Source organism: Varroa destructor, unplaced genomic scaffold, assembly GCF_002443255.2.
Source record: "Varroa destructor unplaced genomic scaffold, Vdes_3.0 BEIS01000003.1, whole genome shotgun sequence".
Classification (NCBI taxonomy): Eukaryota; Metazoa; Arthropoda; class Arachnida; order Mesostigmata; family Varroidae; genus Varroa; species Varroa destructor.
Genome location: NW_019211456.1, coordinates 21,255,839 through 21,544,196, shown reverse-complemented (window position 1 = coordinate 21,544,196; position 288,358 = coordinate 21,255,839). Strand labels below are relative to the sequence as shown.

General features: G+C 42.5%; 1 protein-coding gene and 1 long non-coding RNA gene across 11 annotated transcripts; both read right to left on the bottom strand.

The window, feature by feature from the left end:
- Nucleotides 1-25,374: 25,374 nt before the first annotated feature.
- On the bottom strand, nt 25,375-37,961 carry LOC147756666 (uncharacterized). 2 transcript variants are annotated; one of them, XR_015324402.1, is made up of 3 exons: nt 37,323-37,961; nt 35,169-35,374; nt 25,375-26,062 (listed from the first exon to the last, which is right to left on the bottom strand). It is a non-coding gene; the product is annotated as an uncharacterized LOC147756666 (long non-coding RNA). The 2 variants fall into 2 exon arrangements; XR_015324403.1 differs by having other exon boundaries at nt 35,180-35,374.
- Nucleotides 37,962-82,826: 44,865 nt separating this feature from the next.
- On the bottom strand, nt 82,827-229,500 carry LOC147756665 (uncharacterized). Of its 9 annotated transcripts, XM_086982735.1 has the most exons (6): nt 228,883-229,498; nt 137,607-137,789; nt 135,699-135,877; nt 129,014-129,194; nt 107,961-108,104; nt 95,204-95,758 (listed from the first exon to the last, which is right to left on the bottom strand). In XM_086982735.1, exons 5-6 carry the CDS (start codon nt 108,064-108,066, stop codon nt 95,556-95,558), a joined length of 309 nt encoding a protein of 102 aa, XP_086838861.1. In that variant the 5' UTR covers nt 108,067-108,104; nt 129,014-129,194; nt 135,699-135,877; nt 137,607-137,789; nt 228,883-229,498; the 3' UTR covers nt 95,204-95,555. The 9 variants fall into 9 exon arrangements, 5 of the variants coding, with proteins under 5 accessions (XP_086838863.1, XP_086838861.1, XP_086838862.1 ...); XR_015323143.1 differs by lacking the exons at nt 95,204-95,758; nt 107,961-108,104; nt 129,014-129,194 and adding exons at nt 82,827-84,590; nt 84,721-84,933; XR_015323141.1 differs by lacking the exon at nt 107,961-108,104.
- Between the last annotated feature and the right edge of the window lie 58,858 nt (nt 229,501-288,358).

Here is a 288,358-nt window from a genome sequence, read left to right as displayed (position 1 = left end):
ACATGGCTAACCATAAAGGAAATAGCCGAATGGAAGAAACACAATCATAACAGCAGCGAACGGCTGATCCGGTAAAACGGGCTCGGTCCGTTCGGTTCTTTTCTAGAACGTGACCATATACGGTGGATATCATCTTTTCTTCATATCGGCGACGCCGGCGATGTGTACGCGACCATCTCCTTTGCCAAGAACGGTATGTACGTGGTGTGTCAGTGGACGTATGTTTGCAAAGATGACAGGCATTGAGGCTATTATGTATTGCGTACACACTGGAATACCGCTATCGAATTTAATGAACATCGTGTAATTAGCTTCATTCATCCATATGCACAGATGGATAAGCAGTCTGCCAAGTCAAGTGGAGTATCACTGATGTATGAGTGTCTAGTCTCCAGTACTGTGAGTGTGGCAATATTGTAAGGAAAAATGAAGGGCTATTTTGCGACATGGTCCTAACGTGGAACGTAATTGACCCAACCAAGATCTGACCAATGACGTGCACTGTACTGAAGATAGAGATAAACCGGTTAGATAGCCTCGTAGTGTTTGTTAATTGGCATTGCGAATTGACGAAACTATTCATAGCCCTGACCACGTAAATTCTCCCACTTGTCTTTGATCTATGATGCCTGCGCAAATTGGCTCTTGAATGTCTGCGGATTATGTGATTATTTATTTATATGTGCATTTTGTCGTATACATTACTCGAAAAAGATGGAAATGATGACTGTTTTGTTTTTTCTAATATAATTGTTCCGCGATTGGCTTGAATCTGATTAGACAAAGTTCAGGAAACTGATATTACTGAAAGTCGAAAAATCTCTGAGAGAATTTCTCGGATCTGTACTTTTCGTTCTAGTTTAATTGTTAAATAGGTGTATTTAAAACGGCGAGTCGATTGATGGTCGATGATTCTCCGAACAGTGGTCGCTAAGTTTAGTCTATTACGGGTGTCTACTTGACAGAATGATTTGACGCTGATTGCGTCCAGACATTGACAGCATGGGCGTTTGCCACTTCGTTTACGAAGGCACCGTTTGTCGTAACTATTCGCTCGTAATAGATCGGAAAACTGTTTCAGGCTTCTGGAATTGAGGACTAGCGTCTGTGTCGCATGTTTATGTTATAGCCTATCTACTTATAGTGGTTTTCCTTCGTTCCAACTCGCTGAGACAGAACGCCGAGCAAAAAGCTGTATATTCGCTCGCTAGCAGCGAATGCTAGCGCTATGCAATAGTTGCCTCGACGATTTGAATCAGTCATAAATGATAGCAATATCAAACAGCAGCAGCAGCAGAAATGAACGAACTAATAGTGCAGGAGTATAAATACAACAAAAGATCAAAGAACGATGAGGGAAAGAAATGATTACTGTTGCGTTGACGTTACCGACATCATAATCATCAACTTCATTTTCATCATCAGTATCACCAATGGCCGTAGCATTTGAGATTCTTCACCGACCCTGGAGTCATCGAATCTGACGAAACTCCACCCGTCACTGTTCATCGACGATAAGCTCTGACTGCCTCGCTTGGCCGAGTTCCCTTTTGTGGTCCTGCATTTTTGCATCGGTTTGCGTTTATTGTACGCGAGAACGAACCGGATTCTGGCACGACTAGTGAGCTGTATGCGATTTTTGTTAGAAAGCCGAGGAGACGTAGAACGAACAACAGAAAAGATAGGGCCATTGGCAAGCGCTTCAGAGGTTTGAAACAGAAATGTATTATGATTATTGCGAATATTTGAAAATACGATATCATCTTCATTATCGTTGGCGACATTGAAGACATCGGAACGTCCCTCCTGCTACTTATAGGAAAGCACCAGTTGCCAGTTGTTTGATCCGTTGATTCTTAGTTGAACCCGTTTCTTTTGCTGCACGATGACTGGCCATACAACCTGGATCGGCTCGACTCAGTATCAAAGTAGCGAAAGCTCAAAATCACATTTGTATTTTTGCGAATGGCAAAATCTTCACGAACAAGATTGGAGGGCGTATCATATATTTCGATGTGTATTTTGCGACTCCACTGAGACTATTAGGTAAGACGATCTGAAATCTGATTTATCAACTCCGCCTGCATCAAAGCATGCCATGTTTGCGAACGCGCTTAAATCCTTGATAACAGAAGGGAGACTTTGAGAGAAAAAGGGGTTTTCAGTGGAAATATGACAATGAACCTGCTGAGTCCTTTTGACATAGGCGGAACGCTAGCTAGAATTAGCGTTAATAATGTCCTCACATTCTAAATTCCTAGTTGAGCTCCTCTGTGTCAGCGCCCATTCGAGCCCAATTATGATACATTTGATAGTACGATATATTTACGTCGCTCGCTTGTTGAATCTAGAGCGTACTGAAAATGTGCATAGAAACGTTTTTTTTTTTTAACTGGTAAATGAAACAGAATTGGGGCTCTATATAGCTTGAGATTAAATTTAATACCACCTAAATTTGCATGTTGCACATTATGAGAAAAATATACCCACATTTATACTGTATAACACCACGTTCATGCGGCGGTAAACCGATGATATTTCATACAAGTTTATGCGATTTTACGGAACGTCTCCGCCAAGCTATCTATATACTATATACTTTTGCTGTTTCTTTGAAACATATAAATAAATCGGAAGTCAATAAAACGTCTACGTTCTGATCATGCGTGTCCAATCACCTAATAGCTCGACGTGTGTTTGTGTTGCTATCGGCTCTGACGTTTCGTTAGCAGGATATACGCATTAACTAGTCCGCGTCATGCTCGTTGTCGATCGCATAACGTAAGCATTGCTTGAAAGGACCACAAACGGGTGTAAGTAGAATGAAGACGCTAGCCTCAGTACAGAATTACCGTCAGATAGGAAGCGATGCCCTTAACAATTTGCTGTGCTTCGCTTACTATCAGGGATGCGTGTCGATTTACTCGGATCAGCCGCTGACTAGTGTCGTTGTTACATTATTATCTCTCCATTTCAGAGAGTCAATTCAGCAAGTCAGTGGACTTTTGAACGTGTATTAGAGAATTCTTCGTAGGGCATTGCAAAGCGGAAGAGACAATAACAACACTATGTGTTTGCGTCAGGCACGTTTTTCTGCTCAGAAATTAGAACGGAAAGTAAATAGCTAGTAGACCCTTGATATTGTAGGATACGCCTAGCCGTGTGTTTCCTTTATTCACTTTTTTATATTAAATCCCGAGCGGAAAATTTGATTATGTCAGCATAGGACTGGAACGTATTCATTCTATCAGATGGGGGAGATTTCGATGGCCTTCTAGCTCTGACTAAAAGCGGACTGTTTCACCACATACCTATGACGACCGACGGATTTGTGATAAATCACTTAAAGGTTTATGTGCCATATCCTCCCATTTTTTATGCAGCTAAAAAAAAAGAAAAAAAAAAACACGTATCCAATCAACTAGCATGGATTTTCGAAAATTTCCATAAATCTAACAGCCATAATCATGGGTTAAAAGCAATCATTCATATAGCTCTAGTTAGATAATTGTTAGAAGGGCGCATTGTAACTATTTGTTTGATAGGTTTAAATAGGATTCATTAATTTAATCATAACCGAGTTCCAAGTTCGGAACTAGGTTCAGCGTATCGGTCGCTTCGAATTTCTGTTCCCGAATAAAGTTAGCGAATGATGTGTTTTTTTTTTCTGCCACTTCAAATGTTTCCACAAATTTTGTGTTATGCTCCCGATACTTTAACTAACTTGTGAACGGAGTTGAAGAACGAATAGGGAAAAGATCCAGATTGGTCCAACCCACACGACGATAACACGAACGTGCAATTTCTATCGCCTCTGTACCATAGCGAACAACCATTATAGAATAACGACAATAGTCATAACGGCTCAGCCGGTTGTGTTTAGTTCAACTATTGGCAATGGGAAACAACGACTCAACGAGACGGCACTTTCTAGATATATATTCTTTAATCGAAACAAATGACTTCGTTAATGATTTGGCTTTCTGTCACGGATTGCTATCCAAATCCACATACGATACTGATAAAATTAGATTCATTACAGACGATTTAATCGTATTTAGCATCGTTTAATTGCCACTCGTTATCAGAGGACACGTAAACTGCCGTTTGGCTACCAGCTGCGCTGATCATACGTTGAAAATCGTAGGCGGTCACAAAAGCACTAACTGCAAACAACGACATAATATATACATATAAGGCTGAAAAATGGCCACATAATCAAACACACATTGCAATCGTAGCAAGAACATCTGTAGAATACCTTCATTAATCTCAGGGCCACTAGAGGAGGATTAAGACTTTTTTTTTCTCTGTAGAAAAAGTGTTTTAATCTCTAGCTGTCGATCTAACGGTTAGCAAATGACAACACCAGATGTGAAATCTATATCTTCTGACATGACGGTACGCCGTGAGGCTTATAGGTTCTACGAGGAACTTACACGTATTTTCAAGTGCAAATTATTAGTTTGTCACTGACTATAGGCACTAAACTTTAAGCATACGGCAAGAAAACTGTCACCCATTGCTATCTAGTTTCAACACGTAACTTTACTTAATGGGTACTTAAGGCACACCAGTTAGTGATTACAAAATATATCTCTTAAAAATGAATACTTAAGCTTGACAAATTTCAGTGATAGACTGTGAGCGATTTAAAGGTACACTAACAGATCAATTTTTTAATTTTGTTTTCAAAAACGTGCCACTAATCTGTTGACTGTATTCACAAAGACAATAATCACCCTACCTGCCTGTATCTTGTGTCATCTGTATAAGAAGGATCTGATGCGATGATTGACGTTGTGCTTACTCAAATGCTAAGTGTTCAAGACCCACTTGCGCAGAGCAAACGTTCCTTTCTTGGTGTTTTCGGTCATCTGATCGCTGGGGCATAACGCGGCCAGTGAACAAAGAATCAGCCTTCCTTTGTTTCAGATCTTCAGCAACATCAAACAAACGAGAATCTTACTACTCGTAGCTAAAGCTTACAAGTCTATGGCACGGATGGTAAATGGCAACTCTTTTCGTGCGGATGCTAGTTGGCAACATACTGAAATTTATTTCGCCATGACGTCTCAAAAACACCATTAGAATAGCTCGCATCAAAGATGCGTCATTGGACGGGTTTACGTATATAAAATCAGTAGCTTCCACTGATCTCTTTCACAGAAGCACAAATTTTCCACAAATATATGCGTCTATCTACCTACCTGCTGAATCGCCATATGAGCAGCATGAAAACTCAAGAACATCTACTTCACGTGAGGTAAATCGAACATTGGCTTAGTGCCAAACGACGTGGTTTGCTTTTAAAGCACCCTTCTAACAGTTTTATTGATAGAAAACAACCCCTACGCATTATTGCTTGTAAACAAGACCTGGTATTTGTTGACCCAAAATTTGTTTTCCAACCCAGTTAGTTTCCAATGGAACGGAATAGTTTTAGCAGATGACTTACGAACACGGATCCGACCCCACGTGACGAACACGAAGCTTCAGCCGACCAGTTTAGACCTCCTAGTTTGCGCCCTAGATAAATTAAGACGCTTGTACCGCAAGAACGATATGCACTTTCAAGTCATAAGTTATTTCTGACTTCGAAATGATTTTAAGCTGGCACCTTCAACGAATCAGCGAGCAGTATATATCTATTTGTTCTACCTTTCTATCTTGAGTTCTGTTATATATTTTGTCAATATATTCTGTTACTAGTTTTGCTTCAGTGTGAATATCTCATAAACACGCATATAAATAACAGACCCATTTGATGGGCTATTAGAGCCAAGTCAGGGAAGATAGATTCATTAGGGTTAATAAAAGTTATCGGTGCTATACTTCACTTGTGGACATTCTAAAATGACCGTTAAGGGCTTTAATCCGATAATTTTGAGCTTCTCTCGGTTCTGCTCCGACATTGTAAACCGAATGCCCATTTGCTCGTTGTACACACTACATATTTACATCTATAAGTTCAGGCCAACGTATTTCAAAACCTTGTTAAGCATATACACGCGCATGTTCGTGAGCCGCCTACATATATTGTTGAGCTACGGAACTAATTAAAACGGATGATAATTAGCTGTACTGCATCCATGTTGATCTTTGAAAGATTAAACTATCTATTTTCAGTCCGTTACGCCCTTTTATAGAAAGATTACTCCTTTGTTGTTTCGTATCTGCATGTAGCAACCAGCTGTTGAGCGGCCCTTCCGCCCTATTCGATGCATTTGCATAGCGACATTTATCGTGAACGCGCAAGCATAATGTTTAGGTAGTAGTCTCTCTCTCTCTCCCCCTTTCGCATCTGCTTTTTTAGCAGACGAGACCCAAACAGAAAATTACCTATATTACATAACCATGGCGCGACGAAGATGGTCAACTATTTTTGATGAAAAAGACAGGGCAAAGTACGAATTGTGAAAGAAATATACAATCATACACTAGATAGATCCTTATGGCGTTTAGAAGATAACTTGAAATGGCTTAAAGCTGGTGTCTCACTGGTGAGACCATCATACATTTACCTTCGATAGCTATAGAGCTGAACAACGGAATCGATTAATTCAGCATAATGGATCATTTTATTGCTTTAAGTCATTTCGAATAGTCGCTAAATCATCATTCTATATTTCCGTTACTAACTCTACCGAAAGAAGCGCTCTGCATAGAATTATTTTCTGTTGTTTCTGAAATATAATCGATAGGCTAGCTCTGCTTGTACGTTTCGAGTTTTACGTCCGGTACAGCCGTTAAGCATCAGACGGCTGGCTCCCAGAACGAATCTAAGCACTTATTCGAGCCTAGAGCACAGAGTGTCCCTAAGATCATATGCAGATACGCTACCCGCCATGCTATCGCGGGGACAATAGTTTTGCCTGCCCAAATGCCACTATCCGCAAAAAGCGTTCTACACTCATTGGTTTTAAGCGTAAGTAATGTATCATTGAAGTTTCTGCTTAATCTGCTTACCTTGTAAAGCCAGAAATGCGAAATTTAATATCAACTCAAGTAACTTCTATTTATTACAGTAAATTGGCAAACGATATTTCCTCCTCAAAGGACAGTAGTGAAGGGTGTCATTTGGCGTTTATTTTCGTCAAATAAATACCTTTGTGACACGGCACTGGATGTAATTATCGGCCTTTATCAGCAACGAATATCTAATCAATAGATCAACAGCGTGCCCAGTAAGTTGACCAATTACTCGGCATCTATTATTACCGCACTGCGTCCTATTGTGTCGCGGACTGTTATTGCTCGTGTTGAATAGTCATAGGCGAAAGGATATCTACCGTTGTGTTAATGATTACTGATGATAGCAGATTCTCATAGGCGGTACAATCTATTTAATGACTGGCCAATTTGACAAGAACGTTCGAGCAGAAGATGAGCGGATCAGACTAAAAATTCTGATTGATAATCAATCGTTCGTAGGCGTTTCAGCTGCTAACGGACTGGACTGCCAGTGCCAATCCCTTAATGAAGGCAAGGGTAGTTTATCTACTGCTGTTTTACATCACAGAGAGATAGATTTCAAGGTGGGCATCTCGGATGCTTGTGGTGTCCTGTGAGCTGTTCTTTTGCCCATGTACACGAAACGATACTCGGCGATGTCCCTAAAATTTCGGGTCCGAACGTGTTCCACTGAAAGCGCTTTGTTCGTATCAGCTAGGAGAAATAGGGTTCTCTAACCAGCGTTTAGTATAACAGTTAGCTTGATCTAGATGAACGCATAAAACATGGCCATACAGGTAGGTGTCAGCACCTTTGAATCAGATTTTCCGAATTGGGGCAACCGATACAACATGAACGTAGTATCTGAAACAATGCTCTGCGATTTCCAAATAAAACATGTTTCACTAGACAAAAAGCTGTACATCTATATATATATATATATATATACTGTTTATTGGAAATGTCGTAAAACGAAATGCCATGAAAGGTTTCGAAATTCTATAATAATATCTGTGTATAGATATTATATTATGCTTATTCTCGACAAGAAATAAAGGCATGACCAAATATTTAACGGCCAAATGGCCAAACCAGCTTAACCTCGGAAAGGACGTGTGTTTTCAGATACGTACATCGTGTTGCCGTGCTGCCGGCATTGACGCTCCGGGATATCTATGACTCCGACAGATCCAGAAAACGGCAGTCATTTTTTATGGGCGCGATCTTCTTGTCTCGGCTTTCTCATGAAAACATCATAACTAATGCACGTTTGCAGAGCGAGTAGAATTAGCCAGAAGTAGAAAAGGCACAGGTTAAGCATTCGTAGAATTTCGAAATAAATTTCGACCTGGAGCTGCGTTGTATAGCCATTCATTGCGTTTTTTCTTCAGATCCTAAAAAGTGGGCACCGTTAGTTATCGGATGCTTAACCCATCATGAAATAACATACACGTGCGTTTGATTCTTTGAAGACTTTTTGCCTCGCCGTTCAATTGGAAAGGCATAATTAATGAAAAACATCACCAGTGGAGTTATTTCGACCGGATTTTTACAGATTATATTAACCGCCTGCAACGACAGTTAGCTTTATACGAATCCAATGTAATTATCTGAGCGATGTCGAAGCACAACGTCACCAAACGCTAAGTAGTTGCTCAACTATATTGTTTATGTCACATTTAACTTATCCTAGCGCTTAGATTAAACTCTAACAGAAAATACTGTGAAACGTTGAATAGGAAGAGGACATTTGTTCTATGCAGCTCAGGCAGAGATTGCCACTTACAAAAAGACATCTAGTGCTATTGTACGCTGAACCTTTTACCATCGTTAGCAACTGGATTGAGTTGGGTTGATAGTTTTCAAACAAACAAATACGGTGCCATATTTAATAACACATTTAATTGCATAATTTTGTGCAAATAGCATGCACCGTGTACCGAAAAATAGTCTCGATGGCAGCTGCGAAGTCGATACGGATGATTTTTCTACAACTATATAATTTGTGACAGACGTTAGTCTTTTTCTATTTGTCTCACATTATTAATAATGATGCTAACGAGTTGGCATGGTCTGATAAACTGTTAGCTTCGATTTTTGCTCAACGATGATCGCCATAGGAAACTAGCGACACTGTAAGAATCTCGAAGAAACATTGAAAGTTGTCGGCAAAGCTTGCATATAGCGAGTACGCTAGGCATAAAAGATAATTAAGAGTATAATGCCCACGTTAAGAAAAAAAGCTACACGAACTTTTATCGGTACGGCCTTTCCTAGGTAGGACCAAGTAATTCTCTGTTCGAATGGCCTATAGCAAATAAAATTGTCATCTTTTGAAGCTAATCCTCTATTCCGTGACGCAAATTGCCCTTAGCATTGACACGAACGACAAGACACTTTAACAGCATTATATCAAATGCGCACTCATACTATACCGAAGGGTCTAAAAGGGGCTATGCAAGAAAAAGTATCACGTTCTTCATTGAATAGAAGAGGCATTCATATTTTAGATTTGTTACGGCTACAAATGTTGGAGGGTTCTTTTTTTTTCTGTGAACGTTTTCTATGCGCAATTGCGTGCGCCTTTCTTATCCGCTATGATTAGATCAAAAGGCAGAATCAAACCTGCTCACACCGCTCGTAACTCCCTATCTCCATGCGTCCTAATGGATAACGATTGTAGCATCGTTTTTGGTCGGGAGGAAAACATTTGACCGGGCAAAAATACGTGCGCAATGAACTTATAACCAATGGATACGGGATTGTTAATATCATCACATTAAAGTCACGCTTTAGCATGACAACGTTCATAGTTCGTCTGATGCCGCTGAAGGTGAATCTCGACGATATATTAGAATATTTAACGTTTTTACTGATGCACTGATAACGGGTCCTTCGTCTATAGTGTTATAGATACAGAACTGGTGTCAACTATCCTAGTACTAACCGAACGCGGACCAGTAACGTTGCCACAGCAAAAATACGTTCAAACAATCGCGTAGACAAGTTGAAGTCGCGCTTCGATCCACCGATCGAGCTACATCCGTATCTGAACAGTGTGTTTTTGCTAACTTTCATCTTTCTGTTATTTGATCAATATGACATGCTCTTCTTCACATGTCCCGCTTTCGGCCTGCGGACAAATAACGAATAGCAAACACTGTTTCTTTTTTTAGTTATCTACGTTAGGAGACTAACGCATTGCATAGAACGCTTTATACATGGCGAATGGAACGAACTCGCTGATTTTATGACAGTTTTCATAAACTCTATACGTAAGCTCTGTCAAGAGCTTACGTATAGAGAGTCGGTAAACGGACATTCGACCCTACTTGGATCGGATGGAGACGGCACGAGTGGCCGCATTGTTCAGCAGTGGACTCCTTACTTGTGGATACTCGAAGCATTTCAGCTCCAGTCAGTTCGGTTGGAGGCCTGCCGCATTCAAGCGAACTCCCATCGTCCGTTACGCCCGTTGCGTTCGGGTCACTACAATGAAGGACAGTGATGTAGACGGATGAAAGGCTATTCCATTGCTGATGCTGCAATCATGCCCACCCCACGGCTCCACTGGATGCAATATCAACACACGTTCTTATTTAAACCTGACCCCCACCAACGGGATCGATAGCTTCTGTGCACGTTGACTTTTACGCGTGCCACTTAACGCTGTACTGCATTGTGTTGCTATATAGCGGTTACGGACGCTGCATATTGATTTCTGCTGCTGTTATCGTTGACAGAAGAATAGGTCCTCTGACCACTTCGACCACGAAGTTGGCTGGGACCCTGCGCGATCCGCTAAACACCTAGATATTCACACAGAGTAGGCAGGTAGTGATTCAGGGTCTGGGTGAAAAAGCGATTGTAATAATGCAGCTTTAAGTTGGCATTTCTGAGCGCAGCGGAATTCAGTGGACGCAGTGATCCGAGCAGCTGATGAAAGCTGCTTGCATCCAACCGTTCCCGTTGTCGTTGTCGTTGTTGTTACTGTTATTCGTAGCCAATCGTCTGCAGAGCCCTGTGTCTATGCGCTTTCGAGAACCGAAGCACTCCCAATGTAACTTTATCCTCCTTTTTTGTGATTGGGACTTGCGCTGAATGTTTTTCCCCTCATTCTGATTTCTATCAGAACGGCTTTTTCTAACCACGGCTGGCGTACACGCGCAGCAAAACAGTGGTAACGTTTCTAGTAAAAGTAGCAGTAGCAACTTTTGCCAAGTTTACGCTCTCAACGGCAACTATTCGTACAATGCGGTACCGACCCGGCAGCGGCGGGCAGACATTGGCTGTCAGTTTAATGCAAAGCCGACGATGCGCTGTTTCACAATTCAGAGTCGGGTTCGTTCGAGCATCTGCTGCTGAGAGTGGGCTGTAGGTTGAAAATTCAAAATTCGCCCTTACGACGATCTATGCCAGCCTGGACCGCCTTTTGCAAACGAACGTCCTTTTTTTCAGTTTGCTTTCAGCGACGCTACATCGTGTAGTAAAGAAAGCATTAATCAGTAAAGGCTGCTACAAATTCGACCGCTACGTAACCGGCCCGAATGAAGTAGAAAGAAGTTTGCATTTCTACAGAGATTACTTCGTCGTAATCGTACTACGTCGACAAAGATCACTATCCACTGTAATAGATGCTGTATACTTTAACAGGATCTTCAGTCGTTTCAGATATTCTGTTTAGTTTCGATTAAAGTCTTCTCTGGTTGGTTGATTTACAAAAATCACAGACTGGACAATGCTGCGTTATCCTTTATAATGCGTTTGAACATGCATCGCTTGTACCCTTCACTGACTGAATAAATGTTAGTGTTATACACGTTATACTCTTGCGAAGTTCGATTATCCAGTTTTATATCGTGGAGCTTTCCTTTGAAGAAAGCTGAGCAAATTAATAATACAGCTTTGGCTTTTAGCTACCGATCGCTGTTATAACGTGTTCCGGATGATGCAGTAGAAAACTTTACTCGACGAAGGAGAAGCAAAATAAACGGGCTTACTTTGTTCGAATCTATCATAATGCTGTAGTTTTTACGGTGAAATAGACGACAGCAGTATCACCACTTATATATTATTATAGCTATTAAAGTAGTCTCCTGGGAACGTGTTATCGGTGCAAATAAATCAGCCGTCTGTCTTCTGTAATCGTCTCTGCCAAAGGACGTATACCTGTATACCTACTTTCAAGCCAAACATTATGCGCCTTCGATAGCTTTACATTCATTTTTGGCCCGTTAATCCAGCTTGCTCGGTTAGCTACTACTGTTGTTGTCACAGCTCATCTGAAGGCATAACTTCGGCCACCTGCTTTTTTTCGGGGGGAAGCGATTCCTAGAAAAGGGTAACGTTGCCTAAACGTCGCTAGTAACTTGTTTTGTAAATAGTTTATTCCCGATAGATAATATCTTGCACATATTCAAGGCTGCTTTGATGCGGCAAATGCAAGGAAAAGTTAAGAGGTTCCCTTAAATAATACCCATTCGTAAACAATGTGGAAGGTGTCGTTTTATGTAGAAGTAATATCAAAAAAATCTTACTTATTTTCAAACGGGTACGACTCCTACTATGAACAAACGAACATATTAGGAAAAGGCCCAGGCGTTATTGAAGCTCTTTATATATCGTCGGCGAATATAAGTTTCGGTGGAAATTTACGGAAGTTTGCATTTTCACGTCTTTTAAAAGTTTGCCTAGTACCAACTGAGCTCGTATATATTTTTAGGTCCTTAGGCCTCGGTCCTTCAGTGCAACTTTATTTTCGTTATCACTAAGGTTTCTTGGGGGGTTCATTAATGTAGTGCTGTTTCAGCGAAGTTAGCTCGTAGGTAGTCCAAGGTCTGTAGTACTCTATTTAATGCCGAATATTGAAAATACGGTGTCGAGATGGCGATTTCAAATTACACTCATATTGTAAAGCGTAAATTATTTTTTGTGTCAACACTTTATAGTTACGTAGCTTAGGATAGGAATATCGCTTCGGATAGGCAGCATTTCAGAGAGAAGAAAAAACTTGTTGAAGCTTTGTAGGTGTGAGGTTGTTTGAGCTTCCCGTTACTATAGATATTCCAAGATTGAAGAAGACTGAAATAATACGTTGCTCATACAAATAATATTGGCCTGAGAAAGGGAATGGTTTTTAAAGGGAGCACGCCAAATTAGATTATTTAAAAATGCAATACGTAACTGTTTTCAATTAAATTTAGATGATTGCTCAGGCGGGTAGCTACGAGCAATAGGTCAAATACGTTCAATGCAACAATTTGTTGTATACCAACACTAACATTGTTAAACTCTTACGCCTCGTATCTTCAGCTCAGTATGATCCAGTGAATTATATAATGTACAGAAAGTAAGCCTTGATAAACTCCAATGCTGTAATAAAAGTTTTTATTGTTGCCTTTGTTTGAATAGAACTACAGCATTTGAGCATTTGTGCACCTAGATAATATATTCACATTTGTCTTTATCGTATATTCCGTGTTACCAATGGCTGGTAAGAGAAGCTGATTGTGATTCAGAAGCACATGTTGCTTCTGAATACATAAGTTGTTGTGGTCATGTGCTTTACTCGATCCTAGGGAAGAACAAGCCAGTTTCAACGACATAATAGTGGCGTTATCGCTGTCGCTATAAAAATTCGTCTTTGACTAAGCGTTGTTCATTTGAACATAAGTAAAATAGCTTTTTTTTTCGCAAATATCTATACTAGCTAGATATTATTTTCCTGTTACTTTGTTATTGGACTGCCTCATATATAGTCAGGGGGGAAATACAAAAAATGGTAAGCCTTCGATCCAAATGCAACTATGTGCTTAAGTTTGCTTCTTCAATTGCTTTTTTCCACGGGTCTCCTGGGAAGTCTTTGGACTTGGCCGATCCCCGCGGACCAGTTGGCCTCCTCTCGCCCCAATTGCACAGCACAAATCTCTCGTTTCGCACTTCAGTCTCCACGCCTCCCTTAGTCCACCTTTCTTTCTTTTTTTTTCTTTCTTCCCCCTTTCTGCTTCATGGTAAGCTAAGCATGGCAGCAGAAAAGCCTTAACTTGTTTGCGCACCGTTGAATGACTCAACACCTGGGCTGATGCATCTACTTCAGTTCATCAAGCACATCCGCTCCTGCCCCTCCGCCCTCTCTAAGCTAAGACATTCCACATGTCCTGTCCCCAATTGCGCTGAACAACAGCGACGACTGTAGATCTAGCTATTGAACGATCTTCTTTCTATGAGAGAGACGATCCAACTAGCTTGGCCGCCGCTCCAAATACTGGAATCGAATATCCTGAACAAGGGACAAGCTTCTTCGCTTGGCCACAGTTGCTGTGTAATCCCTGATAGACGACAACTTCCGCGCTCATCCGTTTACCTCTGTACGATTCAAGTACAGTTACGACTACCACTGCTACAAGATAGCATCGGCATTCCCGGATGGTAACCATCCTCTATTAACGATTATCAACTTGCGTTGCGTCTATGTAAATCCAGTCACTTTTCCCAGTATCCGGTGTCCAGTGGCGTTAATGGCCGGGTAAATGGCAACTTTCGAGTGTGTTGGAAGGTACGATCGACATGTGCGCTAGGAACATGTAGTATTAGGTGAATCCTTCGACCATGAAAATGTGCATCGTGTTGGTCTGTTGCGCTTCGAACAGTCAGCTTGCATTAAGATTACACCTCGTATTGGCCTGCTAAAAGCGCAAGCAAAGCTTGTCGACTGACCATGACATTACCAACACTGAAGTGCCTCTTGTGCGGATTCTCCTTGAGTCATTTAATGACGAGAACGCCGCCCCGTGTCAATGCTCTATCAACGAATGCGGCTCACTGTTGAAGGCCGCATAAATCGTTTCCGATGACCTACGTATGTGTCACTATATTGCCTCTCTTTAGCGCTGTGACTGATTCCGATTGCGTATGGTAAACTAAAATAGATGCTGAGCGCGATCTACGATGTGCTAGTTGTCTAAATAGCCCTAGATGAGCCCCCATCGTCGCTGTCGCGTGATCTCAGCTATCCTCAAATTCTATCTCTCCAGGTCGGAGGCACATCCGGAGTGCTTACATATCGAGATTCCTGACTAGCACAACATCAACGTGACTCAGCTACACGGCGGACCCAGTCGGGCTACACCAACGACAACAGCAGCAGCTGTCACAGCAAGAGCAGTGGTGTCGGCCTGTGGCATAGGCTGTGCCATCGGAGGCAACTCTAGGGGGTAATCGATTGATGCCATTCTTATAACTCGCCCTTCGGAAAATCTCTCATCACTAAGCCCTTTCGCACTACACGCCCCCGCCTCCATCCTAAGCAGTCTGCGTAGACTAGACTCTAGTTTCACATTGTACCATGCTGCCTCTTGGGTGTAGGTAGGGCTTTATAGATGTTCACACTAGAGATAAGATTTAATCCGTTCGTCCTCTTGATAGACAGATGAAATGGGTTAACATCTAGTTCACTTTACTTTGTTAAGCATAGCACGCTCATGACCCGGCCTTTATATGTACGACGTTACTTAGCTGAAACCGATCGATCTAAAGCAATCCACTAATCTAATAAATTCTCAACTTTCTTTGTGGCACTCTCAACTATTTCTTCTGTGGCGGACCTCAGTGCCGCTGTGCAGCATTACTCCAAAAAACCTGCCGTCGTAGAAGGTTCGTAACTGTTTAAGGAAGGTACTTTGCATATGTGGATGCGTGGACGACTGGAAAAGACTTTGTCGCCAATCTAACTAATCAGTTCCTTCAGAAGCTCTCTTTAGAGCTTGTGAGTGTTACTTTTACTGCTGCATTTACTGGATACGAACATACATAAAATATCCATCTTACGTATGTGTACTAAAGCAGTAAAAGAAAAGATATTATTATCTGTTGCAAATTAGGTTACAGTTGATCCCGAAAAGTTTTCCCTGAGTAACAACACGTCCAGATTTATTTAAGCCATTTATATAACTTTGGTAATTTTCAATATTATATATATCATTTCTAGCTATACTATAAGGTGAACAACTTAAAAATAACTCGATTCTATCCGATCCCATCCAATCGATTCGGTGCTTACGCTCTGATGCTAACCTAGAACATGGAGTCCGCAAGTTTAAGCGAAACCTAAGAGAATGTTAACTAATTGCAGATATCTCATCAACCGCCTAGATGTCTATATGTATTTTTGTATTAACGTGATTTGAATATACCGATTATAATCCGAGCTAGTTTATTTTAATTGGGACAAACACCACACACAACATCATCCTCGTTTTCCTACAATGACAGAAGTGACCTGATGCTGTTACGGTCAGAGTGACGCCCTGCGCCTCGAAAGGAAACCCCACCAATTGAAATCTCTTTTTCAACGACGCACCCGCCGATGCCATGAACGTAGCCAATCTCTGTCGATGGAATATTGACGTCTATTCCAGGTTTCCTAGAGATCTGTAATGTCCTTTGATCCATTACAGACGCGTCGAAGTTTAATAATGTTCCAGCGGTCGGAAATTGACTATCGACTATACCGTGTCGTATTGAGTGGCATACGTTGTTTGTGCCAGGACAGCGAGATACCGAAGAGTCGCACCACCAAACTTGTAGTACCATGCCAACAATGTCAGAGCCAAGCTATGGCCTCTTGCCGACGGCTGGTATAAGTAGCGAACGCAAGCTAGTCCGAAGTAGAATAGCTATTTTGCTATACGCCGCTGTTACAGTTATAGCCATGTATGTAGCAGATGGAGGATAGGGTTGACCCCCTTACGACAAGGGCCATACAGTCAGACATACCCGTCAGTGGGTACGTTAGCTTGTGAGAATCGAACGGGGGTAATCAGAAGGGGTATTAGCGAGAAAGGGAGCGGGGAAGAAAATGTCGTAATCTGCAATCAGTTATCCGAATGATTGTACCGTGCCGTAGAACCAACTGCGGATGAAGCAGTTGATCGGCGTTAGAGAGCTCCAGTCATTGAGTCAGTCGCTTTATAGGCGAGTCATGAGGCCGATGCACTCCCCATCCCCCCACAGTAATATCGGTACTATAAGCGGACTTCCGGGATTGACGCAACTTGTTTGCCAGCAGGTGCCAGGACAGAGGTAGCGGGCTTAAAGCTGAGCCTGCGGCCTCAATCCCATGCGTCAGCTCTTATACACTACAAGCCATACGAAATGCACCAGTGATCCGCTGGTTGTACAAATAAACGTTGCAGTTAATGAACGTTACGTTCTTGGTCTCAAATTGTTATTGATGAGCATTTTCTACTTTTTCTTCTTAAGGAGACATGTGCTGTCGAAAATAATGATTTTATATCGCTCTCAGTTGCTCCATATTTCACCTCGCGCTGACTATTTAAATTTGCCAACATCTATAGTTCCGGGAAACGACTCTTGCTTATTAGGTAATAATATATATATGAGTTGATCAGACTGCTTTTCGCTAGCGTACGCGGATAACTAGTGCCAGATCTGTAAGATAACCTATTTTACTTTAAAACTAATAACAGCACTCATGAAATTAAAAAGATGTTCCTGCGAATGATTAATGAGTTGCTTTGTGGGGTTTATTTGTTTATATTATTCAGAACTTAGGAAACTTTTCGGCTTCTAACGTGTGCTCTTCCCTACAATTCGCCCATCAAATTTCAAAATCCTATAGCCAATTTTATTAACAACAACGAGCTGAATGATACCAAGCCCACGTATAGAACGACTGCTATGGCTAGCACGACTTTAATTCCGTAAGTATCTAAACTTAAAAAGGTAATTGAATGTCCAGATGGGGATATCCTAGAAAGTAACAACCACTGATATTTCCTATTACATTTTATCCATTCACAGCGCGGGTAAAATCACTTCTTACCACTGGAAATTCTTAAATCAATTTGCGCTCCATAGAAAGAAGACTGTCAATTCTTTGCATTTGTAGCCTAATTCCCCCTTCTACCGATTACGTTGCGCGTTCTACGCTGAACCTATTAAAGCTTTCAACAATAGTTAATTGTCCCAACTCGACCGCAGACGCCAAAAGGAGATCTGAACGAAAAAGGAAGGGTTTCGGGTCGGTCGGCGACTTGATGGTACATAAAATCAATCCCATACCGTGTGACTGTGTCCATAGAGACGGCTCAGATCGTAAACATGTCGCCCAGGTTTTTTGTCCTTGGAACATTTTTACGTGCATGCTCGGTGGATTCCAACCTGTTCCAGCACATGATGCCGTAGCTTGCGAATGTCGTCAAGTACGAGGTAGAGTAGATTTTTGTGAGGAACTATTGCAATAATTTTCGCTACAAATGGTGTCAATACTGTTGCGTTTTGACACGGACAAACACGACAGTGGCGTATGAGAACGGAGCTAATGGCAACGGTAGGCAGGGCTAAAAACGAGCTGTGATCACTTCGAACGTGGTCAACTTAAATGACCTGGTAGTTACGGACACACACAATAAGAAAGTGTTCATCCTTTAGTGTGATCAGAGTGGGATCGGACGACAGGAATTCCCAATAACGCAAACCCCGGTACGTTTTCTATGCAATCAACGTCAAGTTGCCACCATTTACCGATCTGCGCTGGCGGCTTATTGAGATCGTTGGCGATCGTTTATGGTTTGAGGCTACATCGATAGAATAAATGAAAAATCTGGTTACGACTTGGGGGAGACTGAAAGAATAGCTAGTGAAAGGACAAGCTAAGCAGTTTGCTTAGGGGTAGTGCTTTAGGAGAGCACACACTTTGATCCGAGTTAGCAAAATATGTTGTCCTAGTTTCGAACTGACCTTCTTAAGGTCGTGAGACGTTTAGCTCTGGCTTTAATCACCGAAATAAAATCAAGGCATCGGCTGTTATTGTGAATCTATTCAAACTTCTAATGTAATTGAAAATTTGTCTTCTTTTGCATAGTAAATTAACTACTTGCTCGTTCCGATCGTGCCACAACTGCTAAAGTTTTAAGCAGAGAAGAAATTCAATGTAAAATGTTAGTTCGATTATGAATGTTTGAACCACAGATTGCGGGTGCGCTCGTTACGTCTCTGCGTTTATTTTTAACGTTCTCAATAAAGTCAGTGCAACTTCACAGAAACAACGCTCTATACGGCAATAAGAAAACCAAATAACTACCGTATAGCGTTGAAGACTCCCAATTGAAGTCAAATTGTCTCGTTTTGCCTTTTGGCCGGTTTTAATCTCTCATTATATTAATACTGTTGAGCTCTGTCACTAATTACAGATGTAAGAACCCAACGTCGCTGCTGCTTCTTGCGTTAAAAGCAACGTTTGCTGCAACTAGCTATATTTCACTAATCTACATCTGAAAATTAACTGGAACCTCCAGGAGAAAGTTACCATTCAGTTTTATGGCAAGGGAAGCTTTCGAGGTCGCTGTGGTAAGCAATTCTTATTTTAGGAGTACACGGTGGGGTAGTCAAACTTTCTATCTGGTCGTCAGTCTCCCTGTCGATGTTGACATAGAAGATCGTAATGAAGACTTCTTAAGAATAATCTAAGAATGTGGAAAGTAATTAGCACGCTAACATATGCTAAGATGCTTGTTAGATTTTTGCCACTTGGCCACTCATTAAAACGATACCGTTTTACAAAGCGTGCGGAAGCAATGAGTACTGGCCTATTTGAGCAGGCCTTATAAGTAAGTAGTAAATGCTGGATCAATATGCCAGCGGAGTGTTCCACCTGAAATAAGCCCAAATTTTTATTAGCTACTTCGTTTGATTTAGCGTGGCAGTAGTTTATAAAATGGTAAACTATTGCCACGCTCTTTTTTTTTTTTTTTCGCACAGGTCAGGTAACGACTATAGTAGAATCTATTTAACACGTAGTAACTCCTAGTCATTACGCGGTGTCCACCGGGATCCTATTCAGGTCTTCATATATATATATATATATTTGAATTAAGAACATATCCTATTCAGCTGGTGTTGAGCCATAGTTATTTGGTATTTGTGTACGCAAGATGTGGTTTTTAAAGGACAATGTGATTTTGATCTCCATTTCGAACGACACGCTCGTTCAGTTCTCAAAGACAGACATTTCCTGGAAACTATTAAAGTTTGCTGAACACCATTCGCGATCTTACGGTTTCTCCTAGTTGAAGTGAGAAATTTCACTCAGCTTCATTGCCGTCACGGCGAAGCTCTTGATTTGCTAGGAAGCCAATGACATAATTTGCTCCATTCGTCGAACTATTTCCTGTGGGTTCAGCAAATCGAAGTGATAAAAATAATCGATGAACTGCGAAGACGATAATGGCACCTTCCGTGTGTTCGTCGCACATTTTGTCTCTCTTCGACAAAAGCTATCCCCTGTTTTACGCGTAGAAGAACGATCGAAGAACAAGTACTTTGCTAAGATTACCTCAAATACATCTTCTTCTCTGACCTATACTGGTCTTTATTTCAATAGTTTGAAGCTATCTGTTAACGCATACCCATATTAAACATTCGTCGTTTCTACTAACCACAATCGACTCACGCTAGTGTTGTTTTCTCGCGGACGCTGACGATAATCAGAACGATATCCAAAAGACATAGAGAAAAACATGCCCCAGTATTTGAGATACTGTTGTGGCTCAAATGAATACGTTTCTTTCGTCGCAGACTGGGATGATTGGCACTAGTAACGATAGGACCGAGTCGATGGCCACGGTGAACGTGTATGGCCAACGGCCTACACCAGGAGGACTATACAACACCCACAGGTTGACCGCGATTCACTGGTTATGTTTGTTCTCTACGGGACGTCTGTCTCATCGAAGGCAAGGAGTCAGCTTGCGAAAAAACTCTCGATTGATGGATGTCGTCGCGAATGAATGAATTGTCTGGCCGTTTGTATCGTGGCGATCAGGGGGGGGGGGGGGGGCGAGGGGTAGATAGAAGCAAGCCAAGCGATCTCTGAGGGCTATCCGTGGGCCCGATGACTACCGCAGTGACAGCATCAGCCTGAACGGCATGCGCAACCGTGAAGCCGTAAGTCCGAGTCGACCGTGAAGCCGATGACGGATGGAGATTAAGTAGCAACATTAATCATATAGCAAGCGGCCGCTGCCACCGCTCCTGTTGGCTTCAATATGCGACAGACCGCCAGTTTAGGTGCGGATCTTGCAAAGCTTTTGCCAGTAGATCCAGTAGAAATAATAAGGGCTAAGGGGACTCCAAGATCTCTGTTAAATGTGTCAGGCCCCCATTGTACAATGTTTGTGTGAGGCTATTCAGTTTATACGAATCGATAGTGCATAATAAGATTGGCCGATAGTGGAATACCTACATTTGCAAGGAAACCGTAAAAACATCTTTGTGCCAAAATTATTTTTGATTCCCGAACATGGCCTTATGCTGTTTGCCACGGTGAACGCAAACTCGCAAGATGAAACCCAAATCGTCTGCCATTTTTCCTTGTGTCAGAAAGGCAACGTAATATTTCACTAATGTATAAAGGTTACCGTAGCGCTCACCGCTGGATTATTAATGCACAACTGGCTAAAAACATTCGTTGTCCTTTTACTAGAAAATACTTAATTTTGGTATTATTATTATTTCGATATTTTATTTTTTTTTATCCAAAACATGTGCTCGATCCGTGAACACACTGTATATAGGTTTAGTATTAGCAATAGCGTATCTGTATTATCAGCATTTAATGATCATACGTTGATACCTCTTTGCAGATACTGAAATTTTATAATCTGTAATTGTCGTTGTTACATCTGTTAACTCGTGTGAAACCCATATTTTGCATCTTCGGTTTTTGACTCGTCCCAGATCTTTCGCTTTTTACTATGTTGCTTTTCGGTACCGCATCCTATGACTAACTCTCGGGGAGATTTTATTCCACCTGTTTAATATGATGCCGCTTTCCTAACTACCATATATATTCCATGACAAACGCATTTAACTAGTGACACCTCTATTTTAGCACTGATTTCAGCGAATTGCTAGCCTTCAGTGGCTCGACTGGATTACAGAGACGTCTCATCCGCTGGGCAATATTCTCCACCCTTTACAATCCGTGCTTTTCCCGAGTTCCTACGCTTCCTGCCCAACTCACTCACTACTACCAGTTTTCGCAATTTCCATGGCTTTGGGATTAGCTGCAGCCAGACGCCAGCTAAGCCGTGTGTACGGAACGGCAAAGCAGAGCCGTCGTACAAAGAGACACTCAGTCTAGCCGCTGCCAAGCGTTGATGTCGTCACCGACTACAAAAGTTAATTCCCTATAAGGCCCCCAGTGAGGCGAGACTGGGGCGCCCCGGGGTGCGAACGTGTTTTAAGCGGGCACCGCTTGCGTGAGCTTACCGACGTGGGAGCAGGCCACGTCAGTAAGCTCAAGCAAGCGTCGAATTCCGCCGACCCGACCGTGCACCGTGTTTCGCATTAAGTGAACGGATTTGACCTTCGTGTAGCCATTCCAGTAGTGTTTCAGATAACCCTATTATACGAAGGCGACCGGCTGAATGCAGCTAAGAGTGAATCCTCGCTAGACTGCCAATGTCAATGGATCGTCCTTAAAAGCGGTACCAAAAAACAAAGAACCTGGCTAGTAAATCTTCTATTGTCCGATTGTTAGCGGTATTACAAAGTAAAACAACGTGCCAGTCAAAAGTTCTCAGTTCTTGTAATGAATTCGCCGGTACATATGGTCTTTTTGGTTAGATGTTTCGACGTATGTAAAGCTCATATAGTTACAAAAACTTGCGAATACATAGGATACACAGAGCTGTAGTTATCCAGACTGCAGTTAGAAAATATACGTTTGGGAAAAGTATCAATCATATTTTCAATTGGATTAACCGTTATTACATTGTAACCAGTCACTGAACGTTTACGTGGCTATGCCTATTTTTTTCATAGGTAGATGACTATTGGATGATATTTTCATGTTTAGCGTACAGTTTCAATCTTATCAAGTGTACCATTTGTTTTTGCACGTACATTTTACATTCTGTGTAGCGCAGGCCAAAAAAAGATACGACCCATCGGTTGCCGCCAAAATCTATCAGCAGTTAAACATCAATCCTATTTAGTCGGCTCTTGATAAGAGTACTGACTGTTTTTGTTAGGTAATTGTAGTGTGATCAGAACTTTTATTTATGACGATTTAATTTATGATAATTGACGTTAACTCAAGCTACTAAAATTCATTCCAGTTTCACAAGACATCCTTATATCCTTGAATTCTAGTCAGCTTTCGGTAGCTCTCAGTTAGCGAGGTTAATGGCGTTACCTCATCATTTTGGTATTGATTTAATATTCGGTATGCATCTATAGCAATCGAAAGACAATTTCACAGACGGCAGCAGCATGGCTATGTTCTCGTTATTTAAATTTTAATGCAAGTGTGCCGGAGCTATTCGAAACACGATAATTTTTAGCGATATTCTAGCGCTACAAAAAACACCTGTACATAGGTATTATATACATGTATATACACTTTATGATCATTGCTGATCTTTGTTTGTAGCCAGTAACTAACATTGAAGTGAACGAAGCTATCTCTAGACCTGAGTTTACAAACGAATTAGTCCGCCTATGTAAACGTATCCTTGTAGCTCTGCTCTGGTCGATCCTTCCGTTGTCGCAGGAAATAATACGAGTTATTATACGCTGCCGGCAATCTACTGTAAGCATGAGTAAGTTGTCTATAGAAAGCTCAGGTTGCGGCATTAACGTATTCACTGTGTAACACACGAAGGGAACGAATTTTGCCCAACTGGATATGCTTCAGCAAAAGAATAAGAGTTCGGGCGAAAGGTTGAGAGCGTAAAATTCTCCATTTAATGAAATAGCCCTCCGTGACTCGTTCTCGTCATTATGTAGACACCGTCATCCATAAAAGGACATCCTACACTATAAGTATAATAAAATCTCGCTTTTCTTTGCTCTTTCTTGCACGCTGTTCGAAAATAGATCTAGAGTATTATTTTAGTAGACGAACCATCTATGAGCTTGCTAGGTTCAAAGATGATGAAGACGATGTCTGAGGCAGTTGACCACAGCATGCGATTAGGTAAACTGTAGGCGACTGCTTGGAGCTATACTGTGGATTTATGTCGCGCAGTTGTCATTTACCGGACACAATGTAATCGTTGCATTCACAACAGGTTTCCTAGGGGAAACTAGTAACCTAATCGCGAACCCTGTCGTTCTCTGATTTCTTAGCTTGTTCTACAGCCTGCTTAGATTCGTGTCTGGGGGAAGAAAGACCACCTAAAACAATGCTTTTAGGACGGACAAACGCACACACATGCACACGCATAGCGGTAGGCCACATTCTATGGCTACGAAGGCAACTTCTTCGAGACAGAGAGTAATAGAAGAAAGGAGCAGATTTCGTTTATTCCTCTATTCCTGACCGCGTTTTCGTGCCTCAGAATGCTGCTACACAGCCCCTAGCATCGAAAGGTGTCAAGCAGGGATCTTTCGTCGTTAGAATCTAGCCTTGTTTCTACGCCTATGGGCTATTATATACAAGATGTCACCTGAAAAAAGGCTATGAAGCTTAGCAACTACAACGTCGGCCTAGGCCTGCTATAGCTAACTATCCACCTATTCGACCTAGCACTGCCCGTACTGTTGGTATACATAGACGCGTAAAATGGAAGCCTCGCTTAGACTGGTTTTGTTTCCACGGCCAACTCAATAAATAGCATTTGTTACACTTCGATTTCGGCTGCAACTGGCACAAAAGAATGCCGTGATTTATCCCGGCGGATAGGAAAATGCTACCAATCTGCGTTGTTTGTCTGTTTCCTCATGTGAGAGCTCACGTGCCCAACAAAAAAGGGCCATTTATGCAATGTTAGTTCGTTTGCCGATTTAGCTAACCTGTGTCTTTTGCCAGCACGTGCTTACAGCGGTTTGTACACAGCGAAAAAGTCACGAGCGATAGTAAGGAAGTAATTAGCAAATAAAGTGCTGCTATGGCGGTTGTACTATATAATAATGGGAAAGACTATGGCCTTACTTTAGTCCGAACTTTTTTGTCGAGCACTTTGCTTCTATAGGTATATTTAGCTTCACTCACAAGTAAATAATAGTGCCATGAGGCTTTATGCTGCAGGTAAATTATGGCTTTGTTTACTTATGGCAGATAGGTTTCAAAGTAAAATTCCTGGTCGTAAAAACGATAGGGCTGAGTTTTTATTGACACATTTGTCTAATGTGTATTTAATGGGTACTCTTGCGTCCAGGAAGCATTGGTCATTTACATCTGCCCAAAAAGAACATGCTTTAATGGTGAAAGCTTCAGTTGTCTCTTGGAAAAACCGTTGCCAGATTCGATAAGCTTGTGGCACCATGCAATGTATTGTGGTGTGGCCATATGTTTCGCTATTTGATTTAGGATCAGTTTCCGTATCTTGCGACTCCACCTTACCTGTGTAATTGAAAATTATATACAACTTAATAGGTACACTTCTGGTTTTTTATTTGAGAGCACACCAGATATGAGAGTGACCGTACATGTGCCATTGAAATCAATTTTGGTCACCGCAGTTTCTCACAGCTACATGCATATTCTTTGCAAGTAAACCTACCTAGTATGAAGGACGTGACTCTCGTACCTCACAATATACATCTGCGTCAATATCTTTCTCATTTTTATGGTGTATTGACAAGGACATTTATCATCCATGAATACGGTGGGATATGGCAACGTGCCTTTCTTCGAATTCAGGCTTACTACCATTTTTTGCAATTTTTCAGTTTTATCTAAATAACAGCAACAACTGATTTTTTCAGGTGAGCACAATTATAACAAAAATATCCCAGGAGTAAACATATTGTTTATGATTAGCGAAGAAAAACGTGCAGCTCCTGTACTCCTAATAGAGAAAACCCTTAACAAAACATTCCCCTTTTTTTTTCGTTCGGTTCTCGCTTACTTCGACGGGCCGAACGCACCAGACGAACATGCTAGTTGGACAAGTATAACATATCAGCCAATCTTCCCTAGCCCAGGCGGTACTGCAACGTAAGTAACAACGATATTTCATATCAGTGGGCTAACAGCGAGTATATAAGGAAGCTTGGCTGAGATTTCCTAATAATACGCAGGTCACTGTAGCCAATAAGCAGGCACTGTAGAATTCGAAACAATCATCCTGGCTCCTACCTGAAAAGCAAGAAAATCGAAAGGTGGCCTAGTTATATTGACGCGCAATCTAATATGAGACTTTTACGCTATACGTGACAATATGATATATACAAAACGCAAAGCGCCGATTAGGTAATAACATAGACTTGTAGAATGCCGAAGCGCCGGGGGTTCAATCTTTCCAGGAACCTAGAAGTAAGATAGGTTATACGACCTACCACGCTAATCCCCCGTACGGTTCGCAAGGTCTAAACAGTTTTGGTTGGCAAAAGTCGACAGACCCTCTTAACTAGTGATCAATGTTCTTTCTTTTCAACATCTAAGAAACGAGCCGTGCATCTATGCTACTTTATAGCAAAAAAAAAAAAAATCACGATCTCTCTAACCGTTTCTCTCTCGCTCGCTGTCTTTATTTATGCTTTTCAACTGACCACATAACTGTACCATATAGATGTCATTACTGCTGGATGTATCTGTAGGACATATTGACTCATACGTTAGAGATGTTGACGCTTTTTTCTGTACGGCATGACGGAACATTTCTAGGGCTGAACTCGACTCGTAAGCTTGGCAGGCTGCGTCAAAATTTTAAAAATCGATCCGAATGCCGTGCGGCCAGCGGTCCTCGTGGCTTCTCTAGCCGCCATCGTATACTGTCCAATACTGTCCTATCGTGAACATATCTAAGCGGCGTTATTTCATGTTCACGCTCTGAGATGCTTTCTTGTCTAGGGTAGCAAGTTTTATCATTTAAACGGATGAACGATGACCAAGCAAATGTCCATTGAACGGAAGTTGTGCCCGTTCCGACGCCGCCACTGATCGTCATATACCGCAGATAAGACGGACGGCTATCAAAGCATCTGTCTAGTAACTACCTTAGCTGGCACCAGGGAAAATTCGAAAAGGTGACGATGTAATGGAAAACTTTTGTGAAAAAACAATGCAACACCACCACCGTTACGATCAGTGCCACAGTCACGAGCGAGCACACACACAGAACAAAATGAAGTGAGTGAAAAGAAACACGAAAGACGGCCGCTGCAAAAGAAGACAGCGACACTTAAAATGTCTTGGTATCCTTACTCGCGTCTTCGTCCCTGCCCTGAAGATTGAACGGTAAACGCATTAGCATTCGAGCGGGCAGGCACGAAGCGACTGAGTGATGCAGTGTGTCTGTCCTTTCTTCAATGAGCAAAATGGAGACCGAAGCGTTGCAGATGATCCGGACGAAGCCGACAACCTGGTTCGGTCCGAGGTCTATTATACAGCCGTTGGAAGCATGAAGAGACATACGGAGTGAGCGAAAAGCGCACAAATCTACTGGTTGACAGATCATTAAAAAATTCATCCATATATTCGTCTATTTTTCTCCGCTGTAGAAGATGTGTGGTGTTTCGTCAAAACTTCACGATAAGGTGTTCGCTGACCAGAGCCGATAACTCTATGTGCAGTTGACAACATCGTAGAATTGGAAAGCGCCTCGTACCAATCTAATATTGTGTGACGGCCTGTTTGGGTGGACGGCATCGTGTCTCATCACGCGGCAATCTTTAATGATATGCGTTAAATAGTTGTGTCAGGGCTTCCAGGTATGATACGTTATAATCGATTTCTTTTTTATTAGCTAGCACAAGCGTACGGGAAGCAGCTCAGCAGAAACAACTCGTTCTATGTCGCCACTTACTTTTATTGTAATGGCACATATTCGTCGGCATCTAAAGCTGGCGTCTTTTCTCTTACAGACAAGTTTATAGTAAAGGCTGTGTATGGGAGAGGTAGCAACGCGCACGAAAATGCTATAGACAGGTATCAAAGGGACAGCCAAGCAGTCTTGGCTTTTTAGCGCTCAATTGACGCCGCGGAGTAAAAAATAGTAAATACACTGAATATCGCTCAGACCCCGTTATTACAACGAGCTCTCCATCAATATAATGGGAACGGAAGTAAGAGCTGTCCACTTTTTTAGGCACACCATTGACTGTGTTGCTAGTAAAGACCGTCAGTAAAGAGTACTTCGAAATCGCATATACACGTATTAGATATGAATGAATCTTATAAAGTTCAGTGCTTGTAAGGGGTCAGTGCCGAACGAACATCTATAGGTTAGGCGACATCACTAGTCGTGGAATTCAGTGAGCTGCTAAAAAATACTAACGTAGTACGTGATGATTTCTGGTCATGGCAAAAGGAACTTACAATTGCGACTAACTGATAATTAGGCTCATATAAGTTATAAAATCTCTAAGCATTGTAACTAGCGGAATCGATTGTTGAACACAATCTGGGTAGAGGCACTGAGTTCCTATTCAAAGGTGTGTTTGTCGGCGGGATATAGTGCACAGCATGCAACATGTCACCTAGAACGTTCCTACAGTCGGAGCATGATGAGAAGTAAAAATATTGTGTATATTAGGATGTGTGAATATGTATTGTACAACATCGCATAAAGTTTCATTAAAGAACGTTCATAAAAAAATGATAAAATTTATATGTTGCCATGGGGAAACATTAAGATAATATCATAATTTCCTCTATAGGCGCATACGGGTCTGTTTACTGATAAGTGAGTGACATTTTATTTAATCTATGGCTTTATCTTACACTAATACAGTATTTGTTTATTGGGGGGGGGGGGTGTCTTCATTAACATAGAAAAACGTTGTCTTTGTTAATAAGTGAACTGCAATGCATTTTTTAAGCTTTTCTCTACCATTTTACGATACTTAAAGCCTCCAAATTCAATAAAAGCAGCTCGTTGGTCCTGATAATTCACCAAAAACCAGCAGGTTTATTAGTTCACGAAACGTCGCATAGTAGCTTGCCACATATATATATATATATATATACGTGTGTTACTGATTTCTTCATCTGCCTGTCACCACTATGAACTATAGCGCGCATTGGCTAGCGGCATTGTGCGCATTGCCTTCTCTACTGTTGTTTCTCGCTATTGCTCGCTGTATAAGCTGGCATCATCGTTCTCTCGTTATCGCTCACCTCAATAGCTATTATGACATGAAGTTTTTTTAGGAGTAAAGCGGAGCTCAGTGGACACCGTGCTGCCAAGCAGATAAACTCGTCTTGTTTGTTAACGATGAAAAGGACCCAAGGGGCAATTGTGTTCAGTCCTATTTGGACTCGTGAAAGACCTTTTTTTCTCGTTGGCGTTTGGGTAAAGCTCGTAAGGTAGTACTATGGGCGCTCAGTTTAAGTTTGCTTAGCAAAAAAGTGACCGCCAACATCTTTTCGGTTGCTGTATGCGAGTATAGGGCGTATGATAGTTTGATCTGACTGTTCTTTCGCGTCTAACTGAACCCTCACGTACGCGATAGAAGCTGGACGCAGACAAAATAAAGGGGCCTAGCCGTTGTTGAATAACAGCAACGATCTTTAACTAAGATGTCCAAAATGGCTTTGAAAAATTAATGAGTTGCCGCAAGACTCTACTCTCAGTTTGCCAGATTTTCGGCATAATCTTTAACAGGCTTTACCCGCACTCATTGATACGTACGGTAACTCTCTTCTGGTTTCTCTTCTGGTTAGTGGTCACTGAACTATAATAGGATTCGACTTCGATAGGATTCGAAGCAGCACCCAGCTTGGAAAGCACCATCTTTAAACAGCTATGGACTAAGTAGCCATTTACGATTATTACCCGACGGATATTCCGAAAAGTATCCTATCACATGTCGAAGCTTGTAAAAGGCGCTTAAACGACACTCAGGGTGTTCAGATAGAAATTCTATGTTGAAAGATGGGAAATTATTAAACAAACATGTAAGCCCAGCGACCGCAAAATCCCGGTTAGAGGGTTCAATTTGTGTTGTTATAGGTAACTTAAAGTTATCTACCCATTTGTGTGATACCAAGTTGGTCGTATCATAAGCCAGGCCTAAAATTAACGTCAATGATTTCATCTACGTCATGTTTTCGATCACGTAATAAAATGCAATAACTTAAAGGCTCTGAATAGTTGAAGAGGACATGGTGTCTAGGGGCGTTAAATGAATGAGATACCAATCTACAGCCGCCATACTATATATATGTGCATATATAAATACGGCTACTACTTAGCTAAAATTAGCAACAGTTCTCTCAATGGTAGAGAGTAACGTACCCTAAAATAGTTATGCATATGTTTCGCATGTTAATATATGGCTTCAGTAGTGTGCTTTAATAGTGGGTATATATCTATGATAAGCTATTCACGCACGTTGTTGTCTACCTTTTTCAATGCCGTGTTCGTTATGTATAATCGTAAGAAGGTATATTCACGGTTAGCTAATGCAGCCTCATTTCCTTGAAGGTAATATCCATGTACCATATTGTCCTGACCGAAAGACGGCCAATGGCTTAGAATGGACCATGATATCTTTTGGACTAAATACACGCGTACGGCTAGATACATACATGTTCAGGACAAATGGATACAAAGGTCTCGTGACTGTCAACTGATAGCAAGCCCTAGAAACATATGCTTGTGACTTTTTAGACGGAAGTGTGGCTTAACGAGGTGCCACTACGGTGAAGGTGACTTGACAATGAATCACAAATACTAAAGCTGAATTTAGAGAAACTGTGCTTGTTTCCGTTTCGTTCGCGAGTGACGAAATAACAGTCGTATTTGTTATCGTAGAACAAGATCCAAACACCTCCAATCCAGTATCAGCAGCGTCCGCAGTTGGAGACTAGCAAAAAGAATTGTTTGGTTCTATCACAGTTCAGTGACGTATATTAATACACCATTTGATAGTTTTAAACCATTACCATACAGTAATATGGTACAATGGCCTAGTTGGTAGCTATAACAAGCGATGAGTGGGGCCAGTGGTTTGCTTATTTTCATATCGGTTTACTCGTAGGTTTTCTATAGTACCTTGACGGCTACCCCCTAGCAGGGGTCGCAACGACCGCAACGAAAGTTTTCAACGACTTGACGAGTTTCTGCTGGATCAAGCAGTAGGGAGGTCTATTGTCTTTTTGTATTGTGCAGATCACCTTGTGCAAACGACGCTGCATGCTGGCCGAGTGTGGACTGTGTAAATGTATTTAATGCTTTTAGCTTGGAACCAAGCTCGAAAAAGCGTGAAAACATCAAATGAAGTCGACGTTTACTGCGCGCTGGCCACAAGGCACTTCGGCATTACTTTTAATACAAGTACGATTACCATAATACCGCATTTGTGTAACTTCCAGGAAAAACCGGGATACCACTGATGGTCCGGGGTAGCTGTCGCTGTTGGCCAGGCACTGAACTTATATCATATCTAATAAAGTTACACGTACTTGATCCGGAGGGTTCTTAACTCCTGCTAATGGTCGCCTGCGCGTATCTGGATGTACTAACATTTATAACTTGCTATATTAAAGCTCGTTTTTGTCGATTTCCTTTGGGAATTGAAAATAATAAACGTTACTCCGTTACTATTGCTCACAGTTTCTGGCAATGGTTTGTGCGGCAGAGGTGTATGGTCGTTAACAGAACCAAAATCGTTACCACTATGATCCACATTAAAGGTTCTCATGCATGAATGCACGAGGTTCCAATAATGTTCTAATAATACCGCCGTTTTTACACAACAAAATTCCATTGAGGATGTAACTATTAAAATATATCTTGAGATAAGGTACACTTACTATATATGTACGGCATAAGAGGTATATCTGCAATTACTGAAGATAATAATGCTGGTAACTATATTAAAGCGTATTCCACATTAATAGCAAATATCTGGAATAAAATAAATTATTTTATATAATTAACAGTTTATTGAATGCGGATTTCACCCAGTCTATAGCGTAAAATATTTTCATGAATTAGGTTTAAGTTATAATCAAACGAACCCTGTCGGCGATACAAAATCGGAATCAGGATAAAATGAACATTGAATCCTATGGGTCATTGTAAGCCGTTGTAACGAGCTGCTGCGCGTATCGATCGAGCCGCTGAATAGGTACCGTCATTTCAACAAAGGTAAATTTATCCCACATAGATGCGTTTTCATAGATATTGGAAAAGTGGTATGGAGGGTAAATCATATATCAGATTGATAATTATATATGGTAATATATACTTCGAAAAAAACGTCGTTAAATATAATGGGTTACTTTGATTTTTTTCGTGTTTATTGTTACATAGACATCAACATTACAGGTCAGTAAAGGATGCTTCCCAGTCTATTTGCTGCGTCACTTTTTCTAGGGAGTGAGTGTCGCCGACTTCTCGGCGGGTGTCCAACGCTAGTCATTTGTTATTTTTAATCAAGTCCTTTAATGAACCACAGCGGTAATGGCAAACCATTGGCTGTAAGTACAACACAGAGATGACGTAGAAGGAATCGGATCTTGGGGTCGAGTTCGAAGAAATGGACCACAGAATTACTGCTTCAAAGCCCTGGGTTTTAAGCATATAGCGCTTGTTAAACAATGGTGGTAATTTAACAACGTCAATAATTAAACTTATTAAGATATTAAAATGAAATTACTAATACTTGCAGACTCACAATGTGATGAAGGCATAGATCACCACACGAAAATTCAAATAGCCTCAGAGTCAGTTTTCGTAGTTACGATACACAATTGAATCAGATACTAGGAAGTCTTGAGCAGCAATATTTGTTGCAACTAGCCCAACAGATGTTAGATTTCCTAGAACAAAAAAACGTCGACTTCGCTGTCATGCACTAAAAGCAAATGCCCAAAACCCACATAAAATGGGTCGAGTGCCACATAGACAATGACAGGTAGGGCAACTTTTAACATAACGAGTGAATCGCTAGGCGGGTTTCGACATGTTGAAATATTGCTTACGAAATACAGAGGCAAAACTTCCAGCTAGTCAGTAGATTACGCTTTGATTGCTTGTATTGGAAAAATTTGTGGACTCGATATCTTTTTATTGGAGTATTCTCTATCCTTTCCAACAAAGGGTATGATTCGAAATTGTTAATTTATACTTACTAGATACTCACTGATAAATAAAAAAATCTGATATATTGAACTAAATGGCATCACTGCCCTTAAAAATATTCGTGGAGAAGAAGCAGAACTTCGATTCTTCGATGTCAAGTTAGGAACGTCTAGAACCATTACCGAACAAACACATCTATAAACTCATAATTATTAATTGGTGCCACCGCTTTGCAGTTGACGTAACTTTTCATAGAAGTTTAGGTTCGCTTAATTGATTAGTGTTACGTATACCGTCGAATAAAATAAATAGTTAGTCCTTCTAACTATAGGGTATAGTTGAAATAGGCTAACTGCAATACGATTGTTTCCGTAGGGCAGTATTTTCGGATAAATGTAAACGTTACTTAGGAGCTGTACCGGTATCATCTTAGAACTTAGTTTGCCTGCCTATTCTGTCAGAATTTCCTATTGAGCTTGGTGTCCGTCGTATTCTCTCATACGCAACCTGTACACCCAAGTCAGGATGTTTTGTAATCGCAGGTTTCCTGGGGCGGTACCGTTTTCGCATCAATCGAAGCCCTTTTAACCATAACGTTTCTTTCTTTTGGTTAATGAAGCCACACGGGCCTTATGGAGACGTTCGACGGGCGTTGCTAAGTCATTGTCTCTGCTTCGTAAGCCAACAGCTTGCTAATGACTCTAGCTGCACCGAACCGGCTGCTATCGAACCAGCAGCGGGGTGAAAATATCTTTTCCCAAAGGGTCCTCGTGAAGCCGCTAAACAACGGGGCAGAATAGCACTAATAAGAAGTGTTAAATGGGCAGTGTATGGTATCGCTTGACCCAATGGCCGATCTACAACAGCAGCACCTTCAGCAGAAGAAGTGCTGGTCAGATCATCAATAACAGCAGCAGAAGCAATGAAAGACGGACAAGTCATCTCCCTTTATTTTTGTGATGATCGTAGCTATATAGTCTAAAGCTAATGATAGAGACGCTGGTTAGGGGTTGCGATTATACGCAATGACGGCTTTTGGTTTCTGCAGCTGCTGCTGGTGGCGTTACGGGCGCTTTTACAGTATCGTTTCTTGTACGCGTCGTTCTCTGTTGGCCCCACATGCCCATTGAATTGTGTAAAGATCACCCATTTGGCCAATCACTTGGGCACTAGACTCATTCAAGTTCTTCACTGCATCATTCATGCCCTTAAAGCATTCCCTTTTCGGGCGTTCTAAGCAGGTGGCACGGGCCAGGCAGGTGCTGTTACGCGAATATATATATTCATCGTCTCGCGTATATGCGCACACACATCCACTTATCTACCAGACCGGGTATAAGACACATGTTCATAGGCTCTTTATTTGAAGACAATGGAACTGACTTAATATTACACTCAATAAACTTCAACTATTGCTCTCGTAGATATTGTACAAGCAACTGTAATAATTTATACAGTATTCAGCTTTATATGAGGCAATGGGCACCATAGTAAGCACAATGTTCCTATACTTAACACAGTAATGTACATATGCGGAGGACATGTATGTATGCAATTAAATAAACCGATGTAAGGGCAACTTGAACTTATCTAATAATTGCCACTAATGAGCCAACGATCTTCACAATATTCGCTTCGTTTTACTTAGTCCAAGTCGTACAGCCCCGTACCCTTAAATAGCCATAAAAACCTGTTTAATCAACGGCTTAGAGAGCACTGAATGATTTCAACTGGAAGGAAGCTACGTTTTTCAGAATGTACGTTTTTAAATTTTTTCCTTTTTAATTTCGCGGCTTCATGAGATGCTGCCGGAAGAGCTTTGCAGTATATTTGGACGTTTCTAAAATGTAAGTGTAACCTTTACCTTCCTGAATTATATTGAGGTCAAGTATCCTTGTTACGAAGTTTCTTTAATGAAAACTAATGGACTATTAAAACTGATATGGAGTACGAAATTTCGAGCTTACTACAAAATCCAATCTAATGGAACGTTTTGACGACCATATAGCATTCAGCGCATTAATTAAAGTTTAAAGCAAGGTTTCCAACATTTGCGAGTTATCCGTTGGATTTCATTGCAGTGTTCAACTATGTTTATCTAAGTGCAAATTGTGACTATGTCCTTTCTTGACGTCTTTGTTACTTAATTTTTTCATGGCTCATAGAACAAGTTCTCCATAGTCTTGTGTTTCGGTTTTGCGTGTTACGTACGTTCCGCTTACCCTACTCCTGGTCAACACCTTATGGTCGACGACGATATCTACGACGAAAACAACGATAGTGATTACGCTGAATTACGATGAACCTTGATTCTCCATCTTGAACTTAGCCGATGAACTAAAAGCAATTCGCAATAGACAATAGGCAGGCAGGCAGGCAGGCAGGCAGGCTATTGTGGATTTCCGTGTTCTTTTTCGCTGCAATCAATATTGTTCAGCTTCTGTTAGTGAGCGGATATTAAAAGCCTGCCCCCGTATCTATCGCGGCGATAATGGGGCGCAGAAACATTTGAACATAACCAAACGACAACACGAGCAAGATGACATCGAAAGAGTAAAAGAAAAGACCGTATGATCAAATGGCTGTCTAGCGGAGCGATGACTGGTACTAAAATTAGCATTTTGGCAGCATTAACTTATTTGGTATTCATTGATACAATTTTGGGTCTGTTTCCTCCTTCTCTCTTTCGTCCTTTCGAAGCTGAATCCTGTTTTGTGTCGTTCAAAGTAGCCACTGAGAAAAATAAAGACTGTGAGCTTCTCCGACGTAAAAAGCATCGAATGAAACATGGAACCATCTGGAGCAGGTGAGTCGATGCGATCTGAGGAACAAAACAAGCAACAGAATACGATCTATGGACTCTGCTTCCGACAAATATACACTCACAATAGCCAACAGCGATGACAGTGATAAATCTATATTACAAGCACTTCAGCGTTGGCGGTTCTGCACACTCGTGAAAATTAATATGACGGCTTTTTGTCATAGGTAAACGTAGCCTGTAAGGATGGCATGCGATTCTTGTGGCTCAACATTCTATTGGCTAGGATGCTATGGTCAAGCTAAAAGCAATACAGATAAATAAGAATCGGTTTTCTTCCAGCGTCGATTAACTAAACAAACGCTTTTTGAGATGCCAGGAGCTGTGATATTAAAAATAGAGGGATCAAGAACTAATAATGAAAAGGAGCTAGTACAAAAGTTCGACCCTAGGTAGCTGTTCAGTGTTCAATTACATGGATGCAAACACATGTTTGCAAATGGCACAAGATTTGCTTTGTATTTAAATTCTCTGCCTTCGTTGTTCACTGGCCCTACGGGCTCGTGCTCTTGGTCTCCGGTCCTTGGATTTCACTACCAATGTCTCTGCCCCAAATGTTTCTGGTAAAGATCACAAATTTTGTGAACTTTTTTTCTTATCATAAAACAAACGATTATAATACAGTAGTACTATGTAAATGAGTTACTGATTTTTATATCTTAGTAAATTTCGTCTTCACACTTCTTTCAGCATGTATATTCTATGGAGTTTCAACGAAAACGAGAAAGATTTGATTGAATTTCTCTACGACGGCTTACTCAACTATACATTTAACGCCAGCCAATAGTTTACTCGTTTTAATTGTATTTTTCCATCTAGTTGCTTCATCTTTTTTTAGTCTTATGCCCCCGGATATGTCAGACTTTTTATTTTAGCAACTATTCTATTTTTCTTTTTTTGGTCCCTAACGCAGCTTGAACGACTTGTAGCAAAATGCTCTCAGAAGATAGATCGCTCAAACAGGAGCACGGATGCTAGCTCTAACTGACCGTTACCGCAGCATAATCATATGGGATTCAGCGGACAGATCATAGCTCAGACAAGGCGTATTTTGCAATGTCACGAAGTGTGCGGTTATGGAGCCGGAGCTTACAGAGCCTTTACCACTGAGTAACATATGGACGACTATAACTATGAGATACGGCTTTTACTGCATGGAAACAGTAGAAGCCATGTTCTATTTTTGACGAATGCTATACTGATTTTTGCCTGTTTTTTTCCGCGCACACAGACTGACTTGCTGAGCTTAGGCCGTTGCCTCACGAGCTTTTGCAGCTAGCAAACCCGAAGCCCAAAATGGAGCGACAAGTCGTCGGTCATCGGCTCAAATATCTTCATTTCTCTTTAACGCTGTTCGTGTTCATAACACACAAATCCTGTTTGCAAGGACCCCCGGCTTGGAACCTGAGGATTTTACCAATGCATGTCAAATGCGAGTGGATAGCGACCGTCTTAACGAAAGACGGGCCTTAGAAGTCGATAGGGATTACCGTTACTGTACACATGACTACCGTGGCGATCGTATATGTTAAATTAACACTTACAGTGCGATATCCAGCTTTTGAATCCTTCGTAGTGTTCCCGGCTGTGCTGACCTATGTCGCTGTCTGCACTATTTGGCAGCGGCAACGTATGGATCTTTGAGCCATGTGGTTCAATACTGAGTAGCTGTGTCACGTGAGAGAGTCGTCCGAGCTAAATGTTAGATCTGCTCCGCGGGTTGTCGGCAAAACCTTCAGTCATCTATTTTGTGACTGCTTCTGCGACGGCTATTCCTGCTAACAGCGACTATGTCAGTAGGTGATTTCTGATCGATTTCCGTGCGCGATTAACTACTTATTCGTAGTCACTTGTTGGTTTGGTGATGGTGATCGGGATAGATCGGTCAGCTACGGTAATGCTTTTGTTGTTCACCATTTTAGACTGAGTAAGGATTGTCCGAGCGTAAACCGCAATGTTTACAAACGGAGGAGGGCCGTGTAAGGGCATTAATAGTTTCTAATGGCATTGGTAAAATCTGACGACATTTTGGTTAGCAGTGCCTATATACAGATACAGATAAGTTGCATCAAGGAAAAAGCGAAAAAAATAAAGGAGATGAGATAGTAGATACAGCTCTGTCACGTTGAAATTCCGCCTGCCAAGTTGAGATGCGCAATTGTGACACAATATGATACAATGAGAAATTCACACAAAGGGACCGTAAAGTAAGGCTGTTTGTTTGTTTGTTTCGCAAAAAAAAATTACGTCAATCGATAGGGAACTAAGTGAATCGAAGTGCAGTAACGGCACGGCGATACCAATAGCAACTGTGCGAAGCGGCCGTTTATTTCTTATAACCCGAATGGTGGCCTAATGATTTTGACGGGCCCGTTACGTGCAGTATTGCTACTGTGGCACAATTAAGAGCCCCAAACACAAAGTATATAGTACTTCCAAAGACAAAATTGACGTTCTTCCTACTGTTTGATAGTACCGGAAAAGACCGTCAGGAAAATTCTATAGTATCTCCGCAGTACTACTATATATTACAATATGGAAACACAATATATTTTTAGTTGTTGGAAGCTTTTAGGTGGTGTTGCAGGACTTCCGGCGGAATTATATGTAATCACTAATATGATTTCGATGCATACTTATTTATACGTACTTGAGAACGTGACGGTTATTTACTGAATGTAAGATTGATGAGAAAACGGCATTATACAGTTTTCGCAAGTATTGGTTTAGAGTTGATTAGAATTCGGACCTTTCATACGCCGCGACGTTTTTTTGAAGTGTACCAAGTAGAACCTTTCTAGTACCTCAGAAAGCACTAAGTTGAACCCTTCTGACTATTGCGGATAATGATCTTAAAATTGACCTTTTGAAATATATCTTGCTTTTTTCGATTACGGTATACAAATGTTGGTCAGACACCCACATACAGAGAAATCGTAGCTGGACTAATTTGAACATCTGAAGTAACTAATTATTTCAGGCTATTAGGTAGTAGATTATAGGCTGTTACAGTTTTTGCCCCTCCACTGCAGGACACTAGCCTCCAAAGCCCAGCAGAAAAGACCTGTCTGAAAATTGGACAGGTAAAATAAAGGGCTGTATGGGCCAAAATTTTTCAGACTATGTAATTGAAAAAACAACCAGTATTACGGGAGAAAAACAAACCAGTAGGTTTGTTAAAGGGTTTTCTACGGTTTCGTTATCTTCCTGAAAATCGATCGAAGATACCCGAATATAATATATATAGAGTAAAACTATAAATTACGGTCGCTACCTGATTCATTAACAAAGAGCTGGAGGGGTTTGATTCTCGCTAGAGAAGATGATGCTAGGCAGGTCAAAGATTATGATTCGTTCAATATAGATTCATATAAAGTTTATTATTAAGCCAAAGCTACGACTTGCAGTTTGAGGTAAGCACCCCTTCCCTAAATCACCTTGACCGGATAACTACAATGATTATCTATATTTCTGGTAGAGATAATTATCCATTTTAAGTTCTGCTCTGTGATTACAATTTTTCGCAGTGTGGTTTCATTCTAAAGCAGTTAGTAATCAACAAAAACAACAAATATGCTTTAGCGAACACAAAAATGCGATGTCTTAATTGAATTTAACGTATATACGTATTCTACTAAGCCGAGACGACTTAGTTTTTCCGTTTATATTTATACATGCTTAAAATTAAAGCGATTATTCATACAACAAGTTTTCCTGTAATTAATATAACTTCTCTTCAATTTAACTTGAAATAAATATGCGGCACGCGGAGCCGTGGTAAAAGGACAAGTCAGTCATTTTCGACTTTTTTTTTTTGTCATTTAAAAAGAGTTTCATTAAATAGAAGAAAATATTCATATTTCATATAGAGCCAATTTTTAAAATGTAGCCAACGAATTTTATCAGGCAAAGATTCTATAGGATAAAGGCAAGGAATTCTAATGCATATAAACAAACCAGAAAGTGGGATGATATTATAATTTAAAATCAAGGTTTCTTTTCTAATGAAAATGTAGTGGTCTATGTCGTTTCTGTTTCGCAACAGCCCACCCTGCCCTGTAGCGAGAAGGACTACCTATAGTTGGAACTGGTGTGAGAGGAAAGCTGTGGAGGTCTATTGTTAATGAAAATCGTTTACTGTCGATCAATAGTTAAACTGTGAAGTTAGCATAACTTTACCCTAAAGCGTATTAGCCTAAATGGGCGAAGGCGGAAATCAAGTTAGTGAACTTTGTCTTTCGCAGTCACTTGCACACAAACAGTGAACAGTGAACTTGGTGTCTCCAAGGGCCAGGCGAAATTGCCCCCCGAAATTAGATCTAATTGCATGAAATCGTCATTGTACAGCTACGATCCGATCTTTATAATAAATGGCGTTGAATAATGAGTCTCTGCTCAGTCACAGGAATATTGAATTTTCAGCCTTCTGTCTAGATGCTGCCCTGAGCCAAGTGGTTTTTGTCGATCTGTTTACAAGCACGAGATCGATAGTAACATCCTGCTAGAATACACGTAGGGGTTATGTTGCCTTTCGAACTGGTAAATTGCGAAAGTACGGTGTACAGGTCACCGACTCAACAATAATAAAACGATAACAAAAATTTGAAGCTGCCGATTGGCGAACCTTTAATGTATCGGTCGAAAACAATACAAGCACAATTTTGGCTCAATCGTGCTTCAGTCTGTTTGGTTTTAGCGCATTTTTGATACTGAAAAAGAAAAAGAACGTACGGCTGACGGAGTCATCGTAGCTAATCCTTTCAGATTGTGTACTTTATTTAAAAGGATTATATGTTCTGGATTACTATATACGTTCCCCTTCCTTAACGCTATATGAAAACATGATATAACAGGAGGAGTACGGCCCATTAGCAGAGATAAGTGAACCGCATTGGATATCCAATGCGACGAACGCAGCTTGACATTTCAAGCAGTCCTTGGCTGTACAAAACTGTATCGGATTTGTGTGTAAACACAGAAGATAATCACTTCACGCTTAATTTGAAATTGAATTTAATATTGACGCTCATATCGGTATGATACAGGACAAACAACCAGCGCGACTTACTTATTTTCGTGCCGATCATTTAATCATATATCACAGCTATAGAGTCTTACGTATTGATACGGTGTAGAGAGAAAGAAAACATAAATTTCACACTGTATTACATAGCCTGTGAATGGAATGAAATATTGGATTAGTAATCCTATAGATGAACGAAAAAACGTCATCACAACTTTTTACGTGTTCTTGAACAGTTTTGCTTCCGGAGAACGCTCTACTGTTAGAACATCGACTGGATAAATAAATCGTCAACGCGGCCCGGATTTTTGCTTCGAATATTATTTCTTCGCTGTGTGATGTTACTTAACTCATATATGTGCGATTAACCATCGATGATCGTAGGCACGCTGGTCTGTTGGACATGGTTGAACGGCAATAATAATATCTCGAAACCGACTTCACGCCGGGAACAATAGCAACCTTACGATGATTTTAATAACTTACCAAAGCTGCCCTATGTTGAGAGCTAGGTCAAAATATGGCGACAAGACAGCACAACGTAACCTAATTACATTTAGTTTCGTAAAAAAAAAAACTCATATTAGATTGCTCGGCATAATCGAGCGATTGTCTCATCACTCGATTTTAATTAGAAGTTATAATCTGTTATAAATTTTGACAGAAATAGTGCAAGCCGGTGTTGAAATCTAGGCGCCTGTGCACAAAATCTATTTGATCAACCCATTACATAAATAAACCACTAGTCGTGCCATAAACCTTTCGTACTTTTAATTAGCGCGTATATAGAGAAATTAGATATAACCACTGACAGTGGTTATTACAAAACAAACATGACCCTGAACGATAACGGTAGGCTGACTATGTTTGACATCTCTACGACGTTGAACTAATGAACTTAAACTTCCACGTGGCAGTGCGCTGCAAAAAAAATTGAAAAAAATATATATATATATGTGTGTGTCTGTGTTTTCACCTGGACCTTCGAGACCTGATACACGACAACTGTGACAGCCTCACGGGTGTCCGACTATGGCGAGATGAAAAAAATGGCCAAATCGCGTGTTATAAGCGGCGCGGTGGTCACACGTAGAGAGACAGATAAGCGTCTCTTGGCATCTTTCTCCTCATCGTCTTTGGGATATTCATTCGAAAACCATTAAACGAGATTGTTAACTGCTCACGCATTTCGGGAAGACTGCGTTATCTCAGGATGAAGATAAAGTTGGTTTCGTTTTTCTTCAATTTTGTCTAATGGGACACGCCAATGTTGATTTGATTAGATAATTGAGTAAATACATCTTAATCAAGGTGCGCTAGCGCTTCTGGAGCTCGACGTACATGGACGCACCATTCTAAGAGAAACATGGCATTATCTTATATGTTGAAACTGAAATGTGTTTTAATAAATTATACAGTCGATTGTTAAATCCGAAAATATTTGGAAATGATCAAAATATATCGGTTATAGTTACAACGTACTCTTATCTAGAAGGCATACTTTATCCGGTGCTCTTTACTAGAATGAATCATCGAGAACGTGTGTAATAGGTAATCATAATAGTTGAAATGCACCGTATTTCGATCTGGATGGCTACCAAATTTATCATTTTTTTTTTTACTCTGGAACAATTTACGCGCTCGCTTATGCTTTGTTGCATTGTCTGCTCTTTGGCTACAAACGTGCAACACCGTATCCGACATCGTGCACGAGCACTAGCATGTGCCCAAACGGGTTGTGGGCAGGATGTGAATGTATGTGCGCACAGAATGATCGATCGGTGACTGCGCTACCTTATGCCGGCTATGCCAAGCGCTACTTAAAGTTCGCAGAGTTCTGTGCCGATTGGAGTGACTTTATATCAGCAACACGCCGGTTCCTGAAGTGTATAACGTCTGGAGAATTAACCTGTAAGATACTGAGCCAAATCGACTAAATGGTGCTCACTCGTACGGCAGCCATTGGCAGGTGATTAAAATTCACCGAACCATTGTTTTCTCTGTTTTTGTAAAGAAACAAATAAAATAGAAGCGGTCTATCGTCATATGTCATCCTTGCTTTGGTTGGGCGTCTACTTTCGTTGGAATATATATGCGACAATGAAAAATTATGGACTCTGGCAGGACATACTCGGTTAAATCTACTGTCAGCGGTTAGTTACAGACGCTTTTACGGCCTTGTAGGAACAAACTATTTTCCCGGCGTACGATTCTGCTAGTCCAGCAGCGACAAATGGGTAGGGCATTCGTCTGGAAAAAATGAACATTAAGACCACGTTTCCTTAATCATCACTCGCAGGCTCACACGTACACAAAACAACAGCATCATCTAGATGTTCCAGAAAGACGAGAAAAAATTTCGAAGACAGGATTGACGACAGCGATCATCGATCGATGAACATAAATTAAAATTGTAATTTTATCAACCAGTTATTAAGACGCATTGGATTTCGCTGCCTGTCATTCCAACCCAATAAGCTGGGCCCTATAGTAGAGCCGTGAACATCTATATATAGGTATGCTGGAATTGTCGTTCTTCCATTATGGCCAGATCGTATAGTGGAATGATATCGTGCATGAACGAAATGCTACATCGTGTATTAGGCCACATCGAGTAGATTTATTCTCGCGAACAGATTAGATCGCAGACGACTGTTAACAAATAGAATTGCGTAACCTAGATGGGAGGCAGTCAAAGGGAAAAAAAATGTGCTAATCGGAATGTTTGTATCGATCTATATTATGGAATTTGTAGTAGCCGATGTCCAGTATGCATGGTAAAAACTGTCATCTTTGGCGAAGCATCGGCAAAAGCTCGGTGACCTGACTATCCCCCAGCAATACGAATAATCTAAGGAATATCCCTATGCATTTACACTAGCTGCTTGGCCTGGAAAACCAACACAGGACATCGACTTCATAATGAAAAGTTTGTCGTACGTAGTAATGGATAGCGTATACATGCAACAGCTTGTGTTCCGCATATATCTGCTATTATTAATGTTCTTGTTATCGTTAAATAAGTGAATTACTATTTCTTAGCCATTGGCCCCATTCATTTGGCGTAGGATGTCTTTCAGCTGAAGTATTATTATAGCTGGTTGGTTTATCTACTTGTTCGATGGTGGAGCTAGTTCATGTATAATCCGCATTATGAAAAATTGCCCTTCCTTTCCTTCTTTCTCTATTTTTCTATTGCTAACACCATATCGCTATTGTGCTAATAAAGTAATTACAATTACATACTTGTTATATAACTATCGTCGCGCCATTTCGCTAAGCCATCTAGAGGCCGACTGGCGCGCTCGATAGCAGAGCTCGTCAGAGGAGAATCACCAGATCAACCGGGTCAAGTTCACGAGCCTGTGTGATGCGACGCAATTTGACCGTCGATCTCTATCCGTCTTCTTGCTTTCGTTCTATTTTTTTTTTTTATTCTTCATCCGCATCTTGATTCAGCTTCGATATCATATGGCACGCCGTGCGCGTTTCAGTCCCCTCACTGACGTCGGGTGCTGTTACGAGCCCAATCGAGGTTTATCTCCTTCTTTGACTTGCTCAGATTGTTTCATACGAATTTGTCCACTTACGTATAGTGTATTGTACATAGGGGTTCGCTGCAGAGGACGCAAGCAGAAACGCGCTTCCGCGAGCATCGTAACGCCTGCGTCACCGCTGTGATTTTGTATAGCGGTGACGCGTCCGTTTGACGAACAACGGTCGTATGCCACGACACCGCGTCGAATTTGTCGCTCACTCAGTCACCCATGATCCGCGAAGCATCAATGATGTCCGCAGCTTGCCATCACGATCATCAGCATTACAGTCGTCGCCATCATTATCATCACAAGTGCCAGCACCAACGGGATGGATGATCAGCGTCATGAATACGTATGGGTCGTATTATCCATATAACAGTGGAAGAATGAAGGAGATTCGTGGTTAACAGACTACTATCGAAGACATCATCATCCTCGGAGGCAGCGCCACCATCGTCAGTTTTAGGGTCTGCGCTCCCGCCAGGCGAGACAGTAAGCGTCGAAGGGACCGACTCAGTGCTTGCACTAGTGCTGTTGTCTTGTGTCGGTTGTAACCGCCGTTGCTGTGAACGCTGACGTCCTTGCCCTTGGTCACTTATTGTGGACTTTGCTGGAACTTCGGCATTTTCCTTCCTGTGATGCAACGCGTGCTTGTTGGTTTGTGGGGCAGCTGCGATAAGCGTTGCGGCGGCGAAACATCGTCAACAGAAAAAATTCTTCGATATGTAAGCCGAGGCCAGAGATGCTCTATGTGTCGGGTTCACTTGTGCCACAGGTTCCCGACGTCTTCGTGTCGTTCTTGGCGTACAGAACTTCGCCATCGTTTTAGTGGTGTCTGCCGACATTTTCTTCGTCGGTGGGGATATTCTTTCGATGGCAACGGTAAACGCGCGTCGATTTGCTCGCTATAGCCGATGCAGTTGAAGCTGATGCCGCTGCAAGTGCTGTTGTTACAATGTGTAGGTCGGGTAGATCCGCTGATTCTCCGCCTCTAGATTCATGCTTTCCGTCATCGTAGAATCTTCGTGTATAATGTTGAACCGCAGTATTACCTCGTTTTTTGTCATCGTCGTTATCGTCATCGTTATTTTCGTTGTACTCGCTGGCTAATATTCTTGACGTTGTTCCTTCTTTCGAATTGCCGCGAGCACCGCGAAGAAAGGCAAGCTCCCATGGATGGGTAATGTTCAACCTACCACGAAGAAGGGTGCGAATGCATTTTGTCAGTCGCCGTTTAGGTTTGCCTTCGCCCATCTGACCTCGAAGCAGCTGATCGAAAAGGCTTTGTGTTCAAATACGATAAGTTGGTCTAAGCTTGTGCCATATTGCATTTCTTGGCTATGTTGTGTCGTGTTGCTGCGTCGTCCTTTATAAATTCAGCGCTGTCCGCTATCTTCAGAACCAGAATTAGTAACCATCTCTCGTATTCATCATCGAAGACCGAATACGGACCGCGCTGCACACGGCTGGCCCTTTGCCGCAATTTGTCCTGCAAAATCGTCACATGGCAACTGGACTCTTTGTGGGGCAAAAATGGAAGAATGTATACAGAAAGCCCTCTGGGATATAGGAACTCTCATTTTCTGCCTTCCCCCTATTCTACTGCTGGCTCTTCCTGTTTATCGTTGTAGTGATGATAATAAAGGAGGCCAATTGCAGTTGTAATGTCTTTATAAGGAAGCACTGAATAGAACGGACGCTCATAGTCAAACAGCAGTCTCTTGCTGTTTAACAGAGGAAGAAGCAGCTGCCTGCAGCCGCCAAATTAACTAAGGACCGATTTCTCTTCTGCGACGTTATGATAACAATAATATTTCTGCTTTGCTTTGTGTATTCGGATATACTTCGTCTACATAATAGCATCAGAGAGGGAGGAGGACCCCGTTTATGCCCACGCCAACGACTGCACGAGGCTTAGGCGAACCGCCGTGTTTGACCAGCTTAACGGCCTCTGCGGGTCTGGCGATCTCAGAAACGCATATTAGATCGTCCTGAAGACCGATGAGCAATGGAAGCAGTAAAAAAAAGACAAAGCTTTATAATTTAGTTGTTGTCTTTCTTGAAGCGTTACGACTACGATGCGTTGCTCTGGGGGACGGAGCTACCATAGCAAGCAATTATTTAGATTATACACAGGTCCCATGTCGCCCTCTGGTTAGTAAAAGATGAGCACCAGAAAGGATCGGCAGTGAAATGAGTAAAAGGACGAAGACTCTCGTGAAATATGAGTGAATATGAGCTTTCTCTACGAACTCAATTATCTTCATTAGTCGGTGTGTTGTTTCGGGCGTGTATTAACTAAATCAGCTGTCGGCACTCTCATCGGTAGTGGTAAAAGCCCAACATATGTCGCGGGCAATAATTATGATGCAATGAAATTGAGATAGAGTTCAATGTTATTAGGCGGGACAGTCGAGCGGATGATAACTGGGATGGTTAAACCATGTGAAAACAACAAAAGTACACACGCAGCTAATAACATTACAAACGAATTAACTACTGGTACGTAGATGTCGTCAACTATTGACAGTGCTAAGTGAGGTAAACTGTTCAATTATATAAATAGTATTAATTACTGCGCTCTCATGATAGACTAGTTGCGTCCTAGCAGTCAAAAAATTCGTAAGCAGGAAATACTGCTGCAAATGTCGTCTTCGAGATGTAAATAGGAACGCTAATAGTCTAGACGTTTCCTTGGCTTCATGTAAGACCAAAACGTATTTTGAAGTAAATCGATTTTGAAGAAAACCTCGATTTTGCAAACTTGCGCTACGTACGCAGCTCCGTTCGTACCACCAGCGTTAATCAACACGTTAAAAGGACAGGGATGCCATTGGCTTGAACGTGTCACTGAGCTTTGTCGTGCTTCGCATATATGTAAAATGAAGACAGTTACTCGGTCCCGATTCTTCCTCATAAGAGTACTTTACGATGAGAGCCAGCTTTAGCCAACTCATAATAGCCTAGTTTTGGATAAAGTGACGTGACCTCGATCTATAGCGTACGCCTTGCTGTCCAACAGATTCACAGGAATACTTCAGTCAGTTGTCATGCAGAGGGCTAGATACAGAGAGTTAGTTCTACATGAGGTACATCAATATGCAGCAAGGTTAGTCGGTGGAGGTAATGCAGATAACCTGACCTTTGAATACACCTTCATTTGTATAGTCGCATCATTATTCCACCATTGCTCCACGGATACCTGCGGCTTGCAAAAAGATAAAACATCGCAGATTACAACAATGCCCTTCATTCAGCAATGGAAAACAAATTAGGCCCACGATTATTTTTGCGGTAGCTTAGGGAGCCGCGTCCTTAATTGATAATCATTCGCTAAAATATATACATAGGGATCGATTTCAGACTGAAGCACAGTGCGAAATAGTTTAAGAAATTTGGGAAGACATAGTCATCGTGCCGCAGATGGTTTACTTACTTGCATTTCCGTCTCATTTAGAGCGCATAAAACAGTTTTTTTTTTTAAGAAAATATTTTTCCATCAAAGAATGTGTTATACAAAAATTTCCATATAATCCACAATAGCATTAATCCTGTATGCGATATGGTTTACTACTTCCTTAACATTGTGTTTTCCTTCCTTTAACACGATTTGGAATCCAACCGAACGCGCTGCCTATGCATTGCTAACGAATCACATACGAAAATTGCCACTGGATGGGTATCATAGCTTACAGTGATTGTGTCTTCCTATTACTCGTGTCGTCAAGCCGTTACAATATCGCATAAACCTCATGCAGTAACAATACGTTCTGTCAATATGGCAGTTGACACGACATTTCCAACACGACTTGCGTCGACGTTCTCCATCCCCGAACAATCCGCTCACTCCACGTTATGCATGACTTGAGCCTATGGAATGGCCTATCGTAGTCGACCTACTAATTTTTCTTATGTATTCGCGTTATCTGGCGCTGACGCGCTAGCGGTCTCGTTCCAAGATGCTGCTTTAAAGGAGGGATCTATTTGTTCCATCTTTTATCGTTATCCTTTTGGTATGATAGCAGGAATTCAATTACGATGTTTAACTGCAGTTATCACATTGTTGAATCGTTTGTGCATATTCCCCAACTCGTCAACTCCTCTTGATCATGCACAGATTTGTGGCACAGGCGGAATCCGATCATGATTTACCGAGATTGTGGTATATATTTTATGTGATTTTGTTTGATGTAGGAACCGATGCAGCACGTCGTGCTGTGCTCTAACAACGTCAGAACTGCTTAAACGTAAAAATGGCTTTCTTTCCCTTTGCCAAAGTCATTTCCTTCGGAAAGCGCAACTATTGCAGCTTCCTGACTTGCGTCTAATGTCTCGTGGCAAGATTGCGGCCATCATTTGCACAGCTGCGACAAAAAAGCAAGATGGCGTGTCGGGCCGCGTGTTGTTGCCTCTTAAATTTATTCTCATTTATGACCAGCCTCCACAGCGGCACTATCAATGGCACCAAGGACCAAACCAATCTATAATGATAACCGTCGAGTATATTTGACGGCTAAAAGTATAGAAAAGCAAAGTAACGCCCTCCATCTGCTTCAGTGTTGGCTAGGCTTTGCAAGCACGCGACGATGACGATGAAATGCCGCTCGCTCATATCAGCTGGCGGTATTTGCTGGCGTGTACGACGAATTTGTATTGAAATGACATTTAATCACACGTAAACGGAGCGTTCGTGGAAGCTTGGGGGCGTTTCTTTTTCGCGCATTTACTGTCCGCTCCATTGGTTCCTATAGGTCTATGAAGCTGTCATATGGAAAATACAATTCAACAGTCGAGAAAAACATTTACAAACATCCATACGCAATACAACGGGATACAAAGAAGAGACATAGGTAGATTACTGAAACTGAATAAGTAGCTTTCATCTTGCGAAGACTTGCAGTTAACTATAGTAATTTTGTGCGGTATGATAAGATGCGAATTCGATCGACGTGGTTGCTTGAGGGGTCGAACTTTTGGCAGCGGGTTCCAGAGGCCTTTGGTTCTAGCTTTGGCGATGACATAGACTTCACGACAGGGTGAACAGGTGAGTCGAAATGATGGGGTCAGGGCGAGTACAGCTTCCTCCTGGAGCAGAGCCAAGTCAATGTAAGGATATAATGATTACTTGGATTAAATACGGGTTGAAATACCGTACTATTGTGACAGATGTGAGGTCTGATCGGCGCAAAACTTTTTAAATAAAGGAACATAACCTTTGAATCGAGTAACAATAAATAAACGAAATATGATTTGATAACTGCACTATTAAAGCATGCTAAAAATTCACTTTGCGAGCCATTCAACTTGGTATCAGCAATTAACCATAAGTTCTTAATTATTAACAACAAATACATCTTGTAATTACCCTATTATCGGTAATAGCAGGTACAAAATAGTAAGTACAACAACGAATCTACGATATACAATGGCAGTTCGACATCTAGTTGTTACACTGAGCTTTTGATGCTTTAATAAATAATACGACCTTTACTCAAAATGGTACTAACACATATTTTAAGATTGCGCTTAATGCATTTTTGCGTAAATATTATAAACATGATTTTATAAATATTAACCGTATTTGTAAAGGAAAGCTTTGCTCGTCAACGTAGCTTTTTCCTCGCTGTCGCCAGCCCCAAAGCGAACTTAAGGATACGCTCGTTTCGAAATATAAGTAATGCAGTTCGTACGATACAGTACAGTCATCATCTGCCAACGAGAATGGATAATCCTATTCCAAACCGAAGCGCTCGTTCAAAGCAATTCAAGGGGTCCTTTTGAGGCAATTTTTAGCGCCTCCGAGATGCAAAGCTGATATTTTTGAAAGCTTCACTTGAAAGGATGCAGCATTTAGTACTCAATAATAATGATGTATGTGCGAGAGAGCCAGGCTATACGGGTGAAAACTTACTAGACGTTACCGTTGAGATAAGGCGGCAATCGGCAATGAAGCTACCCTCAACAAAGCTTCGATTTCCGAGAATGAACATTTGGTCTGTTGGAATGACTCTCTGTGATGACCGCACGACCTTGGTTTATTATCAGTTTGTGTCACTGGAGGAAGAAAATGACCTTCGGTGCATACGTTTTAGTTCAGCGGAGAGATATCTGCCCTCTGAAACTTTCTAACGATATTTCCCCTCGTGAATGATCCCTTGTATGCAATTTTTGGCCGTTAGAGTGCGATCTTTCTGGCGTCAGTAGTAGCAAAGTTCTGTTGAGCCATAAGAAGTCGGGCCTTAATTGGTCTCAAAGACTGCCACGTTCAAGGGGTTGTAGCCTGTAGGTGTAATAATATGGATTCAAACTTGATGATATATAGACTCACATAAGTTATGCGATTAGTAAGCGTGGCTGCTCCAAGGAAAAGCAAATGCTTGGGATTGTTTTTAAGTCTGGTTTAATATAGTCTGGTTCGGATAGTTTTGCCAAGCTTCAATTCCTTAAAATGCACCCCAACAAACGCGAAACGCGGCGGAATTGTAGTTTTGCTTAGGGACACCAGAGCAAGCATTGTAACAAGGATATCGTTTAAGTAGCTGGTGCCTTTCCCTTCCATTATCTTAAGAAGAACGTCTTATCTAGATTGAAGGCATTCAAAGGAGTGAAATTGCATGATTCTATTAAAATTTTAAGATAATTACGCATATAAAGGATATTTTTTTAGGTTGCCGCGAGGTGGTCTGATCATGCCGTGCTAAGGGAGAGGTCGTTCAATCGTTCGCTGTATGCTGGTCGCAGTGCGGATCGTCATATACGTTTATGGTTATTGACTTATCCATTGTACGACATCGACCCCGTCTTCAGCACGGTACGACCCCGTATGGCCTTTGCAAATTCGGCAAGGTATGCTACTAATGTAGTCTCTTGCCAAGCATCAAATACACGATGCAAATGAACGTGTGTTAAAGCAAGTCCATTTGGGGTACGAGCAGGTGCAGCTCTAAGCCAACGTAATATTGCTCATCCCAACGTCGTAAACTGCCTCGGTAAGGAAAAGGTCTCTATCTGCAATAACTCTAGTTGCTCCTTGCACAGTCTGTACTTTGTCTGTATTGGTATTTTTTTTATATAGGCACTATGGTAGGATTTTAGGTCCACTAGCAACAAACTGTTATGGTCACTCCAGCACAACTAACGACAACAAGGATGTATCACTATCTAATATGTACCCATACTATATATATATAGCCTAAAATACATATTAGTTAGAATAGCGTTAGATGCATAACATCTAGTGTATATCAACGGGACGGGGTGCTCTGTCGACTATTTAGGAATACGCTACATTAGGATTTCATACATTTGCAGTTTTGAAGATTTGCCATAAAGATACAGTTTTTTCAAAATACTGCTGAGTGAAATCAGAGCAATAAGCACGACTGTAGAAATTTATATTAAAAACCTTTCAGCTTATATTAAGGATATTTAAAGGAGCAAAATTGTATAAAGCATGATAGTTGAGTCCTTATCCGATTACCGTCCTATAGTTATAAATTGGTGTTTATAAGGCGTTTAAGTGACTCCGGCGGGTTAATATCTTTCTTCGACGGTACGACATGACTATGATTTAAAATTTGTACTGACCTGTCGATTACACAAAGTAATTTTCTCTCACTTTAACGGATATTTCATATGTGAGATCTGTTAAATTCCAAACAAAGTTTAAAACCAGAAGTCCTTATCGATCAGCCTTATACCGCATCGCTCGTCAACGCTTGTGGGTTTCTTTACCCTTCTGGTAAACTGCCTAAGTTAAGAAATATTTTCTAATTCCACTTTTTATATTTAAGACTTCTAATCACGCGGATAAATCTAAGTTCACCTATATCCTACGCGTCAGTTTGCTACAGTTAGTCAGCCTGAAGTAAAGCTTCGATGACAGTTATCCGTGCGTACTCGCATAATCTCGTAGCCTGATTAACACGTGCTGTTATTACGAACGTAAACGAGCTGTGAAATCTATCTATTCTAATCTGTTTTTCCATCCTTCGAAGGCCGCATCGCCTGGGGTGAAAAACAAAATTAGGTCGTTGTGTAGTGGATGTAACTGTCATGTTATTTTGATGTCAAACGAATCCTTGGTCCTTGGAAATTTGTTTTCGTACTGAATCTGCTCCTTCTACGGCAGTCTAATAAAAGTGTACTCTAACTCGAGAAACTCCTATGAACTTTATTTATGCGTAAACGATATACCCACTTTAATGCGCTTGCTGCATTGAAGCCTATACACAGAAAAAATACAAAAAAAAACTATGTACAACTTCTATAGTTCGTGCTCATTTCAATATAGTTACAGGTGTCTTTCGTTGAAGAAACAGGTGAAAGATTAGAATTTATATTCCACTGTTGTACGGTGCCGGATCCCCAAACCATATATTGACGCCGGCAGCAGCGTCGTTATAATTGATTATATTTCTATAGGGCAATACAAAGTGAAACAGAAGCCAATCACTAAAAGATAGATCAAATTTGAATATGTAGGTGTCTCCGGCATGTTTTATTGATGCAGGGGGACGACGGCGCGAGATATGACTGTCGGGGGGGCTTAGAGGAAGAAAGCAAGCGACAGAAAATAACATGGACAAACAGGCGGAACAACTTGATGATATTGACTGAATATTATCGCCTACTGATTTCTCACGCGAAACTGCTCATGCCACGCGATGAAGCCCTGCCGCCGAGACACTAGGCAGCTTCAGCAGTTGGTCTGCGCTGAATTTGATTTTTGCAATTTCACTTTTTTGTGTTCATTATCGAAGCAAAAGCGACGACCTAGAAATCGATTTTTCCATTCAATTTTTGACATCCTCGTTCCGAAATTTTCGGCAAAAATTATGTTGCAAAACTCCGACACAAGCGAAAAGTCGACTATAGATAGAACACAATTTTCTGAAAGCTAAGCTTTGCGTGGCCGCTTAGCCTGTAGCATTTATCGAATAGAAATATAGATACGTACTTATTCATACATAGGTGTGGACAGATGGCGTAAGAAAAAAACAAAGCACAACAGAATTTTGGCTTGTGGTGTTGAGATGCGCATATAGCGAACGTATAACAAGCCATCGCATACAATGTCACCTGCTTGAATGTAGCCAATCGGTTGAGCTTCGGTTATCATGAATTCGAAGAGCTTTCGCGATTCTTTTCGAGGTCAAACGCGCTTAGAGCAGATTTAGATGGCATCCTTTCAAACAATGCTTACCGGCAGTGCTGTATGTAACTTAACTCATATCTAGTACGTAAATGTGCATAGCAACAAACAGTTTGTTTGTATGGGGAACAACACTGAAAACAGGTTCGCGCTAACAGCTGTAGGAATTTGCTTACTTCCTTTTTGCCTTGAGGATCAAGTGTGAGAGATGCATTTGGACTGGGGTAATACGAGGGCCGCGTGTATGGTGGCTCGAAGGGGATTGGAGGTTGTCTGGTGATGCAAATGTCTTTTTGTTCTTTCCTAGGAAATATGAGATACTCGTCACTGTGTTTGAGACATCGATAACGAGCTGAATTCAAAGCCAAAAGCTTTGATCAAGCTACATCTGTCGGTGCGACGTTGTCGTTGTAAGCATCTTCATTCTATTGGTAGAAGACTTCTGCTCCTCGGTTTCACAGGCTGAGCCTCTATGAACGAACTAATGGTAGCGACTGCAATAATAGAAAGCACTTGAGAGGTCTACGGGGTGCGGAAGCTAAAAGAAAAATGAATGAAGCAAAAAAAAAGGAGACTATAACACCAACAGCCCTTGAGTAATTCAGTCGATTGCTCGATTTGACATGCAGTTGTTACATCGAGAACAGGTAGATTTCGATAGACGTAAGACACTGTTGGGGGCAATGTACTTCGACTAGTTCAATCTATCGACGGCAGTGCGTGCTACCATTGCTAAAACAGTACCAATCTATTGGCAGGGCCAAGCCTCTCGGCGAATTGTATCTTAGGCAGGATGACGTTTCCCTATTAGAGTCGTCTTGCTGCGAAATCATGCACTCTACCTCTGTTTAGACAAAATCTATAGACTACTACCGATGAGCAAGTGAAGCAGCAATTCGACACCGGCCATCAGCCAAGCGGCCCCACTGACGAGTTCATTAAATAGAACAAGGAGACATATCATCCTATCGAGAAGGTTTACTTCGTACGAAATCTACCAGGGGTTAGACCGTAGTACCGATTGGGGTATCCAGTGAGTAAATCACCAAATGACAATTCGCTTTTAGCTTCTTTCATCTCCGTAGAAGAAGCTATCTCGTCGTGTCCATGTTCACAAAACTAGAATATATAAAAGGTTGCGCTGTTACCGTCTAAAACCCTTCCTTTGTCGTAGGACCCCACGAAGCAAAACTTGCTCTACTAGCGCATTCGATCGCCATAGAGAGCAGTAACACGAATACCAGTCCCTCAGCTCAAGACAGCCAGTTCGGCGGTCTAAGAAGCCAAATTCGCCCATGTCTACCTAAGACTAACTTTCAGCCGAAACTTCTCATTACATAGATGAAATCGGATTCGATTCGTACCAGACGAGGCGGCAGCAGCAGCAGCAGCAGCAACATTTGCTATAGAGAAATCCACGTAAAGGGAACGGCCCGTTCTAATGTGCTGTTGTATGTGGTCTCATGTATGTATGTGTATGTCGTTTGTCTATTATTATGCCGACAGTGGAGCTCGATAAAGAAAAGGAAGATGTTCGCGAGTCCGCTCTCAATGTTCAGACGTCTCGTGCTTTCCTCGGAAGTATATCAATCGAAAAGGAAACGTGTACATTGAACAGAGGTATATGAAATTGCGAATTTTCGTGTGGACGTGCATCACACTAATTTCCACTAGCCAGCGAGTACATGTGTATGCGTGTGAAGAAGCGCGGGGGTGATTTTTAACTTTTCAGATTTGAACATGTGAGGTGTTTCGCCATGTTTGCTCGGCGGCCTGCAATGGGGCGCATTATGTGTTTTTTGGCGTCGATAGCGGCATATTGATAGGCTCATTTTTCCCGAGACGTATCGAACTGACTCGAGTTCTTTGGGGAAAGGCAGGGATAACTTGAACTAGAGCTGTTCAGTTATCAGCATCGAGAGTTTGTGTAATTTAAGTGCATGTAGCTTTACCTAAGCAAGGCAGTCGATATTTGGTAGCTGTTATAAAGTGGTCAATACGTACAGGCGTTTTTCGCCTTGGCATCGAATTATCATTGAAAAAAAATGTTGGAACAACAATGTTTATCAAGAGCCATAGAGCGTTCAGCGTCGCATGGATTAGCTATTAAATAGGCAATCTATGAAATGGCTAGATAAACATTTTCTACTGATGAAGCAAACGTTCGCTCATCATGCTACAGTCCAATTAGCCGTTATCGGTGACAGCTACAAAGTTCTGAACTCGGCGCTTTGAATGCATATTCTCGACAAAAAAGTTCTATAAATTTTTTGCTATCTATTGTTTTTTAAAGCGAATGGGAAATACAATAGTGGTCGAATGACACCAGTGGCGCTACCGTTACCAAGTGCTTTTCTTTTAGGAGCCCTGCAGCGAAATGCCCATTAGCGGCATCGTTGATCGAACCATCGCGAAAAAAAAACGTGTGTTCAATAACGTTGGTCCTCATAATATAACACCTCCTGTCCATTGGCGCTCCAACAGAATAGCCAAGTTGGGTCATTTTTTAAATGGAGAAATAAGTAAGAAAAACATAGCAAGTAATTGTCTTTTGGGTTTCCAGCGCTTACGCCCCGTAAGATATTGCTATTAGCAATTAATAATGATTTCCAAATTAATAGGTGAATCCGAGTTGGGCTCGATCGGCACCAATCGCAAGACCACAGCGGCAAAAACTCTAGTAGATGTCCCCTACCTGACCGCCCTTAGTTCATATAGATGACACTAAACTGAACTGATAGCATCCCTTTGAAGAGATCCCGGATTGTCTCTTTCTTGCCATCACTATTTTCAGCCGAGGAAAAAGACAACCAGAACCGCAAATGATGCCGATAGCTGTAAATTTCCCAGGCTATCGAGATTCAGTTCTCATTCTTAGGACGTTTCTTTCCCTTAGTTTTTGGCTCGGCCTTTCCATCTGGCCACACGGCAATCATCCGCGATCGACGTCGAAACGAAATTACCTGATTAGGCATAAGGGGCGAATGAGAAAAGCTGTTGCCATGATTTGTGCACTGAACCCGCTCGACGCCCCATTCGTTCTGCTGGACAGCTTTGGGGCTTGTCCGCCCACGCTTACGATAGGTCACATCTCAAAATTGAACTCACATAGTTACTGCTGACTATCATCTTAGAAACCATCCACCCGACGTCGACAATAACGTCTGATTGTTTAGTTAGCCGTAGACGATTGGAACGGTTTTCTTTATGAGCGCCGAGTGGAATGCCAATCTTCCTGACGTGCAATAACATGAGTCGACTTCTACCAATTCTTCAAAGGGCTTTCTGACATATTCCAGCCGACAACCTAAAGATGAGACCAGAAAAATAATTTCCGCTTTTCTATTTCCCATACTGGTTTTACTGTTCTCGTTTTCATCGTATGAAAAATAAGATACAAGTGAGGAAAGCCCTCTAGTCGTTGTATATATATATATATATATATATATATATATATATATATATATATATATACAATGAGTATTTTAGTTCTAATGTGATTTTATTATAAATTCTGGTAATGTAACTGATAGCCGAATGGAAGAAGTAACAGTTCATTTTCCTGTTGCTTGAGTCGTGACATTGCGATGGGGCTTCGGTAACGCCATCGTACGCCCCTGCAGCTATCAATGTGATCCCTGTTTTGTTTTTGCTACTTCTAATCGGAGCGTCACTTGTTTCGATAACAGCATACATTAAGGTACCGACTACAACGTTGTCCTAAAAGTTTAGCAGATAAGAAAAGCACATTTAATGTTCAAAAGTGTACGGTCTCCTGATATCCCGCAGACCCACAAAACAGAGCTGTTTGTACGAGATGTCTTAAGAGCTGAATCTGGGTGTTTTTGTCGATAAGATCAAAAATGACTTCATTAGTTATTGACAAATTTCTTACAAAAGATAGCGCAAGCTGACGTTATTAATATCTACGTTTCATAGTGACTATCAGAGGGTTTCATCATATTTAAGCTGTACTAAAGAAAGATAACTGGCTGATAGCTCTTACATAGCTAAAAAAAGAAATGCTTAATATGATCCTTAACAGTACTTTGTTCAAATCACGTAAACGATTATTCGAAGACAACGCACTTTGAAAAAAGTGAGTACCAAATTATCTTTCTTCGATATCAAGACTCTAGCCAGTCAGCCAGTATGTTATATTCAATCGTGTGCCCTCCCATACACCTCTGCTCCATACCTGTACTTGCCACACTTATGGCCACTTTACTGCACACCATATCTCACATAGACTAGATAATTTTAATAATTGATTAAATAGATTAGCCCACTCATCGAGATGAAACGCGCAGACTTAATTAATTTTCAAACACATAGAAGCAACAGACAAATTTATTACTATTCCCTTAATTGACCCAAACAATACGGAACATAAACCCAATCAATATTAGCGAAGAATTACAAGTAAGGCGCAATGAGCCCCCCAGTACGGTATCTAACGCGGTATTAATAAGTCGAGGCACAGAAGTCGGGGTACGTTCGGTTAGCAATAAAAGATGTCGCGTGGAACATATGGGTGAGAAGAGCAGAGTAACACTTTGCTCTGTGCTTGTTCATTGCTACATATGCGTCAGCCATATAATAGCAGTGCAGATTTATAATCGCTATGTCCTCGTGGTAGCTTAGCTTAGGGTAACGTATTTGGCTGCTAATCATAGGGTGGCTTTGGTTCGAGTCCGGGCATAAACGGACCTTGTGTCGTACTGGGAGCCAGCTGTGTGACAGAATGTCTAACGGCGACACCGGACGTAAAGCTCGAAACAAAGGACACAACGCCAGGTATCATTCGGCTGTGTTAGTTAATTGAGAAATGAGAGCAATGGTATCGTATGAGAAGTGCTTGTACGCTGGTCGACAACAAATCGGCCCCGATAGTGGTACAGGATGAAAAAGTGAAGCTCACAGCGTCATTGAAGTCGACTCATATTAAGAATGGGTCAATTCTTTACTCAACAGAATCAACGAATTGATTGAAGTTGATCTGCTGAAGAGCTCTATTCGTCGGTCATTGAATAATCGTTAGTCTATTAGCTTGTGGTGAAGTCCAACAGTATTTCCATATGCTTTTACAAGAAAAAGTTTCATCTTTTTACCGCTTAATCTTGATTGAACGAAAAGACATGGCAATCAGCTATCATCATGTAGCGGCATATAGCCATATACGATTTATGGGCCGCCTCAGCGTTGACTTTTTGTAACGCGCGCCGCCAATGACAATTCCTTTGCTGAAAAATCATCATGGCTTCTATTTAGTAGCGCCGTTCCTTTGTCTTTGTCAATTGTAGTGTTAATAAAATATTGATTTAATGTGCTTATGTATCAGAAAGCGTGTATGGGTTATTAAGCACCCAAATGTCACAACTGTTAGCGGATGGCACCGTAAATGTGCGGTGACGTGTAGCAGGTTGGTGCACTTTTCTTCGTATTGTAACACCATTTCTAATGGCTCATCGATACTACCCTTACGTTGGCGCGCGCATACAAAATCATACCTCTTCGCAGTATGGACACACATATTGATGCTCGTACAATTCAACTTGGCCCTGTATTCTTCGCGATTCATTCTCGCCTTCACTCACGTCGATAGGACAAGGGAGGACGTGAAAATGTCAAAACACTAGCTATAAAATAAGAAAGGGTCAGAGCAAAGGAAGAATTCGCTGGTCGAATCGTCGAGACCCAGATGCTACCAATTAGCGCTCGCAACTTACTCGTGTTTATCGTTGTTCATTGGCGACACGGAGAACGGTGCGTCCCATAGCGATTTATTGAACAGGCAAGCAAGCCGTCAGTTGATAAGACAAGCGGGTGGTAATTCCTGTACGTACCGCGAACAGATCGTATCTGCCAAACTCTAACTTTCTACATTTGACCTATAAACGTTTGAGATTTGACCTAGTAGCGAAGCGGACTCTTCGATACATATTTGACATTTTAAATTTTAAAGGAATGTCGGCTAGCGAGCCTTCTTCGATGATACTTGACATTTTACAGAAAAGTAGCATGAGAAATGTTCAGCCGTTAGGCCGAAAAAGGCCGCTGTCGGGCATAGCTCAGCGAATATACGCGAAGAAGCGTATGAAATATTCAATAGATGCATATAGGTGGATTTAATTTTGCCCCATAGATTATAACTGTGTCATCAGCAGCAGTCGTAAAAGATGCTAAGGGGAGCAAGATTCTACTTTACGGTGCAAATATATTCAATAGATGATGATTTGACCTGTGAGTGCGGTCGAGAATATTTCTATTTGCCTTACACACAATATTTTCCCTTTATCCTCGTGCTGTTATTTCGACGCAATAGACTATGCTAAAATAGGGAAAAAAAGCTCAAACAGCTTAGTGTTTTGATAATTTGTTGTCGTCACAGGTTCGACTAATTATAGCCGGGCCTGTATATGCCTAGCTGAATAATACTTTCACTTACTATTCACATATAATATTAGAAGTTTGCTTACTTTCTGTTGAAACTGATCTGTTCGTTGAGCTATGGAAGTCATATTTCAGATCAACTCCCTAAATATATGCGTGAAGATTATACGTTGTTTTGGCAGACGTTCAGTTGTATGGCCTATGTTAATGTAACTAGCGTCCGAATGATATTCCATTCGTTCTGCAAAGCTGATTTTGGAGCATGTCGAAAATTAAAGTAACGATGTGTTCATGTACAACTAGGACAAGGGCAGCAATGGACAGATGCTTCCATAGACTGAAACGCGCTTGGTATATCAGTTGCAACAAAACGAACCACTGGCTACCCTTTATAAACTTAACAATAATAACTGTTGGCTGAGTTTGTAGGCGCTCGAGTACCCTAAATCTCGACCGACCTTTAGTTTGTTAACAGTATCAATTGTATCTAATGCAAAGCGGCCCACCCAGACAAAAGGTTACATCAGGGAGCACCTGAATCAACCTCTTATTCAGACTTATTCGATAACATTAATTCACCGTCCAACGTCAGTACTGAATTAAATGTGCGCGTCTCTGAGCTGTTGTTGATCATTGATCCGGGTCTTCGCTCAGAAGATTTTTGCATTACTTGCCACGTCCACCGTGTCAGCGCGAGACCATTTTGTGCATTTTCGCACATTTGTCGTTGCGCACAATTGCATATATACTAGATTCGGCCTTGTCCTCGATTCCCTGTAACCCTGTTCCGGAAACTCGCGTAAAGCGGTCTGATGTCCACTACTTTCGTATCGGAGTTTACGGATGACGGCAAACTGAATGCTGTCACAGACAGACGGACAGATAGCGGTGGTCGAACCTGCCTGCGGATCGGGAGGCGTAAAGGTGGGAACGGAAATCCAGCCAGTCAGTTGCACAATCAGCGCTTCAGTCCTCTTCCTACCGGGGCGTCCGCTTGGCTAAGCTGCTTTTCTGCGCTCGAGTGCATCCACTGAAACCTCTTTCTCTTAGGGATCAGCAGCGGACGCAGTTTCTAACAAACGGCTTAGCCTGCTTTGCTATATAAGAGAAAAGCAAATGAGATCGACCGAACGAAGGAGCAGATCTTGTCCCTTTCAAATGCCCTTTTACACATTCATGGTCGCATATAGGGCGAACACACGCATATATATATGCATATATATATATGTGGTACATGATATCCATAATGGTACGCGCAGATTTCACATTCATCACAGACTCACAAATCAGTCGATACAAACGGCGCTGCAACAGCAACGAACGCCGCGACCCGTGCGGCAATAGCTGCGGCGTTCTCGTGTGAGAGAAGCGCGACGAAAAGCTTAAGTCAACAATAGCAGGCGGCACACACAGTTGTTGTCAAATGCTTGTGAAATTGCATTTTGAAATTTTTGTTGGGTAAGAAGTAGGCGCAGTTGGACAAAGCCTATCGGTATCGGCCTACGGGTTCTCTTGTTGAGGGCTGTCGTTTTTGCTGTATGATAATCACCTCCTCATCGTAGTGATCAAAGGCAGCGGGGCAATAGGCCAGAGATGGGGATCGTACCGCTTCTGAACTGATCACGGAATGGTTCGCTCAACGACAGTCTATGTTCACTGCGAATATGTTGGGAGCTCAAATATAGGAAGAACTTATCACAGCCTATGCGTGAACACTGGCTGTGGAATTTTGGCAGGTGACGAGACTGGAGATAGTGTGAGTTGCTGAGCAGGGTGATGTCGAAAGGGGACACGGGCAAACTTCCCAAGCAATGATATCTATTCGACCGATTTGTATGTAGACTGCTATTTCTATTATATGTTAATCTATATCACGATTTAGTTCAATAGGAAAATGCAGTTATGTTGGATAATTACAAGGTGTGTATATATACGATAATAGGGGTTCTTCCCAAACAGTTGTTACGTTCAACAATTAGTAATTAGCAAAAAAATAAAATATACGAGCAGAGTCACTTGTTAAATCCGATAGGTAGCTTTCGTATGATACATCTAGATGTCATTACCTGTATATATATATATATATATATATGTATATGAAAATTGTGCTCATTTTAGACAATTTTATTGACCGTCTGCTATGTGTTAGAACTGTTTTTCTCATAAATATGTATGTTAAATATTCAAATGTTTTATTCCTCGTTCATAGCTAAATAAAGTCGGACAGAACATTAACAGAAAAAGATTTAGAGCGTTGCTTGAAGCTGACAAAGACAAAATAATCCTTTGATTCCAACCATCAAAGCCAGATATGGTACAGTCGTTCTATTTTCGGTGATCGGAGTTGCCCCTATGCAATGTCTGCGATTTAAACGTCGAACTAAGTTTATTTTAGATTTTTTTAAATTTCATTTATATTAGATTATATTCAAAATGTACAGCTTTCGCTTTGTTTAATAAGTAAACGCATGCGCCAGGCGTATCTGTGTGTTTATCGCCCACAATATTGTAGACAGAAGTTTTTCTAGAAACGATCTTCGTTACAACAAATAAATAATGTAAATGTTCTAAATACAGGCTTGCGACGTACAGGAAGATGCTTGCAGAATACACTACTATTTTGGGGGTCTTGACCGCCGGCCTCAGCCCCTCTAAACATAAATGAAATAACGCACGGTAGTCGACTGTAATACTGTAAAAAGATAGGCACAGGTTATTATCATCATTGAACCTAATAATCAGCGCCTTATTTACGTTTGATTTTGACTATATTTCCGAAGGCCCAGTATTCGCAAGCCATAATTTTTGTTCAGTCTGAATAAGTGTCGACCACGTCTTGTGCTATAGAGTTCGTTGTCCTAAACGGCTTGTCTAAGCGTGAAGGCTAATAACGTTTATAACAACGTGTTGGATCTAGGGCTTCCTAACACAATCTGTTCCGTTAGACGATTGCAGACATCTTTATGGGACTCGGAGGGGCAATCGTGTGACTAGCGGAACCATTGTGGCTTCACCAGCATGAATCGTGACATCGTTAAACTGTAGACTTCAGCCACGGCTGCAGACATATCAATGCATTCCCAATCAATATAAAGCTGTCCTACTGCAGAAACAGGCTGTAGATGTAATTGTAACACACTTTCTACGATGCCGTCAATTTGAATAGATATTACCAACCTGGAAAAACACAAACGTAGACACATTTGTACTGACCACAACAATTTAGCCTTTCTAGAAAATCAACGAAATCTTTTTAAAATGGATCATGAGAGCATGAACATTATAGCTACTGAAACAGGTACTGACAATTCTCACAAATGTTGTACTACTGTGAATCGTGCAGGACGTATAACTAATACAGAAAATGAGTCATTTCACACAAAATTTGAGCCTAATAGTATAGAGCTTGTCCTTAATGAAGACTCTTACCAAAGCGTCGTTCGTACTACTTAAGAGAACAACCAGCCAGGTTATAGTACAATATTTACGCTTGAGTTATGACCGTTCTAAAGATAACAAGCGACAACAGGATATCGTCTAGACTTCCGATGAACCGATTCTAAGGAACAATCTATGCAGTCATCAGTGCGAAATTATCTTTATTGGCGTATTTGTTATATATCGATAAGCATCATGCCAACAGCTAGAAACAGAAGCCATTCCGCGAGTACAAAATGACGTATTTTGTTCAAGAGATTTCATTAGTCTAAGAAAAATTTCCCTCAAATTGAGAAACACAGGGCTTGAGACGTTGCCGCGTACGCTCTCAGGATTCTCCTTAGTGAAATGGGTTTATAAATCTTTTGCAGTGCTATAGTTTATTGCCAACTAACTGCGTTCTTGCTAAGGGCAGTCTCTGATGAAAACAATGCGAAATTTGCAAATTGAGGTCGAATACATTTGAGTGAAATATATACTTATATATATAAGAAGTCCGTGATTTAAAAAAACCCACGTTAAAACGTTTTTTTCTTTAAAAGGACTGTACTTGTGGGGCTAGAGTAGCCAATGGTTTTTAGTCCATTCACTGGCAAAAATAATCATTTCAGTATAGGCGTGGTTCAACTCAGTATAGGTGTGGGGCTTTGGGTTTGAATGGCCCAAATATTGATACATGTGTTTTAGAAGAGAAGAAGACAGGTGGCGATGTGCGCACACGATTAATGCATGATACTGATATAAACTATTTTCCATAGTAAATTTTAATCAGTAATCGCGATCGTCTTTGCATATTTCGACAATATTGTTTGGTCCGAATGATCCGTCAAGCCAATGAAAATATATACAAAGATATAAGCTGAATTGTATTCGGTCCCAATTTCTCTGAAAATTACCATAGACGGAACATGGGTTCATGTAGGAAAACTCAATCTAACGACTTGCATCAGGCGCACGTCCTTGCAGTTCTTGTCATCTGAAGACATAACTTCAAGATAAGCGAAAGTATAATACGTTACCTTGCTTTTTTATTATTATTTACATATATTATATTACAAACTTTATTATTACTACTAGAAAATAAAAGCATTACTTAGCTGTCCTATATAACGCTACCCCACTTTTTTCCTAGGTATACATATATGTATTGCGTTTGCTATCGCATACTAAATACTTAACTCTGTATAAGTGTTTACTATAAGAATCGTTGTTGTTAATACTCTTATGTACATATGTATCTGTTTTGCAGAATAGAAGTGATCAGAGCTGCTAGATTATTGCCTCTCGTTAATACCATATGGTAAATTGAGTCTTTCTACGGCGGTCGGTGGTGCCACTACGCGAAAGTGACACAGGTTTGAGATCAGACAATCGGAAGAGGGTCTTCCAATGCCTGGAAGGACATCCTAGATACACTGCTAAGAGTCGCAAACGTTAGATACGATAGCTCCGAGCTGTGGGGGAGTGTCTGTCAGTAACCGAAAGGAAACGCGCTCATAGTAAACTAATATCATCTCGAGCGAAAATTGAACTGAATATGAGGCATAAAGCGGAAGTTGTTCTAGCGACAGCTATACTAAGCTGTCGTTATAAAGGCGCAATAATCTTGACAGGCCCAGAAATTAAACTACGCTTGATACTTGAAGACATACGATCCCAAATACGCTTTCCGGTCCCTTAAAATCCGACGCGCCCAGCATTTAATCGGTGTTTATCTAGTAAGTAGAAATAAAATGTTTAGTCTGACAATGTACGTTATCAGTATTTGCTGAAACTGCGAGACCTATAAAAGTTCTGTCGTCGAAACCAAGAAACCGTCCACTTTCAATAATAACTTGGTGTCCTTATTTACCGGTTTATTGCGTCAACTTTTAAGCTGGGTCGTCATATAGTACTCTACAGCGAGGAACTAACACAAGCACGGGTTTTCGAAAGACAACGTCGGTTATATATATATATGTATATATATATAACCGACGTTCTCTTTCGGTATAAGAAAGGATTATAGATAATCTGTCCGGATTTAAGAAAGACAATTTAATTAAGGTTAATAGAATTGTTTTTAATTGTGGACTTTCGGTGATTAGAAAAACTCTTGTGCGGGTAGAGTCGTATGATCATCAGTATATTAAATGACCGTAAATGTTATTGTAGATGTTTTAATTTACGACTTTATATTCGAGTTTGTATGTTTATCACAGATCATGGATCATCACTAGGTTAACGACTTTCCTGTTGAATTCAACTTACCTGCTGGAACTTAACGGAATCGATGCTGTTGTGAGACACTGATGCTGATCAATGCTGATGTGAGGTACTTCCTCTCAAACAGCTGTTTCTTACTCTATTTTTAGAAAAAATTGATGCTAAGTTAAGTTTGGAAACAGCTGAATGCAGATCATTATCACCACTGATACAAAGTTACACGTCATTAGAGAAGCACCGTTTGTAACGAAGTTACTAGCGGATCAGGAGCACAAGCTCTGAATATCGCTAGTTTTAACCAAGATAATTTTCAGCAGGATATAAAAAACTTACGTTGCAGCTTTCAGAAACTGCTGTAGCTTCAGGGGAACCAGCGGAGTTGAAAATACGATAATGAAATCCCGTTCAGATTACATCGATATGTTCAGACTTTCATATAGCTCATGAACTAATCGATAAATTAAATGTCGATTTTTCGCTACTAGATAAAACTGTAAAAGTTATTTTGGAAACAAACCGAAAAGTTGTTATGGTCGGCTCTAGATGTTCGTGACAATCAACTAAATACGTAAACCTTTACACTGATAAGTGTAAGTTAAATAAGGTACAGTATGGATAGGATTCATAACTAAAGTTCTGAAGATTGTAGTCACATGTTGCTTGAAAGAAACGGGCCGGCAGTCGTCTGAAATATGCAATCTTGGCGAGCTGGAGCACTATCCAACAAGTTTATATATATAAATATAGTTTATAAATATCACCCCGATATTCGGTCAACAGGAACCATCTTTTGCTGGAAATGCAGAGCGCCTCTCTATGGCCTACGACGACCTAATTACATGACCGTAATTGCCATCCGAGACCTACCCGTACACTTATATTATCAGATAATATATTATAGTAGATCATAGATCATAATAATAATGTACTGTTTATTTTGTCCCTATGATCAATAATCTCTGTGTCAGGAGATTACTGACAATAGGGTTCAGAATCAGACTCTGAACATATCACATTGGAGAAATGCTGGACAGTAAATCTAACAAATAACGACACCGAAATACTATTGTTGGTATCGATACGGATACAGCGTATCGCGTTTTATTCAACAGACCTATTATTTGTCGTCTTTGTCATTTATTTACCCTTAGAATCGGGAGACTTTTTTAATTGTTACTATAAGAAAGCATTATATCCTTGTGGAGCCACGCTGCTAGTCGGGGGTGTAGCCGATCTTCAGGCTACGAATTCCCCTGTCCCTGCGGAAAGTTTCTGTCTCATTTAGCAATTTCTAATAACGCAAGGACATTTGCCTTTGAATACTAATGACCATCGTATGAGCTTAACGATAATTATCTGTTCAGTCTGGTAGTTACAACGGGATACTAACTGTCGTTTTGACTGGTGGCGGGTCACTTATCGTGCAAAAACTTTCAACTCAAAGCTTCTCTATGAACGAAACAAATCTGTCTATTTGCGTATCTGTTTCGTGTATTCATAGATGATTACGTACAACTGATGCCGACGGTGACTATTATGGGTGTGTCTCCTCTTACGCATCCGGTGCTACTCTTTCAAATTTGTAAATTTATCTATCTAAATACCATATCTTGACATATTCAAGGCTTTTCGTTTTTTTTATTGTTAGTATTAGTCGACGTTCCGTATGGCGGGCAAATCGAAATCAATCCTAAGGTAAGCTACATAGGCTCAATCTAAGCTCTCCACTAACCTTCCTTAGGTTGTTCTGCCAAGAAAGCTGATGGCACCTAGAGTAATTATCACAAAGCCGCGACGACAACTGGTGACGGATCTTTCCGAACGTTTTTAGTTAAACGACGTAATTATAGTCATTCTCATGTCATCGATGCCGAACATATAATTCTCGCTGTCATATTAAAAATATAACATAAGACTATATTCCACATATCATTTCGTTATTAGCCAGCACCCAATAACATCAGTGAACATTCAGCGTACAATGTTATAGATAGATATTTTCTTCGCCTTTGCTTTGTAAATGGGTACAAATGTCTTCTCTCGTGGTTCCACTATCTCGCGTACCGGAGTCTAACTCACTCATCCGGATAACTTATTGCCGGCGCGACCACGACCATCAGACGACGCCACCCATCGCGCGCTCAATGTTGATCCCCCATACTTCTCGTCCGTATGCCTGCCCTTAGACACGCCGGCGATCTTCAGACTCTCGTCGGTCGACGGAACGGATTTCCTTTCATGGGAGCGTGTACGACGGGGGAAATGGAGGAAATCCTAAGGCTAAGGAGTTCTTTGTATTGTGATATGGGTGAGGGAGGTGGTAGTGATAGCAGTATTAGCGGCGAGTAAATAGGCGTAAACGACTCGACGTTGTCAGCAAGCCCCAGAACGCGCGAATTCAGTAGCAAAAGTAGTGATAGTTGTAGCAACGTAAAACCCTCATTCTCTTTACAACACCGACCGCTCCCCTAGGCCTCCTTACGTAGCATGGGCCCTTACTCGGGAACAACTATTGAAAGGCGTTCTACAAAAGGAAGACTCATAGTTCCAGCGTAACTGTTCTAATAGCCTTTATGTAGTACGCAACTGAATAATTCTCAGTAATACATTCGACACAAGTAGACACTTCCTCAACAAATCTATATGCAGTACAGCCCAAATGCTAAATAGTACATATCTTCGTACTATGTGTGACTGTAGTGAATTACTAGGCGGTGCATGTACCGCCGGCGCGAATTCTGTGCCTGGCCTGTACATTTCTAATGAGCAATACGAGTACTCAATAATCGACTTCAACTTAGCAAATTCGTCCATAAAGATTCTTGCTGGGTAGCTCTAAGTTAAAGCGATTGGCCTTCAATGGTTTTATCGCACTAGCGTATTATAATCTATGGCAAGGTTTAAGTGGCGTAATCAATCTCATCATCATACATTTTAATATCAATGCATCATCTATGCAACAGAAACTTTTGTTCCTACAAGTTTACAGTTTAAAGCCACAATCTGGATGACTGAGCTCGCCACGCTGGTGTGGACATGGACAAAATAAGAAAGTCAGTGACGCGGATATTAACTTGCAATCAAAGAATTCCCATGGTGCAGTCCAGTAGCAGTAGTATCACCAGCCCTTCAAAGGAGTGTTCCTAACTTTGTCTTTAACATGGCAACGTCGTCAGTTGGATATTAATTAACATTCTAAACCGCTGCGTTGCTCTTTGTAGGAATACGTGTACGTATCTTTACTAGTTTACTAATATGTAGCATGTTATAGTATCAGTACTGTGCATTCAACTAGCGGCCGATATGTGGACACAGAACGCTCAATGATAGGCTTGATAAAACGCCCGTTTGTCTTGTGGCGAACATAAATATGAGAGAAGATCGTTGCGATAGAAAGAGATAGAGAGTGTGAGGGGTTCGGACTTGCGGTGGCTTCATTCTAACGATTGGCTAAATTCGAACTGGTGCAAACTTTTTGTTTTTAAACGCGTGCGTGGCCCAAGCAACGAATTTTCTAGTGCTAAATTACCCTCCAAAGCTGTATTCAAGAGGTTGACCATCCTTGAAGTTACTAATTAATAAAAGCAAGAAGCACAAGGTTGGACGCCTTCAGGCCATCTAACTCGCAGCGAGCCTTTCTTAAAACGTGAAACGTATCTTCGCAAAAACACGAAGCTGAAATGCTTTTTTTCTAAACATCCACATCACTTGCACCAAATTGAATTTGACTATTTTATATTCCAAAAAAAGAAGGTTTTAGTATTTAAGGCAGCAGTAAGAGCATTTTAGTTATTTATTTTTATGGTCTTAAATCAGTAACCTAATTATAACCTTTCTTCTATTGTCTTGGGCAAACAACACGGCCATGCTTAACAGAAATCAGTTGTTTTCTTTTTTTAAAAATTCTGGTCGTTAATAGTATGACGTACATATTTTGCTGGGCAATAGGTTTGCTTTGTCCTGAAATGGCATTTTTCCTTAAGAAAAAAAACACCTTTTTTTTTTGCAGTCCTTACTAATATAGTGGCTACTATGATTACGAGTTAACGTTAGCCTGTGGAGGTCGCACTGGCCAACAGGTTTAAATTATTCCCCTCAAACAGCATTAAATACCTCTTAAAGAGATTGTCTTTCTTTTAATTAGCCTTCTTTTGATATGGTTGGCATAGATGGCAATGTTTTTTAAGCGCGACCTCTGATATTCTTAAAAATCCCTGTCACATCTATGATAGAACTCTGTTCATAACAAAAGTTCCAAATAGCTTTCGGTGCTGCAAGTTGACAACTAACTTACAGCACGGGAATTTTTAACAGGAACACCATTGAAAGTACAGTTTCAAGCGAAATTTTTGCATGCTTGTTTTTCTGTGCATCTGAGTAAAATTGTGCAGATCATTTATTCTATAATATAAATTTCTATATATTTCGTTTACAGGCGTGGACTTTTCGTAATTTTAACTGGGTTTCATCTTTCGTTTCGTTTCACTTTGGCGCTTATCTTTCGATTGTTAGCTTCTCATCGCCTTCTCGCATACAAGCGACGCAATCCGATTTTCCTCGCTGCTTCGAGGTTCGAATATTCGATTTTGACCAATAGAAGGTCCAACGCAAGGCCCACGACGATGGTTCTCTGCGGTTCCTCGCGTCCACCTTTCTATCTCCGACGTTACCCCTTCAGTAGGGATAGACGTCTATGGCCGTGCCAGGGCCAACAACCACCAACAACGATAGCGATGATAACGGTGCTAATAATAATAATAATAATAATGTAACGCTACTCAGCGGATGTAGTACAGCTGGTTGCCTGCATGGTCTTGTTGTGTGTTATATGGCTATCGTCGCCATCAGAATATACGTATGCTAAATACATGTCGTCATCTATTATACTGTAATAGATGGGACTAAGACAAGATCTGCATTGGCCCTCCGCGGTTCCTCCGTCCACCTGCCTTAGTTGACTTACGCGGGCAGATGTGTTCGCACCACTTGGTTTGGCCTGAGTCGGCGTAGCCATGGTGTTGATGCAATTTTTTCGCATTTACTGGAAATCTATTGCTGCTGCGTATCCAAGTGAGATGCACGGCAAAGGAAGATACACTGATGAGTTTACGTCTGACCGTGATCATGGCTGCAGCAGGCGCCGACGCCGTCTGGGTCGTACGAGAAATTTATTGCGTACGTGGGATACAGACAACGAGCATGCAGTAATGGGTCTATACCGGGAAAAGGACAAAGATTCGCGACGCTAAAAGGAAACACCACAAAGATCTCCGGTCTATGACTTAAGCCATTGATTATTTATGCAATAATAGCAGGGATTTTTTAATAGAAAATGATGAATTTTTCAAACAAAAAAATTTCGGCCAGATCTATATAGCAATTTCGTACGATTCAGCCGGCAAAAATACTCACCAATGGATGTACTCCCAGTGTACTGGTATAATGCTAATGACAGCTATAGAAGTCAATTGTAGACTTTCAGGTGACTTCCTTTACAACGAGCCAGGGATCTGTGTTGAGAAAGAACGCGTTTACCTTAAGTATGCCGTGTAGAAGTGCAGCTTTGTAAATGGTCCACTTTTTTACAGTTACGTATGAAATTTTCATCGACATTATAAATACTGATGCTGGGTTTTCAAGAACCGGCGGTCCGAAGTAGTGTACACTGAGATCAATAAAAATTTTACAGTAATTCAAGATATTATTTTATTGTAGTTACTTGAAATCACTGTCACCTAAGGTTATATTCATTGACCCGACACAATTTCTGTGTAGGTGTGTTTAAACGCGTGTACACTTCTCTCCTGAATCCTTGATGGATATTTATCCTTTATTTGAATGTACCGCCTTCAAAAAATCAAAAAAACTTGAGGCCCCCTTAAGAATATTTTCTACTCATTATCCTCGTCAAGTTTTTTTCTCTCACGACCATCAGTCGCCGAAACACTCGAACCATACCAAGCGCAGCAGTCAGTGCATCGGGGCCATATCAGACCACCACTCCTTAGTCCATTAATTGTCCTATGTATTTATATATATAGATGCAGAAGCTCATATTTTTGCAATAGCCAACATCGATTAATCTTAAGGAAATACCAATAACGCCTGCTGAACAGAGATTCTATGAGTAACCCACCCAAAGTACAGCCACTTCACCCGACATAAGATGCTCACAAGACTTGACACAAACAAGACCCGACAGCAATTTTACAAAGGAAATAATAACAACATTCAAAAGCCAACCGTCCGATGAAGAGCGAATGTTTTGCCAATAATGTGAAGGTGGTGCTGTTTGAAGCCTGCCTGATGGCAGATTTTGTAATAACAACTGGTATGTACCGTTCAAACGCTCTGTATGGACAGCTGATTGCGTCCCGCATGTCGAACCTCGTTTTCGACACAGGTTTTACGAAAACGATCCGCTATTGCGTTAACAGAGTCTAATCGAACGTTATTCTGCAAAGACATGGTCAGTTACTTTCGAGATTATTGATGCCGGCATAGTGCAAGCTCTGCTACTTTTTTACTTTGTTTGCCTTTTTTGTATTTTTACAACAACCGTAGAGAACTTACGGAGGAACCATTTCATAGCTATTCGACGAGCAATACGCACGTGCCTTATGACGCATAATGAGCCTTAAGCAGTAGGTACCCAATACGAGTAATAATGCATGCAAAACGAACTTGAACAGCATAATCATAAATTTCAGCTATTCGTTGCCTGCCACTTATTCTGTATTTAGAAGTACTCACTATCAGATCTCCGTCAATCTCCAAACATGTTGCGCAGTCGAAGATGAAGTACACAACTGTTCAAACATAGAATTATCAGTGTTTTGCACAAGTGTCAATTTTTTGAAAATACGCTGAGCTTGTTTAGCCGTTGTGAATCCTGTGGCAGCGAACACGGCCTATGTTTACTTAATGCCTCATCTGCTCTGTGTTCAAGAGAAGGGCTATCTGACGTGACTGTACAGACGGCCTCTGGCTACCAGCCGCCGTAGCAGCCAGCTTAGCTATCTGTCTCCTATTCAAAGCACAGTCTTTCGCTTTTTCTCGCATCTAAGCTTCATCCAGCTGTCCTTTATTCCTGATCTTTCTATACATTAGTAAGCGGTACAGAAGTGACGTTTGATTCTAGAAGGATTCAACTTGAAACGCTTCAAGTCTTCCTAGGTTATCGGCGTCGACGATTTTTGGATTTGTCCATCATCGGCGCTTACGTTCTCTTCTTTGTGCGTTCCTCTTCTTTATGATTCCTTTCTCTGATCATCAGTTGCTTGTCTTTCTTTGAGCGTCAGCGCCCCAATTCCACTAATGTTCGGCATAGTGTCACGTTGAGCTGGCGTTCTTCAACGAACCCAAGACAAGCATGACTCATAAGAGGCCGCCTTTCTTTTCAAGCCAGACTTGTGCCTAAGTTTTCGATAACGTCTAGCCAAAACCCCGTTATTATCAACGTTACTTAGCCACTAATTGTTTTAGCTCAATTATGGCTAATCAGACTACAGCCGATACACCTTTCGCCCCCTAATTCTCCTAATCGCAATCCATAACGCACAATAACCTTTGTCTGTGCGAAAAACTATTTGAGTGAAATGGCTTATCTTTAATAGACATATTCTCTCAGTTCAGCTATAGGTAACTATAACCTAAATATAGATCTATATCAAAAATGAGTCACACGTTTTCCATAAAGCTGGTTTTACATACGTGTCATTGCAGAGTACGGCTGACTCATCATGCTTACTATATGACACGACGAAATGAAACGCCACGCATTTTTAAAAAGCCGCCGCCGAAACAAGTCGATACGATTCATCGATAAGGTCAAATGTCGATTTACGAGCTATTCATTTGTACCTTATTCCATCATGTCTAAGGTGCGAGTCGTTACGAACAGAGAAGCAAGCACTCAGCCGAAAGAATCGTCTTTTAATTGAAGAAATTTCCGCAATATCTAAGCCCTTTCGTTACCGTACCCTTTTTCAGCGTAAATAGGATGCCGTAGTTATGTAAATTATGTTTTTTTTTACTAGCGTGCGAGTTCACTGATAGCAGAAAAACTAATGGGTCTAGTTCGGGTGTTAGCGAACTGGGTCATCGTTCAATGCGTAGCAGCTGAAAGCGAAAAAATGCTGCTTGACCTCTGGAACTCGGGATCTTTTCAGCCATCATTGATTTTGAAGTCAACCTCACCCTCAAAGCCTGTATTTGACCATCTTCGCCTAATTAACGAACACACCAAGCCGTGTACACGGTCCTGAACAGACCACAAATGAATTTCTGACAACCGGCAGTTTATGCGTTCTCGTTGGTTTTCGGTCGAGACATGTCTTCGTACTATCACCATTTCACATGATTTCTAGCTATTCTACCAATCAATTAACTTTTAAGTTATCCATGTACAACTGCAGCTATTTAGATCGTTGTGATACTTGCTATCAGTTTTAGAAAAATTACGTACACGCCAAAAACAGTTGAATAAATTGATAGATTATCGTTAGATAATCAAATAATGATAAGTAGTAATTACCATATGATAATAGCGGTATCAATAATGAAATACACAATCAAATAGCAATAATTAATTGTTACAAATTGGAGGACGAAGGGTCCCATTCAAACTTCCTTTCTGTAAATGAACAAAAGACAATCGAATGCTGGGTCGCCAAGCTCACGTTCTGAGGGGTTTACTCTACAAAAACGAGATCCGCACCGTATAATGGGCGGGAGGTATATAATAACCCGGGTTTAAGCATCGGCTATTTGAGTTAATCGACCGCAGGTCAAATGTTGGTACCAAGCGTAATGTGGTTGAATTATGTTATTTAGAAAAGCAGGACGTCAACTAACTGAAGGTATTGATTCATGATTCGCCTCGTCTTGACGGAGTAGATATGATGGCATTATCTGACTCTATTCTGCCAGATCTAACAACTACTCTTCGTCGTCTTTGTTTTGTGTCGATGTCGTAAATATTTCGTGTGTTATCTCAGCTATCCAATTTATGCGTATGCAAAATAGGCAGCCGCCATCCTCAGGAAGCTACTCGGCGAAGTGTGCCTGAGAGCGTAATGAATGTACTCGGCGATTGATTCCCTCAAATAATACGACGGTATCATCGAATACACTTACTCTAATGACAAATATCTAAGCATACACGAAAAAAAGGAACTCAATCGATTTTATAAGGAAAGGACCAGATTGTTATTAACTGGCACAGGGTGAAACGCAGAGGCTAGCAGGCTTTGGTGTACGATATCAATGTGCCTTTATTTAGTGCTTGTACATAACGGCACGGGCATAAATGAGTAATTACGCAGCGGCCAAAGCTTTCTCCACCCCGTAGTTGTATCGACGTACGCTCGAGTGGTAATATTAAGCATTGAAAGCAATCAAAACAGGTGAAAGGCTCACTAGACATGAACCGTCTCGAGATATCTAATATTTTTATGGCACTGATGGCGAACAGCGGGTTTTTTTTCCCCGCACACTTGTCAAGACAAACGCCTCATCAGCCATACGAGCCAATGGACTTGGTAGTGTAATTCCTGCTCACTGCTCACTCGTTTCACGAGCTGTCCATGAAGCTAAACGTATCGCAAGTTGGACCAATCTGAAAACTACCAATTTCTCCATCCATTCGACGTTCTCTTATTCGTCGAATAGTCCGGACAACTCATTCTGGTTATCACAATTAATACCAATTGCCATTTCAACAGGATTATCAGCTTTAAGATGATAGGAACGAGATTATCTTCTTGCTACCCTCGGCAGACATAATAACCAACGGCTAAGTTCATGGCGCTGAATAGGGTCACGTCATCAAAATCAGCTCAGTATGAAAAAAATGATGATGACTCTGTTCTCTGTTAGAGAGCTTATAAGATCATAGTTCATCAGCTTTGGTTTAAGATCTTGTCACACGTCTGTGTCTGGCAGATGAAGAGAAATTAATCAAATAGTATATTAAACTGCGAGCAATTACGTAATATTGAAATCCCGATCAAAAATGTTTCTCGAGCAGAGGGCCCATGTAGCTGACTGCTGCGCAAGTATCCATCAAACGAAAAGGAACAGTAGTAATAAAGGTTGCCATAAATGTTATTGTCAGCAATAATGAGACTATGTTTCACTTCGCTTTTAATTTTCACTGAACTTTTTTGTTCACCTAGCGGATGGCCTAATGTCCTGGAAGGCTAAGGCCGTTAAATACGGTGAAAACAATTCGATAATCAAGGGTAACCATATATTGTCGCCACTAAGACCTGTGCGGCACAATTAGGTTAGCTACAAAAGCATCACAAGTTACTTCGTGAACGACGTTATCAATACTGCAATTACGGATTAAAGCATTAACACAATCTAACCGTTTCAACTAGATGTTTTATACTCTAATTTTACGACTCTCTTGGGCTTTTTTTTTAGCATGGGAGCAGGTTTCTATCGCCTTCATCAGCATTCTGTTGATGGTAATTCGCAACTACGAACGCAGTCCGAAGTACACCGATCAACGAAGTCAGTCATTGATTATGATGCTATTCTTGTTCCTTGGTGACACTCATTTTGACTATTAAGCGTATCATTAAGCGGCTGATGATAAAGTGCTAGCTTGACATATTACTTCAATATATATCAAGTCATATAGTATCTACTATAATTATTTTATCACGTCTAGCTCTCGTATTGGTCTATCTAGTTTTCGATGAGACGACTTATTTGTTGGAGATAGGGAAAAACGTATGTAATTATAGAATCTGTAGAGCTTTTACTTCGGAGACAACCATATGAAATAAAGGCATTTTAGAGAAGTTTATTCGCCTTCTCTAGTATCTAATTGAACTACATCTTTATCGTTCTCTTTTTGCCATTCTTTCATTTTTTATTACTGGCCATCTGTTATGCTGTTTAAACCGTGTCTGTCGCAACCGATATACTTGCAGAACTTCACCGGGCTAGCTCTGTTAATGTACATCGCCATTCACGGGTCATATGCACACGTATATATATATATATATATCTATGCCGATTGATTGTCGCTTCCAACAGACGGTCGACAATAGCTTACCGGCAGCCTTCTATTAGAGAGGCGACATGCCCTCGGGGTAGTCCAGAACTCTCTTAGGTATTTTGCGTTTTGTTCGCTTTGGTAGAAAGAGACAGAAAGAAAAGCGGGGCGTTTTTCTGCTCCATTTAGAATAGCTTCTTATGCCTGTAGATAGACGTATTCCTATGTATCATATGTGTAGCGGGAATACAGTTTCGTTGTCAATATTTTCTGTATCGTCCACCTGTACAAATGATCAGTGCAGTCCACCGTCATTGTGTCGGAAGGTCCACGTTAGCCACGGCTTCGTGTACTATGCTTCTATATACGCTCGTTCATATATCAACTTGTTATAGACTGCTCGTTTTGTGTTAACTTCGCTATTGGCTTCTTATACCTAGCGACAATATGCTCGTACAACAGTCGGTTCCGTGTGGGGCGGACCCTCCGCTGAAACTATCGACGCCGCTAGCGACACCACCGGCACCCCCATCACCACCGTAATCTCCTCATACGTTGTTGTTATGGTGTTTCACATAGCCCCATAGAATCATCAAAGACGAACCGAGGTAAGAATTAGCGAATGTGCCATAGGCAAGTGCATCATTATGATCATCTTTGGTACGTAAGACCTAGGCACCGCTGGCTAAGGCCGTTCAAATCGTTATAGGCCTCGTCGGCTTCGTCCACCTATCCACCAATCAAGCAGCAACAGGTCCGGGAAGTGGGCATAACTTGCCGAACAGGTGAGTGCTTCTCCGTAGCTTCGTTGCTGCTAGACACCTCCTCTTCCCCGGATGCCATTTTCGTGTCTGGTCCATAAACGACCTCTGCGATGGTTTTGTCTGGTCAAAACGAAAGGAAGGTGTCATTCTGAGCGTCTATTTGTTTTAACAGGGGCTTGTAATACAGACCTCGGGTGACGTTATTCGTATAGCGAATGTGTTGGTTCTGTTTCCGTTAAAGAATAAATAGTACACCGATATTTCGTTAAGTAAATAAATGTCAATGCTTACACAAGGCTTTCAAGAAGAAAGCTTCAAAGAAAGAGTCAGCTTTAATGGGCAATTCTAGCAATTAAACTACGAGACTGCCGTTTGGAATTTCGAAGATGTGAAAGCGGCTTTTTGTTTTGATAGGAAACAGTACATGCAAGTAAATTAGCTGGTATTTGCACCTGTATACTAGGAAGACACCGATATCAGAGTATTATCATACGTCGGGTGGGTGCGTCGTGATGTCCGTCCCGGTCGTTCAGCTCCATAGTTAAACCTTTGGCTATAAAACTGAAGACTAAAAAAGCAGCTAAATGGCTAAAAATGTTAATGTTACCTTTGTAATAAGAACTAACTTGTGTCGTAGAATAAATAAAGAAAGAGCAAAATGTAAGCGAACGTTCGAACGTCTCTATGATGTTAAACAAAAAGCATGCAATTGATTCTATCCGTGAAAAATTAAATATTTGCTTCGAATGTTCCCCGGGAGCGCTATAGACTATCAAGTTGTAAGTTCTTAGATTTTTGCATTACCATCCACTCTAGTTATTAAATGAGTGATGTAACTTTTGATGTTACTTGCATTTTGTTTCATCAGCGAACCGCTTAAACGGAACTGTTACGGAAACGTTAGGAAGGACGGTCACGCCTCATGGCTGTACGCCTTAACGACGAGCAAACATAAAAATAAAGAATTACTTGATATTTTTTTAGCATGTATATACACCAATTTTGCAAAAGAAAGAGATTTGTTCAACTTATCGACAAGTTTCAACCGTCCGCCCAGCTAACTTGCTCGCTCAAACTCAAAGGCCCATCAGACAAACCCACTGTAACAACACAAAGCCAGCTCAGAATAAGCTTGCCCGAATCAGCCCAGCTGAAGTTGCTTGTATTCGCACGATGCCGGATGCTCTTATTTCGTTGCTCGATAGGTAACGCCGAGTCTACGGCGTGTCTACGTGCTACTGATCGCTAGTGAGTGAAACATCTACAGAAGATTGTCCGCCACCGCAGAGAAAAAGTTCGCTTTTCTGTCTGAAGCGTGCCGTCATACATCAGCTCACTGCCATAATGATTTTTCCGTAGTGTACACATCAAATCGGACATCGAGGAAGATGGAGCTAAATGTGATATTGAACAGCCGCTGACGCCATTCGTTGTTGCGTACCATTTGCTTATCTTTTGCTAAGAACCGTGAAATTTAGCAGGGGAAACATATTGAAACGACTCGATTCACGTTACAGAGGAAGAATAAATTGCTTCTTAGGTTCAGTGTTTTTTTTTTTTTCGGTGATTCTCAGCGTAGCCGCGTATTAATGGGAAAATATAGAGGACGCTCACACACGATTTTCTCGCAGTATGCCTACGTCGACTTTTACACAAAGATAATATGTGCGCTTCACGTGTATCAGCGCTTCTGTGCGTATTGCATTTTGGTGAACGTTTTATCGCTATGCAAATTTGGGGCGGACCGGGGCTCCTCCCGCCAAAAAATGCCAGAGTCATGATTAGTAAGGACAATTAATTTTATTTTCTAAAAAAAATTTATTAAGCACCACCCTAACGACGACGGCTGTAGTGACTCACAGCTTCGTGTATTTTCGTGATTCAGCCGTACGCTCGTCGAGTTTCCCCTATCGAGTGAACACGCCTGACAATAAAAAGCGCTACTTCTGGGAGCTCAACGGCGACGTACGTGATAGAGTGGGCAACGCCGAGGGCGTTTCCTTGACGCGATAAGAATCGCTGTTTGCTGCCGCTGCTGCTACTGCTGTTTTCTGACGTAATAGCTATTGGAAAAGAAAAGAAGGAAAAAGAATGAATAATAAAACGATAAAGACAGAAACACGCAACAGACAAAGGAAACATTACACTTCTATGTGGGTATGCCATATGTGAATGCTTGTGTATTGTGCAACTTCCCGTATTCTTAACAGATATTCTCGTTGATTTAGACAAGCGGAGGGTCGAGAGACAGAGACCACAGCACTGAAACTTTCGTGATTCGATTTCAGTTTTCAGAATAGATAGAACAATGGGTTAGAATAAAATATGTTTAAGGTAACTTGGCCGAAATGATCGGCCATCCTTTCAAAAAACGACCGGGAAGACTATTAGCTGGTAAACTCAATTAAGCTCCTTACGCGATTTAGTTTTATATAAAACTGGTAAGTATACAAGAACTAGCCGGTCAGATTAGCTACTAGTAGTGTGTCTTTTTGATTGCCAACAGAGTGTCCTCTTTGGACGTTTCTTCATTTGGATTGATACGTTAAAAAATCAATGATTTTCAGTCTCTTTGCTGGCTAGCCAAATGTATTGTGCCGAAGGTACAACAGATTTATCGTATTGAAAAAACTCTACGTTTTCTCTCACAAATTCGTCGTTCTTTTCATATGTTGACGAATTTTACACGAGTTGTTTATTATGTTCCGTACGTCTAAGGTGTATCGCGTACCTATCATGCAACTAGAACACTTAACTGTCACAAAAGTGGGTTCGTTGTCGTGAAAAGATTGCGTCTTTATATATAGCATGAATAAGCAAGCACATACATATAAAATTCTATACAATGTTTGACCCTCAACTGTTCTTTGCCCTGTCCTATCCCGCTTGGCTACGGGAGGTTCAGCAGCGGTATAAAAGCAATTAAATTAACCAAGATGACGATGCTAATGATAATCAAAATAAGGCACATTGACACGTATGTGCCTTTGTCGATACACGTGCACGGACGGACGGACAGAGAGACAGACAAGCCGCCACCGCCGCAACGTTTCGCGCATCGGCATGTTTTTTCTTTTTTTTTTTTTTCCTATGTTTCGTGTCTGGTGCTCTGTCCCATTAACTGTTTGGCAGAAAGCAGCAACGAGGTACTCGTGAGCGCCAGTTGATAGCAGCAGCTGCGATTTTTCATTCATCGCCTTGACGAATCGTTAAGGGCTTGGCACCAAAGCCGGTCCTGAAGTCGGCACTGGCAACTACTGCCGTCCATATTGGTGATCGCGGTTAATGGTTGTGTTGGTAATCCCCCTCGGCCGAGGTGGCTGTCGTTTTTTTCGGTGATAGAGGCGTGGTACATACCTACGTGATGGTCCGTGTTTAACAACCGCAGTTGTTACTACAACTGCGCTGCTGCTGCAGCTGTGAACTGCTGGTCTTAGTGATGGGTCTTATATGCAAAACGTATAAAGGAATCAACGCACAAGCCAACGAAAGACGAACATTTGCGCTGCTGGTAGTGCCGATAGCGGCGGTGTCGGTGGCCCTTTGGCGATTCGTTTGGAACGAAACGGGAGATATGCGCCCCTCTTGGGCGGTGGCGCACTATTGGCTTTCCTATTGTCGCTTACTGGAGCTTTTTTGTGTGATCGCTGTAACGCAGAAACCACCGGACAAACTGGTGTTATTGAAGCTAAAGCTTATCTCATCGTGGTGACGTGCCAGCAATGTTTTTGGCCTTAAGCGGGCCGGAGCAGTCTGTATTCTATTCAGGCTTAAACCAATGCTAAGTGCCGGAACCTGGTGCTGACGGTCCACAATGTTCATCTTGCTGTTGTTATGTTGAAGTGTATCGAAATCGTCTTTTTTGCTTCACGCAGACGTAATAGTCGTACTCTACGTGCTCTAGTGGAGCGCAAGTCACACGAACCGTCAGCGCTTTACCGCGGTATACTCCAACGATGTTGGGTACACATGCCAATTTAATAATGGTCAGCATGCTGTACAGTAGAAAGTAAATGAAACGGGCTCCAGAAAGTAGAACCAATATTTAATATACAAAAAAAATCAATATGGAAAGATGTAACGCTCATAACGCACATAAAACCTATCTGAACCCATTATTTTCTAGAAAAAAAAACCTATATATATATATATATTAATAGATAGCCACAATAACAGGCAAAACTTTCATTCAAGTTAACCTTAAATTTTCGACGAAGTAACGTGTGTTTTTCATATTATGTGGACGTAACTCTCCTTCACTTCAATGAATTAAAACAATTACAACAACTTACATATACGTACGAGAAATCACAATGCTTTCCTACCCAGTGCCCGAACGCAGCTTACTGATAAATGGCCACCCAGACGCCTAACATGATGATAGATAGGGGTGCTTCGTACGAATCCAGAGTTAGATAGCTTCCGTTACCGTGAACTTACAGTCTATAAATGGCTAGCGTATTAGACCATTCAATACTCACTCTGGACGCGAAGAGTAATCCAACAGCTGAACGCACGCATCCGCTGTTTGCTATCGTACTAACACATCCCTTCATAGAGAGTGCCCCCTATGATTTAAAGAAAGACCTAAGTTGTCTACTCTCGGCTCCAGGTGATATGACAGCTATTAAGCTTACAGGCGATTGTCTAATATTGCACTAGCATTGCTCAATGACGAATGTATTATATGCGAACAAGTCCATATAAATTCGGCCTGCTACTAGGCAACCGCCGAGTCGAGGTTAATTGCAATCTAGTCATAGGACGAAGTCTAATAAGATGGTCAGCTGAAGTATAGATGCACATTTGCAAGCTCGTGTGTGCGTGTCAATAACGAACGGAAACCCTCACATAGTAAGAGCGGATCGTTCTACGCTATAGAGGTTCTCTGTAACGCCATCTGGCAAGCATTCTTGTTAGAAGCGTCCCTAAAAGTTCGTTTAGGATTATCTCGATACTTGGCTGTACACAGGGGGGAGGGCGGAGGAATAATCGAGATTATCTCCAAAGCTTCTGTAGGGGTGTGGGTGTTTCTTGCCAACACTTGGTAGGGCTAATTGCGTCGTGCACTATGTCCAGACGCGTTCAGACTTCGGATATTTGTCGCTGGTGGTTATCTGTGCCCCCGTACATTTTAACGTGAATGAAAACGTACATTTGAATGCTCTTCCGAGCAATAATAACTTATTTAGATTTTTATTGTTATTATTAGCTTTAAAATGCGATGCATTTTCTATATAAAAGTTCAACGGACGAATGTTAGAATCGAGGGTTCGAGTTCGCCAATGTGTCTGCCTGTCTAGACAGCATATGTCAATAGGATAACATGATAGTCAAATGTTACGTTTCACGAACAGTCTTCACCATCGTCGGTCGACAAAGCTGTATGGAAAGCCATTATTTGTTTGTAAAGATATACAATACAACTATATGTATTTTATTTCATCCATAGGTTCTATGTCAATGTGTTTTTTTAACAACAGTAAATAACTAGACCAGACTGTTTATTTTAAATGTCATATCATATGTTTATTAAGCAAATTTTGGGGTGTAGGCAAATATTAGCAGCAGGCCATTTCTGCGCCAGCTAACATTTTGTTTATCAATCAATATCATAAAGTAAATGTTTATTATTAAGGTTAATATAAAGAGTGTGTAGGATACGCTTGTGTTTCGTATATACGTCGATGTAAGTTCTGCGTTCACCTTAAGCTTATGGCAGTTATAGTTCTAGAGAACTTCGATAGCGTTGTTGTTTCCCTAATTCAGATTTTGTGCTTTGCCCTACTAAGCATGAACATGCGAGTTCCATAAGTAATTCAAATTTCAGCGTTGGCAAATGGTTACCATGCCGCTTCATAGGTTTATTGAAGGAACTGCACACAGGTGTGGCGAGAGTACCTCAGGTAGACCTTCTAGTGTATGCAAGTCCTTAATGCTGGACAGTTTACACAGAAAGGAGCAGAAGATACTCTAGAGCCTATTGTTTGTAAAGGTGCGGCACACTATTTTGACTAGAGTGGTGAAAACCTGCTCCTTCATTTATTCATCCTATGATAATGCTTACTATCGAACCAATATTCAGACCAATATTCAAAATTTAGATTCCACAAGGTCTTTTTGTCACTTTTCATGTTAAACCTTTGCTCCATCCTTACATTTTTTTTTTTTTTTTGTTTTTTCATACTACACTTCGCTGATGGTCGATACCAAAGATTCACTCTCAAAAATAAAACAATCTGAAAGAAACTGCTACTTCCCATTCTGCTGCAATTGACCTAGAAACCGTAAAATTTATGGAGACAATGTGGTAGGCAGAAAAACATTAACAAAATTGAAACGTCACAACAACGACGGACAAATCTGTGGATCATAAAACTTCCAGCATTCGTTAATAAACGCGTGGCGTGGATAAAAACGAGAGAAAAGCCTAATTACTTATGAATACTACCGCTATCTTTAGACCTTGTATCATTATCTTATTCAAAGACATCGCTTCGGGCTTCCGTTATATTATATCCTCGACGCACCTCAAATACCTGCTACTGCAACGATAGCAGCAGCAATGGTATCCTCATCAACACAGGAAATCTATCCCACTGGATGAGCGACTTTTCTATCGTCAACGATGTGCTTCAAAAACGCATTACAGAACACCGTGAAGCACACGTAGCAGCCACTGGTTACAGCAAAACAATCTGATGTTATATATGTATATAAATATATATAGTAACGTAGCGTAAAGAACTGTAAAATATAATGATTCTCGACACCTCGGATACATCTTTTTTTATTTTCTGAACCGCGACCATCCGTGATGACTAGAATCAGATGGGGATCCGAAGCACAAAAAATTGTTAAAGACTTAAATCATCATGGCTGACAGCAGTGGGTGACAAACAGAACAAACATTACGGTATATAATATGATGGTATTTACACTTACAGATGCTTGAATATGTATTTGAACGAACTATTGGTCCTTTTACAGACCACTGGTCAACAACAGAACAGTGTTTTCTGGAGAGGACAACATTAATTCTTCTATTTCAATTACATTGCTTGTTTTCATTAAATCTTGTGCTATTTCTGCGTTTCGTCTATTAGTACGCCGAGAATAGCCGAACGATCAGCTGCTGACCACAACATAAAGGTTGTGTCAAGCAAAACGTTTCGAATCGACTAAGTACAGGCGGAATGGCGTAGCTTTAATGGTAATGAAAATGGCAGATTCATAATGCAGACCGCTTAGTATGGCGTTTAGAGCCGAAGTCAACAGAGACAAACTGAAAAAAAGCATAATAGGTTTTACTATTTGGCTCTCTTGTTTTCTCTAGACGAGTGTTCCAGCTGTGCGACAATCATTGCACAAAAGAAAGGCAAGGCAAGCCAAGGTTAATGAGCTAGGGGACTTACCGGTTTATCGTATTCTTCGCCAACATTAATCGCCGTTTCATATCGAGGCTGCAAAGTGTGCCTGCTAAAAAGGATAAGGGATGGGGGAAAAGGAGTGAGGTGCGGCGAACCCCCAAACCTGTATCTGGCTAGCCGGCAGGCATTCAAATGCCTGGCAACAGCAAATGGGACCAAACGGCGTAGGGGGGCTGGGGTAAGACGCAGAAGGCATTCCTGGGAAAACAAACAAAATGTAAACGTGACGATGACGATGAGAATGAACAAGGAGTAAATTGCAAAAAATAAAGTGCAAACGCCTTCTATTAATAGAAGAAGGAAGCAGACAACTAAAAAGATAATTAATTTTCACTAATGTCACGGGGGTAGTTTTGGCTGTTTGCTAGAAAGATGATCGCTCTGGTCACGATACGTCCTCGCCGTGGAAGAAATAGAACCAATAGTAATTGCGGTTCGTTGTAGCGACGACTGCGGTACAGTAAGTTGCTAGGTGTAGCAACAAGTTCCCCTGTTACATGAATATGAACCTGTGCATATTAAGAAAAGATAAAATCCATCCTCCAGCCGTGCGACACTCTGCGGATATACGAATATTAGCTATAAGGTTAATACGTTTGTATTTCCGTACGCCAGATACGATAGATATTGCTGGCTAGATACGAAGTTAGAGGGCGACTCAATTGCGCGTTAAGAGCACCCACGTTTATAGATAGCACGCTCCCGTATTCAGGATCATACACAAACACAGACAGGCATACAAACCGTACCCACTAATCGATATTACTAGCCCTGTAAAGTCATCCGTGTATTTATCCTTTGATGTCCTAACCCCATGCATAGTGACATGCAATATATTATAGATAGAACTGCGCACGGTCGGAGCACGGAACCGCAGCGAAGTCGAAAACTCTCCATAAACTTCCGTTCCCAGAGGTTAATACGCGTCTACAATGTTGAATTAGTAAGCGAATGGTAAAAAAACAACTAATTCGGTGGGAGTATTTCAGCAGGTTTTCTACTGTAGCTTTCTCGCATTGTGGCCACCGTGGCATTAGCGTTAACCGCTACGGTTGTGCTTATGATGCACTATGATTTGATTGTTATGGTATGACAGTATTATTGTTCCCATAACTGCCACTGTAGGAAAACACGTAAAGGAAAAGTTCCGGTTGCTGGTTTCGACTTCTTCCCGTTTTGCTTCTTCTTGCGTATAGAACGGGCAAAAAGACGAAAGCAAAGATTCTGCTCACATATATAGACACATACAAAAACGATGAAAAGACAGAAATAAATCAACGACGCAGTTAAGGACACGCACGCATACACAAACGTACGCATATACGAAAGTGACGACCCTGTCGGCAGCTGTTTGCCAATCTAGCATTGTTCTGTCCACGGCGCAACCACTAAATTTCTGCAATTTGACTTATTGACCGCCAAATAGTAGCTATTAGTCCACGACTAATAGAACAGTACTTAGATGATTGAATCTGATGTCTTGCAACGAAGCTGGCCTGCTGTTACTGTTGGGTGGAATAGCTATTGGTTGAGCTGGTGCCGTTCGTGGTCGTGCTAGCACAGGTGATTTGCCCCTCGTGTCTTCGTCCTAAAGGTATTAATGTATTTGTAATTATAATTAAGCGTGTCATGTCCTCTGTGAGAAGTAATGTGACAGTGCGCTATCATTGTCGACATCATTATATGTCGAACGTAAAACCCTCGTGCTCAATGTAGGAATATATTAGCAAAGACTTACTACGGCCATTTCAAATCAACATAGGAACGGAGAGATATGGAAACGCGTCCTCCATTATTCTTCAGATAATGCATTTAGATTGGTCATTTATAGACAATTCTGCTGATAATATATATATATGGCAAAGTACCAATGGGTTGTTACTGCAACAGAGACAGCGTACCTGGAATTTTCTTGTTTTGTGTTTCGAGCGATGTTTCAAAGAATGATACCTATAGAATCACCTTGATAAAAGGTAAAAAATTGTGTATAGTTACTGCTGTATCTAATAAACTTATATAACGGTCCTGTCTTCGGAAAAGTTCTGCTGACTGGCCAACACGTTTCTGGAATAAAGGTCCGAAAAGAAGAGTTTGGTATGTTACTTACATTATTACAATGCGTAGTAACGTCTGAAAAATTGCTCGAAATTTCCGAGGAATCAGTCCTTTACTTCCAGTGTCTTAATATAGCAGACTAGAAAAACCCTGATGTCAGCAAATACGTTGATCCCATACATTCCACCACTAGAGGACCAAATAAAGCATTAATATCTGTGTATTTTTCAAGTTCACTTCTAGAAAGTCGTTTCAATTTGTTCCGTAACAGAATAGCATTTTTTTTTATAGTAAATAATAGAAATGTAGTCATAAAGAGATAGCTTTTGTCACTCGAACTTGCAGACCACAGAAATTATACGTTTATCCTTGGCTTGGTTTATTAGGCCTTGGAACCCTAAAACGTTGTATTTTCTCATACTTCGGTAACGAATCTAGCCAATCATAGGATTTCTTTTCCAATCGTTACATATAATAAACTAATAATAATAACGTTGGATTTCTCATTGATCACGAATTTTTTTACAGATTTACGAGTTTTTTGTACGATATTCAATCATATTTCACTACTGGGCATGACGATATTTTAATAAAACATTGATGTCTATTAATTGCGCAGTGCTAAATTTGAAGGTATTTTCTACCTTGACTTCATAAACAATGTCACCTGTTATGAGTTTCCAATGGACGAACACTATTATTATTATTATTATCGAACCCTAAAGTTTGAATATAACTTTACGGTAGTTTTCTATAATAGCTTATCTAACTTCCATATCAGGCTGTTCGACAGATATAATGGATATATATATACATTTGGGCATGTTCTAAGCATCAAAAGCAGTATAGTCTGACTGTCCTGGCCATCAATGATACATAAAACTACTCAGGCGTAAGGAGAAGGGTGAGAGAAGCAACCATTGACGCGTTTTAACAGCCCGAAGAGTCTACCGATGCCACGAAGTGCGCCTCCATCACTTTACCTTCGATCGAATTCATTTGGAATACGTTTGAGAGGGTCAACCAAAGTGGACGAGGCATGCTAAGAAAAACTTTCTTCCACTTGTAGTTATTTATTTTTAAAGATGGTAAATTTATTAGGGAAAATTGTTACTTTTGGCTAGTAGCTCCTCGTAGCGCCAAGTCATCCGACAGATCCTTGAACCGGCGAGTGAATCTAATTCGTTCAATAAATTTGTCAAAAGACGAAGGGAATACAGACACAAACGAATTGTTACCTGTTCCCATGTGTTCATCCGGCTTAAGCGATACAATTACTTATAAGTCCAAAATGGTTCGTTCTAGTCTATGCATATGTAAAAAATATGCCTATCACATATGTGATACCATGGACAGATCGCCTATACATGAATGCGGGTACAACTAAAAGGCATTTATAAATTCAGCTGTGACCAACTGCACAATCAGATCTTTTCCAACGATGAAATCACAGCAGGCTACAAGAAGGCGCATCGAAGACGACGTAGCAGCAAGAGACCACAATATCTGTCTACTGTTAGTTAGTTATTGGTAACATGTATGTGGATCTTAAGCGACGGCAAAGTTACTTTAGAATAACATTGGTATTATCATCAGCTATTGCGGAATCCTGCTTGCAGGGTACATTTTACACCCCATCATCCGTATTGTAGTCGGATCCAAGTTCTCAGTAAGTAGGTGGAATGACAGGAACGTACCGGAAGTGGTTAGCGATTTGTCTGTCAAAAAAGAACACATTTTCTGCAAATAAAATGAGCTATTTCTCTACCAGTAATACCTACCTGCACCACGTCTTCAATGGAACGTGATGTACCTTCGCAGATCTCGATTTATTGTACACATAGTGTTTCCGAAGCCATGCCCTAAATTTCTACATGACAAGGCATCTACGCTTCGAAGTTGAAGGCTACCGACGCTGTCGGCAGATGCGGCCTGGTACGACATTGATCCTTCTCGGTACAAGTGGCCTGTTCAATATTAATGCTTTTCCCCGTATCCTTTTTTTTCACTTGCATTCTATAAAGTCAGTAACGGAGATGACTAACTCATTTCACGTTATTTTTAAATGATGGTTATAATGAAATTCTGTTCGACATCCGCGCAACATCTGCAACCTGGATGGAGACATCGCTGTCAATAAATGACGGACGATGATTGCAAAAACAGCAATAATATCAATGAAACCACATATAGATCTACAAGGTCCGTTACTGGCCGACGTTATTTTAATTGTCGTCTGGCGTTGGCTGTGCCTATCGCCAGTCATAGATAGCGTTTAATTAATGACCCGCCTGCTGGCCGCTATTGTCAATAGGTTAAGGTAATGCTTTTCCTATAAACAGTTCAAACCGGCAGAACGCAAAACGCAAACGGAAATAACGAATAGGAAGAAGAATGATGAAAAAAGCGAAGAACGTAAAAGATCAAACAGAAAAAATTACAACTACTTCTAAACTAGTTGGTGTCTCTTTCTGTGCACTTCTGCATGTGTGCATTTGTGTGTCTGCGCGCGCGCTCGTGTGTGTATTTATGTGTGCACCCGTGTGCAAGGTACGAACATGGCCGGCGTTCTTCCTATCTTCCTCCGGCCCCGAAAAGCCAAGAACGGGGGCGGTGGTCGGTTACGACGGTGAAGCAGATGACAATGCTCACAGGCATGACGCTGTCATAAATTAACGCAAAAGTTCGCTACCATTCAGCGAAGACCACCGAGAGCACCACTCGCTTATAGATTTCAGTTGTCTCCGGCGCTACGCTGCGGCTGCTGTAAAAAGGAAGCGAAAAGACACCGATCGAAGTGTAGAAGATAACGAAAGGCGAACCAGCGCTTTTGTTTTGTCGTTTCTTGTGGAAAATTGCCAGCGGTAGGACTGCACAAGCAGTCATGTCGCCACTGATCCCATGATCGCAGCCGCAGAATTATGAGGCAACGGCAACGTTGTCTTTGCTAACGTGCCTTCATGCCGTGAACGGCTTGACATTCGGATCGGATAGAGCTTCGCCAAAGCAGCTGCAACTATTACTACCGGTAGAAGTAGCGACAACAGTGCTGACAATGATAACGATGGGGTAAATTTATGATTTGACAAGTTGTCTGTCGTTTGTCGTCGCGTTGCTTCGTGCCTTTTCGCTTGCTTCTATCACTTACTTAATAAGCATGCGTGACGGATAGTTAGACGCGACGCGAAATAAGGCACTATACCTCAGACGGGGTATTTGTCGGGAACGACACCCAGACGGGCCGACCAGTGACTTGTTGTCGATAGCCAACGATGTGCCATTGCAGCTACGGCAGCTAAGAGTCGCTAGGATAGTGCTAGGAAAAGTAATCGGGTATGGCTGCGAGCAAACGTTGCTCTGATGACCAACTGGGTTCACTGGAGTTGACCGACTGCGCGAGCGGTCGAGTGGCCAGTGGTTTCAAGGATGTGATTCACGGGGTAACCGATCAGATAAAGCAGAAACCTATTGACAACGATGTACTTACACACAAATACGTGTCACTCGCGAAAAGAATAATTGCAGAAAAATGAGCGAACGAGCACTGAGTGAAACGATGACGCTTTGCTCGACAACGGTAAGACGCTTTGAATGAAGTACTGGTCGCTTTTGAGAGGCGGTGCGTATGTCGTCCGCCATACATACGATATATAGATGAATGATAATGATACATACAATATATATGGATAATGAAACTTCCATTCTAGCGCATGGCTAGAGTTTCAGTAGCAAACCGAGAACTTTCAAAATGTTTCCGAAAGCGATGCATGATATATAATTGCAGTACGTTGAAACACCTTACGTTCTAATCAGACTTTGCTTTGCCCTCGTTCTGTCGTCATTAGTTGCTCCAATGAAAAGCTTGGGAATATTGATACTTTCTCCAATGGTCTGGACCGTAACGTCACAAACTAAATGCTACTTCGAGTAGCATCGTCTCAGACTTACTAATGAAATAGTTTATAGAAACAAGCAAATATGTGTACTAATCAAAGTAGTAATCGTCATGCCCGAGAATGCTCAGATACAGTGAAATGTCATTTAATAAGCTCGCGATATCGACTCCGTTAGCTATTTGAGGTTTCGTATCTGCTACAGGACGCTTGTTCACAGGTAGCTTGCCATAAACCGTAATCAGGTACCTCGCTATTCGGTACCAGACCGATTTGCAGAAAATTAGCTTCAGAAAACAATCATTGGTACATTTCGATGAAAGCTAATTAAAATTGGCGAACGTATAGAGTTAAAGGTAACTGAAACGGTTACCCAGTCACGGTCGAAAGGTTATCCAGTCGAAGGACGATGAGATCTAAATTAAAGATGCACTAATCCGCCCCCAACGAGAATAGAATGTAAAAATCTAAGTGCTCTCTGCCATGTAGCATAAGCAAAGTGAAATGTCATCATTAAAAAAGCGCCACTCTAAAACCGGGAAAAAGATCGCATCGTCTACAGTCAAGTATTGTTGTTTATTAGCCAAAGCAAGGAAATCTCTGTTGAACGATGTGTATGCCATTCAGCCTCTTTTCAGTAGTTTAATTCTAGCCATTCCCACTAGCAGGGTTATTCTCCCATATTTTCGCTCATATATTTCGTTTGTTATCAGCAGAGCACCGTCCAACTTTTACGTTTCTCCTTCTCGTTAACATATTGTAAATTTATTTCAATGTAAACTCTAGTTTATTGTTGTCAGAGGTTACGCGTGTAGAATTCAGCAATGGCAAAGGCAGCGGCAATAGCTGAAACAACGGTACCAGCGACGAAGCCCGAAGTCAATATTCAAATCGTATTTGTTTGCGATCAACATGCGCGGCCGGTCCTGGTGCACAAACTCTTGCAGGCCACTCCGCCTAGGGTAAGTAACATATTGCCATCCGTTTTATCGGCAACGATAGTTGTATGAGGTTACGCTAGGGCGTAAACACCTGCACGCCAAACGAAACAGATAAAGAAAACGACTTTTGCTTTTAGAAATAGTTCTACCCGCACAAATGGGGCACGTTGGGCCAGTTCAACGAGCCCGAGACGACCTGAGCAAACAATCGCAGCCCAATTCACGAAACAGACGTATCTACTAACATTTGACCCGCGGCGGCGAACGCCTTAGTGGCAGTACAAAGTGCGTAGGGAGGTAGGCGCAACGCGGTACGTACACTATCCTAGCAACTATATGGATATACATATTAAAAATTGTACCTGAGATCCAACAAAAATAATACTCATCGAATAAATTTATCGATAGCGATGTAGAGCATTTGCACAGGTATACGCGCGGCTGTACCGAAGGCCCTTTCAGAACGTCGACGTAGATCGAGGTTCAACAAATATTTCTTCGACCGCTTGTCTGATTTGCTTTGAGTATTCTCTGAGACTCGGTAATCAGAATTTATATATAAAGTGTTTTCAAAAACTTCACATTTAAGAAGTGCGAAATCAGAATAAGTTTCCGTCCCGACATTATGACTATGCCCGGTTGCGCTTAGGCTACTAATATGAACGAATCCTAGATACTTTGAACAATTCCCTGTAATATGACAACTTCAGTACAAGCCAAGCTTGGATATACGATATCCGTATCTCAAAGGAATATTTCGTACAAGTCTACGTTAACGTCTGCTAAGGTTACATCGTTGTAAAATCATCGCCTCATGTTGAATTTTCATTCTCTGAATGCCGTTCTGTGCAAGATCATTACTTTCAATATTATTAAGCAGCTTTGTCTTTAGGCTCTGGTCGCCCAATGTATGTGCTGTCACTGACGTAAATTCATATACGTAGGCCAAAACTACACACAAATATATTATAAATAACTTGGGTATCGTCTCTAACTCTATCTCTGAGGTATCTCTGAGGGCTGAACGAAACGGCTGATTGATTTTCTCGTGCATATTGTCTTAGTAACAGTTATAACGCACCCTTGTCCGCGATTATTTCTGTTGATACTACAGACATGTATGACTGTTACCCTACTTCTATGATACTCCCAGCTCGAGCGTGTAGACCTGCAGGTAGACGTGTCGTTGTTGCCCCTTTCTCTCTCCCTGTATTTTTTATCTAGCCACATTTTCTATTACTGGCTCTCCTATATCTCTCTTCACCACTACCAGCTCTGATTGAGTTTTGCTAGTATGTGTACCACTGCAAGCGCTTGCTGCATAGCGTCGACGCATGCCTGACGTAGCAATAGTCATGGTGGCAATGTCAGAAATACATCTCTACACCTTACTGTGATAAATGAACAGGCGAATTCAATCTTCCTGGTATCTATCGGTCTACCAATTGCGTCAACTGCTTCACGCTTCAATGGATTGGTAACAAGTTCAATATTCACCGCTGGAAACATTTTAAAATACGACCAGTGAGCTGCCGAAGAAAGGCCGAAATATATTATGGTTACATATTTAAAAAACCTCCTTGGATATGATTATGTGGTAGCAAAAACAGGTTACATGCGTTTTGACTTATAGCAAAACGCGGTTCAAGTCAACTTGTTTCCTATTCCAACCCTTCTAAACCAGCCCTTGCAGTGGTTAACCAATCACTTGCAAATAGTTTGCTATTTAAGTAGCTGTTAACCCTACTAGCTTTCGTCGACAGTCTTTGCCGCGCGAAAAAAATCTCGAAGCCGCTATATGATTCTTTGTTCGAAGGAACGTACATGCGCAGAGACACGAATGCACGGATGCACAGGGACCTGCCCGTTGTATAGTGGAAACAGTCTCATGTTCCCAGATTTCTCGGACAACAGCGTTAGTGGCGCGGACACAGACGTCGAAGTCCGAATCCGCGCAACTCGCAAACAGGCTCCGACCTTTCAAGTAACATCTGGCGACCGATCTGGCGACATCTGTTGGCCTTTCGCGCTGAAGCGGCATGATGCCATGACGACAACCTTTTCTAGGCTGTCGACTATACATCATCGCACACGCTAGACTGAATGTTGACTCAACTGAAATAAGTAACCAATCCGATAGTCCTGGCACGATACACTTAATGCTCACATGCGATATCTTCTACCTTCTAGATGTAGAAGGTCTATTGGGGAAACGTTTGGGACCACTAGCAACTTAGATTGTAGGGAATATTGCCCCAAATGAAAAACGGTTATAACGTAGATGTGCATAATAGCATACGTGTATAAACAGATCAGTGAAAAAGGGTACATTTCGTCCAATTGTGCCTACTGACAACATAAATCACGTACAAGATATGACACGCAGCCATTCCTATTAAGTGAAGATGACAAAATTAATAAAACACTTCTATAACTAAAGAAACTGCTTCAAGTTTTACGTCAGCGCTGTCTCAGTTGACTGAGTGCCAGCTGAACGAGACGCGTACATTTGGTTTCAGGATTAGAGAACTACAAGTAAATGTACATCGACATCTATTGTGTATAATTCGAGCTAGCTTTCCGGTACCTGTGTACGTTTTCGCCTACACGCGCCGCTATCCAGAGATGCACATTCTTACACACGAGCTACCTACTACCGGACAAAATTCCTACCATTTTCTCCTCATCTGACCTACAGTCCATCCAACTAAATGGCCTAGTTCATCACAGGCGGTCCATACGATCTGTTACAAGTTATGTCACTGTATTGCCATCATCGTCATTATCGAGTTGACTGCACTCACCTAGAGTAGTCGGAGGGTCGTCGAATTTAGGCAGGAATAAAATTTCGACGCATATCAATATTTATACTGTAGACTTCGACGACCTATTGATGAACGCCTACGGATGGTCGGTGTAATCAAAAGCTGCTGTTAACGAATGTCAAAAATACGTCTGCCTGTTAAGCAGAGAAAGTTCATACCATCTTGAATAATTCGTCATACTTTTTAGCGTGGAAATTAAATGTCACAAATAACATAGTCACAATTTTATATACTACATCGTCGTACTTGAACAGCCTTGGTACTATACGGTCACCCTCGATGGGTTGCTGTCAGCACGTTTCGTGGCTGAACTGAACTGGCAAGCAGAACCCTCAGCAAAACGGGCGCTGCCAATAAGGCACGAGTACTAAGATGAAGAACTGGAAGTGTACGCAAAACTTTAAACTTAACAAAATTATATTCCCAGCTTGCTAGGAGATTTTGCACATGTTGGGAAAAATGTGGTGAACTAAGACCGTTGTTTGGAGCTCCCTCTTCATGATTGTTAAAAGATTAGAAAAAGTGTGGAAAACGGAAGCGGTGGTTGCGCCGAGGGGTGATAAAAAAGCGTGTTTCCTGCCGATATAGTTTTAGCTTGCTTTATGCCGTCGTACTTAACACCAGAGAGCAGCCTAACAGCCTAACTATTATTAAAATATAGTACACAAACTGTGGTTGATAAGTAATCGTTTCGATCCTCCGCGAGCGATTTCATATGATACTAGCTCATTGCAGAATAAAAAATATACGCTCATTGAACAAGTAATTCTGTAAATTTGATATATATATATATCAGAATCAGTACTTTATTGATCGATGTCTGTACATTTTGATGTGCACTTAAGCAATTTTTTGTTTGTTTCGACACATCGTCTGCGCCTTAAGTTTTGCTATCGCGCTTATCGGATTTAACTGCCACTGTCAGATATCAACATGTTATAAAGAATTCCAATGCTAGGACTCTTTTGTTCTAGCCTCGCCGATCTCTATAAGCAACTATGTATTTTATAGGCAATTTCACTGGGTCATCGCTAGTAACGGCTGCATCGACTGAGGACGCGCGTGTCCTCCACGCGATTGCGGGGCGTGCTCGCAGCCAAAGGTCCTTACGTCCGAATCTGGCAATTTGTACGATATACGCTTGCTTGTTTCCTGGAGGGCATTCGCATACCTCCCATTCCGTCAAACTTCCTCCGGCAGGCACTGCCGTTCGCGATCGTGCTTGTAGCAGTAGCGAGGGTGGCACTACCATTAATCGGCCCGACACTATCGGCAGTGTGGCCGTGGCTTCCATTTTCCTCCTTTTCACCTATAATTTACAATCAAGCAGAAATCAGGACGGACACCTGGTCAGTCTCGAGGTAGAGAGAGAGATTCGATCGTCTGTGTAAGTGTTGTCAAACGCGGGCTCTGTCACCGCCATCCGCCTATGGAAGCCAAATATTTTGCCATTCGGCTACAGCCTTCATACTTTAATCACAAAATTGCAGCCATTTTATAGGTACGATAGCAGAGCGCTTTTTTTTTGTTTCAAAACCAACCAATTCACAGTGAGAGCAGACGCTTACAAAATCTCGACTATAGTAAGTACGACTTACCATTAACAGATTTGTTTACGTATCGTTATGTATTGTACAATACCCCATTCACTGAGATAGTTCTTTACCGGTTAACGAGAAGACCGACTATGTTATCAAATAGGTTTTGCGCTTATCTCTATCTAAAGCATAAATTACGGCCATTACAAAATACTGTGCTACGGTCTTAATGTTCTAGATGTTAGGCGAATTTCATGCGAAGTTCATCTTATTGTATTTACGTTCCTCTGACGAGGCCCAGATTGACATCCGGTTTCTATTTCGTTTTCGTATCGGTGCAAGCTGCCCAATGCTAGATCTTATCTTTATGTCTGGATGATAATCATGGCATGTTTAAATGATTAAACCTTTGCGCTTCCTGTTAAAAGGTAGGTTTCATAGGAGAGGCGTGGCTGGTAAAGGACCTGGTAAGCTCGGCGCCATTTGGTTTAACTGATAGCGACCGTTCGGTCATCGCAAAAATGCGCGAAAAGTATTATCGTTGTGCCCGGCGCCATCTTCAGCGTTGGCTTATCGCCATTTTGAAATAACAAAGGAGTAAACATAAAAAAATACTTGAAACTAATAGCTTTTTTCATATTTTTTTCCTAGTAAATCGAGGTTGGCTGAACAAATCGTTTACTTGTCTGATACGCATATTTAACCCCATTACGAAAGAATGCTTCATCTGCGGCGATTGATGTCGAAGGTATGATGATGTTGTTTGTCTTTGCAGTATAGCTCCATTGGCGCCCAACTAAGAAAAGCGGAGAACTGATAAGGAAGAACAGAGAAAGGCCTAGAGCAATACTATTTGCATCTGTTGATGAGACCGTCGTGCTCTTGGCTGTTTGTCGTTGGCGAAACGAGAAATAGCGAAGATTTTTCCTAGAGGAGTTCCGCCGCAACTAGCCACTATGATGCTCGTGGGCTTACGCAGCTGTTAGATAAACGATAGAAGGTGTTATTCCCAAAAAGAGGCGAATAGCTAGTAAATAAGTAACTATTGATATTGACCATATATATTTACATATAGGCAGGCTGCTTGTTTCCTATTTTATCTAAACACGATGAAGGGTGCGGAAAAATTTGACAACCTAGTTCTGCGAAAACTCAAATGGCATCTATTGATAATGTCATATTTTTCTTCTTGGCACCTCTTTTTCTGGGAAAAAAACCATCTATAGGATTCCCTTTTCCTCTAATGTTTTTTATTGACCTGATAGCATATTTACTGTACGTTTTTTTACCAGGGTTGAACTTGATAATTTGTTTCAACACCAAGGGAAAATCAACAGTAATGCAGGTCGATTGCATGTTGCTTTGCTATAAAGAGTATTCTCTTAAAATACTTAAATCATTATTTGAACAATATTCCTGTGTTAAATAACTACTAATTGTTCAAAATAAATTGAAAAGCTCAGATATTTTTAAAAAAATATACGTATATTCGTAATATACGTTAGCTGAATATATAGTATACTCCCATATTTATTGGGAGTATACTATATATATTCAGCTTAATAATCTGGTTACTTGGCCTGTGAATAATAAACACGACAACAATAGGCAGACGAATAGCATAGATACCTATTTCCATATGTCCTTTTTTCAGATAGTCCTGACCATTAGAAGTTGCGGCCAATTATTAGCTTGCACAAAGTAGCTTAAAAGTATGAGATCTATCAAACCGAATTAGGCATTTTTTCCTTAGAGATAATAAACGTTAGGCCGAGATTTGAACAGTAGTTGTACTTAGCAAGTCTCGATCCGCACCGCATGTCCCCCGCTTTGCTGACAATCCCTGTTCTTCGGTTCGTTAAAATGCAATGTGTAATTCCATTTTATCAGCCTGTAGTACTCTTAAATAAAATGCTATATACAAGACTAAATGAAAGAAAAATGATAACTGAATTTCCGATATAGATATAATCGATAATTATCGTTTCCCTCCCGTTCTTACACCAAACAAATATATATATATATATATATATACACAAATTTTTAGTTAACTAGTTTAATTTTTTAGTCGCTTTATCACGGCTGAAACTTTTCAGGATTCGTTTCTTTTGAGTAAAGGTTAAACGAATAGATATTTACTAAAAAATGTAATGATAATTACACTGGTCCAATTTCTAAATCTGTACAACTTATATTCTAGATGCGCCATTTTAATTTTGATGGCACGGTAAACCCAATCGGCCACACTGGACCTCGAGTTTAAAATACAAAATTTTGCTTTCAAAGCAAGGATTATGATGAATTATTAAGAATAAAATCAGCAATAGGAAATAGTTGTAGAAAGATGCTAAGCAATATCGTGTTTTTACCTAATGCTGCCAATGGCAACTCGATCAGTAAAGCAGGATGGTTTTATCGTACTGCTAAGATAATGTGTAATACTAAGCGTACTTTATCAGAATCGATAGAAAATCTTTCAGTTACATTGATCCGTCAAAGTGTTGCTACCGGTAGTCTACAAAAGCCACCCATCCAATTTATTGCGCCATATATTCTCAGTCGAATAAGCCAGGAAATATTTTTTACTGTAACCAAGAGCACGGCGCTTGTGAACGCGACACCGCTCCATCAAATCCAAAAATTTGCCTCACACCATCAAGTCTTCCAGATTACTAAATCGCCTGAGTTTCGTACGCAACGAAGATTGAACTTTCTTAGAAATTCCTTCCTAAAAATTCAGACTATCTTCGATTTTGATCAAAAGAAAGCATCTTATGTGCGCGCATATCCTTGCAAAGTTCATATAAAACAAACGTATCACAAAATTACCCTGCAATTGTTCCAATTGGAAACGTTAGAAACAGACGGCGTATTTACAAGCATATATGCACAAGCTGTCGTAGGGACGTCGATACCCGGCAAAACCCTTGAATGTTATGTGATCAACTACACAACATAGTACAGGATATTAGATAATTGACTTGTTTAGTACTATTGCTCACGAATGGAAATTTACGAAAAGTAGCTGAAAAAGCACCTCATCAGTTGTGGCTACGGTGTCCAATCGATGGGCAGCCACTCACATGCGGACTTTTTCTTCTGGAATACGCATTGACAATGGGCTGTTTTGGACGGAATACTGACAATACCAATTTACCAGTCGGTCGATCAACTCGCACTAGACCCCTACTTATATATGTAGAATAACGTTAAAAGGAGTCGTCTAGTGAAACTAGTGTTGATGGAAATGCAACCCCGTTACTTCATGGTGGTGGTTTATTAGCTGACTGAAGCCTATTTTCGATTAGCCCCACCGGCTGGGTTTTATCAACGTCCACCACTGCTTCACTTCAATCCAGTCGGCTTTGCAATCTTGTTGAAACCCTTTAGATTGGCGAACAACGAAGAGTCCGTTAGAACAGCTAGAAGCCAGCGTCGGTTTCCTCCGATCGGTTTACCATTTGCGTATCTATCTGAACCGAAAAAACGATGATGCCTGGCGATAATTTTTATCGGCAGTCACTGCTCGTTTGTTACATTTTTCTGTTTCTGTTATCTTTGTTCTTAGTGTTATTGGCGTCTGCGCTAGACGTGTTCTCAGTTGGATCGGCAACAAATGAAATCGAATCGTTGCAAAGAGCTTTGACGGTGTTCCGTTCTCGTTATTATTTCTTCTTCTATTGTTGCCAATGTTGCTACCACCTGCATAGGGTTATTGCCTATAGCAGCATATCGCTTTCGATCTCAAGATGAAGCTTTTTATTTGATTTGATGATAATCTTCCCGGAGATAAATGTTTATGTCGACAGTGCGAACGTTCAACGTATTCGTAGGACGTGCGTGCCGAGCCAATCTGTATAACGACTATAAAACAAGAGAAGGTATTCAGTCGTGATATCGTTACATCATTCATTGATCAGATCGATTGACCCAAAGGGTTTCCGATGGGATTCGAATATGGACTACAATCGAATTGGCTACAAAATTCCGCTGAAGAAAATTAGATCGCAACCGTAATACCTATACATTGTATAGGTTTGCTTTCTAATATGAGTTAATTTTCCAGATCCATATTTGAGCTGCCATATAGCAATCGTCCATGAAATAGGCTGAGTCCATGAAATAGGCTAAAAGTTAGCCATACTCAGCTAACATGGTTTCATACGACAAACTCGTTGTAAAATTCTAGTAAATCGTTTCTAATAAGTCAGTTCCTTTCGATCATAAACCATAGAGCTTTCGGCAGAAACTCACGAATAAGTGTTTTGAGCTCCTATAAAGGGAAATAAAAATTTCCTGTGGAGGTTGTTGAAGGTCCTCCAGTAGGCACATGTTCCACATGTGAGCGCCTGCACTGTACTATTGCTGCAAAGAAGCTCACAGAACAGTTATATGGCACAACATGCAATCGCCATGGTCGTTGTCGTCAAATATAAAGCGACGTTTGCGGCCCGCTCACCTCACCGATGTACAAGAAAGTTGGGGTCGATCCGCCCCCTCGATGAAGTCAATGCGCCGTTTGTAGTTGTTGGAGTCACTGCAAATACGATCATTGCTGCTGCTGTTATCATTGTTATCGAGCCGCACGTTCTTGAGTCGATGTGATACTACCATGACACTGTCCTTTGTTGATTTTCCCTTTACCAATAGCCCAGCCTTTATTATGGTGCAGTGGTATGTTTGCCGATTGTCATTTTGCCAAAATATACACTATGCCTAATAACAATGGTCAAAGTAAATGTCAAAATTCTCCCTATCTATTGTTGTTGGCTTTTTCAAAAATATGTTATTACTATCCAGAATATCGGCTTGCAGTGGCTGGTCCCTGCGTTGCCGTTCGAGCTGGAAATGATACTCCCTGAACACGACATCGCATGGGAAGACAAGGCATACGACTAAAGGCATCACGTACATTCCATGCAGAGCTTAGCAACGTAACGGCACGTATTTGATCTCTGATGACTGGGTTGAGCTTTATTAGAAACGATACGGAGGAAGCGCGTCTGGTACAAGAGAGACGTAGTAACGGCTTGTACAACAATTGCTATTTCGGGTAAAGTTGCTAAACTCTTGTAAAGCTTGGATTTGATAGGATTATCTATTTATACGTATGTGCCGTAGATACGAACGCTTCTCTATGTGCTGATCCTTCAGGCAATAGAAACGGAAGAAATACAACTGAACTAGTGGTGGAAAAAAAAAATAGTTGAGTGAGTGTATGGTACATAAACCTCTCTAAGGCTCCAGAACTGTTCTGAGAAATTTTAACCTATTTCGAATTAATTAAAAAGTTATTTGTGAGTTTCAAGCTCTAAGCTTTACTTGTTTACTAATGGTTGTTACTTGTAAGGTTTTTTTTACACCGGTACCTTACTTACTGGGTGATAAACAATGATAAATCATAGAGAAAATCAACAGCTTTATTTTCTATATCAGATTCATTTTTGTAGTGGGTTTATAGCCCTAGTACAACGTTATGGTAAAGGCTCCTTTGTGGTACCTAATACCATGAGCTGAGCCAATTACGCCGCTGTACCTTCGCGTTACACTAAGCAGGTGTTGCAGTTTGTTTCATTAAAAGTATCGAAAAGCTAAGCAGGCCTCGGAACAAAGGGAAACAATACTATATTACAATGACATTGTTATGATTATTACTACCGTTATTATTGTCGTTCACTTTTCCGTCCTGCCTATTAACTCGGCTCCCCATGGCATTCTATCGTCCACCCTTTTTCGTATTATTCTTCGTTGATTCTCTTCTCCGTTTAGATTGGTTCTATTGGCCCGTTTTGCACTATTGCCTTGTTCTCGTTCGCCCCTCCGCCTCACTTCTCGAGACCAGTCTCTCTGGCAACCTAAACCCCGGCTGGCCGAGTCTCGGCGACATTGGTCCGCTAAGGCACTTCGATCGGCCGACCGGTGACTTACTTGTTCAAATCACCATTGCAAGAATCTCTGATCACTCGTCCAGGCCGGTTATAGCCGCTTTGTACGCGCTCACAAAATGGCATCATGTAGGTGGCGGTGGTGTATCGCTCTAGTTTTTGCGGGAATTGAAACCTTAACACGGGTTGGCATGCTTTCCCTATGATCATTACTTCCCTCCGAAAAGCCAGTGAGGTTCTGCACTCTTTACCGACCGGTTATCAATCCTCTTGTTTAAGGCTTTGTTCCGCTTGCTACCGACAGTTGTAAGGTATGAAGTGTAACAATTTATTTTATCAGCAAATTCTTAATTAATCAACTTGCGTGCGTCCAAACGATGTCCAAGTTTCCGACGATAACGCCCAACGATTGCTTTGTAACACTGGGTCAGATATAGAGGAGGTTCGACTATATTATCCTGAATATTGGCCGAAAGGATGTGGATACGCCCGTGCTTGTGAGGGATCTCAAAGATATATAATGGCCGCAAATGTTCCATGCGCAATATTCGGAAAATGACTAATTGAGTTCTAACGAACAACAGAGAAGTAATCGCTTGTTACTGAATCGTACATAAAATCCATAGAGATTTGATTCTCGTTTGTTCGATTTTTTACCCTGATTCGATAGGCTGATTTGGTTCAACTCTGCATTGTCTCTCCCATCCAATTAACGGAATGAGGTATATATTTAATCGCGCCGCTTAGGTTCGCCGTTAGACTATGACGGGCTCATCCCACGGCGGTTTCCATGCTATCGAGTACTTCACCTACAATCCGTGGTCGCGCAACTGCGGTTTTACTGCTGAAGAATCGCACGGATATCGACAACAGTTTCATTGAATTTAGTTCCGAATAGGCCTATGGCCGCGATTGAGATTTATCGTTAAAACTAGCTAAAAAACACATCAATATCGCTCTTCACACATCTCTTTTTTGGCGTTCTTTATACGATCGGTTGGTTGGCGGGTGTCTTCCCTTTCATGCGATAATCAATTCCGCTGCTTCATGTTTGATCCCAAAATATCCGCTTTTCTGCACCCTTTTTGACTCTCCAGAGCAAATCCCGAGGCGAAGATCCTAAATCAGTTTTAAATTCATCTAACTGACAACGATACTAGCAATAACAGTCGCTGTTTGTATTGGTTAGGTGCGTTACACTGGTTTGGAGTTGCAGTCTCAGCCATACACGGAAAAAGTTAACCAACCTAAAAAAAAAGGTCAGGCAAACGAATAAACTTGCAGTGCTGGGACGCAATACCTTTCGTATGTAGGCACAATATCGACCTTTTCTTTATTCTCACCTCAGCTCATTTGGGAGGAGTGAACAAGCTGGTGTGTCACTGGGACACGCCGTGACATACATATCCGGTCGTATAACACGTGTTTCAACGGAAATGTTTTCGAGATGAAGAGTAGTTATAGCAGTAACGGAGAAAAGCTCGCGCTGGTTATCGTGTGCGGTTTTACTAATGAAGGGGTTTCATTTTCACTATGGAGATAACGTAGCCGAGTTTCTTTAGCTGGCTACATGACACTTGTTACTCGGCAAGATCGGCGATCTACTGGGTTATTGAATGCGAAATCGATCCGTTCGCTCATACTACAGTCTATTGTATAAACGAAAAATGCTGCTCCTTTTCTTCAACTTGTTTTTTTAAGCTCTGATAAGACTGTCATACAGATCATTGGTTTCTGCTCGAGTGTTATGCGTTGGTACGTACTGGCAGGTGAAGATGATGCTGTGCCGGCCTCGACAACTGCCCCTGACATTTGCAAGTTGACGGTTGTGAAGTGACGGTATTGTTTGAGTTTTATTTACCATCCCTATCATTGCTCAATCTGGTTCGTCCCGGTACATGGTCAGGCTTCACAAATCGTTAGAATTAGTGAACAAAACTGTTAGTTTTACCGTCATCGCGGTTGGAGACATCGGTGCTTTTATGTACTTTCTAAAGGGCGCTTTCTAGGCAGCTAGTTTGCTCAATAAAAAGGAACCGATTTATTTTATTTTTTACCGTTGAATATGTAATAGAAGTTGTCGTGGGTAGAGAAAAAAAAAAAAAACTATTGTAAATTTAAGTCACACAAAAAAACACAATGTCAAAATAATGCAGGCAACTTAACGCACTGCTGTATTATTTCTTCGTCAAATGACTTTACAACAGGCCCTAATCTGTTTACCGCTGTCTATTATTATCATATTTTTCACGATTTTCAGCTACCCTCAACAATTAGGCTTTTCATGCAGAAAGAACAACACTAGGGTTTACAGTTAAAAAGTGCTCTCCGCGCTTTCGTCTTGTTGATGGCTGCATGTTTGATCATGGACATTCTGGATATGTTGTGGTTTGTCTACCAATTCATTAAGCTATAACGCAAGGGGTGATTCCTTTCGCGCACCAAAGCATTTGCTAACCTACAAAACGTGGGTACACGCAATGGTTTTGGTTTGAATCCGGGCACAGGCACACCTCCTGACGCCACTTTTTTGCACCAATGCTTAACGCGCATTCTAAAGCATGACTTTTACTTGGATGGTCAAATTATTGGATCGGGTCAGCGACCTGGTGAGAGGTAGCCTCCAGCGCAGGTAGTTTACTTCTGCTAAACACACCAAACTTCTCTAAGTAGTTTTAAGAGGATTACGGCTTCACTATTCTAGGTCTACTTTGAGGGGAACACATTTCGAGGCATACATTAAACTCAATCTATTTTTTCATATTGTATTTGCCTTCGTTTGTTATATCCATGTTAAAAACGGAAAGACGAATTTTTATTACATTTCAGTTTTTACAATTTTACAGTGAGTATTATTAACCGTGGCCCCACGAACGGTGCCCTCCGGCAGAAAAGGACAAGATGTGTATATGTTGAACGATAACATTGACCATTATAGTGAAATTCACAAAAGGCATAATTGTTTACTTTCTATGATCCCTTGCCAATTGGTCTAATGTCAAGCAGTGACAATCGACATACGGTTTTCTAGAATCTATTAGCAGACAGGTAATGGCAGATATATTCATTTCTCCCGATACTCACAGCGAAATATGCTAACGCTCGTCCCTTGGCTTTAAATCGCGTCACTGTACATCTCAGCGCTGGTCGCTATATGAACGGGGGCAGCGAAGTATCGTTCGCTGAAACATTTTTGTGCATAAAAATTGTCATCAACCGATGATTCCTGTTCTGTTGTTCTCTCTTCTGTAGACAACGATAGCAGCAGTAGGTGCAAACGTAAACAAAAAAACAGCAAAAAAAAAAAATCGTGAGCCATTATAGAACCCTTTGGCTGGAATCAAGAGAGAACAACCAATGATGATGAACCGGTGATCGTTGCAGCTATAATCGGCAGCGTAGCAAACGACGAGCGTGCGTGCCGTAACCAACGTCAGTTCCTATAAAGCCGATGACGGTGACAGTAACGTGGGGGGTTGAATGACAGGAGGAAAAGAAAGAAATGATCAAAAAAAACCCTGAGTCGAGTCAAGGCCAAATAATAATAATCAGTAAATTTCTGATCGAGAAAAGATATAGAGAAGTATGACGGTATGATGCGGCGTTTCGAAATGGCATCAAACAAAAATAACAAAGGATATCGACAGTAAATGACGATGTAAATATTACATGTTTATACCATGTGAGTTTTTTAGATATTAAATATATGTCATCATACTTCTTAGCCGAAGTGTATTTTATGGGCAATAGAAACACTTATGATTATAATTAAATTCACTGTGAATTAAATCAATGTTTCCTTTAATGCAATCTTTCAGCCAAGTTTTCCCACTATTAAATTATAGATTACTCGATCGGTTTGTATTTAAATATGATTTTATATCAATTGAACCAATGGGAAAATATATGCTATTGTCTAGTATCAGTATCACTCACCGTACAATTGATCGTTTATCGTCCAATACATTGGCCACTCCGGTAGCCTCTGTGTGATTGGATCCAGACTTCTAAGACGCACTTATATGCATAGACGCATTATATGCCCCCTAAAAGCTATACCAGTACACTTTACTCAGATACGGTCTTTGTTGTGCGAGACAATCTGAGCAAATGCGTGACGGCATCCGTCCTTTAATAGGACATAGCGCATTTCATCCGAACAGAGGAATGAGCTATACATACCTTTCAATCAAATATCATGATATCCGAATGATAAAGCTGAACGCGTGTTCAGAAATTCTATAGTTTCTGCCAGCGTCCTAGAACTGTGCAGCTTTTATTTATTTATTTTATTAAACCACCAGAAAACAACAAAAACTTATGAACTTTTTCATAAGATCTATTCTTGTGAATTTTTTGACTAACAGAGCGGCATTTCCATGCCATATTTTCTGGCCACTATTAACCTTTAGCCAATACACTCACTGTTTCACTACGTGAATGTGATTGCATCACTGGAGTTATTCAGTAAACTCGTTCGAGTAAACCGTTCCTGGATGGTAATTGTCGGTTTCGTAAACAGAATAATTTCTTTATCTATGCGAAGCAGTAAAAAAAGAAACGGCATTTCATAGCATACGACAAGGCAATGCTAGGTCAACATCTTACTTCCTTATCATGTCCGCCTCTATAAGTACACGTGGACCGCTAGGGTGTGCAATATGGCGCATGTGTAGGTCGTCCACAATTCCTGTTCTATATATTGATTCCTATCAATGCATGCGTGGGGTTCTACTACAAACTACTCCTCTGCCATAGCAGACTATTCTTTGAGTGAAGTAGCGGCTGTTTTGCGTGACCAGGGAAATGCACTGTGCCCTGCCTGGCTCTGCTTCACAGCCAGCGACTACAATAACAGAAAAAATCAAATTGTATTTGATAAGAGTTCACAAAATATGCCCAGCAATCCATCTGAGCTTGTTAAGTTGACATTGTTCCTCCCATCATTGTAATAATGGGCATTTGTGAAGCAGAAAAGGTGTCCAACATAATCTTTGCCTGTTTTTTTTTGACCTCTCACTTGTCCGGGAGCGAAGCGGTCTATTCGTGGGTCGGTAGACAACATCACGAATGGATTTGTTCGACTTGGCTGACTGGAAACAGCTGGTGGCGATTGATTTTGCTTTTATGCACTGTTTGTTAACCTCCTTTACTTCGACAATGAAAATGTCGAGCCCATTGCCAACACGATAACGTTTAGCCGTGCCCCACGTCCACGCCTACGATTCACATACCCCTTGGTGAGCCTTCAGGCTGCTGCACACACCGATTTTCCTTGTACTATTATTTTTATTGTAATTACTTTCCTCTCGAATATTTGTGCAGTCAATGGTTGTGGTGCTGATGGCGATGCCGGGGTAGGTAGTTTCGCGTGCAATAGAAATACTGAAAATGATGATAATCATTTGCTTTTGCCGGCTACCGGTAGCATATGGAAACTAAAGGGTACAGAGGTCATGTATCGACTAGTTAGTAGCCATTGTAAAGACAACGTTGCATGCAAATGCTCGAAATGATAGAAGTTCAATGTACTAGTATTGCTGAGACAAAAAACCTACTACTCGCGGTTAGCCATGTTGGAATATTTATGAGACATTCACTGCAAGAGCCGCAAACTTACCGACAACATTTTCAGTGACATTGGTGAAACGTTCTCAATGTGTATAGAAGGGTGGGGGCGACAGGGGTCATCTGTTTTTCTTTGTGAAAATCAGTGCTCTAAAACATTTGTTAACGTTCTGATATGTATGTACGCTTCTGTGTGTCGCACAACTGAGATATCTGTATAATGTGCAAAATCTATACGGGGAAAAAAGTACTTCGAATTGAATGTTTCTAGTTGTACGTCCGTCCGGTTTTGCCGTTGAACGTTGCCAGGGACGGTGAACCTGTGGCGCGAAATGACGTGCCTTTACACCCGACATTGACTTCCAAATATAAACATTTAACTAAAATCAAAGTTACAAATAGGTTGCTGTGACTTTAATTGTGACGATGGAAAGCCCGAAGAAAGCCATTTTGTATGGATTTCTTCGGGCTTGTATGGATGGAAGATATATGAAAATTATATGAGTCGTATTTATACTACATTTTGTTGTTGTGTCAGGAACGTCATTGAGGCCTGGGGCGAACATCCGGCTCGGTGGTAACTTCGCTGGGATGGGACCACCCTGACGACGGTACGGCGTCTGCATTCTGATCTCAGAAAACTTCCTTATCGAGAAAATCGCACCTTAAAAAAAGTTAGACTAGTTTTGTATTAAGAGCTCTTTATTCGCTCACCCTATTCACTTCAGCACAGCTGCTAGAAACTTGTAGAATGTGGATTAATGCTTAGAAGAAAAAATACTCTTCTGAAAATTGACAGTGTCGCGCTACGGTTTGTTTGTACCAAAGCAACGATTTGAGATGAAGAAAAGCTGGCGAATCAATTCACCGTTGCGGAGACCCATTTACGTCGTCGTGAAGGTCAACAAATAGCGCCGCGGAACATAACTATTGGTTCTGTGTTATAGGCTAATGGCATAGTTTGCTTCTCAATTATTTTATATGCAAGTAACTGTTACGGTTCATCAGCAAAACATTGACATCAAGACCACACGTCTTCTAAGTGTATAAAATCCTTTGTTGAATCTACTCAAAAGATCCTTCTTAAGGCCCGCCGACCCCCTTCGAAACAACCCCTCCGTCAGCGACAGGTCTGTTTCGAATCAGTTCGTATAAATTATAACGTGAATACAGGGCAAGGACGTACTATTAGCAAATGACCCGTAGAAAGAATACACCGTTGAGGAAATAATATACTATTGATTTCTTCTGTCACGCTGCCGGCTTTCGGCTAAGCCAGTGCCTCCCATCAACATTCTAGTAACACAATGGTGGTAACCGTGGTGGCACTGATGATGATTTCATACAAAAATAGATCTACTACCCTCAAAATAAATCAATGCATGCTACTTTGATATTTATTTCCTTGGAGCGAGAACAATTACAGCTTTGGTTGCCGAGCCGTTATATTATAACGGTTGCCCCCATAGCCCGCTCCCTCATCGTACATTGCCCGTTTGTTTAGGCGATTTAACCGTTAAGAAGGATTGGGCAAACTTATTCTGGCTGAAATACTTGCTCAACTGGCATTTATCCCATTCATATGTCTTTCTCTGTTTCAGATTCTGTTGTCTTCTGTCAGTTATTTTTCCTCACCCGTTTATCTGCTGCTTCAGGACCGCTGGGTGTTCATTCATGCAGCAATCAGTAGTCGAAAAGAAGTTTAGATACACAACTAACGAGGGTAAGTAACTGGCGTAGAGACAAATAACACTGACTGCTCCCTCAAGTTGTTGACAGACCGAAACAATACAGCTATTTATGTTAATCGTTATCGTTTTCTCAACCGATTCGGTCTATTAGCTGATGAAGACCGAAGCGTGCCGACGGCGTCCGGCGCTACCTCTAATACGCCGTCTCAAAATGGATCAGTCCGTCTGTGTTTGTGCGTACTCAGGGTAATCATATAATACATCGCGACGATGACTTTCGACATCACCACTATTACTACCTCTATAATACTGCTGGCGTCGCGATGAGACCAAAAAAAATCCCGACTGTCGAGTACCGGACGCTTTCCTTTTCCTCATGACGAGACAACGACGGTATCCAGTGGACGATACGATACTTATACAAGCGACAAAATCAACATGGCTAGCTCGAAGTATAGTTAACACGTGCACATTTGAAGACGAACATGTCACTGAAGTCACTCGGTGATTATCTATTATGCATTGTATGACGCTAGTGAAGTGTACACATTGTCGATTTGTTCGAAAAGCTCGCTTTTCTGCCTTTTTTCAAGAAGCGCTAGATTGGTGCAAGAGCCAGTTATGGTGGAATACACTAACCGCTATTACGTGATTGATAGCGTAAATCTCTATAAGTAATAAAACGAACAAATAAGCATTTTCGTAAAAATAGCTACGGCTAGCAACCCCATTACTGCCGTTGAGCTTATAGTAAATATAACACAACTATACTTTTTCGCCATGGTCGAACCGGAAACGTCAAACGCTTTCGGGTACTAGCCAACTTTCTAAACTTTTTGACAGAGGGGCATCACCTCTCGATTCTAACTTTTAGCCCACGACCTCAGTTACGAAGACTAGATGATTTTCTTCGGCTACGGCATTACCACATCATCAGCAAGCATAACTGTAATCGGAAGACATCACTTATAGGCATAATTTTGAAATATACTTATCGTCTATTATGTGACTATTGTATAGCCAGTGCTGGTTTCATCGTCAAATGAAAGTTATTTATTTATAGCGACTTGATGATAGTCTTCAGTGCTCACCCTTCACAGTCGATGCGACAGACGCGGCGTGCCGTATGCCCTGCCTCAGCCACTATGATTAATGATCGTATCGTTACGTCCAGCTGAGACAATATTATATAGCAACAGAAGGAAATCGATATATATATATATATGCATGTATAAATATTGATTTAATAGTAGGTAATCGTGACACGGGCGTTATTCTCTTCCGACGGCTACAAATAAATATTTCAGTTACAGAACATCCGCTGGATCCTTGCGGAACATAACAGAATACGCTGAATTGATGTTGCAGACAGCGCAGGCGCACGTACATGCGAACGACTACCTGTTGTGCATCTGTACCTGCTGTATGTGGACGATCTTGTAACATCAGCGAATAGCAAACATAAACAAAAGTCAACAATTTACAGGGTGTACATATCGCGTGCACCAATTGGGACATGTCAGTTTTTTTATATTAGTGGTCGTTTGAACGATAGGTTCCCTCTCTAATAAAAAAAAAATATGATTTATTCAGATTTAACTGTCAGATAAGGAATCGGCTGTAGAATATTGCCGCACAGTTTTAGATAAGTCGATAAAAAAAAAAAACTTGAAAACCTTTTTTGTAACGAAATACACTTAATGCATAACAGATGTCTAAATTTGATTTATTTGTGTATCCTCATACATGAGTAATTGTTGCGATCTGTCCGACTTTATATTGATAGTTACCCCTATCAGGAGTGGGCCCCTAGAGCTTCACGGTAATAACGCTAAGTGGTCTACCCATACCCATACCCATAGGCTGATCGAATGTCGATCCTAAATGATAGATCAGTTAACAGAAACTGCACATTTGAGACATATTTTTCAACTATATTCTTCCAAAGATAGATGAAAAATGGCAAAACAAGGCGCCCATCTCCTATATGACACGAGTTAAGTCACTGCCGAGAGGCATCACGGAAAGAACTCTTATTCACTGCAGTACATACATAGTAAAACAAAACGTTTTACACCATCGATGCCTTGCTATAACCGCATACAGCAGCATATATTTATATACACATAAAAATTTTTGATATCCGAATGAGATAATCTGAAACAAGCGCTATTGCCGCGGCGCGCTTTATTTGCCCGTTGTCGGGACCGAATGAGACTATCTGACGATACGAAATACCCAATCGCCTGATCAGTACAACGTTAAAATTTCAGTCAATTCTGTTGCTGTTCTTGGGCTATAGTGATTCCAGCCAGAATCACTATCGCCAATTCCACCGGCCCACGCCATCGAAACTGTCGTCTTATCTTTGTTTTGCAGCTTGTCGTGTCCATACGCAATGGTCGCAAGAATACGCCGTTCTTTCAGAGCGAACGTTGTTGTCGCAACTGGGGCTATACATATATAAATTAACGATGATTTTATTATACTCTACTAGCATTTTTTTTTGTTTGTTGACAGATTGCTCACTACGATAACAGACCGAAGTACTTAGCTTGAGTGGGCGCCTACTATTTATGGTTTCGTATGTAGCGTTTGCCGTTGTCATCAGGGTACATGTAGCGCTAATCGTGATCAAACGGACACAAACTGTGATGTTTATTATTTTCCCCGTATATACCTACGAAAGCTTTCATTCGGCATATTTACATATACACATATTTCTTAGCAGAAACTTAACATCAACCTCAGGATCGGCCTCGACTGTGCGATCGCGACGCACGAAGTAATGTCCAGAAACTGAAACACGATTTGGGTGCATGCGCCGCGATTAGTCTGTGTCATTTGGGCGATGTGTTGTTCTCCACACGTTTACTATTTACGTGTTTCTTCGATTTCCCGTTGCTGTGGCAGTCGTTGATACTGTTACCGCTACTTTCTTCCCTGTCTGATTTCGTTCCCCATGTGTGCATGATTTTTTACCGAGACATTTAGTATCCATCATCCGTGTCGCATGCTTCATTATGGCGGACGTCAGCATCTTTGTGGTCAACAATTTTAGCAGAACGACGACAGGAATAACAATATCAATAGCGCTAATATACAAGGCAAAAAATGAGCAGAGTTTGTCCATACGAGTGCAGTCAGCTAGGATGGCATAGCAGAATACAGCATCACCATCTTCAATCTCTTCGTTATCTTCATGACGCCTCGATAGCCGCTTTGCAAGTAGGAGACACGATCGCACTGTCCATGACGAGGGGACGCGTCATTTCCTATAGCCGTTGCACTATGGTATGTCACATGTCCCATTTTGACATGGCATAAAAACCTATTTGTGCATACAGAGATACTCGTTTTAGTATCGCTATCTGACTCGTAACCGACTATGTTTAACGCTGTGGACGTTCTAATTGTATTTCAATTCGGTCTGCTGCTTGTCCATTTCATTTTTACCGTAAAGCAAATTGTGGTATAAGTAAATTACTAGAAAGAACGCTTCTTTGCCTTAGTCATCCCTAAGTGGTCTTGGTCGAAACAGCCAAGATTGAAAATATGTCGATATTTTGCATCGTTCCATACACAAGGACTTGGCGCAAACAATCAATTCCGCTATTACATCTAACGAACACTAGCGCGACTAGGGACCATGTTTGCCTAGAACAAAATCCTCCAAGAAACTAATTAATCGTCGATTTATAAATAGACCATTGATTTGTCCAGCCAATACGTGAGCTTCCGACCTCAATAGGCCTTACAGATGTGTTTACACCTTTTTTTCACCACTGACTTCATACTAAGACGTCGTAGACGAAAGTCTTTACAACAAATAAGTCACTTGTATCGCTCTAAAACGACAGTATCATTATATGTTTTGTAATACATGTGCTACCTGCCTGTGAGTACTCCTGTGAAACTTATAATGAAAATGACGCTTTTTAAAAGTCAAAAAGAAAAAAGCACACTTGGAGAAGAAAAGCCGACTTGAAGATGATTTTCATTGAACCTAGTAGCTGTTGCCTTTCTGCATTTCTAGATAGTCGTAATCACGGTGATCAATCATCATTCGAGTCTAAATGAAACGATCCTGACACACATCACCGCCGAAGCTGAATTGGATCATCGTACCACACTAATCGCGCATTCTACCCCATACCAGAGTCACGGACAAATAGTAAGACACATAAATGAAATCAACAAGGGATACGATATAAATCTTCATATTCTGTAGATTCGCTACATCCATACGTAATGCTCCTGAAGTGACATCCTATTAAACAATCACTATCTAACGCAGACAAAATCGATGCGCGCAATACCCTCAAACGCCATTCATTTATATATTCAAAAAAAGTTGCCCCGGGGCCGCCGTCGGAGTTAGAAAGGTGATATGGGACTGGTGCCCTAGGTCACATTTAATGCGCGTATACCGTTTTGCTCAGCAGCGTTTGATATAGCAACTGCTATCACTGGCGCCGTCCCCGAAAACAACAGCAAACCGACAAGAACACTGTTTTGCCAACGGAGTGTATGGCAGGGGCCTTATAAACTGATAGTAGCACCTGCGGCAGCTGTGTCAACGTCGTACCTCACGCAGGTAAATAATGGACAGATACCTTTGACAATTCTTGTTAGCTGAGGCACCACCACAGCCGGCGTATCAAGATGGACGCACAGCTACTTATTTTTCTAGTTCAACTTTTCTATCCCTTTCGGTCACGTCGCCGGTACCGTCAATGGTAATGGCGATAATTGCAGTGGTCATGGCGGCCGGTGGCAGTAGCAGTAACACGAGAAACGAAAACCATCGACAACAATGTTAATTGCATGCAATCACTTGTCGGACCAATCGACCGAGTATAGCCATGAAATAACTATCATTGTATATGTTCGCGCGTATTTCCCTGTTCATTTTGTTATTATGTCATGCAGCTGATAACACGCTTTCGGTCTATGGCCGACCCTCGACCTGAAATATTTAATAGCTCTCGGCTTTCGAGTTTCTTAGACACTACGTAGCGGAACATAGCACGTTGAAAATCCTACGCGGATCGTCTGTTCACAGGAAGTCTTATCTCGGCCGGGTCGGCGCCAGCTCACGAAAGTACTAATTAACGAACGTCATTTGTAGATCAGTGCGGAAAAGGTGGCAGGGTCTGAGTGAAAAGCCAAAAAGCAGATACGGCGTTGAAAACAGCTCAAAACGCGAGCAAGTTACTGTTGACTCGCTGCGTCAGTTTTCTTTCTATTCACGCTTCAGATACCTTCGTCCTGTCGCTTCGGCTCTATCACGAAGTCAAGAAGAGAGAAGATGTCGGAGAAACTGCAGAAAAACCTGAAACAGCAACTGAAACAGAACTAGGGTTACTATTGGTAACAGTGATGTAAGTTCCAATTCGATTATCGAACAAAGAAAGGCTGATTTTCTTTTCTTTGCACACAAGTTATCGGGGGCTTCATCTCATCCTAAGCCAAACAGCTTAGTCCGACTGTGGTGAACTGCCGTCATAGCGTGTAGGAGCACTGTGAAGAACGAGGCGTTTGAATAGTTTCGCTTTACCCTCGGCGAAATTTCCTTTTATGGATAGTCCCTCATTGATTTCTTGACCTGCGCCCCAAATTACACACTGTATAAATCTAGTTGCAGCGTTACTACTCCGATCGTCATCTGTATAATCGTTTATAACAAATTACGTGCCATCGACCAAATGTGACAGACTGTGATAGAATGTAAAGACGATGTGTAAAGGAAAATTAGACTGATAGACCGTTAAGCGGATGAAGGACGGGAGAAGAACATCAAACTATTACACGTTTTTGCTAAACGATTTGATTGTAAATTAACACAATTGATGCTGCTTTCTCATCTTCATAATCTGATAGCAGTATATGGGCCGCGGCAACATCGAGTAAAAGTCACAATAAGATGCCTAGACTTTCCTATCTTGTTCGTTGTATATATAGATGATAAACTCTCTTTCATATATATGTATATAATAGAAAAGTGCCCTCGACACAAGGCGTGAAATTCAGCCAAGCCGTATTTAAATACCGGATGACTCCCGTCAAACATAGAATATCTTTAAAGTTCTTAACGTTTCATTTGACCGGCCGATTGACTATTATTGCCGCTAGCATAACGGCACGCGCTCTGACCAGACTGTCATTGGTCCCGTTCGGTAGCGGTCGAGGCGAGCATCTGTCAAAATCACTAAGAACAAAGCGCATATTTTTATAGTTGTCATGTTATAATACCAAGCGCAAAATATGCTTCATACGGATGACTGACCTGTGAAGCCTGTTTACTCACCAAAAAAGTGTCGAAGAATTCGCTGACGAAGACGCGTGCGAAGTTTTCGCGATCGTGTGCCACTGTGGGGCGGCCCTTTCGGGACCGTGTTATACCTACCGCCAAAGGGATTGACTGCAGCTCACATTTCTGTCTGCCAGTCGTTAGAAGAATCAGCCGTCACCCCCCAATTCCTTTATCACTGTTTGCTGGCGCCGGGGCTTGACGTGCTAATCATGTTAGGTGACTCATGTCAAAACAGAAAAACTTCTTCATTTCAATAAACCCTGAGAAACATCAATGTCTGAGATATGTCAGTTATCAAAGTGCTATCGATATGTGTCAAAAAGTAATGTGTTCGTTCTTATCTATTGTATAGAAGAACATTAGTAAATTTAATGGTTTCAAGATAGCATACATCTGTCGAAACGATGAAATCCTACCAATTTTTCACAAATATAATACTACGAGTTCATGAGGTTAGCTAATTAGGTGAAACATAATTAAATTCCAAATCTAAGTACACTTTTTGAAGTAAACAACTTTGAGTCGCAACAGTATCAGCGGCCTGTGACACTGAAGTCCACTGTTCCATTACTACGGGGAACGGTTTTCAAGTTTCACCGAGTTTGCATCGACCTATATTTTCTCTGAACATGTGTAATTTCATAAAGAATAATGAAAATAAAGTAGATGTTGGAAACACATCGCAGCAATTTTTGGATCCCTTCGCTCTGAGCGGACATACGCTACTCAGAGGTTACCTGTACACATAAATATAGCTTAACGGTGATCTGCTTTTGTTCATAGGCATACAATCGAACATCATGGTCGTACCCACTAATTCCAATCTCGTGGATTCTGCTCGCGTGAAATACTCCACAAGCTCGAAATTGTAAAAGCAGTAAATCTTACACAAGAGAACGTTGCTATGACCAGTGTTATGAGTTCACATTTGAGAACGCCGCTTCACAGCCGCCTATAATGAGTAGGCTACACGAAATTTTGTGCTCTGCTTTTTTTGATGCGTTTGGTTCCTGCTAATGCGTGGACAAATGGATTTATAACGAGTAACGCTATGACGATATCGACGTACTCTAACAACAGCTGTACCGTAACCCGACATGTATTCAATTATAAAGATCGATTCCGACTGATGCTGTTGGCGTCACATAATCTACATTTGCCCCTTCCTTATGTGGTTACGACTCTATCGTTACCATAGCCTCCATAGTCAAGACAGTCACCATTAGCTCGTGCACGTCACAGGTCGCGGTCGTCTGCAGTTTCTAGAGCTGCAGATCAACTGAAAAGCGTTCGAAAGTTTAGTCAGTCTACCTCTCTTAAGGGCTACTACCGAAACCTAGTACTTCGTATATTCCCTCACAAATTGGCTCGTCCACGCCACACAGTTTGTCTTGTTCTTTTACTTCTGTGTTCCTAATTCATTGGGACTTGTCAGCCTTCTGTCTCCCACCACCGTATTAAGTAGCGAAACACTGAAGGTGCTCTAGCGGAAGCTAGTGGTCGAGATGCCAATGATGTTGGCGGCTGAAGATGGCGGGAGAAGTGCTACACTTACCCTAATTATAGATGCACCCAATGCGTTGGCGTGGTGCATGCGCCTCAGTAAAGAACCGAGGCCCAACGCAGGGCAAGATTTTCGAGGGTACGATGTCGACGGCGTCGGGGCTAAGGCCGACTCTAGAAAACCGAGCGGCTTTACGTATTCGGTACCTACTTCAACTTCGTTCCGCCAAACCCTATCCGGCCCTAGCCTAGCCAAAACTTACAACTTAAAGTTTACAACGCAGACTCAGCCAACGAGCGCCTACGGCAGCAGGCCGACATGTTCCACACACTCAACAAACATGCACATGCATGTTCCTACGCGCTAGCGGATTTTTACACAGGGCAGACAGCGTAATCGATTCGCCATCTGCCTTATTCATTCATCCGTTTTCTTAATTCCTTAGTTAAATGGTTCATTTTACCTAAGCACGTGCATTTGTATGAACGCACGCGTCTTGCTCATTTTGCGTGTGTCGCCTCAAACACGTGAGGGCGGTAAATAATATGGTTCCGTCAAGCACCTAGAGCTGGGCTGTCACGCAAAGCAGAAAGTTTGGCTGGCCGCAAACTTCCCGGTCTGAACCTGCCCCTGCAGGATTTCGGTCCGCCTTTACGTTCTCTCCCTATTGCTTGAAGCTGCTATCTAAGCTATACGAGAAAACGATGATCCAAGTGATTAACTCATACTGACTAGCATATTAAGTAGTAAAAGCCAATTTAACTCTCGACAAACGGTCACAAGTTGCCGCTATTTGCAACGTTATCGCCCATGCACTGCCTCTGCTCTGAAGAGGGGAACTGGCTGGAAGGGGATAACGATACCGCAAGCTACTTCGGTTACCTGAACCGATGTCATTGCCACGAAAAAGGATATTTGAATTTGACGTACATTCTGTTTACGCGCCCGTATGCCTGACTGCGGTTATAATGGAGGCTCGCGAGAAAATTCCTCGGGAGATGGTGCATCAACGGTGTCTGAACGATCAGGAAAGAAAGCACCTATCTTGTGTATTCATCCATATGGAAGGAAGGGAACACATACGTTGAACACTAGTACGCTGCAAACGTGGCTGTGGCGGGGGCGGTGGCAACGACACCAGTGAAAGCAGTTGCAGCTAGCGAGATGCGTCAGCTCCAGTCGTCATGAGTTGCACAGCCGCGGCCCAAATTAACAAGGGGCATCGTAATGAGAAAATGACAGAACCTTCACTGTTTAAACTGTTCCCCTTTTGACATAGAGGGCGCAACAAGGTGAACAGACAGACCTGTCAACCTAATCAAGAATACTGCTCTTAACAACACCAGGTTGGACGAACATATGTAAGGCAGGTTTGTTTTTCGAAATGTGACAATATTTCAGTATTGAATTTACCCTACAAGTTCAGAATTGCATATCCAGGATAATACCTGTTTGGCTAAGATGCGCCAAATTTACCAAGTTGGTTATACAAGCAACCTGCAGGTGTTGAGAGGGTAAACTATGCTTGCAGAATGTGAAGTATTTTGAAATGCGATTAAACAGTTGTAACTGAGTAATGGTAGTACGTTAATTTTCACGGGTAAAAGCCGGTGAAGTCTTGTGCTAATCCTAGCCAGCAAACGTACACGTATAGATCTACCAAAAAATATATGCAGCATGTTTTTAGCCACAAAGATTCCTCCAAATGTATTCGTATTATCTATATAAATAACAGTATATACTTCCAACCGACAACTACTTCTCAAAGTAACTAGTTCAGTAAAAACAAACCTAGGAGGGCAGAGTTACTCTTCACAGCCTACTAAGGACCTTAACAAGGATGGAGAGACTACAGATAGAGGACGATATAGAGATAGATCAGGACTTAAAACCAAGTCAACTAGGTCTGCCAAGGCGTTGGCCACCACTTAGTTCGTCAATCTTCCGCAACGGTCGCCTTCTAACCTGGCAGTTTTTCTCCTAGCGGCGAACGTACGTGGAGGTAATAAGACGGAGAGGATGCCCTAGGGAAAGTAACGTCATCACTCTCAGGGCAAGTAAAGTCCAGAGAGGGTCTAGCTATATACATCCGTAGACATGATGATTAGGGAAGTGAGTGATGTCATGACAAAGCGTCAAGAAGGCGGCTATCTACCAAATCCAGCAGAGCTATGCAAAATACAGATAGCAAAAGACATACGCTGTGATTACAGAGTAACTATATCGTTAGAAAAATGAATGAAAAACGCGTAATAGGCCAGTTTCGCTATTGATTTAAATTAAATTGCATAGGACTTAACTACTAGTGAAGTGGAACCCTTTATTATAAATAGTCATCAATCTGCACACATCGATCTGCACGCGTTGCTAAATAAAAGGTATGTATACCTATCGGCATAGTGAAACTAAAACTAGATTTAAACGGTTCGTATTGAGTTAAATACCTTTGAATATTGTTTAAGTTAATCAACAGAAAGAATTCTAATTAATCATGCGATAATCTATAAAAAAATAAGTTGATTATGTTTAGAGAGGGTATCTCGAGGCATAAGATGTGTGCTATTCACACAGACAGTAACCCGCCTGCCTTTCAATGCCGACGAAGTTCGGTATGTGTCGTTAAAAAGGACTGTTTAATTGACAGGGTATGCAAAATTGTTTCGGCAATGCTTTTTCCGATAACAAATTTCATCCGTTTAGTATTTCTGGTTCAAAATCTCTTAAATTACATAATCAAATCAAAAACCCTTGGTTTTTAGCCATTGGACGGAGCCGATTTTGCAACTGTTTACGGCTGTATACTTATGATACACCCATTATTACAGTAGATTTGACTATAATGGTCATTAGTGCTCCAGACGCTGAACGTCCAGAGAGAAGTGGATCTCACAGCAGATTGTTGAAATGCCGTGCAATGGACGAGAAACTAAGCTAAACCTATGAATGAGCATGCGTCTTGCGCGGTTGCTGGACTTCTTGCGAAGAAGTCCGCGATCGTAGATATACGGCCGTTCACAGGCATCAAAACACTCCACCATTCACCGTTGGCAAAGGGACGTTAAGCGACAAAATTTGCTGGTCAATCACGTTGATGATTGCTAACAGTGATGAAACAGAGCTCATTTGGCCGCCGTACATTCAGACGGCCATTTGCAAATGTTTAAATGGTGGATAACCATAGATAAAATCGAGCGGGCTTCTGCGATTCTGATTTGTATTGCATTCATATCCAGGTCCTTTTTCAATAAACGTACAATAAAAAAAATACAAATTGTGAATGTATGTGACGTAATAGAAATAGTAGCCGAAAATCAACGAACGTAGTAAAATAAATTGCATTGGCTCAACTGACAGGTCCAGATGTGGCCGTGCTTCTTGAAGAAATATTTAAAGTACTATTACGAGTTTCCAGAGCTGCTTTTAGGTAGTACATTTATTATTAGCTAACCCCAAAATATGTCTAGCCTAACCCGCAGAGCAGAAATTGAGAGTTGCACCCTAAGTAATAGGTAAACGCGTCTACTAGCGTGCCCAGTATTCAATCATCGTATGTATTATATTTGTTATCTAGTTTATTAATAGTGACACGGATTGGACGACAAACAATAAACCCTGGGTTTCTAAAAAAACATACGTTCCTTTGCCAGAAATCTTTACGAGGCTCTCGTGCCTTTTACCAATACTCTCGTATTAGCTCTCCCTGTAATCCAGCAAGAATATGGCTGTCTTGGTTGTGCAATGTGTGCGCACTGCGTCTTCATTTACTGATATACGGTGGCAATTAAGTTGTTGGCTAACCAGGAAATCCGTTCGCGACTGGAGCTCAGATGAAACAATATGTCGGTACACTATGCGAGCGATATATGTATATAGTGATATAAAACGCATGCATCTTGCAACAAGATGAGAGGTCCTGCGATCTTGTTTTTTTTTGTTACATTGCGACTAAAGAAGATGAGGATTCTTAAATAACATATAGTAACGGATCTTGGTGTAACGTTTCTCACAAGCGCTTAGTAATTCCTCATGGTACAAACAATAATGCATTTCTTAAGTTTATCCTGAGTCCTCTTATTAATAAACTTGTATTATGCAATTTTGTGCGTTTAGCTATTTTCTGTTCTAGGCGAGCTCAAAACTTTTAAGCGTCTAGTTTAAGTTACCTAAAGTTGCGGTCCATATTCAATGCCAAGCCACGATAGTTCCCTCGGATTTCTTCGAGTGCTTACACTTATCGCTTCTTCATCAATAGGAATCTAGGTGGAATGATCGAGCCCACGTACTGGATCTGTGTAACTTACTGGGTAATAACTTACTGGGTAACTGTGAAGATGCTGCGAGCAAAATCTTTGCTATTTACGTCACCTTAAAGAGTCGTAACAATGTTGTCGCTGAATTTTTTTTATTACAAAGAGAAAGGTGGAACAAAGCTAAGGGACCTAGTGTTGATAGCGTCTAGTAACTAATGAAGAGTAATTTCCAGATTTCAATACTATTTTATTACAAAACTCATTACTGCCCACCAGAATCTTGTCCGTTGTTTACTGCAACCACCACAAAATGTTATCTAACCGAAAAAATGCACAGTTAGATCAATCAGGATCGATGTAAATTCAATGTGATCTGACTTGCAGAGGCGCACCAAGTTTTAGGACAACAAATATAGCTTTCGTTCGTAATCAGCGAAACCTAAGAATGCAACACATTACTATTAGTATCAATGCATAAATCACATCAAAAAAGAGGGACAGTTTAAAGCCGGGTTTGCTCACTCGTCAAAGTTTGTTAAGATAATCTTTGCTACTAGCTGCCCATCTCACTTCTCTCTTTTTCTCAGTGATCATTTATTTGCTGCTGCGTCGTTCCCCATCGACGCGACATCGCTGCATCCCACACCCGTTTCAACCCGTTTCCTTTGCCTGAACGTTCACTGCCAGATTTCTTTCGAGTTGAGCCTTCACTGCGATGCGAGCCTGTCGGGAGCGAAGGAGAAGTCGTCCAGTGCGCGCCGCTTGTTGTCCGCCCACGACAACGAAAAATGACGCTGATTGCAGTGATGTCGGCACTGCTCTGCGATGGATGTAGCGAGAAGACGTTTTTGACGTTGCGCTGTCATTGTCATCATCGTCGTCAGACACCGTCTACATACAGGAATATCATGCGACAGCAACAGTGAAAGCGAATCCCAGCGGTCACGACAGCGTTTTTGATAATCCACTATGCGCAACGCGTCGTGTGTGCATCATCCGAACCCGTGTCGGCGGAAGACTGGGATGAAATATACGTTTTGACAACAACCACGATCCGTTGAGACCCAGTTAGACACACAGAGCCGTGTATGCCATATTCATATAGAAGCATGAACAACTGGTCCCGATCACCATATGGTTGATCACCATCAACAGTCTGAAATCGTCCTTTTGTGCCCTTTACCGTTGTTACAATTGAGAGTGGGGTATGAAGACTTGAGCCGAAGTTGGCGGCGCTGAAGCCGTCGGATAAACGAGGTCAAGAGTGACGACTCAGCCGTGTATTCTCTTGCCAGTGGCTTTCTCCAGCTGGCGGCTGTTTGCTGGGTGTCACAATGTAACAACATCGTAACAATATCGCCCATCACCTGTTTAGAGATGTATGCATACGTACGTAAAATTCTAAATTCGTCGAATCATAGAACTAGGGTGACAACTAGGGAAACATAGGAAAAAAAAAAGTAGATTATGCTTCATATTAGCCTCAACATCTCTCTAGTTGTGCAGCACGTCTGAGTTAGCTGACAACATCTGAGCCCTAGTTGGTACTATGAATTGTTTTCTCCCACATTTGAATCTACAATTCCTTTTCAGGCATTTTGTTTTTTTTTTCTAAAAATCATTTAATTTGCATTATTATATTATGACTTCTTCGGAACTAGCACTAGCACGTAAGGCGTCGTGATACCCTGGTTTTCCGTCATAGTCTTATTTCATCCTCTGACAAGAAGAGGCGATAGCTTCTAGGCGACTGCTAACGCTGAACTTGGCAGCTAATGATAGCTGGTCTACGACGAAATTTGCGCTGGTCGGCGCATCCACACTTTTGACAGCGTGTCTCTTTCTGCCTGTAGTTGCAGCTGAGACTGCATAACCTGTCTGTCACTTCGTCTGTATCTCACTGTGTCTTCGCAGTGAAAATGCCAAGGGGATCCCTTTTTCCTTAGCCGTTCGTCGTTTGTAGGAAAACGTTCGTTCAGTAGCAAGCCAAGTACATATTTATTATACGATTATATAGCAAAGCTTACTTTAGCGCAAGACGTTTATTACTGGTATTGCCTAGTGACTCTCATAACCGTGCATAATATATTATATTCAGATGATCCACTAAACCAAGTCCTTTATTCAACATGGCTTTCAAGGGAAACCGAGCATGGAGTTCATGCGCTGTCAAAAAATCGTGTGCTGATGCGATACATTGCTTATCTCATAGGGAAGTTGATATTAGCTGTTGTAATATAGTGGCTGTCGAAGCATTTTTCGACATTGTACTCCCGAACCAAACCAAACAAGAGCTGAGAGGTAATAGTAATCAATGTCTCGAAATTACACGTCGACGGCACCAGCCCAGCAAACTTAAACATACTTTCTCATGCTATTATTATCAAGTTCCAGTTTGTGTGGAGCCCCACCCTATTCGTCTTGCTTATTGCTTGTTACCTCGTTGCTAATATGCATGGTTTTTCATTAATCGGTCAATGGTTTTGGTGTGAAATCTTCAAGTTGGATCTTTTTAACTGACACACGTTAGAAAGACAATGGAGCAACAAAAAAATAATATGCACCATCGAATCTTCTATATATATTACATACACGCGTAGTGTTGATTAGCTCAAAGCTGCTGAATCCGACTGCTAATTTTAAGCTGGCTGCTTTTAAGAGCAACAGCGCGATAGTAAGCGAACGAAGGATTAAAAGAAGAACTCTAGTTCAACGCCACCTTGTTTAACCCGTTGTCGAAGAGCTATTATGCGTCGGCGTCCTGCTCGCCTGATCGATAGCTGCTGCAGTGTTACACATGTCTCGACCCACATAGACCCTAAGGAACACGTCGTTCTTTCGCAGGGCCTCTTTGCTTCGAAAATCGATCCTATCTTATTCCTTGGTGGGTGATGTCCGTGGTGATTAGCATGTTGCCTATCACCAGCAATCATATGCTCATCCTTTTTCATACGGTTTTTAGCATTTGGCTGTATTTTGGCCGATTGTCGAACTAAAGCGCCGCCTTTATTTAACCTCAACGGTATTTCAGAGTGCTTCAAACTGTCATTGATCATTCATCCTTGTAGGCTTAGATTGTACTATATGTACCGCAGTTCCGTGTAAGGTGGCAATGTATTTCGTATTGTGGATCCATAGAAACGCATTTAGCTTTGGCTGTTAGCAAAAAAATGCCCGTATGCTTTTAGCCATATTCCTCTTTGTGGCGCCAAATTTTAAACTTTGGTCTAATAGAAGATATTTTATAGTATCGATGTGTTCTCTATGAGCCGGCTCTGGGACAGTAGGAAAACCTTTTTGGTCACGTTGTGTGACCAAAGTAACTAGCTGTAACTAACCGACCGATGATGGCCCACCAATCTGTCCTCGGCCGTCAGTCGTGATCCACCAGTTCCAAATTTAGCTTCTCATAGTAGAAACGAACGAAGGCCGCGGAAAAGAGGCGCGGAGCGAGTTACGCGTCGCTAACTCATCGGCGGAAGCATTACTCGCCCTCGAACCGCCTGTCTCCTGGTGGAGAGGCAAGGGAGACCCGACGGAATATCCTGCCTCCACGATCGCTGTCGACATGCTAGACTTAATTCGCAACACTATAGGACATAAGCAGTACCTTGTGCTCACTCCTTAAATCAATTGATACATTGATTGCCGTTTTAATGACTATGTGCACTCAATGTGCTTTCTCTCCATAAGCATATTCTAAATGAATAGGTGTTTTATCCTACTTCTATCTATTGTTAGGTCCAGCTTTTTTCTCGTAGTGTTATAATGAAGCGAGTAATACGATGTTAGTTGTTGGTATAGGGTCTTACGGGATCTATATTAGGGTCTGTTTCAGGTAAAAGATACTGCTCATGATAGCCATTCAAGATGATGTGGTAGTAATGCCGATTGCATGATACAAGCAGAAAAGTAAGTCCTGCGGATTTGCACTGGTCGAGCAGTCTAAAGGGCGCATTCCAAAATGGACACGGACTGCATTATTTGTAGCCGTTAACTTCGGATATCGTTACCGTTATCTGCAGATTGGTTACCTTCAAAGCCTCATACAGTTAGTCTGTACTGTAACTTTTGTTTGGACTTCACCTTAGCTAATACAACAATAACAGCAGAAAGCGATCAGTTGCAAACTATGTCCTATCCCCTCTCTAACTCTTGGGTCCCTATTTGGTGACAGATCCATTTTTTCACGTTTCAGAAAGATTTCGAGACATATTGCATCTTTCGTGTCATAATTGTACCTAATTGAATGATGAAATGTCAGTCATTCAACCATGTGCTACTGAAACACTTCAGTAAAGTCACTCCTTCTCTTTTTTGGACAATCGGGCCGTCGTTGCGCCGTAAGGCGTATACAATCGCAAACAGTTTGTTATTGTACTGGAGGGCATCGGTTCATCCTTTTAGCTATCTAGTCCCCAACGGAAAAACAGCCTTTAGGCCTTAAACCTGTCTGCAGTTTCCATCTCCATCCGATTATAGCGCGAGCCGGCTATCTCCAAAGGCTTAGATGGCCCTAACAAAACTTAATGTAACGCGAACACGGCCACACAGACTCAACTGCCAGTGCAAGTGAAAACCATAAGACTGCAGGACAGTCTGAGCCGAAGCAAGCTTGGTCGCCGACGAAGTCCTACCGGAAATAGACGCCGTTAGTTGACCCTGTGATGTTGTTTCCTGGGAAGACGACTGTGGACTAATCCAAACGAAAAGCAGGTAGAATACGACCCGTCTTACAAGTGGCACCGATATCCTGTGCGGATATACAGAGTTCATAGGGCAAACCGTCTCAAAATTTTAAATTAGGATTGTTTTAAAGTGGTTTTAGATGAAGAAACCCGACGAGAATCCGGCTACCCTTTTCCAGCTAGCTTTTCGATACAGAAATGCTAGCTCCAAAAAAACATTTAACTGGGTTTTAGCTATTCAGCCTTTTTGTTGTTTTGCTCAAAGGCATCGGTATACAGCATACCTTGCAATGCGCAATTCTAGGTGAAGCTCACGTCATTTATATTCAGGCACGTCGCGCTACACGACTTTAAGGCTTCATTTTGCGAAACAGGCGAGCACCAGAAGAATCTTAAAAATAAAAAAAAAAAAAAAGAAACAGTAATCTATTTGATTTGTCTATCGATAAGCCAATAACTTATAGTAACTATAACTATACAGCACAGGTCGGAGAGACTGTTCCCCTGATGTGTTTTGTTCGGAACAGGGTATTTTACTACGGCGTCGCTGTATCTGCTTCTAATCCATGTGGGATAGATTTGCGATTTCTAGTTAATGCTCAACGAGAGTCGAAATGTACCACGTGAAAAAATACGTTAGTTCATATCGGCATTTTCCGTTTCTCTGAGCTTCTGACAGAATTCTGTCTCTTCACTTTTGCACTACTACAGCGTCCTTTCTTAACAGTGGCGATAGGTAGCTGCTCCAGCCGACGACGATATGATTTTGTTATGGGACTCCTATAGACAAATACGAACGCAGCACACATATGAGCATGCAAGTCGGTCCTATTCTGCGTTAGTTACTTTGCTTCGGTCGCGTTAGCTCCTCCTTCTCGGTGGACACCCACTGGACTTCCGCCTGGTTTCACTGGTTGGATGGTGAACAACCGGTGCTTTCATGTTGTCCTGCTCTGCCTCTGCTAAGGCGAACATATTCCTATGGTGTCGACCCCGAATCTGACTCTGGGGTATTGCCAAGAAGCGGCACCACTTCACGGGTCACTACAAATGTTCCACCACTATTTTTGCCTGAACATTTGGTTCGTAGTATATACTCCGTAAAAAGACCAGTCCTATTCGCCAATGACGTTGCAGGACCGCTGACTTTACGTTTCCGCAACAGCCGCCGAAATAGTTTTAATAGATCTTTAGTAACGTATATGGGCCTGTCTGTGTGCGCAAAATACAACATGTCGTAGAAGTCTCTCTATGATGATTAATCAGTCAACAGTATGGGTCCCTAAAATATGAATTATGTTATTTTGAAGTACACAGGTACCACACGGACCAATGCACTTTGCTATCATACACAGTGCCTGCGCACAGTGACTTCTGCAATACGGAACCTAGTTGCTACCTAGCTGCTAGTTAGTACGGAGGACGTATATGTTTTTATACGTCTTCCGTACTAATATATATATATATGCTTGGACGATCTCGTAACTCCTTCTATCCGTTCGAAAATGCTCGTCGATAAAAAAATAAACGTAAGGTAACGGTATTAGACAAAATAAAAACAACAGATCAAATCTGTCAAGAGAGAAGAATCAGTCCGATAATCAGTAGAGTAAGCCTAATCATAAATGCGAAACATTACGCCTTCGCGATCCCGAAACGATGAACACTGATTCGTTTCTTTATCGTGACATTATATCTATATGAGGCGTTCTGAATACAGTTTCTTTGGTTAAGCAACAATTATTTGCCGCAAACTGTGGGTGTCTAAATATATAAAACACGTCATTTTAGTAAGAATGGCTTTGAGACCCTAGGCATATCTGTAAACGTTTCAGGCCAAACTGTTTGGGTCGACAAACCATCTAGGAGTAGCCCTGAAGGATTTTGGCGAGGTTGTCGTACCCGCGGCCGTAAACGACGGAAGGAATGGAATCAGTTGAAAAACAAATGAATCTTCAGAAGGCCGAACTAAATAAAACACATTGGCCACTAACCTCTTCGACTCCGTCCCGACCAATGTATGCAGGACCTTCAACCGGGCGCTAATGATTCAGCTAGGTTCAAGCTTTCAGGTACACATGAAATCGAGGAACAACAATTTCTTAGGCAAACTTCAATTCACTGTGGAGGGGATGTTCATCTAGTGAGTCTATTTATATAAGAGGTCAAGTCATAGACTGTGGATTGTAGTTGTACTACTAAACTAGTACGTATTCTAATGAAGGACCCTTCAGTTTATACAAATTTATATGGATTTAAGTGAAACAGATAGTAAAATAAAGTATCATGTCCCCCGAATTGTGTTTCATCCAAACCTTAGGAAGTGAAGTTCTTTTTCATTGGCACATGTATTGTACACTTATTTGGAAAACCACTGGACTAGAATATCTTCAGTAGTGATGTAAAATGACATTCTTGATTGAAGCAAACCGCAAAATACGTGCATATTAATTTAAAGTAGTAACCAGTTTGTAATATTTCTACAGCTGTATATATATATATACATTTCCTAAGCTAAGCATATATCTCACGCTAAATCTGTGGCACGACCATATATATAGGCTTAACGTTTAATACATTAAAAGTACAACAGCGAAGTCGGAAGTAGCAAGAACATTCGAGAAAAGTATCCTTCGGAAATATGACTTTCATCACTTGTGGGCCAACAGTGAGTGGCCGGCAAGTTGCAGGAGTCCGACCCAATATTCTCGGAAGCTTTTGTTGTACATCTAACCTTCATGCAAATGCGAACGAAAATCGTCGCCGTCGTAAAACTGCAGAAGCCTCAACCCGCTGACGAGGGAGGATACTCGCGTTATCATTCTGGAGGGGAAAAGGTAGAACAGTTGTCCAGTCCTGATAACGTGGGTGAAAGACGCACGAGGGCAAAGGTTGTCAAAGGTGAAAGGCATGGAGGAACGGATGTAAAACAGGGAATGTGTCGACCTGGCCATTAGCCGGCCATTATCCCATCCTAATACACGACGGTCGCATGGATATAAGCACGAGCTTCCTCAGAAAGCATTCGATAGAATTGCTAGATACAACTGCAAAGTTGGTTATATTATGTAACCTTGGATCACAACGAATCTGATCATATAACCTTTTAATGTTTATCACTTACCCTTCTATTTGCCTCTTTGCCTCTACTGAAGGGTCCAGCTCAAATCACAAGCATACTTATAACAACGTCGCCTCCACACTTTCATAGCGTACGATCGTTGGGAACGTAGAATTCGATGTAGTTGTACAGCCCCTAGCGGTACTCGCTTGAAAGCTTCCTCTTCCGAAGCCACATATAGGGCCTGGCAACAGATAAATTAAAGATTTTGAAAATCGAGTATTCTGCGCAGTGGTTATCTCTCTTTGTCTTTTCTGTTGAAGATCTGCTGGGTGCACAGACTGAACTAACCAGTTTTGAATACTAGGCGTGGTCATTTTCTATAAGCACGCTGAGTTGAGAATGAAAATAGATGAATTTATCTATCTGAGCGTCTTAATACTCGCTAGAGACACTCGCATATGGAATTATCGTTGCATATTGAAGGAAGAGGTTTTGATGATAACTTGAATAAAACTCAAGATTGGACCGTTCATTGTTTGTTATTTACAATGAAAAAAAAGCGTATGCTGATTGACAATCGGATTTTTTGTGCGAAAAACTACAGCAACTTAGTAACGATTCAATAAAACATTCACCCCTATGTCGAACAGGGTGCTCTTGTACAGAGATAAACTATTAGTCTATCGCACGGTGTAGGACTCGAGCTGTAACTTAATCAACGTAATTGTTTTCTATCCTACGTCTTGCTATTCTTTTTCTCGAAGCGGGTCTAAAGGCCGTTGTTATTAAATCACTTTGAGACAACCCAGTACTGCTCCACACGTTATAAAGAACAACTGTTATGTTCTCTTATTGCTAAAGTCTAACGAGAATTACAAATGAGCAAAATACACGACGTCTGATGTTCTGGCTAAATCATTAAATGATCTTCCACCTACAAGCCTGACGCATCGGTTGAATATTCCGATACACTCTAAATACCGTGGCCATTGTCATAAACGTACTAGGAGAATCTGGTTTTTCCTTCCTTACCACTTCGGTCTCTTACTACACATGTAATAAATATGCAAACGCACAACAATGAAGCAAACGCCTGTTCGATGCGTCGTCGTATGCGGTGGAGTCGCGCCGTATATGCCCTTCGCATAGGCGCGTGTACGTAGGACTATATATATATATCTTAATATCCAGGGCACTCACACACAGAGTCGCAATGCACAGTACAGTCCTCCCTTACTTCTACATCAAACACAGGCATTGTCCACAACCTTTTGGTAAATATCGTTCTCCGCTTTACGTTTGGTTGCATGTTCAGTTATAGCGAGAAAGTGCCGCTGTGGACTATCACATAGTGCTCGTCATACGGCAGCAGCGAACGCACGAACGGCAGGATCTATCATAACGCTACACATAATACATTTCTGAATTCATGGGTGCAAGCGCCATTTTATATGCATCAACTATTGTTATAAAGGGGCTTCGGCTTAACGTAGTATCGTTTGTGTTGCTTTTACGCCAGACCCTTTTTTCCTTCCGATCCGTCTTCAGCGTCGCCGCCGTCATCGTCGCCACTGTCATCGCGTTTCGCAAAACTGCAATGCCCACGGATCACCGCCATGCGCGCTCGATCCTCTTGTCGGTGCCAAAACGCCGTGGCCCAACAACACTGAAAGATATCCGTCTCATATAAAACTGCTTACGCTGGCTGCTCTATGTTACAATACCGCTCTGCGTTCCCTTTACCTAGTCAGCCTTTTGCCTTGGCGTTACAAAGCGTGGGGGCGAAGCTTGTGCGACATCGGTTTCTCTCGACACCCCCTTGTGGCCTACTGTGTTAATGGGCCAGGCAAGCAGTTCGGCCTTCGTAGCCTTCTCGTCTCCTTGTCCACGGCGAAGGAACAGATGTCGGGTACATAGGTGGCAAAACGGGTTGGGGACCGCCACATGTTATTTACCAGTGTGATAAAGCCACACGTGTACAAAACTTCGCTGTATCTACACATCATTACGCAAATGGCACGAATCGGGTCGACCCGATCTGAAAAAGTATTTATGTAACACTAGGTTGTATTTTGCAATGGTTTGGCCGTTTGCCTATGAAAACTTTTTTCTTTCAGTCGTTCGTTCCTTGCCTTTCTTCCCGCTTTTCTACTGCGCTTCTCTTCTTCCTCCCTATTTTCTACAGACGTCATCCTTCGAGACCATTTTTCATCACCGACGTGACATTCATTAGACGCAGGCCTCCAGCTTTTAGGTTGGTCGCCGCGATATAGCTCGCCTGCCTTGGAAGTTTCGCACAACACCTTTGGCGCTTTTGCGCATCTCCATACGTATGTCACTCTCGCGTCGGCTCTATTTCGGTTAATGAAGAAGCTTTTTTGGGCCAAAGCTAGGGCCAGGACGAGAAAAGTAGGGACGATCGGATCTACGTGAGCGACTGGGGTTTACGATTCGTTTGTTTAAGGTAGTCAGTTTGTTCGGCCTGTTGTCGATCCGTTCGCATCTTCTACAATAACAACAACTTGAATAACAATGCTGCTACAACGAGACTTCGAGACTGCTACATTTCTCTGCTTCATAATGCTGGAATATCTCGAAATGGTACGATTTATACTGCGTCAAGCAGTACTTCCTCCTGGGAAGCCGCAAAGAACAACTGAACGAGTGGGTCGATGAATACTATCCTGTAGACGTTTGAAGACATACGATAATCCAACGAAGAATCAGCCAGCTAGCCCGTTATATGCTATCTGCCGTATGCATTCTCGAAACAAAGAAGAGCTAGTACAAGTCTTTTCTGGCTCAGGGCCAAACACTCAAAAGCTTCAAGCAAGCGATGCAAATCGGACCGCGGTATAGGCGGAGCTGGTTGCGGTAGCAGCGGATCGTTGAAATCGTGATCCCCATCAACGAAGTCACAATGCTGCCGATACAACATGTTTACATTCGACAAATGGTGAAAGATGCCCCTTTGGTGAGAACTACCGCAGTGTCACTCGATTGCGTTTCTGTCGTACCGGCCAGCTCAAACTAACCACATTGATGCTTGCGTACATGTGAAGAGGTTTTAATTAATCATATCTTCGGCACGCATTAATATTATTAGCGAGTATAAGAAGCCTTCACACTTCGCACGTAGAAGAACTACAAAGGTTCATAAAAAACATAAATATTACATGTACAGGGTGAATGTCATTTGTTGGAGTTTTTTTTTATTACTCTAAAACGTTTTTCTTAATTATATGTTACTGAAGCATAGCTGCGAATCCGGTCTGCCCAACAAGATGCTTTTAACTGTTTCTAACCAGACCACTTACAAAGCTGCCTTTCGTTTTCTGTTTCGTGACCTTCTTACATTCTATAATACATATGTCTGATCCACTGAATGAACTACGTGGAGGAAGAGACTGCTACATAGTTGAGCCTGTATATATGTAGTTGTCTCCTAGCCTAGTAATCCAAATCAAGGACGATAACGGTTAACGACTAGGACACTGACAGGCTAGGTCAACTGTTGACTAAAAAGTACCAAAACTAGCGTGGTACCTATCCATGCAAGCATGGTTATCGTGTACAACTATTGTAGAGTGAATCGCGGCCTGACGAGTACCAGGCCCGGCAGATCGACGACGGAGGACTTCTTTCCCATGAGCAAGCAAATTCGAAATGCTTGCTCGGTACTCATCCTGCAGTTCGTGCAAGTGGAATTATGTTGCGTGGATTCGCTATGAGCAATGATTTCAGCTTTAACGAAATGGTCACTAGGTTTGTAACAAACGCAGCAATATCTAATTCTCTGTATCAGTGGATGGATATCGAAAACGACATCAGACCTATCTCTATTGATTCTTTTACCAACGTTTCAACGAGTTGCTTCAGTAAATTGAGAGCACATTGCAGCCGTTTATATACTTCGTTTAGTTGATAAACATAATAATGTAATAACTAATGATTTCCGTAAACGTCCAGGCAGTGTCGTCAAAGATAGTTAATGCGTCCGTTGTTATGCACAACTGTTGCTATCGAGACCAAATCGCAACTTACCTTGACAACGAATCGTGTTCATAGATGTAAAGCCGGTCCGGATAACATCGTTTTATTTTGACTTCGAAGACGAAGGCCACCGCCATAACAACTGTCGCCGTCGCTGGTAAATAACACCGTAGCATCATCCAATTTCTGGCATAGCTTATAGTGGTTATAACGTCGTAGCAGTTGACAGGCACGAGTACCGATCAAAGTATTCGTTCAGAGGTGTTCAGAAGAGTCGTTACCATCATAGCAGATGGTGAACCAAAAACGAGATGGTCAAGAGGACACCGCCCACTATCTACAAGATTGTGTCTGCTATTGAATAGGTAATTTCTTGGCATTTGCAGGCCTGTTCATCCGACTAAGTGTTCTCAGCAGGTAGCCCAGCCATAACATCGCTGCCCTTGTAGCAATGCAGAAGTTTGGTGGCTAATACCCGTAGCATATACGCGTTACTACGTCATTACACTCGATCCTTAGACAGCATATAATGACCCTATAGCTACTGCAACTGCGATTTAATCCTTTGCTCTCTTGCTTTTCTCTTTTCCTCTCATTATATATATATACATATACTTGATTCCTGCTTGAATGTTCGTGTGCATTTTCGTTGTTTTATTTTCCTTCTTTAGCTTCTCGATTATGTTGTCTTCCCCTTTTGCGCCCAATTCTGTTTGTCTCCTACAGCTTTTCAGGTAAGATGCTCGACTAGAGTCGCGGCGGTATCGTAGATCGCTGCTGCAACGCAGTCCACGGTATTCCGTTGAAGTGTCGTCTGAGAATATCAGCTTCTAGTTGTCTTGGCGCTGGAGCGTATACCGTGAAGGTGTCGGAGCCATGAAATCGGTCTTCTTCGTTTTTTTCCTGAAAGCTCCGATGTCCATCGTCGACAGCGGTGTGGTTGTGCTTACATGTTCACGTTCGTATAACGAACAGATGCCGATACGGAAACAGCAATAACGACACGAGGCAACAACAAGCGAGCCAACATCGCTCGACGCTAAAAAAATGCCAGCGACTTTACTCTAGCCATTGGTGCTAGTATAGGCCCTCCATGACTCCCGGACTCAATGATAATCCCAGCACCTGCCGTCGGCTGACGCCCTGTCTGCCAAACTCTCTACCAAATCTGTGGCTTATCTATATGGTATCTACTTGTTACCTGTTGTCTGTCGATGCGCCGCTCTTTAGCTTAACAGCAGCTTCGTAGTTTCACGCATCAGTCGTGCTTATCTCAGTTGGGCATCAACCCGCTAGTATGCAGCACTTTTGTGACTAGAACGATACAACAACACGTAGTTTCTTCTATAATTTGCTACAACGCGCCACTGTACGATAGCCGACAAAAGACGTCATGGCACAACAAAAAGCTTTTTGAACTAATGGCTTATGGCAGATCCCTGTCAGTTTGTTTTGTCGTCGAATAAATCTTAGAAAAGCTGGTAAATAAAAATCAACGAATGTGACTTATCTAAAGCGTTTCTGTCCCTGTTCCGCATAGGACAGCAGTAACAATGCCATGTGTATAGTATAATGTTGGAAAGGAAGGCCAACTAGACATTACCAGAATGCGACACTCTAACTAGATTCGTTGAAAGGGTGTCCTGATAGAAGAGTTTTGCCTAGGATTTGTCAACTTATTACTGCGATCAGTTGAATGTTTGTTTTCCTTGTACATGAAACCTAGCGCAGAAGTATGAACTTGACAGTTTAAATATATGCTTCAAATCTTTCTATTCATTGGACTAAGTGCTTTGACAATGGAGTGATCAGTAAAAAAACAAGCCGGCCGAACCAAACGTTGTCCAAACGATCAGACGCAAACATGATCATGCTCGACATTCTAGTAAATGAAACTTTAAGAAGAACAAGCAGAATAACTATAATTGAACCAAATCTCTGCGACTTCAGAGAACCGCGCGGATATATAATGACCTTACTGATGACTTGTACTGGCTTCAAGTCGAATGAATAGCAGCAACTGCCCTCTACATCTGTCGTTTTGGCACCTTACTTAACAGGTAAGCAATGCTAAATCTTGTAGACTATTAGCGAAAACCTAATAGCTTTATAGGATTGCTCGTTTACCGTCTAGACTGTCTATGTAAAGTGTCCATAAAAAGAGCACCATTCCCTAGTGCAGCCTGTTGCGGCAGTAGGTAACCAGAACGATGTTTATAGCTCTGTATTTATACTGCATGTCAAAGTTTCCAGCCGCAGACCAGCTACGAAAAACGGTTCTGGCCAGATTTTTCCCATCCACAATATATGCACACTCATGTTTCGCTGCATCTCGCTCTATTGGACCGGACGTAACGGCGCTACCGGGCTAAGCGAGGCAGTTCCGGCGTGTTTCTCCATAGATAAGCTTTACGGTACGCAAAATACCACCTTGTGCTAGGGAATGCGCGTCGATTGTGTAAATTAGTTGACCTCTCAGAACTTCCAGGACAATAGAGAGTGCCGCTGATGGGCAATAGAACAACCAACAGCAAGGTAACACTTAGAGAAGAACATTGCACTTCAGGAGCCGGCTAAGCTGACGACTTTAATTGAAAACAATGAAAGCTTTATAAAAATGTGGTGCTCTCAATCAATAAGTTGTGACCCACGTTGCTGACTCTACACGCGTCTCTTCAACGCCAGGTGAAATGCCTAAGTTATAGAAGGTATAGCAAAAATAGCTAGCATTTCTTTTTTCTCGTGTACTCACCATTGTGCAGTTTCAGCAGAATAGATCCATAAGTGTATGGGGCTATATAACACCTAACCTCATCCCTCGTTGTGAAGCTTCTTTATTAACCTCTGTGTTTAGTCATGACGATTACTACCATGAACCACTTGGCAGGGGCCGAGCTGCACTTGCGTTGAGGCCGACATAGTAGGCAGAACCTTAAAAACGAAATAGTCTCGCTTTTATCTATCCGTGTACAAAACGCATCCCTTCTGCACAAAAAATATTCGTCCGACTAAACATTATTATGCTTAGTTATTATTAATATTATATTAACTATCTGTTCAAGTTTTGAACTAAAATTTTAAAAGTTTTAGCAAGGTAGAATATAAATGGAAAGTAACTCTGATTTCAATCCAACGATTTACCTCGTGTATCTTCTAGTCAGATTCAGCAGACCAGAATATCAGGGATCGACTAGGTCACTGTCTACATGCAAAACCAACATCTTCATAGGACAAGTAAGGGGTGCTGCGAAGGTGTTGTGTCGTATCAGTCTACGACAATGATAGATATTAGAGCACAAGGTCTATATGTATTAAGCTTATAGAGAAATGCAGGTATTTACACGTCAGCTGGAGGGCACAAGCGCTTTTGGAGTTGGTCTATACGAATTTCAGCGTATGCTGTTATACAGACTAATGGTAGGCCTCTCTTTCTCGTCTGCGGGTATATAGTGAGACTAACCAACACTACCAATGTAACGATGTAGATTTGGTTCTATATACATTTAACTAAAGATTTGTATATGCGGCACTTGTCGACGAGTATTATCAGTCTATTGCTTAGCCGCTATTATTGCATAACACCGTTCCGATTTACATATAGTACATACAATTGTAAGTAGTACGCATCTCTATAGACATACGCAGAACGACGACAAGTAATACAGTTACAGAAACGTTACATCTCCTTTTAAACCATGTTTAAAAATACAGTCACAAATTGAAGGGCAAATTCTCCCACCTCGATATTCAGCGCTTAAAGTGATAGGCGACGCAGCCGGCTTTTTTCTTCTCTTCGAACGGCGTTAAAGTAGTGCGTACTATTAGGTACAGCCGTAGACAACTTAATTTCCGTCACTGACTCTAAGTTGATATAGCCGTGTCACTTGTACTTATTTACTGTAATACGTGTTATATGATGCGTTAGTATTCAGGACTCTTTCGAAGATCAAGTTAATATAAAAGTTATTTACTACGCAAAGAACCAGTGCCGACTAACGCCAATATAATCGGCCACGTTTGAAGAAAATCTGTAAATCATCAGGTCAGGAATTTGTTTCACATCAATATTGAAATCATTCGCCTGAAGTGCGTTCGTTGTAGTCGTTTTTTGAACGAGTAGGTAAATATAGTAGCTATTGTTTGACGCCGAGTAGTTTTGCTGTTACTTTCTAACCCCGACAGACTTGGAACGTGGCCGTTTCTTGCTTCTTAAATTTTTGGGTAGCTTGCCGCCAGTATCTGGCGTAAGTTGTAAAGCAACTCATATACCAATAGAATTTCCCTAACTCTATAAATTGGTGTTGCGCCAACTATTCAACTTGAAAAAACCTTGAGCAACTAGTTTCAACAACTGAATCCTACAATCCGTAAAAAATTTAACGATCTGGTAATCAGAAATTCAAGCCCAGAGCCAGTCTTTTATGCTGCAACGAGATAGCGGTTAAGTCAATGGCAGGTTAGCTTCGCTGCAACGTAATTAGAAATATTCTTTGCCTGCATGAGCTCTATTTCAAGTTTCGACGCCGGACAGCGCCATTACTAACATTAGCTCCTAAACTGTGTAAACATTGTTCCTTTACGTGGCCCTTTATACTTATATTTTACTAAATAAAAAATGGGAAGGTCATATTTAAGCATGAACGAGGCAAACAAATCTTACCGAGCTGTCGTTTTAGCTCTACCTGCTCCCTTTTTGGCTCTGTTGTCTATCACTCATCAAAAGTGAGTCGTCTTCTTTGTCATGTAAACATCCGCATTTTACGAAGACCCCGTTTCCACAGCAGCGCCTGATACACAGTATATGAGATGGTCGGTCCAGCAGAAAATGCTTCTTCCGCAAGTCCTGGAAGAAGGAACAACAGCAGTCCATGTAGTAACACTAAGGGATACGTAATTATAGTAATGCAGCTAATCTTTGCTTGCTGTTATATTTGATCTTCTGGATAGCGACGACCGCGACCAGGAGACTGAGCTCAATAAGTAAAAATGACCGTCCATTCCTGTAGACATTGAACTTGTGCTTCAGCCGCAATGAGCATGCGCTCTTGCTGCTGTTCATTTGGAAAAAAGTGCGCCGCTTCCTTTCAGCGTCAGAAAAAACCTGACTTGAGGGGAAACGAATATCTCCTGCCGGGGACTGCGGCATCGTTTTGGAGCCGGACAAACTAAGCGGACGCAAGTTGCTTGAGACTAAATGAAATCGCTTGTTGCTGCCTTCAGCTGGTTCTTGCCAGTCGCCGTGTAACCGGACAGGGGTGGACCTCTGGTTTTCTAATGACCGGGTAAATAGGTGCAGGTCAGCTATTCGAGCTAGGTGCTCGCGCTAATATCTGTGGTGTTTCGCTAGGATGGCAACGGTGCGAGGAGCGGAGAAGTAGGCTTGCCGAAAATGACCAGACATGATTTTCGGTAGAGCACCATCGCCACGGCGCCCGCTGCGCGTATCCAGACAGGACTGAAGACCGGTTCAGCGTAGTCCTCTAGTGCAGAGACATTGCAATTACCGACAATGACCATACAGCAACGGTAATACATTAACACAAGGCATCTGAAGAGGCTTTTACTAGCCCGAGAGCATTAAGACAACATGGAAGAAAGTTAGTGTACTATATTTAGTATCGCTGACGAGACGACTCTTCCGACGGTTAAACTGATGAACAACGAAAATAGCAACGACAGATCTCTGGGTATCACACACACATAGATACATACATACACACACACACACACACACACACACACACACACAGACATACCTATATATGAAGCAGCAACATTAATAACAAACGAAACAAATATGAAAAATGCGCACGGAGACAAAGAAGCAAATAGGTTTATAGAAGCCGAGAGCAACAGAACGACTATATATTAGTAATTTTCATCGTCGCGCCAAAAAATTTCGTAATCGGGCAGCACAGATGCTTTCAAAAGGAAAAATATTACACTGACAGCCTTTCGTAGCCAGGCTGGATGCGTCTAACGATGACAATCGTTATAACTATGTGCCTGTATTTGGTAATCGGAAAAAAGGACGGCCAACAGTAAAGCCACTGGAACAATTTCAAGGAATAGAAAATAAATGCACTGGGTAAAGACAATAAAAGCGACTATCATAAAAACATGTGAAAGTACGATAATAACTCCAAGAGGAATAAACCCTTGTCGGAAACACGCAATATGCTACAAAAGATTAGATACTACTTCCGCTCAAATAGGACATGACCCCTAGTGCAACTAGCCCATTTCTTTTTATCTATTAATCATTCTACACTTGCTACATATCAGATCCGTCCCTTCTGATTAGTATAAGACAATAGTAACAGTAATACAACATACGAAGTAAGCTCTTGATCTTATCCAACGGTTAACATGTGGCTAAAGCCTTGGCGACACCGATGCAAACGTTTTTATAGGCACCTAACTTGTCCTATCTTCGTAATAGATTTCTTCATCTAGTATTTGTATTTCATGCGTAGGTTCTGTTTTCGCTTTCTTAGCGTATACACAATAGGCTTTTTGCTGGATGAGAGCACCAGTGACAGGGGCTGCTATGTTAACGACACTGGCGTCGAGGGCCAGAGTCAGAAGGTAGAAGCCTATCGGCCCTCAAAAAATCTCTTCCTGTCCTTTTTCTTGTCATCTGCACGACGACGACAGCAACGGCTCACGCTTTATCTTTCGCCCTTTCCCGCGATTTTTTAAACATCGTTATTTCAGCATAGTGTACCACCAGCAGCGGTTCTGAAGTTTGCTGATGGCAACAAGTGAACTGCGTGTCTTTGAGTTCCTTAGCCTCTTACGCTTCTGTGAACTTCTACAGTCTTTTCTGCCCCCGTCATTGCCTCGAATGTCGCCAACAGTCAACATTACAGTTGGAGTAACGAGAGCGGCCCATGACACCACGCCAACAAGCGATATTTAGCGGTGCGTTCGCCTTCAATAAATAAAGATTACGCGGCGACTGGCACGACGGTCGGTTTTGTTCGTAAAGCAGGTTCGCCATGTTTGAGATCTGTTGTGTAACCGTGGCTCTAAGGGCTCGGGGACGAACTACGAGGGAAACGGCTTGATGAGCGCTAGTTTCTTTCAGGGACCCTTTCCGTTTGTATGGTGCTGTTTCTCATAGGAGACGTGCTAGTCCGTTATGCCGCGGGTAGCGGGTTAGCGTACGCCTTGTATCCACCGTATATACAATCTCGCTAACTTTTCTATATTTTCCGATTGTGTGATCCGATCTGATCTGTATGGCAGCTAGGTGAGATGTGCTCAGATATGCTCTCGCATACGCGCGTCGGGTTGTAATTATCTGGCGAACATGTTTTCAAATAAAGATGCGTCGTCTAATACACTTGCTAAGTCTGGTTGTTAATAGTAATAAAAAATAATATACGAAACAGATATACACTACCCCTTAAATATGTTCCTATAACGATGTCGTTATGTGAGCAAAGTAGGAAGAGATTGACAGTGGCCTTTTGTATCTAAGCGTCGAAGAAGGCGTCGTTCAAGTATACGTCAGTACGATGAGTTCCAAAACGAGAATTACATACTGCAATAAAAGTAACTGCCGGTCAATATAACGGCTGTTACCTAGAGAATGGGCCAGCTATTGGCTTTCAAAAATGTCCTATGCAAACATTCGTATAGTCATATAAGAACGAATGAATTTAACGGCTGAGTCATCCATACTGTATTTTCTATGTAGAAATACTTTATTTTTCGCATAGACATATTTGTGTTGCAACCGATTCCGTCTCAGCTTTGATTTTTACGCGTCTTAACTATTGCCAATCTCTTCTGCCTAGTGTTCGTTAATGTCTTTCTAGCCATGAAAATATGTCGTACGTATACCGTCATCTACTAGTCAAGATATCATTTAAAATAATCCATTTTGGTAATATTAATAGCTTGACCTTATATGACTTAATATCGTCATTGGGTTGGCCTTCAATATCTATGTTGCTACACATTTATATGTATATATATAACTCTCTGCGTATTTGACGCAAATGCCCTCTGTTGGTGAGATAGGAGATTTTTTTTCGCTAGTTCCTTCGGCACCAGCTCGTTCATTTTATCCTTTCTCTGCTCGTGATGTTCTTTACTTGACCGGCAGCCGTCAGACCTACGTGAGCGTTAAAACCTTGCGTATGTCTGTACGAATCAGACGCAGAAGATGCGTTGCGAGATATTGAGCTGAGAAGCATCGTCCGGATTAACACAATCAGTGCCAGCTGCTGCCGCCGCCGCCGCCGCCGCCGCCGTCACCTCCGACAAGGTACGGACGGCATAAACAACGACCGCAAGAAGCAGTGGCGCTCCGCGATGTTGGTGTGACCCCAACGGCAGCCGCCTGGAGGTCACGATCGAACAGAACGTCGCTTAGTCGCCGGATAGCTGGTTGTTCAGCAGGTTTACGCTAGATCATTGACGGAGACATATAACGCTAGTAAAGCGGACAACAAACGACATAATACGTGTAAAATCGTAATGTTACGGCCGGCGGTATACGATACTCGCAGGAGACCTCCGATCTCTTATTTAATTCTATGTCGACACATTTAAAAATAGTTAATGATGCCTGTTGTTGCTGCTGCTCGGAGCAAACAGCGCCATTGCGGGCTCCTAATAACGGTGAGTATTGAGGAACATCAATGGGTCATAATAAGAAGTGCGGTCTTCGTCGACTATCAATACGAGAGGTCTGCACGAAGTACACACGACTGTTTGCGATCTACCGTAGAAAGAATACGGACGTCTTGCCAAATAGAGCTTGGTCGTGCAGCTGCGTGCTGTCTGTCTGTGTGCCTTCGTATGTACATGTGTTAAATACAGTGATGTTTAATGGTGTTTGTTAAAAGCGACCACAACCGACAACAAACGTGGCGCGGTAAGCAATAAAAAGGAATCGCGAGTCACGATGCTGGAAACAAAGCTGAGCAGAAGAAAGCAGCTGGAAGCTTACACCAGAATCAGAGTATTAGTGCTCTGACAACGCGCTAAGTTATTACGACGGTGAGTCGACGAACTCTGTACAAACTGGCCAGGGAAAGGCGGATGACAGAGACCAAAGATGCCAAGGTGCACTCTTTCGGGTGACGAATGTTTTGATACGTGCACATACACGGGCACGGATGAATGGACATTGATCAGAAGCTGTCGGGTAAAAGGATGTTCATCATACAGCGTCACAAAATAGCCTTGAAGCTATCACGTCAACTGACAATACTACCGTATATAGCAGCACATGACGATGATTTCATGGTGTAAATGTGTGTCTAATAAGATACTCACAATTTGAGTGCATAGTTCTAATTGTTAGCATTACAAAGATTTCAGCTTGTAGTTAATTAAGCTGAAAGAGCAGCGATAGAGGTTTCAGCGGACAGCTTCTCCGATTGGCGGTGTTGTCCGTAACTGAACGTCCTATCGAAGTAATGAAATCTGCAAACGTCCATAAGAAATTGGCAGAGCTAACGAAACAGTCAGTACCCGCAGTATTTGTTTCGCGGCAGAAAAAAAAAAACGCTCTCAAATGCGTTGTACACAATAGACAACGTAGCTTCCGTCAAAGATACGTGTTATGTATAAAACATCCACGTTCCTACTTACAACGGTTTCGTTTTTACGTAAAGGAACACGCAGACGACCCCTCTGTGGCTGCAACTAGTTGACAAAAATATAACTACTTATTTATATGATTATTATACTAGCATACTGTTAGTATGTTGTTACGGAGATTCAAGTGGGTCGATTTCAAATACCTCTATTACAGGGTGAATTGTTTACATCCTCGTAACGTATCATTACTATCAAAAAGATAAGCAGAATAAACGCCACAATCCATAAAGCTATCTGTTTAAAGGCTTATCTGTCATACTGCTGGCTCTTCATTCGGATACTATATGTCCTATGAATAAGTTAATCGTCGTGCAGCTCGAAATGTATAATGTAGCTTATACTTTACTAGATGGGAAAATACGATCAACTCTACTGCTGTAGAATCGATAGACAACCCAACCAACCGTCAATCCAATCCACTATGTCACGACTGTTGAGGACAATACAGCTTTGAGTTACTGTAAACTTCTATTATATATAGTTTTACTACCCTATGGAGCCGTTATCAAATAAAATAAAAATTTTGCGTTTTTCTTTTTTAGAAAATTTTAAGCATTTTTATCGTTATTTTATGGCCACCGTATCACTGTAGCTCTTGTCTTCACCATTAATAACCATCTTGTTATTACTAGCTGATTAAAATGATCGAATGATCATTTACTACTTGGAAGCAGTTATCTAGAGTGCGCGCAGCACCGTAATTACGCAGCCATTAACAGATGAGACACAAAACAATCTCTTATTAGTAACATACTCCTCAAATTACGAAGTACCAGCGATAAATGTTTGTATTACATTTTTTCGATAGGCTTCATTGGATCGTGTAATAGTTATGACCGCCGCGTAGCCGAACCAGAGTCGCTTTACATGAATACTCAAACGAATCAGAGACAGCCCCCCAGGGCGGCCGACGATGGCCTGCCCAAGCACAGCGAGCTCGTCGCAGCTTGGTTCCAGCGTTCAGTGTTCTTTCTCTTTTTTCCATAGTTGCCTAATAGTTATTGTGTTCAGCTCGTAGATTCTGTTAGAATTTCTATGGCCGTTCCTTGTCCGACTTCCGATTCGTCGGTCATTCAGTTGAAGTCGGCGAAAAAAGCGCCTCGCCAACCACAAAACGATCATCTGCTGCAGTGTTGTCGTTTAATTGATACTTCACGTTTCAAACCGCGAGGTATAATAACACTGTATAGATTGTACGTCATGTTGCCGATGTCTAACCTCTCCCCTTCGGATCAATATGTAAACACGGAAAATTAGCGTGCGTCTACGTGTGTGTTTCCTTGAACTATAGGCCTCCTCTTCGTGGAGTCATCTTCGTTTTCTGCCAGTACTTCCATCATCATTGCTCCGTTTTGCTGTCGACGGTCCCGCATACCGTTACGGCTGTATTCTACTGCTATATCAGCCAAACTACATCATGCTACCACTGTCGCTATGATGAAATGTTCATGGTACCTCCGGTGTCGCGGCGGTTGTAAATTAGCAGTGACGTTGTCCAATAGTTGCTTAGACCTAAAGCCGGACATAGCGCGCAAAGTGGCTTACGAAGGTGTTAGATGGAATTCACAGTTCCTGCTCACTGTGACGTAGGCTGTTTGTGAGTCTTCCGAGGTAACATTAAGGGAACACAGATCGATTCAAAGCGAACGACAGGTGGCCGAAATACATGCGACCACGACCTAAAAACTGAGCATTACCAACTGGCGAACCGCCAGAGGAAATTTATGATTTCGATAAACAAATCTCTTTATTTGCCAAATGAACTACCAGCCCGTGATAAACAATCGCCCCGGTGCAAAGCTTTACATAGCCATTCGGCCCGTTCCTGTACAATCTCAACATATAGTAAACAGATTTAATTAATGTGTTGTTAAACAGGATAGCCTCAATAAGTAAAATGCAAAAAAAAAGAGCTTGGTCATAGCTAATGCTTAATTACTGACGCGAACGGTAATCCTCTACGAAGTACCGAGCATCGATGACAGGAATTACTTAAAGCAAGAGACTGTCATTCTGTAGCAGGGGCGTACGGTTAATGAGTCGAGAATGCCACAGTCGGTCTGGTCGGACTTTCGTGCTAAAAACTCAACGTCCAGTCACGTCTTGTATTGGTGGGTTGAACACACACATGCGAAGGGTTTACACACGCAGGCCTTCCGACTGAAACCGTCCTCTGATTACCGTCAGCGTCCGAATTAGCTTCTACGGTCGACCTGTTTGCTCGTAGACCGATACTAACTGAACTTAACATGTGTTTTAAGGACATTCACTGCGAGGAGGCAAACTTAGCGTTCTTCTACTGTGTTTATCGCTCAAGATTATAGCGTTCTATTTTGGTAAATAGTATAGAATCCATGAATACTTCGCGGTTTCCGTTGTAAATAAACTGTGTTAGTATGAATATAATAGATAGTTATTTTGAATTGTCTTTATTATGTTAAAATTACAAGAAGCGATCGTAAACTGTCGGCTGAAACAGTTATGTTCTATCGTATCTATTACTAAAACTAAATGTTCTGCATAAACAATCTGTCTCTGTTTCACATAGATATTCAGATGAGCGTACGTCCTTGTATACTTATAATCTGACAGAGTTTATTTCCAAGACAACGGCTTGTACTCTAGAGACCAACCGGTGCATACTTTCATAGACACTACATATGGCCAATTAACGTACACCGATTGGGTGTCATTAAAGCGCATAAAAATACCAAAGTATTTAGAGTACTGCAGCTATGGCCATGGTGCAGTATTTTTGCATGCGTTACGTCCGGTACTTTAGCCATTACTTCTTAGCGACGCCGGCATTTTAACCCAGGCCACCACGTAGGCTTAGCAGGCACACATTGCGCTATTACGAATACATCACGCTATCGACGTAGTAATCGCGGTGTCGTCTGGAGAGTTATCATCAAATGACGATGACGACGAAATAGTTGAAGAAAAATTACAAACGTATCAGTGATCCGGAGATAGCTGAAGTTTATACCCGCTGAACGGCTGAGGCGGCGAGGATAAGGTTCCTGAACTCGCGCCTGCTATTACAGCTGTAACAACATGAGTTTTACGCCTGATATTGCTGCTGAGTATCGCTCCTATAACAACTACAAATGCCCCTATAACTGTTGCAATTAGTACTGCTTCTGTTTCTACGTCTGTCCTTTTACGCGCGCGCGCGCGCGCGAACGAATGGAGACCTCTCGTTGCACGCAGTTGCTGCTGTCGCTGTTATTGCCGTATGCTCCTATGTATACAATATTAGACCCTACAGCATGCCGGGAGGTCTCTGTTAGATTGCTGAATTTGGCCAGACGACTCCAGGCCATCTGATTTGAAAATTGTGAAAACGCAAATATTTCGATACCCGAACGTAGACAGCAGAAAATAGCCAAAAGTAATACACACTCGTCATTGAGTACATTAGCAAATAGATAAATAAAGTCGATATTTCTGTTCTGGCGTTTCCTGCCTCGATTGCCAAATAGCGCAGTTACTAAATTGGAAAAGAACGTATATATATATATATATATCTCTAATGTTAAAGGCGAGGGAAGATATTTAAGAGACGCTTAATGCCAAATCCGTTCGCCGGCTGTCTACAGCAAAACAAAACACTCATACCTAGTTCCTGCTTTTAGGTTAAGAATTGCGCTGTTACTCAAGATGGTATTGAAAATCAATACTTACTACTGAAGATCAATAAAGACTGGCAGAATTATAGGTCAAATACGGGGTGCAATATCGTCACAACACAGGTTTGGCTTGCCCGAAGCGCTTAGTATTTAGAAAGAGCCATATTCGACACGATGAAAATAACGAAAAGTGTGATAAATTATAAGTATAGCTTATTATCTGGACGTTTCTAGTCAATCGAATATTTTACAATGATGACATAGCAACGCGTCCTTCAGTATTAGCAACCTTTAAGGGGTTTGAGCGAACTTAGAATTCGATACGCCTTTAACATATACGATATAAAAAAAAACTGTTTCAAAGTACAAATATAGAATTTATAACTTTTCTCTTATACTATTTACTACAAAAAAAAAAAAAAAAAAAAACTGACATATACTATTATCGATTTAAAGCGTAATAATCAATCCAGCTGTTCAAACGTGGGTCAGCGGGGAACGATTTTTTTCTGTTATTGCTAACTATAGAAAGGGTCTTTTCCATATGACCCCTTATAATCCTGTACGATTTGAATACATCTCTGATATTCACCTTATCATTCCTGAGGGGCAATTACTTTTGCACCGGGCGATACCGATGCGCGACCATGATGTCGAATAGCTCATAATACAATGTGAGTTTTCGAGAGCGGTAAACATGTCAATTAATGTTATTTATTGCGTAGCTATACTCATTAGCAGGATTCTCCTAAAGATCGCTACGTGTATTCACTGTTTAAACTTTACTAGAACCAAATACTAATTTGAAACATTGCACAGCCCTTGAAACTCGCAATGACCAACTGTTTCTCTGTACTTCAAAGTACCCTTCGCTTAACCCTCACCAGTTGCTGTTATCTAACAGTTGTATGGTGAAAAAATCAAGGCGATGGTTTGTTTTTCTTTTTAACTGTTTCAGTTGAACTGAAACTCAACCGCTTTCCGTGATACTCCAAGTTCGAGCTCGGCCGAGAATCGTGGTGAAGTGGGATGAAGCGCCACCGATGAGGCAATGAACAATCGAACCGTTGGAAACAAAACCGAACTTTATTAGCTCTGCTCAGAAAAACCTCAGAGTATCGTACGTTGAAGCATCACCGGCGCATACCGACGTTCTTTGAAGGGTAGTCCCCGGCTTTTTTACGATTATTCGATCTCAGATGGCACGAAATACGACGAGCAGTATTTCTGTAAAGCACAAGTGAGGGCGGTTAGGTAATGTTGCGTTAGGTCGATGCGTAATCAAGGAAGTAGGTTTGTCGGAAGAAGCGGCCGTCAGTTTGATGGAGGGATCATCTGTGATTTACAACTAGCGATTATGTGCGAATGCAGATAGATAGCAGCCATCTTGGCCTTACACTTAGACAATGGCCGATTTCGATGAAGATATCTTAAGAATGATGATACTTAAAGCAAACTTTTGGGATCGCCTCGCCTCTTTCGCATTGGAAACACGCAGGCTTTTCGTTTCGAATTTTTGATTTCCTGCAGTCTTCCTTTTTGCAGGAAATCTTTTTGCTCGCGGTGGAATCCTTATAACTATGATTAAAAAATGCGGAGGTAGAAATATCTTACAAAGGAATGGCGTACCCTGTAGCCGTAGGTGCGAGTCTCAGGCTAAAATACAAAGACATGCAAGGAATACACATCGTCGACTAAAAAGAGACTCAAACAAAGCGCGTACGTCATTCGACAGAGAGGCTTGTACTGGTGAAGCATCGCTTGCCCTCATGGCGAGTAAGTCGCTAAAAAACGATAAGGGGTTTAGAGAAGAACCACCTCATTCTTCTTGCGCTTGAGTGGAAGATGTCAACAGTGAAAAGTTTTTCAAACGTCACACAACCAAATGAGCGAATGACTTAAATTTTATCTATCTGAGCATTAAAATGCTAAAACTGCCTGAGTCTTTCTTGGCCCGGAATGTCTCGCCACTATACTAAAGAGAGATAGATTTTAATTCCTTTTCGAATATCAATATATTCCTTCAGCGTTGGATAAAGCACATAAGATTCGGTGGCAAAAGTAGACTATTTTAATTGTAGTTCACCGGCGACCCGTTTATGAAATCAGGTCCCACCGCTCATAGCAAAATAGAAAGTTCATCGAAGAAGGGGTACATCGAATGAGCTAATTTCCCATCAACATTGAAAAGGAACACACTGAAACGCGACGAGACGCATCAGTTTTAAATTTAAATCTCTTAAGACGACAACAAAGTGTTTGAGCTCGAAAGCTTGTTGCTTTAGCTTTTGCCATCGTTGCTCCTGGGGGTAGCCGTCGTATACGGAAGAGAAGCGCCAGAAAGGGGGGAGGGGGAGGGGGAATTATAATTTAGGTGAAAACTAGGGTTAGAGATGTCCCTCTAAATAAAAATCCGAACTGGTTAACCTTTATTGCAACCAAGCTCGCATGTAAAGCATATTTACTTAGAAGACTAAACAAAAAGACAAGAAGCAAAGAATTAATTTTAAGAAAAAGTTTCACTTTGATATTTTTCAAATGAGTAAAGGGATACTAAGGATTCGTTCTCTATTGATGAAAGTGCGGACAACACTGCATTTAAAATCGCATAGATTATAAGAGCCGTACGCACAATACTGAGCTCCGCCTGGAACAATCATTATTCATGACGTGTATTGCTCTACAGGATGCATTTTGGCCAGTAAATTTGAGGCCAAGACGATACCCCGACGAAATCACTGGAAAGTACATGAGGAACAGAGCGCAGGTCTGCTGTGAGAAAACCTCATATTTTTCCTTTATGCCAGGAATCATTCCACCTGTCATACATAATCAGGATTGTATTGGTTGAATAAGCAACTTTAAGCAACCAGCACCGAATAACTTATTAACGTTATTTGCTCTTTCCTAATTTCGGACAAGATTTGGACGCGATCTGATATGCATGCATGCAACTGTCTGGTCAATATCCATTCTAGACGGCTTCATCTTGCGCATGTTCCTTGACAGATCACGTGGTTAAACATCTTCATTCAAATATTTTCTAGCAGTTGGGTGACAGGTTTTCCTATTCGTTCTGCTGACATTCTTTATTTTTGAGATTTTGTGGAATTCAAGTGAACCCTTCAAAGGTCCGAAATTTCACATCTTTAGCCTTTTTCTTTGAGGTGCACCACATCGACCCAGTTGTACCGATAGCCCATTTCGCTCGGAGATTCTGTTGTATGCTTTACAGATTATACGAGCATTTTAACCTAAGTCCCCGGACCACGTTCGAGTCCGAAGCATAAATTCGTTTTAATTGATATATCGATTTTGCTCAGTCGCGCACACATCGACAAACCTATACAACGATCTCTACATAATACATATACTATCAGATAGCTAAACACATACAAGCCTATACAATGCATATGCTATTCTATGAACGAAAACGCAGTCTGCTTCTGCTCATGCCAGCAGTGGTGCATAATCAACAGCTTGGTCTTCGAGACCACCCCAAAGTGTTTGAGTATCGCGCCTCACTGAAACATCTGGTCTGGCTATTCATCGAAGGCCGTGACCAACGGGCTTAGACTTCACACCACAAGATGACTGCTCTGATCCGATGTTTCTTTAGGAACGGATGCAGTCACAAAGTCACCAATTTATTTTCTATCCTTTCGCCTACGGCTGGTTAGTTGGATAGGGAAACAGGCACGGTAAAGCATACATATTTGATAGACATAGATCTATGCCCAGACATATTCGGCCTCTTGTACACACAGCATTGGAAAAATACACGTTGGTGATTGTACGTCTAATAGCTCGATACATGGCTTTTTGCTTTTCGTTATCCTCCACACACATGATTAGCATAGAAATATACTACAATTGCTCCGATTTGCGGTGGCAAAGTAAGTTCGCGGTAAACATTATTGATACGGTGACATCTTTACCCCACATAGCTAGTTCGAAGAGTGTATTGGAGTTCTTCATACGGCGGCCTAGTAGTTTTCCGATAGTTGTAGCTGGTCGATTGCCGGTCGTGAAATCGAACTACAGCTGCCATTTAAGATAATGGATTGAATGTATAATAGAATCTCGCGTTTGAGAACGCGACGAGACTGCCATGTTGACCGGGGAGTATGCGCGAACCAGTGGAAAGCATTTACGGCAAATAAGTTACACAACTTTGCATATAGGAAGCTGTCACTTTTCGGTGTATACGATGCTTTGAAAAAAAAAAAGCATTGCTGGTTATTTCTGTGTGGTCAGCGTTGTACGCCAGTTCCCTGTATCCCAGCGCGGAAAGGTCAACAAGGGACTGGCGTTACGAGTTGACAGAATTTGAAAATCCCGCCACACTTAAATATTGCTATTGAATGTTGGAACTCGTTTGCAATATATTGGCTTAACAAATCGTTCGGAGTCGCTGTGCAATGAACATTTGTGCGATTGCCTAACATCTGATATTGTCTTGTAATCTTACTGAATAATGACGTACTAACTGCGACGGATACGCTGTTTAGAACTTGGCCGCAGGAAGTTAGACGTTGTAAATTAGTAATCCTTTCAAATTTATTTTGCAAATAATATACTATTTGCAATAATAGTCAAATATAGTCAGATGGCAAAAAAAATTGACAGTGTTTCCGACTATTCGTTATTTCTCGGGGTATCGATAATTTCCACAATAATATTAGAACGTATACATATTGTGATACGTTTAACACTAAAGCTATGAAACGTTTAGCATTAACTCTCTTTGATTAACGTTACTATCAGCTCAATGTCAGAACTGTAAGTAACAACTGATTTTCTGAAGAGATACTAAAAATCTCTATATAACGTTTTCTGACATAAGACGCCACTCGGTACCATAGTTTCAGCCTCGTTGAAAATTGTCGTAGCTTTGTGTCCTTTTTTTTGTTGAATGTTTCTCGATGTTTGGATTAGTCTTGAAGGGCAAATGTTATTATCAAGCACTTTTCTTAGCCATCCCCTTAATGATTCAAATTGCCAGCTGGCATTATGTACCCTAGGAAGTGGCATATGTAGGCAAGAGAAGGACGGGGCTTAGACAGACGATATCGCGCATACTGCGTTGGACAACTTTCTTTCATTATTGAGTATTGTTGAGAGTTGCTTTAATGCTAATAGCGACGCCAAATGTATTGAAGATCAAACTAGAATGATACAGTAACCTCATGCATAATGAACACTGCGATGTTTATGCCTTTAACTTTGGAAAATATTAAAGATATTAGGTTTATCCATTTTTGAACCATCCGTGCGTATCTTATTTACCTTTTTAGCTACGCGTGATCCTGATTTGTTTCGACTGCTGCACGATCCATCTTGGCTCAATCAGTGCAGTGATTTTATCAAATATAGGACATTCAAGACAACATCAACGCCTTAGGCTGTGCGATCCCCGTGCGCTCAGAGGTGCTTGCATCCATACAGAAGGTACATAAGACACATCTATGATATTATCTGTTATCCACAGAGCTGTATCAGTTTGTCCTGAGTGTATCCTCCGGCCGTCTATTTGGCTTCTGCGCCAGCTCGGAATATCACTGTAATAGCTGACACGAGGCTCTATTCAGATTCATCTGTTTGGCTTTTATAAACCATCAACCGACTCTGTCCTCGGAATTATTCGTCTCCTTTATGTCGCCCTCAAGCATGATCCGTTGCTAGGTAAACATTTATCGAGCACTTATCTTTTCCGCGACAGCTGAGTTTTTGTAAGCTGACCACTTTTCCTTATCCCACAGACACATACTCATACTTCGTTCCGTCGTACTTGCATCTGTATATATATGGTACTCCATCCTGGCCGTCTACCCACCATAGAGTACCACATATATATATATACCTTTTACGTATGCGTGCTTAAGGGTGCAGAATGTGTTTATGCTTAGGGCAAACGATCGTATGCGCGTATCGTGTGCAAACGTTTGCTAGCTAAGTATGTATACTATTTATATCGCTGTTCCAGTGGTCTATGCTAAGCCAAACAGAGATCGCTGTCACTGCCACCGACATCTGCGGCGTGCAAGGTCGAATCGTAAAATGAAACATCATCAGTGTTCACTGGCTCTAGTAACTAACCCTTATACACAAATCGTGCATCACAATCACTGACACTATGTTTTATTCGTTATGTTAATTCAACATGACCTTTTCCATTAGTGGGCCGTAGCGTTTGTACGAACGTGCGCATATACACTTCACTACATCGGCTGCGATCGTGAAGTCGTACTTACCGAAAGGGTTGATTGTCAATGTCTGCTATCATTTACGCCTATTCTCTATGTAAGAGCTGTACACGCGCTTGCGCGGTAGTTACTGCATCCTGTTTACTTACAACTATCATTACCACGGATCGTGATAAGGTGTCAGAGCGTTGTTGCTGCGGCATACATACGTATGTGTATGCAAATGAATAGTGAAGACTGTTTTGGAATCGTTCATTTCAACTTTCAACTTTACAAACGAAATGAAGGCGAGACGAATAGCTAGCTCAATACGTGATTGAGCCAGCTGAAATCAAACTCACGTCCTATTTGCCATTCATTGAGAGGGGCTGGCGCATTCTGAGGGTATTGCGTGGCTTTGCAATGGACTAACGAACTGTTATACTGGACCATTGGACCACCATGCTAAGGTATTTGTGCGCTGAGCTCTTATACATGCAGATATATATGTGAACCTACTAGTCGGTTCATGAGGTGTATCTAACAAGCGCGAGCACAGACTCGGGTGCTCCTTGTTCGTATCTCAGCTGGACAGGCCTTTGCAGGCCGTTTTTTTGAGTAGTGGATACCATGCGCAACTATAAAAAAGGCCACTTGCCGCACCCATAAAAGTAATTCTCCCACGATCGAATTTGCCGAACGGTAAGTAGAAAATCTTTTGTACAGGAGAAATTTAAATATTTACTGTCCCATTTTTCGATCGGTATCAAAAGCACAGTTTGCTTCATGATAAAGTGGCACTCTAGGAGAGGAAAGAGTATAATGTGGTACCAACGAAAACGTGATCAAGCCAGGATGAAGTACCCTCGATGTTGGGAATTTTCGGACTTCCAACCGAAAGCCTGACTGTATGAAACCAGCATAGAAGAAACCGGCAAGATATACCACGAATACAGAAGGTAATGTAGTTAAATATGGTCTGGAAGATAGGATCAAGCTCTTCTAGTACCCGTGCCATATCGCCCTACAACTGATGTTTAATACTTCTGACGAAATACGATTGCGATTTCGGATCCTTTTTGCCACAATGCAGGAAAATGGGTACACTCCTATCTGATCAAACTTCGAGTTCTCAAGGTACCTTAGTGCATAAGGTCGTCAAATGTGTAGTCTTCGGTCGGACAACGGAGTAGTCTGAAACGGGCGCAGAGTTTAAAAACATCGCCTCTTCGTGGCGGCAGTCCCATTGAACTAATGGACACGAACGTTTCCCAAGCTGTAGTAAGGTTGTAAGTTATTTACAATGCAGCACAATTTTGCCAATACGTTGCTTGATGAGCTGGCTGTTCGTTATTGTTATAGCCACCGGAACAGCATCTATAGTATGAATCGGCGAAAAAAACCAAACAGGGGCAACTAGCCATATAACGCATTCAAGCAGCAGTATCGCAGACAGGCGTATGAATAGTGAAGTTTGAACGAAGTTGCCTCCTTGAATTAATCTCGCTCGATTAACGACTGCCTCGCAGGCGATCAGAAGAGCGGGTAAGCTACACTGAACTATTTACGATCCTCCCACAAATCGAGCTACCGGGCAAGCGCTGTGATACGACTGTGAACTCGTACGCTAAGGGAAACAAAATGTTCCTTCTGAAAAAGGTGTTCGTCGATGATAAGAGTCCATGAGATGGAGGACCAATATGGTCTATATGGGTTACGTACATTGTGCTGTAGGATTATATCGATCTGAGAAAGAACCGCCAATAACAACACTCTAGCTATTATCCGTGTTCCTTACCTATTCGTTTTGGAAGACGCTTGCATGCAAATACCTAATTGGTGCACAGATGTTGTGCTTAAAATACTATTTTCTAAAGTATCTCGCAGAATTAGCTAAAAAGCTAAAACCAAAGTTTAGTTCGATTTGAATTCAAATTAAACTTCGCTTAGAGCGCGCATAGATCAAACAGTAGCTTTATCTTTGTACAGATTATCAGATAAATCTGGTATTCATTATAATACTTATGCCTATGCACGGTTCCTATTGTCAAAAAGGCTGCATTAATGTTATCGGTGTCAGATGTTCAATTGTGCACTTCATTTGAATACGAAACGTAGGACTAGACTAAGGCTGCATTAGGCAGACTTGTCAGTAGCCAATGATAGGCGACTCTGCTATTATCCTTTTATCCGATGTATATATATATATATATATACATACATAATTCCTTTATGACCGGACTCACAAAGCTGTAGCAGGACACCAAAGTGTACGGTCCTGCAATTACTGCGCCGTGTCCTCACACAATGTCGTATCTGTGCCGTTCCATTGACGGCGAAACGAAGCCAAGAGGCAATGCGATTTCATTACATTCCTTCTCCTACGAGAGACTTCACACACGGACGTCGTAACTTCACACTTACGGGTTTCGCTATGGCTCATCTATGGGGCAAATGCGCTGCATTTCTGGTTGCCATGTTTCAGATTTTTGAAAAATAAGTGCGAAGTAAACGAGCGGACTATTTACTCGAAGTATTAGGTCGCTGACGCGGGCCAAAATGATTCGTTTTGTCCGTCAATCGTAGCAAGCAGTTGACAAGATCCCTAATGTAGGCTCTTTATACATGTTTACGCGTACACCTAACATGGAACGGCTTATAGCCCAATTTCATGCATATATAATATACAGGTCTGACGTTATTTCTAACGTACCTGCTCTGCTTGTTGGTGTTGTTGTTTGTTTTCTCTTTGCTCTAATTTTACGTCTGTCGTATTCCTTGATGGATGCGCTAAGCGAAAGCTATCGCGCGCTATCATCATGCCGTCATAGCAGTGGTAACAGCGGCACGATGATAATAATAGCGTTCCCACCATGCCATGGACGGGGGTTCCGCAGACGCCGTTGCTTTCGATGCGACCCGCATTCGTTTGCATTGTGGTCGCTAAAGACCCACTAAAGTGGGTGCTTGCTTGACTCTACAAGGTGATGAAGCTAACCACCACCGCAATGAGCGCTGAACCAGCTATCGCGTTAATGAAGAGTCCACAATTACGAGAAGAAGTTAGCATCAACAGCAGATGCAGCCGCAATACTATTCCGGGAAAGAATAACAACGACGATGTTGGCGACAGGAACAACAATAGAATTACACTGGGGTAAAAGTAAGAGAACGACATTACGTGGCGGCTAAACTGACCAACGTTGTTGCTTTGTGAGCGATTCTGCTACTGCGGCCCGCGTCCTTGCTTTCATCATCGTTGGGGGTGTTGTTGCGGGGCTTGTTGTCGCTTCTGCACCGCTTCATACTAGCTGCCGTGTTCCGCGCCATAGCTAGCTATAACGGCGGTTTTATTTATAACGGAAACATGGGAAGACCAGCAGCAGTAGTCATAGCAAGTTTATGATTACAACAAACGTCAATTATTACATGAACATACGTAAAATATGACAACAGTTCTTATTAATTATAAATGGAATAATGCGCGAAAAACTTGCGGTAGCCCTAGACTAAGACCGTTGACTGCGGTCGTCGATTGCGCGAAGATGGGCTCGAACGACAGAAGAAGCTCTGGGGCCGTCAGTGTTGGCGCGAGCACAGGCAGATGATTATATCACCCAGTGCAGCGTCGGCTGCTGTGTACAACTAGTTTTTTTTCCATATGTAATCGTTTATCAAGACAGGTTCGGGAAGGACGCAGACAAACAGGCGGGGAGCAGCTAGAAGACAAGACAAAAAAATGAAAATTTCAAACCTTCAGAGGGCGTTTACCTCGCTCTGTAAATGATGATTTGAATAGTACCTACGGAAATAGGAACAATAATGACGCGTATGATGCACGTGTAATGACAAAACACTGATAGTAGACGCTTTTAATTTAAAGTAATAGTTTTTTTCAGTTGCTGCATCGTCTATATGGGAGCAATTAAATACACTATCTATACACCCATATAATTATTCAACAGAAGGGAAACAGCTGTCATAAGATATTGATGCATTTGCTAGTATGTTTGTTCCGGCCAGAAGATAATACTGGTATCGGATATTGCCACCCAATACTGTAGTATTTTCTGTTAATTTGTGTTACATTAAAAGTTTTGCTTTCTTCAGATCAATAGAATATGAACTCTATTCACATATTTGAGCACCTTTGGCACTTTGAGCACTTATTTGGTACGACGACAGGGCCTAATACCAGTGGATTTAGTATTTTAATAGTTCCTTCGACGACATTGAGATTCCTTTTTCGGGAGCGTATTTGCTTGATCAAATCCTTAATGTCCTTGTCGAATAAAGGCTCTCGCTCTTTCCTTATCTTGTCCGGCGGTGTTGAACGTCAATAGATCACTGCTAATTCGCATGAATCGACTCTAATATTTCATAAAAGCCTATCGTGCCTACCCGTTCCTCCTCTGCCTGTTCCAGTTAGCACAACCCTTGTATCGTGACCCAACGAATAGGGCTGCTAGGCTTTGCCGGAGAACCTTACCAAATCTATCGACGGTGTAGTCGTAACGCTTAAACAATGCAGAAGATGCCGGGGGACGAACGCAACAGCACCGTGTCGTATCGCCAACCCTCCGCTTCGATAAGCGATCATCGCGCTATTACTATGCTTGCTGCCGACGAACTTCTATACTGTTGTTACTCTTGAATCTTATTATGGTCTGGACCGCAGGGGCTTAGCTCTGCACGGTTAACTTTCGCTTGTGAATAATAACCAACTTTGCTGGACTGTGCGTCACCGCATTGAAACCGGATGGACCCACCGCCGCAAGCCCCAACCGCGGCGTCGGAAAATTATTGGGGACAATTTTCGAAGTTTCGGACACGCGAGCCGCAGCGACGCGTACAGAGACAGCGTTAACCATTTCCGCAGCTGAACAGCTCACAGATAGAGACAATGGCAAACAAGCCCAAGTAATCGCATCTTTTGACTCGCAAGGGAACGAGCGCTCAGTATGCAAAGACTAGCAGTAATTGTTAACGGCTACGAGTTCCTGTTAGTAACCTTTACAGTTAGCTTAAGCAGGCATAGGCCAATATATTGGAACAAAATATCTATTTAACTACACGTAAAATGAAGTAGGTAAGTAGCAAACTGTCTATATATTACGATAGCATATGCGTACTCATTTGTACGCATATTTCAATGATATCTTTTTAACTGGCCAATTTCCAATGCTATAGGACGATATAGGCTTACTCAAACGTTAAGCGCCTATTCTACCACAGGCTTTTGCCAATGCAAGCTTGTTCAACCCACAAAGACCTGAAAATGGCACAGGTCCAGAGCTAAGCCTTATCTTCGGACACAAATCGATAGTCATACCGCTTCCATGTCATACTCGGCAGCGACGATCCACTGATCATTATCAGTAATACTGGATTTTTAACTCGAAAAACGCAAACATCATTCTACCTACCATATCATCCGTTTCATCATCCGTTTGAACCTTATCTATAAATCATTGAAACGCTCACAGAACAAAAAATAGGCCATTTCCATTATTATCGGCTGCTGCTCTTCACTCTGTCGAGTGGGAGGGTTAAGTCGCCTAAGAGATCTGGCGGCATCGAACTTGTATCCAAACAGTACGAGTGCCAATCGAAATCAGATTGCACAGCCCGGATCGACTCTGAACTAGGCAAACACAACAAGATTTCGGAAGTGGTCAGCTCAACGGCGATGCTATAGGCAAGTCTATTTATTCTTCCAGAAGTTTGCATTTCAAATTATCTTTTAGACCATTCAGGGCCTCGTAGTTTTCGTCTACGGTCGTCACTTACGAACAAGAAGTCCCTCAACAGACTCTCTCTAGTATTGCCCTAACAGGCACACGATTTGAGCTATACATAGAGTTAGGTCACGTTAGGGGCCATATAAGCGTCGCGTAGCGATCTGTATAAACTAAGCTAAAGACTACAGAAACTCAAACACACACAGACTCGCTCGGACCAAACGGCTCCTACGGAAGAGATCAGTAGAAAGTTTCTTGCTAGGTGTTGTAGGACCTGGAATATTTTGCACACACAAATGATCAAGATGAACTAAATAGTTACGTAATTAATTTATTTTATATCTTATTTGTTTTTACTCTAAGGTAACGAAATGCATTTAAAGACCCTCTGCATACATTTTGAACTGGCACAACGCGTCATGCACCGTAATTGTGCGTTGGCTCAGAATAATCCCTTCAGTCCGTCGATCATCGAACGACACATTCTACTCATAGCTACTTTTATATTATTGCCAACATAGACGAACAATTGTCGATCACGTTACTGCCATTTTATCAGGCTGCCCTGCGCCGCCTGATATTGGGCAGGCGATCAGCCTCTAATTCAATCAATTAAACCGCTGTATTATAATTACGGGTATTTCTACGTACGTAATTCTACTTCGATCCATGGCTTTAGGCCTTTCATGGTTAGACCTACTTCCAATGACGGCGGTTTCTGCTGCTGCCCCCACCGGCACCACCCTATTCACCTGTTAGCTTGTTATTGTAAACACGAAAAAGCAATTATAGTAGGAGCTCTGCGATCGTTCTCGATTTGCAATGACCATACTTACTACAAGACCAGTGTCGATAAAGTATTGACAACGATAGCGGTAAGAGCAGTTTGTGTCTGATAGTTATTTCTTTGGGAAGATAATTTTCACAAAAAGTTCTTCCCATTTTATTTTTGTTTAGGTAAAAATGACATTCTGGCTATTTTTTGCGGAGCAGTTGTCTAGCTCGAAGCGAACCGATATTGATTCTGTATTTTTCTTACCAATCTGAAAATGGCGGAGAAGGACTTTATTAAGTAACGCATGGCTGGAACAATTTTTCCATATGCTCTGGTGTCAGAACCGTTACGCCGTGAATAAGCCTTAATAGGCCGTCTAGGTGTCTCAAAGCAAATATTGGTTCAAAGTCAAATTCTATTTTTGACTAGCAATACAAAACGATCGATAGATCTTCAAGGTTGCGCTAATCATTTACCTACGCATCTCGGAAACATATACACGAAATAGTACTATTTACAGATCGTCTTCTTTTAGTCTCATAGGCTAGTTAGTGGTGCGCGTGTAATTACTGGAACCTATAGCTGTCAAGCCTACCACCATACATAATATAGTAATGAATCGCAACCAGAGGGCAAGTTAACCGGCCAAGCAATAAAGAACGGGGCTTCATCTCTATATTGGCTGATATCCGCTTTGAGGCCTTTTTGCTAAGTGGCTCTCAGCAGTAACGTCCCTCGACCTCCCCCCTCTGACATGTCTGGTTCTAAGCCACTGAAGCTTCTTGCATCACCAAAAAAAACTCTGTGCTATGAAAGGATTTGCATTCACTTTAGGCTGGGAAAATGAACGAACTTTTCCTGTATATATATGCACATATACTGCTTTAATATTATGAATATAAATTATCGGTAGTACACGATAGCCGTACATACCCTGTATTATGTAGAGAGGCCACGGGCCGCTGATTCAAATTCTGTCAACGACATATATTACACGAGCAATGTGATTAAGTAAAGAAACTATACGTAGAAATGTAGATGTGTGTGGCATCAAAGTAATTTCTTAACTCCCTGTATATACAGACACGTGAAGGAACCAGCATCAATTGGCTTTTGGTCATGTATCCCTCGTACGCACTCCGTTGAGAACGAGCATCTACTTGAGAATTTCGTCACAAACTGAGTTCTGCACTGCAAAAACGACAACATCCTACGGGCGTAACATGGAAGCATGTCATACAATATATATATATATATCTATTAGCAATGCAAATGACGTTCTAACGAGAATACCTATATAGAAACATAAACTTTACCTCGTCATGGTGTGGTAAGATCTACCTAAGCGTTGCCTGTCACTACTTCGCCGAAATCCTGCTTCCAATTTTCATCAGAAGACCATACAGTTATTGAAGTTTTGTACGATGCATACGCTAATTAGTAAGTCGGGATTATATATTATAAAAGCAGATTCGAGCAGGCGGTCGAATGCGAACGATTAGAGATGACCGCAAAACATGCCACCGTTGCATTTTAGTCCGTTTGTACTCAATATGAATGTCTGTTCTTCATAAAACGAAAACACAAAAGCTAAACAGGAATAAAAGTTATTGAAAGCTTAATGGCTCTGGGAGATTTCGGATGGCTTTGAGTCACGCAACCCAAATTATTATAGAAAACAAACGGCTGGAAAATTTAAACGATTTCGATGAAGCGCACTTTATACATGGAAAATGTAATTTAAGGATGCAGGAAGATTTGGATGGCAAGTGAAGCTTCAAGGCGAGATACTTTAATAGGCCCGAACCCGAATCGAATAACAGGCTGCTAATTATCCGGCACAAAACGAGCTCGATAACAAACTTTCATAAAAAAGGCTTTCGTTCACATGAAAATGATCGAGTTCTCCACTCCACTAGTTACATCAAACGCTTTTGTATTACATATTCTACTAGCTGAGTAGCAAAGTTTTCTTTCCGTTTATTGATTTCAGCTTCTATTAAGTAGGATCGTTTCCAACATAGTTTTTTTTTGCTAACATAATTTTTCAGTTATTTTACCACTCGGTTTGTATACGCATATATCGGAAGAGCTGTCTTTTTTAAATGAGGGTCTTTCTGTAGGGCATTGCTAAAGACATTCATGAACACTTAACGATCGGATATCGCTGGCTGGCGTTCTGGAAAATCATGTCTGCTGGTACCTCACTTTATAGTTAGGCTGGCGACGTTTTCTTTAGCCGGTGTCTGCCTGTGTACTAGTCTGCACGGGATGCGATCCTTTCAGGTATCAAAATAAAATCTTTCTAATATCAAGCATAGTAATCCTGTACCTACAAGCAGCGGTTACACAACTTAATTGGGCCGAACTTCTCAGAGGGGCACTAAGACGAAAACGACAATACGCACTATCTTTAACGTCGCCTTAGTATCTGATCGCGGTCTTACGTTTTAGCCAACAGGACAAAATGTCTGCTCCAGTAATACGATTACAGGCCACGAAGCTCTGGCATAAGCAATAACAAAAGCATTGAATACTGATTCGCGTCTTTCGAAATATCGATGGATTACCCAATCCCCTGTTATGTCGATACATGCGTTTTTTTGCTGTTCGATATTTTTACACGTCAATTGCGTTTCCACAGAGCGATACGTAGCTAAAGAACAAAACTATTCTTATTGATAAACTTCGTTGTGGTTCCTGAACGCCCACGTTGAATTCGTATCGGTTGTTAGATAGCTGCTCCTCGTTTAGGGATCACCTGATCCGTGAATGGGGTTGATGGTCGCCTTCCAGTCAGAACGTTAACGTTTATATCGATACACATGCTGAAAAATGGCCGATTCTTTCATTCTATTTCTCTCTATTATAGAAAAATCACTGAACGGCAACGAAGGTCGTGCAGCAGTAAACAAGCCTCGCACTAAAACCCAAAACCGAGCAGAACGAGGAATTTTCAACTGTTTATTAACTACAGTCATTGTGAGCTTCCCGCATTGGCGCCTTCTGATGCTCCTGTATATTTTCCTAGATAGGCGTACCCGTTTTCTTCATAAGAAGGAATAAATTTTCAAAAAACTATGAATCCCATGCACCACGTCAGACAGACAAATTGACAGACAAAAAAGCATCCCGATGTTGACTCATTTTATGGGTTTTCGCCTAAACAAGCATTTCGCAGTTTCCACCTCAGGCAAGTTTTTTATAAAAGCTGTCATGTCTAAGTCGAAACATTTTCATTGAAGTGCGTTTCTTAAATTCGTGTTCGTCAATCGTCGAAATACAAATCTCTTCTTAATCGAAGATCTCAACAAGTTGATAGGATAAGTTCTCTCACGTAGAACGTTGGATCTGATCAATAATCACTTTCAATCAACTCTTCATTGTGACAATATTGAAAAGCTGCATCGGTAGGTATCGGGTTGGTAAGCCAACTAATTGCTGGGCTGACCCAACGAGGATGTGCTTTAGAAGCGTGTCAACCACATGTAGGTGATCAAATGTCTGGATTGAAACTGAGCCTGAAGCGAAGTCGGACTTGGAAACAGTAGCAGCAGCAGGAGAGAAGGCACCATGCAATTTGCGATGATCATGCTTACTTCAGTGCCTCTATGCCTTTCACCGTAAATGAATATCCAACTGGCCGGCCTCAAGGCCTCTGAACCGCAATCGCACGAAAGATATGGATCTAGGAATTGCCCATCTATCTGGATATTTATGCCTCTGCCTAGAAATGTGGGCACCATATATAATATATTGAGAAGTGCTATCACCTTCCAGTAGTCTCTCGCGGCACGAAAATATCTAAATGTTGTTCTTGCCTATAGTGTTCCCCGCCATCGTCTATAGATGAAGCATTCTAGCCACCATTTACGTACCGTGTTCTGGTATCACCATCTACCGTAGTCATCTACAGTAGTTTATTTTACCATCCAGCTAATAGTATCTTTTTGGTCGGCGGTTGATCTCGGTCGAGCTCGAATTTCCTGCGTCTGACTAGCTCCTATAGGTATGTCCACGTTGTGTCCTCTAAGAGACTATAGGCTAGTATCCAACACAGATTCATCAACGAAATATCCCCATATCAAGGCCAAATTGCTTGTTTACTAGCAAAGACAGTGCTTGCACTTACTGGAGGAATAATCCTGTGCCCCTTTAACCTACTCAGTCTCCCACTTGTTCAAGGAAACGTAGTCTATCTCTGATAAGAAGCTTTTGCTGAACACAGCCTACTATATAATAGGCTGGACATCCTCTTATTCTCCGTATAGCGTTCGTGACCAGCTTATGCGCCCGCGTATGTGTATGTAAACGATATATCCACATAGACGTGGGCAGTTTGCACATCGTGCACGATGATAGTAGCAACGATCGCACGTGTATACGACAGGCAGACAACCAAAAATATTGAACCTATCGACCTGCTTCCTGTGTCAAGGCCTCTCTTTAGGATAAGCCATCGGCAACTCGAGCAGCAACAGGAGTACGACTCCAAAAGCGATGTCTACAGTAATTGATATAGATGGAAAACTACGCACACGATTTAGTCAGCGCAGGCGGTCTGCATTGACACTTCCGTGTTTCTGTAATTTTCATGCACTATCCTATTACAGCTCTTATATTAACGTTAAAAAAAAACTAGATATACATATGCGTTACTGTGAAAGCAAACTAGTGTTCCCAAACTCAACTTCTGCTTTAAAGACATGCTCCAGCGCAGATTCCCAGCAGTCTCTCTACTATGGCTAGTAATGTGCTATACGTCGCCTGTTTGACTGACGCGGCTCTTCAGAACCTCGATGGCGGGACTAGCGGTAGTTCTAGCAGCTCCGTTGGTCGAGCGAACGCTTTTGCATTAAGTGGCTAGTTCATTAGCGTGGGAGTAAGGGAGCAGAACCGCAAGCTTTACTTGCAGAGCAAAGTACCCGTTTGAGCCTGAGTAAGCGACAAAGCGAGCAAAGTAGACGCTTGGTAAGGTAGGGGCAGCACACATCGCCCTTTGGGTTAGCCTCAGTCGGGTGGGCTGCAGCAGATGCTCCTTTTGGTGCCTCTCCAGAGGAACAGTAGGATGACTTCAAAGACCTGGCTGTGGAGGGGAAAACAGCACCTCAGTAGTGGACCCAGTGCCATAACCCATATAAAACTGCGGCCCACCAACTAACTTGTAACCTAACTCCTTCGTTTGCGATCAGAGCCTGCATGCGGTCTCGTTCTCTTCGAACGTTCCCCTGACAACACCGCTGCTAGTCTCCCGCGCGAGCCGCCTTAGTGGCGGCAACGACGGCCGCGTCTTGCCTGAAAGAGTTGGTGCGCATGCATGTGACCGCCGCCAGTGACGCAGAGTGTTGTCCGAGGGAGGGTGATTAGCTCTTTGCATTTTAGGAGCGTATCGAGAGGACGCAGTGCGCGTGTCTGTTCGTGGGCTGGGGTGCCCAGCTATTCTACAACACGGAGTTCATAGGGTTATGTGTCACTGGTACTCTTGAGAAGCCGAACAGAACAAAAATCTGTAGACATTAACCACTGTCGATGTCGAATAGAGATATCACCCTGTGTTATCATATCATTCGAGCCTCTTGTAGAAGTGGCCTGTCAGGCTCATCCTATAGAAAAAACATTCGGCCAACGCTAAAGTACCGAAAGGACTATATATTTATATATATATATATATATATATAATTAAAAATGTTGGGTCATGTGTTGATCTTCCACTTGAACCTAGCCCCACTTCTCAAAATTGTTGTTGCTTGTGTGAACAGACAAACACAATATGGCATCCTAATCGTGACTATAAACCTACAATTTATAGGCCTGTTGGAACCGGATATTCTTCAATGTATCATTTCGGTTTTCGACTACTTGTTGGTATCGTCTATTGTTAAACTTAATTTATTTCAAATTTTATTGCAAAATGGATATCCACTCGTTTATTTTATACACTTATTTCATATATATCATCAACGTCCAATCAAGAACGCCCTGCATGTGCAGCACATCATTAAAATGAAACTTGCCTGACAGACTCATATGGCTGGCCCCATAGACATGCGGCCGTTGGATTTGGATTACTCTGATAGAGCGAATAAGATCGCGTCAGCGTTGTGTCCAGTTTCTCTGAGGTCAAGAGGGATCTTCAACGTGAACGCCGCCGACCCAGCCATTGATATTTGATTGATCCACAAGCCTGGCCTGGGAATGAAGTCGACAACGACGACTCCCATGGTCTGAGTTCAGCTAACCACTATATGGTGTAGACACAATGTGCTGTTATTGATCGAAGCTTTTGAATTTAGCCGAGGGGAAGAACGTGAACTGTTTCATTGAAAAAGACAAAGAGCTCTCGAACTAAAGCCTCGCTTTTAAATTCATCCACTCATTGACTGATGCTGTTTTAACCGTTACCTGCATATCTGACTTAAAGATCATCCAAGTGCTTTTAGACCCACAGCCAACGTGGGTGGTCATATATGTCTTAATATAACAAGCATGTTTAAATTTATTTTCTAATCACAATATTCACGGTATTATCTCTTGCTGTTTAGAAGGGATGGAGTTTACCTTAATATGATTGTCTGCCACTTTGGAAACGGCAGCGCGAATATGCGCACACGTTATAGCAGTGTAGCAAGCACAGGTTTGCGAAGAATGGAAACAGAAGCCAAAAATACAGAAATAGAGCCTCATAAGTAAGACTTATGTAGAGAGTGGAACAGATCTTTTGAGAGTTCTCTTGAAAAAGATCGGCTCAAAAAAACGTTCTTTATTGCACTAATTTGCGTATCTCCAAATTACCTAACAGATGTAGAACAAAGATGCTCCGAGAAACTTTTGCCCTATCTAGCATATTGGATCCTGTCATTGGCCACAATTTCACATGGAGAATCCCCACCTTAGAAGTCATTGGTCAACCGTTTAACAAGATTACTTGAAAGACCGTGCGAATCCGATAAAGAAGAACTAATTCGTTTGGGATCTAGGGTTATAGCTCTTAGTTTTCATATATTCCTCCGTAATACTGTGTTCTATTTAGACCGAACCTACCGAACGTTTTATAGCAGATACTTGTAAAGTAAGTCTACTTGTGATATTTAATAGGAAACGGGCCTTAAACCAAATAACAGCGTACTTCTTTTACTAGCTGATAATAAACCTATCGAATGTTGTTGAAACGATGCAGCCTGTCTGGCCGGCCACTAGCGGTGTTGACCTATAGCTTTATTGGGACATCGTCAGTAGCATGTGACAACATGCGATGTTAATGAAAAAACATCTTATCAGCCTATTTCCCTCTTTGTCACGTTCCCGCTCTGGATACTTCTGTCGGTTTTATTATCTACGATACGCTGTATAGACAGATTTGGAAGCTGCTATTAACGAGAGAAGAGAGCTCGCAAATCCTTGTTGCAATATGCCACTCCATAATGGTCTAAGCATTACTGTATAGTAGAGTCTTATATGTGGACGTACTTTTCTTTCCCACGCGTTTGTTTGTCTTTGGCAACGCAACGCCAAGAGCACAAAGGCGTCATCACTCAATGCGTCTCAATATGGTTCAAATGTGCCGCCAAAGTTTCAAAGTCCACAACGGCTCAAAAATGGCTGACATCTTATCCGTACGATGGCAGCGACAAAGATTGATCTTCTCTTTTCCTGAATTCTGCCGACTCTTGGTAAGTGGTCCGTAACCGTTTCCGCCCGTCGACTTAACGCCGTTCCGATATGCGCAGTTGGCGGCCTCACGCACCCGTGACGTGTGTGGTCACTCGGATGTTTCCCGAAATTTCCTTCACGCTGTTGTCGTTGAGCGTTTCATTTAAGTGTTAACAGCCGCTTCTATACTGTGTCGAAAAGATGGATTAATAACGCGGTTATTCTCATTAATACTTTTATACAATCACAGACGGTAATGACGACCTACATTTATGCGTCTTGCTATAACAGTAAAATGAAATTCATAATCAGATAGTTGGTAGCTTCTACTTTAAACATTCACCTTAACATAAATACTGATAGTCTGTAATATGACAGCCGCTATAATATTGCACGCCTATCGTACTACAACACATTGAATTCAAGGGTTCAATTCAAGGGAACTCCAAAACAGGTTAATAGAACCTACTAAAATAAATCTGCTACGCTCATAGGCTCGCCAAATTGTCCGTCACTTGATCGAGTTTATAACGTCTTGTTAGCTTTATACAGGCAAACCACTTATGAAAATTCAATAACCACTGAACCCTTATGAATTGTAAAAAAATACTTCCGTAAAGATGACTCCAACAAGTGAAGCTGGTGAGTTATTAGGCAACTACGGTTATGGTCCGTTATAGAGTTCAACTATGTCCGCCGTTCATAAAAGCTGTCGGTAACTTCCCGAATTATCACCCCCCTAACGCTGCCTAAACATCACCGGGACCTGTGTGTACGTTGACAAAGCACCCTAAGTAGAAATATCGAACAAGTATGTCCCAAACAGTAAATACAAAAACACCTTACTTTCATTAATTTTTCTTTTCATATGAAAAATCTACGCGCTTTAAATCATCACGGTTAATCAATGTCGTATCCATTTTTTTATAATGTCAATACGATACACAAGCCATCTTGGCTCTCTTCCGCCTCAGGCTGCCGCTGCTATAAACTGCCTATGACTCAGAACGGTCAGTGTAAGCAAAGTCAGCGTAATAAATCTCCCTATGTATACTTTCAGGCCTCGCTTAGTTTCCTCTACCATCGGTTAACCCTTAATATGTGCTGAACTAATTAAAGTCTATTCGGGACTCAGTCCCCTATGCCGGCCTCAAACAACTAATTGCTCTATCTTCCAGCCCTAAATACTGATTACGAATAACTGAACGTAGTCACTCTCTTGTCCATCTTTTTTCGCCATATAGCTCTTACCACACTGCTCCTTCTCTTCGATCTTCATGCGACCTCTCATGGTAGCTTTTGTATTGCTGACGTTCATTGACATCGGTCGGTCGCCATTGCACTTAATGGGGCTTCATTCGCCAGTCCTCTTTTCCTTCTTGCACTTCTCTGAAGTTTAACCATCCCATCAGCAACGCCATCACCGTATTCCAACAGAATTCCTACTCTACACGTATGCATATTTAATGCTAAGCACGCATCTAGCGAATACAACGCTTCGTTACTTCGATCCCTCATTATTCCTTCATCGCCTTTGACGTCCTATTTGTCGCAGTGCAGCGATGATAAATAGTCTCTCATTTGTCGATTCAAACATACCTGCGCTGAGCGGTAGCTGTGGCGGCGATGCGTGAGCTACACCGGCAGCAGACTCCCCGTAGAGAAACTGTTTTGAGAGCGAATAGGCCAGCTGAAATGATAATGGAAGCATTCGAAACGGTATCCACTCTACACCATATTCTGGCGTTTGCAGTGCATCGGTGCGTCAGCGCCGCTGCTGCTGCTGAGTTGGCAGTTATTCAGTCAACCTCTAGTCATCGTCCTTCATTTAGCAACCCATCTAGCTTCCTATTCATTGATACTTTGTTTGTTTAGCTCTATAATCGATCCTGTTGCGGCGGTGCTAGCGAACGCTGATTGCAGTATAGCGCTACACAGACGATATAGGCACCTCGGACCCAGCCGACCACTATTCTCTGCGCTAGCAATCGGCGGCCATTTAGCTGACGCTTTTCGTGAAGCGCATTGCATCGTCGTTCTCGTCGACAAAGGGGGACATAATAGAACGACATCAATCCGAACAGGTTTACTATCGGGGATGGGTTTACTCAGGAGCACAGCAACGATCGAAGATAACAAGCCCTGAGATGACCAGGGTGGACAAATTGGCAGCGATGATGTTTGAAGTACGCGGCCGCTCCTGTCGCTACGCTTTCTTTTGCTTATAGCGGAGCTGCTGTAAAAGTCGCTTTTGCTTCCTGTCAACGTTACAATAGATGAACGGACGCAGCGGAGCAGGAGAAAACATGGTCTTTGTAAGTCTCGAAAAACATTACAGTCGATGCTAACGGAACAAGCGGTTGGTAGCTCAATACAGAAAGAGGCGATAGCCTACTGCAAGTATACTAATAGATTTCGAAATAGAATCGGCACAAAATTGGGACCAAACATGAACATACGGGTCACTTCAAGAGATAATCGTGTTTTTAGCATTCACGTAAAGCTGCCGGTAGCTGAGTGTTGCGGATCGATAAGTCAACGCGGTACATATACTCTAGCGTAAATATGTAGATCTAACTAATTGAGTTCATTGAAAGGAAGATTCCAACATGGAGACGTAAATCATCAAACTAAGGACAGACGTGCGTGACCGCCAAGTGCTGCGAAGTAAAAGTAAGGAACTGTGAACACAGATGATTGAGATTCTTAGTCTGTAGTCCTCCTCCTCAGCGGCTGGTCCAATCGAACCCTGCTAGATCCTGTCAAATTGTTGTTTCAAAGCTGGCACCACAAATTAACAGTCAGACAACCCTTCTTTAGCCATATAAAACTGAACCGATGATACTGGAGGCTAAGAGACTCTTCAAGTCATCAGAAATGCGAGACTAGTGTAGCGTGTTACTGTTTCTGAACGTGCGGTCTTTGAGAATTGTTTGTTCGTTGAAATACTGAGTGTAGTCCTATACAGTTATGGTACGTTCACATAGATATATGGGTATGACTCAATAATGTAATGAGCGAGCGATTGATGTCGATGACATCAATCATTTGAGCAAGAGGGTTAAGTAAATAGAGAAGTTGACCAGCGTGCGTCAAATACGGTTATGGGAAGTGTACAACAGATAGTTCATTAATCCTGTTGTTACTACTCGGAAAAGTAGTTTCGATGGGTTTTTGTCTTATCGAATTCATCTATATGTAGCCGTGAACATTCTGGGATCACGCGACCATTATCATAATATAGAAAAACGCATAGGGCGTACCTTGGGTCGCTTTTCTTTCTCTATCTAGGGGACTTAGTACAACCGTTTCATCTGAACATGTGATGTATGCCATGGATCAGACAGGGTTCATCGTAATGTAGGGATTTTGCCTCAGGCGTTAAAACCGTCTGTGCACGCAACGTCGCCTCGTTGAAAAGTTCGCTTCATGGGGAGGTGCTGACAGATAATAGGATATGATGGATAAGAAAGCTGGTCTTTAGCGCAGAGGCATACATCCACCTAACTTGAAAATCTAAGACGATTGGGTACTGGATTTAATGTAGGCTTAACGTAACTGACTACACGAATCTAACGGGTCGCATCTGTTCGGCCTCACTCTCGACACAGCTCCATGAAAAAGACCGTAATAATTTTGGGTTTCTTGGATAAACATTAGAATGCATCCCTGATTTTAGGCAGTGCGTGCGTCACTTTCAGGTGGGTCACAAACATTTTGTGTTTGGGTTATTTTTGTGCTTAGTTAGGTAAATATTTGACATTTGAAAGGAGAGCAAGATCTGCATGTAATAGCGTATTTAGATTCCGTAAAGAAAGCTTAACCTATCTAGTTAGAAACACCTCAAGCGGTGTTCACATCGGCATATATTTAACGTAGATAGCACAAAGCAATCATATTTTTGACGATGACTTGGGGGTCTTCGATAAACATGGTGAAAATTGTGGAAATGAATGAAGTGAAAGCTGGACAGATAGAAACGGTTATCCGACCCTCTTTCCTCACGGCCCCCAACTGCTTTCAAGACCCTTTTATATCAAACTATTCCGCGTGTTGCCCTATCACCTCCATCATATTGCTCATTTATGTACAACGGATAAACTAACATGAGAAAACAAACAACGTGTGTAATAATGTAATAGCCTGATATAACAGTTCGTCATGTAATAACCAAGAAGGGGACTGTACAGAATGAATGTGAGTTCCTACAGATCTATAATTTTTAGTTTTTCGAAAGCTATTTATTATTCATTCCTTTTTTCAGTCATCCATTGATAGAACTGCGAAAAATAAATTATCGGGTGGAAGAATTGAGTCACAGTGCCGTCTTTGTAGTTACAATTGCCATTGTCGGCATTAGTGATACTTGCCGCTGTTAGCACCGGATAGTGAGAAGCGTGACACAGACGGGCGTGTCATTGTTGCATAGAGCAGGCTGCGCAGGTAATGGTGCCTTGCTGAGTGGCGTCGCGCGTCCAATTGCATATCGCTGGGTTCGTACTACATTTATGACATGATAGATCATGTATAGCGATAAATGTACGGTTACACTGTTCATCGGATAAGCCACAAAGCCTCCTATTGCACTCCTACTGCCATTTTAGCTGTTGTTTGATCGTGTTTCGATCTTTCCGTCGTCATTCGATCTTTACCGAATACTAATGGTCGTTAGTGTTGGATCCTGTGGTCGTCCGCTTATTACCCGTATCGGGCAGCGAGCACGGGTCGTATAGCCATACGCTAAATCGTCAATTGCAGTCACAATCACAGACGTATTCATCAGCGCGAAGTTTGCAGCAGTCCTTGCCAATTCCAACTGAAGGGTTCCTCTAACAGGAGCAGCATGAGTAAGCGCAGAAGACATGGAAGATCTAGGATGAAATCAAATGCAGAGAGGGACGATAGGCTGGAGAGGAATAAGCAAGGAAAATTTAGAGAAAATGCAGACGTAAAAATGGAAAAATTAATGAAGTCAAATGAAAACCTTCGACGGCCGCCGGTGGTTAGTCTATTCATTCGTTGCTCACTCACCAAACGAAGCATCAAGTCATTCATTAACTTCTTTTCATTCAGGACTTACCCAAACAATTTTTTAGTTCGTTTCACTTTCCGTTTTTTGGGGCAGAAAGGGCTGAAATCATTGCTGAATGTGGAATAGCAGCGCGTGGCAGACAATTGTATAAACAAACGGCCAGGCGGACAGGCACAGATAAACACAGGCCCGCTGCAGTGTAGGTAGAATAATAACATGTAGAACGGAAAGTTGGACAAGAGCAATGGCAATACAGGGGGAAGTGGAAGATACAGATAACATTAAGAACAAAACGTTGGATGCGTGCAATCGAGAAATTCAAGCCTTCTCGCACAGCCGTTGGTACTACCCATGAAGACGTCTTCTCTTCGTTCGCGCACACTTTCTCTTTCGATAAGAAGATCCTCAGTTATGATGAACACGTCAATGAGCAGACAACACCGGTACCATCAACGAAGGCGATGCCACCAAACAAACGGCGAGTTGTGGAGGAGACTGCTGAAGATGTAAAAAAAAAACCCAAAAACCGCGTAGCCCGAACTCACAACAGCGAAGACAGGGTCAACGTCGGCTCGACGAGACAGTGCACAGTGGAAAGCAACGGTAACAGCTGCTGGTAGTCTGTGCTTGTATGGAGACGGACAACTCAGAAAAACCGACGGCAGATGAAAAATCAGCAAATATGGCTGCCGTAGATTATCGCCACCATAAAGAATTACAGACTGAACTCGAAGGATGATTAGGCTGATCAAGAGTATTCTAGCCGTGATGTGGGCGAAGAATTTCAGTAAACTATATTATTTTTCTTATTGTTATACATTATGCTCATTATTATATGCTTAGTAGTGTTCTATAGCCATTAGATTGCACATGGCCATACAATTGATTACATGTAATGAAGCTCTGCATAAAACAATGATATCCTCTAAAAGATACCGTTGGGAACGAATCTGAAGCAATTGTAAAGCGGATGAAAGAACATTTAACAGTTACAATGGGAAATAGTTTGCTTTGTCCGCCCTTTAATCTATGGCTGATTGGCTCATGGTCAAACACGGCTTGATGATGGGCGGTGTCAGCGTGCATATGATGCTAACAATAGTAGAGCACCTGGCAGCTGTCATAAAAAGCCGCAATATTTGTTATTATTATGATTATATACCACAATGACAGAACGATAAAAGGCTGAAAATTCATCGAACGCTCGCTTCTGAGCCGAAAGACAATCAGACGTATTCTCTGACTCGAAAGCATATCTGCGCAGTGTTTGATGTCGCTGACCGTTGTCGAAAAGCATTAGCAAAGGCATCATACTAATAACACCGATCCTAGGCAAAACGGTCGTGGCTCAATTGTGGGACCATGGCTTCGTTTATATCCTTTACCTAACCTTGATACTTACAAGTTATACAGATTGAAGCACGAGTGCAATTTTTTGCTTTGATAGATAATAGTTTTTTAGTAGAAAACGCTCTTCCTGCGTAATGTTCCTCACTATAAGAGGCTGAAGACACAGATTCTGGTTGAATCGAGTTCGCCTACAATGTAATACTGTCACAATAAAGCCTATATAAATGACTCAAAGTGAGAGCAGATCTTTTCTATGATTAAAAAACGCTCAAAAAAACAATCAGCCATCCTCACTATTTCAGTATTCGATAGATACGCAGACAGCTGTTGAAAGAGGCCGCCACCAGGTAGATAACAGACATTTGATCAAATGACGATTTTTCCTGTCATGCAATTACTTAATACTACCAAATACGTAGTGGTTGCTGATCGACAGGAACTGCTACGACATTACGGATAGAAAAAGGAACCCAGTGAACTCAATGTCTCCGGACCAACGTCACTAATACAGATCACTTTACATATCGCATGGATATCACTGCGGCATATAAGCATATCAGCTAAGTCAATGGGTCCAGTTGACGTTTGAGGTTACGACGGTAGGCGAGGAAGCGTTCTACCATATATGACATCGACCGATCTCAGCTTGACAGCTCCTTTTTCGAAATGATTTGGCAAGACTTGATCTCTACCATCACCGATTCACACCACTATGGCGGACTATCTGGTGCCAGAAACAACGATTTGGCGGCGTCGTTATAACTATGCGCATACCGAGATGCGTCCACATCCCCCAGCCGTTCGGCGCTGCTGTCGCCAGTATAGGCCGCTTAAAACGATAAAATATGATTAGCATCGCAATGTTGACGACGGCATCAGCGGCGGCGGCGGCGGCGGCATGAGAGCAGAATTTACGTTCAAACGAATAGAAATGGTACAACGCAGCACTTCACAGTAGCACCATCGTTTGCTGGAAAATTGAACAAGATTAGAACATATTAGATTGGCACGACGCAAACCAAATTGTGACTGGTAGATTAGTCAGGATTGTGGTCATGTAGCGCCGCGGCGTGCGACCGACGGATTCGCAACTTTTGCTACCGCCACTGATTCCGATAACGATCATGGTAATGATGCCATGTGTTATTTTCAAGTTCTAGACACGTACACCTCCACGCAACGATTGCGAGGTTCTTGTTGACGACGACGACAGAGAAGCAATTGCTCTGGCGGCGCTATGGCCGTAAAGTCGTGACCGAATTTACCATCGCCTAAACGAATAGCGGCTGTAGCAGATAAAGAGTTTTAAGCGAGCGGAGGCGGCCGTGGCAGACACCCCAGTGTTGCTACAGCGGGTGCCACCCATTCGAATTAACATACTTCCCAGAATATATACAAAGCAAATTCCTCATCGTCGCCCGAACAGCTGGAGGAGAAAAGGCTCATGGTGCCAGAATTGGCGGAGAAAATGTTGCCATAGGATAAAGCACAGGGCACAGTCGGGGTGTGTTATGGGACGGCGAGCAGCCGAAGGTCGGCATGAGCATTCTCGTTCCAGCAAAACACGGCACACAATTTGCGCATGTAGCACGGACGGAAATATGCCGACAAGGACATAACGTAATGCGCGGCCAAAGGCAGTACAAGCAGGAGAATATGAGTAGTATAGAAACAGTAAAATATGAGAATCGGCACCAGTAAATGACGGCAATGCACGGTCAAAGGGTTCTAGTTTTGAAATGAACTAAGCATCCTTGTACACACACGAAGCTATATAAAACGTACGTACTGTTCATGTGCATATGCACTATTGTGTACCTGTTAAGCAGATGGATAAATGTTAAATTGTTCGAATACATGTGAAAAGTTTAGCGGAAAAGCTTAACCGTGCTAATCGAAAACTATAGTTCATCATCGATCCACACACTGTTCGTAAGCGCACAAGGAGGATGCGTAATTAGGCGCAACATGCTGTGCTGGAACTTTTTTGGGTTAAACTTATGACCTTATAGGTAGGATATATCCCTCTATGTTCTCCATGTATTTGCCATTGGTGTCTTTCTTCTCTCTCACAGTTGTTGTAGTTAGAGCTTAGTGGTGGCGCACGGATAATCGAGGGTGCGTTGATTGATAAGAATCCGCTAATGAGTCAGGGATTTAATAGGCGGCTATTGGAGGCATATATGGGTCTTGAATTTCAATACCGGACGAGGTATGTAAGAAATTTGCGTCATTTACTTTAGAGTAACAAAACCGTTCGTAATTCTCCTAAAACCCTCAAACGAGAATGGGGCTTTTCGAGTGGACTGGTAGGCTGCGTTAAAAATAGTACGTTGCGTCGAAAATTTGAATCCTTATTTCGAGGCGCAAATGCCATGAGACCATACGTGTGATTTTACAGCTTTGGTAGGGCCAAGTTAGTCCAAAACTCATGACCTGCCTTGTGGTAAACCGCGTTCCGAAATTCATTCTGGCGTAAGCCGCAGAATCGCTCGAAGCCCCCAGATATCCAAAAGCTTAGTGTTCTTATTTAGTGCATTCAAATGTGTGTTGCGTGTTATCCCTGCCAGTTCGAAGGTCTGGCTATATCTATGGGGTTTTGGTTATCGGCTGGTCTACTGGCGTCTGCGGCGTCTCAACTGATCCTATCCGGCTATAAGACACTCGTCGCCTGTTTCTACGTTTCACTGCTTGATCCTTTTTCGACACATACACACACATACTCTATATATATGTATATATATATATATATATATATATATAGAGAGAGAGAGAGAGAGAGCGAGGAGGGCCCCAAAATGTGGAGAAACAGAGGCCTGTTAAACAAAGGGGGAGTTTGTCAGGATCCAAGTGCAATTTGACTAATCATAACGCCAAAAACGATTCTGGCTGCGATATCAAAGGCATATTGCGAGGGATTGGATTCTGTGGACCGGTCGCAGTGGACCTCACCTATATGAATGCATGACTATGCTTGCTCGCAGGCATCTCCCATATTTTGGGCTTTTCATCTAAAACTATCTGTCTTCACCTTTGTCTTCAGCCCCGGTTCTTATGCTTGCGACCTTTGATGCCACGCACGTTAATTGATGAGGATTCACCACTTGAATAATCGTGAACAACATAAATATGGCTATATCCCTTTACATTCTATAATTTGAAGTAGAGAAATATACAGCTGTATATAGAGATAGCATGTTCTAACTAATACTGCCAAATTATGCCATGATTTAGCGGTCCATATCGGTGTATCGAACGCATTCTACATAAACCCTATAAATAGAGTAGCTTCTGAAACTGTAAGTTAGGCCTTTGTTACTTCGGATACACGTGAGTTTAAGTTACCTCGTTTTGATGGTTAAGCCCACTTACATGTATTCCCTGAAGATGGCCGTTAGAGACAATGCTGCCGCCAACGGCCGCGTCGTTGAGCTTCTTCCGCACTGTTTGTTATGTACTTTGTATAATGCGCTCACATAGCCAACAGCCGGTGCCAGTTCACACTATCGATCCCTCTTTCATAGTTGTTAGTAGCAGTCAACGAGCAGAAAAACGACATCATCCCCATATTGGCGACCGTCACCACTATAATCAGCGTGTGATAATCGCATCGCCTTCTTGGTCAATGGATTGACAACATACTCGTAGTTCAATACAGACGCATGAACATGGAAGGCCAAATGCTAATCAGCTCGCTGCACGGGCCTACAGCCGCACGATCAGCACATGCCGCCCACGAGTCGCGCACAGATACGCATGCAGCCATAGAACAGACTGCGCAATAGCATCTACTGAGTGCGACGAGCAACAACAACAAATTCTCCTCCGATTGGGCCTAAGTGAAGTCTGTGGCCTCGTTAGCCTAAGCCCTCAGTGTAACAGCCTACTATCAACAAAGTGAAGTCCATGCTCAGCATTTTCCTCGTTGCTTGCTATAGTACGCGTTGCATTGGTGCTGCTATTGTATTGGCCATTTGTGGATCAATAGGTCGCTAAGAGAAGGAGTTTATGATGAAGGTGTACGTTGTACGGGTGTTGGTAAAAAAAAACTGGCATACGAAAAACAAACCGTTAAGCGGATCACGCAGGGGGAGTGAGACACGAAGCGAGATCGTAAAATGGCGTGTTGTGGGTGCGGGTACCACTGGACTGACCATCTGCAAAAACGTGTGCTGTAACCGTTGTTGACTACCAATAGCACAAATTGTCAGAGATTCACTTTATTTTACCGCAGCCTGTTCGGTTAACGGTATTGCTCTAGAGGCAAATAGAACGGTGGCGCAATCGTCAGCAATAACAATACGTAAGATAGTTGTTTGGAGCGTATAACTTATTCGGATTTGCAACCGGTTCTCCTTACGGTGATTCGTAGAAAACAATTTGGTCCAGCAAGCTAAATTGGTAAACTGAAACTGTCGAAAGGACGAAGCTAAACGCTATACTATTCTGCTGCAGCATTAGACATTTCAAAGGTCACGACTTAGACAGTCATGGATCTAGTAATTGACCTGGAAAATAAGTTCAATGGATGAGAACAATGCTTTATGGATTTACATTTTTCGGTTTGTTGCCCATCGTATTGCTATGGCCTGTTAGCGCCAAGATGCGAAACGTATCGTCGCACCACACAAATCATCATAACTCACTTCTCCTTCCACAAACAGGTATCATTCCGCAAAGTAGCATCTAATTGTTGCACTATATCAACGATATCTACGCGCTCCTCGTACTCATCAAAGTTACGTTCAGCTACATCGAAATTCAAACGAGATCAAGTTGCGAATGCTCTCGAACATTCCCCAAAAATAGAAAGGACCGGAGAAAAACGGGAACATCCCTGGCCCCCCAACCTCTGGCTATCGTAACACAATTGACACACTCATTGATATGGATTTCGCTCAAAAAGGGGCGGAGCTCGTGTCACTTGAATTTATCAGTTGGTATATAGAGTATGGCGAGAAGGGCAAGCTTGTAGCGCTGTGTTCGGTTGCCTGAAACAGCTGCATAGCTTGAGGGGCTATTGCGGCATTGAACTGACTTTAGAACAGTACGCAGGAGCGGAAAGAGAAGCAAAAATAAACCTCAACGTGCACAATAACAAGCCGAAATAGCGCATAGCTTGAACTGCAGCCAGTCCAGTGACAACATTTAGGAGCAACGAAAAGAGTCAGGTTTGTCCCCTGGGGGGTACCACCTCGTAGTGCCGGTAACTTCAAGTATGTGGCCGCTATCGAACACAAAACGAACACATGAACGAATCACAATAAAGATACGAATCCGACGACGCTGACGATGGCAACGATGGCAAACTAAAGGAGTCTGCAAAGCAGTAGAAACATATGGCGATTTTATCTTTTTGTGGCAATGCTGCATCCTCTAGTACGCCGTCCGAATCTTCAGCAGCCGCAAGAACTTGTCCTTTCGATATAGCGATACACTTTCTCGATACAGGTCAAATAGAAGAGCATGCCTCTGTGCTACAGATAGCGCTTGTTACTTCAGCCGATGCAGAATTTTCGGTGGAGTGAAGAACATGCAAAGGACAACTCGCGTCACCATGTAACCGGGTGCTGTCAAATAGAGTTTGCACGACGAGTGCACGAGTATATGTGTGTATGCTGAACCAGACACCGCTGACGATGAGAGATAAACATGATATATGAAGTATGCCGTGCACAAAAATTGTATCAATTATTTAAGTGTAATTGCAGTATTTTCGTGCTATACCGTTAAAGACGATTTGTGTATTTTATAGATAAACAGCTCGGGGCACGGTAATTAGCGCCTTGTGTGCTCGGGATATTTTATGCTGATTATCTTTGTTATAATAAACTTTAAGTTTCTGAAGTCTCTGAATAGGCTTTTAGATCCAAGCATCTGCAGATTCACGCGTTGTTAAAGTTGGTACTTTGATAGCTTTCGGTAGCAACAACAATCGGACGTCTTCATTCGCATCTTCCCAACGACTTCACAGACCTATGCAAGGTAATTGCCTTGAAGAGCTAATTCGTCAAGGAATACGATCATACCTGATAGCTTCAGTTTTCTATGGCACAGAAAAGGATCTACTCCAGAAAAAGGGGGGTGCTTCATTTCTATTTCGCCATCTTTTTTATGCAACCCAATAGTAACGAAAGCTACTGCCCAAAATGACCCAAACGCACAAGGTATCCATTTGCACGGTCGGAAATGCGTGTACACCATCATAATAAATATCACACCTTTAATATGACAGATAGGGGAATTCATAATAACATTGACTAATCGTTTTCGGTTTCGACTACATAAAGAACGACAATGAAATGCAAATTCATGCGTTCTCTTTACGATCGATTAGACGCGCCGAATTTTAGGTGGATGTCCCTATTGAGCTAGTGCGTAGTCGGCCATGTTTAAAGGCCAACCAAAACCGTAGCCTTTAATTTGATTTAACTCTATATTTTTCGCGCATTTCATTCTACTCAAATTTATTATTGCTGATTATATGGCACTGGTTTCACACCACCGTAGGCCACCGACAAAAAAAGGCGGTCCACAGCCCGAATAGTCCTGTGGCTTTTATTCTGCTTTTCGATCAATTTATCCTGTGATATTCTCCGCTTTCAACTATTTTGTTTTCTAACCATGTTTTTGACGAGTACGTGTAACATCAGTACGGCGGAGAGTCATTTATTAGGCTCTCACTTGTGCTTACATGCTAATCATGACTGGCATTATGAATAGCTGTGTTTGCCCAAAAATGCTGGTTACCGCTTGCTTTATGTCAGGAACCGGTAGCCTTTATATATAGACAACGGGAAAACATTTCCTTAGCAGGTGAAATGCTCGCACGGTTCTTTTATAGAGCAAGGTCCTAGAAACGAGCTGTCTTAACAGGTTTTCTAACCCTCACAATTGAAAAGAAAAGAATACCTTAGGTGCATGTTCTATTCCTGTTCAGCGTATTCGGTACCTGCACAGTCGGCCCACTTCGTCATCTTTCGAGGAACACCATCGCAGTCTGTATCCTGACTAAAATAGTGTCCTGTCGAAAGCTGCAGACAGAACAAACAGAAACTTCAGCAAACATTGAGATGAATTCAAATATTAATGGTGCAATTAGGTGGTATCAAGTGCGTAGCTTTGATAATCGTTCTCACAGATTGCAAAGCGCTATAATTACCAAAGACGTAAAGAAAACAGTTCACTAAGATTAACTTGGGTCGACGACAAGATGTAATGACAGGATGCTCGATGTGACACTATATTTAAAAGGCTCTTTCGACACCCTCATAATACCTTATAGCGTCTCTGTTGGGATCAGTTACAAATATCTAATGTACGGTAGGAAGCACAATTGTATGCACGCTGATCAGAGATAGCTACGCGGTGATCCTAGGTTAATAATTTGAGTCGTATTTTTCGACTAATTTAATGATCATTTCGGCTGTGGATCCAGCCCGAGCTGGATCTTAGGCTCGTGACTTTTCGTCATCGCATCGGTTGTATTTTTACATTTACTGAAACTCATCCCTTTATTCTATTCATTAATATCCAGCATTGAACGCGTTAAGAACATCGCGATGCATTTTCATTATGCTGCAAACATTTGTTCAGTCAAAGCTTTTACCAAATGGACAATTTGTGCGAGAGAGGATGGCACCGCACGACAGGTCGCTACAGCAACTCCGTAGCACCGTAAAGCGTAATAATCTCATTTTTCACCCCTCGGCTATATCTAATAATAACAATCACAAACGACCAAATGACTTATTTATCTGCATTTTAAATCTTCTTGTCCTTACGGCTAGAAGCCGGCAACTCGACTTCGGTACTTTCCATTTGTGCATTTTATCGCCATTGTGACGCTGCTGTCGATCCACGAACGAAGCAGCCGTCGCCATCAACATCTCGGCTGCCGCCACTGTGGCTGTCTCTTCTAAGTGAATAAGCCAGTGGCAACTTTATTAGTTTCGGTATTTTCGCCCACTTTTTCAAAACGCGAATGTTGTGCTTTCTTAGAATAATATCCATTGGTATCGTTGTTTCTGCTCTCCTTCTGCCCGTTGTCGACAACATCTTAAGCGCTTTGACTTGGCAAAAGTTCGTTCTCTGGACAACACAGCCACCCTCGCGTCCGACGACCTTTCAATGCCATAACAGCTCGAGCCTCGAATATCACCGTCATCATCTCGCTTAGCGATTTGGCAGCGTTCGTGCCGTTCCTCTCGACTGTCTCCGTTCTGACGCGGCGTCTATCTGTGCGCGAAGGGTGTTAACAATGGATTTTTTTCATACTTCCTTTCTTTTTTTGCCGCCTTGAAACTGTATTCCATGACACAGTAAAGGCAAGCGATGTTTGGCTGAAGTGACTAAAATGCCATATAACTGCGGGTAGCTGTTAGTGTGAGTACTACTAGAGTGATGCCTAAACGTGTTTAAATTGTACTTTTGACGTACGTACGGGAAGAACTTCCGCGGAACGAACGTAGATACAACTTAGTAGATAAGTTACATTTGTTTTCATCACCAAATGCATGGTCGCGACCTCTTTTAAGCCATACTAGTACTTTTGTTCTCACACCAAGCCCTGTAGATATGCGCATTGACCTTTAGGAGGAGGATCTAGACGAAAGGTGTACGCGTTGATCCGCGTTGGAAGTGAATTTTAAGGACGCGCACAAGATACCTAAACGTAGCTGTGGCCGGAAGCAGTCTTCAAGCTAGCGTCTACTTACCCACTATCCTGGGTCATTTATGCCTGCTGTAGAAAATGCGGGGCCGGTATGGCCATTGGGCACATTAGGTGGTGTGAGGGGAATCGCGAAACTCTTCCGCGCGTGTCTTCACATCTGTTTAAGTTCGGCCGGTTTGTCTCCTGCCCTATTCAAGAGTTACGCGTGTTAGATCAAAACCGTTACGAGCGTAGTTGTTGAGTAAGTAATGAACGTGGTTAAGAGATGTTTTTTTTCAGAGCCGGTGCTCCTGCTTAAAGTCTAACACAACAGGGATCATTACGAACATATCACACCATGAATAGAGAATGAAACATTACTAACTTTGATCAGACGATTCATTGTACAGTGAATTTATAGCAAGAACTAGAGGATAACTTTATCAAAACATCGGTGAAATTCAGATGGGGATCAAACTGAGGACCTTCGTAACCACCTGGTCACGCGTGAGAATCACAGCGGTAATAATAACACTGCTTCAAACAAGTCGACGGAGACGATATACAAGTACATAGGTAGTTATGAGCTGCCACTCGATGGAAGAAATCACGGAAGGGAAAATGGGACCGAAGCGATTTCTTTTCAGAATTTCAATCGTACGGTTGCTCTGTTTCGATAGAAGCAGTTTAACACCACGCTGCCATAATTATATTCAATACAAGTTGTTGGCAATGCTTGCTTCTGTGCCGAATCTTTTCATTCACTACTTGAAATCGCTTGCTTGAAGCGACGTCAACTGAGGTTTACGTGACGCATTGTCACTAGAATCGGCAAAGAATCCGAAGGGAACAAAAAGCCCCAGCGCGTGCCGCACGCTTTTCCATTCAGCGCTTAGCGCGGCGAACCATACGTGCAGTCATGGTGCAGCACCACCTGCAGTTGCAGGACTAACAGGCTTTTCTTCGTTCTATTATAGCTATATAGTACGTCTGACTAATGTATACTATTAAGCCGTAGCAAGTAAATCTGGCGCAAATTGAACAACTTTAGAAGGGAAAGAATGATATTTCTTTAGTGTGTATTATAGGTACTTTCTTTTATTTTCTATTCACGTGTTCTAACGTCCTGGTGGTTTCTGGACACCTGGATACCTACTATTGAAATTGTCATATGAAATATATCTATCTAAAGTTTTTCGAAGTAAATTGATGGTGGGCCATGCTTTTCCGCCAGTTGCCTTTTTTAAGGTTCGGGTAGGAGAGTCCTATAGTTAGACCGACTTAGATCGAAACAATAGGCGCATTGAACTATTTATTTACTCAGTCTAGTAAATAATTTAGGCATGGCGACGTGGTATAGCATTATCATTAATTAAACTAGACTACATGCTTTCAATTGCCATACCAACAATGCATGAATCTCTTGAAAAAAGTCAAGGTACTGGGGCTGCGTTTGATTTCTTTTTAGGACGGCACCGTCCTATTGACTGGTGGTAAACATCGAAGCTGATCTCTTCTATGGCGATCGCATGCTCCAGACGGGTTTTTTTTTATTGATTAGAGCAAACTGCACATGGAATACAATACATACATTTTCAACGCGTCTGGAATTCCATTTTTACTTAATTTGCGCATTTTCCGTATGTAAGTTGTACGTAAGTCTATACCACGTTACAAGTAAGGTACCAGTTTTCGAACTCAAAGGTCTGCGTGCGAAATACTGTTCATCGATAGCAGCATTCGGGCTTCAATAGCTACTCATTTCCTCGCTGGTTTTCAATACCCAAGCACTCCAATCTCCGATCTTGAAGTATTCACGTACTGTGTTTTCGCTCAAGGCTGTCTTGCCTAATGTCTTCGCTAATCTTCGATCGGTTCCCACGGCGTTGTGGCTTTCGAAAAGCCGAATCTTGATCAGTGAGAGTTGATTTTTGAGATTCAAAGGTGTTTTTCCCCCTGAACTCCTTTCTCCTAACATAGATTTCACCGGTTTTTATTTACCACATTTCTATTTTGTTTCAATTGTTTTTGTCTACTAGTGGCTCGTAGTTTAAGGTTATTCAACTTCAAGGTGGTCCAGATTCGTATGTAACAGCTTAGTAGCGCCAGGATATTTGATTGAATGGAAAAATAGATGCAAGAAAGCAAAGTACAAGGGAATATAGGGTGGAAATTGGGGGCATTGGAGTAAAGGGGTAAAGCCCTTCCTTTTTAGCTTGTGTCTCACCCCGATTTAGAGACACAGTTGGCCGTATGAAGTCAGGCGCAAGCACAACCTAATTGCTTTCACAAGCAGGCGTAAATAATCTTTACGACGGCGAATATTTCGAGCAGTCTAGCACATTGAAAGAGCAGTATGCAGCAATGCTGAATTAGTAAATATTGTAAGGTAAGCATCAGGGGGTTATTATAAACAGATTCTGGCTGACTCGTGATGATAGAGGCACAAGATGTACGCCCCCTTAAGATGATAACTGACTAAATAGGACCAGGTGCCCAAAGCAATATCTCTACCCAAAATGAGCAGTCGCAAGGAAGTCAGCAGAAATCAGCTATTTAGAGGGTTAAATGAATCGTTTAGCGACAGGTAAAAGAGAATTCCTCAAGCTTGTTTCTAAGTAGGCGAATAAGCTCGTGTCAATCGGTCTGTGCTAAAGTGCGTGCTTACCATAAGCTACCCTTCACTTTCCTATGGCAGAACAAAAGGGCACCTGTGCACACCTCATATGATGTACCAGCTAATGCCGATGCACATCGATAATTAATTGCACAATCCGCCGTACGGTTGGGCTAAAAAAGTTCTCAAAGTATAGCATATTAACTATGCACGCTAATTCAACATAGAATTTAACGGTTGGTGGTAATGGTTAGCATTTCTACACGGAATATTTGCTTTCGCCTGCAATGGAGAAGCAGCAAAATAAAAAAAGCCACTACGTAAGTATACGTGCGGCGTCATTTTTCATAAACACTCCGTTGCATGGCATTGCCCTTGTCAGCTCCAAAATAGTCAAGCTATTAAAGTTAAAACAGGATGCACATAGTCTAAGAACTCCTTACAGTCGTCATTGGCTAGTCAATAACCAACCCCAAAAGGCCAGTGTGGAAGCTCTGAATATGCATTGAAACAGAGCTTGTTCCCCAACTTGTGATGTTCCTCAAGCCAAGGGACCGCGAAGAATATTTAACTGTTCGTCTCTTCGTTATTGCAAGATTTGGCCGTGTTTGATGTCTTTAGGTGTTCGTTGCATTGGCGGTAGGGGGTAGTACGAAAGCCGTCGACAGGTCAGCCACGGTCCCGGCGAAGTATCATGGCTAAGTATCGACCCCAGGCTTTTCCTGGATTCAGGCTCACCAGAAGAAGTAGAAACACATGAAGAGGAAGGAGCAATACAGTCCCCGCAGCCACTGTAGCGGAGGCTGCAGTGCAGTGACGCTCCGTGGCTTCTCTACAACTATATATCCCCTGAATACTCCCTGTTTCACCAGCCAGCGGAAGGCAAGCAGCTGTCTGCTGTCGACTCAACTACCACCGATTCGATGGAGGAAACCCCAGCGGTGGTTGCTCATCACACCCTGGGGTGATATCCACCCCAATTTCGCCCTCAGCCCAAATATTCACTAGACGAACACAGCACGCTAGAGAGCAAATTCAATCCCTCTGCGTCCACCATCGTCATGGTCATAGCCATATTACCATCGTCGACGTCCAAGAGCACCTAGTACAATTACCACTGCTGCTGCTGCTGCTGCTCGTTTTCCCGTACATCACTATCTCACTAAGTTACCCCCATAGCAGCAGCAGCAGCGCCTCCGCCACACGGTCAAATATAGGCTCGAACGTGTGCATACACATGCCGAGCCCCTATTCTAAGAGCTTACTCAAGATATACAGAGCGGCTTCCAGTGATGGTTGCTGCTAGCCATCCCGTCATTGCATGTTCATCGTAACACGTATCTCGACGTACAGCCACCCGGTCAGAGGCGTTAACACAAATGCGCACACTTACAAATGCTTAATGACTATGGCAAAGTAGAAACAGGAACGCTAACCGACGAACGATGTAAAGAGCCCTGGGGTACATCAGAGGGTGAAAAGAATTGGATCTTCAGATACCAGCCATCTGCTTCGCAATGACAGCAGAACTTATCCGGGTAAATGACTTAACTTCGAAATGCTATCGACAACTACTGTGTCACTATATTTTATCATTAGACACATAGTAGTAGATAAAAGCATAAAGTTCTGCATTATATTCGGCAGAACATGGTCGGCGGACAAAATCCTAGGCCGTTTCGATTGATATTTACCACCGTCAACATATAACGTCATCATATAGCGAATGATATTGATTAAAATCTTCGATGTAGCTCAGTGACTGCTCTATGATTTTTTTTCGCTATGGCCATTTAAGTTGATTCTCCAAATCGTTCTGGGAGGGGGCGAATAAGGGTGCCATATTTAAGAGGGTTTATTGCAGAGTGTAACAGCTCTGTGAGCCGAGCTAATCATCGTGTGTATGTTAATTCCTCGTTGTACACTGTTCGATGGGTTAGATCCCTTCCTTTTGGCCGGCCGCCCTTTTTCAAAAGCAAGCCGACAGCAATCGGAAAGTATTCCAAACCACCCTGCCAATGGGATGACCTCACGAACTAAGGCATCGAAATTTAACAAACCTAGAACCAGAAAATTTTAGATTGGTCTATTCTTGCCTTCAAAATGATTTTAGCATCGTAGCGTAATTGTAAAAGGGGGAGATTCTTACCTTATAATGATGGTCTTGTTGGATTTAATATGCATATGGGCAGGTTTCATTATATCGTAAGGGGAACCTAGATAATTACAGCAGTCCTTGTAGAGGGTATCTTACATTCTTCCCTATTTGCCTCCTTTAATATCTGCAAACTGTAATCTTCGCGATGATCTAAACGCAGCGATATCGTTTAGCTGAAAAATTCACTGCCATCTGTTTCGAACGGAACGAATATCGTACGAAATGGGTAACACTCATGATAAGGCTTTCAGATAGATACAAAATGGTTCACATTTAAAGCTACGATTTGCCTCCTTTCGCTGTTCTTGTCAACAGTTATTAAATTAATATTCCAAGTGGCCTATGCAAAAGATTGAAGGAGCTTTGCACCGAGAAATAAATATTAATTACCTATTATAATTGCAGTTTAAGGACCTGTTTCGAAACTATTCCTAATATGAACCTGAGTAGTATTGGCTGTTCACTCTTCACGAGTTTGCATAACGAATTAGGTGAGCACGGCGTTTTAGTTAGGAAATGAACTTACAATGAATGAAAAAATCATCTATTTCAGAGCTAACTTTTGTGAACTCTACAGGAAAATTATCAAAAAATCGACCGGTCACCTATGTATCTGCCTATGCAGAATCGCGGAACTTCTATATTAGTGACAAACGGCAATCCGCTACGCTTCTCAAGGGAAATGGGGGTGCCCACATCCTGAAGCGCTAGTTCTTGTTTGAAACTGGCTGACACCCGTATGCGGTCATTGGAATCGATTTAACCTCAAAACTTGGTTTGGTCGCGTGGGGTGTATAGTTTGGCCAAGGAGGATGAGGTGTACTTTGGCGAGGTTAGCGCAGCGGTGGAGTCCGAAGTCGATCGAGTACCAACTGAAGTAGGTAATCACACTCACGACGCGTACGAGCGCCCGTTCAAGAGGCCCACAATATGTGTAAAGTCACGACTACGATGTCTACATCCCGTTGTGGGAGCAGACAGGCGCCGGTAGGAGTAAAGATTCTCCGTCTATGAATGGCAAAATGTGTATCACTAACCGAGAACTTAGCTAGCGATCCATTCTAAGTATTTTAATAGCATCAATTGATCAAAACACGTACACTTACATAGCTCCATAAATACTGTTAAATGGTCGAACTGGGGCTGTAACATTAACCGAATTTAATCCATTCATTCGGATCCTAATAACCAGCCCATCTTGTTCGATTATGCTGTTTCCACCCATTTTTTTCCATTAACATCGTTTTGCATAAAATGTCGAGCTGCCCAGTTGGGACGATCAAAGAGCCTATATCGTGGATGCTATCAACTCTGATTGCATTGCGTTTATACGATACATTACTCCTATACTGAAAACAGCTGCTATTGCAAGCAAAAGTTCTAAAAACACAAACAAAATTGAATCGGCGAATTCAATAACGTTCGATTTTTACAGAGTGAGACATATTAGATAAAATTACCAGTGTAATAGTTAAGACTATAACAGGAAACGTTTCCGTTGAATAATTCATGAGCCGCTAAACAAAAATGAGATAACGAACCTTCTATTGATTCTATATATTGTAGATGCTGAACCCCTTGTTAGCAGCGAAGCCTCTTGGTATAGTATTAGCGTACACACCTAATGATACCTTAATTAATCTTGCTTAGTCGTTTTGTGATTTAACAACGATTTGAGTTTCTTTTTGTTAAAAAATCAGGTACTTTTTAATCTCTTCTTGGTTATCCTAGCCGAGACAATGACCCGTGTGCTGTTACTTGAGATCTCATAAACCGTTTGCTAGCTAAAATAAATGAACGTAACCTTCGTCATCGTCATTCTCACAGGCGCTTTTTATGGCCACTGATCTTCAATAGATCAAAGACAATCCGATTATAGAGAACACTGCTATATGGAGTGGGCGGAGTTGAGCTGACCATTCGTTCGGGCAGGTCTCAGCGGAATCTTTCGTCCTCTTTTTCTGTCCATGTCGGCCTGAACTAGAAGAGGCTGAACCAACCAAGTTCTATTTAAACGGCGTTCGCAGCGCACGCCGAAACTGACCACAAACAGCCAACACCACTCACCCTTGTGGAACAGATGCAACTACACGTGATGGGATGAAACTCCTTGCCGCCTTCTCGCTATTCCTAATGGCGGCGGCAGCAATAGAAACCGTTCATACATGCATGCACATATACGAAACTCTCCGATCCGCAGAACAAAGACTATCGCTTATAATAAGACAACAACAGCAAAGCTATACACTCTTGGCCACGAGTAGCGAGTGCATGTCCGTGCCCGCTTCACGTACGTGCACATGACTTCATCGAAAAGAGACTGACAAGACGAAGAGCAGCACACATGAAGCAGACAAACTCCCGTTTGTATGATCAATACCAAAGCTGCTGTTCACTACGCTTGGGTAAATTGAACCCTGAAATGGGAATGGAGGTGGTGATGAAATAGCGAATTTGAGTCACGGGCCAGCTATAACCAAATTTGAACGAATGTTCGTCTAGTCGATAACTCCGTCGTCGTACGTCCGATGATGTCCACCCAGAGCAAGCGACATGAGCTGCGGCTCGTCGACCTCTGGCAATGATACATGGCGCTCTTGCTTGTTTCTTTCGATCCGCCGGCAGCAGTAGTAGCAAGCCAGAGAAGCTGAGCCTTAACTGCATAGTCCAACTAGACCTTCAACCTCGCCAGTCAGGTATCGACGAGGCTGATCGGGTCCTTGCACCCACGGTCGTTTTAACCACAGCGTCGTCTAGCCTAACGGTTTGCTGTACCGCGGCTGGCAATGTGATGACTCTATCTACCACCGTCACTACGTGCTGCGAGTTTCACATTGTAGAAGTAGCGACAACGACCGAAGCACTAGTACTTAACTAGCACAGCGCAACGAAAGCAGTACATCGCACCAGCTCGCTGTCGTAACTGTTAGCCTGTACTGCCTCTAAGGATTGGGTACACAGTAGGGCGCGTGTCCCATTCTAGTCTCTTTTTTCTAATAGATTAGCATTCGGTAAGGCCAAGTATGCGTACGCGTGTACATGTACTGGAACCGACTGACTACTAGAGTATGTGTAGACATAACGAAGAGAGAATGATCCGTCGACTCGACCTCGATGATTTAGTGACTAGCAATGAATATTTGCATGGATTGTCGAAGCGTTTGTGGCTCAACCGAAAACTATGACTCGTGCTTTGGAAAACAAACTTGTTTGAAAAAGTATTTAAACTTTTGTTTACAGACTATAGCCCAATGCATTCTTTCATACAGGGGCTTTTCATAGGCATACAATAAAGTTATGTAACTAATGGAAAGAGCATTCGACTGTTCAATAAACAGCCGTGTCACATAAATAGTCAACTAGTACGCTTCTGCATCGTTGTACAATATTTGGTGCGGGCAAAGCTCCCCTAGGAATCTTTGAGGGCATAGTGCCACATAGTTGGCACTGAGTTGAGATGAGCGAAATTTTTACTCGTTCCCTCAACCACGGCCCTACTATGCAACAACATCTAGTCATACCCGATAGGTGACTAAATATATACCGCTATTAAAGTTCACCTTTAGAAGTTGTCATTATCGACAAACAAGTGAGATTAACATAGTTAGCATATATATATAGCCTTACACGGTTGAGAGTGTGCTGTGTAGCATTTATAATTATTGCAAATAAGACGCCGTACTAAATCATGCTGTTCCAGAAAGATAGCGCTTATCTAATCTATATGGAGTGAGATGAGCGGGTCATAATCTACAAAGTATTTTGCATACAAAACAAGTTCGGTTGGCGTTTCTGGAACTGCGAAATGGTAGCCATGACTCCCGGTCGACCTCGACTTCTTATTTTGCTCTTCAGTGGCTCCAAGTACACACTGAAGTCTGAAGCCCGGCGACAACATGTTAATGATCACCAAACGGGTGAACTGAACAGTACGGTCCATTAATTCTTATCAGGAGCCAACCCTTTGATGAAGTTACAGCTCTTTCTATGCGTCTGTATTCTTGACCGCCATCGAGTCCCCGTCATTTCAACATTGATATTTCTCTTGTAGTGCACATAACGGCGCGTATACGACCGAATCAATTGAACGGCAAGTTCCTCTGGCGTCGATACTGCCCGGTCCGTTTGTTTCGAGGCTTGTAGATGTTTTCATCTAATACTCCGCTGCTGATCTGGTATATTATAGTGCCGTCTGTACGTAGCAGAATATATTCATCAAGTGGAAATGATGCGGGCAACATAAACCAGCTGACTGACAGACAGACAGGCACAATAAGCGTTTAAACAACTGAGTTACCTAAATCGGAGATGATGTTCAACGAAGCTCATTCTCCGTCTCTGAATATTAAACAACAATAACATTAAGCGATAAGGCCAGAGCAGAGCACGATTTCCAGGCAGCTGTAGCTGCCTACTACCACATTGGCACCGACTGTGAGAGCTCCATCGGCCTAATCTAACCACTGTGGCTAACAGACGGGCCTTATTCTATCCCTACGACACCCTGCTCGCTGCTGTTGCTACGACCAGTGAACACTAGTTACTGAATCGTTAACGAGATGGCAGCAGCGGCGCTGATGTTGGACAGTGTGGTAAAGTCTTTACGAAAGCGTCTGTACTCGGTTTTTGACTATGTGCTGGACTCTAGCCCCTCCCCCCCGCCTCCCCCCACCTCGGCTGACCTTGTCCTTTCCGTGTTGCCAAACCTAAAGAGGAAATTGTAGTTGTTTAGCGAATAGGCCAAAGCTGGTAAGGAGAAAAGGAGGTTGGTAAATGGCGACGTACGACGCTAACCATACGCTAGTCTAAAGCAGTTGCTATTGACGGCTGTAATTGACTTAATAACATCTGTAGATGCGTCTCACCCTGCGGGCGTAAGCACTATCAGGATAGTGGTGGTTAGCCTCATAGCCCGTAGCTGAGTGAAATAGAAACCGAGCGGGATATCTTCCTGAATACAACGCTCATGCTCTCAGTATTTCCATTCACTAATTACGTACTCTGCCTCCTCATCGTTCTGCAGCTGCTGAGCTCGAAAACGGGTCCTCTACCGTCTCCCGCTGGCAGCCCGTGCCGTCCTAATCGTCCTTTTTCAAGCAACGATGCAAATGTTGGCGGTTCTGGTCAAGGTAAGGCCCCACTGTGTGACACCGCCGCCTGTTGAGCCTTACTTTGATGAATGTACGAATAACGAATCTATGATCAAATAATGAAGGAAGGCAAAAATATACGCGCTATAAAAAAAGGCGTAACACATGTCAGTCATTATTTCTGGAAAATGATTGGAAAGAGGACTGTATTCAGCTTAGTAGGATAAAATGATACTAGCCCAAGCAGTCACAAGGTACTATGTAAGCAAACATACATTGCGCGCAATAGGATTTGTAGAATGCTGTAAGGATCTAAACGATCGATCGTAAACAATTTTCAAAGCCTCTTGGCAAATGACATAAAAATAAGAAAAATTATTTTCCTAGTCTTGGTATCTACATTTGATCTTCGATTACTTACCTTTCAAAACGCAATCCCTCGGGCTACGATCAGTACGGTGCCATTTTATATAACAAACTAATTAAGTAGTTCACATAAACATTTGCATCTAATTAATTCACAAACGACGTCCCGCCAAGGCTTGTTTAGGCTTCCCCTATACCATACGTACTTGCTACTGGATCAGGAGATGACAATCTTATTGCAAGTGAACGAATATACAGAACGATGATATGCAATATTTAATAGTAGGATTTATCATTACGGAAGGCATCATTCGACCCATCTCTACCGTAGACTGTTATCGCCTGCGTACTTAGATTTACACTCTAATACGGCCAGTCACAGATAAGTTAAGGGGTCTAAACGTTGTTAGTTTTCTACCTTCAACGTGCAGACCATTCTGGTTTATGTACTAGTTCACACTTGACATATGAGTTTTGTATTGTGCCATAATTGGTCATGTCCAGCGATTGCCATTGTGAATCTGTATCACGAATTTTTTAAAAAGCAATTGCTGAAACTGATTCGTTGCCAGTAATGCTCCCTTTCTGTGTCTGAGGTGCACCGAATACATGTATATATAATGTAACAGTAAGAGGAAGATTGCTGCTGTCGGGTCGCTTGTTGTAATTACAGGAGGGCGGTATCTGCATCATCGTAGAGCTATTGATGCCGCTGCGATAACAGGGCCAGGAGGATTATGAATGTTTGTAACTGCGCAGGCAGCGTCCCCTGGGTGTCGTTTATATTTGTTCTATGGCCCCCGTTCCGACGGCTGCTGTTTCTGCTGCGAGTGAAAGCAGACTTTGTCCTGCCGGTCGACAGCCAACAACCGATTGTCCTAGTGTTCTGGCGAAAACACCACCCTCCACTGTCCTTCTTCTTCTTCTTCTTCATACGCATACTTGTGTATGTACCGGGCAGGTAGGACACGCCAAGTCCTGTTGCAGCTGGGCACACGAGGGCCAGTCGCATCAAAGACACGAGTCCGAAGGATTTGACTGAATGACCCGTTATTTCCTGCTGTCAGGCTTTTTTCTCCGTTGGTGATTTTCTTTTTTTGGGATCTCTCCAAGGATTATGAACGCCACCGCTGAGGTAACAGGCGACTGTGAAGGCAGAGTGAGCTGGTTTAGAAGTAGCGGTTAACAAATTTGGGCTTCCTACTCGACGACGACGGTATGTTTTATGGGAAGAGACAACGTATTAGACAAATAGTCATGTGCTCTCAGATGATAAATAATTACTATGAGCTATACTAGGTCATATTGTAGAGTATTAGTATCCTCTAATATAAAGCTTAAAAAAAACATTCTGAAGATCGAACTATAGAAAAAAAGACATACAAATTTAACAAATTGACATTGTGTTTCGTTAAGCCTACGTGACAAAATGCATACTCAAGTAGAAATATGCGAACATTATGGAAAAGCGAAATGGGCCTTTTCCTATACTCTGGCCCTTGGGTAGTAGCGCCGAAAGCCTGTTGTACTTGTTGAGTATGATGAATTAAAACCAAACCCAGAGTCAAGCTCAGACGTAGCAGATGGGTTTTATAAAATGCTAAAGCCTATGCACATAATTTTTAATAATTAGGTTGTATCGTCAGATATAGAGCTCTATCTCGACGTTTACCCTAAGCCTGTGACAATGGCCCCTCGAGATAATTAATTAACTGTTATGTATTTCATCGGTCCCCGGCCTTTAGTTAATCTCGAGTTTAAGTACCTGTAAATTATGACCCTTGTTAAAAAAAGGTCATTGGAGCTTAGGTACAAAATGATCCTAGTGAACCTTAGTTCTCTGTATGGATAGTCCAGTCGTATCAATTATTCGTGCTGATAGCACTGGCACAGTGTCCCCTACAATCCACCGTTTTTACCCGAAATGCGCACTTCTGTGTGCAAGAAATGTAGAAATGTGGAAATTATTGGAGGCCTCAATAACCTAGCCTTTCATATGTAGGTCACAAGTAAAAGTAACTTCCACGCAAACGCTCGATGCAATAAGTTTATCGAAAGAATCCTACGAATTAGCTTTGAAGTGCCCATTAAATGCAAATACCGTCATCGCCGTGTTCATCGCGGTCATTAGCAGCCCGAACCGATAAACACATATAAACAAAGTGTATGTTATCGGTTTTCTGTTGTTCTTGAAATTGTTAGGCCCGATTTTTCGAAGTACAGGCACTGCTTCAATATGCAAGTTGCTGAGGGCCGAATCTAAACAACTCGAACTAGTCCACCTAGCGGTAGATGTTCCGAACGTAGAACTTGAAATCTTTCTCAAGAAATTTGATCGTGTTATTAACAATACTGATGAAGCACGCCGGAATAAGTACGTTGTTCTAAAGGTGGGGAATATGCATTGTGGATGCAGAAATTATTTAGCCTATAGGGAACATTGTTACAGTGCGCGACTACTCAATACCTGTCACGTACAGAAAGTAGTAATTCAATGTAGAGGATGTCTTCAGCCAAGCATTTTGCTATTGACGTCAAACTTCTAGTGACACCCAAACACAGCAGTGCCACCCAGAAATGTGAGTCTGGTCACCGTCTGAAGGATTGTAATATCTGTTGTTGTGCATTTGCCGTTAGCTGTTCGGACACAACGGCAACGCCAAGCGCCATAAAAACTTCTACTACAACGGAGCCAGCACAGGACTCGACTAACTAAAACACCTCCAAGAACCATTGGTCAACAGCAGCGTGCAACAGCTGAGAGGCATCAACGATGTTAGCACGCCTGAACTTGCGACGCTGGGCAAACAACAGGGTCATAACGACACGACAGGACCAAATAGAAAAAAATACAGACGTATCCGGCAAAAGAAACAACGACCAACATCGCCGATGCTGATGACGCGAGGCAGCACGAAAGTGACGGTGAACGAGAAACGGGCCAAGATCTAGACGGATAATTCACTGTTTTGGCGAAAACAAGAGCACAGAAGAGACAAATGGACGCTACCTCAGAGTATTTTAAAAATTGCCGAAAAGAGCCAGCGGTATAAACAGTGACTCTATCTGTTGATGCTATTAATAGCACTAATCCTTTCTTCATATGGAAGTGACTTATACATACAATCGAGAATCTGCTTCTGTTAGATGGCGAACTATTTATCTCTGCTACAACAGAATGAGTTACGAGAGTTTTGCATGCGCAATAAATTGTTCAAACTAACAAGCAATTCCTGGATTGAAATAGATCTTCCTGCTGCGGATATAAGCAAGGAGCATGCCCCTTGATGGGGGTGCGTTTCGTCTGCAATGCACCACGATCTTTATCGTTTGGTTATTATACCTGATATGTTTGCAAATATTACCGTAGCCTACATTTTTACAGGATTCTGATATTTCCGCTTTTACAATTTAAGAATACGATAGCCAGTTACATGTGCATGTGCCTACATGTCGAAGAATCTTTCAACGTGCATTGTGTTAAATGTACACATAAACTGCAAAATGATGTTTAAGGCGATGCTCTACTGATTATATTGTTTTTGTAAGCCACTACAGGATTCGACAGAATTGTTATACATTGGTGGGCATGCTGTAGTCACTATTGTTCTCGATGACACGAACCTATTAGTTGCAGATGTCAAATCTTTGTATAACCTATTATGTCTCTCCTCCGAGGGTTTATTATCTCCAGTTGATAAAATAACGAGAAAGCAGTGTGAAACGTCCATAAATAACATATGTTTGCCGCTTGGGGCGCCTGCGTCTGAGGTCACCTCTACAGTCGTACGTTCTTGCTGGTATTAATTTTCTGGTAACTTTTTTTAAAGAAAATCCCAAAATCCATTAGTACAAATAGTTTCAATCGATATTTCAGTGCTCGTCTCACTGCTGACTAGTCAATACTATAAAAGCCTCTTAACTAATATTCTATTAATGAAGTTTTATCCATTGTAGGTGGCCCATCCTTTGATTTTTTTCAACGAAACTTTGGGAAAACTCTTGACAAGTTAAAGAAAGAGATATCTGTGACTACGAGGCTTTGAATATCGATCAGATGCCAATCGAGATTGCCACGGAAGAGCTGCTGAGACTATTATAATGGCCTATGCCAACGCCAAGTTCTTGTCAACAAATTTTGCGGCAGCATTAACAAAATCTGTCCATCAAGCACTACGGCATCTAATGGCCTAGCTTTCGAGGGGAATAATTGAGTAGCTGGCTTATCTGTGTCATTTTTTGCAAAAGTGGGCTCGAATACGACAATTCGGCCAAATTTATCTTTACCGTATGTTTCGACGCTCCTCCCAGAACGCATTTTTTGCTTTCCTTTCAATTTGTCACCTATTACCAAACAACTAGCCTTATCACTTGGCATGTCCGTAAAGGATCCATGCTACTAAATCCTCCCATCAACCATTGCATGTAATTGTTAACATCTATATCTAACTAACTTTTTCAGACTTTTCCAGTATTGTTTAAGTTCTTTCGTTTCACCTCACTGCAAATGTTTTTGAACAATGTGTTAGAGGTACTCACCTGTATAAGAATTGTCTTTGCTTGGGTTTGCAATATAATTTTTTCCACTCTCAGGCTCTTTGTGGTACGTCGCCCGCTCCAGTGATAGAGGAAACACCTTTCTTATTACTCTAATTGATGTCACGTTTCCCACGATGTCTTTTCCTGTTTTCTGATTTCCTGATTTTTTTTTCTGTAGTTCGCAGTTGGTTCAACCGCTTCTGAGCACAGGGTTCCGCAAGGTTCAGTTTTAGGCCTATTTATGTTTATCCTATACATAAATGTATTGCTCCGCGGCGTCGAATGGCGTCAGAACAGACTGAATGCCACTGGTTTTGCTGACGATTCTGCCCTGATGTGGCATATCCACAGATCGCGTCCTGACGCAGACATGACAACTAACTTCAAATATAGCTACTATACTGTTGGCCTTTCTGTAATCATTTCTATATCGGGACACGTTTTTTCGAACTTCTCACTGCTCCATCGGCATACAAAGCAACTCGATCAACTTAATGAGTCAGTGATATAATTAAGTTTAACAGCAGACTGTCTTAACTCAGCATATTTGAATAAGCATTAGACATTTCCTTAACTTGCGCCCAAAATCTAAGTTATCTAGTTTTAAAGGTATAAGTTTTCTCCAATACACACTTTGTTGTCATAAATCCCTTCCGTATAACTCCTCTCTTTAGTAATTACGTACGCTAGCGTTTAAATATAGTTTTACGTTTCGGGTTTGAGATGTACATCAATGTACACCTCCAAAACGAACCAATTTATATCTTATCTCCATCGTCATTATTGATATCATTATATGAATGATCAATCAAGAATGACGTAATGAATTCCATGAGTTATCAACATTTTTACCGCCTTATATTCATTGCATTGAATACAAAGCCACAAAGTATTTCGCTCAGACCCGGAGTAGCTTGATGTCAACATTGATTTTGTCGTCGATACTAGCTATGCTACACGGGGCTGTCATTTAATCCTTGGTTGATCTTAGCCTTTTAAAACGGATACGGCCTTGGGTCTTACAGGTCTGAATAAGGTCTACTTAAGTTGAATTGAAGAAAGTCGCTTCGTTACTTACTTGCTAAAGGGCGCATTTCTCGTCTATACAAATCTTCATAGCGAAACATCGCCGCACATGTCTGCCTGGAAGAGTATTGCTTAAGAGCTTGGTGGCACAGCAAACACATATGGGGTCACTTACTATCTTCACTGTTTTTGTACCATCAGTAGATCAAAAAAGAGCCGAACAATCATCATGAGAAACTAGTCTAGTAGATACTAGTACGGGCTACTTTAGCTTTAGTCGCATCTAGCTTTAGTTTGCCCATCTTCTACCTCGTTAGGTGAGCAAGCAAAATTTTCGCGATATTTTTTCCTGTGTCAATAGCAAGAAGAGATTTCGTCCATTGTATAGTAGTGCGGTGCCTTCACAACCGATGTTTATAAATAAAATGCTTAGTATAGCGGTGTTGATCAGGCCCATGGTCTAACCGGTGCATTTCAACGTGGTTATTGATTGTTTTTGCAAGTTTCCGAAGCTATACGTATAATTGAGAAGGTATTATACAAATAAAAACGGTGGCGATGGCACTTATGTAGGTAATAAAAGCAAGCACACAAAAAAGGACAATCACAGAACGTCTAGGCTGCTCATACAGTTACGAGAAGTTTTCTAATGCTAGAACTAGTAATAGCCTTTCGTCACTCTAATCAACTTATTTTCAGTTACTGTATAGCTTATCAGTAGTTTGCAATCGACACTGATTAATACAAAGTTCATTGTGTCAGTTAATGGCCAACGAGTAAAGATGTCCTGACACTATCGAACGAGCGTAGATGAGTTATTTACCAGGTTAACTTTATAATCATCATCATCATCATGACACCGTCAACGAAGTTCGTAGAGGCCACTAGTGTTATGTTCAACGCCATTAAGCCATGTGATAAGTGTGTCGTTCCAATAACGCCCGCTATCAGCTAGTGAGCGCTAGCTAGTAAGTAAGTAAGTAAGTACAAGCGTCGCGCTGGCATTTGTTGAATTCAGTTTTGATCCGTTGAAGCTCGCTAAGCGAAATTGAGACATTGCTTACTTGCTTGTCCCAGTCTCCCCTCTGTTCCAGTACGATAATACCACCAAAACTAGCATTATTGCTATTCCCGCCGGTGCTGCTGTTACATGTACTAAACGACAGTTGGAGTTAACGATCCTTTGCGAGCTGCTGGCACAATCCTTGCATGGCAGTCGAGAGGCGGAGGCAACAGCGGTATCTCACTAGATATGTAGCATACACATCACCTCCACTACCGAAAGCATCACCCACAACCCCATGTCACATTCTACAGTATTAGCGAGAAACTCGCACTGACCCCTTCTTGCTATACTTCCTCCCACCGATCCTTCCTATTCTCTTTGAGAGTATCAACACGCACGTACACACGCGGGCAAGTTGTGCTGGAGTTATAGATATGTTCCGCTTTCCCTTGTATTTAAGTCCCTAGAGCGTAACGGGCAGTCAGCATCAGACCGAATAGGTATATATAATATTCTTCTACGGGTTCAAGGCGGATCGCGGTGGATGTGCGGATGAGATCACTCGGCAATTTGGGCACCGTAGCCGCAGCAGGGAAGAACAAGTAGAACGAGTTAAAGCAACCTGAGTTAAGGTCATTGTACACGACAATGGGTAAAACTTACTACTGAATTCACACATGTGCACATAACTTGCGGGCCCTAGAAGTAAAAACGACCAATTCTACCACAGCAGTAACCGTCATATGATAGTATTATCATAGAACTGCTCCTAATGGCAATTGCTCTCACACTCAAACGGCGCCAAAGCCGGGGCAGCCACAGGAACAACAGAAAAGCCCTGGTGGAGATGAACGAAACTGCCGCACTGCAGCCGGATGCCCCCTTGAGGGAAACTACATATGTCCTTGCCTAGCCGTTTTCTTTTTTTCATCTCGATATGGATACTGTGTGGATGTGTGCGTCTCATGAGTAAACGACGAGGATACCGAAGTCCTTCGATAAGGAGGAAGGAGCCTATGTGTGTGTAAGCGTAATCAGAGGGTCAAGTCGTCGAACTCAGCCCGGGGGTGTTGTTCTGAATTGAGATGGGGTCGGGCGGTGTGCTGTTGTTCACACTTTGTAAGCAGTAGCAGTTCTGCTCGTCGATTCGTCAATGGCTAGATTGGGTCGAATCTGGTCCACTGCTGTCCATCGCGTCCCCCAAATTCACACCTCACATCTCGCTCTCCAGCTGCCATTATAAGGCAATTGAGCTGTATCCTCTCACACCCAGCCGGTCCCTTTTTCTTTTTCTTCTAAAGGTTGGCTCAGCCACTCAGCGCACCAAAGCAGTTAGTGACCGACTGGATTGTTGTCCTCCGATCCTGATAAGCCAATGCTACTTACGATCGCGAAGCCATCCCATCTTATTTTGACGCTGACCAAATGGTGCCAGAAAAATTACTAGATTACTACTATCCTACTCGAGCTTTCGGTTTTGTAGGAAGAAGGGTTTAACCGAGAGCAGTAAAAAGGTTTCTAGGTCAATGCCTAGCCTGTGTATGAGGCAAAATACATATAAAATATGAATAGCTCTTGGATAGGCTGGAACACCTCTCCGATGGTAGCCAAGCAGGCTAATAAAACGCTGTACTTGTCATTACTTTGCGTTCTCCAATGGTGCCTGTATAAGACACTATCCAATCCGTGTGATGTTGCTATCGCGTTTATAGTACGACAATAGATACCTATAGAAATAACTTTATCCTTATATGTATTAAGTTATCCTTATATGCGTATGTGCTAGATAAAAGCAAGAAGTGGAAAACTGGCTTTAGATTTACGGATGTGTATAAGTGGTCAGGACAGTGACTAGTCTAATTTAAAAACGAGGGCATTCTGGCGAAGACTATGATTTCCATAGCTGTTCATTGTGGGGCGCTGTGTTAGCTGCACGCTAGGCACACAACTTAGCTAAGTTAGGGTTTCGATCTTTTTTCTATGAGCCATGACGATTCGTTTGGTCATTACCCATAATTCATTCAGGTACTTGCCCGGAGCCGAGGTATTGCCAATTCTATCCAATGTCATTAGAATGTCAGCGAAATTAAACACGTATTTCAGTCTGACACTGCAGGATATTACTAACAGACCAGTCGATCTAGTTTCCAGCAATAGCCAAAGCGTACTATGAATGACTGTGGCTCACGGACGTGTCAATGCCTACCCTCTACAGTTAGTTGGTAGGACCGAAAATAGGGTAATTCGTTTTGACATTCAGTCATAACAAAACGAATCATCTCGTGTTTCTAATAAAGAAGACCTGACAGCATAAAAGATATACGGATTGGATTACCATGATGGTCAGCTTAGGAATAATTTTTCAAATGGTCTGGCTTGGCGGTAGTAAAGCAGTGGTACAAGTAAGAAACCTGTGAGAGAATGATCTATAAAGGAAGTGACCGAATTCCCTCGGAACTCGTCATTACTTGAGGTGTGCACGATTCCAGAGATCTTGGCACTTGATTTAGGTTACACTTTTTTAGATTTACAGTATTTTCGAGAATGCTAAGGCAAATCAGCTTTGAAAGTGTCCGCGTTGAAATAAATAAATACTCCTACTCTTATGTCTTGTATCGTATGTATATACTTGTATAAGACAACGCTATTATATAAGAATAGTATCTGGTTCGTCAAAACCACGTAAGCGGAACCACGTATTTTTATGACGGCTTCTAGCTTGCACATGAAGAGCAGAAACGGAAAAAATTGTACCAGAGTACCTGTATTTACCGAGACGTGCATTTTATACATATACTGGGGGCGCCCGCAGGCCACAGCACTTTTAGGGAGAACGGCTCTGTTTCTTATTGACTGATAATATCCAGTGGATGTGTATATACGTATGTGATCCGGTTAGTCACGCCATTTCGATGTCAAGTAGCAACTAAAGATAAGGACAGCGTCCGCCATTGGTTTTTTTCATTGCTGTATGTTCAGGATCGCACGCGAAGCACGCCTGGCGCCTCTTTATATATACAGCGGTCTTTATGTAGTAATAGGTAAAACAGGAACAGGGTTGGTTCTTTGTTGCCTATTGGGTCTTCCCTGTCGAACGCGCCACTTAGACCCTTATGCAGATGCCCTTACAGATGTTAGTTATGAGATCGATGCTGACCTATATTTAGTTTGAGCCATTTATCTAGGAAAGTATAATAACAAAAAAAGGGAAGTAGAACGAATCGTTCCCGCAAAGACTAGGAACCATAGTATTCAACACATTACTGTACGGAATAGTCGTAATTAACAGTATTTCGCGTAGTTTCTAGTTTGTTCTATTAAACGATGCGAGATGTATCGCTAGTAAATTCGAATTGGAATTTATGGCATTGACAGGAACAGCCAAAAGCAGGTAGAATAGTCTGTGTTACTCCGTCGGTCTCGAAAGGTTCTACGTTTACAGGATTACACACAAAGATACCAAGCAATCAAACACAAGAAACGGGAAAATCATCTACTGAAAAGGTAATGATCTCGGAACTGTGGCTTGGAAAAAAAGGGCGGCTTACGTAGTAAAACGCAAACAAAGGGACGGCAAACCGGATCTCGGTGCCACTCTTATTTCCCTTTCTTACAAAGGTGATCATAGAATTTCTCTCGCCGCCGACGGTGCCAGGCTTCTCGGCAGATCTATATCCCTCCAATCAAGCATTCATGGCCGCTGTCTGCGTGTTTGCCGCGTGCCATATCGCCACTGCTAGTCAATCAAATTGCCATCAACTTCCCCCCATTCTACCTCTTCGTGTCCCCTCACTGGGCTGACTTCCTTTAGTCGCAGCCCCAGCAGGCGGACGAACCCCCCGGTTCGTTCAACTCGGCCAGCTCGCATTCTCCCAGCACCGCAATAGCGCTTCCGTTTTCTATCCCGGTCTGTCACCCAACAGCCAAGTGAGCAGCCAGTAAGATCCGTTCGATCACTCTCGTTTTTCTCCATTTCCCCTTCGCTTCTTTATCTAATCAACTAATCGCCGTATCGCTCCTTTCTAAGCGAGGGTCCGTTTCTGTTACCGTTCGCGGCGAAGCAAGCAACTTCGACTACTTGATGGGACTCGATTACGGCAAAGACGTCATTAGTCCAATTCCTGACGCTAGCTAGCTAGCTAGCTAGCTACTGGCGTTCTAAACCTGTTGTTCTGTAGCGGATCTATCGAGAGTGCGTATACTTGAGTTTATGTACAATATATATCACTATTAGACTTTAATTGAGAAACTAGTACGTGCGATCGATAGCGCAGACATTGCGCCTTCCATACCACATTGTGTACGGAAATTAATTGAGGCATGAGTGTGTGTGCCGATTACACCTTCAGTATAATCGTATCTTGCAATATGTAAATAAATCTAACACTAACATATTTGGCAAACAAAGAAATCCATAGCCGCATACATGCACACACACACAGACACGGTACCCGTGAATACGAAGACGAACTCCTTGATATTCAAAAGGTCACACTATACTAGTTCCTACTCGACTGGTTGGCTCGTCTATAGAATAAATTCCGTTATTGAACCACTATAGCAGTACAGCCGTCATACTGTTAAACTATAGTAACATAGATTGATGAAGAAGTACAAAGCGTTTCTTCCTTTTGTGACCGTTAAGACTGCTGATACCTCTCTATATACCTTAGCTAAGTCAGTTTCGTAATCCAGTAGCAGACGTCTGCCTTCGCTAGATCATCTGCTATTTAGGTGGCTGGTTGGCGCGCACATTAGACAAAGGTGGCAGTGCTGGAAACAGCAATGGTCACTTTGGTGATGGCCTACCATCTAGTACTGACAACAGCGGGATGCCCCCATATTGTTTGGCCTTTCCCACAGAAACCCCTTCGGCATCCCATCACTATTGGCGGTGGGATAGCTTGCGCGCCCTCGTAGACAAAGTGGTCTTCGCTAAGAGACTCTTACCGCTACGGTAATCGCAGATGAAGGGGGAGCACAAAAGCATAGGTGTAATGCAAACTGCTAAAGCGAGCATTGCGACAAATGTGGAAATTGTCAAGCTGAAGCGTTGCTTGCCTCCGAGATCTAAACACACCGCCTTTCGTGAAGCGAACGACAGGACAGATCAAGCCTTACTAATGGTGCCTCGCTGTGAAAGCCACCTTGAAAATAGCAGAATAGTTAACTGATCAATAACTTCATCCAGCGGCCTACTCGCTTTCTATCTCGCTTCCAGTAGTGCACACTTGTAGATTTCCTGGCTGATAGCAGAAAGGATGTCTCTGCTGCTTCTTGGTAAAGTTCATCGATATGGCGAAGAATATTTAGATGAAAGAATTATCTACCTCGAAAAAGAAAGTTAGCATTTAGCCACACATTATTGAGCACTATATAGTTTATTGGCTGTAGTCGTATTTATGTCAGTTTTTTTTATGACGACGTTTTTTGTCATAACTTCATATTAGTTTTATTCACCTCTGTTGAATAGTTCTCAACGGCTTATACATTACTTATAACATTATTATTATATTACTGTCCTCAAAAAAGTTTTACAGGCGGTCTCAAAATACAATATCTTCGTTACAGTGTAAAGGTTCCTAGAGTGTGTGTGTGGGCGGGGGGGGCAATCACTTTTTTTGGAGGTTGCCGCATGGCAAGTATCACAAGGTTTACCGCATTTTTATGGTGATAGTCATGTGATAATCATTCTTAGTTTTTTAAAAATTCTAATTTGTGCTGGCTGAGTGTGGCTTCATTACAGATAAATATGTCTTAGACTAACCATGGGCCTAGGAAAGACTATTGTAACATTTCCGTGAATCGGATCTAGCTTATTCCGATATCTTGTCGAAGCCGCACCTCACAGCAGTGTATTCAAACACTTACTCATCTTGTCAATATAAACGGAGACCTATGCCAAGACCTACATCCACATTGGAGAGCAAGATTCTTGAGCTAGGATTTAAGCTAAATCCACGCCGTTACAATCCGGCCGAGTAAAGAACAGGGAGGCAAACGTTCTATTATCAGCCGTTATCCCTCCTGTTATTGGCGTCATCGGAGTGTAAAAGAAAGCATCTAGAAGTAGAATTTACTCGCCGCCCACTTCCCTTATTCACGACGGGCAAAATAGTAGACTCTCATCATGGATATGTTTTTCGTAGACTGGAGGGTACGCCGTCAGCCACGGCTTAATCCACAGGGCGGCATCCTACGCAGGCAGTGGCCATTAGCAAAACTGCTACTGTTATTGTCCTTCTTTGTTTTTGATATTTATAATACCGACTGGCTCGTTTTCATCCTCTATCCTTCTGGCGGCTGGTGGAATTCGCGAATACGCATACATGCACACAATCACGCTCGCACATGAACTCGCACACAAACATATTTATTCCTTCTGTAGCTACTGTTCATCCGGCGTATGATCCAGGAATAACCATCGTCTATGGTTCGTGACATCGTGCGACGACCCCACTACACGAACCCTCGATAACACAGCATGAGTTAGTAGAGTACAACGAAACACTGCCAATAACCCACGCATAATGCCAATAGTCCTTCTATGCATGCATGCATGCATGCATGCATGCATACATACATACATACATGTATGCATGCCTCCGCCCTCCCGGCCAGCCACCACGTATGGTAAACGTTGCATACAGGCGTGCACTCCCAGCAGAGTCGATCATGACTCGCCCTTGTGTCCTCGTCATCTACTCTCGGTCACTCCAACGGACTCGTTGGACTCAAAAGAGGAAAACTCAGCGGGATATCACATTGTAAAGGGACCTGTGCGCGCGCTAACTTTAGTTCAATATGTGGAGGTGGTATAGAGATCTTAGCACGGGGGCCTTTGTGTCACGCGCGGTTTTCAAACACACCCTACGAAGTCGCTAAGGCGCTGGCACTATTACTCGTGGCCGGTTTGTATCGTTTAATTTAAGTGAAACTTAGGCTTGACGTAGGTGTATGTGAGGGCCGTGTGAAAGCTTTGGGCTGTATACACGGCTAAATTCGCTGCTTTCGTGCCTTTTCGGCGTTCCAAAGCTCACTTGGTGGACTCGCTAAGAACTGAGCAGCGTTTCGAACGACGTTTGCCGGTGGTAAATGGTCGTGGTTAGTTATTATACGCTCGACTGGGTACTGTCTATTGACCACCACAACATGCCGGGTTTGTAGGGCAAGAGACCATAAAATGCAAAAAAAAAAAAAAGGCAAATTTTGAAATTTTGTGCTGGATCATTTTGCTAGCGTGGTATCGACGTAACGATACCAAAACTGTTCGGAAAAACCTAGTCGGACGTTTCATCGACCAAAAATTAGCTTCTCTATAAATGGAGATTATAGATTCAAGCTGCGCTCGGTGCGAACCGTGTACTTGAACTTACCTTTTCCCGTACCGTGCCACGTTAAGTGGTGTGACGTGAAAGTGAATTGAATGGCGAGGTGAAGGTCACGCTTGGATCGAAATATGCGTATGTGAGAACCTTCATCCAAGAGGTTTATTTCACTAAATTAAAATTTATCAAATCCAGCTGAGAAGCTAATTGAAAGACTCAACGTAAACCTTAGTCTTGCTAATATCCGGTCATAGCAACTATAATTGAATATTATATATATAATTGATTATTAATTATATAATTAAATCTTCATAATATTAATAAATATAAATTAGCGGACTGATGATCGGTGTCAGGCGCATAAGCATGAAAGTGCGGCTATGTCCTGAACAGACTGAGGATACGGCCGAAGTTAGCGCCTTTGATTTGCTGCTCTTATAGTTACTCACTATCAGTAAAACTAACCGCCAAACGAATCGTATTATTCAGTGCAATTTATTTTTTAATTCGAATGCTCTAGAATATGGAATGTAGCATAGTGTATAGGTACATTGTACTACATTATGCTATATTTATATGTAAAGTTATGTAACGCCTATGTCGACCTACCTCGCCTATGTCGCTTGTAACTTTCACAACATCCTTCTGCGGAAATATCTTCACGCAACCGATAGCTGGTCTAGAAAACATTGGTCTTGGCCTTACCTCGAGGCTATTGATAACTAAAAATCTTACGTCAAAGTCCAACGCGTGACATAGTATTGAAGGATGTTGGCTCCGCGATTTTTCTCACGTTCGTCAACTCACGACGGTCACGCACCGAGCCTATTGCCTGGGCAAGTCTGGCAGCGCACTAGCGTTATTACTTGCATTTCTGTTTTTGCACTGGTGCTTACTTCTTGTAGATGGGTGGATACTTCTGTGTAGTCTGCTCCACGTGCTAGCGGTATCCCTGCTACCATCCGCTACCATTGCAGGCCAACCCATGTACTCAAGTTTACTCACCAGATAAACATTTGGCAAGACGCTATTTTTATCGCTATTCCAAATGCTGTAGCGGACATCTTGCCGCTTTACGTAGCCAACAGGTGCTGCTCCTTTAATGCTACTGTTACTCAAGCCTATTAAGTTTTGCTGAGCAGTATCGCTAATGATAAACAGGCCGCACTTCGGACTGCCCGTCCGACCATCGATGGACAGTTGAAACTTCTGTTTTTGTTGTTGAACTTGGTCTGTAGCTGCTAATTCACTGTCATATCGCCTTCAAGCTTTGCCGACCTAGCGAGTAAGCAGAAGCATCTCAGTACATACGCTCTATGTAGAAAAACAATAGCAAACTGACGAGATTCTGTGTTTCTTCTATCTGTTCGTTTGTCAGGAGTTTAACAGTAGCAAGACAAAAAGACGAACGCCTAAACTCTAGAATAACGCACGGCTCGAAAGATAGAGGCGCTTCCTACGATCACCACGTCAACTTAGAGCCGTCACATTTGGCTTACGGCGGCCGCCATTGCTACTGTTCAGATAAAACCAAATCAATATTAACGTGTTTTGTTACTGCTGCTGCTGCTGCTGCTGCTGCTGCTGCAGATGCAGATGCGACCGCTCTCTTCGCCGTAATCGTTGCCGTTGCAACTCCTATTTTTGTTGGCGTCATCAATTGATCATGGACAATTTTAACAGGCCGCCTTAGCCGTTCTAGGCACTCATAGGAGGTAATCGAAATAAAATTTCACCGCAGTTCGTCACGATTTAAAATTGGATCCTATGTGAAAAATCAATGTCTTCGTTCGCCTGTACCGAATAAAGCTCGCACGGGTCTGATCACTCTATTCGATCATAGAGATCATGTCAGGGTTCTTACTACCGAGTGGCAGATGTCGGACCAAGTCTACCCACAATTCTACATCGTCCAACATAAGTACATGACAGGGTAAAAGCCCCTTGAATCGAATATGTTAGGATCCTCTCGCAGAGTTCAAGGTTTCGTTTAGAACCATAGGTTGAATGGTATGGTCTCTATGATTTTCATGAGAGTGCGGTAAATATGTATCAAAAATAATCGCTTTCGGCTCTCCCTGCTGCGGCCTGATTGTCGTTCGATTACTTGTCCTTGTTTGCCCGTTTCCAATCATCCACAGCTTTAATTACCGTCTTCTGTTCATCGTTATGTTGTTTGGATCATCGCAGTTATAGTCCTCGATGCGGTACCGCACCATGGATGCTATGTTGCCTTGTTAGTACTGCGTTGCTAGATCCATTTATCTACTTAGAAGTGCCGATGCTAAGCCCCCATAGCCGAATTGACAGTGACATCTGAGTCGGTCGCCGAGAGACGAGATAGATGTGCTGTTCTGCTATTCGTTTTCCCCGCCGTTTCTTTTTGAGGGGAAAAGAACACAAACCGGTAACACTGTATCCAGTGGCTAAGATTTTGGGCGACGCTCCCAGACGCTCGTTCATCACGCCAATGATGGAGACCCGATGGACGTTGCCGCGGATTTGTGCCACTGCTGTCACAAAACCCATTGATAGAAGCGATGGAAGGGGCGTCATAAGATTCCGGCTGTGTTCTAATCCTTTACTCTTTCTTTAGCTCGTTTAACTCCGAGCGTCAGCGATAGTATTGTTGCTGTTGCTGCTGCTGCTGCTGTTGTAGATCCGGTCGGCAGAGTCAGACATTATCTTATTTTTTTTCGGAAAAACAGATCGAAATAAAACGAAGAAAAAGGGTAGGTTGTCTGCCCAACGAGTGGTGGCCTTTGGGCGACAAAGTGACTAGTGCTAGCCAGAACCGATGGGGGTTTGAACCAGAATTGCCCGCGCCCGTCAATAACTGACATAAACCGATATAATCGCATGTGTGTGTATTCATAACCGCGAAGAATCCTCTGGCTGATGGCGATCTTCAAAGCCATAGTTATATATCTTGAACCGTTTTTTCTTTATCTCTTTTATAAATGTATGTGGTATGTCGTACTATGACTTCTACTATCCTGCTACAAACTGGGAATTGCATTTTGTTACAGTAGCAGCAACGATGGCGGCGGCGGCGGCGGCGGCGGCGGCGGCGGCGGCGGCGGCGGGGGTTGCGTTAACATTATGGCATCTACAGCGTTTGAGTCCCACTGCGGAGCGCACTCGAAACTGTCCTGTTCTGCCTCCGTATCAGCGGGACAATCGCCAGCCATCAAGAGTAAGAATGCATTCTCGACAATGCATTCGTGTGTGCAGGCCCCCAAGAACTGCAGATGCGGTCACGCCGAAATGGAGGGAAGGTGATGGGTACGAGCACATACACAATGGTTTGCTAGTTTGGCTAGCCTTCGAAACGCCCATTCTGCCATTTTGGTCTTGTCAGTCTTTTCGACGACTCTGGACGACTCGACGAACGATAAAACGACAAGGCCATTAAGGGATCACCGCCAACTGCTCGACCGGTTATCTTCTGATCCGCTGGCTTTTAAATTGATTGAAGTTGTACTAGCATAACTTGACTACTGACCGGCGTCTTTTGTCTGCGTAGCGGTAACGACGAAGACAATGCAGAAACTAAACAGGATCAATCCGATCCGATCCGATCTGACTGGTTCCTAAAACTCGGACCCGCTCGAAACGAATTGTCCGTTTTAAGCCTGCGGGTGTCTATTGCATCCTTGTATAGGCCGTAGCTTTCGCCTGCACCGTCAGAGGTCTTTTAGCACCTTGCAGCATCGCGGCTAATTTCTTTTTGCATCTCTAAGAAGAGTAACGAAGGGGCAGTTGTTAGGACTACAACATTCTCTCACCTTGCCTAAACTACGTCATAGGTACAAATTTTAATCATTAACGAAGACAGGTTAGGTAGCGTTTATGCGGCAACAGCATGTGCTGTATGGCTACAGTTTGTTATATATTACCCACATGAGGGACGAATATCACAATCCGATAGGCAAAGAGCTTACCGCTGATGTGCACAACCAGAAGGTCTTTGAGAGAGACCGCTATCATTAAGGCAGTTACCCCACCGTATTCGGTTCACTATGTCCCGAAGTCAGACGTAGGTTATCTTGTGGTTTGTTACTGTCCCAAAGACGCACCGAAGGATACGATTGCCCAGCTTGAGTGTGTGTGGGGTGTTTGATCTTATCACTTCGTCGTTGTTATGTATCTTTGTTATATTTGCATGAGGATACAAATTCGCACTCAGATATCTTAGCTCACCGAAAGATTAGTACCGTCTCGATATTTTTACTCACGTTAATTATATTTTATCATTATTAACTTTATATATAAGCGGTTTCGAAAAAGGAACAAAGGCCATTTAGGCTTCAAGAAATTTATTTTAAACCATCATACATTAGCTAGTTAACTCTCGCGTAAAATAAAGCTCCAGTTGTCGCGGATACGTAGATTGGTACGAATGAGCTCTACGTTACTAGGCCGCTTGTTTTTGCCGGGTGCAGCTATTGTCCGATATGAAATTGAATTGAAAAGTCTAGCGATCCCTGTTCAGCAGATCTAGGTATACTGCATGAGCGTTTCTTCTGTAAATCCAGCAATGATATATTTCTTTCGTAACGTAGATTTATGACATATACTGAGATATGCGCATATTTCAACGTTGTTATAAATGCTATTTAAGCTCTATTCACAGGGTTAGTCTTCTGAACCTTGCCCTACTCACGCCTCTTGCCCGGCCATCTCTTCTCTCGTAGTAAACAAATGTCGCTTCTTTTTAGTCACTGCCATTTTCGGCTGAAAAAAAGGTTTACTTGACCAGGCATTCTTGGAGTTCCTTTTCCCAGTTATCAGCTCATCAGTGCGCTGCGGGAGCAGCAACATCAGCGGTCGCCTGATGCTGATACCTTTCGCAGTCACTAACAGCTTTCTTGGTCAACAAACGTATCGTTGACATGTTATCTACAGTTTAAAAAAAGTCATAGGAACTCGGCATGATTCGTTCCAACTGGCGTAGCAGCGTGGGTCAACACTCGTGTACATACATGTCATAGACCTTAGGAAGGCCGTAAAAGACCAACAAGACACGAAAGCTATTCAACGTAAACAAACACTATTTACTAATCATGTTTCTATTACACGTATGTAAGAAATTAGCCATTAACGTTGACCCTCAAGTCGCCATATTCTCTGATTGTTATATCTAACGTCACAGGCGCAATTCGATACAATGTATTGTAAAGACATGTTAGGTAACTACCCTATATAAAAATTGATCCGCTTTTACCCAACAATGATTTGCTTAAAGCAGTGTAATAACCCTATTTCGAATTTATTCGTACGTGTCTTTCATTTGAAAACGTCTGCTACTTTTTAATACGTTCTCCTGTGCTTTTTACCGTATCAGGAGCAACAGCAGTTGTTATTAGGGCTAAGCAGCAGAATGTTCAATTTGATCTCCGGAAAACGAATGGACGTTGCCCGAAACATTCATAGAAACCCAGTGGGTTAAATAAACAGACGAAGTTTTTTGTGCTATTCTTGTGTTATTGTTCACGGTGAGAAGGGGCAATTTGAGCTAGCAGATTTAGCCGCCCTATTCAGTAACAGTAGCGCGGGTATTTGAGCGGTGGCGATGGTACCGTCGATACCGTTGGCCGAAACTACGCAATACACACGCAGCTATAAAGCCGGCTTACACCGCTGGCATGGTTACCGTGACGTCTGCTCGTTTTATTCATGACGGCAAAGAGAAAGAGACGCCGTAGATAATTCGTAGCCAGCCTGCCAGCTGGCTCTGGACTCCCATTAATGTGCACCTGAGATAAGAATAAGGTATCGTCGTCGTCGTCGTCGTCGTCAACAAACAACAACAAAAACAAAAGTGCCACCGACAACGATAACAGCAACCATTACGATAGTAATCATAGCGATCGAAGCTGCAACAATGATAAAAAAACAGAAAATTCGTCGCAGTAGCAAACAACGCTGCACGCTAGGGGATAGTTTGAGCCTTCTTCGAAAATGTGGGAACGAACGTATGTTGAACATCCGTAGATAAAACTTGAGTTAATGTAAGTGACCACGTTAGTTTATAGAACGCACATTTATTCCTAGCTGACAAGGATCATCCTCAATGGCTGATAATTGTATAGATGAAAGTAAGAAGTGATTACCGATATTCTGAGCGCTGAATTTCAACGTCGCTTACTTTTAATTAGCAAATTTAGTTAGTTCGCTGAGATCTTTGGTCCTTATTCAGACAATTGTTCAATTATACGTCCAACAAGAAACCCGTTGAAGAACAATTGCATAAATTATACTTAAGTGCCACGAATTTATCTAGTTTTGAACAAGATACGTAAATCGAAATGCTTCCCTGCCGCTATATGTGCTCTTAATTACCCGAAAGATCTCTTGTCTGCATTTGTCAATTGCTAGATTCAGTCTCCTCATCATCTCGGTACAAATTCACGTCCGCGGCTGCAATGATCCTTCCGAGGCGATGTTGTTGGTTAACAATATGTCCACCAAGGATACCGCTTCAGATAGAATTGGTCCACCGGTTGTTCGATATCACCTTCAGTGCGGTTGTCTTTGGTATGCCTTTCTGTTGGTATTAGGTGAGTTACATATGCCAGTCGAAAAGATATGCTACGATCAGCCATGGTGGTGGCTATGAACGTGCTGTTGTACCATTCCCTGGGGTGTCTGAGAGGCACCAACAAGCCCGTCTGATTTTTCTATTTGGCACCCACAGGTCTTTCGTTCCACGAGTTCAACTAGTGCTGCTGTTAGCAGTTCGCTCGTTACGGCAGGCTGTAGTCCATGCGGAGCTGCATCTCGTGCATATTGCTCGACACATTATATATTCCATCCCGCCTTCCATTTGTGCTGTCCGAACGTGGGGTTGCCGTCTACGGCCTTCGCCTGATCAGAGCTAACCAGAAGCAAATGATAACTATGCTGCCTCCAATAGCTTCGTCTGCGGCTAGCTTATGGCCGCCGCTGCTGCTACGGATGCAGGACGCTGCCCTGCTCACACACAAAAAAAAGTTTTACATACGACTAACAAGCAATGCATAGAACGATGGCAGTATCAGTAGCGCTAGTAATAGCACTCAGTGGTACTTATACATGATTATGGGAGGACGAACAAGCCGCATTCTCGTCGCCGACATCATCGTAAGCAGCGGCAATGACGGCGATTGTGACAACTCGCTCGATCGAGCTCTTTCTCCTGTACAGTGGGATAGGCTGGCATCGGCGCCCAGGGAAGGCCAGACAACGATTGTTGGAGGAGAGTTTTGTTATTGTGATGACCGTGGCAATTGTAGTTGCGTCGGAAATAGGTGTGCGATATTGTTGAAGCATCGACCAGTTCAACCTGTCTACACTGGTGATGGTGATGCAAGCGTCGTCTACCGAGCGACACCAGCAAGCATCGATGGCTGTCGCAGTAAATCTCGACCGTCGTGTCAGAAGCATCTCACAGAGAATTGAGACGGGACAAGTCGAAACGACAAAACCAGAGACATGATATTCGTCCATTCCTCGTTTGCAGGAGCGGACTTGCGACGCGACAAGTCATGACAACGGCCTGGCACCGTTGTCAAAGCCGATATAAATCCAGTTATACAGATAGGAACAATAATTGGCAGCCTTGTTACCTCTTACCGTCCGGTAGTGGAGGATACAGGCGCAATACGCCGGCAGGGCTCACAGTCGTGATGGAAGCAGACCGCACTTTATACTCAAGTGTGGGTGGTGAATATATAGCACAGAATGTGCAATTCGGAGGTCGTAGGTTTAAGAAGGTACAGCAGACCGTAAACTCGTCTAGGTGATCTAATCATTTTTGACTGAAGAGATATTGATGTTTTTGAAAGGAAAATTGTGTTTTCGTTAGCGGAAAAGTACAAACAATGGAAGTGAAAATAGCGCAACGGTGTCACATAGGCTACCACTTTATACTAGATAGTAGAAACTTTGTGGCTGTATCGTTAAGATAAAGTCTGTTCGTAGCTATCCCTTGACGCATCTATACAAGCAAACGAGTAGAGCGATTCTATGATTTTCACGAGTAAGGTCACCATTACAAGAGGAGAAGCAATAGCATAGGTATGCTGTGTTGGCGACTTGTGTTTCGTATTAAGTTATGCATTTTTTCCTTTTTGCTCTAACTCACCTAAGCACAATTTCGATTAGATATACTTATCAGGAGTCGATAAAAATACGTCATTTAACCATTTCTTCAGCATTACTTTACCTAAGTATTTTACAAAAAATAGCAGGGCTTTTAAAGAAGATGATTAGCTCCCAGGGGTTTCCAATGCCCTAAGTGCTTTACGGCGCAAACAACCTGCGAGCCATACGCCACTTACAAAGGTACAGCCCCAGAAGGCCCAGAGTCGCTACCGACGTGGCATGGTCCAGAGTGCTAATCGCTCTGTCGTTTGTTGGCTAGCTGACTGGCTCGGTCGCTCGCTCGCTCGCTCACTCACTCGCTCACTCTGTTGTCCGGCGACTTCTCTACGGACGACGATGATGGCGGCAGCCGTGAAAAACAGGCTCCTTCCTTCAAGGCCCTTCATGGTAGTGCCTTTTAACGACTCTACCCAAACGGACATCAAGGGCTAGCAGGCAGTGACTTAAATTACAGTAGCTTCGTTCAGTGCTACCTCTGTTGTGGTTGTAGTCGTCTTGTAGCTCGTCGTCCGTCCTAGCCCAGTGTTGAGTCAATAAGGGAAGGAGAACCTTAGAACCCTTTATGCTTTCTGCGGGCGTCTTGTAACTCTGGTGACTTCGGTCGTAGCGGCGGCCCGACAACCTGCTGCAAAAACAGCAACAGCGGGAGGCTAAGGGCTAGGGACGATACTGTGCACCTCAGCAGGGTCGCCGAAAACTTTGCCGTTTGTTCTTTGCTTGGACACTACGCAGTCATGCAAGCTATAGGCGGTACACTGCTACTCTATCGTATAAGTGGTTCTGCCGCTCTAAAGGACTTTCCACAAACAACAAGCTTCGACTCGGGCTGTATACTATATGCGAGTAACGCTCAACGCTAGTATGCGCGTGTGCGGGGCATGATACAGCGTTGGTGAGCAGCGAGCCGACTAAAACGTCCATGGGTCTACCGAGCTATTTACTACAAGTGGCTATGGTAAAAGCACACAAGAATGACGAGGATAAGATGGATAGAGTATAAACTGCATTGACACGAATAAGGGAGGAAGATAACGTTTGCCTCGAGCATAACCGTACTCATCTATGCCCCCGGGTATTTGAACTGTATTTGAGTGCGTTTAAGTATTGAAGTACGCTTATCCGCTGGCATATATATACGTGTGTGTATGTGTATTAGATGGAGCTGAAGAAGGACTTGGTGAGCATGAAGATGGCTTAAGGAAATAGAGGCAACGCAGCTTCTCAGCAAAGGCCGCCCGATGACGATATATAATATTAAAGTGCACTAAAAGCAGTACGAGCAGGAGCTGTCCTAGTCCCGGAAATGGCTTGAGAATTGCGTAAATGTGTGCGTGTGTGTGTGAATCTCAACTCCTTCTTGTGGCGGCCGTAAAAACTCCTGTTGGGAGCTCCTGTAACGCATAAACAAGCTCCTATGGAAGCGAAGCTTCTCTTCGAAAAGCCTGACAGTCTCAGAAGGAAAAAAAACAGACATTTAGATTACATACTGAGATATAGTTTGATTTTTATAATGTAACTAGCAAAAGACATTTTGAACGACGTCAAGCAGCTACGTCATCGGATACACTGATTCCTCTACCATAAACAAACATACATAGGCAGTAAGCATGCTTTGCCTTTGTCCTGAATTAAATCGTCCAATTTAGACTGACGCCATCCGATTCTTTGCCGACGTGTCCTTTTCGAGGCATTATGAATCAACTAAAGCTTTTTCGTGTCTTCCCGGGCGGTTTTTGTTATGATTTATAGAATCATTGACAAGCTATATGATCCAGGTGAAAAGCAAATAAATAGACTACGAATATTAATTAAATTTATGATTTACTATAAATGTTTATAAAATGTAGAGAGTGAACTAGTATACTAATGGATGAGCGTATGGTTTTGCAATATGTAAAGATCAGGGAAACAAAAAAAAGGGAGGAAAATAATATGACAGTCGAGATAATTAGTAAAATCTATAGCCTTCTGTCTCTAACCGTGTGCGCTGTTGCGCTGAGTATCGCCAGCTGCTGCTGTTCCTTCGTCGTCGTGCTTGTCATTCTCCCTCTATGATCCCCCGTTATACTTTCACATCATGCCAGCGTATGCAGTGTACATGCACTGAGAAACTATGGAAATCGTTGGCTAGCTGGGTTGTTCGCTTATTTATTTATTCATTCATTATTTGTCCGCCCGTTGGTAGAGGCCTGCTCAAACAACAACAGCACTGAAGGTTTTCATTCTCTGCTACCAGCGCTGCTGTAACTCTTAAATCATTTATTTTCATGTGGTCTATTGCCTTCAGTTGCTTCTATTTCTCACAGGCCTTTGCAACGAGAACTGCCTCTTTCTGCTACAGAGCAAGGCCAAGAGAGTCGCGCGAGCGGGCGCGTCAGCGAAACCCGCTTTCGGCTCGATGTGCATGGAGTTAGTCCGGAGAGGGTGGCAGTAGTGGACGACGGCCGTATGCTGCGAGTAACAGCAACACCAGAATGAGACAATGGACCGCTCTAACACCGACCCTCATATCGATCAGCATTATTGGTACCAGTAGCATCAGTACTAGTATAACCATCGAAATAACAACTTTGGTTGTGCATAAGCAAACAATTGCCCTATGCCTAGATCCAGCCAGATAAGTTCCTGCCTGGTCAAGTTCCTGATGAACATTTACTTGCAAACATCTCTATAAGCCTTATCGAGGAAGTCTTGAGCATCGCAACTTTCAACGAAAATTCGAGCGTTGCCGACAAGCTATATAGTCGTCGTTTCCGAGAATGCCGTACGATTTGTTCTTAGATAGAAAAATAAGTGCACTCCATGCACACAATGTAGCAATACAAACTGCTTCCTGTACAGCCGACTAAAGATTCCTTTGGAGCAGATGGAGCTCATGCATATGTTCTATGTAATTTTGTATGAAAAAAATCGACTTTTGCTGATAAAAGGTCAATACATACACATCGACAGGTGCAATTACATAAAATTGGTAGGCAAATGTACACTGGAATTGATTGATATAAACAAGTACCTCAACATAAGATATACGCTTCGTGTTTTGGTTAGAGGAATAATTGGACTGCGGTGATTTGGGATCAGTTTATATAAAAGTAGTGTCTCTAGAAACGCTTCTAAGCTACGGACGGCGTATCATAAATTTGACTCCGCATTGTCGCTATTTCAGCCAAGACACATAATTGATTTCGTTATTAAATTAAGTTCGGCAAACTGTGGCGGCAAAGAGGGGGCTTTCAGTAATGATCTTGTTGTTGCAAACGGGGTCAATATGGCTGGCGGATAAGCAAATAAGCAAGGCTGTGTAGACGGTCGGCTAGCTAATGCTACCCCTAAAATACAGCCTTGTATACAGCCTGCCTACAACCTCGGCAGGCCAATGAGCTGTGTACACACACACATATATACAGACTACACGTTACGAGTGATTCGCTCTTCCCAAGGGCCAGCTATTCCACCCAATTAAATTTGGTATGGAACGAACGAGATAGGGTCGAACGAGTAGCGCGCCTGATAAACTCAGCAGAAAGTCTAGCTCTAAACTCTACCGTAGTCTATAGCAGCACTGTAAATTTCGAACGTCTAGTAGACGCTGTTGTTCACCCCTGGTAGCCACATATCGCCATGTAAATTTACATGGGTGTCCATCGTTGTGACGACATTACAAACTATGGCAGGCCAGTTATTTTTCCTATGCTGTCGGTTGACCGCTGTCTGATCCTGAGTAGCGCTGCAGTGCTCTTGCACCGTAGCTTCGCTCCTGTTGAATGTTAAATACAGTTCGGGGGTATGCTCCGAGGTTCTTTTATCTCATGCCTTGTATTGTCCAATGTATTAGCTGAACAAAAAACACTCGTCCACAGCCAGCTTCACCACAGTCGTAGACAGGCGTCCTGCTGCCTTCTGCGGCTTGCAGCTCCGACGCCCGATAGGTCCGGTTTCGTGTTTCGAAAGTGTTGTTTCTTGTTAGCGCGAGCTTGGAGGAACGTTAAGGCTCTAATTAACTCGACTGCGCGGAGCGGGTACTCAGACTAACGACTCAAAGCGAACAGATGACTGAACGACCGAAGAGAGAAGACGAACAGGAAGTTGCTCTGGGCTTGGCTGCTCCGCTCGTCCCTCAACTCGAGAACCTGCAAAGGTGTTTCTAGGTTCGCAACGACGAGGAAAGCAGACTCTGCTCGCTCTAGGCAATAACGCCACCCAGCAAAACGTCCCCCTACCCTCCTATCTAGTTACCTATCTACCCATCCACTGCCGAAGTAGCCTAGTTGTAAAAGCATATTTGGACAACCGACGCCACTCGACCCCATTGATTTTTGCACTATCTAGCCAGACTGGTAGAAGTTGAAGGAAAGCAAAATGCTCGCAGCTATACGAGTGGCGTAGAGCTTACTACGCACGGTGACATCCGAACGTAACTTTTTGAACGTATACAAGCGGTTAGCGGATAGCTAAGCGTCACGTGGAGACAAATTCAAGCAGTATAATAGTAGTCAATTTGTAATTAGTTGTAGGATCATGCCTACTCGCTTACTGATAACCATGTTAACGCTTCGATGGAACAGCTATCTATATTTGGATACTTTGGCAAGCATCCTACTTTTATTGGGCCTCGATGATTATATAGGCAGACATCGCTTTCAAGATTCAACACTTCATAGAGCTCCTATTGCCAGACAGGGGCTGGAGCATACAACGACAGTGATTTTGAGTGTGGTAGTAATAAATGTTATATTGCATAGAACCGTTTATTGCTTTTTGCATTATCTCTGTCTAGAAATGGTATTTTGGACTTATGAAGGAAGCGTCAACCTTCGCCTTGATAATGCCTTCCTTATGCCATCTCTGTTCTGTAACAGAAACAGAGAACCTACGATATCGTAAACAGCCCGCTATCAAGTCTATGCTACCTGCCTATACCTGAATAAATGCGAATCAATTAGTTTGAATAAAATATCAATTTAGAAGGTTTATCCGATCTGCACTGATAATTGTAGCTTCTTCTTCTTCTCTCCGAATCACAACAAATCAGTGGCGCCTTTCCTTCTACAAGTCGAACCTGTTGTCATAGGTAGATGGCACGCACGTACATACGTGCGTGCATGCATGCGCGATAGCTCGAACGTATTAGATATTCAACGTTTTTTGCGTCTCGGCTGTAGTACGCTTTCTCTCGTCCAGAGTCTGCGTTATTTCTGATCGATAATTTGTATTATAACGGAACGGAATAGCTAACAGACAAATCGTGTTACTTACTGGCGAGCCTTCTAGAATCGAGCATGAACACTTTTGTTGAAAAGTGAACTGGTGCCGGGGCAGTCACGTAGGATAGTATAGTATTTACACCGGCCGAGTTCAACCGAGAGTGAAGAATCACGTTCCAGCAAAAATGGTTAATAGCAGATTATCAGCCGATTTTATATACAGGAACAGCGAAGTGCCATAGCTTCCAGCGCTACTTGAACAAATGTAGTATATATTGTCACTAGAGTTTCTTAATTTGAATTCATAGCGGCACATGTATTTATCGTTTCTGGGTTTTTTTTTCAATTTCTCGGGATGTTGACCCACAATGGCTGGGCTTACATTATCGAAAACTTATGAATTACATTTAGAACATGCATTATTATTATTATTACTATCATCTCAAAATACTTTTTACTGAAATTGATGCTAAAGACATGTTATCTAGGCTCACTTTCGCACTCCCCTGCGCGAATTTTTTCATGACCACAATCCACATCTAGCAGCCATTTGGAACCGGTAAACACAATGTTTATCTAATGCCAGGTAATGGATTCAACCCGTATGTCAGAATCCCTATTCAGAACAACGTAACGTGCGAGGGCGTGCCCGAATGCGACCAAACTTCTTTTGCAACTTGACTCATCATAAAATGAACAGAGTCAGTTCTTATCTAAACCCTGAACCGGAAGGCATTGCCAACGCCCTTTCTTTGAGTCACAGTACATCATCACTAATACTGGAAGATTCGTGTATACGGAGCGCGATTATTGCAGGTTGTGTCGTCAAACCGTCAAGGCTCAAACGTGACGCATTGCCGGACGTTGAGGGCGGATGTTGATGCCGTCGCCGTATGCAAATGTCATCATTTACTACTTTTGCTAGTTCAGCCGTTACATTATTGCCAGTTTCCACAAAGACGACGCTACGATTATGACTCGTATCATTACTATTCAATGCCGCGACAACTGATTCGAGATGAAGTGAACTAAGCCGAGCTATGAAGAGACCCTCGAATGCGAAATGGTACTGGACACGGTGGGCAATAGTCGCTTACGTCCGCAGTCTGAGCTATAAACATTAACTAAAATGTTGGTGAGGTGGCCAACACATCGATCGTCCACAATACCCTCCGATCTTTGGCCACATATACCTGCTGACTGCCGGCGCCGATTCCCAGCGTCCGCCAAAGCTTGATCCGCGGACGGACGCGTGTATATAAGCCTGTGTTCATTTACGTAAGTTCCTCCATAGAAAGTGACTTTGCTTACACTGTATAGCACAATGGTCGCGAATTCAAAGAACCCATTATCGCTTTTCAGGCGAACGGCTCATCTGTTTGACGCGGAGCGATGATGAGACTGCGTGTCACTAAGATTACAGCGGCCATTGCTAACATTAGTACATCTTAAGCGTCCGGGCCGCATGAAACTGAACCGCGATGATGACTGCGTTGTGGCCAGTTTAGCTGGTTGACTCAAGTGTCCCGCCCTTTGCTAAAGAAGGCCGTGCCCTGGCACTTTTGCAAATTCTGGGCAAACCCACATGTCGGAATGTTTCATTTTGACGACACTGCTATAACCAACCAATTGAGGTATATGGCGTTCACCATTACGGTGTTCGTTGCCTCTGGCGGTAAATGTTTATGCTTCTGTATAGAATAATATCTTAACATTGGTCCGACGAACTCGCCGATTGATTTTATATTGAAGTGAAAGTTAAGAACTTTGTGAACTACCAAGTATCAATAAGTTTATGTCTCGAGGCAGTTATCAGCTTTATTTGTTTTCAGTGATCCTATTGCGAAATCGTGTACGAAAGGGATTGTTAGATATTTACTGCGGACGTGCGGACATACTGTCAACATACATTTTCGTATGAATGCAATACGGAACAGAATTCCGTATTGCACTGATACGAAAGTTGTATTTAATTACTCTATGAATGTTAATTAGTCTAGTCTTAGAATTACTCTATGATGATATGTTATATGGACACACAACGCTTTTTAGATGGGCTATGGCCCACCATATCTTGGACGTTTCTAACCTAAACAAAAGAGGGCCTGCAAAAACGCGATACCCCATCAACCTGTGTCTACGCAGCTCCTGTTGAGCACAATAGCTTAATTTTGGCTGGCATCGATGACAACTTTCGCAACTAAATGGGAGGCCTACAGCCTGTGCAGCATACATCATGTATAATATTCGTACTGCTACAACGAAAAATTCGGATAGGAAAATTACCATCGTATCATCTAGCATCACGTAGACTATCCTTGACAGTGAAGACCGTTTGTTTGACTCTTTGATGATTTGGCCATCGGTGACGAATCAGCACGTCATAGTCATTCCGCCGTGAGAACGCCGTTGTCATCCCGTGGGCAACCGGCCCCCGCTTCAACTGCCGCCGCTAGCACTGCTGTCTCTGTGGCCACCGCCACCGTCGTTGCCGATGCCGCAGCAGCAGCTCCTAGTGAATTTGTTCCCGGCTGTTTTTCCGTTCGTGGTGCTAGTGCCATCTTCTTTCGCCTGATCTGCCTGAGTGTGGGTGTGTAAGTCACCTGCTCGGCTAGCCATCCATTTAGCAATCCAGCCAGTCAGTGCTCCAGTGCTTGGGATAGCGTTATATACGGCGGTGTAGGAGCGGCCTATCGTGGACAGTCTGTCGTGAGCGGTACCACCCCCACCACTGTCGCCGGTTATCCGTCTGACTTAGTCGCTGTATGCTGCTGTCATTTATTATTACGTTGAACCAACATCGTCAGCTATGCGGCGAGCTAGAGATGAAGGACCAGCAGTTAGTTTACTGAGTGCGCGTGAGTTTTGGCCTATGGTCGGTCCGGACGTGACGAGATAGCCTCCCCGACTCGAGGATAAACACACTTCGTCGACCTTGTTTTCGCAGTTCTAGTTCCTTCGAATATCTTTCAAACACAAACTGTCAGGGCTAAACGAACCAATGAGCGTTCTTTTAGTTGGGGTTTGTCTTTTGCACCTCAACGGCACGTCAACGGGTAGGTAGGATAGCTAGCGGCTTTACGCAAAGGCTGGGACTACTGAGATCCTGTTTGAGGAAAGGTGTCCCAGCTTAAAAAAATTCTTAGGCCAGTCACTGCCGTAATTTGCTGCAGACGAGCGCTTGAAGGCCCAAAGATGATTAGAAGGATACCGAACCAAACAGCGTGGTCGTCCCGGCTTACCTCATATTCATATAGATATACACATATTAGGAAAGGATAAAGCTAAACCTAGATGATGGTAGGTTTGTACCATATAGACCGGCTCGTGCCGGTTTCCTGTAGAAATTTGAAGGCGTGTGAGCGCTAAGGAGATCGTATACACATTGTGTAAGCCTCACACTACGCATCGCGTGAAAGGATGCGTCGAAGAAGGCGGAGTACCGTATAATCGCGGACCTAACAACAGCAGCAGTATAACTAACTCAAGGTAAAGGTTGCTCTCAAAGAAACTGGCCTACGAGTCCCATTGCTTCAACATGGACATGCCATGAGGTCGACGATAGACGGCGAACAGATCCAACCAGGAGATAATGGTCGCAATCAGGAAATAAAACTTGAAAGGACAAAAAGCAACGGCGTCTCCGGAGCCATCGTTCATGACATTACTTCTCTGTTTTTTTTTGGACTTTTTTGTGTCCGGTATGTGGTAAACTTCAACATAAATTCGCCCTGAGGAACACTAGGTATGGCTGACTTGGCTATCGCAGTGAACGCGTTGAAGCGTACTGCTTAGCTCGTTCGGACGGACATCGACATTGTGTGTTCACTAGTTGAATGTGTCTGATGGATAACAGCGAGCACGAACTGTAAACTTGTCTGTGGGGGTGTTTTGAAGCTTTAAACTGAAAATGAACAAAGCTATGTAGAGAAAGAAAGAGCCCTGGACGTATTGGACTTTGGCTTATTGTACAAGCGAGGTGGTTTATGGAAAATCTTTTATTAAGGAGAGGAATATCACTTTAAATAGAAATTTCTCCAGTGTTGGCCTGGCCTATTCTTTGTGCGTTATCACCGTCGCCGTTATCGTCTGTCGTGGTCGTCCTCATTGCTGTTGAGCAATAGCCGTTGTATGGCCTATAAAAACTAAAAGTTAGTCCTCGAACCGAAGCAGTGTATCGTTTTCTCAATGTTCTCAATTCAGCTCTATATGTGATTCAACGCATACAAGGGTCTCAGCTTCGAACTCCGTTTCCGCCCCTTTTGGCCACCTTACGATTGCTGTCCCACTTGCTTTCTTGCGACGCCTTCGAAGAATTGCCATTCCAATGCATTCTCTATTACATCCGCCTGGTGTACGAATCTTCTCTAGTTCTCTATCGTGGTGTGGTTATGAGAGTCGTAGGGGTCTATTGTAGCATCATCGCGGCCATGTATAACTGGCTATCAACACGAATTCTCACACGCATAGTAAGTAGCTTCGAAGAAAAAAAATCCGATGGGTTTGACAAAGAGACGTGCACGCGTGTTCTTTCATCTCTACATTTTCGCATACAATCTATTTCACTTCTTTGCACACAGTTCACAGTGCACGATGCTTGTTATGGCTAGTTTACTGTAGGATTGGCCCATTACGGTGGCAAGACGCACTATGGTAAATAATTCCAGTACAGGATACCAACAGAGACGCTCTCACAATTTCACGGTGCCCCAGTAGAGCAAACTGACTGGATTTCCATTTTAAAAAAGTGTCGTACGATTAATATAGGCCGAAATTATCATTATATTAATATGAAGCATTAAGTAGTGCCTTATCTTTCATCAAGTAAGTAAACAACCAAAAGCATACGTCTTTTAAAGACAATACACGCGAACATATCATGTCTTTTGTATATTTTAAATGACTGCTTGAAAATAGGCAATAGTCGATCGTGTCAACGAAGCCATGACAATGAGAAGGTCTTTCACGCAGAAACGTAACTTGTTTTCGGCCGTATCGTCAACGCACTAGCCCTATATGCTTCCTATTTGTTTACTAATAAACGCCGGAAGCGAATCGCCTCCTTTCTCATTTGGGTTCCATGTGGCGGCCGCTAAAACTATTAATCGATTGCCTTCAGGTCAACTGTTGTGTCTTTTTAGGTTTTCGGTTGCCAGTCCCTGAGAGAACGTACACGCGGGTCAAGGCCTCATTTCGAACAAATGCGTTAGCAACATGTTGACTCTGGCATTATTATTAAATGGCATCAGGTCTGCCCACCAACTTGGAGCAGGACTGATAACGTGCTAACACGAAATAGAATCTCTATGGTACCGCACAAGTGTTGTGTATATTGAATCGTTTTAATTATGACGTTTCCATACTAAATGTTTGCTTTCGTGATGTGTGTTCAGCGCTTGAATAAATGTTTAATCAATATTACTTGTATAATGAATACGTCGATCCGGTGCCGTGGCCATAAAATATCTACTTAGGAAAAGCTGGCCAGCTTTTGTAGATTCGTGGTCGGTGACGCGACTGAGGACAAAAGGTACCACTGTATAGTATGAATATAGGTTTATATATATATAAGTTCTACATATCGTACAATAAAGGAGCGTCACGTGCTAATGTTTCAGTGCAATAATAGACGGTAAAGGGGCCAAGTTTTGTTTGTTTGATTGTCGTAAATAGAGCCGTGCGCAGAGTTACTTTGAAAAAGGTTGTGCGCAAGGTACGATAGTTAATATTGATTCTACATACCCGTCAAACATATAGGTTAACGACTATCATATTACGGCTATACAGTGGGTGACAGATAAATGACAGCAGGCTTGAATAGAGATGATCTTTGTTCGCACATCTGTTGCTCGACCAAATGATCCCGACACAAACAGCATACGCTTACCTACAAAGGCAAATTTCAATTTCGATAAATTCTGTTGTGTAGTTATAGAAGCGCTTCCGTCTGAGCGACTCTGGATAATTAAATATCGACACCTGCGCTTGAATCCTAGCCTTCACAGCGCTACCTGTTCTGAACAATGTTTCGCACAATGAAACGCATCGAAACTGCTTTCTGGGTTCAAAAAGGACGGCACCTTAAAGCATACCTATGTCACTGCAGGCGGGCGCTCGATCTTATTTTTCACATTCGGATGCTTGCGTTATTGGCGTTTACCTTCTTGTGTAATACTCGAATGGCTACAATGAGAACGACCGGCGGTGCTTCCAGTGTAACTGGTATCGAAAGCACGAAGCAAGCAAGCAACCGATCGGCTCGAATCCACCGAGAAGAGACTCTCCCTTGCCAGCAGAAGCACAAAAGCTACGTAAATGCGGTAGCCGTGAGGCTCTCGTATTCACTTCTGTCCCTTCTCGCTTGAATTCCCCGCTTCGCGCAGAGGGACCACCTCTTGCATGTTTTCATGGAAATTGCTGTTTACACGCGTTCCGACCGCAGAGACAAGTGACGCACAGCAGTCTAACATCGAATCTAAGCGAACTTACTCTATTACTTTCCTTCAGCGGTCAGCGGTTGCTCGTAACTTCTTAAGGTTCGGTCCGTTCCAGCAAGTGGTCTCCTTGCAGGCCATGCCAAGATTCAAAAAGGAATGTGGATTGAGAGAAAAAAGAGGCGCCGGAATACATCGTACGACTGGCGGCGTAAGGAACGGTGCGCTCATTGAAACAAAAAGCGTCCAAGCCTTGTCTTCTCGTTTAAATCTTCGTCGTACTCCGTGAAAGGCCGGTTGGAAAAGGAACGAACGTTGAGCCTGGGACGCATACCGCTGAACTATGCGACACCGCAAATTAACTAAGATGGTTAGAAGTTAAAGGTTCCGTGGGCCATTCTTAAGGGTCCATCTCTTCGAACAGGCAGGTAGATGTGGAATTAGAATGGCAAAAAGCACAGCCGTGGAATAGCGGTGAGCAGTGATGCTACTGATCTCACGAACAACAACGATACGATTATGTTGAACGGCAAAGACGATGATGCTTGGAAATCGTTGAAAAGACGTAAGATTTAGATATGAGACCCCACGTTTGCTTCGAATTCGAAAAAAATGAAATGGAAAAGAATAATATTGGATTGATGCGATCCTAGGATGGATCGGTATGTCTGAGTGAGATTAGGGAAATTTGGTAGCCATACATATATCCTTCTCCGCTGCCATCTGCTTAGTTCTTCACGCTGAATAAACAACAGCCACAAGGCTGTTTGGATGACTCTCTTCCTGACTGCTTGACTGGCTAGCTGGATCGAAAGACCTGCTTCGTCGTAATCGCGTCTCCCGTTACGCGTTTGCCATGCTCGTACTTCAAGTCTCCGCCTTCGAAGCCTAGGAGAGCAGCTGTCAGTGGCAGAAGACGCTCGCTTGCCGTGGAGCAGTCGGACGAGAAATGTTTGTATGTGAAGAACAGGGGGGCGGAGGACTCTAGCCTAGCACCCGCCAACCAACTGGCGAAAATCGATCGCACTTTCGCCTTCCGACCGTTGCCCGAGTCATCGAGGGCGCAACCAGATCCTGTGTTGCCGTCAAGTGTGGTCGTTTTACAGCACAATCACACGGCCATTGGCCAAGAAGATGATGTTAAGCTATGTGGTGTACATATCGTTAGTAAACAGATGCCAGACAAAAACCACCGTCAACGACAAAATCCTAATCGAGCCAACACATACAAGATAGCTTAATCGCGCCTTGCATGAAAAGTAAGCCTTTTTCTCTGCACCTTTCAGCCACTGACTGCTTCCCTTCATATGTACGCTGATTGCTTTGGATAAATTGTTCGATAAGTGATTTAGTAGACAAAACCGATGGACGCATTAATTTAATTATGTTTTGTTGAAAGAAAACGCTCAATAGAAAATAGCCATTGCCTTATAAGATGAATGAAGAGTGAGCTGAAATCGAGGTGATCGATAATGTCCAGCATGACGTTACACGCGTTCGGCTATTCTGATTATTTAACGCGTCACTGATCACAGCGACAGTTTACCTTCTCTAAGCGTCTTGTGCATTTCAGTATCTCTCGATTATCTCGGGACCATCTATTATTTAAAGCGTGTACTACGAAAGCAGAGTCTCTCCGTTTATGCGAGAAATAATTTGTAAATTATTGAAAACGCACAATGTCTATGTATGAAGCATCGTTGGACATACTAATCCCGTAAGCCGTCCGCGCCTATAGCTTATAATATATATGGATGTCAGTATAGACAACTGAATAGGAACAAAGATTTGGTCTTACGTGATCGGCGGTTTTGATCTGATCTGAAATGAAGTGTAAGCCAGGCTGGTAGGTGACAATCACACAAATAAGCACAAATTTTACCTTTAGGCACTTCATTGTTAATGGGTTAGTCTATCCAAGAACGCATTAATGGCAGCCGCTATTGCAGTGCTGTTATGTTAAGCCCAGTTCGACCTCTAATCCGGCATTAAATATAGACTAATTCAACTCCTTCTCTATGCCGCGAACAAAACATATTAAATATTTCTTTTTCTAAGTCTCATGGAAGGGGACTGCACTATGCAATTTGCCATGTGAGGTACAAAAGGGGAGTGCCCCAGGAGCGTCATGCTATCAACGTTTGTCTCTCCCATTGAGAACGTGCCTTTGCCACGCTTGGATGCTTCCTTGAAGCTCTTTTATCCTCACTACATCCATCGGCATATCCAGCCATTACCCAGTTCTTCAGCAAGCGATCAGCTGCGAAAAAACACAGACATGCAAGGATGAGCGGTAGTGCCCACTAGATATGATACACTGACGACGCCTTGCTCTCATTTATGTATACAGCGAGCGCTCAGTAAACTCGGACACAAAATTCCCTGCATCGCAGTGGAGGCCAAAACTGGCAGTTGGCAGTTACTCGAATTGGAAGTGTGCTTAAATTAACCCTAACAAAAAAGCACGTATCTCAGCATCAGTGGTCGACACACAGCTTCTTCAACTCTAACGAAACGGGCTGGGTCGCTTAATCTACGTGCAGCATGTGATATCGCTAACGCCAGGACCTAGCGAGGTGCCACGCGGTTCGTTCCGAAAGTTCTGATCAAACATAACACAGTCCTACTATAGGATGCTGGCACAATTCGTGCTGTTTAATCCAGAGTGTAAACATAACCCCGAAAGAGCACTTTAACTCAACCAACCACTATAAGGATGACGGGACTCCAATGAACACAATACTAACCCGTCAACATTATCTTGTATGCAGTTTACCGTGCAGAGCAAATGGTGACCAAAAAACATCGCCGTTCAGATATTTTTCAGGCCACCTAGATACTTATGTTCTCACCAACGGTCCGTTAAAAAGTAACGATGTCAACGAGCAATTTCAATCATGGTACGTAGCATTTGTATTTCTATCTATAATAAGATATAGGGGTTACGGTACTGTACAGAAAGTAGGAATCCACAAGCTCTTAACATAAAACCAATCGATTGATAGCTTATTTTCACATACGACAACAATCGAATATTATTCATCTGGACCTATTCATTTTATAGAATAATTGCGTAAAACAGCGACGTACGTCACACCCCACATGTGTGATTTAAAATGCCGAGAGGCACTAACTAAAAGGAAATTAAGTGTTCAAAAATATACTCCACAATCAAGTATATTTGTCTACCCAGCTTTTCAGTGATTAGTCAATAACACATCTCGTAACCTTACCTCAGTAACTAGTCCGCTCATACCACATGTGCCGTGTACGGCAAACTCACCTTAAACCTATTTTCTTCATAATGACGATAAGGACAGTGTGACCTATATAGTTTAGGGTCAAAAGTTCGTTTGCATATACGAAGCTGTATGTACTCACCATGGATTGAACAAACATGTTTCATACACTTTGTGATGCGCACATTGCCGTATTTTTTTCGACGTATTTCTGTTTTTTTTTTCATTTCTTCATCCTTTGTTTTTTCGTCTCCGCACACACAGTCGTACTGACGTTCTCGTACACAAAGCAGAAATTAGTCTGATCTCTCAGCCAAAAGTTAATTCCTCAATTATATAACTGAACCTTTTGCGTGTATTTAGACTTCACAGCCTTGGCAACTACCTGAAGCTATGATAATACTGATGGGCAAAAGCAACCTCTGTGCTTCTAACCGGGAATGCGTTTCTTTCCCTGTTATATGTAGAATAGATGAGATTGATTGTCCCAATGATGGCAGCAGTACAAAGGGGCAGTTGCTTTCTGTAAAGTTGACGTGTGTATGCATTTATGTATGGATCGTGTGTAACATGAGGTTCCGCGTCCAGTGGTGCCCACACTTGTACTGAATAGGGCCGACCTGAGTTAACCCTCCCAGTTACAACATACATTTCTACAAATACAAACGCACGCATACACACGTATAACCACGATCACCGAGATGCACACGCGCAAATACGGTAGGCCACGTAGTTTGTCGTCGGTTACGGTATAATAACGCGTGGCTGTTTCTACATCTCTTTCCACTCTTCATACATTCGCTCCCCCCCCCCCCCCCCCCCCCCGGATGGGTGACTCCGCTCGCGCTGGTAAGATGAATCCACTCTGGACAACTATTTATGAGAGTGGTTCGCTTGCCAAACGTCTGCTTAAGATCCCTTTTCATCGTGGTCGTCAGCGTCGCCGTACTTGTCGGCTGACCCGGCAGCTCGCGCCGGCGTCCGGTATTTTATCCCGTTGTCGGCGTACGAGACGTGGGTGGATTCGCTTCCATCGCCTTGCCTCGCTCAGTTCGGGTTATTCAACGTCGAGGGAAGGGCGCAAGGGTGGCAGGAAAGAAGGATAAATTAGGGTAGCGACTAGCAACTAGCGCGATGCGCAATGCGACCAGACGAGTAAACGGACGAGCTACGGCCAAGGTAAACTGGTAAACGAAAAGTCAGGGCAGCTTGCGCATATAAGCGCTAGCTAGAGCAATATTTTGCACTCTTGACGGAACTTTACGATAACGCCAGCAGCAACAAAATTTTTGTGATTACGATGGCCATTGCCGCTACTTCAGGGCGTCGTTATTCCTCGCTCTTTGGCAAACCTCTTCTCGAAGGCGGCGGCGGCGACGACGACAAACACAAATCAAGAATTTACTTGGATGGTTTGCTTCGGTACACAGATGCAGAGACGCTCCCTATCACTATTACTTTTACTACGACGATTGCTCCTGCTGTTCAGTTCTACCGGGAGAGGTGATTTGTTTTCCATAGGGACGCCGTTCGAAACAGATATGGACTTGTTCTTTTGATGTATTGCATGCTAAATGTGATCATCAATGGATATGCATGTCATTGTTGTAGTATGTCGCGAAAAAAAGAACAGTAAAATACGAAGTTTACATCACTAGATGCCTGCCATCTTTTTGCGTCTATGATCTGAGCCCTACACAGCTTACCTGTGTACGATACATTTGTCAATCAAAGCTTTACGCAGGCCGAACGAGTAGGCCCAAATTGCTCATTTAACCTCCTTTTATCTGAACGTAGCCATGCGTGAGGAATGACTCTGGAAAAAGTGGCGAAAGTATTGTGAAATAATGCCGGCTTAGCGACTACGAGCTGCTACAATACAAAACCCGCTATTTTGCCTTCTAAGTTTTACTAACAACTGTGCTCGACCTAGCCGACCTGCTAAACAACTGACATGTAACATGGAAATACTGTTCCTAGCATTAATAAAAGGCGCCGTCAAGCAGACTCTTCTAGATAAAAAAGTTTTCTGCGCTAGAGTCGTCTACCATCTTTATATGCCGCGACTGAAACAAGTCGGCGTACTCGTATGCATCCCGCCCAATTGGACGGAATACCCCGATCGCATAATAAAAAGTCTTTTGAAGTGTGGAACGAATATGCGATTTTATATACGTCTGTATATGTACGTATTCATATCCGTGGTATGCATGACACGTGGCCGCATTTCCTATGTAAGTCTATGTATGTATCCATTTCAAAAGAATCAACTTCGTGCAGACAAGACAAGGTCTTCTATCTAAGAATGTTTTTGTCTATGCACCTGTTCTGTTCACGGGTGTCATTCGTTCCCGCGCAGCAGTTTTGATTAAGCTAACGGCTTGCTGTTAGCTCTTAGGGGGTCTCCATTCCGCTGTATAAAAACCCGTACTTCTCGTGCGGTTTATACCATAGCTTTGAATGCCTGATTTCATTTACTTGGACAGCTGACTTAGCTTGTTCCCTAGGATCTAACTCTGTTGAAATTCGTTATCATTGGCAGCACGTTGACAGACTCTAGCCAGCCTTTCGGTCCCCGTCCCTGTGTAGTTCGAACAGATTCCATGTCAGTATCTGCCCTGATGTAGGTCATGTTAAACGCGAGAAATATCCACTGAAAATGCTTGTCCCTGTTACACGCTAAATCCACGGTACGACTATTGTTTTGCGGCAAATTGTCATACATGTATCATCGATATTGTTACTTATGCTGGTACTCCTGTTTCAAAAAAAGCGGTGATAATTGCAATAGTTGTTAGTGCTTCCTTTGCTTCTGATAATAGTATTCGGTAGTAAGATTCCATCTTTGCGCCCAACAGACGCTCCGGCAGCAGGCAGCTAAACGTGTAGGTCCACGACGAAAATGGAGAGGCACCTCAGTGTGGCCGTCGTTCCGTTCGTGTGCGCGATCGGGTATACATGTCTGCGTCTATCTGTGATGATAAGACAGCTGTCGACGGCCGTTTGTCGCCGCTGTTAGAGACGCCGTAACCGCTCATTGATGTGTGTAAGAGATACGTTTGGGCTAACGCCACAAACAATGAAAGACATAGAAACATCTCGAAGTCTGCACCTGCACGCACATACGCTCGCACGCGCAAACAGAAACGAAAGAGGACCCAGTCGTAAAGAAGGTGGACTGGGGCTCGAAAGGTAAAAAATCCGAGTCGAAAAGGTGCAGCGGAAAAATACTGGATTAAGAGAGACGGACGCACACTCAGAAACAAATAAACGCGGCGTTTTGTTCCTTGAAGTATCACAACAACCTGCTGCTGATGGCAACGGTGGACCGGTTTGATTGATTACGTTGTTTACCTAAAAGGACGAACGGACATCTTGGAGCAAAGTAACACGGAAGAAAATTAAATCATTTATTCCACTCTAACCATTAGGCGAAAGGCCGGTCACGTCACTGTTTAGTGAAGGGTGGACGCCTTAGACTGCCTTTGTGGTGACTGTTTTATTGTGCATCAGTTCACAGGCCACAGGCGCCCTCTAGGGGAAATGGTGTTAACTGTTTATATGTTATGTTGAAAAAAACGCCGTCTTAAAACTTATGACAGCATAAGAAAGAACATATGATTCTTATCACAGTTTGGCTAATCTGTCCAAATTAGCAAAGCTAATATTTCCTACACGAACTTCTTCGTGCGTTGTATCATACGTAGAACCAACTGGTGAACGTGTCGTGCTATAATATACAATTATAATAACAGACACCGCATCTATAGTAGAACGACTATAGCGAAACTTCAACTTACTTAAAACGATGTTATTTTGTGATCATTGGAATTCGGGACAGCGTACAATAGGAACGATGAGCGCAACAAATACTTTCCTTACTTTTCACACAGTCGACAGCATTTATGCGCCACTCAAGTTGTCCGAAATTATCAATAAGTTTGTTGTAGAATTAGCTACGTTGATGTTCATATTTGCTCTCCCGTTTCCTTTGACTGCGTAGGTCTGTGTTACACTGCTCGTCACCAACCATCGATCAGGTACGAGCTAAGTTCAGTCTATGTTAAGAAACGATAAACTACATCATTTTACGCAGTAATAGCTATGTACGCTTTGATATGGCACAGTTGGAATTTACCGAGTTCGTCACTCACTTAGAGCTTCGATACCGTTTACCTGTACATAGTCCCGAAGCGGCTGCAATCCATAACAGGATCGAGAACAGGACAGGTGTCGGCGGCGTTAAGAAACAGCAATCCTCCCCGAGTAGAAGAGACGATGCGGCGACAAGTGGCTAGATAAGCTGGAGGAAAAGTATCGCCAAAGGTTACAGAAGATGATAGGCATATAGAGTGATACATGAGTCGATTGAATCCTTCAGTGGCCATTGTTTATCATGACGCCCCGATTGATCACTGAAGCGTGTAACCTGTCTCCTGCACACTCAACGAAATCGGCATTCTGTTCGCTACGCAATTATCAACGACAACGAGAGCACGAACTGCACAGAAACTATATGTCCTTAGAATTATGGCAGTCCTGCAAATTTTCAAAGTATAGTACAAACCGGGCCGAGTATGGCAAAGGAACGTGGATCAGCAGACGGCAAGCTGATGTTTGTTGAAGTCGCCTTGCAACAATGATTCATTTGAGAAATGCCCAGCAGTTGAGACGTGATAAATGATTTGCAAAAAAAAAGGCCCTTCGACTACTGTAGATACGCGTACGGAGAATAATGTAAGTTTGCTGACAGCGCCTCGTCACAAAGCATCTGTAGGCCATCCAATGCTTATACGGGACCACAGGAGGAGTAAGTACCATGTCTCTAAGAAGTGTGCAGAGGTTCATTTAGGAGAATAGAGCAATTTGTTGGAGTTGATACTTTGTATGAATCACAATTAGTAGCACAATAGAAAAGGTTAGTACAAAACGGTTCCATTGATCGTGTACGTAAGGTGGTCTGTCTAAGTAAAATATATTTTTCGCACAAAATACGGTCTATATTTATGCTGTTGTATCACTCCATTTAGGTAAGGTTGGTTTAGGGAAAAAAAAAAGGTTGTAGCCGATGTTTTCAGTGACTAGGAGACGATAATATTTTAAGCTAAAGATTGTTAATATGGAGCTGTTTGCACACATATACGTGTCCAGTTGCATTTGATGCACTGAATATTGTTTTTTTTTTTTCGTTCTCCGCAAATTTGCTGCATAAATATATTAATTTTGGCCATTCCAATGGACGTTCAATTTCCCACATTATTTCAATGCAAATTAAAATACCTGGAAATAGAAGCAAGGGTTATAACCTTTTAGCCGATAACGTCTTTTGGTCCTACGCGGCGAGTAACTTTGCACTGTTATTGGTGCAAGGGCTTCAATGTGTCGTCTTAGATGAAGCCAATAAATTTGACAGTAGTGCTAACATTTGGGAAAACTGCGCATTAAAAAAGAGACTAGAAAGATAACGCGTACGCCTTTTGATCACGGAATGGGGAATCAAAACAATTACGCTGCTTTACTCGCATCAAAGAAATACATGATCTATGATTTCCTCACGAAACGTTATGACGTATTCCCCACCTATTCAACCCATTGCCTTCGAATCTATGCAGCCTTTTAATTGTAAGTTATTCTCTGTGGCCAGCTTTAGGTCGGAGTGCGCAAAATGTGCAGATAGTATATTGCCTTTGTCCTAAACATGGGATTTGCATTTTCTATTATTTGTAGTTGAATGTTTGATGTTGAATCACACGTAATATATATATAATATCTAATCTTATCCGAGTTGTTCGTGGCCTCTGTCTACGCAGGTGACATCCATTGCTTCAATGAACTATAAGGCGAAGTCGATCTGCTTTGATAACATATAAGGAAAACGAATGTCGACACACGCTTCACAAACAGCATTTTTGCTTGCCTGCACGCTGACAAGAAAACTCATACAATTCTATATCCTTTTAGCAAAGTAAAGCGCGTCACTATGAAATCGAAAATTGTAGGCCTCATCATTAGATTTCTATATAAATCGTATTTTATTCATAAGTTAACCAAATGACAATGAGGGAGTCCCTGAGATAGATTTCGTTGCCACTTATTGTCATTAATCATAGACGGTTCTCACGGTACTCATCGTTATGATCATCCGTGCTTAGTAATCTATAAATAGCAAAAAACTCAGCGTTGATAAACGCGAATCTTATCTTAAGCAAAACGACACTACCGTGGATAGGTGGAAGAAGAGTTAAGACCAGAAATGCAATTTAGTGACACGTCTTCTGTATTACGAATTTCTATGATAACTGGAATCAATATTGACTTTTTGCTATTGTTGATTCCTTCAGAGCTATCGTGATTGCAGTCTGTTCTTGTTTTTGTTTCTCCTTAAATTGGCCACAGGTCTCAGCTTTCTAATACGCGTCCAAGGCTTTTTGCAGTTACAGCTTAGCACAGTTTAGGAACTAGGCCACTGTGTAACAAATCGTCTATTGCTTAAGCAGTTCGGCTAAAGGGGGACGCCACGATTCATCTGTTTCCTATTTCGACTATAATCTTAGCGGTATCCTGGGACGATACTTCGAGACCGCGTAACGATGCTAATTCATCAGTAAGCCCAAAGGATATCAGCCATCGCATTTACTATTTTACTACATACGTTAGCCTGATAAATTATCGTCAAATGTCTCATATTTTTGCTAGTAAGCATAAAAGTCGCAGAGCTGAACTTTCCACTGAAGTGGCCACGAATATAGGACGGCTATGTCTTAGGTTGGTCCTCTGAAGCTCATTTCCATATTGACCTGGGTTTTCTCATATTGGCAGCGCTGCTGATTCTCATATGTGCCTCCACGTCACAGACCAAACTACTGGTCTCGTTTACCCCATAACTCAAACCGTCTATATATCGCTCTAAACATGGCCAGGATATGGATCCGCTTGCCCAAATGCTGGTCCCTGAGAACTGGCCCAAGTTTTCTGGGCCACAAGGCGATTCCGGGACTCATATAAGGTGTATCACAAATATATTCTAGTATGTTTTTTTATATTATACATGATTATGCAAAGGCATGTACGGCTACAGTTGAGGAAGGTGTTTTCATATGGCTGATTTAGAATATAGGGAATATTAGCGTAGCACAACAGTAATGTTTAAGCACATTACATCTAAAGCTTTTATCTTGTAAAAATTTATAACACCCTGTATTGACCGAGATCACAATTATTCATGCCTAGAATTTACTATTACCTGCAGACCCAACAGGCCCAAAATATTTTGTTTGAAATTGATTGATTTATACAATTATTATAGTCCTTCACTTGTCATTTATCTTCGCATCGTTAGTCTACAGGTTATATTTTCCATTAAAGATGGCTTGTCTCAAGACATCTCATATAGAGCCAATTCGATCATGGACATTTACTGTCAGAACGCGTGGGTATAATACAGATGATGAAAATTCACAATACTATATATATATATACAAGCAGTTGTTATGACCCCTACCGTGACGAATCTGTGGACAAAAAGATGTTCATCAACCGTTCGTATGAGCGTTCGGTGTTTCGTTTGTGTGAGGGCTCTATCTGTTCGAAGAGCAATAGTACAAGATACGATACTTTTTCAAAAACTACTGATAGAACATTACCGGAACGTTGTTAGTAATATTGTCAACGATTTAATGAAATTCTCTTTATAAAGCATCCTGTTTACTACAATGCATATGTCATCGTTGCATCCACAACCACTGAAACAGAGTTGGCTTCATGTCAGAGTTGGCTATAGCAAGCACCATGGAAATACTGCATGAGCTGAGAAAGTTGGTGATTCCAACGAGCTAATTAAGGATCAACGAGCAAAACACAGTCATAGTTTTTACACTAGACGATATTTGTTTGTGCAATACGGAGTTAACAGTGCTCATTCCTAGCTATTACTACAAATAAGTGGAGCACAGTTATTTGTCCAAGCAAACCTAAGTATGTTCTATCATGATCTTTGTTACTACGTACTTTACCCATGCGTGTACACAATCAGTGGAGTAATTTAGTATTGGCTGTTCGTAACAGATCAAACGAGTCAGCCATGTCCTTTGCAATCAACGCCGGCGTGTGTACAATACGCTATAGCGAATCCAATGGCTCACGAAATAGGCGAACCCTTCACCGCAAAGAATTTTCAGCCAGTCCTCTGGCTCTATCAAGACTCCATCAACTGTGAAGACAAAAGTAGAAAAAAAAATTCAAAGCAATCGCCAAAGCCAAGGCTTCGTATATAGAAGTTAAATAACAATAATACAATATACGATAACTTTTCCATAGTCTGCGTGTTCATAGGACCTATACACAGAAACATACACACATACATGCAACTGCATAAAAACAATCGGCCTTACTATAACACACTACGTAGTTCTAACGAATGAGACTTTGTTCGTAGTGTTTTCAGTCACAGCTATAACGATAACATACTTACAGGCATTTACGTACGCCAATAGTAGCTCGCCGATATCAAGCGTTGAAGCTCTTGTGAGGGCGGAAGCAACGACGATGACTAGGATCTACAAAAGCGACAATAGCGAACTCACACCCGTAGACGGAACAGAAAAAAGGCCCACGAAAAAAATGGATAAAGATTTCGTTTGCTTGCAGTTGATTATTTCATCCTCCCGTATTTTTGTGTGCATGGTGTGCAGTGTGCTGGTCTGTGCTGACGTCGCGGCGTCAGCGAGCAGTCCGTGACTCTTGGATGTCCGGTCACCGTGAGGGAGACGGGGAGAGGAAAAGTGACTTATACTAAAGGACCTGACTGAATCTTTGAAAATAACAAAAAGATGCAAACAAAGATATACGCTCCATTTTTTGTTTCAAATAATTTTCTCATGCTTCTTCAACCGATTTCTGTTAGTAAGTGTCCCGGCAGAGGGACCAGAAAGCATGGTCCGAAATAATCGTCTACTGCTGAGACTAGAGATTATTTAGTTTAATAGCACTTCCAAATGGCCTTGCGGTGCGCTATGATGACCGTCACCCAGGTCTCGGCTGTTTGGCTTTCTTGTAACGAACACTTCGTATGGCGTCTTAGATTACTACGTGTGCTAACCGGCTGCCCTTCTATGATCCTGCTTGTTCTACAACACAGCTATTCATCATTAAATCTTTCTATAAAGTATTTGTAGCAAACGAATTATATCGAGCTTCAGATATAGAGTGCCCTGAAAAGTAGTACCAAATATGCCAACTGCCTCCTTAGTTGTACAAAGTTGTTAGAGAATGATGGACCCTGAGGAAAGCAGTGGGAATTGGCTGGATTTGTCCATTGGGACTTGTCGATCAGTTTTCACCAGCTACCAAGATGAGCAGCTTTAAAGGGCAACGGCCTTTCCTGGTCCTTCATGTCTACCTCCCGCGAAATTCCCAGTTTGCATGGTAGCTATTCTTAGGTGACGTACTACCACCCTGTCTCCTCCTCCCTACAGTATCCCTCCGTCTGCTCCATGGCACAACAATATGCTGCTGTTAGATCATTGAGAACCGTCAACCATTTGGCCTTTGAGCTGCTGCTGATCAGCTTCCCACAGGCATCGGAGACATACCTCCGGACAGTCAGGTAGTCAGTCAGTCAGTCAGTGTTGAGCTGATAGCCCAGATCTATTATATCACAACTAAGAACTTTTCCTGTACCCCCAAGTAATCCCTCTTCCTCTACTACTAGCGTGCAGCATCGACGATTCGACTAGCAACTGGCGGAGCAAGCCATCGACACGGCCTGCCTGGCAACGTTGCTAGCCAGACGGTTCCGTGTATTCGTTCGCCTATGACCTCGCATGCTGCGCACTCACAGTCGCGGAGGCATACATTTGTGAGATATGCAGAAAAGCGATAGCCATGTGGACAGGCATGGGGCTACTTATACTGGGCTAAGGGGGGTGACAGACATCATCAGTGAGGAGGGATCTAGGCCAGGAGCAGAGATCGACCATCGAGGAGCATATTCAAAAAACATATTTCAAAGTGACCCGACGTATAGCACCTATCTCGTGCGTTCCGCTGCTCATTCTCAGTCGTTATTTTGTCTGTGGCCGGTCTCGATCCACACCTCCTCTCCAAACTTTTTTTTTTTTACTTTCCACAGAAGTCGCTGAATCAAATGGGAAAGGACTATGAGAACAGGACTGTCCGACTTGATTACGGGTGACAACACCCTCCCTTGCCGCCGCCCGTCTCATGGTCTCGATGTATTTGTCGACCCCGCGATATCAACACCAGTATGACCAATATCTCGCTTGCTATGTCGATTTGTTATGATCGTTGCATAGATGGCCAACGATCATATACTCTAAGCTGACTAAACAACTTTACCCATAACAAGTCAGTCGGGTAAATGTATGTGTCTACAACCTTGTATTGCATATATACGCATAGGATTTTGAATCGTGCGCACAGGACGCTTCCCGATGTTGGTTTGAGGGATATTGGAAAAACGTATCTTCCCCTGTACAATAGAATATCGCTAATAGGGAATATAAATGCGGGTGAAACGCACGTGTCGGCGTGACAGCATCTCCATGCCGGTAGAATACGCACATTGTAGCCTTAAGCAGAGAAATGAACCGACAACGGCGGTGAGTTGTCTGCAGTCGCATGTTCTCGAGGATCTCAGGGCCAATCGGAGGATGTATTGCAGATAATGGAAACGCCATTATATAGTAAATAAAACACGGCTTGGGATAACAGTAAACTATGTATAAAACGAAAGAACCTGTTCACAACTATAGAGAATTACTCGCCGGCTGTATTAACCTGCTGTGAGATGCAACCGCATATTAATCCTATACTGTTGTTGCTAAACAGATGAAGTATGCAGCTTGTTGTTATCATTTCAATATGTAGCCATAGAAAGTGTCTTTTGACGTGATTTTTATTCTAAATATTTAAAAGAGTAGTGAGAAACATTTAGGCTTCACCGTACACTTACCGTTTCATAGTTTGTAGCATTAAGGACTTTATCAAGCCTAACATTTCGATTCGATCAGGTCTGTAACCGAAGGCGTATTTCACGTTACGGAGCTCGCACTCCGCGCAAGCCTTAATTTTTTCCAAGCAGACACTTGGCCGTCGAGGCCAGCGCAACGGCGGCAAAGAATGCTAGCGATGATATTCTAGATACTTCATCAGATCATCAAATATGCATCGTCATTGCAGAACTGGTACCATCGTCGTTAAGGGTTATCGTTAACGAAATCCAGCGATTGTGTTGTACGACATACATATCGAAACGATTCTTAAGATCTCAAGCGTCCGTTTATATGTTTGCACATACATCCATAACGGTACACCCGAAACGCTATTGTAGAATTAAGAAAATACCCTATTAAAATCCTTCTGATGTTTTTGTTCATCATCCGCTACTCGACTGAACCACTATGAAGGACTAAGGCGCTTGTAGACAAGGCACGGAAGACGTGCGGGCCACGGTTCTGACGCCACGCGATCGGAAGGAACTAGTTCCTTCCTTGTTGGCATACTCCCTATGGCTTACTCTGCACCACTGCGTCAAGCATAGGCCAAACACCAGCCGGCCCAGGCACAAACGGCTCTCTTCGTCAGTTTACTCAGTTTGATCGCTTCCATGGCTCCTTTGTGGGTACATAGCTACACACGCCGCATACATGTGATCATCATGTTACGAACAGCAGCCTAAGGAAAAGGAAGAAATAGGCGATCGGAGAACGATGCAGTATTGGCGGTACCGGTAGGTACTGATAGTTCCGCCTATATACACTACATATGGACCCAGTATTGGACCCAGAAAGATGAAGAAACCCAGACAGACGAAGCGGCTGAAAGAAAGAAGTCGGAGTTGAAGAAGAAGAAGCAGCAGCAGCACGCGAGGGTGTGAATGTGTGCACGGCTATCCCGCTGGAACAGGCCTTTTTTTTGGGTTTACTGGGTTTACATCGGACGATATATGGCCGCCGCACTCGTACACAACGGAACTTGCTGCCACTCTATGTCCAACAACTTCTCGCCTCACTCATCAAGCACACACATCTAGCTTCCCCCTGCTTACCTTACTACCATAGACGCCTATGTACGGAATAGTGTCCAAGCATTAGAAGTACGTACATGCATCGAACTTCGTATCGTTGTGAGTTGGCTAAGGACACAATGCTTCGGCAGATCAACACCAATCAAATCATCACTCGACACAATAGACGAACAGGCGAAACAATAAAGGTACGGGAAATTCAGGGGGTGCAGAGGAACCCGGCTGGAGATATGGCTGATCTGTAGTAAAGGGTCGGAGAAATAAATTGCGCTGTTCGCCATATCGTCGTACACCTTGAATATGCTGTAGCGGTACATAGATCCATGCCGATTGCTCCTGGCCAGTACGTGATGCTATAACCTGTCATATATGTATACATCGTATGAGCATTGAGCACACTTATGACTGTTACTGCTGTTAGCAGTGGACAAAATGACGTTTCTACTATAGTTTGTGGACATCATTGGTACAAGGATGAACGAGAGCTTTTGCAATCTGGATAGGAGCAGCCATTGAATAATGAACGTGAAAGATAATATTACTCAATTGAGCGGATCAGAACCAGTTCTTCGTTAGAAATAATTAGAAAAAAAAAAAAGAAAAAAAATGAAACCTTTGACAATTTACAAAATATTAAAAGCTTAATGTTAGATGCGTATTTGAGGAATATAGATATGTGAATATAATAGAAACAGAGCCGGAAGCACATCATTTTGCTGCCAACTATTATTACGCAATAAAGGCACGATATCTCATGAAGTGAACAGAGGGCACCAAATCGTTGGGTGCATGCCACTAGGTGTGACGCTGAAGCAATTTCAGTAGATTCATTCATTTCTATTCACTTAAGAAGACAGAGTTGGCTCGGCATAGAGTCGTCATGAGGTAAATGGTTGCAATGTCCACATGTTGTACCTCAAACTAGAGTCCGCCCAGTATGTGGGTGGGGCGCATACCCGCGTGCGCGCTATAATGCGACAACGCTTAATAATGAGATGTAGTCGTGTAGCTAGGAATATATCCACCAAAAACCGTCTACCGACGATGATGACAACAACGATGGAGGGGAAAAGGAGAGTTAGCTAGACACAGGCTAATGGCAAGCGGCTTCCTTTAAACAGTACTAGCTTGTGGCAACTTTTTCAGCCTAGCTTTCATGGCTGTAAAGTGTCGCTGCCAGTTACTAGGTACTATGATCACCGCCACTCGAGACTGATGCGACAGGAGTTGTCTGGGGGAATGGGCGAGAGCCGGATGTTAGGTGAGTTCGCAATGGGCACCTCGGCCTTTGCCTGAGCTGCGTAGCTCATCGTGTTAGAGCTGTACTTGGAAAAATTGAGTTATTTCACTCTGTCGTCGCAATTGTGTTTCTAGTGGGCTCTTGAATTCGCTCAAGCTCTCGATCTCGCGTATTTTCTTGGTTTGGTCCTTTTTGACAAAAGCGAGTGGAGTCATTTTCGTTGCCGTCAGTTTGAGATGTGGGTCGGCCTCGAACCGTACCATTGACAGTCGGCGTGGTTAGTGCGATGAGATGATGGCTAACACAATTGACGTTCAGTAAAAATGAACTTAACACGTGCCGCCTTTCGTAATACACTTGATTAGTCTTAATTACAATGGTCGTTGAATCCAATGTACGATACATCGAGTTAATTAGGTCGTGTCTGGGAAATTGGCTACTAATTGTTTGTAGCGTATGCGGACATGTGTAGTATATATGTAGTCTCGGGTCTCAATACACACGCCATTCAAACTCAATCATTGTACCCACTTACGTACAAGCATACATCAGTAAATAAACAACTGTGTAGCACATCCTTAATAAATCACAATAACCCATCTAAAACTTTTCGCACCTACAATATTGTATTGGTTAGCCGATTAAGGATGGACCAAACATTCAGTCTTCTATAACTAATCTATCTATTTCGGCAGGAATTACATACACTGCTCGGTCGTTAAAATGTGTACCTACTCGTCAATTTGATTTGCCAACGGTTGTTCTCGTTATCGTATCACCTGCACATACCCCAACACGGCACAGTACCTCTTTATTTTTTAGTAAAATTTCTATCAAATCTCTGTCGACGCCATATGGTGCGTCGTCACGTTTTCGAACACCGTCTGAATTCTATTAAGACACTAACAAAACATAAAATAACTACAAGGCTGCTGTAGCATAGGATCTTTTTTGGGTCTTTGAACCAATTAACGCTGTGCAGTGATGGCGGGTTAAGTCGTATTTAAAAAGTATGCCATTGATCCAAAAGCTTAGACGATTTTTAGATAAGTTGACGATGTCCACCCCCGCTGTTTTAGTGCTTTACGCTACGAAAAAAGCGTCAACGACCGTAAGAGGTCTAGTGGTTTCATAGTCTGATGACGCACATATATCCTCATCGTCTTACGAATAATCCTGTGTCCGGCCGCCAATAATTTTTTTGGGTAAAGAAACGTACCGTTGTCCAGTGGGAAACGCTATACGGAGCGGCTAGGAGCCTGTGTGTTGTGTCTTCCCCTCGTTTACATTCAGTATGAAACACACATCCATCAGGCAGTCAAAATGAACCCAGTCAACAGCAAAATCACTTAAGACGATCAACAACAGGAAAACACAGAAGTTGTCCGATTTTCTTTTTCTAAAAAGCTAATACACCATTACAACGGGAGCGGCGACAGCGAAAACAACAGATACTGCGACAGGCGCGCATTTGCGATGATCTCTCATTATCTGCCTTCTATTCCTTAACCGTCCTGTTCGAGCCCCTTTTTTGTGAACGCCTCGCTATCATTCTAGCGCCCGTTGTGTTTCTTTTTGGTGGTTGTTGTGCTCTGTCGATCCCGATATTGTCGGTTAGCGCGCTGTTATTAATGGCACCACGTTATATTATGTTTTTCTGTTGATATATAGGCCAAAATTATCAACTGACAAAGGCGAATGACTAGGGAAAACGAAGCCATTTTGCCTCGGAATGATAACAACAGCGCAGCCACCTCTATACTAATCAACTATGTATTCACACGTCCTGGTAAAGCACGCGCTTGTATATAATCAGTACGGTTATGGTATATATGCACGAATATATACCATAACCATATGTGTGAGCGCCAACATCTGCCATTAGCAGCCAAAAGAGCAGTTCCATCCTTTACCAGCTCAGTCAACGCTACTAACCACTCGCAAGCGATCTAGAAGCACAGACATCGTGTAGCAATGTATATATATTCATGTGACACTGCATCTATACACAAGTATCTATTGTACGTGTCTACATGTTACTTGTTATATATACAGTACGTATTGCAGAAGGGGATTATCGAGCTTTCGGGCGAAATTTCGGTACCGCTGAAACTGTGGCAGCAGCTGTAGTTTGCGCTAACAAATCTCGTGTGCCTCTGAGGTGTGTCCATATTCTAGCAGCAGAGCGACTGCTTTCTGTTTCCGATGGTCTGATGACTGAAGTTCGTGGGTGTGTCTAGTCGTACGAAGATCACGCAAGATTAAGTACTATGCAAATATCCTATCGAATCCGCGGACGTTTTTGGCGTCACGCATTTATTCATCGTCGATTCGTATATCGCAAAACAATGTATCTATTCCATACGTTTTACTCGAGTGTGCAATTTATTAGGTTGACAATCAATTTCGAAAAGTAACAGACTAGCAGTAATAAGTTGCTTATAGGTGACTTTTTTTTTCACACTGTGGGTGAGATCTAACGGTATTGTGTGATTTATAGAGGTTTCGTAACTCATTTTTAATTTTCAATTCATCTTAGTAATAAAAACAATAATTTATCTAAGAATGTCATATTAATATATATGCGCGTGGGCGTCTAAGCTACATATGTGAGTTTGACGAACTCTGGTTGATATTACAGGATACGTTTCTGCATATGTCTCCTTACGTGATATATATGTGTCTGATCTATTCCAACTTGCAGCTTTAAAAAATTACTACTATACATTACGTACGACGTACTAACAAATGGCAGAATACTACGTGGCAACGCTCATTTCACTATGTTGCGTTTTCCTTTTCTCAATAATGGCAGTATCTGCTGGAATTTTCAGCCTGGCAAAATTTGGCTAACTAGAGTATATAACTATCTATATACGAAATATATATCTATCAATAGAACACCGTGTATACGAGACACATTCTACGATGTGGGTGCACCGACTCAATCCCCAAGAGAAAAATAGTCGTGATCACTACAAGACCGAATCACAATCAGTAGCATTTCATAACGGCCAAGTATTATGTACCCATATCATTCTCGTTACCGCTTGCAAAGCTAAAACTTGCACGAAGTTATCTAGCCGTTAAATAGTCGGTCGAGCACCGGCAACAAGCTAGGTTCATTCATTATTAATACAAACGATGTTATCTGGGTAGCGACTGCCTTTTGTGATTTCACTCTAACCTAAAACGTGATAATATTTAGGAAAACAAACAGGTCAAAAGGGTATAAATAATAACTGATTCGAGGCAGCAGTAATAACTACAACACCGACGAGGGGCACTTTTTGGTCAGCATGATCTTCGTCCTCCACTGCCAGACTCGTTCATGAAGATTCGCAGAAGTACTATTTTGACTGTGGGATCGTATATAGCGACGGTAGAACTGCCACGGGCGACCAGGCTACTCCTTCAGCTTCGTCCGCGAAGTAGTCGCTGGCGTCGCATAAATTCACAGCACAGAAGCACAACAACTGCCGATCATCACAAACAGACACTGATCAAATAGGAGAAGGGATATAAAGGTGTCTTTTGTAGACACAGACGCTCTTTTTCCGGTCGGCAGTTATGTTAGGAGAACGTTTTGTTATCCAGACTACATCCTCACACCGAGGGTCTACAATTTTTTTAACAAAAAAAAAGCGACGAGTCAAAATAAGAAGAAGAAACCTTCATTTATAATTACGCCACAGCATCCCTAACGATGACAATAACGAAACGAAGCGACCAAGAGCGGTCTGACAAAAACAACGGTGGCGACGCGGAGAAACATTGAATATTGACGGTAACAAGAACAACTTTTACGACGACGATGAATAGGCTGAATCGAATGTATTTTGGGAAGTTCTCCAGACAACGAAATGTATCGCACAGAACGCCAATATTCAACGAGGGATAGTTCCACCAGCGGCGCATTAGTATTAGGCTCGTGGCTTTTTAATTGGCTAGAAAATGTGCAAGCTTACTGCGTTACATTAGATGTTGACCGCGTGATGTCGGTCCCCCACACCAAGCAGGTGCAGAGTAGCCTAGAATAGGTTTTATTTGAGAAATGACCCGAAGGTTGCAAAGATGGCACTTCCACTCAAGCATAGTAGGTATACCCTGCCATTGTTATTCTCGTCATTCGTACACTGGCAGCAAGCACAAAATGTTATTACTTCGAAGTGTTCATTACGAGCCGATTTGTTACTGAAAATTTTGCTTGAAGTGTACTTAGCTATAGTACATAAATTCAGTAATGGGTGAGATAAATAGATCGAAGTGATACTAAGAGACATTCGACGTTGGTCGCTGCGATTTTTGTCGTAGCGTGTTTTGTATCGGCACGTGCCATATTGGTATGCCAATGGTCCCACAGTTAGCAGCGGCAAAAGCCGTCATACATCAAATCACGTCTGCTGTAAAACAGATAAGACACAGTGAGTGTTCAGGTTCTTCAAAATCGGCCAACCCTTGTAGCTGCTTCACTGCTACGTTTCATGCTACTTCTGAAGATAATCATCGCAACTGCTATAACGATCATGAATACACATCAGCGTATCGCCCTACCATTGCGTCAAGCTAATATAGATTTCACTATATCGTTGTGGCATTGTAAGCAACGGTGCTCCGCCCTTAACAACCTTGGTCGAAACGAACATGTAGATGATTAGAAAAGACCATGCGATGCAAAAAGGGAGCCAACAGGGAGAAAGGGAGGGGGCGCGGGGCAGCAAGAGTACCACACGTGCACAACCATCGGCAACAATAGACGTCTATATCTATTCTAAACAGTATCCTCATTTCGTTAATATATCGATAGCACTTCTGAAGGTGAAGCATACAGCAGCAGAGATGCTGCCAATGGATTACGGCAGATACAGACGATCTACGTTAACAACCATCGCTTGAAATTCCCTCTCGGTATTTGCCAGTGTCGAACCACCTGTTTACCAGACTATGATAATATCATCGATAACTTTTCGCCGTGATCTAACAGCTACGAGAAGTTAGCATGCAGCTAGTTCTTTTTTTTTTTAATTAAAGTTACACACGAACGATAAGAGAAGTTCAACTACGACAGATCAAACGATAATAGAAAACGAAAATAGCAACGGTAGCTGATGATGACATGGCGGTATGGCCACGATGTCAGATCGTAAATGAGCCACAAAGAAATTCGAAGATACATGGCATCCGAAACCAGATCGAATGAGGAGATCCGAGCATATGCTTAGAAGACCCCAGATGTGTGCTCAGGTTCAGTAAATGCCCAGCGTAGAGCAGAATCGAGTTAACCTAACAGAACCGTGTTTTTTGTTGCTGTACATACAATAGAACTGAAACGTGAATTGGGTTGCGAAGTAAACACAGCCTTAGATGAGACTGGCAGCGGTTTTCAATTAGTTCCGCGTTCTTGTATATTACTATGCATGATTTATCAATTATATCTATCAATTATAATATTGTCCTTTTTTTTTTGTAAATAAGCTCAAAGAGAATTTCGCGACCGATGCATGCCTTTTATAAATAGAGTTAGTAAGTGACGTAGTTAGCGCATGTCTGATAGCCTTTCTGTCAACAGTCGCATTAGGCAAGCTATTTAAGAATCCACCAAAGGTGTTAGTCACTTATTAGAGGTTGCACTTATAAAATTCGTCTGAACTTCTCAATGAGAACTTCTAAACCAGAAATTTTGAACGGTTCAGGCTCAGTTAATCTTATGATTTGGGTCGACTGTTTTCATTGATCTGTGTTAATCAGTGTATCAGTAAAATATGCCAACGTGGTTCTGTGAAGCTGTAGAATGATAACCCTGACTCCCAATCGACTTCAGCGTATCATCATCCACTACTGATGGGTGCGCGCCCTCCCTCTATTTATCGGTTGATGTATCTTTCCCCCCTTTAGCCCACTGGATGAAACTCAGACATGATTAGCATAGATACAATCTCGACGCCATATTCAGCTACAGATTCGATGACACCCACACTGCGATAAATCGTGGCATTTTTACTTATGGTCACGACAGCGAAACTTGATTTTATCTTAATGCAACGACCACGTCGTTCTCCGTCGACTCCAGACGCCAACGGCACCGTCGAGGTATGCCTTTGCTCCATTTTCATTAAATTATTACCTAATAACCATATTTCATATGACCACAACATGAATTGGCGCATCCATTGGACGGACACAGCTGATGTTGCCACCGACGACGATGGTAGTCATGCTAACTGTGATTCACTCCATCCAGACACGAGCTGCACATTATGCGGATATTTGAATTTTCGCGCTATAATGTCATAATGCGAACGTGACATTGACGTACTTGGAGGTTCGCCCAAAATATAGCGGCGTCAGCTTTGTTCTATACTGTCGTCGAAGCTTAGCTATCAGCATAATGCATGGAATTAAAGAGTTAGGAATCCATATCCCAACATCGCGCTGACATCGTTAGTGACTTACGTCATTCAAGTTCCAATATACACACGTTTTCATCCGCAAACGTGCAGACCATATTTATGGTACCATAAACTGATGGTACTAGACCTTAATTCTGTTCGTAAGTGCTCGTCGTCTATATCGTAGTCAACAGACACATACACGTCTGACTTTTCGAAGGGAATTAGTTATCTAGACGATGTCAGCGCTCGGAAAAGCCATTATGGTAGTAGCAGACAACAAGGCGCACCATGCTGTTGAGTTAAACTTCTTTTTACCCGCTAGATTCCCATGATGCGGGCAGATTGTCAACAAATCTAGTTATTTGTCTTTATGCAGAGGGGTTTTCCTATTCTCAAGGGCCACCTTTTGCCCCGGTTGGCTTGCAACATCACCCCAGTTGATGCACAACTGCAGCTCACCTGAAAACACTGAATAATGCACTCACTATTCAGTGTTTAGGCATTAGTTCCGCTGGGCATACGGTGGCAAGTTTTTTTTTTTTTGTCGGAAATCGTTGCTCACAAAATCCTATTATTAAGACTAAAGCAAGTATGAAATGCTCTAGTAAATAGCAAAAGGGCGGATTTTTCTGCTTTATCTCTGATGAAACCGACTACATTTACAACAATAGCTATATAACTGCTGTCAGCGGCTCTGATCCCAGACATGGGCTAGAGGTAATATGATGCTGAACAACTCACTTCTTTATGTCGAGCCAATAACGTTCATAGTAATTATTAAGCGAATATCGTCAAGGGCTTTAGTACATAGAGGTCACGGTATCATCCTCTTATTCAGATATGAGACCCGAGTTGGTAGCAGTTGGTCGGCAATAACAGAATTTGCATAACATTTCCTTAAAGATAGATTCTCATTTTTCTTAGCAGTAAAGGCCATTTCAACAAAAAAAAAATTACTTAGGATAAGTTAGTTTGGTGCCAGCTGTCCCTAAGTACGGATGACATGGACCTGCGTTAAGTCTATAACTGACGACATAAGTGAAGTTTCAAATCCGATGGTGAAATACTTAGAGAGTAAACATTCCGCTGCCGAGACACGCCAGAAATAACCCCTTCGTACCCTGTCTAAATCGCTGTGTAATCATTAACATCTATACAGTGCATAAACCAGCCTCAGCACCAGGGCAAGTAAAGGGCGAAATGTTCAGCTCTCCCTCCTTGCCACACTTGTTTTGATATGCGCTCGAGTCCTTGCGGTTGCCAGCGTTTCTTGATCTCACTGCCATGATCTAATTTAATTAAACCGAATTTCTGATAGCGCCGGACTAGGAAATTACCAAATAACAGCTTCGCGCTACATTTGAATGAGGGTAAAGAAGTAAAAGCCATGATAGAATTACTGATTTTTCTAGAAGTTAACATGACGCTACTCTAGTATTAATATGATTATTCTTTTGTGCATAGCCTCGGAATGGTGCATGGTATTTTCGTGTCCTTTTGGTTTCGGCCGGTAATCTTCTATGGTTTAAATCGCGAGCGAATAAGAACGTATCGCAACGTACCCATGCGCATAAAATAAGACCATCACACGTAAAACTTGTGTGTAACATGTGTTTACTGGACAGGGGCGGTGGTGAATGAAAAGCACATACGACGACAAAAGTACTTCCTCGAATTCCTGACTCAACAGTTTCATATTATTGCTGTTGTTACTCATAGCTCTGACTCGTGAGGTAAGAGATAGCGTCGTTTCCCTTGCCGCTTGTGTACACGTATATGTATATACACATATAGTGGTATTCATTTCCGTGCCCTACCTTCGTACTGTAGTCCTTGTTCAGGCGTCCTCCTCCGTTGCATGCTACTTTTTTAGCCTTTACGAAAAGCAAAGCCGATGACAATAGCTGATTCTGCATGCCTGAATCGAACAAGTGCGTGGTACAAGTCAGCTTCGTCGTACGTCTCTCGGCAATGCTGGTCGCTGATTACCGAGTCTAGCTACACTACAGGCTACGAGAAAACATTTGTTACGACTAGGGAAGCGTCTGAATGTGCCTCAATGTCTGTTTCTCTCTTTCTATGTTGTTGTCCACCTACATGCGAGCCGGCAGGCACGCTTGCGGCCAAGGGGGACGGATCGTGGCACACTGTGGGTATAAGAAACACGGTCATGCAGGATAGCGGGGTGCAGGATAGATCACTTCGTTCGTGGGTCCGTTCGTTTGGAGCTTCTGCTTGTAGTTCCTATCGCTGCCTCTCTGCATATGCACCTGAGTTCGCTTTCGCCTAGGGGGCCGCGGTGTCGACCGGTCCACCGGCTATGAGTGGCGTGGCGAGTGAGCATGCAGCAGTAATTCATATAAAAACCGTCTGACGATCTCTGTTCCCTATCCGCCACCTTTCTCTAGGGCCCTCGTCAGCCCCACCGAGAACTGAAGCGTTGAACTCGCAGCCGAAGCGCCTGGCAGTCTAGTACCGACAGAAAGGTTAACAGCCAAGCCCATAGGACCGCCTGCCGCATATTAGCTATGCCGAACGTCGACAACAACGTTCGGGCAGCTCACACTGGTGTCCTCGGTCGTCTGCAATGTAAGCTATGAACCGTCGACCCGGGTCCCTCATCACATCTCGTGTCGTCGCTGAGGCTGGGCAGCATTGAGAGGGGGAGCTGCAGGCGAACCAATAGAGTCAAGGGATTTAAGGGAGTGCTGCTGACGTCGCTGGCAGCTTTGATGGTGAACTGACTTGTACGACTGCCGGTCTAGAAGGCAAGCGAGGCCCTACCGAGCTTCCATCCGCCCATTGGTTCAGCTTAACGTTGGGGACACGTTGTTAATTCGCTCAAAAACTCAATTCTCTTCGACCCGTGCCTTGATCTCTCCTGCTGGCTGTATCTTGTTCGCCGTCAAGTAATCACATCGTCGATGTAAGCGATGGCTGGCGGTTCAACGACTGAGACTACATTACTAACTGCTATATAGAAAGAGTTAGCCAGCGCGAGCTGCTAACAGGCAGCATATAGTAGTGTACTACACGGCAGTAGCTCAGAAGCCAGAACATCGCGCCGCCCCCTGCGGAACTGCAGATGAATAAAGGAACGGACGAGATAACAACCGACTGTGACCTACCAAAATGGCTGCCACAGCTAATAATCAATGGCGTCGCCGCGACTCCTACGATGTATAGAGATTGAATGGTGAAGATGCTATTAGCCCAAACGATTTTAGCAGGTCATGAGCGGGCACAGTTGAATGTTCGTGGCAAAGGGCCGTGAGAAGCGCAAATTTTCGACAACAGTCATCGGGAGAAAACGTCATTTTCGCTGCAGTCTAGAAATCTGAGTTTAGAACCGGGTGGGACTTACCGTGTCGGCAGCGATTAAATATTGCTGCTTTGTTTGCCCAAAAGGATTCAAATGGTACCGCTCTTTCTTGGGTTACTGTGCTTACTTCAGTTGTATAGGGCACCCAATCACTGTCGTTGACAATGTTTAAAAAGCTGAATGTTGTCAACACACTTGGCATCATAATACTAATATTTTAACTTAATATTTATTTAGTAAAATTTTGTTCAGTATAAGTTTTTTTTTCTTGATTCCACCGCCTACATGAGCCTCGCTATGGCTATATCATAACTTACCATTTTTAACCAATTCGCCAACGGCAACGTCGACCTGCATGTTAGATGTATGATGAATTAATGCACAATCTTTCTTCTGCTAAACGATGATATTCAAGTTCAATATAAAAAAATAGTCACGTAAATCCCTGATGCAAGTAGCATATATAGTTGTTACAAATGTACTGCTAAATATGTACATGTAATTGTACATGATAAATACACGAAATCCAATTTTTTACTAAAAAATAGCCAAAAGTAATACCTGAACAGAGAAAAACAGAGAATTCGTTGTTTTCAGTAATGAATATTGATTGTGGACCACTTCGGTGACCTCATGACTAGTGTTAACTGGGGCCACAATTTGACATACCAATTCAGTATTAGCCTATTTTTATCGCTAAAAATCCGCAGGAACAAAACATCAAATGTACGTCAGACGGTCAGTTCTGAGTTATGTGAGCAGGCAAAGCTTCATCATCAAATTGTACACCTTCACCGTCATCATTACCCCACCCCCCACTACCACTCCGCGTGTAGTGCACTCAAAAATGTGCTACTACTATTACTATGACGCTTTACATTTAACCTCGTTTCAGCACACTGTGGGAGCCTTCGCAACACTCTTATCCCACTGATGGACCGATGGCACGACTTAATGATGAGTCGTCAGCCAGCGTTTGGCAAACTGAAGTATGCACAAGCACACATGCATTCAAAGAATCCTTTAGGTAGCAACCTGCGTTGATCTACGTAAGCTCAGTCACAAAATGCATGAATTGCCTTAGGTTCCCTTGATGATAAGCTTGGTTCAAGGTAAACAATGCTTCAAATCGCAACGTATTTCTACACGTTAAAGATAACTAGCGCGTACGCGAATTTCTAAAGCTGTATTACTCCTGTGTGTGAGTTCGTGGGCATCGTGGTCACCTTGTGGCGCGGCATCTCTACGGGCTTCTTCTACCAGGCAAACTTCAACTGAGATTCCTTGTGTACAAGTAGAGCATTTACGCAAATCGATAGCATCCCAAACATTAAGCCACTGTTGTCTACGCCAACTTAAGCTCGTCGTTTTTTTTCTTTCGGCAAAAAGAACGAAGAGGGGGCCGATCGCGTCGTTCTTGTTATTTGATGGCATGGCCATCATTCCGCTATTATTTTCTTTGGGGGGCATCGTTCCCCCAAACTTCGTGTTTGTATGCGATGTGATGCCTTGGTTCGCGGCAGTGTGGCCTTGTGTGCGATGCACGTCGCACCGGTTATCGGGGGCATGGATCTATCTTGTTCCGTTCAACCTTATCCTTCACAGGCATTTGGTAAAGTGCGAAAAGCAATCCCGGTTCCGAACTGGAACCGACGCGCGCCAACCGCCGAAACAGCTCTACAGCTAAAACCATATACTCAATTCTACAGCGGACTTAGTGCTTCGTACCGTCGTAGATAGGGCGATCAGTCGCCCTGCTCAACCTGTACGCGGCGACGTCTTTAACCAGCGTCTCGTCCCATTTAGTCTTCAGCGTAGATGTGGACGCCGTAAAATCCAAATGTTGGCGTTGTATCAAAGAAGCTTGATAGCCGCTTTCGTTCGTTCATAATTTTTTCTTTGCCTCTGTGTGTTGCAGTTTGCCCTTCACTAAGCAGCATCGCATTTACTCGTGTATGTAGAAAAGAAAAACTGTGAAATTGTTCGGAACGGGCGCTTTTTGTGAACTAAACTTTTTATGACATCAATGCTAACAGAGCATAGACCGAACGACAACAATCTTCAAACGAGACGTCACTCACCGAATCAGTCAGTCTGGTTGAGTCCGGCAATGATTGTTGCCCTTTTGAAGAAGGATCGCCTGTTCAACAATGGCTGAGCATGGCTAGCCAAAACACGACCCTTCAATTTCTTAGCCCCTCGGCGGCGTGGTAGTATTAACGTGAAGACAGTTTGGGTTTAGCAGCAATGACCGAAGTGGCTTGTTTGCCGTATAGTATTATTATGGATGCCTTGGTTCGATCGATTGTCTATAAATGAGGAAGCAAAATGGAGAAAGGCTAAACACGGTGCACAATTGAGCCAATAGCGAAACCACGTCTTCAATCACGTACATATTTGGACTCATAAGGCCCTTTCATTTACGGACAATGTTAAGTGGGCAGGTAGCAAAGAAAATTACGCTTAGTGCTACTTTAAGTATCACAGAGAGTAAAGGATGATTGCAAATACAGACGCTCTCAATTCGGACTACGCTTTTTCTGAAGGTCTATGAAAATGCATTCTTGTTTATCCGTCGTACTACTTTTTTTTATATAGTGTTTTTGTATTTTTGTATAGGATTTTTTCATATCAGTACGGAACACGCGGTGTAGTTCTCGTCAGTCGGTACTACGGCCAGCGAACTTTAAGAAGGTCAGTTGGATTTGAGACTTAGCCTGTCACGTGAATAGATGACGGTTAACAACTTATTACGTGTAACAGGTGTACAACTGCGCATCGTCTCATTCAACTCTACTAACAGTTAGCCGTGAGAAGAGCATTTGTACGTTCAAAAAGTCCTGAAAGTGCGAACGGCCACACACACCTGCTGCAAATAAAGTTGTAACTGTTCGATAATATTGTCATGTAAAATGAAGTTATATGATATCTGAAACATCCTAGATAAATAGAGCTGGTTATGAGTTTTTTTCTGTTTAAATCTAGCGCACTCACATTAAAAATCGATATTACTTCAAAACTGAATTTTGAAGTTTTCTTCCCCTTTAAAACTGCATTGTACGTACTAGGAAACAACGATGTCACTCTGAAAAACTGCAGCAGGAAGGTAAAGCATGTACTGCTGAGGACGTAAGCATAAAATCTTGTCTCGACCCACGCAAGCGGATACTCTTTGCTTCTGAATGCAACCCTTATATTCGGTGGTGCTAAGCTTCTACCTGCTTGTTTAATTGTATTTACATTGCCGGATGTTGGATTATACTGCATTCAGCAACGATTTCTAACCATTTTTAACTTTTTCCCTTCCGGCACATACTGCAATCCTTCATCGAAGAAAACCGCAATCCCCATGTGGAGCTCGCGAGCTTTTTGTTGTAGGGTAGAAGCCTTCAAAGTCTCAAGGATAGCAAGCCCTTTTGCCGTCTTTGCCTGCTATTCGAAAGGTGGATTAGGACGATCCTTTTCGGGGCTCAATTGAGGATAAATGAAGCTCCAAGAAAGTAGACTACCGCAAAGCCCCAAGGAAAAAGAACAACGAACCCTTCTACCGTTCACAATAGGTGTAACTATAGGACCAACAGTTAAGGACGTTCCGGCTATCTCGGTTGAGGTATATTCCAATCCTAAAAAGCCTAGCACTAGTGGCAAGCAAGACTTTCAGACACATCCTAGCGCTCCGGTAGTACGTCCATAAATCAACTACAATACCAGCCAGGTAGCGAAGCACGCCGGTGGGCCGAGAAGCACGCCGGTAGGCCGAGGAGCACGCCGGTAGGCCGAGGAGCACGCCGGTAGGCCGAGGAGCACGCGACTACGAATACAACGTAGCTCGACCTGAAATACAATTTAAGTCCCCTTTGTTCAGCCTGATGCGAAGCCAAAATAGCCAAGCAGCAATAGTCGCACTAGTTATTGGCTATATCACCATAAACAACCAACAGAAAAGGTAAAGCGCTGTGAAGATAAAAATTGGGTCACGCTAGCATTTGTTTGTAATAAACTCAATCGGTATTGGGAACCAAATTCGAACTGTACGTATGACATTTTGCCTTACCTCCTCAATTACCTTGGGCACTTAGTTTTACCAACTTTCTGATTTGACTTCAAAGCCAATTAAGCCCATAGGTATATATGTATATAGTAGAAAACAAACCTGAAAACCCTGTCTATTTTTTTGCATCGCTACTCGTTGCTTAAGTACGACTCCTAATATATATATAACGGTCATCTTTGTCGCTGTATAATTGTCATTTTGTTTATTATTTTTACAGACAAAAAATTCGGCAGGACGGCATAGTACATTCTAGACGTCTACGACCATAACGGCACATTACTAGGCTAATTTACGTTTCCATCATTTTATCCATTTTTATGGGATCCAGCACTGTCCTTTATTGTTGTCACGTTTGTACGTATGTTTACCATATTACCGGCGTAAGCGTTGCTGTTAGACTCGTAGTCGAGCCTGTAATTGGCTGTAAGCGTTTTATCTTATTAGCCCTGAAATGACAGCGGCTAGCCGTCTCGCTTCAGTGCTTGACGTCGACACATGGCCACACTGAAACTTATGCGGCGCAAGTTGGTCAAGTGATGGTACTTGAATACGCCGTGTGTCTACAATATTTAGATTTGTCCAATCTAACTTAAGTTCATTTTCCTGGACAGGGTTGAAGACAAGTCCTTTTTCTTAAATGACAATAAATGTTTCTTGCTAACTCCTTTGTTGTTTGATTGACAGATACGTTGATTCTGAACCGAGTTCAGAGCAGCATAACTGCTCATAACGAGCAGCATAACGAGCAAAAGGCTCTATCACGAAGGAAGCTTTTTCTTGTTATTGAGTCATATATGCATGCGGACTCCAAAATACCTACTATTCTATGACATTGACGTAACATAAGAACGTTTTAGGCTGTTATATCGTAAGTAGCATTTACCCCCTGCTTCTCGACCTTCTAGAGCGCTCGGTATTCAGCCAATACATAATCATCTAAATATCCTAATAGCTATTACCGTACCGCTTCAGATCCTATTTTTTAAGTTTACACCGTTTCTAGAAATTGTAATTGGCCTCTAGTTGTATTAGGTTGTATCTGCAGAAGCGATTTTGTCACTCATGTCTTTATCTTATAGTACTATCGTCTTAGGCAATGTAATTTGTGTTTGACATTTTCCTCAACGTAATACTGCCTATTTCCCCTGTAGTTTTAGGATGCTATATTTATTGCTAGGTTGGGTTATTATTTTGAAGACGAAAAAATACGAATAGTACCATCTTATTCATGCGATGCGTACAAGATATGTTGTAATAGTATCTGCAGTTGGGCATTAGCCTATACGCTTCTGGGCAAAAGTATCCGAGACAAAATTTGTCTGATCGTGTGTGTACATGGTCTTTTCGTCTCCTGGCCCTATTATCATCACGACCATGATCATCAGCATCATCACAGTCTTCATTTAAACATTATGCCAGTACTAATGTATGGCCGAAGTGTCATTACACGTCTTTTCCTTTACATGATTTCGTTTCAACTCGTAATTTCGTAGGAGCGAAACAACACACAGAGACGCAAATACGCATATACAAGAACTAAAGACACTGGTCTATAGCAACCAACCGCAATCTCGTCTCGGCAGAAAAGATGAACGAAAGGCAAAGAAAACAACGCGTTCGGTTCGAAAGGCGCAGCACCAACGGAAAAACAGCGAACGAATCATGTCACGTAATCTAAGACAGCGGAGCTCACAATAAATATGGCGTGGTCTAGACTGTATAAATAAGTAAGTACATAGAAGGCTTTTTGAATGTCGCCTGCAATCTTCGTGATCTGTTAGGCCGGCCAAACAAGAAATCTCTCGGTCATCAGGTGCTCACGCCTAAAACTTCAACTTCGCATAGGCCACCTCACACCACCCTGTAGTTTGTCGTTCACCTGACGCACTGCTAACGACAGCACCGGCAATTAAATAGGTTGCCGACTCGGCCGGTTGCCCGAATTCGGCTCAAGTATCGTCATTGAGCCGTTTGAAAGTTGATCATATGACAGCGATACGACTAATAGTGTAGCATGTACGCGGTTTGGATAGACATCGGTGTGGTGAAGTCACCTCGAGTCGTCGAGTTGCGTGTACAGGTTCGCCTCATTGGTTAGGCAACCCAACCCTAAATACCGAACGTAGCTAAAGTGTCGTGCGACGTCGCTTTCTCTCATTGAGCCTCTCTCATCAATACCGAAATTCGATTTCGGTAAACCAGCCGGTGTCAGACGGTGGTTCGGACGAAAACTGGTGGACATGGCAGGCGGGGCGCAAATTACAAGTCATACGCCCCCATGCCAGTCAGGTACATAGATCCTTCAAGGAACCTGTCGAGAACACCTTCATACGTATTCCAACGAAGCATAACAGCATCGTTTGCTTAGCTGGGCTTCTCGAAGTTGAGAAAATTCTCTCTGCCTTTTTCTTCCTGGTTTTCTCATGAAGCTCTCGTAGCTAGTAATTGACGTCACAGGTTCATCGGTTACTGAGCTGTCTGGTTCATCGTTCAGTCCAACCGTCGCCCGGCGAGTAAAAACGGAGAGAAATCGCTGAACTAAACCAAGAATTTTTAACTGCTGCGTCGATCCTCGCCATTCCGATAGTACTACCAGTGAAATGTTACAGGTGCGATGAAGCATCGTATTATATATATATTTGTTAACCTTAAAGGGGACGAGCTTTAGGCTAGCAGCATGAACCAGGTCCAATTATTCGCCGTGTTCTATTGGATTAAAAATTGATGCAGCACGTAGTGCATGCCTACATGCATATACACAAAGTGAGGTACAGTACGCACGATGTTTCAAGTTAACCTGTCAAGAGGTAGTAGAGCTTCGTAAATAATTTTCTTCAATGGGGATGTGCGGCGCCAATCCTTATTCCACCTATAGGAGCTTTAATGAAGTGAGCTTGCAGATATCATGACAGATTTATGATATCTGCTTCTTTAGCCTAAAGGCCATGATAGGTCAGTTAAATAAATGTAACTAATAGCCGTTGGTCAAAGAATGAACCGCTTCAACCCATCATGCTTGTTTTTGCTTTGATACTGACTTTTGAACTTTCCAAAACCGTCCAAAAGCCTTTTCCAAAAGGTAAAATTAATACCTTACACTTTTAGTTGGAGCAACTCACGTAACAACGGAGAAATCCTGGAACCAGCTGCAGCTCCGGAGGGTAATAACGTTACATTTATTTAACGCAATCAAATGGCTGAGCGGAGTTCAAGAAGTTGTCAGGATTTCAGCTGTGCCATTTATTAACATCACAGCAAATGGTCGAGACAGTGGCCCGTCTCCATAACATTTGGTTCATACCGACGAAAAAAGCTACACAAGCTTCCGAAGATATTTCAAGTATTTTCGAGGCTATCCTCGCGAGATATACCTAATAGGGTAACCATATTGTATGAAACATTGTCGCTCACCGAAAACAACGGAAAATCTTTCACCACATGCGACAAAAGAATCAAGGGCTTTTGTCCTCCTAGCGTGGGTGCTAACAAGCACCTGTTCTATTTACATACATACGCGCATGTTCTGGCTGCACATGTACCATATAAGGACCTTCCTTTACTCTCGTTCTTTCTACGTGTATCTCCTCCATGAAAATAATGGCGTACATATGATATGTATCATACAACCTAGTTCGTCGTAGCTTAATAAGTAGGTAGAGATGAATATAGGGGTCGAATTTGTGGCGAAAATTTTAGTCTTGCTGGCCTGCTGACGGTGATTAGGGGTGAGATCGTCAGCGTTGAAACCGGTTGTTTGAAAGTTTGGCTACCCCGGACAGCGCAATTCAAACCGATGGCAATGAAAGACAGACGATTCTTGCCTCTTGGAGAGACCTGACAATGTATGCAGGTATATTATTACCTGCTATGGTAGCTGTGGCGGAGATGAGCGCCTAGGTGGACGTAGTTTAGCAGGCATAACATTTTAACCTGCGGACCAATCTACGTTTCAGGCCATAGGTCACGTTACTGGACTTACAGGTTGCGGCTGCTACCCAATTGCGAATTAGTGGCAATGTCGAAAGCGGGTTTTATGAAACAACGACGGTATGGCAGCAGATTCTTAGTTTTCCACAGCATCTGAAAAGCCGTCTACTTGCAACCGCACAAGGCCCGTTCAGACGTGTCCTTATAGTGCGAAAAAGATGCCAGAGGGTGAGAACAAGCAGTTTGGTGCGACGAGAGAATTTATGGTCGTCTTAAGATGAACCTGCATGCCTTAAAGCGAACGCAATCTGAGCATTTTCTAGGTATGCTCGGGCGATATTGCATGCTGCAGACATTAAAATGCCAAACTACTCGCATTTATAGATTTAAACGTTTCAGTAGGCGACACACGGTTCATTTTTCAGAGACTTGACCTAATGCTCATCTGATCAAGCCAGTGGCCACGTCAATTATTTGATCAATCAAAGCATAATGGAGGACTCAAAACAACAAATGCTTCCTTTGAGGCTCTGCATAAACAAGTATCAAAAGCAGCAGTTTTGAATTAAGAATTATTTAGATCAGGTGTATCGATGGGTTTTTGCTCGAATTGATGATGGTAGCCCGGGCCTTTTTAGGAAGATGCCTGTTCGAAATAGTATAATTCGTACGCGTGGGCTTGTAACGGGCTTTTCGTGTCTCGATCCTTATATTAAATAGTTAGCTTCTTTGCTAACACCTGAAGGCTAATAGCCAACCAAGACAAAAAAAGTGGAATCGTCCTGAATGCCGCCCTTGCTACACCCCTTTGTACGATGCAAGCCTGTTGCATCACCTTCAATAACACGTCCCTCTTTTCTTCAAGAAAGTTATTGTTCATAGACTTCTACTTGTAGCACGTTAATATAATATTTCTACTTTGACAGTTGTCTCTGCTAACGAATACGACAAGAAGAGGGAAGGACTTGAATGCTGTGCACGGAAATTGCTTGTCGTATCCCAACAGAGTCCCTTTCATTAGCGAAGAGCTATTACGGTTCCTGCTATAAAGCGTTAAAATACTTCGGCTCGTTCGGCATTGAGTTCCATCCTCATTATCAAGCCTAAACTAGGCAGCGAATAAAGACGCCTTATCACTGCAACGTTCCTAACATACACACACACGAGTTCACATACGAACCCGATTCTACCCAGTCGTGCAGTGTGCGTACATTCATTTGTTCTAATACATGTAGCCACCTGCATGCCGCCCCGTTGGCGGCTTTAACAGCTCTTAGTCATTCATTACACGTTAGTTATTAGAGCGATCGTTACTTTACTTAGAACAAACACATCGGGACAAAGTACAATTGATCTGGACGAAACAACCCCAATGTAGAATAACATCCTAATGTGGCAAGCTATTCCTGCGAGAAAGATAAACTACGTCGTAAGGATAGCGAGAGGTAAATTTACATTTAGTGGTAACAATTGTGAGCCAGTACGCGATATCGAGCGAAAGGAGTAAATATGGGCAAATGATTTGTATTTTAATGTTTTTCACTGTATTTTTTTTTTAACTTGATATCGTGTCTAAAAAAAACAGCACATACAGGCAGAATCATACGCTTCAACGTAAAAATCTGTCCGTGACGCCGCTTATAGATCACTTGAGCGACCGCGTTGAGTGCTAATTCCTGCCGCCACGACAGCAGCGTTTGAGCCTACGACGCAGAGACTACCAGGTTATCTGAAAACATTGCAGGCGAAAAAGGGAAATGGCTAGATGATCAGGAAGAAAGACAACGCATGTAAAGCTTCAAGCAGACAGAACTCTGCGCTTCAGCAAGTCGAAAGACTTGCCACAATGAGGAGGTTTCGCGCCGGAATTTACTTAGCGTAAAGAACCTGAGAATGGAGAATTTAGCGAGACGCAGCAAACAAAGTGCGTCCACGAGTGAATTGAACCTTTCGTCAATTGATTTATCCATGTTTTACAACACAATTGCATAAAGGTCGTAATAGATTCTTTTGGTTGTGAAATCTCTGTATCTTAAAGTCCATCCTTGAACTAATAGTTCTCATCGGATGGCTGAGCCAACGACAATGGAAGTCTTTGGTTGGCGTGGTACTGCACGGATTGCTAAACCTGACAACTGCTACTCTATACCCTTTCCAGGTTGCGTCGATTAACTCTAACTCTAACTCAGATAAGCGCTACATATAGAATTAATTTAGCTAATTGTACAAAGAGCTCCTTTGCTGGGAGTGATAGTCTTCTTCTAATAATCAATCCGCCTAGTTTGTCGACCAATGGTCACTGCTCTTCCGGCAGCGTCAGGTGCGGTGAACTGATGAAGCTTCTATTCAGAATAGCTCACAGAGATTGTGCTGAGCACAACCTATATTTGTCCGCATTTTCTTCGTGTGTTTCAACATCTTGCGGATGACACCGCGTCACACCTCTGCGGCAATAAACTAGTATCCTTCGATTCCGTCTATCAATGGATCACCCGATCCCTGTTTTCGTCTATCTTTCGATCTCCCTAAAGGTCTTTCCGTGGCCAGATCCACATATGACGCCGTAGAGAAAGTTGCTCAGTTTTTATACGCCGTCGTACGCAAAGTTTCATAGAGACGAACTCACGATTGATTCTCGAGTTATTCTCCCTGGCATGTCTTAGCCTCTTTCGCCGTGCACGACCTTTCCGTCTGATAATTGTTAGCCGACGATTCTCTGGAAGCAAGTAGAACTTCTTCTGTACCGCCGATCTTTGCAATAAATTGCACGGTGTTAAAGACGCTGCGCACGTTAGAAGGTACTAGAGGGCGAAATACACTTATCTTCAAGGATTTATTGCACCTCTAGTTAGAATTTTATTGATTGTAGATAGGCTAGACCTTTGCTTGTGGAGTTAACGCTCAATCTCGAAGACAGCGTTGTTATTTCCTTTGGATGCATAAGTGTCGTTTCTATTCGAAATTTTTACCTGAGATGTTCAGAAGATTCATACGTTGCATGACTTGTATTCCACCTTTGTTCCATTCGTAGTGGATTCTGGCGAATACAAACGAACAGTTGTAATTGTATTTAAAGTGATAGTAACGTAGCACCATAGATTGGTAAGTTCTGCCTGCTCAGATGGGAACCTTTGCCCCCAGCCGAGGAGCGAAATACAGTCTGTGAAAACGGCGAGGCAAACTTAAATGGGGGCTAGATAATGGATCAACCAATTAATCTTACTGCCAATAATAACAATAATATTCAAACAATAATGATGCTGGGCTCGGTGGTTATAGAGGCAATTCCAGTGGTACTAGTCGTAAGACTGTTCGGTCATGCTTCAGGCTGGCAAGGCCCGAAACAGGATAGCGCTCGGTTTTGGTACTCGAAGCTTACTACGGTAGACGGGAGCTGCAGGAATATGGGAGAAGAATGGCGCCGGACCTCCAGCCACAACGGTTTAAACCGGGGGGTAGTAACGGGAAGCAGCAAGCCCAGCAGCAACTGAAGGAATAGCAAACCAGCGGTCTTGCTCATTAAACATGAAAATTCAGACCGAACGAAAAACGCCGACACGACAGGCTAACGAACGGAAAAACACGAAAAAGAATGAGAAATAGATTGGACGAACGGTCAATAGTGTAAACTTTGCACTACGACGGTGCAGTGAGGATGTGGAAATGGGAAACCAGGAACAGGAAGTTGTGGGAATGGGCGAATACTTGTTTCAGCGATCTCTGTTGTCGGTTACGTGCACAGTTGCATACGTACATATGCTAATAACGGCTGTTGTATCGGTGACAACTGACCACAGCAGTAAACGAATGGGCCTGAGGTAGTGAGATAGTTTTCTACACAAATAGCGAAATGTGCAGATACGGACTGCTTCACTTTAATGGTAGTCGTGTACTACAAAGGCAAAGCAGTTGTGCGGAAGTTTAAGACAGAACTCGGCTAGTGGGTTCGAATCTGGCAAAAGAAAACTTCATCTTGCCATGCACCTTTGACTCAATCAACGGTCTGCTCGAGAATCTGCCGTTTTTCCCAGCGGAAACAGACTCGAAATGTCGGTAATGATTAGCTTCACACCGATACTGACACGCAAGAAAGGAATCTTCCATAATGGGCCTGTGATAGTGCGCTTCCTTGCGAGGACTAAGCGTTCATTTGCCGGGAAGTAGATAATGTGTTCGCGTTAAGGCCCAGCCATCTCATGTTTGGACGTCACACTCGAAACAATTTTTCTAACATTTGAAGTTATAATGACCCAAAAGCCGATCCTAAGGTTTACTTCCGTTTTACTGTAAAGGTACTATATTAAAATAGAAAACTTGTAGAAAGTAACATGGCGAATGCACTCAATCAATTCATTAATCATTCCTCTTAGACGAAGGTTGTTTTTATTTAAAGAAAGGAGTTATAGGATGCGCAAGAGAATATACCTAATGGCTTAATACTGGGGTTAGATAAAAACATAACACAATCGACAATTAATTATTATAATAAGCTATATTTAAACAATATTTTTAATAAAAACGCTCGGTGTGCTCTCCACGTGTGCTTGTCCAGGATTCATTAATGCTCATCGTTACGATTACGTCGCCGAATATTTAAAACGATGAAGGTATATATAAAATGCTATTTCGGGCGCCGTTATAGATGAATTAGTTAGCAGTTTAATTCGTACTATAAAAAAAAAACACTTTTAATTACTGACGTTGGCCCATTAATTTGTTCAATCATAATATGATCCTATCCCTAACAGCTATGTTATTTGTTAGCTAACTTGGCGATAACGTTATCGACGTTCTACTACGTAAACGGATCTCCGCGTTTAACTTCCCGGCGCCAAAAAGATGTCGAAAACGTTTTAATCATCAAACTTCGAAGTCCCTTGCCACAAGCAGTAAAAACAGCAGGCAAGCAGTAGTTCGCCTTGGTGGCGAACGCCGAAACAATTTGTCCGTTCCAAAACAATAGTGACATAAACATTCCAGTTTTCTTAACTTTCCAACCTTAAGCTTTACGCGCTTAGCCTGAAGTTCTGCGCTCCAGCACACGGCCTAGACCGGACCAGGCGTCGATCGCCACATAGACAAGCGCCAGTTTTGCTATCCCTTGGCTTCGTTGGGCATTATAAAATTTTTGACGCCCTATAGCAATGACAAGTCGCCGCAGACTGTTCTTCATTCTGTTGCTTCCTCCAATGGCGCTAAATGAGAGAAACCGAGGTAAAGACAAACATTTGTGAAGCACAATCATTTTTGGAACGAACAATAGCCAAATGCAAATGAGGACCCTTAGTGGATCACTTTCGACTACGAATAGAACAACTTTCTTTGGCCATTATTCAGGAAAAAACAGACCAAAGGTATTTGACATAGGCGAACATTCGTTGCTTGCACTCGTTTATAGAATATGCCATTGTATTGGAGAAGTCTTTTACGGTATTCGACTGTACCTATCTCCCTACCTAAATATTGCCTGTGAAGTGCAGCCTAAATAGTAGCTGAATTGGCTGACAACTGATATGGAAAACGGTAATCTTTTGCTGCAAAGCAGTTGCATTCTTAGTAACAAAGATTCGAGTGGCAGAACCGCCTAGATGAATCTTTAACAGCTGGTCGCCATATAAACAATTTGAGGTACATTGAATATCAAGGGAACCAGCGGCTGTTGCTGCTGACTATCAAAGGAACATAAGGACACAGAATGGCCTAAACTGTACCACACGATACTTTGTCAAAAGAAAAAACTGTGCTTAGTTGAGCATTCGTCTTGCAATTTACCGTGAAGATTTAATGCACGATGTAAGTGTTCGGCATGATGCAAGCTCACCTTTATCGAGACCGGTTCACAGCACGTTCGGCCTCCCAGAGATGGAAAAGCAATTACTGCTAAGGCACTTTCCCAACAACTTTCCTTTGATCGTATGAGATCACTCTACGTTGCGGTGGAGTGACTCTACGTTTAATGATAAATATACTACACAACGTTTCTTTTTCATTACCACATTATACGTATAAACGTAGTCTAAATGGCCATCTAAAGTTTCACCAATTTACTAGATAACAATGTACGGACGGACGTTACGACAAACAGCATTCTACATAGAAATAAACACGGATGGGTGGAAATTGCCATGCATATCTGCGCATCATTTGTGTACCCCTGCTTGAGCTTTACTGAAGACGCCCACAATAAGTGTAAGCTAAACCCAAACATCGATCTCTAGAGCGAGCTGGAACTCAAAGATCTGCGTGCATAGGCAGCCAATTGATGTAAGTTCATGCAAATCAGCCGAAAAAGTTTTTGTCATTTTAGTGACATGGTAGCAGAGTAATAGAACGCACCATTTCAGGAGCAAGCTTTAAGCTGTTTGTAAAATACAATTACCTATTAACTGTGTCAGCATTTTTGAAATGTTGACCCCACGAAGGGCTTGAAGCCAACGACGCGTGAAAAGCCTGACCACTGCTGCCTTTATTATTATTATTATTATAAACTTCAAAAATAATTCTGAATGTGATACGGGTATTCAACCTAGGTAAACAAGCCAGTTTGCCTATCGTCCATGTGACTCGTATATATTCTTCTTTTTTTTTGCTGCTATTCCTTTTGGTACTCAACAGAAGCAAAGTAAATCTGGTGTCGAGCGGAACTGTTCATTCAAATCAGCATGATATACACTGTTGCCTCGCGAGGAGCCGAGCATCCTATAGATCTTAGACTTTTGTCTGGGACTGCTTTGATAAACCAGAAGAAAAGTTCTGATCAACTTCTGTTTTCTGCTTTTGAAACAATGCGTGTCTAGCCGTAAGATTAGCTTAATTAACAGCAAAGCAAAAAAATCAGTGAAAATTGAACCGAGGTTTCTTTTCGGAGTTCTTACTGTAACTAAACATCTACCCTTTCAGCTTCATATACTTCCAAAACTAGTGGTTTCCAATGTCTCGAATTATGTGATAGTTATATTCGTTGAAATGAGCCTCTTTACACCTGTTTTGATAGACAAAATGTACATAAAAATATATATAATAATTATGCTGAATGTTCTGTTAGTAGGGCATGCATCGCAAGCTTGAACGGACCTTACTACATGTGTGATGTAAACAAATATGATTTTCATACAAAAGGTCGAGCAAATTACCTTGTATGGTTGTGCCTTCCTTACAACACGGTCGTTTGCATCACAAAAGCTGTCGTCGTATCGTCGTCCTGCTTTGCAAAGAGTTGTTTCAATGTGAATTCGATTGCAGCCTTGCCACATGTCTTTTTGCCCTTGAGCAACTGAGCGGTAATCGAACTATATTGATTTTTCATCTGTTCTCCTTGCGTTTCAACTGTCTACTTGACGCACCCCTTGGAAGACAATGATAAAAAGTTAATCGATTTATAAATATCTACTCCGCTCCTTAATTCCACTGAAAACTTCGAATCGTCCTGTCCCATTTCTCAGGCTATTCAACGCTGAGGTAACAGTCAACATTCCGAATGGTGGAGGCGTGCCACGCAGAAGAATCAGTATGAAAAAATACTTTACCCGTCTGCCCACTACGAACCGTCTCGGGATGAACGTGGACCATCAAATTTTTAGCACGCTAAATGAGTAGAACTTTAGTTTCAGTGGATTTCTCGCATGTTCGACTGTTCGGATCTGGTCTCGTCTCTGGGATTCATTTTTCGGAGGCTAAACTTCAACATTACGTTCTAACATAAGAGATGTAGGCTATTTGTGGGTTGAAGTTCAGCGAAATGTGACACTGAGTATGTAACCAAGAATTCAGAACATGTCGGCCGGCTCTACCTCGATGTCTGATCGTTAGTTAGCCCTCGCCAACTTTGAGAAACTTTAACAAACGCCGTCGATAGGTCATTGAGATCGAAACACCAACCGTAGCGAACGATGCTTGTCGACTGGAAGTTAGGAATATATTACGCCTACGATGTGAAGGAACAGGCAGATTTCTACTGACGATTTGATGACTACCAAAGCAACTACCGTATCGGATAGCACCAGGCGTCGATCGGTCTTTCTGATAGCCCACTTTTCACAGCGACAGCAATATTTAGGAGAGCGGGCAATATGCTTTAGAGAAGCGACCAAAAGAGTTTTTTTTTCAATTAGCGGGTGAAATAAGCTAGCCTCAATGCGATTTATGCTGTGTTCAGTGTGTGTGTGTGTGTATAGCGAATGTTGGTAGGAAAGTGCGCAAGCAGTTGAGGTAAGCTGAATGTTTCGAACCTGCTAGGCGTAGTTGAAGACCATTTACATAATCCGTCCGGTTATCGGGTATTCTTAATGAGGTAATATGCGATTATTAACTGAAACACCCGGGCCTAATAACAGGAATAATTTCAAAGATATTAGCTAGAAACGTAACTGCCTATACTACAGGGGTATCGATTCACTGCTATTGCGACGTAGTGCGATTAAAGACGGCGTTTGAACTTTTAATTATCGTTTTGATCGTTGTCACGTATTGTTTGCAATAGGATACGATTCATGTAGTGATGGTCATTGGCGACACAGAACAAAAAATGTATATATTACATCTGCATTTATAGTTACAAATATTCTGGGCAATGAGCAAACTAAATGAGAAAAAGGTGCACGACCATATGTTATCTACGTTTGTTGCCTCGTGTTTCTTGCGTACTCACCCCATGGTGGCTCCGCAGCACCTTCCAACGACTCACAGGCCCTGACTGCCCCTTGCGTATCTCCCTCACTTTCTCGAGGAATGCATTGAACGGGTTGGCCCTGCGGGGTCGCTAGACGCCTATTCTCGTAAAATGTGCGACGTCTCCGTGGTTTAAAACGACCAGTCTAAAATGCCATCCAGAGAACAGCCTGCTCTAGAGCATAGAAACTCAACATCTGGCTCTACGTTAGCTCGTTCAAATACTAAAATCCAATTACCAAACATTGTTTGGCTGAGAAGACATTGAGTAAATTGAACCCTCTACCAGGCCCCAAATAATGAAACGATCCTTGGCCTTTTTTGACTTGCCCTATGCCAAGCTACTGCTGCTATGTTTGTGGGCTAGCTAGGTAGCAAAGTGGCAAAAAAGCAGTTCAAGAACGAGAAAAATCGTAGGCCACAAAATTCTCCAAAATGTACGACCTCAATCTTATTTCTCGGAGTGCGCGCAGCGAGCGCATTTTCGACGGGGACGAATTCTCCCAAGGCCAGCATACCGCACCACAGAACGCACGGCCTGATATCTTTGTACGAGGAGTTTCGTGAAAGAGGACGGATATTTGTAAAGATCTCACAAGAACACGGTAAGATATTACGTGTCGCTTCGTTTGCTGATTTGAAACGTAAGTGGAAACGTAAGCCCTTAATTGCTAAAAGCCCAGCATGGACTGAATGTCTAGCAACTTTTGAGGAGTGATTTTTAGTAATCCAGCTATCTGGATAGATCACTTTTCGCTTTAGAAGTTTCCAGGAGGGCTCATCTAATGTTTTCCAAACGGTCCTATGAAGTGGCAAGCTAATTATATCAGCAACGTTAGCTATTACCGTTCACCTACCTTTAGCCATTATTTGTCAAAGTTGGGATTTAAACTAGCGGTGGCCGACATGTTGTTCATGGTTGTTGTGGCAATACACTCAAAAAATGCGTCCTACCTACTTAGACTAAGTTGTCTATGTGTATTAAATAATTGGATAGGTTTGAAATACATTTATTTCCTATGTTTAGTAGTAGCTAGATTTCTCAAATAAAGCGAGGCTCAATTTGAATATACTGTCCAATGCTACTAGCAAACTGATTGCGTATATGGGTTTCAATCAACCCATTAATATTTCCTGTTGTTTAGCTTCCGTACGTGGCTCTAGTGTACAGTTCCGTCACACCTTTCTAATTACTTAAACGCATCCGTCCGGCGGAAACACGCACTACTAGATGTTCAAGAAACTTTACAGCATACTTACAGAGAGCCCTACCCTTTGAATGAAACGGATACTTAATTATAGTTCTAGTAAGTAAATGCTGCTAAATACTTCTAATATGTACTATTGTTTCCTTTGGGGTGAACAAACAAACTACCACATCCTGCCAGGACACATTTTCTTCAGCAACTGATGGACGGCTAGCGTTTGCCAGGAACCCAGGTTCATCACTTTATTCCAACGATTCAGTTAATTGTAATTTATTATAGTAGTCCTCTATATTTTTTCATCATCAACAAGACCACAGTCTTCTTCGCCATAATTGCGATCGAGCCCCGCAGGTATTTGTAGGAAGAATGTCAGTCCATATAAATGCTAGTTCACCCCTTCTCAGATCCTCTGCTCAGCCTCTACAACATTTTCGTAACAATTGATCGCCTGTTCGCTGTGCCCCTGCACGTGTGGGGCGGGGAAGCCCCCCAATTCGCCTAGTACACTTACGACGTTAACGTCCATGCTGTTCGTGAGATCTTGTTCTCTGTCTCTATCACTTGTTTTCTCTCGCTTGTTTTTCTAGTCTCGCTTCACTATACGAGTTTCAGCGGGTCGCTCCTCGTTCCCGAAATAAACTGCTGCTAAATCGAGGGCCATCCTGCATTGTTCTATTACACGGTAGCTTTTCTCAGCCAGCGATAAATTCGCGGTATTTAGGACGAAATGGTTTGATTGAAAGAACAGCTACGGCTAAACAGGCAGTGACATCACCATGAATCTACTTAGAGGCCAGGAGGCGGAGACAGAAAAGGGCAAAGATAAAAGAGCAGAAGTAGCGGCAAATGGTGGCGAGAGCAATGTGAATCCGAGAAGGCAGAAGCACTTTGCGTTTCAACATTCTCATTGAAGTTAGTGGAGTCAGCCTACTACTCTGATTGCAGATTTTCCGAAGATCTCAATGCAACTGCATGATTTACGGGCCGCTGGCCTTCAAGGTGCTCATACAGCCCATGCAAAATTTAGTGCATGCTTATTTAGGCTGTATTGAAGTCTATATTGAGGCGGTTAACGAAAAAGCGTTTTCTATCTCGCATGCTATCTACTCCCTGTATGGTAATCATAATTGCCACAGAAAATTTGTAGACGCCAATTTTAACAGCACTAAGCTCCATACTCATCCTCATTGAAAGTAATTATACAACATGAAAACGCAGCTCACATATTCCAGTTGTGGCCTAATTTACCTGAACAAGGAACAATTGATAGATGCACGAGACCCTATATACTACAAGTCCAATTATCCTATCAACTCTTTTTATTGGATTGATTCTTTGGTTCATGAAGCGGATTGTGTGATTCCTGTCGTCATAATTGGACGGGCGTTACTGAGTACTTGTGGTGGCGCTTTTGCTGTTTCAATGATCTAGCGCAAGCGGTAGGAGTTGGCGTTGACGCAAACCATCTCTTTCGGTCAAACAAAGAAAAAAGTCAGTGACGAGTAAACATAATTCTCGTTTTATACTTTGCAAGCACCTATATAACAATCAGTGGGCGCCGAGGATAGCGTAAGAGCTGCAACGAACCACAACTGTCTTCATAAAGTTGTTGATTGAAGATGAAGATGAAGTTTCTCTCAATCCATTCCGCTCCTTTGGAGCCCAGTCTCTGCTCATCGATGATTTCAATGACCCGCGTGATGTCGCCTTCCCCCAATAACGTTTTCAAAGCTTTTCTTACTGCTCTCGTTTGGACCAGCTGTAGCGCCACTGACAGAGCAACCTAACATTGGTCGTTGGGGTCGATCTCTTGAACATCGTCGTCATTTTTGTCCATTGGTTTGATCGTTTTATGTTTTTTGTTCGTCTGATTTTCCTTTTTCCTCTACCGCTCTTCGTTCGTGCTTCCAGATGATTTTCAATTATACCTCATTGTTGTCATAGACGAACGGAGTGCCAGCCAAGTCGTAACGAAACAGCATTATGAGCAATAGCATTGCCAAAGCTGCAACAGTTATAACAGGCAACAAACGTATCATTTTCGTGAACTGGCAAAATTAGCCACAGTCGAAAATACCGCATCGTAGTCCTCGTTTCCCGTCCGACCGCCCGAAAAAATATTTGAAAGAAAACCGGAATATACAAAATTGAAGAGAGAGTGTGAAACAGGGAATCCTTTAAAACATTCGAATCACCGATCGCTCGTCACGATATGGAGAAAGGTGCGCCGGCAGTGGCCAACAATTCCGCCGTTAGTTCCATAGCTTTCGACGCCCCTGCTGTAAGCATACGCAACAGATCCAGCAACTATTGGGTTCGAATAACGAACGTTAAATAGCCCGACACAAGTCGACAGAGCCAGACGCTCGTCTACGCTAGTAAACGCAATGTTAAGCACGATCAGCACCACTACCATCATTGGTTCTAGTAGACTGTATAACGAAAAAAAAATCGAAAAGATCAACGCACGAACAAATGCTAGTATCTATGCTGCGGGCGCAAGGAGGAGCTGCGCTTACTACTATCGCAGACTCGTTCCTGTTAGCGGTTAACTTCGTTGTCGTTGCCGGTGGCGCTCTTTCTGTGGCTTGCGCCATTTTGACTACCCCGTGCGATATTTTGCCCACCTCAGCGATCAGGCACATACAACAAAACGAAAGGGATGAGTAAAGTTAGGAAAACGCAAGCAAGCAAATTACACATAAGCAAATTGACGGTAACGATAAAAATGAAAAAAAAAAAGAGACAGAAGCGAAAGGGCGACGCTGCGGACTGGTTTAAAGGGGGAAGCGAGGATCAAGACAAGTAGAGAAATTGTGGTACAAAGATTTACGTCCGACCGTGCGACGATTGGAAAGAAAGAAGCGAATAGAATTATGAAAAGTAAGTATGGCGATTGTTAAAGAGGTTCGTTTGCAAACGACGTGCGTGTGCGCGACGTAATAGATGCTGTTATCGCGTTACCTGACGGCGCTTCATTGCATCACGGATAGAAATCCCCCTGCCCGGCACCGCAAGAAAGCAGGCAAAATGCTGACTGACCGCCGTGAAACGCACGAACTCGAGAACGGTAGAAGAAACCTCATAGCGCGGAAAAAGAAAGAAATTAGCTGAAAGGAAAATTTTGAACTTATTGAGCAAGCGCATAACTACCATAAAGTGTAGCATAGTTAAAGATGTATAGGGCGTGGACATAACATTGAAACGCTAAGGAATACATTAACAAAATGCAATGCAGTAGAGGCGATTGCAAAAACATTTTTGGCTCATATTTGTAATGAGACAAATTGTTTGCCATTCGAAATAAATTAGGCACCGTAACGGCTGCTCGAGAAAAATACTGATAAAAACATGTGTTTTTTCTTAGTGTGCCCTATTAAACTTAATGTTTTCACTGTTATCCTGAATTTACGACACCTTTGCTTGCCCGATAAAAAGATCCGGTTTATGTGAACGCCGTTATGGAAAAGTTCGGAAAAACAACATAAATGGTGATATACTGACAAAAAATCAAAAACTAAAACGTAGCTCTTAACTGAACTTTGGATTAACAACACGTATCTGCTGTTAATGCAGTATGAGGCTAACCATCGACAAACGCGCAGATAGTTTCGTATCGGTGCCAATGACAATTCCAAATAAGAACTATCCATGTTGGTGGTTGCCCTCACCACATTCTAAAACCTTGTTCAGTTCATTTCATCATTCGATTGCTGAGCCAAGTGGGGCTGTCCTAAACAGAGGATCGGCGGCCTGTCCTGCCTTCCTGCTCAATCTGCGACCCTTTCAGTTCTAAGCGTGGCACTGGATCGGTGCAAAGTTCGATCGTCAATTGGATGGGATTCGAGGTTTGCTTGGTTTTCTCAGCCATTTGTCAAACATGTCGCAGCCATTGCTGGGCCTGCCAGCGCCACAACCGGCCCCGCCTTTGCCCGATCATTCTCGTCTGTCCGTTGTCGATTGCTAGGTCCTTGTCGTTTTCCTACAAGAAAGGGGCATAGAGGGTACGGGGATAATCACAAGGGATGAGAAGCACCCGCGGGAGAAGAAGGGGTGCCACAGAGCCACGAATCGTACCACCTCTCTCAGGCTGACCTTCAAAGACCGCGTGCCTATTTGGGACATGGCCTTACTTATCTGGCAGTGGTAATGTTCAACCTCCCTAGAACAACCAGCTTCGGTTACCATTTAGTTATTCGCATGTGACCTGCTTTCCTGTCATCACGCGATATCACGCGAACCAGCAGAAAACCAACGAGTTACGAGGCGAACCTCGCGACCCGGTCTCTCAGGTTTCCAAAATCGAGAAACTAAAGCCCGGATCCGCGGCGCGTCTGCGAACGGTATCGTTGTCGGCGTCCAGCCTCTTCTGCCTTTTTCGTCCGCTCCCTTTTGGTACAAACCTTCTTTAGCTGGTTTGCGCTGTTATTTTCCAGAGAATTCGATCTAAACGATACACAAAGACAGCCAGAGGCACACACATGAAAGGAACCTAGCTCGGATGGAAGAATACTACTGGTTGAAGGTTTGATTCCAACGTTCGTATTTAAAGTGGCTCCTTCGGGTTTTCGATCAGCCATAATGCAAGAGCTAAACGTAAGATTTTTGCCAGTTTTCCCCACACGGTCTTCTAGATCTTGGCCCTTTCCCCATCAGCGCGGAGCTCATCTCAACAAGCAGAAGACTCCATTCATGATCGGTATATAATAATCTCAGTATATATATATATATATATAATATCAGCAACATCACCACTACCATAATTTTCTTCCATTCTGCGCCCTCGTTTGTCTTACCTCCATCGGTACCACACTACCTACCCGGTCGTGCCCTTTTCGGATTGTTCCATCACGCGATCGCGAACTGTTTTATTCCAACCCAAGTGGCGCTACCGCCGCAAAATGTCGAGAAGTAGAATGGGAAGGGACGAAAACGAGTCATTGCTAAAGAGACGCCAGCTTTAGCGTAACAGGACCATTCTAGTAACGATTGGAGTGGGGCGAACCCTTCGACACTTGTTTTTTGTGCCTCGCTGGCTTCGGCCTTGACCGGACCTACTCTAATCAGGTGGATTTTCTCTCATCCTAAACGTACATAACTCCGAAAGTGACTGGATTCAACGTTCTTCGACCTATTGCGACTTGCGCATCAAGGTGTAGATGTAACGTACAGTCACCCGTTGTTCGTGATACGCGCTGAAGCATAACGCCGTCTTTACGCTATTTTAAGAACGAAAACGATTCGGACGCATCGCATAAGCAGGTCGTTGTTCTTCCACCCGGTTGAAGGTATTTAGCACGGGATATCAATTACTTAGCATGGGATATTAGTTCGTATTCGGACTTTTATTATGGAAAAACATCACAATCTTTTTTAATATATTTATAAACCGTATTAGCCTATTTTGTGCTCCGAAAAAGCATCTTAAACAAGAGATCTATAAAAAACCTAACTTAATCTGCAGTTGATGCTGAAATCCATAAAGTGTTACAAGAACAAAACTTAATGTACGCTGTTCACTACTTCAGTCTCTGTCGCAAACGACGTTTTCAAGCTTCTCACACAAACGCTTGTGGATCCAGCAGCGTTGCACTATAAAGTTGTTACCAACATAGATTTCCAAGGTTTCTTCACGGTCCTTTACCGTCCTCTAGCCACTCACATGCCAGCATTTTATCCGATTGAGAAAGTAATGATCGAGGCTGCTACTTACGTACGAGATCCAACTATTCGTAACATCTTACGAGAGACGTGATCTTCAGCCCTATAACTTATTTCGTTTACAAACATTGCGCCGGTATTTACGGTTTAGGGGGGGCATTTATCTCGCATATACTATAATAGTGAAGTTGAGCAGGATGTCCTTGCAAAAAGAGAAATACGGAGAGTAAAACGGGAGAGATAGAAAAGCAGGAAGCTGTTTTTAGAAGACAGCAAAAGAGATGGCCTGTTCCGTTTGCCAACCTCAAGATTCTTCTACTTCGCCGTTTCATCGAAAGAGTGTACGGTGGAGGTTTTCGGGCCCTGATTCGTTCTCGAGGTAGAGCTAGCACCAAGACCTAACGCAGCTCGTCGTACTGGTGTCTATCTGTTCGCAGCTACCTCGGAGCCTTGCAGCCTGCGCTTTCCGTCACGCGCCATTATCCGCTCGAATGCTGTTCTTTCTTCTTGCCTGTTCCTCGCCCTTCCCCCCTCCCGCGTGCTCTTTCTTTTTCTCTCCTGGTCCTATTACTAGTTCCCCCTGAATGTGAGTTTTGCTTTCCCGTCTCCCGCGAAACGTTGTGCGACGCTTTCTCCTTTAGACGATGGGCATTCGCTGCTTTAGAGGCGGGTTGCTGGCGACCTACCGCCGCCTCCACAGCCGATGCCACTCACCTCGCTGTCTGCCCACAAGACTCCTAAAATAGAGCGACCGCGGCAAGCGACACAGGGGCTATGGCCGCACTAGTAGAAAAAGAAGAAGCAAGAACGCCAAGTAAGAAGCAGCTGTGGCGCCCGCGGGTCGGCAACGCTCCGTTGACCGCCACAGCGGCCGACGGGAAAACGGCGAGCTACCCCGCAACAATTGCTCTTGTGTAGCTTGCCTGCTACTCAGACCAACCCCTTTCATTGCTCCGCGTCCTCATTCAACTCAAAGTCGACGTTTGACTGCCCCTGTCGGTCTCCGAAGCGGTCGACCAACCAGGCCCACAGGCCATGTCCTCCACACACACTCTTGCTGCGTTTGCTACTGCAGCTGCTGCTTAGTAAGTGTCCACACATCGAGTCGGCCCACATATAGTATAGACTTTTCGATCGCTGTAGAGGTTCACCAGGGAGCAAACCAGTCAACCAGGCGCTCCCATGCTAGTATCCTATCGGAGGAGTATGGGCTCCGTTCAAGCTTCATTTATTCCAATTGCATTTTGGCAATATCAGCCACCTAGCCTTCTGGATCCCGCCACCCGTATTCAGCGATTTCCGTCGCCTTTGCTGCCGCTGCTTTGACCTCACCACGTACAAGTCCCTTTAGGTTTGAAATCGATTAGGCCTATTTGGTTAGGTTCTTCTTGAAGCCAATTCATTATTACGTAAACGTACATTAGAAGGTAACCGTTTATCTGGAGAATTCCGCTTACCATGAATGTCCAGTATAGATCAAGTAAATTCCACTTGTCTGATATTAGTTATTGTATAACAGAGTTCACTGCTTATAGTTACGGATCAACAGAAGTCGCCCCATTCTGCTGAATATGGAAATGCCTTTTTCTTGTTTCTGTACGTTTGTTTTGGTCGAGGTATGACAACTAAATTCTCCGTTCGATACGATGTTTCGGTCGATTAAATATTCGGCGTTATTAGGACTAATGTTGATCAGGGCCTGAATGCATCGGTGCTACATGACGAATAAGGACTTCAAGGACGTAAAAGCTAAAACAGCGCAGCCGGATCGAACGTACAACAATTCATGTATCTACCTGCCACGGTACACGGCCGCTTATTGCGGTCTTTTCTAGTGAGCGAGTCTAAGAGGCGCCGTTTGCGAACTGTCGGATCTGTCGATCACTTTTGGCCGCTGCCACTTGTGTGGAGGTCGCTTTTTTCCATTTCTTTGTTGATCGAAATAACAATTGGGCCTTTGGTCCAGGATATTTATGAGCAGTCGTAGATACTTGCAAACAGTCATCAAATAAATGGTCTAGAAGCTGTACACTGCACGACACTGTATAATAGGCGGACAGGAAGGTTTTGCCTTGCGACTCGAGGTGATCGTAGAGTTGGCCTACGGCACCTGTTTCATTCCGCGATCAGCTACGAACGGTTCGATTAAATAATATTATCAGCACAGGAACAGCCTTGCTACTAAATGATGATTGACACTTCGATGGGAACATGTTCTGCACAGGCTACCACTGAAATACATGTGGTGAATGAACGGACAATGGAACTAGCAACAAGACCTAAATTCGTCAGTACTGAAGATCTTTTCTTCAATTTTCTCGTTTACCCTTTGTTCCAGTATTGATTACAATGATACTAGAAGAAGCTTACCGGTTCTATCCATCGATGACAGCCCTACCTAAAAAGTGTCGTGCGCACGTTGAACAAAACAACAGATAAAAGAAAAAGAAGAAGCCGTTACCTACCGGAAGCAGGTAACGGTGAACGTTACCTAAGCGTTGTGAGGAACGTTGGGGTTGAAAACAACCGTAGCCATCCATGACGCTACTTGTCGCTCGTGTGTGTGCCTGCTTATATTTCCATATAGCCCAATACAGATTCGACTGCCGAAATTTAACTGAATGGCAGATATGTGCATTAACGGTTTTGCATAACTACGATCGGCTGTTACGACAATACTTTCCTCATATGAATATGACTATATTTCTCGAATATATTAACCACCAAGATTGTTGTCAATTGACAATAAGTAAATACCAGGGTTCTTTTCCACCAATGCCAAGTCTATCACCGCCTTACTCGATCACATTTCAGTAGGTTAAAAACTGGACGTACACCCATCGATCGTTTGAAAACTCTAAATAAAATGCACCAGTTCTTTTGTCGATCTCCAGTGGTGTTGCTACAACTACTTCAAACAGCACTTATTTTACTTCAGTCATATATTCCACCAGCATAACTGCTGCTTTCACCAAAGCCCTTTCACAGTTTACCATTACTTTGCCTACGAGCGCTCCCCATGCGGATGTAAAACGGATACAACAATCACACGGTACCTTGAGGAGAACAAAGCGTGCTGAAACAGCTTTAGTCACCATCGCAACCAACAGGCCTGATACGCCAACCAACAACGATCCTCCGGAGACTCACAGAGAGACCCATCCCGTTCTTTCTTTGCCCTTGCGACTTCTCACTCCTTGCAAGGTCTTCGTTTTCTTATAGCGCTCTGTCCCCCGGCGGTTTCTGTTTGTCTTGCCGCGCCCTGGTTAGTTGACTGCTGATGCTGCCGATGCCACCTTTGCGTTTTGCTCTTTCTCCTTTTAGATTGAGGCGCAGCCTCCTCCTGACCAAGGCTCGTATGTCCTAGTCTCGCACATCTATGCGTTGCGGCAGTGTCAGTGGCGACGACTTTGATCCTCCCCTTCTGCTCCTTTCTTTCTCGAACCCTGAAAACGTTTTATCGCTTTTAGGACGTTCCACCATCTGCACCACCGTTTGCACAAAAGCATCAGAGTCACTTCTTCTACTGTTTGCTGTCTCAAGCCATCCGAACTGAGGCCATCTCGTTTGTTCTTATGCTGTTCCGTCGCTGCCAGATCTCGTACTTTTGCTTCGACAGTGGCTGTGGCGGCGACGAGCGTCGCTCCTGGTGTTACGTAGAAGAGAAGCTGGCTGTGGCTGTCTCAGAACGCGGAAGCCTCATTACTTATTCCCGCACGTTTCACCAGTCGACATCGCCGCTGCAAAGACGAGCGCCGGCGCCAGTGCTATTGCGGCCGCTTGCTACCAATGTTTTTCCCCAACCTCTGTACCACGCTTCTTGGATCCCTTACCTCCGCGTCGAAGTTGCATGGCGACCCCAGATGTCATTGTGGTTGCTTTCTATTCTTCCGTCCGTTCCTCGTCTGGTTCCTTAACTCACTTTCTTTCCTTCTTTCTCTAACTTTTCACTGCTTCGCCGGCCTGTGCCTAGTTCGCCTAGTCTCGCCGGCACGTCCGCTTTTCCGCTATGTTTTGCTCTTTGACGGTTATCCTTGTGTCCGTCTCTTTGTCTTTGTCACGTTGCTAGTGCTTGGCTGTATTTGTTCCTACTCTCAATCCTTTTTTATCATATTCTTCGTGTTCTCTCTCCGTGGAAAACTCATCGAGTTCAGCAGCTCCAGGTACTCCACCGCAGACGGCAAAATGATGGGAACATTTTACTACCTCGCCTGTAACTGTCCACTGCCAAGCAGAAAGATCTCACCTGCCCCCCGCTCAGCTCAGCTGCCCCCTATCATTGAAGAAACGGAAAGAATTGTCTCGGCCAGTGTACTATCTGGTTACCAATTGGCCTCGGCATCAGCAAGGCCGTCAGTGTGCTCTAGCTGAGTGTCTCTGACAGAGGAAAACAGTCTGAAAATGGCGCGATGACTACTTGTGTTTCTTATGTTTACGCTTTTGCTGCTATTCCTGCTGCTGCTGACGCTACCTTTTTTAAGTTTTTTTTTCCACCTGACGTTGTCGCTCCTTGTTTTCGTTCCCTATTTCGTTGGCTGCTCAGTCGTCTGCTTTTTTCTCGTGGCCTGTTCTAATTTTCGGCTTGTCGTCTCGTCTGATTCGCGCTTCTGCCTGAAACCCAGGGTACACTCGAACAAACATATAGAAACATGCAAACCTACAAAAACGAAGAGTACATGCATTGAACAGCGACTAGGAAGAGCTGGAAAGCCCTGAGAAACACGAATGCTACACTGCAGAGCCGCAGACTAACAAGCACATGCGTGGAAAGGTAAAAAGGAAAATGGGGAGGTGGGGAGCGACAAAGAGGACACAGGCTCCGAAATCATGAGGAGGTCTCTCGTAAGACAGAAATGAGTGAAGATGCTGAAAACCTAAATAAAGGAAAAATCTGGGTGTAAAAATCCTTCGGTACTGTTCAGCATTAGTCCTACTTTGCGCATTTCACTCAACCTGAACCTCTTTTCTCATCACCTGAACACAACAGCCCACTCTGTTACCGCTACCCAAGACCTGAAGACGTGCGAGTTTAATCAAATGAATTTAAGATACAGAAACGCTATCGTTGGAACCGCAGTTAAACGTTTCGTAGCAAAAATTGTGAAAACTAATTTCGATGATCTACGTTAGCCGACGCTACGATGATAGCTCGTTTGCGTTTACTTTATCCATTTGCTCATATAGATATTTGCTTGTCATCGGACGTCACAGTAACACTGCCTCCCAACAGTATTACTGAGCTACTGGTTCACTGCTGTGAGTTCGTGCGTATGGTTGCCGTAATGTCTGCCCTTACCCCCCTCCCCCCCCTTCCTCTTAGGTTTGCCCATCACGGCCCGTATGTTTGCGGTGAACGTATGTGTACTTCCCAGTCGTCAGCTCTTGGCAGGGCTGCATAAGCGACAGAAGATTATTCGTGGCACGAACGAAAGAGCTATGATCGTCGCTTTATACGCCAGTGCTGGCAAAGGGTAGGCTTAGACGGACCTTCGTGCCATTAGGCAACTACAAGAAGCCACGCACACGGACCAATTCCTTGAGACCCATTCGTCGCACCTCTCTACGCTGCAGTGTCTGGTGATGATATCAGAGTGGAACCGATATACTATAAGGAATTATCGAGCAGGAGCTTACCGATTTAGAAATTATTGAACTTGCAACTTACATGCCGGTTGTTCTCTAGGACGCTGTTTCGCATTATTTAGTGCTTATGTTGGGCTCTCAGAACAAAAGTCAATGGCGTGATAGCAAAGAACGTTCGTGAGAGCATGCGCTGTAGATCGGATTTTGATTTGTTTTCCTACACTGGACCGTTGTCCAACTTCGTACGCACTCCGGCGGACAACGGCAAAGCTTACAAGCAATAGCGGCATTGACAGTTGGAAAAGGCTTACTTAGCTCTTCTCGTAAATGTTGCAAATCTTCAAAGTTCACTTATCACTTTGTTAGAATCCCCTGGCAGAGTCAATCGACCTTCGTTAAATTTTAAATAAGCATAAACCTCTTGGGCCTTGTGGCTAATAGTTTTATAATTTGGTTTTCAGGGTGAAGCCTTTGGCCCAATAAGTGCAGATTATGCTGCGTACAATTCGATTTCTACTTGTTCTTCATAAAATACATTAATACGTAAAAAATCTGCGAAGAAACTATCTACACGTGATAACTTAATCTATTTATATAAATAGCTGAAAAATGTGACTGAGTATTAATATTTGAAATATAATAGAATTGAAAAATAGTTTTACAAAAGATAACCCTTTCGTCTAATAATTGTGTGTTTTTTTAGATTTCGCCAATTTTTATTTTAAAATGTCAATTTTTATTTATTTCTTGTTTTTCCCGATGTGAAAAGCGAAGCGGAGTGCCATTAGTTACCATAGATCTATTTTTGAGAAGTACTTCTCGCCATATTATCATCGTCGTGTACGTAATGATGCCTTAGTATAAGGCGGACAATAAGCGCTACTTTTTGTCATCCGAAGGACCTATTTTTGCAGCTCAAAGTTCAAAGTAAAATTTTATAATTTAAACATAACAGTATACCAGCTCTGCAAGGTAAGTAAATAATCCTCCCTTCGGCGTCAACAAACCGCAGATTGGAAAAAAAAACGGCGAACAAGATACAAAGCTCCAATCTAATTCTCTAAGCTCTAATCTAACGTAATTATTGTATACACCGGTACCAATAATTACTTAATACGTTCAGTGTAGTCAACTTTAATAATTATTATAGTGGCTTTTCTGCATACAGTTTAATTCGTCTTAGCTCACAAATCGGATCATTGCGGTGAAGGACTTGCTTTCACGGCACTGTGCCCTCGAAGATTACGTACATGTTGTCTGCTAGACTCGACTCAGCTGGCCTGGTACGCCTGTACGTTGCGCTACTCACAATGTAAATGTGGAATCCGATATATATTCACTGAACGTTCCTGCTGCATGAATCGCTGCTGCAATCAAGAAAGTCAGCCTTCATTGGACCTGAATCTCTTTTCGGTGTCTCACCATGTGAAAGCAAGCATTCCATCGCCCGTTTGCCCACTCGACCAACCCACCGCTGGCTAAAGGCAAAAGCAGGCCGGCGCACGCTACATGTGCGCGTACTCACACAAGCACATCCGCAGTGACACACACACAGACACCCATACAGATCCCCATACAGGCGTAGATAGAGCCGGACTCTCAAAAGTCATTAGCAGCAAATGAAACTCGACTCTTCTCAGCGTCACGCTGCGCAGCGAAGAATCTGTGGGGGCCCTGCACAGCCATCGACATGCTCTTCGGCCTCGTTCATACGTCTGCTGCGTTCTACGCTGCAAGGAGTCAAAGAAGCTAGAATTGGAGGCAGAAACCAAGGCTGACCAAGACCGACCGAAAACAGAGTCAAGACTACGGTCGTTGTCGCTCCCCCCTTTCTTGGCGTCTACCCCCCTTTGAATTCCATCCCTCTCTATAGAAGCCAAGCGAAGATATAACCGATAGACCGGCGGCCAAGGGAGTCCAGCAAAGGAAAGCAGCGGCTGCTGTGCCACGTAGGATGAAAAACGTACACCGAGCACTGGAGAAATAAAATGAAGACCAGTCCGTGGAAAATAACTAGGATCGGTGCAAGAGAATTACAGAGGGACGATCGGGAGACCGTCATTGTAATCAGATTCGCACAACCAGATCTAGGGCAGCGGAGAAGGTTACGGTTGGAACCAAAAGCCAGAAACACAGAGCTTTCCCGCTAGCCCAATTTTGCCATGAGCTAACCCAGTAAAAACACTCGGTGTAATTACCATGTTTTATGGGTTCCGTAAAAATTATAGACACCTCTATTTCGTTGTAGAAAAGCAGTCAACAGAAGCGGAAAGGAAAAATAAAACGATGAAGGATCTGAGCACGATCGTAAACCGTTCTTTTGTTTGTTGCATAGAATAGTTATGTGAGTCTGAAAGTTGACCCTAGAAAAGGATCATATCGGATGGGATTAAATTAACTAAGCATGCCTGACACAATAAACAAGCATCCTTGACCGGGAAATTCCCATGGGAATGCCTTTGTTGATCCATCGATCCGACTTTTCAATCAGACAACGAACAATCCACGATTTCGTCTATACTGCTAGATAACAAAGCCGTGACTGCGACTACCTAGAAAGCCAACAGTAACAAGAAATGTTGGCAGAACCTACCACTCTCTCCCTCGCTCTATCCTAGCCTTCCGAAAATGAGCAAAGACTGCGGCCTATTTTACACATTTTAGGACGAAATAACGTCCGTAAAGTGAGTCGAAATCCACTGTGATTTAGGAATCAACGGCTAACGAGAAAGAGTACAAACGAATGGGAATGCTGAGCAAAACCCAGAAACCGAATAGCGCCGACCTTCGCTGTTTGCGCCTTTCAGCTCTTCTAACAAACAAATGGACACCACCGAAATATTAGCCCCTCTAGGGCCGCATCTAATTTCATATAGATCGGTAGAATTTGACGCTTGTGAAAAAATATATACTCTACATGTAGTTCCAGGGTTCATCTCGCATGCAGAGTTAGTTAGGAGCACATCAAGGGTGGAAGAGCAGTGTGAAATCGAACTCGAGAAAATGAGGCTAAAACCAAAAAATACACCCACACATCTCCAGTACAAGCGTTCGAGCTAGAAATAAACGCCATCCTTGGTGATACCTACTTTTGAAATTCGCTGCATAGGAAACCGGTCCTTGGTGTTGAACGATTAGTTGTATCGAGCGTGTAACAGACAGCGAAATATCTTCGTTAGAGTAATACATCTTCTCAAAGCAAGTCCTACCCCTTCCGTCTAAGAGATATGCTTGCTAGCTTTAAGGGGTGAAACGCGGGGCTTTCATTCAGCGACACCAAAGCCTATTATCGCAGAGTCAAGGGGCTAAGCGAAATGCATAGATACGTGGATATTGAAAGAGATTTCAAATACGCACGAAAGAAATCACCATGAGCGTGAAGCTATAATGAATCTACCGGCCTCAATGAAACGCCTCTAACTTTTCACATATCGAATGAAACAAGCTACTTCCCCGGGGCTTCCCCATTAATTAACACGCATAACGAAATCCTATTCATCCCAATGGTCATACTAATGCTTATAACTACTGTTCTTCTTTTTTGTTGCATAGAATTCTGCAGAGAGCGCAGGTTGCTGTCGAAAAGCAACAACAACAACAACGGCGGTGTTCCTATTTCGGCCTTACCGATCCACGTACAGCTAAACGCGTATACCCCATAAAACCCACTGCACATCATCGAATGTTCTTTTGAGCGCGCGAAAAGCTGATTCGCGCAAATATGGAAATGCATTCGTGCGCGTCGTATCCGATTTATAAAGGTGTCTGCTTTGTCCACAATTGTCCATTCGTGTATGTACATACATGCATTATATATGTGCATGGTCACACGCTTGGTATACGAGGGTAATGTAGTCACTTCGTGTTATTAGTGTCATAGTACTGACTATGTGCTGAACGGTAGGTAAGGGCTATTTCAACTTCCCTACTAGTGGTATGTTGCAATGGCTGAAGGGGAAGTCTGCCCTGGTTCAGCACGACTACGGCAACGAGAAATACACATGACAATAGGGGAATAGACCTAGTGCAGTACCTGTAGTTGTAGTAAGTGGTACTTGTGAACAAACGCTCGCCAGACATCGTATATGTACACGTATCCATATATAAAAGCTACGTGTGCATATATATATTCCATTGGCGTCCAACCACGGGTGGCCGATAGGGGACCATAGCTAACACGGGTCCGCATTTAGTAATAATCATAGTGGCACTTGTCGGGTTTGTCGGACATGTACTATCAGCTACCTGTAACCACTAGCACGAACTTGGCAACACGGATAGGCCACCTTGCTGGAGCTGCTAAAGAACGGGTTTGTCGTTCCTCATGCCGCGTGTGGCTCGCGTGCCAAGGACCTGCATGCATCCGTTGCGAGCTGCGAAAATGGAGAGTGAAGGCGAACGGAACCAATTACATAACGAAGCCCACTCATAGATGCTCGCCTTTTTCTCATGCTTGCCCTCATAACAGTTGGCTGGCATTCACCTTCAAGCCAGCTTCAGCCGGGCGGCAAGTGGCGATAGGAGAGATGCTCTTCACAGAATCAGTCCATTTCCACAACATGAACCCCAGGACCTCAACAATCGAACCATTTGCATGGCACGGCTTATCCATCAAGGAATACCGCCTGTCGACATTGTATAATGGCGGCGGGCTGCTGCATACCGCAGTTAGTTCAACTGGCCCTCTGCAGGCTAACTCCTTCGCAGTGAAGACCCATAGAATCTTCAATATTGTGAGTAGTCATTATTTGAAAATCTTCTTCGGCGAAAAAGCGAAAATTTGACAGTCGTAGGCTGATACAGCTGTGCTTCAACAATGGCTTGAAACAATACTGTACAACAATAAAACACAAAGAACGTGTTTGGAATACAATACCTTGTAATCATATCGTTCTTTTTTTTGTAATTTGCTCATGAGCTCAATTAGTTGCTAATAACTATCTCTCCTATTCTTTTATAATGACATCAGCCAAATTTTAATGTATTTGTTATGCAATAAGTGCAAAGAAATCAATGATGATCCGGCAGGTTCAACACGATCCATCCCGTTTAAGCAAGAAGGGAGAACAGGGCAGCTAGAGCCTCTTGCAAAGTCCCAAGTACAAAGAGCGCTATTTTCTGTTTTCATTGAAGTCTTCCCACCTTTGTGACGAATCAGTAACAGGTTTTCCCCAGCTGGTCTCCTTTTCTTTTTGAAAGCTCCAGCGTTCATGCAATATTCTATCTCACGTAAACATCCATTTGATATCGGTTGACACGTTGCTCCCAGCACTTCCCTAACGTTTTATTTATAAAGGTTATTTTGAGGTCCGCTGCCCCGGCCTCCCTGTGGCCGTGGATAAAGCCATACCTAACTTCGTTGCTTTCAACCTCAGTGCCGCAGGCAGCAACGTTCTCAGTAGTAGGTGAGATACGTGAACACCGAGAGGGCAGAAAATCCGCCGATCTCACCTCCCACTTTGATCTCACACCCGGTCTCCCAGTCGCCCACCTTAACCAACGAACAACCAATATTATGATTGCGTCTCTTGTTAAGGGATATGCAACATTTCGTGCACAACAACCCTTTCAACCGGCCTTAAGAGTTTAAATCGCAAAAACAATTTGGCAAACGTCTGTATTTATATATATATATACCCCGCACGAATATACCTATAGCTCTTTGATATTAGCAGAGAGTATAAAATCTAGCTTTGTAGATAAACATGTCAAACTTGCAGCTGCTTCTGCTATCTTTAATAGAATTTACGCACTTGCATTGCCCTTTACACGTAACTATTGCACGTAAGCGTTCTTACGTGCAATATCCTTCGTAAATTAATTGCCGGTTCCATAAATGAAGGTGTTTGAATATCGATGGTGTATTATAACAACTGATTAGTTGTTCTTCTCTAATCTGTTGACGCCGTATGAACAAACAGCATACAAACATGAAGTTCAAATAGATGTTTAAAAAATCGGTATAAACTGCAATACGTCACTGCCACGACGAATACGTAATGCTATACCAGAACGTCCTACGTTTATGGACACCTTGCGACAAAATACTAATATGCGACATGCAGTCTGGCACAGGACTAAAATAGTTCACCTCGAAATTGTGTTGATAGCATCTTCGTTGTAAAGGTTCACGAAACCCTTCCGTGTCTATAGGGTTTTTCGTTTTTAAATCTTCATCAATATTTCATCGAATCACCATTATGATTATGCTCTGTGGAAAATAACAGCTGAAAATAAGTAGTGATGTTTCAGAGCTCAACATGAATCTCCAAATATCAAACGATGCGGATCACTGTCGAGATCCGTTACGCTATCATGTCCTTGAATGTTCCTATATCGAAAGTGTGTATTTCTCATATAAAAGATACCTATCTAGATACGGTGACAGTTCCAGCTGTTGAAATTCAGGAACTTCTATGCGTACGCGACCATGTCACTTAGGATGTGACGCAGCCGTATTGTTGGGATTGCCGTAGGGGACACACGCAAGGGTAATACAGACGAAAAGAACGACCGTTGCTCATCGGCCGGAGGCCGCGTTGATTAAACGAGTAAGGCCCCGAGGGACCTTCATGCTCGCATTTGCAACCCGTTCACTGCCTGTCTGCCTGCCTGCTACAATAGCCCAATCCAGTGACGACGTGACCCCAAGCTGAGCTACTCTTAGCATCACACCCGATCATCCCTACAATATAGTGTAACGCAACTGACTCACCGGCGTCACCGCGGGAGGAGTGCTGCAAGCTCACATCCATGACTTCCTCACCGCAGCCCCCTACTTTCGACCTCCAGTCGGTGCCGTGTCGGCTCAGGATCGCGATCCGAGGTATTACACCGCATTTGGCATGAACAGTCGCCGGTAGCACTAACAGAGTTCAGCCTTTGGCTAACTTTGCTGTTCTGTGTTAGACCGCTGAACATACACAGTATAAATGTACTGTGTTAGATCAGAAATAGAGCCATGATGGAAGTTGTGACAATATAGACGTGTTACGGAAACAAGGCCGACGCCAGATGTAAATACCAGAGCGGATAGTTGAGAGGAAATCAAATGTACTATCTATGCCCTCGTTTTTAATTGACAGACGGAAAACAATGCGCGCTACGTAGTGGTCTAGTACAGAAAATGTCAATATGACGAAAGCAATATACAATACGTTGGAGGAAAGAAAGTATACCAACCTGGTTCAACTTCAACCGATAAAAGCAGACGGAACCGATATGAAAAACTACTACGTCTTTAAAATTCTCTCTTATAATCATAGACTGCTATTTGTAAGACTGCCGTGTGTATATATGTTGGCCAGTAGCCTCGATTGCTGCGAGTCTGTCTATATATAGCTTACTATTCCTATAAAATCTAACGTGGTTCGCTTCTGCAAAGCAGCCTTCAGACAAGAAACGTTTGTAACGTACGTTTATTTGGGAATGGAAAACCGCGAAAATAATACTTTTAAAGCATTTGCGATAAGAACCACGGCTCGGCTTCAGCGGGACTGTTTATTACGGTGTAAACAC